The sequence below is a fragment of the Agelaius phoeniceus genome, chromosome 1 (genome assembly GCF_051311805.1).
Source record: "Agelaius phoeniceus isolate bAgePho1 chromosome 1, bAgePho1.hap1, whole genome shotgun sequence".
Taxonomy (NCBI): domain Eukaryota; kingdom Metazoa; phylum Chordata; class Aves; order Passeriformes; family Icteridae; genus Agelaius; species Agelaius phoeniceus.
Window position 1 is genome coordinate 155,462,634 of NC_135265.1, and position 256,989 is coordinate 155,719,622.

The window sequence follows — 256,989 nt, forward strand, 5'->3', positions numbered from 1 at the left end:
CGACATCCGGCACCGTGGGGACAGCGCGAGCACAGGGGACAGCGGGGACACAGCACCAGAGCCAGCGCCACCAGCGGCACCAGCGCCAGCGCCAGCGCCGTCAGTGTCCCCAGCAGGTACCCTGGGACAGGGACACGGGTCAGGGACAGGGACAGGGACAGGGGACAGGGGTCAGGGACAGGGACACGGGTCAGGGACAGGGACAGGGACTGGGGCCAGGGGACAGGGACAGGGGACACAGGTCGGGGACAGGGACACGGGTCAGGGACAGGGACAGGGGACAGGGGACAGGGACAGGGACAGGGACAGGGACATGGGTCAGGGATGGGGGCAGGGGACAGGGGACAGGGGACAGGGACAGGGACAGGGACAGGGACGGGGGACAGGGATGGGGGCAGGGGACAGGGACAGGGGTCAGGGTCAGGGGACAGGGACAGGGATGGGGACAGGGGACAGGGGACAGGGACATGGATCAGGGATGGGCACAGGGACAGGGGACAGGGGACAGGGACAGGGACAGGGACATGGGTCAGGGACAGGGACAGGGGACAGGGACAGGGGACAGGGGACAGGGGACAGGGGACAGTGTCCCTAGCAGTGTCCCCCTGTGACAGAGGACACGGGGACATGGGGTCAGGGACAGGGGACACGGGGACAGTTTCCCCATCCCTGTCCCCTTCTGTCCCCATCCCTGTCCCCACCCTGTCCCTGTCCCATCTCTGTCCCCTCCTGTCCCTGTCCCTGTCCCTGTCCCCACTCACTCTCGGTGACACCGAGCTGCTCCTCATGCTCGGTGCTGTTGGTGGCCGTGGGGACAGTGACATTGTCACCGCTGTCCCCAGAGCTGGGGGCCGTGGGGCCGTGCTGGCTCTCGATGGGGTGGCTGTCCCCGTGCCAGGTGTCCGTGTCCCCAAGGCGGCTCCCAATGTCACCGTGCCTGCTGTCCATGTCCCCACGGGAGGCGTTGATGTCACCGGTGTCCCCACAGTGCCAGGCGCCCATGCCCCCATGGGGGGTGTCAATGTCACCGGTGTCCCCAAGGTGCCAGCTGCTGTCCCCACACCGGGCACTGGCCGTGTCCCCGCTGTCCCCGCTGTCCCCAGGGCAGAGGCGGTGGCCGCGCAGCACCAGGACCCCGAGTGCCACCAGCTCCCGTCCTGTCCCCACCCTTGGGGACATCCTGGTGGCGGCCGCCAGCACCCCCCGAGCATCCACGCAGGCCTGTGACACCCAAATGTCACCACGTCACCCTCGGGTCACCCAAATGTCACCGTGTCACCCTCAGGTCACCCAAATGTCACCGTGTCACCTCCCGCTCCCGGACGCTGCCACCGTGGCACCAGGGGTGTCACAGCCATGTCACCTCCCCAGGGCACAGTGGGACATTTGTCACCTCCTGATGGCACAGCGTCCCCACGGACAGGTGGCTGTGCTCTGTCACCTCTTGGTGCCCCAAGGCCACCTGTCCCCTCCTCAGGCCACGCCCTGTGTCCCCATGTCCCCCTGTGTCACCGTGTGTCCCCATGTCCCCCCATGTCCCCTCAGAACCTCACATGTCCCCTGTCCCTTGTGTCCCCGTCCCTCCACATCCCTCGTGTCCCCATGTCCCCTTGTCCCCGTGTCCCCATATTCCCATGTCCTTGTGTCCCCCATGTCCCCATGCCACCCTCATGTCTCCTGTCCCTTGTGTCCCCCCATGTCCCTCCTGTGTCCCCTTGTTCCCCATGCCACTCTCGTGTCCCCCTGTCCCCGTGTGTCCCCTCATGTCCCCATGTCCCCCCGACCCTCACACATCCCCTGTCCCTTGTGTCCCCTGTCCCTGCACGCCCCCCATGTCCCCGTGTCCCCTCACCTGGTGGCCGCTGTCACTGCGGTAGTTGGGCTCGATGGCCGCCATCAGCTCGGCCACCTCCTGCAGCCTGGGGCCACCGTGGGTGGTGGCAGTGACGGTGACATTACCGGTGACATCGGTGGCATCGGTGACAAACTCCCGGTGCAGGGCACGGACACGGCTGGCCCAGGACCCTGCGGTGGCCTTGGTGTCCCCGCCGATGTCCCCGTGGATGTCCCCATTGGTGTCCCCATCGGTGTCCCCGCCGATGTCCCCGCAGGTGGCATCAGGGGGGTCCCTGAGCGTGGCCACCACGGCCGCCCCCAGCCAGGACAGCTCGGTGGCCTCGAGCCCGGCGGTGCCACCCGGGGCCTTCCCAGCCAGGGCCAGCAGCGCTGGCACCGAGGGACACTGCGGGGACATGGGGACAGCGTCAGGGGGGACGGCGGGGACAGGAGGGACAGGGGGGACAGGGGGGACAGGGTGGCACGGGGGACAGGGACAGCGTCAGGGGGACGGGGGGGGCAGGGGGAACAGGGGACATGGGGACAGCGTCAGGGGGGACGGGGGGGACAGGGGACAGGGGGGACAGGGGGGACAGCGGGGCACGGGGGACAGGGACAGCATCGGGGGGGACAGGGGACATGGGGACAGCGTCAGGGGGGACGGGGGGGGCAGGGGGGACAGGGGACATGGGGACAGCGCCAGAGGGGACAGGGAGGGACAGGAAGGGACAAAGGTCACAGGGAGACGTGGCACAGCACAGGTGGCACAGCACAGGTGGCACAGCACAGGTGGCACACAGAGCACAGGTGACACGCAGCGCACACAGGACAGGTGGCACACTGTGACATGGCACAAATGGCCTGGCACACACGGCACAGGTGGCACAGGTGGCACACATGGCACACACAGGAGAGGTGGCACAGGTGACACACACAGACCACAGGTGGCACAGGTGACACACACGGTGCACACGGCACACGCAGAACACTTGGCGCCCATGACCTGCCACACATGGCACAGGTGACACAGGTGACACACACAGCACAGGGGACACAACTCAGGTGACACACTGTGACATGGCAAAGATGGCCTGGCACACACAGCACAGGTGGCACAGGTGGCACAGGTGGCACAGGGGACACAGCACAGGGAACACAGCACAGGTGACACACACAGGACAGGTGACACACTGTGACATGTCACAAATGGTCCGGCACACACAGCACAGGTGGCACAGGTGACACACACGGTGCACACGGCACAGTCAGAACACGTGGTGCCCGTGGCCTGCCACACATGGCACAGGTGACACACATGGCACACAGAGGAGAGGTGGCACAGGTGGCACAGCACAGGTAACACACACACGGCACAGGTGGCACAGTGACACACAGAACACACAGGACAGGTGGCACAGGTGGCACACACAGCACGGGTGGCACAGGTGGCACAGGTGACACACACGGTGCACACGGCACACTCAGAACGCTTGGTGCCCATGACCTGCCACACACAGCACAGGTGACACAGCACAGCACAGGTGACACATACAGTACAGGTAACACACAGAAAAGAGGTGGCACAGGTGACACAGGTGACACCCACGGTGCACACGGCACACTCAGAACACTTGGTACCCATGACCTGCCACACACAGCACAGGTGACACAGCACAGCACAGGTGACACATACAGTACAGGTAACACACAGAAAAGAGGTGGCACAGGTGACACAGGTGACACCCACGGTGCACACGGCACACTCAGAACACTTGGTGCCCATGACCTGCCACACACAGCACAGGTGACACAGGTGACACAGGTGACACACAGGTGACACACAGGTGACACACACACACACACAGCGCCCAGGTGACACCCCTGTCCCCCTCCCCCGTCCCCCCTCCCTCCCTCCCTCCCCCCCGCGCGGTGCCCGCCGCCCTTTGTCCCCTCGCTGTCGCTGTCGCTGTCGCTGTCGCTGTGGCTGTCGCGGCGGGCGCGGTCTCACCTCTCCGCACGGCTCGCGCGGGCACTGCGCACGGCCGCCCGCCTGCGCCACGAGGGCCCCCAGCTCCGCAAGGGACAATTGTCCCTCGCCCGACGCCACCAGCGCCTCCAGCGCCACCAGGGCCACCCCGGGGCCACCGCGGCTCGGGGCCGCCGCGGGCAGGGCCAGCGCGAAGGGCAGCGACAGCAGCGACAGCAGCAGCGACAGCAGCAGCGACAGCAGCAGCCAGGGCCAGCGCATGGCGAGGCGGCGGCGGCGGCGGCGGCGGTGGCGGTGGTGGCACTGAGGGTGACAGCGCTGGTGGCCGTGGGGACACCGTGGGGACAGCGGGGCTGTAAAACCCGCCCGGGGCAGCGGCCCTGATTGGCCCGGGCTGAGATTGGCCCGGGTTAACGATTCATTCACCCCGCGGGGCCCGGCCCGCACCCGCCACCGCACCGCCACAACGGGGACAGCCGTGGGACACCCCCGGGACACCCCCGGGACAGCCGGGACACACCTGGGACACAGCTGGGACACCTGGGACACCCCCAGGACACCCCTGAGATACCCCCAGGACACCTGGGACACACCAGGGACACCCCCGGGACAGCCGGGACACACCTGGGACACAGCTGGGACACCAGGGACACACCTGAGACACACCTGGGACACCCCCAGGACACCTGGGACATACCAGGGACACACCTGGGACACCCCCAGGACACCCCCAGGACACCTGGGACACACCAGGGACACACCTGGGACACACCTGAGACACCCCCAGGACAGCCGGGACACACCTGGGACACCTGGGACACATTTGGGACACCCCTGAGACACCAGGGACACACCTGGGACACCCCCAGGACACCTGGGACACCCCTGGGACACCTGGGACACACCAGGGACACACCTGGGACACACCCGAGACACCCCCAGGACATTCTTGGTACATTCATGGGACACTCCCAGGACACACCAGGGACATTCTTGGGACACCCTGAAGACACCTGGGACATTCTTGGTACACACCTGGGACACCCCTGGGACACCTCCAGGACACCCCTGGGACATCACTGGGACACCCCTGGGACATTATTGAGACACCCCTGGGACACACCTGGGACACCTGAGACACACCTGGGACATTCTTTGGACACTTAGGACAGCCCTGGGACACCTGGGACACCCCAGGACAGCTAGGACACGTCAGGGACAGGGGGACAGGGGGACAGGGACACCCCCAGGTGCTGGGGGTCTGGGGCCACCCTGATGTCACCTCTGGGTGCTGATGTCACCTGTGGGACCCCGGTGTCACCTTTGGGACCCCAGTGTCACCTTTGGGTGCTGGGCTGTCCCCACGGCCGCCCCAGGACAAGGACACGGCACAGGTGGCCCAGGTGACACAGGTGTGACATTGTGGCACACGCGTGGCACACACAGGATGTCACAGGTGGCACACGCGTGACACAACACAGGCGGCACCTGTGGCACTTTCCTGGGCACCGCCGGTGGCATCAGGGACCTCCGTGTCCCCCCAGGCGCTGTGCTGGCACCTGTGTCACCTGTGTCACCCATGTCACCCGTGTCACCCGTGTCACCTGTGTCACCTGGGCCACTCCATGTCATTCCATGTCACCTGTCCCCCCTGTACCACCTGTGTCACCTGTGTCACCCGTGTCACCTGTGTCACCTGTGCCACTCCGTACCACGCTGCCAGGCTGGAGTTTGTCCCCAGGGCCACCCCCTCTCTCCACACGGCCCGGGGCGGTGTCACCTGTGTCACCTGTGTCACCCAGGGCCACTCCCTCAGCTCCAGCAGGGACACATGGCTGCACCCCGGGGTGCCAGTGTCACCTGTGGGTGCTGGGGACACAGGGACAGACAGACACAGGGACACAGGGACACTGAGATGGACACAGGTGACACTGGGGATGGATGGGCTTGGATGGACTTGGGGACGCAGGGACACAGGGACATGGGGACACTGACATGGACACAGGGACATGGGGACACAGGGACACCAGGATGGGCAGGGACATAGGGACAGGGGGACACAGGGACACAGGGACATGGGGACATGGGGACACTGAGATGGACACAGGGACATGAGGACACAGGGACATGGGGACACTGAGATGGACACGAGGACATGGGGACATGGGGACACCAGGATGGGCAGGGACACAGGGACATGGGGACACAGGGACACGGGGACATGGGGACACTGAGATGGACACAGGGACATGGGGACATGGGGACACGGTGGCCCTGGGACACCAGTGAGTGGTGAGGCCGTGGTCCCACTGTGCTGTGTCACCCCGAGCCAGGGCGTGATGTGACATGTTGTGACATGTTGTGACATGTTGTGACATGTTGTGACATGTCATGACACCCCGTGACACCTGTGACACCTGTGACACCCCCATGTCTGTCCATCCCAGCGTCCCAGTGCCCCCACGTCCTGGTGTCTGTCTGTCCCCATGTCCCCGTGTCCGTCCATCCCAGTGTCCCAGTGCCCCAGTGTCTGTCTGTCCCCACGTCCCCATGTCTGTCCATCCCAGTGTCCCCATGTCCCCATGTCCATCCCACTGTCCCCATGTCTGTCTGTCCATCCATCCCCGTGTCTCCATGTCCGTCTGTCCGTCCATCCCAGTGTCCCCATGTTCTCATGTCCCCATGTCCATCCATCCCACTGTCCCCATGTCCCTCTGTCTGTCCATTCCACTGCCCCCATGTCCATCCCCATGTCCCCATGTCCGTCTGTCCATCCATCCCACTGTCCCCACGTTCTCATGTCCCCATGTCCATCTATCCCAGTGTCCCCATGTCCATCCCAGTGTCCCCATGCCCCTCTGTCTGTCCATCCCACTGCTCCCATGTCCATCCCAGTGTCCCCATGTCCGTCTCTCCATCCATCCCAGTGTCCCCATGTCCATCCCCATGTCCCCATGTCCGTCTGTCCGTCCATCCCAGTGTCCCCATGTCCATCTCTCCATCCATCCCAGTGTCCCCATGTCCATCCCACTGTCCCCATGTCCATCTATCCCAGTGTCCCCATGTCCGTCTGTCCATCTATCCCAGTGTCCCCATGTCCGTCTGTCCGTCCATCCCAGTGTCCCCATGTCCATCTCTCCATCCATCCCAGTGTCCCCATGTCCATCCCACTGTCCCCATGTCCATCTATCCCAGTGTCCCCATGTCCGTCTGTCCATCTATCCCAGTGTCCCCATGTCCGTCTGTCCGTCCATCCCAGCATCCCCATGTCCGTCTGTCCGTCCATCCCACTGTCCCCACGTCCCCTCCCGGTGTCCCAAGTCCGGCCCCGGCCCAGCCCAGCCGGTCCCACGGGGACAGGGGGACAGGACTTTGTCCCCTGGCACGCCGAGGTGGCACCAGGAAGTGCCACCAGCGCCTCGACCTTGTCACACCCGCCCAACGTCACCGCCAGCCTAATTAGGGGTAATTAATTAACCCTGAACCTCCCGGTGACGCGGCCCCGGAGGGGACACCTGGTGACAAGGGGACAGAGGGGACGTTCGGGGGGGATGGGATCCACCCCTTAATTCTGGTTTAAATCCCTTGGTTTGGGTTGAAATCCCTTAATTCTGGTTTAAATCCCTTAATTCAGGTTAAGATCCCCTAAACCAGGCCTAACCCTGTTAATTCAGGTTGAAAGCTCTTAATTCCAGTTGAAATCCCTTAATTCTGGTTGAAATCCCTTAATTCTGGTTGAAATCCCTTAAACCAGGCCTAACTCTTAATTCAGGGTGAAATCCCTTAATTTGAGTTGAAATCCCTTAATTCTGGTTGAAATCCCTTAAACCAGGCCTAACCCTGTTAATCCAGGTTGAAATCCCTTAGTTTGGGTTGAAATCCCTTAATTCTGGTTGAAATCCCTTAAACCAGGCCTAACTCTGTTAATCCAGGTTGAAATCCCTTAGTTTGGGTTGAAATCCCTTAAATCAGGTTGAGATCCCCTAAGACAGACTTAACTCTGTTAATTTGGGTCTAAATCCCCTAAACCGGGCCTAAATGCCTTAATTCAGATCTAAATCCCCTAAACGGGGCCTAAATAATTTAATTTGGATCTAAATGTCCTAAACCAGGCCTAAATGCCTTAATTTGGGTCTAAATGCCCTAAATTGGGTCTAAATTCCTAAATTTGGGTCTAAATGCCCTAAACCAGGCCTAAATTCCTAAATTTGGGTCTAAATCACTTAAACCAGGCCTAAATCCCTTAATTCAGATCTAAATCCCCTAAACTGGGCCTAAGTCTCCTAATTTGGGCCTAAATCCCCTAAACTGGGCTTCAATTTGAGTTAAAGTCAGAGACACTTCGAGGACTGAGGCAAATCCAGTTTAATGAAATCCGGCAGGAAAATGGAAATTTCTGGAAAGGGACAGAAAATTTCCCAAAAGGTCAAGAGTGGTGGCCATGACACATCCAAGGTCCTCCTGTCCTGGTGGCAGCGGTGGCCCTGTCATTGTCCCCTCATCCTGGCCTTGGTGGCCATGGTGTCCTTGGTGACCATGGCGACCATGGTGGCCTTGGTGACCATGGTGACCTCGGTGGCCTTGGTGGCCATAGTGGCCACGGTGACCTTGGTGACCATGGTATCCTTGGTGACCGTGGTGGCCATGGTGACCTCAGTGACCATGGTGGCCTTGGTAGCCTTGTTGCTCAGAAGGTCCTGGTGGCCTTGGTGGCCATGGTGGCCATGGTGACCATGGTGACCTCAGCAGCCTTGGTGACCTTGGTGGCCTCGGTGACCATGGTATCCTTGGTGTCCTTGGTGGTCTTGGTGGCCATGGTGACCTTGGTGACCATGGTGTCCTTGGTGACCGTGGTGGCCTTGGTGACATCAGTGACCATGGTGGCCTTGTTGCTCGGAAGGTCCTGGTGGCCTTGGTGGCCGTGGTGGCCTTGGTGACCATGGTGGCCTTGGTGATCTTGGTGTCCTTGGTGGCCATGGTGACCATGGTGGCCTTGGTGACAGTGGTGGCCACATGGTGGCCTTGTGGCTCGGGGGTCCTGGTGTCCTTGGTGGCCATGGTGGCCTTGGTGTCCTTGGTGGTCTTGGTGGCATTGGTGACCTTGGGGACCTTAGAGTCCTTGGTGTCCTTGGTGGCCATGGCAACCTTGGTGACCTTGGTGGCCTTGGTGGCTCAGAAGGCCTTGGTGTCCTCTGTGGCCATCATGACCAGAGTGACCTTGGTGACCATGGTGACCATGGTGGCCTTGGTGGCCACATTGGTTGTGGTGGCCTTGGTGGCCTTGCTGACCTTGGTGTCCTCTGTGGCCATCATGACCACAGTGACCATGGTGACCATGGTGTCCTTGGTGACCTTGGTGGCTTTGTTGCTCAGAAGGTCCTGGTGTCCCTGGTGGCCATGGTGACCTTGGTGGCCATGGTGACCTTGGTAGCCATGGTGACCTTGGTGACCATGGTGGCCTTGTTGCTCAGAAGGTCCTGGTGTCCTCGGTGGCCTTGGTGACCTTGGTGGCCATGGTGACCTTGGTTACCATGGTGTCCTTGGTGACCATGGTGACCACGGTGACCTCAGTGACCATGGTGGCCTTGGTGGCCTTGTTGCTCAGGACATCCTGGTGTCCTTGATGTCCTTCGTGATCTTGGTGGCCTTGGTGACCATGGTGACCACTGTGACCTTGGTGGCCTTGGTGGCCTCGTGGCTCAGAAGGTTCCAGTGGCCACTGCCAGGGCTGTGGTGGCCACGAGGAGCCCCACGAGGTGGGGAGGGGTCCTGGGGACGCTCCAGCCTGGGGGACAAAGAGGGACAGGGAGGGGTGGCAGGGGTGACAGAGGGCATGGCAGTGCCATGGGAGGTGACAGGAGGTGACAGGAGGTGACAGAGGGCATGGCAGTGCCATGGGAGGTGACAGGAGGTGACAGGGGGTGACAAGGGGAGGGTCCCAGCTCACCCGTGTCGAACACACAGGGCCCGTCCCCACAGCGCTGCTCTGTGAGGGCAGGGACAGTGTCAGTGTTGGGGTGGCCCTGTCCCTGTCCCTGTCCCTGTCCCTGTCCCTGTCCCTGACCCCCATCCCCGTCCTTGTCCCCATCCTTGTCCCTGGCCCTGTCCTGTCCCAGGTGTGAGGGTCCCCATCCCTGTCCCCAGCTCCGTGTGTCCCTGTCCCCTCACCCCCACTGAGTGTCCTTGTCCCCATGCCCATAGGGAGTGTCCTTGTCCCTGTCCCCACAGTGGACATCCCCAGCACCGTGTGTCCCTGTCCCCTCACCCTCACTAAGTGTCCTTGTCCCTGTCCCCATGATGCATGTCCCCAGAACCATGTGTCCTTGTCCCCAGCATGGATGTCCCCAGCACTGCGTGTCCCTGTCCCCTCACCCCCACTGAGTGTCCTTGTCCCCATGCCCACTGTGGATGTCCCCAGCATGGGGTGTCCCTGTCCTTGTCCCCAGCACTGAGTGTCCCTGTCCCCTCACCCTCAACGAGTGTCCCTGTCCCCATGCCCAAAGGGAGTGTCCTTGTCCCTGTCCCCATGGTGGATGTCCCCAGCGTTGTGTGTCCCCATCCCTACACCCCACAGTGGATGTCCCCATGTACCGTGTGTCCCTGTCCCCAGCATTGTGTGTCCCCGTCCCCTCACCCTCACCAAATGTCCCCAGCATTGTGTGTCCCTGTCCCCAGTGTTGTGTGTCCCTGTCCCCACCCCCTCACCGAGTGTCCCCATGTACCGTGTGTCCCTGTCCCCAGCGTTGTGTGTCCCTGTCCCCTCACCCTCACCAAATGTCACCAGTGCTGTGTGTCCCCGTCCCCACCCCCTCACCGAGTGTCCCCAGCACTGTGTGTCCCTGTCCCCACACCCAGCGCTGTGTGTCCCTGTCCCCAGCGTGGTGTGTCCCTGTCCCCACCCCCTCACCCAGCATGGGGTGACCCTGTCCCCACACCCTCCCTGAATGTCCCCACACCCTCATGGAGTGTCCCCAGCATGGGGTGTCCCTGTCCCCAGCATTGTGTGTCCCTGTCCCCTCACCCTCACCAAATGTCCCCAGCGCTGTGTGTCCCTGTCCCCTCACCCTCATGGAGTGTCCCCAGCATGGGGTGTCCCTGTCCCCACACCCTCATGGAGTGTCCCCAGCATTGTGTGTCCCTGTCCCCAGCGTTGTGTGTCCCTGTCCCCATATGCTCACCAAGTGTCCCCATGTACCGTGTGTCCCTGTCCCCAGCGTTGTGTGTCCCTGTCCCTTCACCCTCACCGAGTGTCCCCAGCGTTGTGTGTCCCTGTCCCCTCACCATCCCCGAGTGTCCCCAGTGCTCTGTGTCCCTGTCCCCTCACCCAGCATTGTGTGTCCCTGTCCCTGCACCCCCACAGTGGATGTCCCCATGTACCGTGTGTCCCTGTCCCCAGCGCTGTGTGTCCCTGTCCCCACACCCTCCCCGAGTGTCCCCGTCCCCCGGCACCGTCCCCCCGTGCCGTCACCTCGCAGCCACTCGCAGTTGTAGTTGCTGAAGGTCCCGGTGGAGCGCAGCTGGATCCGCGCCTTGTCCCCCTCCTTGGTGACGTTGGTGACATCGGTGACCTCGAAGGTCTCGAAGGGCGGGATCAGCACCTCCTCCTCGTGCGGGAAGAAGGAGAACTCGCGGACGGCCGCGCCCTGGCAGGTGAGCACCTGGAAGGCCGCGTCCGTGCCGAAGCCCCAGGAGCTCTCGTTGCGCAGCGAGGCCGACGCGAAGTGGCCGAAGCGCACGGAGTCCCCGCGCCGCGCCGCGAAGCGAACGCCGCGCACCCCGCGGAACACGCGCAGACACCGCGGGGACACGGAGCCACGCAGCGCCGCCACGGCCTGCGGGGACAACGGGGTTTATCACTGGCTTACATCGCAAATATTCACGTTAATGTTATATGTGTTATGGTAGACAGTTAGGGGAAAAATGGGAATTTTATCATTGGCAAATATATCAAATATTCACGTTAATGTTATATGTGTTATGGTAGACAGTTAGGGGAAAAATGGGAATTTATCATTGGCAAATATATCAAATATTCGCATTAATATTATATATATTATGTTGGACAGTTACGTGAAAAATGGGAATTTGTCATTGGCAAATATATCAAATATTCACATCAATATTGGATGTGTTATGGTAGACAGTTATGTGAAAAACGGGAATTTTATCATTGGCTTATATCGCAAATATTCACATCAATATTATACATGTTATGTTGGAAAGTTATGTGAAAAATGGGAATTTTATCATTGGCAAATATATCAAATATTCACATTAATATTGGATGTGTTATGATAGACAGTTATGTGAAAAATGGGATTTTATCATTGGCTTATCTCAAATATTCACATTAATATTATATATGTTATGGTAGACAGTTAAGTGAAAAATGGGAATTTTATCATTGGCAAATATATCAAATATTGACATTAATATTAGATGTGTTATGGTAGAAGTTATGTGAAAAATGGGGATTTTATCATTGGCTTATATCGCAAATATTCACATTAGTATTAGATGTGTTATGGTAGACAGTTACGTGAAAAATGGGGATTTTATCATTGGCAAATATATCAAATATTCACATCAATATTGGATGTGTTATGGTAGACAGTTATGTGAAAACGGGAATTTTATCATTGGCTTATATCGCAAATATTCACATTAATATTATATATGTTATGTTAGACAATTATGTGAAAAATGGGAATTTTATGATTGGATTTTGGCAAATATTCAAGTTAATATTGGATGTGTTATGGTAGAAAGTTAGGTGAAAAATGTGAATTTCATGATTGGCTTATCTCAAATATTCACATTAATATTATATATGTTATGTTAGACAGTTATGTGAAAAATTTGAATTTTATTATTGGCTTATCTCAAATATTAACATTAATATTAGATATGTTAGGGTAGAAAGTCATGTTGTGTGAAAAATGCAAATTTTATGACTGCCTTTGCACAAATATTAAAAATTCCTATTTTTATAACCCATTTTATTACAATTAAACTTTTAAAATTTAAAAACCCAGTGATTTTTGGCATTTTCCACCCCACTGGACCAGACAGAACCCTGTGTTTGAATGGAATTTATGCATCATGTATAAAATGCATGAATATGCAAAATTATTATTTTTAAGGTTAATCCTCTGTTAACTTGGGTCCTTTTTTGGAACCTAATCTTAACCCTCACCCTAACCCTAACCCAAACCAGACCATCCTTAACTCTTTGTTTTATTGTCTCGTTTGTCCTAAATACCAATCATCCAAATTTTATCTCTCTAATTACATTCCTATATTTAGAACCATTTCATTACCATTATTAAACGTTTAACATTTTTAAAACCAAACGATTTTTGGCGTTTTCCCCACCTGGGTGAGCAGGAAATGCAGCGTTTTGAAGTGGAAGTTGGGTCAGGGTTAGGGTTGGGGTCAGGGTTGGGGTCCAAAAACAGATCCAGGTTGACAGAGGATTAACCCTTAATTATAATAACGTTGCATACTCATGCATTTCATAAATGATTCAAAAACTCCATCCAAAAAATGATTCTGTCTGGTCAGGGTTGTGAAAAAGCACAATCACTTGCTTGAAGATTTCTAAATTTTAATAACAGTGGTGAAATGGTTGTAAATGTAGGAATGTAATTAGAGCGATAAAAATTTGGGAAGAGGTACCCAGACCATCCTTAACTCTTTGTTCTCATTGTCTCATTTTGTCCTAAATCCCAATCATCCAAATTTTATCACTTTAATTACATTCCTATATTTAGAACCATTTCATTACCATTATTAAACTTTTAACATTTTCGAAACCGAGTGGTTTTTTGGCGTTTTCCCCACCTGGGTGAGCAGGATATGCAGCGTTTTGAAGTGGAAGTTGGGTCAGGGTCAGGGTTAGGGTTGGGGTCCAAAAAAGGACCCAGGTTGACAGAGGATCAACCCTTAATTATAATAACTTTGCATATTCATGCATTTCATACATGACTTGTAATCATTTATGAATCGTAACCCTAACCCAAACCAGACCATCCTTAACTCTTTGTTTTTATTGTCTCGTTTTGTCCTAAATCCCAATCATCCAAATTTTTATCTCTCTAATTACATTCCTATATTTAGAACCATTTCATTACCAATATTAAACGTTTAACATTTTTAAAACCAAACGATTTTTTGGCATTTTCCCACCTGGGAGAGCAGGAAATGCAGCGTTTTGAAGTGGAAGTTGGGTCAGGGTTAGGACCAGACTCCTGTCTGGTCAGGGTTGTGAAAAACCACAATAACTTGCTTTGAAAATTTCTAAATTTTAATTACAGTGGCGAAATGGTTCTAAATATAGGAATACAATTAGAGTGATAAAAATTTGGATAATTGGGATTTAGGACAAAATGAGACAATGAGAACAAAGTGTTAAGTATGGTCTGGGTACCTCTTCGAAATTTTTTATCTCTCTAATTACATTCCTATATTTAGAACCATTTCATTACCATTATTAAACTTTTAACATTTTCGAAACCGAGCGGTTTTTGGGCGTTTTCCCCACCTGGGTGAGCAGGAAATGCAGCGTTTTGAAGTGGAAGTTGGGTCGGGGTCAGGGTTAGGTTTGGGCTTAGGTTTAGGGTTAGGGTCCAAAAAAGGACCCAGGTTGACAGAGGATCAACCCTTAATTATAATAACTTTGCATATTCATGCATTTCATACATGACTTGTAATCATTTATGAATCGTAACCCTAACCCAAACCAGACCATCCTTAACTCTTTGTTTTTATTGTCTCGTTTTGTCCTAAATCCCAATCATCCCAATTTTTATCTCTCTAATTACATTCTATTTTTACCACCATTTCATTACCATTATTAAACTTTTAACATCTTCAAAACCGAGCGGTTTTTGGTGTTTCCCCACCTGGGTGAGCAGGAAATGCAGCGTTTTGAAGTGGAAGTTGGTCAGGGTCAGGGTTAGGTTTGGGCTTAGGTTTAGGGTTAGGGTCCAAAAAAGGACCCAGGTTAACAGAGGATTAACCCTTAATTATAATAACTTTGCATATTCATGCATTTCATAAATTATTCGTAATCATTTATGAATCGTAACCCTAACCCAACCCAGACCATCCTTAACTCTTTGTTTTTATTGTCTGGTTTTGTCCCAAATCCCAATTATCCAAATTTTTATCTCTCTAATTACATTCCTATTTTTACCACCATTTCATTACCATTATTAAACGTTTAACATTTTAAAACCAAACGATTTTTGGCGTTTTCCCACCTGGGTGAGCAGGAAATGCAGCGTTTTGAAGTGGAAGTTGGGTCGGGGTCAGGATTAGGTTTGGGCTTAGGCTTAGGGTTAGGCTTAGGGTTGGTGTCCAAAAAAGGACCCAGGTTGACAGAGGATCAACCCTTAATTATAATAACTTTGCATATTCATGCATTTCATACATGATTCATAATAATTTATGAATTGTAACCCTAACCCAAACCAGACCATCCTTAACTCTTTGTTTTTATTGTCTCGTTTTGTCCTAAATCCCAATTATCCAAATTTTTATCACTCTAATTACATTCCTATTTTTACCTCCATTTCATTACCATTATTAAACTTTTAACACCTTCAAAACCGATTGGTTTTTGGGCGTTTCCCCACCTGGGTGAGCAGGAAATGCAGCGTTTTGAAGTGGAAGTTGTCGCGGTACTCCCGGCGGGAGCGCCCGGCCTGGCGCACGGCCTCGTTGAACTCGCGGTGCAAGGGCAGCGGCGCCGTGTAGGCCATGAGGGCGATGGCCTGGTCCGGGGACAGAGGGGACGCAGGGGCCGGAGGGGCCGGCCGGCCGCGCCACTGGGCAGCGGCCAGAGCCCAGGCCTCGGCCCAGGGGCCGCCGCGCCGCAGCTCGGAGCGGTTGAGGGCCGGCAATGCCGCGGCCATGGCGCGGCCGCAGCCCCGGTACTGGTCATCGAAGGCGGCCGGAGCCATGTCCAGGGTGACCGCCACCACGGCGGGGGTGGCACTGGGGCCACCGGAGGGGGACGCCGGCGGCGGCCGTGGTCGCTGTGGCCATTGCGGTCATCGCCAGGAGGGTCAGGGTCAGGGCGGCCATGGTGGGAGCGGTGTGGGACAATGGGGACACTGGGGGACAATGGGGACACTGGGGACAATGGGGACAGTGGGGGACACTGGGGGACAATGGGGGATACTGGAGATACTGGGGGACAAAGGGGACAAGGGGGACACTGGGGATACTGGGGATACTGGGGGACAGAGGATACTGGGGACAATGGGGATACTGGGGAATACTGGGGACAACGGGGACACTGGGGACAGTGGGGATACTGGGGGACACTGGGACAATGGGGGACACTGGCGACACTGGGGACACTGGGGGACACTGGGACAATGGGGGACAATGGGGGACAATGGGGGACACTGGCGACACTGGGGACACTGGGGGACACTGGGGACAGTGGGGACACTGGGGACAATGGGGGACACTGGGGGACAAAGGGGGACACTGGGGGGGCACTGGGGATACTGGGGACACTGGTGCACAAAGGGGGACACTGGGGATACTGGGGGACACTGGGGGACACTGGGGGACATGGGAATGGTTCCTTGGTGAGGGACTGGGGAGGGGCAGTGGGGTCAGCCCCACCCAGGACACCCCGGACATGTCCTGGGTCCCCACTCCTGGTCCTGGGGTCACTCTGGACCCTCCGGCCACACCCAATGACCCTGAGCCCGTCCTGGGGTCACTCTGGACCCTCTGGCCACACCCAATGACCCTGAGCCCATCCTGGGGTCACTCTGGACCCTCTGGCCACACCCAATGACCCTGAGCCCATCCTGGGGTCACTCTGGACCCTCTGGTCACACCCAATGACCCTGAGCCCGTCCTGGGGTCACTCTGGACCCCCTGGCCACACCCAATGACCCTGAGCCCGTCCTGGGGTCACTCCGGACCCTCTGGTCACACCCAATGACCCTGAGCCCATCCTGGGGTCACTCCAGGACCCACTCCCAGACCCCCCCCAGTGTCCCCAGGACCCCAATCCCGTGTCCCCCCGAGTGTCCCCTCCAGGTGTCCCCAGGTGTCCCCAGGACCCCAATCCCGTGTCCCCCCGGGTGTCCCCAAGCCCCCCAGTCCCTCCCCATTTCCTTGCCTCTGGTGTCCCCCGGTGTCCCCAACCCTGTGTCCCCAGTCCCATGTCCCCCACCATGTCCCTTCCAGGTGTCCCCAGGTGTCCCCAGTCCCAGCCCAGTGTCCCCAGCTGTCCCCAGTCCCGTGTGTCCCCCCCGGTGTCCCCAAGACCCCAGTCATGTGTCCCCCCAATGTCCCCAGTCCCGTGTCCCCAGTGTCCCCAACCCCATGTCCCCCCCAGGTGTCCCCAGTCCCCTCCCCGTGTCCCCAGGTGTCCCCAGTCTCAGCCCAGTGTCCCCAGGTGTTCCCCCAGTGTCCCCCAGGTCCCCAGTCCCGTGTCCCCTCCAGGTGTCCCCAGGTGTCCCCAGCCCCGAGTGTCTCCCCCAGTGTCCCCAATCCCAATCCCAGCCCAGTGTCCCCAGTCCTGTGTCCCCCCCAGGTGTCTCCTCCAGGTGTCCCCAACTCCAGGTGTCCCCAACTCCAGGTGTCCCCAGCCTTGTGTTGTCCCCCCCAGGTGTCTCCTCCAGGTGTCCCCAACTCCAGGTATCCCCAGTCCCGTGTCCTCCCCAGGTGTCCCCAGGTGTCCCCAGCCCCAGCCCAGTGTCCCCAGGTGTCCCCAACCCCAGGTCCCCAATCCCGTGTCCCCTCCAGGTGTCCCCAGTCCCAATCCCAGCCCAGTGTCCCCAGTCCTGTGTCCCCCCCCCCCCCAGTTTGCCAAATCCCAGCCCTGTGTCCCCTCCAGGTGTCCCCAGGTGTCCCCTCCCGTGTCCCCTCCCCCGTTACCTGCGGGGTCCCGGTGCCGCTCCCCTCCCCTCCCCTCCCCCCCCGGTGTCCCCTCCCCCTCCCCTCCTCTCCCTCCCCCCCCCCCCCGGGGTCACGTGACCGCCCCGGGCTATTTTTAGCCGCCCTCGGGCCCCGGGCCAGCCCCTCCCCCACCCCCCCCCCCGGGTATTTTTAGGGTGTTCCCCCCCCCCTTCCCCCACCCCCACCCCCCACAACTGGGAGGGAGGGACTGGGACCAAACTGGGATGGAGTGGGGGGAAACTGGGGGGGAACTGGGAGGGAACTGGGAATGGACTGGGAGGGACTGGGATGGACTGGGAGGGAACTGGGAGGGGACTGGGAAGGAACTGGGAGTGACTGGGAGGGAACTGGGAGTAACTGGGAGGGACTGGGATGGACTGGGATGGACTGGGATGGACTGGGAGGGACTGGGACCAAACTGGGAGGGACTGGGATGGACTGGGAGGGAACTGGGAAGGACTGGGATGGACTGGGATGGACTGGGAGGGACTGGGAAGGACTGGGATGGAATGGGAGGGAACTGGGAGGGAACTGGGAGGGAACTGGGAGGGACTGGGAAGGAACTGGGAGAGACTGGGATGGACTGGGATGGACTGGGATGGACTGGGAGGGAACTGGGAGGGACTGAGAGCGACTGGGATGAACTGGGAGGGACTGGGAGGGACTGGGAGGAAACTGGGAGGGAACTGGGATGGACTGGGAGGGACTGGGATGGACTGGGAGTGACTGGGAACAAACTGGGAGGGACTGGGATGGACTGGGAGGGAACTGGGAAGGACTGGGATGGAATGGGAGGGAACTGGGAGGGAATTGGGAAGGACTGGGAGGGACTGGGATGGACTGGGAGGGACTGGGAGAGACTGGGGGGGACTGGGGAGACCTCCGAGTGCTCCCAGTCACTCCCAGTCAATCCCAGTATGTCCTCTCAGCTCCCAGTCCCTCCCAGTTCCCTCCCAGTCCCTCCCAGTCCCTCCCAGTGTCCCCAACAAGGTCCCTTTGTCCCGGTCCCGCCGGTGCCTGTCACGGGAGGGGGGGTGGGGTGGGGTGGGGGGGGTGTGGAACACCCACGTGACCCCCTGTGCCCCTCCCCCAGCCCCAGAGACCCCAAAAACCCCTCAGGGACCCCCCGAACCCCCCAGCATCCCCCAAAAACCCCTCAGGGACCCCCAGAACCTCCCAGGACCCCCCAAAAACCCCTCAGGGACCCCCCCAGAATCCCTGAGCCCTCCCAGGAACCCCCAAAACCCCTCGAGCCTCCCCCAGGACCCCCCAAATCCCACCCAGGACCCCCCAAATCCCCCCGAAATCCCCCTCAAACCCCTCTGAGCCCCCCCAGAACCCCCCCCGGATCCCCCAAAACCCCCCAGGATCCCCCAGATCGCCCCCAGCCCCTTCCAGGACCCCCAAATCCCCCTCAAATCCCCCCCAAATCCCCCTCAAAACGCCTCGAGCTTCCCCCGGACCCCCCAGGACCCCCTAAATTCCCCCCAGCCCCTCCCAGGAGCCCCTAAATCCCCCCCAAGACCCCCCAGAACCCCCCCAGGACCCCCCATAACACCTTGAGCCCCCGCCCCCCAAACTCCCCCATCAGGACCCCCCAAATCCCCCCAGGCTCCCCCCCCAGCGCCCCCAAATCCCCCCAGGATCCCCTAAATCCCCCTCGAGCCCCCCAAAACCCCCTCAAGCCCCCACCAGGACCCCCCAGAACCCTTTGAATCCCCCCAGGACCCCCCAAGACCCCCCCAAATCCCTCCAGGATCCCCCTGTCAGGACCCCCCCCGAGACCCCCCAGGACCCCCCCATGGGGCAGCCGGAGGCGCCGGGGGTTTTCGACCTGGGGGTGCTGAGAACCCCCCGGGGGCTGCTGCTGGCCGGGGAACTGGTACGGCAAACTGGGAGCACTGGGAACACTGGGATGGGATACTGGGGGAACTGGGACGGCAAACTGGGAGCACTGGGAACACTGGGAGGGGATACTGGGGGAACTGGGACAGCAAACTGGGAGCACTGGGAACACTGGGAGGGGATACTGGGGGAACTGGGACGGCAAACTGGGAGCACTGGGAGCACTGGGATGGGATACTGGGGGAACTGGTACGGCAAACTGGGAGCACTGGGAGCACTGGGATGGGATACTGGGGGAACTGGTACGGCAAACTGGGAGCACTGGGAGCACTGGGAGCACTGGGATGGGATACTGGGACAAACTGGGAGCACTGGGATGGGATACTGGGAGCACTGGGATGGGATACTGGGGGAACTGGTACGGCAAACTGGGAGCACTGGGAGCACTGGGATGGGATACTGGGACGGCAAACTGGGAGCACTGGGAGCACTGGGATGGGATACTGGGAGCACTGGGATGGGATACTGGGGGCACTGGGAACACTGGGGGAACTGGGACAGCAAACTGGGAGCACTGGGACGACAAACTGGGAGCACTGGGAGCACTGGTACGGCAAACTGGGAGCACTGGGAACACTGGGAGCACTGGGATGGGATACTGAGGGAACTGGGACGGCAAACTGGGAACACTGGGAGCACTGGGACAGGATACTGGGGGCACTGGTACGGCAAACTGGGAGCACTGGGAGCACTGGGAGCACTGGGATGGGATACTGGGATGGGATACTGGGAGCACTGGGATGGGATACTGGGATGGGATACTGGGATGAGATACTGGGGAAACTGGGGTGGGGTACTGGGACCACTGTGACGGGATACTGGGGGAACTGGGAGCACTGGGAACACTGGGATGGGATACTGGGGGAATTGGGACGGCAAACTGGGAGCACTGGGAGCACTGGAATAGGGCACTGGGACCGCTGGGGGAACTGGGATGGGATACTGGGCATACTGGGAGCACTGGGACAGGGCACTGGGAGCACTGGGGGAACTCGTATAGGATACTGGGAGCACTGGGGGAACCGGTGCCATCCATGGGGTGGTGGCACTGCTGTCCCCCCCGTGACCCCCTGTGACCCCTCTGTGACCCCTCTGTGACCCCTCTGTGTCCCCCCAGGTGCCATCCAGAGGGGTGGTGGCACTCCTGTCCCCTTTGTGTCCCCTGTGTGTCCCCAGGTGCTGTCCGGGGGGGTGGTGGCCCTGCTGTCCCCTTTGTGACCCCCTCTGTCCCCCCAGGTGCTGTCGGGGGGGTGGTGGCCCTGCTGTCCCCCCCGTGCCCCCTCTGTGTCCCCCCTGTGTCCCCCATGACCCCTCTCTGTCCCCCCAGGTGCCATTCCTGGGATGGTGGCCCTGCTGTCCCCTCTGTGACCCCTCTGTGACCCCCCATGACCCCTCGGTGTCCCCTCTGTCCCCAGGTGCTGTCGGGGGGGGTGGTGGCGCTCCTGTGCCCTTTGTGACCCCCGTGTGTCCCCTGTGTGTCCCCAGGTGCTGTCGGGGGGGTGGTGGTGCTCCTGTCCCCTTTGTGACCCCCACTTGGTGTCCCCCCCATGACCCCCGTGTGTCCCCTGTGTCCCCAGGTGCTGTCGGGGGGGGTGGTGGCGCTCCTGTCCCCTTTGTGACCCCCCGTGTGTCCCCTCTGTCCCCCCAGGTGCTGTCGGGGGGGGGTGGTGGCCCTGCTGTCCCCTTTGTGACCCCCCGTGTGTCCCCTCTGTGTCCCCAGGTGCTGTCGGGGGGGGTGGTGGCGCTCCTGTCCCCCCCCGCGCCCCCCACCCTGGCCCCGGCGCTGCTCCAGACCCTGGCGGGGGCGGCGGCGCTGGGGGGGCTCCTGCTCAGGGACCCCCCCCGGCTGCCCCCCGGCTACGGCACCTGCCTGGTACGGAGGGGACAGGGGGGACAAATGGGGATAAATGGGGACAAATGGGGACAAACGGGGACAGATGGGGACAGACGGGGACAGAGGGGACAGAGGGGACAGAGGGGGACAAATGGGGACAGAGGGGGACAGAGGGGGACAGAGGGGTCAGACGGGGACAGAGGGGACAAATGGGGACAGATGGGGACAGAGGGGGACAGATGGGGACAAATGGGGACAGATGGGGACAGATGGGGACAGAGGGGACAGAGGGGGACAAATGGGGATAAATGGGGACAGATGGGGACAGAGGGGACAGAGGGGACAAATGGGGACAGAGGGGGATAAATGGGGATAAATGGGGACAGAGGGGACAAACAGGGACAGATGGGGACAGAGGGGAGAGACAGGGACAAATGGGGACAGATGGGGACAGGGGGGAGAGACAGGGACAAATGGGGACAGATGGGGACAGGGGGGACAGAGGGGGCAGAGGGGACAGAGGGGATAGAGGGGACAAATGGGGACAAATGGGGACAGGGGGGACAGAGGGGACAGAGGGGACGGGGGGACAGATGGGGACAGACGGGGACAGAGGGGACAAATGGGGACAGATGGGGACAAATGGGGACAGAGGGGGACAAATGGGGATAAATGGGGATAAATGGGGACAGAGGGGACAAACGGGGACAGATGGGGACAGGGGGGACAGATGGGGACAAATGGGGACAAATGGGGACAGACAGGGACAGACGGGGACAAAAGGGGACAAGCATAGAGGCCCCTCCATGTCCCTTTGTCACCCCCATGATGTCCTCCATGGTGGCAGCTCCATGGTGGCCTCTACGGTGGCCCCTCTGTGTTCCCGTGTCATCCCTATGGTGGCCCTTCCATGTCCCTTGTCATGGACATGGTGGCCCCTCCATGGTGGCCCCTCCATGTCCCCATGGTGACCTCCATGGTGGCCCCTCCATGGTGGCCCCTCCATGTCCCCTTGCCATGCCCATGATGTTCTCCATGGTGTCCCTTTCATGTCCCCTTGTCATCCCCATGGTGGCCCCTCCATGTCCCCATGGTGGCGCTTCCATGGTGGCCCCTCCATGTCCCTTTGTCACGTCCATGGTGGCCCCTCCATGGTGTACCCTCCTTGTTGGCCCATCCATGTCCCCATGATGTTCTCCATGGTGTCCCCTCTGTGTTCCCGTGTCATCTTCATGGTGTCCCCTCCCTGTTGGTCCCTCCCTGTCCCCTTGTCATCCCCATGGTGGCCTCCACGGTGGCCTCTCCGTGTCTCCTTGCCATGTCCATGGTGTCCCCTCCATGGTGGCCCCTCCATGGTGGCCCCTCCACGTCGCCTTGTCAACCTCATAGTGTCCCCTCCATGGTGTCCCCTCCATGGTGTCCCCTCTGTGTTCCCATGTCATCCCCATGGTGTCCCCTCCATGGTGGCCCCTCCCTGTCCTCATGGTGTCATCCATGTCCCCTTGTCATCCCCACGGTGGCCCCATTGTCACTGCCTCCATCCCCACGGTGTCCCCCATGCCCCTAAGGTGTCCTGCTGCTGCCCCTCCATGTCCATCTCATGGTGTCCCCTCCATGTCACCCCCCCATCCCCCCGGTATCCCCCATGTCCCCACGGTGTCCCCCCACTGTCCCCCCCCCAGGACCTGCTCCGGGCCATCAGTGGCACCCTCATCTTCCTCGTGGCCGCCCTGGTGGCCTTGGCCTCGTCCCGGGACGCCCTGGCTGCCACCACCTTCGTGAGTGTCCCCAAGCCCCGCCCCCTCCCTGAGCCCCGCCCCCGAGTGACCGGGCCACGCCCCCTTCCCCTCCCCCCAGACCTTCAGCCTCCTCCTGGCCTTGGTCTTCGCCTTCGACACCTTCGTCACCTTCCGCACGCGGGTGGCACCGGGACAGGGTGAGGGACACTGGGGGACACTCTGGGGTGGGCTTGGGGACACCCTGGGACACCCTGGGGTGGGCTTGGGGACACCCATGGGTGGGGTTTGGGACACCTGGGACACCCTGGGGTCGGCTTGGGGATACCTGGGGCACCTTGGGTGGGGTTGGGGACACCTGGGACACCTTGGGTGGGGTTGGGGACATCTGGGGGACTCCCTTGTGTGGGTTTGGGGACACCTGGGGGACCCTGGGGTGGGGTTGGGGACACCCATGGGTGAGGTTTGGGACACCTGAGACACCCTGGGATGGGGTTTGGGGACACCTGGGACACCTTGGGTGGGGTTGGGGACATCTGGGGGACCCTGGGGTGGGGTTGGGGGGGACACCTTTGTCACCTTCCGCATGCGGGACAGGGTGAGGGACACTGAGGGACACTGGGGGACACCTGGGGTGAGGTTGGAGACACCTTTGGGTAGGTTTGGGGACACCTGGGACAGCCTGAGGTGGGCTTGGGGACACCCTGGGACACCTTTGGGTGGGGTTGGGACACCTGTGACAGCCTTGGGGACACCTGGGACATCCTTGGGTGGGGTTGGGGACATCTGGGACCCCTTCAGGTGGGATGGGTGCACCTGGGTTCTCCTCCACCATCTCCAACTCTTTCTCCTCCAGATCCCGACATGGAGGGTGGCTGAAGGCCACCACCCCCCGCCACTGTCCCATTGTCCCCCTCTGTCCCCTCTCCGCCTGGTCCTGCCCCCCGCCCCCCAAATTAAACCTTGTCCCACACCTGGTGCTGCTCAGGGTCGTGTTTTTGGGGTGGGGTGGCCGAGGGGACATTGTGTCCCTTCTGCGGCTCATTCATTAATTGGTGATGGTGTTGGGGTCCCCTCGTCTTGGACGGGGGGTGGGAGGTGTCAGTGGTGGGTTTGGGGGTCACTTGTGGTGGCGGTGCTATCATCATCATCATCATCATCATCATCATCATCATCATCATGGGTCCATCATCATCATGGGTCGGAGGTGGTGATTCCATCATGGTGGTGGTCCATCATCATCATCATCATCATCATGATGGGTCCATCATGGTGGGCCATCATCATCATGGTGGGTCAGAGATTGTGACTCCATCATGGTGATGAGTCTATCATCATCATCATCATCATCATCATCATCATGGTGGGTCCATCATGGTGGTGATGGGTCCATGAGCATCATCATGAGTCCATCATGATGGGTCCATCATCATCATGGTGGGTCAGAGGTGGTGATTCCATCATGGTGGTGGGTCCATCATCATCATCATCATCATCATCATCATCATCATCATCATCATCATGGGTCCATCATGGTGGTCCATTATCATCATGGTGGGTCAGAGGGGTGATTCCATCATGGTGGTGACTCCATCATCATCATCATGATGGGTCCATTGTGGTAGTGATGGGTCCATGAGCATCATCATGGTGGGTCCATCATCATCATGGTGGGTCAGAGATTGTGACTCCATCATGGTGATGAGTCTATCATCATCATCATCATCATCATCATCATCATCATGGTGGGTCCATCATGGTGGTGGTGGGTCCATAAGCATCATCATGGGTCCATCATGGTGGGACCATCATCATCATCATCATCATCATCATCATCATCATCATCATCATCATGGATCCATTGTGGTGGTGACAGGTCCATGACCATCATCATGGGTCCATCATCATCACCATCAGCATCATCATCATGTGTCTTTAGAGGTGGGTCCATGATGGTGGTGGTGAGTCCAACACAGTGTTGGTTGGTCAGTCATGGTCACGGTGGGTCCTTCACCATGGTGGGTCACTTGCAGTGGCAGTGGAGTCCCTCATGGTGGTGATGGGTCACGCGTCCCATGGTGGGGGGCACTCATCATGCTGGGGTGGGGCTGGTGGGTCCTTCTAGGGACGGGTCACTCCTCATCATGCAGCTTCTGAAATGGGAGAGGAGAGAGAAGGTCCAGGAGGGGTTGTGGGGCAGCTGTGGGGGGTGACAGGGGGTGACAGGAGGTGACAGGAGGTGACAGGAGGTGACAGGAGGTGACAGGAGGTGACAGGAGGTCCCACCTTGGTTCCGATGTCGCGGCTCTTGGCCCGCAGTTTGTTGACCTGGGACTCGGCGATGTCGGCGCGTTCCTCGGCCTCGTCCAGTTCATGCTGCGCCTTCCGGAACTTGGCCAGGTTGGTGTTGGCCTGTTCCTCCTGGAGGGGGTGCGGGAGGTCAGTGCGGGGGCCACAGGGAGGTGTGGATGTTCTCCAGGCACCCCACAGCTGAGGTGGCTTCATCCATCTGTCCATCCATGGATCCATCATCCATCCATCCATCATCCATCCATCTGTCCATCCATGGATCCATCATCCATCATCCATCCATCCATCCATCCATCCATCCATTCATCCATCATCCATCATCCATCCATCCATCCATCATCCATCATCCATCCATCCATCATCCATCCATCCATCCATCATCCATCCATCCATCATCCATCATCCATCATCCATCCATCCATCCATCCATCCATCCATCCATCCATCCATCCATCCATCCATCCATCATCCATCCATCCATCATCCATCCATCCATCCATCCATCATCCATCCATCCATCCATCATCCATCATCCATCCATCCATCCATCATCCATCCATCCATCCATCATCCATCATCCATCCATCCATCATCCATCCATCCATCCATCCATCATCCATCCATCCATCCATCCATCCATCCATCCATCATCCATCCATCCATCCATCCATCATCCATCCATCCATCCATCCATCCATCATCCATCCATCATCCATCCATCATCCATCCATCTGTCCGTCCGTCCGTCCCTCTGTCCCATTCACCCACCGCCTCCTCCGCCTGTCTCTTGTAGGCCTTGACTTTCATCTGCAGTTTGTCCACCAGGTCCTGCAGCCGCAGCAGGTTCTTCTTGTCCTCCTCCGTCTGGGGGAACAGGGACAGGGTTGGACACTTGACCAGAGCACAGCCACACATCCTGTGTCTCAGTTTCCCTTCTCAGAGACTTCCTGTGTCCCCCTGGCCACCAGGTCCTGTGTCACCCACGTCCCTTCGGTCACCCAATGAATGTTCTGGGTCATCTTTGTTCCTGTGGCCACCATGTCTTGGGTCACCTGTGTCCCTGTGGTCACCCCATGAACACTCTGGGTTGACCACATCCCTGGGGTCACCATCTCTGCCCATTTTTTATCCCCCACAGGTGTCACTCAAGAGAGGCCATGCTGTGGTGGCCTCATCTGGTAGCTGAGTTTGACCCACCCAGGTGGTGTCACCTGGTGGCTGAGCTCCATGACCCACCTCAATGGTCTCATCTGCACCTGAGCTCCATGATCTGCTCAGGTGTTCTCACCTGAGCCTCACCTGGTGGCTGAGCTTCTTGACCCACCCCCATGGTCTGTCTCACCCCCATGGTGTAACCCCCGTGGTCTCACCTGGTACCTGAGTCTCACCCTCATGGTCTCACCTGGTAGCTGAGTGTCACCTGTGTGGTCTCACCTTGTAGCTGACCCACCCACCCAGGTGAGCCACAGTCTCACCTCCATGGTCTCACCTGGTTGCTGAGTGTCACCTCCATGATCTCACCTGGTACCTCAGCTCCTTGACCCCCCACCATGGTCTCACCTGTTACCTAAGTCTCACCTCTGTGGTCTCACCTGGTAACTGAGCTCCTTGATCCACCACCATGATCTTACCCCCATGGTCTCACCTCCATGGTCTCACCTGGTAGCTGATCTCCTTGACCCACCTCCATGTTCTCACCTCCGTTGTCTCACCTGGTAGCTGAGCTCCTTGACCCACCTCTATTGTCTCACCCCCATGGTCTCACCTGGTACCTGATCTCCTTGACCTACCCCCGTGGTCTCACCTCCATGGTCTCACCTGGTAGCTGAGCTCCTTGACCCATCCCCATTGTCTCACCTCCATGGTCTCACCTCCATGGTCTCACCTGGTAGCTGAGCTCCTTGATGCGCCGCTCGGACTTGCGCAGCCCCTTGACGCTCTCGGCGTTGCGCTTCTGCTCGGCCTCCAGCTCGTTCTCCAGCTCCCGCACGCGCCCCTCCAGCTTCTGCAGCTGCTTCTTGCCGCCCTTGAGGGCCAGCTGCTCGGCCTCGTCCAGCCGCAGCTGCAGGTCCTTGATGGTCTGCTCCATGTTCTTCTTCATGCGCTCCAGGTGCGCGCTCGTGTCCTGCTCCTTCTTCAGCTCCTCTGCCATCATGGCCGCCTGCCCGCAGGGGGACAAGAAGGGGGTCCATGGCACATTCTCCGTGGTGGTGGCCCCGCTGGTGGCCCCGGTGGTGGCCCCAGTGGTGGCCCCAGTGATAACCCCAGTGATGAACCCAGTGGTGGCCCTGGTGATGGACTTCGGTGATGGCCCCAGTGATGAACCCAGTGGTAGCCCTGGTGATGGCCCCGGTGATGGCCCCAGTGGTGGTCGGGGTGGTAGTCAGGGTGGTGGCCCCGGTGGTGATCCCACTGATGGCTCTGGTGATGGCTCCGGTGGTGGCCCCATTAATGACCCCACTGGTGGCCCTGGTGATGGCCCTGGTGATGACCCCGGTGTTGACCCCAGTGGTGGCCCCAGTGATGGTCCTGGTGATGATCCCATTGATGACCCTTGTGATGGCCCCGGTGATGACCCCAGTGGTGGCCCCAGTGATGGCCCTGGTGATGGTCCCATTGATGACCCCGGTGATGGCCCCAGTGATGACCCCAGTGGTGGCCTCACTGATGGCCTCACTGATGGCCATGGTGGTGGCCCCAGTGATGACCCTGGTGATGACCCCGGTGGTGGCCTCAATGATGGCCCCAGTGATGACCCCGCTGGGACACTCACGTCAGTGATGGCCTTCTTGGCCTTCTCCTCGGCATTCCGGCACTCCTGGACGGCCTCTTCCACCTCTGTCTGCAGCTGGGAGATGTCACCCTCCATCTTCTTCTTCTGGTTGATGAGGCTGGTGTTCTGGAGGGAGCAAGAGGGACCTCAGGAGGTGGCCCAGGGTCTGCTGTCCCACCCCCTCGGTCCCCACAGGTCTTGGAGACTCCCCTGTGTCTCTGCGGGGTGAAAGATCTGGAGATCTTGGTGACACAACAGAGAAATGGACACCACCCTTCTGCAGGCCAACCAAATGTTCCTTGGACTCTCCATAGACCAAGCCAACCTCCTCCAGATCAACCCAACCCTCCTGAGACCTTCAGGAGAAGGTGGCACTGTAGGGTCCGGGTCAACTGGAGCCATCTTGGGGTCTCCAGCTTAGTGAGAGCTGGTCTTCATCCCCCAATCCAACCAGACCTTCCATGGACCAACTCAACCTCCTCCAACCAAACCCAACCCTCCTTGGATCATCTTCTTCAGACCAAGCCAACCTCCTCCAGATCAACCCAACCCTCCTGAGACCTTCAGGAGAAGGTGGCACTGTAGGGTCCAGGTCAACTGGAGCCATCTTGGGGTCTCCAGCTCAGTGAGAGCTGGTCTTCATCATGTGAATCCAACCAGACCTTCCATGGACCAACTCAACCTCCTCCAACCAAACCCAACCCTCCTTGGACCTTCTTTAGACCAAGCCAACCTCCTCCGGACCAACCCTTGAGGAGGAGGGGGAGATGTTGGGTCTGCACCACCCCGAGCCACCTTGAGCTCCTCGACCAAGCCACCAGAGCTGTTTCTCCTGGGCTGGAGCCCCCCTGGATGGAGGTGGCCCCTCTCCTGGCAGGCAGGTGAGGTCTCACCTGCGAGTGGAGGAGCTGGACCCTCTCGCTGGCCTCGATCAGCTCCTGCTCGGCCAATTTCCGGGCCCTCTCGGTCTGTTCCACCAGGCCCCGGAGCTCCTCCAGCTCGGACTGCAGCAGGGTGTTCCTGCGCTCCACCATGGCCACGTTCTCCTTCAGGTCCTCCCCGACCCTTGCCGCATCATCCAGCTGCAGCTGTGTGTCCTGGGGGTGGTGGGAAGGGGTGGTGGGTCCACCTGGACATGGTGTGGTGGGTCCACCTGGCCATGGTGTGGTGGGAAGGGGTGGTGGGTCCACCCAGACATGGTATGGTGGGTCCACCCAGCCATGGGGTGGTGGGTCCACCCGGACATGGGGTGGGAAGGGGTGGTGGGTCCACCCAGACATGGGGTGGTGGGAAGGGGTGGTGGGTCCACCTGGCCATGGGGTGGTGGGAAGGGGTGGTGGGTCCATCAAACCACCCCTGTTGGGTGGTGGGACCTCCTACACCCCAAGGTCCCCATGGACAGCTACCTTCAGGACCTCAATGTCCCCACAGAGAGGTACCTTGAGGAGCATCCTACACCTCCATGTCCCACAGGACAGGTATCTCCTGCATCCCAATGTCCCTGGTGTACTTGGAGGTACCTCCTACACCTCCATGTCCCCACGGGCAGGTACCTTCAGGACCTCAATGTCCCCATGGACAGGGACCTTCAGGTACCTCCTACACCTTCATGTCCCCGTAGGACCTTCAGGTACCTCCTGCACCTCCGTGTCCCTGTGGGACCTTCAGGCATCTCCTACCTCTCCACACCACATGGACAGGTACCTTCAGGTACCTCTGGCACCTCCATGTCCCCATGGGACCTTCAGGTACCTCCAACAACTCCACACCACATGGACAGGTAACTTCAGGTATCTCCTCCACCTCCATGTCCTCATGGGACCTTCAGGTACCTCCTGCACCTCCATGTCCTCATGGGACCTTCAGGTACCTCCTACACCTCCATCTCCCTGTGGGACCTTCAGGCACCTCCTACCTCTCCACGCCACATGGACAGGAACCTTCAGGTATCTCCTGAAGGTACCTTCATGTCCCTGTGGAATCTTCAGTCATCTCCTACCCCTCCATGTCACAAGGACAGGTACCTTCAGGTACCTCCTGCAACTTCATGTCCTCATGGGACCTTCAGGTACCTCCAACCCCTCCACACCACATGGACAGGTACCTTCAGGTATCTCCTCCACCTCCATGTCCCCGTGGAACCTTCAGGTACCTCCTGCACCTCCATGTCCTCATGGGACCTTCAGGTACCTCCTACACCTCCATCTCCCTGTGGGACCTTCAGGCACCTCCAACCCCTCCACACCACATGGGCAGGTACCTTCAGGTACCTCCTACACCTCCATGTACCCATGGGACCTTCAGGCACCTCCTACCCCTCCACGCCACATGGATAGGTACCTTCAGGTAGCCCTGCAGAGCCTTGACCTGCTTCTGGGCCTCGTTGGCACCACGGTTGGCGTGGCTGAGCTGGATCTCCATCTCGTTGAGGTCGCCCTCCATCTTCTTCTTCAGCCTCAGGGCCTCGTTGCGGCTCCGGGTCTCAGCGTCCAGCGAGGTCTGGAGCGACTCCACCACGCGCAGGTGGTTGCGCTTCACCTGCTCCATCTCCTCCTCCTTCTCGCCCAGCTTCCGCTCGTACTCCGCCTTCACCTGGTTGAACTCCAGCTGCGCCCTCAGGATCTTCCCCTCCTCGTGCTCCAGGGAGGCCTGGGGAGGACAGAGAGGACCTTGAGGACCACAGAGCGTGGACGTCCCACCAGGAGAAGGCAGGCATGGGGTGGGACGGGGCTTGATCCACCTCAGCCTCTTCCAGAGCGGCTTGGAGCTCCAGCTTCTCGGCGTCCAGCTGCTTCCGGACCTTCTCCAGCTCGTGGATGGATTTGTTGCCGGCGCCGAGCTGCTCCGTGAGGTCCGAGATCTCCTCTGCCCAGGTGAGAGCCCGTCAGACCCCGTGGGGAATGGGCGGGGAACGCCCAGGTGGGCAGAGGGACCCGCGGTGTCACCTTGGAGATTCTTGTTCTCCCTCTTGAAGGTCTCCAGGTGCTCCAGGGACTCCTCGTAGATGTTCCTCAGCTTGAAGAGGTCGGTGCTGAGGGCCCTGGCCTCCTTCTGGGATGCCTCCAGCTCCGTCTGAGACTCCTCGAACTTCTGCTTCCACTCGGCCAGCACCTGGGGACAGCAGCCAGGTGTCACCCCGCAGCCACCTGGCCCCGCCCGGCCGTCCCCAACCTGCCACACCCGCCCACCTTGTCAAAGTTCCTCTGCTTCTTGTCCAGGGCAGCGGCGGCTGCGTTCGACCGCTCCACGTCGGCCATCAGGTCCTCGATCTCGTTCTGCAGCCGGTGCTTGGTCTTCTCCAGCGAGGAGCATTTGGCGTTGACGGCCTCCACGGCCTCCTCGGCCTCCTGCAGCCGCTGCGCCAACTTCTTCCTGCCCCAGGGACCACCTGGGGTCACCCCTGGGCCAGGTGGGGCCGCTCGAACCTTCCTCCCACCCAGCCACTGGCCAAGGTTCTTCTCGACATCTCCTCCACCATCTCCAGGGCACTCTACCTCCACCAGGACCTTCTCCAGAACATTCTCCACCCCTGACCCCACAGAAGCTGCACCCATGGGGCGATGACTCCTCCGAAACCTTCTCCAGAACATTTTCCCAAGGGTGATCTCCACCCCTGACTCCACAGAAGCTACATCCATGGGAAGGTGGCTCAACCTCTAAAACCTTCTCCAGAACTTTTTCCAGTAGTTTCCAGCTCCCCAACCCCACAGGATCTGCATCTATGGGACAAGACTCACTTGTTCTCCTCCAGAACCTTCTCCAGCAGGTGGTCTCCACCCCTCTGACCCCACAGGAGCTCCACCCATGAGGAGACGACTTAACCTCTAAAACTTCCAAAACTTCTCCTGTGGATGGCCTCTACCCTGACCCCACAGGAGCTCCACCCATGGGAAGGTGACTCAACCTCTAAAACCTTCTCCAGAACTTTTTCCGGTGGTTTCCAGCTCCCTAAGCCCACAGAATCTCCATCTATGGGGCAAGACTCACTTGGCCTCCTCTTCCTCCTCCAGAACCTTCTCCAGGGGGTGGTGTCCACCCCTCTGACAAGAGCTCCACCCACGAGGAGACGACTATAACCTCTAAAACCTCCAAAGCTTCTCCCAAGGGTGATCTCCACCCTGACCCCACAGAAACTCCACGCATTGGGCCATGACTCACTCAGACTTCTCTAAAACCTTCTCCAGAACATTCTCCCAGGGGTGAGCTCCACCCCTGATGCCACAGGAGCTCCAGCCATGGTGACTCACTTGGCCTCCTCCAGCTCCTCGGTGCGTTGGATGGCGTCTGTCTCATACTTGGTCCTCCACTGGGCCACCTCCGAGTTGGCCTTGGAGAGCGCGCGCTGGAGCTCGGCCTTGGCCTCGGTCTCCTCCTCGTACTGCTCCCGCAGCAGGTCCCCGTCGTGCCGGGCCGACTGCAGCGCGTGCGCCAGCGCGTTCTTGGCCTGGTGAGGAGAAGGCGGCACCTGGAGGTGACTCCGGGGCACCTGGAGTCCTCTTGGGTGTCTCTGGCTCAGCAGGAGCTGGTCTGAATCACCATGACCCAACCAGACCTTCTGCAGACCAAGCCAACCTTCTCCAGACCTTCTGTAGGCCAACCCATCCTCTTCCAGATCAACCCAACCTTCCTTGCACCTTCAGGAGAAGGTGGCACCGTTGGATCCAAGTCAGTTTGAGCTTTTTGGTGTCTCCAGCAGGAACTGGTCTGAATCACCACAACCCAACCAGACCTTCTGCAGACCAACCCAACCCTGTTTGGACCTTCCATAGACCAACCCAAGCTTTTCCAGATCAACCCAACCTTCCCTACACCTTCAGGAGAAGGTGGGGCCGTTGCGTCCAAGTCAACTTGAACTTCTTGGGGTCTCCAGCTCAGCAGGAGCTGGTCTTCATCACCACAACCTTCTCCAGAACATTCTCCCAAGGGTGATCTCCACCCCTGATGCCACAGAAGCTCCAGCCATGGGGCAATGTCTCCTCCAAAACCTTCTCCAGAACATTCTCCCAAGGGTCTCCCAACCAGACCTTCTGTAGACCAAGCCAACCTTCTCCAGACCTTCTGTAGGCCAACCTTATTTGGACCTTCCATAGACCAACCCAGCCCCTCTTTAGACCACTTTACACCAACCCAATCACCCTTGGACCTTCCATAGACCAACCCAAGCTCTTCCAGATCAACCCAACCTTCCTCACACCTTCAGGAGAAGGTGGAACTGTTGGATCCAAGTCAGCTTGAGCTTCTTGCGGTCTCCAGCTCAGCAAGAGGTGGACTTCATCACCTCAACCCAACCAGACCTTCTGCAGACCAAGCCAACCCTCCCTGTACCTCCTACAGCAGAACCCCCTGTAGATGGAACCCACCTTGGATGGAACCACTGTAGATGGACCCACCTGACCCAACCATTCTGAACCAGTGACCATGAGGGTGAAGGACACCTGTGACCCACCTGGACCTCCCCCCCCAGGTCTTCTCACCGCCCATCAGACCCCACCTTCATCTCCTCCTCCAGCTGCCTCCGCAGGTCCTCCAGCTGCTGGGTGTAGGACACCTTGCCGCGGGTCAGCTGGGACACCAGCGCCTCCTTCTCCTCCAGCTGCCGCGACAGCTCACCTGCATGGGTGGGAGGGGCTTCAGGTGTGGGGTGGGGGTGAGGTGGGGTGGGGGATGGGGGTGCAGGTGTGGGGTGGGGGTGGGGCCACCCAGGGTCGGCTCCCACCGTTCTCCGTCTGCAGCTTGGCCCGTTGGGTGTTGGCGTCGTTGAGGACGCGTTGGGTCTCCTCCAGCTTTGCCAAGTGCTCGGCGGCCTGGTCCTCCATGGAGCGCGACATCTTCTCCATGGCCACCTGCAGGGAGGGGCCAGAGGAGGGGTGGTGCTGGGGGCTATGGTGGGGTGGACACGCCCCATGGCTGGAGGTGTCCAAGGCCACGATGGACAGGGCTTGGAGCCACCTGGTCTGGTGGAACCCTGGGTGGGATCCACCCAACCCTGCACTCAACCCATCCCAACCACGTGGAGAATCTTCATTTCAACCCAGCTAAGGTCAACTCAGCCATGGGAAGACTCTCCAGCCCAACCAGCTGAAGGTTCTTCAACGCAACTCAACCCAACGAGGTGGACGCTCAACCCAACTCAACCAGTTGGAGACTCTCCAACCCAACCAGCTGAAGGTTCTGCAACACAACTCAACCCAACGAGGTGGACGCTCAACCCAACTCAACAAGTTGGAGACTCTCCAGCCCAACCAGCTGAAGGTACTTCAAAGCAACTCAACCCAACTCAACCAGTTGGAGACTCTCCAACCCAACCAGCTGAAGGTTCTGCAACACAATTCAACCCAACGAGGTGGACCCTCAACCCAACTCAACCAGTTGAAGATTCTTCAGCCCAACTTAAGCCAGCCTGGTCTAGTGAAAGGTGTCCCTCCCCAAGTGTTGATAGAACCGGATGATCCCAAGGGTCCTGTCCCACGATTCCCTGCTGTCCGTCTCAACCTCCTCCTACCTTAGACTTGATCAGCTGCTCCACGTTGGCACTGAGGTCGTCCAGCTCCAGCTTGAGCTCGCTCTTTTCCTTCTCCAGCTTCTGCTTGACGCGCTGGAGGTTGTCCAGCTGCTCGCCCAGCTCGGCCACGCTGTCGGCGTGCTTCTTCCTCAGTGCGGCCGCCGTGGCCTCGTGCTGCAGCGTGGCCTCCTCCAGGTCGCGCCGCAGCTTCTGGAACTCCGCCTCCCTCTTCTTGTTGAGCTCCAGCTGCGCCGAGGTGGCACCGCCAGCCTCCTCCAGCCGCTCGCTGAGCTCCTCCAGCTCCCGCGACAGCTCCGAGCGCTGCTTCTCCACCTTGGCCCGGCCCGTCCGCTCCGCCTCCAGCTCCTCCTCCAGCTCCTCGATCCGTGCCTGCATGCCAGGAGGATCAACCCAACAAGGTGGACACTCAACCCAACTCAACCAGCTGGAGACGCTTCAGCCCAACCAGCTGAAGGTTCTTCAAAGCAACTCAACCCAACTCAGCCAGTTGGAGACTCTTCAGCTCAACCAGCTGAAGGTTCTTCAAAGCACCTCAACCCAATAAGGTGGACACTCAACCCAACTCAGCCAGTTGGAGACTCTTCAGCTCAACCAGCTGAAGGTTCTTCAACGCAACTCAACCCCACAAGGTGGACACTCAACCCAACTCAACCAGTTGGAGACGCTTTGGCTCAACCAGCTGAAGGTTCTTCAACGCAACTCAACCCCACAAGGTGGACACTCAACCCAACTCAGCCAGTTGGAGACTCTCCAGCCCAACCAGCTGAAGGTTCTTCAAAGCAACTCAACCCAACAAGGTGGACCCTCAACCCAACTCAGCCAGTTGGAGACTCTTCAGCCCAACCAGCTGAAGGTTCTTCAAAGCAACTTGGGTGAACCCCCAATCCCTCCGCTCAACCCAACTCAAGTAGCTTTGGGACACTTGAATCCACTCAACTCGACCCAACCCAAGCAGTTGGAGACCATTCAGGTCAACCCAACCAGTTGGAGACTCAACCCAGCCCAACCAGCTGGAGACTCTTCAACCCCACCAAAACTGACCCAGATAAGTGGAGTCTCTTCCACTCAAACAAAACCACCTTGAGACTCTCCATCTCAACTGCCAGGTTGCTCTTCAACCCAACCAAATCACCTGGAGATGCTCCAGTCCAACCCAATGAGACACAGACCCAGCTTCCCCCCGCACCTGTAGCTCCTTCAGCTTCTTCTGGAGCTGCAGAGCCAGCGCCTGCTCATCCTCGATCCTGCTGTTCTGCTGGTGGATCTCAAACTCCTTCCTGTGGAAGAAGTGGAGGCAAGTGAGGTCTCACCTGAGACCCTCAACTGGACCTCACGTGGCAGGGGGATCCAGCCTCACTTCTTGAGCTTCTCCTCCAGCTGCTGCTTGTCATTCTCCAGATCCATGATGTTCTCCTGGGTCAGCTTCAGGTCACCTTCCAGTTTCCTCTTGGCCCGTTCCAGGTCCATCCGGATCTTCTTCTCCTGCTCCAGGGAGCCTTCGAGCTGTGCAGGAACACAGAAATGGGGAGAAACCTCAAGTTCTGCTCGTCTTTGCCCCAGAAGTTCCTCAGCAGGGCCTGGGATGGGACCAGCCACACTCACATCGTCCACTTGCTGTTCCAGCTTGACTTTGCCCTTAGTCAAGGTGTTGACCTTGTCTTCCTCGGCCTGCAGGTCGTCCAGTGTCTGCTGGTGGGACTCCTGCAGAGCCTTCTTCTCCTTGGCCAGCTTGGCGATGGTCTCGTCCAGCCCCGCCATCTCCTCCGTCAGGTTCTTGACCTGTAGGAGAAGTGTCCGGCCTCCAGCTCAGTGCTGGGATGGGGCAGAGTTGGGGGAGGTTGATGTTCACCTCGTCCAAAGTGGTTGTTTCAATGCAGGAGCACCCAAAGGACTTTGGGTCTTCTCAATGAGCCCACCCCAAACAACACTGGATCTTCCCAACCTGCCTTGGGTGTCCTCAATATCTCATGTCTTCTCAACCCATCTGAACCATCCTCGATCATCTCAACCCAACCCAACCAGTTTTACGTCTCACCAACCCAACCCAACTCAACCCAACTCAACCCAACCAGTTTTATGTCTCACCAACCCAACCCAACTCAACCCAACTCAACCCAACCCAACCAGTTTTACATCTCACCAACGCAACGCAACCCAACCCAACTCAACCCAACCCAACTCAACCCAACCCAACCCAACCAGTTTTACGTCTCACCAACCCAACCCAACTCAACCCAACCAGCCTTGAGTCTCCTCAACCCAACCCAACAAGGCCGAGCAGACTCAAGTCCCCTCACCTTGAGGCCAAGGCCTCTCCCCATCCTCACCTTGTTCTCAGTCGCGTGTTTCTCCTTCTCCACCTTGGCCAGGGTCAGCTCCAGGTCATCAATGTCCTTCTTCAGCTCCGAGCATTCATCCTCCAGCTTCCTCTTCTTGGCTGTCAGCTCGGCGTTCATCTCCTCCTCATCCTCCAGCCGTTCTGTCAGCTCCTTCACCTTGGCCTCCAGCTGGATCTTGTTCTTGATCAGCTGGTCACAGCGCTCCTCGGCGTCGTTCAGGTTGTCCTGCTCCTGTTGGGGGAGAGGTGGCAAGTGAAGCAGGATTGCCCCAGGGCGTGGTGGGGGTGGCGGTCACACCTGTGATGTGGTTTTGGGCTGATCGGACTCACAGCCTGCACTTGGAGCTGGAGGTCGTTCTTCTCCTGCAGCATGGAGACCATCTTCTCCTCCAGCTCCTTCCGCCGCGATTCCGACTTCTCCAGGGCGTCCTTCAGCCGCCCATACTCCTCCTTCATGTTCTGCTCCAGGAGACCCCGAGAAGGTCAAAGACCCTCATCCAACACCCCCCAGACCACTCCAGTGGTGATGGTGGTGGTGGTCCCACCCTGCCCTGCCCACCCCACCCACCTGCATCTCCTTCTCCGTCTCCGCGCTCTTCAGCAAGGGCTTGATCTTGAAGTAGAGCTTCATCCACGGCCAGTTCTTCACCCCCATGAAGGCCCGGAGGTTCCACTGGATCACCAGCAGCGCGTCCCTACCAGGAGGAGGAGAAGGAGGACACAGGTGCCACCACAAGCCCAGCCAGGTGACCAGGTGAGCAGAAGGCCCAGCCCCGTCTCACCGGCGCTCCACGATCTTCTTGAACTCGATGCGCATGAGCTGCCCCCGCGCCCGCGCCTGGATGCGGGTGATGATGCGGGACAGGCGCTCGTCACGCATCTCCTCCAGCTGGCCCAGGAGCCCTGCCTTGAAGAAGACCTGAGGGGAGGGAGGAGGTGGTGGTGGGACCACGAGGCCTGTGTCCACCTCGGATGGTGGCACCACGGGGAACAGGAACCACGAGATCTCACCCAGTGGGATCAAACTGGTTGTGGTGGGTGGAAGGATGGGGTGGAGTCTGGGTAGATGGACAGATGGACATGTTGGTGGACAGATGGACACAGGGATCATGGGACCATGGGGTTCACAACACATGAAGGATGCTGGGACCACAGGGAACAGAGACGATGAGATCTCCACCCAGTGGGATCAAACTGGTTGTGGTGGGCGAAATTATGGGGTGGTGTCTACATAGATGGACAGATGGACATGCTGATCATGGGACCATGAGGTCCATGTTCACCTTGGATGGTGAGACCACAGATAACAGAGACCACAGGATGTCCCCACATTGTGTCCAAAGGGGTTGTGGCTGGGTGGAAGGATGGGGTAGGGGTCCAGAAAGAACAGATGGACATAGGGAGGGACAGATGGACACGTGAATGGTGGGACCATGAGGTCCACAACACCTGAGGGATGGTGGGACCACAGGGAACGGGGACCACGAGACCTCACCCAGTGGGATCAAACTGGTTGTGGTGGGTGAAATTATGGGGTGGTGTCTACATAGATGGACATGTTGATGGACAGATGGACATGGGGATCATGGCACCACAAGATCCACGCTCACTTTGCATGGTGGGACCACAGGGAACAGGGACCATGGATCTCTCCCAGCGGGATCAAACTGGTTGTGGGTGGGTGGAAGGATGGGGTGGAGTCTGGGTAGATGGACAGATGGACATGTTGGTGGACAGATGGACACGGGGATCATGGGACCATGGGGTTCACAACACATGAAGGATGCTGGGACCACAGGGAGCAGAGACCACAGGATGTCCCCACAGTTTGTCCAAAGGGGTTGTGGTGGGTTAGATGGATGGGGTGGTGTTTGGTTAGATGGACAGATGGACATGTTGATGGACAGATGGACAAGAGGATCACGGGACCATGAGGTCCATGTCCACTTTGGATGGTGGGACCACAGGGAACAGAGCCCATGAGATCTCTCCAGTGGGATCAAACTGGTTGTGGGTGGGTGGAAGGGTGGGGTAGGGGTCCAGAAGGAACAGATGGACACAGGGAGGGACAGGTGGACACGTGAATGGTGGGACCATGGGGTCCACAACACCTGAGGGATGGCGGGACCACGGGGAACGGGCACCATGAGACCTCACCTTGGTGTGCCCAAACTTGTACTGGTTGTGGTCGATGTCGATGGAGCCCAGGAGCTTCTCGGCGCCCTTGCGGCTGTCGATGAACTGCCCCTCGGGGATGGCTGCGGGGTTCAGGATGCGGTACCTGGGGGCCACAGGGGACGTGACCCCTGAGTTCAGCCCCCATGGGGTTGTCCCCCCTCCCCGAACCCGTTTGGTGTCCCCACCGCTGGCGGAAGTCCCCGTAGAGGATGCGGTTGGGGAAGCCCTTGCGGCAGATGCGGATTCCCTCCAGGACCCCGTTGCAGCGGAGCTGGTGCATGACCAGGGCGTTGTCCATCACACCTGGAGGGGGACACAGGTGAGGGGTCAACCATGAGCCACGCCCTCGCCCCAACCTCCAATCCCCAGCCTTGGCTCACCCGGCTCCTTCCGCTCGTTCGGGACGAGGCAGCGGACGAAGTGGGGGTGGGTGGTCTTGAGGTTGGCCATCAGCTTGTTGAGGTTCTCCTGGGGAGGAGAGGGGAGGGTGACCAATGGGAGAGCAGGGGAGGGGCTGGGGGGTGGTGGGACCACCCTCTACACCAGGGCTTGTTCTCCCCCTGCCCCACAGCAGATCCAGAGTGGGTCCCTCACCCGGTGTAGGGCTGAGACCGTCTGGAAGGAGGAACCTTTCTTCTTGGCTCCTTTCCCCTTCCCGCTGTCGCCGCCTGCGGAGGAGAGCGGTGGGGTGAGGTGGGAACAAGGACAACTTTTGTGGGAGCTGTCTTCTTCACCCCTCCATCACCCACCGGAGTCTGCCCCGGCGTAGTTGGAGAAGAGGTGGGCCAAGAGCTTGAGGGCGGATTTCTGGTAGAGCCCCACCACCGTCTCGTTCAGGGGGTCCTTGTTCTTCTCCAGCCAGCCCAGGATGTTGTAGTCCACGGTGCCGGCGTAGTGGATGAGCGAGAAGTGGGCCTCGGACTTGCCCTTGACGTTCCGTGGCTTCCCGAAGTTGGCCGACTTGCCCAGGTGGTTGTCGTAGAGTTTGGACTTGAAGGTCATGTCCGAGGCCTTGGGGAACATGCACTCCTCCTCCAGGATGGACATGATCCCCATGGGCTGTGGACAAGCAGACCTTGTTGGCCGGGAAGGACACCAAGGACAACCCAAAAGCTGCTCCTGGGGCACCTGAGGGGCTCCAGCTGGACGGGCCCTCCTCCCTCAGCCCCTGGAGGACCTGGAGGCCCTGGGGGTGGTGGTACCTTCTCGATGAGGTCGATGCAGGCCTGCAGGTCCATGCCGAAGTCGATGAACTCCCACTCGATGCCCTCCTTCTTGTACTCCTCCTGCTCCAGCACGAACATGTGGTGGTTGAAGAACTGCTGCAGCTTCTCGTTGGTGAAGTTGATGCAGAGCTGCTCAAAGCTGTTGAACTGGGGGAGGAGAGCGAGAGACGGGTGAAGGAGTCCATGGGGTCAGCTCAGCACCCAATGGGGTCAACTCAACACCCAATGAGGCCATCTGAGTCCATGGGGTCAACTCAACACCCAGTGGGGCCACCTGAGTCCATGGGGTCTACTCAACACCCAACGAGGCCAATGGAGTCCATGGGGCAACTCAACACCCAATGAGGCCATCTGAGTCCATGGGGTCAACTCAACACCCAATGGGGTCAACTCAACACCCAGTGGGGCTACCTGAGTCCATGGGGTCAACTCAACACCCAATGGGGCCAACTGCATCAATGGGGTCAACTCAACACCCAGTGGGGTCAACTCAATACCCAATGGGGCCAACTCAACACCCAATGGCATCAACTCAACACCCAACAGGGCCAATGGAGTCCATGGGGTCAACTCAACACCCAATGGGGCCAACTGAGTCCATGGGGTCGACTCAACACCCAGTGGGGTCAACTGAATACCCAATGGGGCCACCTGAGTCCATGGGGTCAACTCAACACCCAGTGGGGCCAATTGGGTCCATGCAGTCAACTCAACACCCAAAAGGGCCAATGGAGTCAATGGGGTCAACTCAACACCCAGCGGAGCCAACTGAGTCTATGGGGCCAACTCAACAGGGCCAGCTCAAGGCTCACCAGGTTCAACTGAACACCCAATGGGATGGACAGGGTCAATCTGACACCAAGTGGGGTGAAGACAACATTGAATGGGATCCATGGGGTCAACTCAACGTCAACAGGGTCAAAGTGATACCCACCGGGTGTCAACAGGGACAACTCAACACCCAAGAGGGTCAGCAGAATGTCCAATGAGATAAATGGGGTCAACCTGAGACGCAAAGGGCTCAAAACAACACCCAGTGGCATCAAGAGGGTCAACTCAACACCTAAAGGAGTCACTGGGATCAATGAGGTCAACGCAACACTCAACCACATCAACACAAGGACCCAATCCCCACCCAAGGTCACCATGAAGCTGCAGGAGACCCCCTCACCACCCAGCTGGCTCAATGCAAGGCCCAGCACCACTGTCCCTGCCTCGAGCCTCACATCAAAGATCTCGAAGCCAGCGATGTCCAAGACGCCGATGAAGTACTGCCGCGGCTGCTTGGTGTCCAGCGAGTTGTTGATCCTCACCACCATCCAGTTGAACATCTTCTCGTAGACGGCCTTGGCCAAGGCCCCGATGGAGTAGTAGACCTGCTGGACGCTCTGCCCCTTGGTGACGTACTCGTTGCCCACCTTGACGCGCGGGTGACACAAGCCCTTGAGCAGGTCGGCCGAGTTCAGCCCCATCAGGTAGGCGGATTTGTCGGCATCTGCGGAGCGGGAGACACCTGGTCAGGTGCCACCTCACCTGGTGACCCCTCCCCTGACCCGTCACCCCCTCGCCCTGACCCACCTTCGGTGCCGTCCGGCTCCGCCTGCTCCTCGCGCTGCTTCTGCTTGAACTTCATGTTGCCAAAGTGCATGATGGCCCCCGTCAGCTTGTAGACACCGGCCTTCTCCTCGGCCGTGAAGCCCAGGACGTCAAAGGCGCTCTGGGAGGGGTGGAGGAGGTGAGGGAGGGGCCAGGTGAGGGCACAGCCTCTGCTGGTCACCACCTGTGATGGTCACCACCTGAGGGCACCTCCCACTGTCCTTCCCACTCGTTGGCCCAGCTGGCCAATGGGGACATGTCCAGCCATGGGTTTGTCCACTTGAAGGACTTGTCCATGGATTCATTCATTCATTCATTCATCCATGGGTTCATTTGTTCAGCTCAGGACTCATTTATCCTGGATCCATCCATCAATTTCAGAACTTCATCCATCCAACCATGGACTCATCCATCCATCCATCCATCCATCCATCCATCCATCCATCCATCCATCCATCCATGGATTCACCTGTCCACGGATTCTTCCATCAATCCATTTGAGGACTTAATCCATCAATCCATGGACTCATCCACCCATTTGAGGGCCTCTATATCCACGGATCCATCCATCCATGAGCTCGTACATCCATCCTTTCATCCATCTCCCCATATCTCCATCCATCCATGGAGTCATCCCCCCATTTGAGGGCCTCTATATCCACGGATCCATCCATCCATGGAGTCATCCCCCCATTTGAAGGCCTCTATATCCACGGATCCATCCATCCATCCATCCATGGACTCATCCCTCCCTCCACGCCTCCCCACTCACGTCGGTTGCCAACAGCTCCTCGGCGTCGTCGATGGAGGCCACGGTCACCTCGCCCTGGGACACGTACCCGTAGTCGTAGGGGTTGGAGGTGACCAGCAGCATCTCTGGTGTGGGATGGAGACACCTATGAGCACTCCCAATCTCCTCAAACCACTCCAAAATTTCAGGAGGAGGGGGGAAGGAGAAGCCCTGAGGCCATGGTGGTGACCCAGCTCACCCAGAAGCTCCGGCTTCTTGTTGGAGAGGATCTGGTAGAAGATGTGGTAGTTGCGCTCCGCCTTCAGCTGGAAGATGACACGGGACTTCTCCAGGAGGTCTGGGAGGGTGGATGGGGAGAAGGTGGGGTGAGGAGAGGGATGGAGAGACAATGGTGGGACAAGGAGATGAACAACAGGGCAGGACACCAACTCATTGGCTCTACCAACCATGGAGAGGGATGGTGGGATGAACATATGGAGGGATGGATGACGGATGGATGGATGATGGATGGATGGATGGATGGATGGATGGATGGATGGATGGATGATGGATGGATGGATGGATGGATGGATGATGGATGGATGGATGATGGATGGATGATGGATGATGGATGGATGATGGATGGATGGATGGATGGATGGATGATGGATGGATGGATCATGGATGATGGATGGAGGGATGATGGATGGATGGATGGATGGATGGATGATGGATGATGGATGGATGATGGATGGATGATGGATGGATGGATGATGGATGGATGGATGGATGATGGATGGATGGATGATGGATGATGGATGGATGGATGGATGGATGATGGATGGATGGATGGATGATGGATGGATGATGGATGGATGGATGGATGGATGGATGATGGATGGATGATGGATGGATGGATGGATGGATGGATGGATGGATGGATGGATGGATGGATGATGGATGGATGGATGGATGGGGGATGGATGGATGATGGATGATGGATGGATGGATGGATGGATGATGGATGGATGGATGGATGGATGGATGGATGATGGATGGAGGATGGATGGATGATGGATGGATGGATGGATGATGGATGGATGGATGGATGGATGGATGGATGGATGGATGGATGGATGGATGGATGGATGATGGATGGATGATGGATGGATGGATGATGGATGGATGGATGGATGGATGAATGGATGGATGGATGGATGGATGGATGGATGATGGATGGATGGATGGATGAATGGATGGATGGATGGATGGATGGATGGATGGATGATGGATGGATGATGGATGGATGGATGGATGGATGATGGATGGATGGATGATGGATGGATGGATGGATGGATGATGGATGATGGATGGATGGATGGATGGATGGATGGATGATGGATGGATGGATGGATGGATGGATGATGGATGATGGATGGATGGATGGATGATGGATGGATGGATGGATGGATGGATGGATGGATGATGGATGGATGATGGATGGATGATGGATGGATGGATGATGGATGGATGGATGGATGGATGGATGGATGGATGATGGATGGATGGATGGATGGATGGATGGATGGATGATGGATGGATGGATGGATGGATGGATGGATGATGGATGGATGGATGGATGGATGGATGGATGGATGATGGATGGATGGATGGATGGATGGATGGATGGATGGATGATGGATGGATGGATGGATGGATGGATGGAGGGATGGATGATGGATGGATGGATGGATGATGGATGGATGGATGGATGGATGGACGGACAACTCATGGATCCACCAACCAGGAAGTCAGACAGACATGTGGAGGGCAGGAGGGATGGATGGAGACATGAGGAGATGGAAAGATGAGGAAGTGGACAGAGGGACAAGGAGGGCTCTGGACACACGGACAGAGGCCGGACAGTGGCCAAACCCTGGTCCCACCACCCTGTGGCCACTCACAGGTCTCGATGTCGGCCGACGCCAACTTCCCGGTGGCCCCAAAGTGGATCCGGATGAATTTCCCCTAAAAGGGTGGTGGGGGCCATAGGTCCTGCCCCACAGGCCCCACACAACGACCCTGCCCCATAGAGGCCACCCCATAGACCCTTCCCCATAGGTGCTGTCCCATAGAGCCCGTCTCCTCTTCCACTGTGATCTTCAGACCCCACCCCATAGACCCAGCCCTATAGACCCTGCCCTATAGACCCTAACCTGTCCATCCTACCCCATAGACCCAGCCCTATAGACCCTGCCCCATAGACCCTAGCCTCTCCACCCCACCCCATAGACCCCATTCCGCTGGCCCCACCCCACTGACCCTGCTCCACCCCACAGATCCCAATGGACCCTGCCCCATAGATCTGACAGTCTCCTCCCCACAGAGCCCACCCGTGGACTCTGCCCCATTGATGTGCCCCACAGACACCGTCCCCACCCCATAGACTCCGCCCCATAAATGTTCTCATAGACATTGGCCCCACCCCATAGACCCCAAAATCCAATCTACACCTCACAGAACCCACCCATAGACCCCACCCCATTGATGTGCCCCATAGACACTGGCCCCACCCCATAGACCCCACCCCATAGAAGTGACTTACAGACACTGGCCCTACCCCATAGACTCCACCCCATAGATGTGCCCCACAGACACCGGCCCCACCCCATAGACCACACACCATAGACCCCACCCCATTGATGTGCCCCACAGACACCAGCCTGACCCCACAGACCCCACCCCATTGATGCGCCCACAGACACCGACTTCACCCCATAGACCCCAAAATCCAATCTCCACCTCACAGAACCCACTCATAGACCCCATCCCACCACTGTGCCCCACAGACACTGACCCCACCCCATAGACCCCACCCCATTGATGTTCTGATGGACATTGGCCCCGCCCCACAGACCGCCTCCCATCGATGTGCCCCACAGACACCAGCCTGACCCCATGGACCCCACCCCATTTATGTGCCCCACAGACACCAGACTCACCCCACAGACCCCACCCCATTGATGTGCCCCACAGACACCAGACTCACCCCATAGACCCCACCCCATTGATGTGCCCCACAGACACCGGCCCCACCCCATAGACCCTGCCCCATTGATGTGCCCCACAGACACCAGACTCACCCCATAGACCCCACCCCATTAATCTTCTTATGGACATTGGCCCCGCCCCACAGACCCCACCCCATCGATATGCCCCACAGACACCGGCCCCACCCCATAGACCCCACCCCACAGGTGCTGCCCCACCCCAAGGCCCTGCAGACTCCTCCCCAAGGCCCCGTCCCCCAGGCCCCGCCCCCCAGGCCCCGCCCCACTCACGAATCGCGAGGAGTTGTCGTTGCGCACGGTCTTGGCGTTGCCGAAGGCCTCGAGCGCGGGGTTGGCCTGGATGATTTGATCCTCCAGGGTGCCCTGGGGTGGAGGTGACACCGCGGGTGGGCGGGGACACGGCCAGGGGACCCTCCCCACGGTGGGGGGGGCGTGGCCAGGCCCCGCCCTTACCTTGTTGCTATTGGCCGCCTCCTTCTTGCGGTCGCCGATGGCGGCGATGCTGGCGAAGTATTGGATGACGCGTTTGGTGTTCACCGTTTTCCCCGCCCCCGATTCGCCGCTGGGGGGGGGGCAAGGAGGTCACCGGGGGGGTCACTGAGGGGTCATGGGGGTCACCTGGGGCACCTGGGCCCACCCCACACCTGTGGGGCGGCGTCAGGCCTGGGGACTCACGTGATGAGGATGGATTGGTTCTCGCGGTCTGTGGGGAGAGACAGAAGGGTCAGGAGGTGAGGAGGGGTCTTGGGGGTCCTCAGCTCTCCTCCAAGTAAGGAGGAGGTCAGGTGGGACAAAGTTCAGGTGTTCAGGGTTCTCCAACCCCCCCAGGTGAGGAGGAGGTCAGGTGGGATGAGGGTGGGGAGATGTTGAGGGTCTGGGGTTTGGGGTTCTCCAACCCCCCCAGGTGAGGACCAAGATGAGGGAGATGGGGTTCTCCACCTTCCCACGTGAAGGAGATCTTGGGATCCCAGGTGAGGACCAAGGTGAGGGAGATGTTGGGGTTCTCCACCCTCCCAGGTGAGGGAGATGTTGGGGTCCCAGGTGGGACAAGGTGAGGGAGATTTTGGGGTCCTCCACCCTCCCAAGTGAAGGAGATCTTGGGGTCCCAGGTGGGACAGAGGTAAGGAAGATGTTGGGGTTCTCCACCCTCCCAGGTGGGATAAGGTGAGGGAGATGTTGGGGTTCTCCACCCTCCCAGGTGAGACAGAGGTGAGGGAGATGTTGGGGTTCCCCGCCCTCCCAGGTGAGACAGAGGTGAGGGAGATGTTGGGGTTCCCCACCCTCCCAAGTGAAGGAGATGTTGGGGTCCCAGGTGGGACAAGGTGAAGGAGATTTTGGGGTCCTCCACCCTCCCAAGTGAAGGAGATCTTGGGGTCCCAGGTGGGACAGAGGTGAGGGAGATGTTGGGGTTCTCCACCCACCCAGGTGAGGACCAAGCTGAGGGAGATGCTGGGGTCCTCCACCCTCCCAAGTGAAGGAGATGTTGGGGTTCTCCACCCTCCCAGGTGAGGGAGATGTTGGGGTCCCAGGTGGGACAAGGTGAGGGAGATGTTGGGGTTCTCCACCCTCCCAGGTGAGGGAGATATTGGGGTCCCAGGTGAGACAGAGGTGAGGGAGATGTTGGGGTTCTCCACCCTCCCAAGTGAGGGAGATGTTGGGGTTCTCCACCCTCCCAGGTGAGGGAGATGTTGGGGTTCTCCACCCTCCCATCTGAGATGGCTCAAATCCGTGAGGACCCACGGGGACCCTTGGGCCTCCCCTCGTGCCCAGGTGGCCCCAGGTGTCCCCGGGCCCGTTTTCGGGTGTCCCACCTGTCAGCATGTACTGGTAGGCGTTGTCGGAGATGGAGAAGATGTGCGGGGGGACCTCGTTGCGCTTCTTGCCCCGGTAGGCGGCCACCACTTGTGGGTCATAGACCGGGAGCCACTTGTAGGGGTTCACGGTGACACAGAACAGCCCCGAGTAGGTCTGGGGGGGACAAACGGGGGGCTCAGGGCCTGACACACCTGGGGAGGGGACACCAACCCCAACCAGGGCGTGGGAAGGGGTGGAGTGGGCTTTTGGGGCTCAAGGATGGGACACTGGAGGATCTGGAGGGGGTTCAGGGCTCCTGGGGGTCCAAGGTTTGGAGATTTTGGGTCTGGGGGGGGCTCAGGGGCTCCTGGGGGTCCAAGGTTTGGAGATTTTGGGTCTGGGGGGGTTCAGGGCACTTGGGAGTCCAAGGTTTGGAGATTTTGGGTCTGGGGGAGGTTCAGGGCTCTTGGGGGTCCAAGGTTTGGAGATTTTGGGTCTGGGGCTCCTGGGGGTCCAAGGTTTGGACATTTTGGGTCTGGGGGAGGTTCAGGGCTCTTGGGAGTCCAAGGTTTGGAGATTTTGGGTCTGGGGGGGGGGCTCAGGGGTCCTGGGCGTCCAAGAATTGGAGATTTTGGGTCTGGGGGTTCAGGGGGGTCCAAGGTTTGGAGATTTTGGGTCTGGGGGGGTTCAGGGCTCTTGGGGGTCCAAGGTTTGGAGATTTTGGGTCTGGGGGTCCTGGGGGTCCAAGGTTTGGAGATTTTGGGTCTGGGGGGGGTTCAGAGGTGCTGGGGGTCCAAGGTTTGGAGATTTTGGGTCTGGGGCTCTTGGGGGTCCAAGAATTGGAGATTTTGGGTCTGGGGGGTTCAGGGCAGCCAGGGATGGGACATTTGGGATCTGGGCAGCTCTGGAGAAGCCTCCCCCCCCCTCAATTCCTGGTGCCCCAAAGCCCCCCCAGAAGCCCCTCCCTGGTTCCAGCCCCCCCAAGCTTTGGGGCAGGGTCTCCCCTGTTCCCCCCCCCATTTTTGAGGTCCCTCCCCCGCATTTTTGAGGTTCCCCTCTCCATTTTTGATGTTCCCCCCCCATTTTCCCCAATTTTGAGGTTCCCCCTCCCATTTTTGAGGTTTCCCCCTATTTTTGATGTTCCCCCCTCATTTTTGATGGTTTTTTTTTAATGTTCCCCCTCCCATTTTTGAGTTTCCCCTCTCCATTTTCAATGTTCCCCCCATTTTTTTATGTTCCCCTCCATTTTCCCCATTTTTGAGTTTCCCCCTCCCATTTTTGAGGTCCCCCTCCCGTTTTTGAGTTTCTCCCCCCCATTTTTGAGTTTCCCCTCTCCATTTTTGATGTTCCTCCCCAGTTTCGATGTTCCCCCCCCCATATTCCCCATTTTTGAGGTCCCTCTCCCCCATTTTTGATGTTCCCCCCCATTTTCCTCATTTTTGAGGTCCTCCCCCGTTTTTGAGTTTCCCCTCTCCATTTTTGAGGTTCTCCCCCCCGTTTTTGAAGTTCCCCCTCCATTTTTGATGTTCCCCCCCATTTTTCAGATCCCTCCCCCCCATTTTTGGGGTTCCCCCCCGTTTTTGATGGTTCCCCCCATTTTCCCCATTTTTTATGTTCTCCCCCCCCCATTTTTCAGTTTCCCCTCTCCATTTTTGAGGTTCCCCCCCATTTTTGATGTCCCCCCCCATTTTCCCCGTTTTTGAGGTTCCCTCTCCCATTTTTGAGGTCCCCCTCTCCATTTTTGATGTTCCCCCCCATTTTCCCCATTTTTGATGTTCTCCCCCCCATTTTTCAGGTTCCCCCCCATTTTTCAGGTCCCTCCCCCCCATTTTTGGGGGTCCCCCTCTCCATTTTTGATGTCCCCGCCCATTTTCCCCGTTTTTGAGATTCCCTCTCCCATTTTTGAGGTCCCCCTCTCCATTTTTGATGTCCCCGCCCATTTTCCCCGTTTTTGAGATTCCCTCTCCCATTTTTGGGGGTCCTCCTCTCCATTTTTGATGTTCCCCCCCATTTTCCCCGTTTTTGGGGTCTCTCTCACGTAGATCATCCAGGCCGCGTAGCGCTCCTTGAGGTTGAAGAGCACGGCGGGCTCGTGCAGGAACGTCAGCATGGCCATGTCCTCGATCTTGTCGAACTTGGGCGGGTTCTGCTGGTGCACGTCGCCCTCCTTGACCGTCACCGTCTGGGGGGACACCGAGGGGTCACTGGTGACCTCACAGCGCCGCCTGTCCCTGCTCGGTGCCCATGGTGCTGTCCCCTCTCCAGCGGCGCCACCACCGGCCCCGCCATGGCGCGTCTGGGGTCTCCTTGAGCTCCCCATGACCTTCCTGGTGTCACCTCTCCCAGCTCCATCTCCATGGTGGCATCTCCTCAATGTCCCATTGGGACACCTGTGTCCCTCCCCAGGTCCCCAAGGTCCCCGTGCCCCAGCCCGTGTCACCTCTCCCAGCTCGGTCTCCACGGTGGCTTCTCCCCAATGTCCCATTGAGACCCCCGTGACCCCAAGGTCCCCATGACCCCCCCAGAACCCTGTGACACTCCCCAAGGTCCCCATGTCCCCATGTCCCCAAGGTCCCTGTGACCTTCCTGGTGTCGCCTCTCCCAGCTCGGTCTCCACGGCGGCATCTCTTCAATGTCCCATTGAGATCCCTGTGACCGCTTCATGTCCCCAAGCCCCCTATGACCCTAAGCCCCCCCATGTCCCCAAGGTCCCCATGACCCCTCCCCATGTCCCCAAGGTCCCTGTGACCCCCTGGTGTCACCTCTCCAGGCTCTATCTCCACAGTGGCATCTCCTCAATGTCCCATTGAGATCCCTGTGTCCCTCCCCATGTCCCCAAGGCCCCTGTGACCCCAAGGTCCCCATGACCCCCCCAGAACCCTGTGACCCTCCCCAAGGTCCCCATGTCCCCAAGGTCCCTGTGACGCCCCCGGTGTCACCTCTCCAGGCTCTGTCTCCATGGTGGCATCTCCTCCAGCAATGTCCCATTGAGACCCCTGTGTCCCCAAGGTCCCCATGACCCCCCCAGAACCCTGTGACACTCCCCAAGGTCCCCATGTCCCCATGTCCCCAAGGTCCCTGTGACCTTCCTGGTGTCGCCTCTCCCAGCTTGGTCTCCACGGCGGCATCTCTTCAATGTCCCATTGAGATCCCTGTGACCGCTTCATGTCCCCAAGCCCCCTATGACCCTAAGCCCCCCCATGTCCCCAAGGTCCCCATGACCCCTCCCCATGTCCCCAAGGTCCCTGTGACCCCCTGGTGTCACCTCTCCAGGCTCTATCTCCACAGTGGCATCTCCTCAATGTCCCATTGAGATCCCTGTGTCCCTCCCCATGTCCCCAAGCCCCCTGTGACCCTAAGCCCCCCATGACCCCCCCCAGACCCCTGTGACATTCCCCAAGGTCCCCTTGTCCCCAAGCCCCCCATGACCCCCTCCATGACCCCAAGGTCCCCATGTCCCCAAGGTCCCCGTGACCTTCCTGGTGTCACCTCTCCTAGCTCTGTTTCCATGGTGGCATCTCCTCAATGTCCCATTGAGACCCCTGTGTCCCTCCCCATGTCCCCAAGGCCCCTGTGACCCCAAGGTCCTCATGACGCTCCCAGAGCCCTGTGACCCTCCCCAAGGTCCCCATGTCCCCAAGGTCCTCATGACCCCCCCCATGTCCCCAAAGTCCCCGTGCCCTCCCCCCTGGTGTCACCTCTCCAGGTTCCATCTCCATGGTGGCATCTCCTCAATGTCCCATTGAGACCCCGGTGACCCCCACATGTCCCTGATTCCCCCATGACCCCATGGCCCCCATGTCCCCAAGCCCCCTGTGATGCCAAGGTCCCCATGACGCCCCCAGACCCCTGTGACACTCCCGGATGTCCCCATGTCCCCAAGCCCCCCATGACCCCCCCATGACCCCAAGGTCCCCATGTCCCCAAGGTCCCTGTGACGCCCCCGGTGTCACCTCTCCAGGCTCTATCTCCATGGTGGCATCTCCTCCACCAATGTCCCATTGAGACCCCCGTGACCCCAATCCCCCCATGACCCCCCCCATGTCCCCAAGCCCCCCATGACCCCCCCCATGTCCCCAAGCCCCCCGTGTCCCCCCATGTCACCTCTCCCAGCTCGGTCTCCACGGTGACGCTGCCCCCCTGTCTCTCCACCACGCGTCCCTTGACGAACTCGTGTCCGGCGTGGGGCACGAAGCACTCGGCGCGGGGGTCGAAGGGACGCGTGGTGGCCGCCAGGCGCTCGCGCTCGCCCGGCCGCAGGAATGGCGCCGCCGCGCCCAGCGCCGCCAGCACCGCGTCCGCCATCTGTCCTGGGGGACAAGGACACCTGGGGATGGACCCCGAGCCACCCCATGGACACCCCCGTGGTCATTGATGGGCCATCATGGTCATTGATTGACCCCCATGGTCATTGATGGGCCACCATGGTGATTGATTGACCCCCAAGGTCATTGATGGGCCCCCATGGTGATTGATTGACTCCCATGGTCATTGATTGACTCCCATGGTCATTGATTGACCCCTGTGGTCATTGATGGGCCACCATGGTCATTGATTGACCCCTGTGGTCATTGATGGGCCACCATGGTGATTGATTGACCCCTAAGGTCACTGATTGACCCCCACAGCCATTGACTGACCCCCGAGGTCACTGCTTGACCCCTGTGGCCATCCCTGACCCCGCAGCGTCACCTGGGGGGTGACAGGGACAGACCCCACCAGGGACCCCCCCCACCCAAAGCGCCCCCAGCCCCACCCGGGCTCACCTGGAGTCCGTGGGTCCGGTGGGTTTGGGTTGGATGGGGGGATCTGGGGGGACACGGGGGTGAGGGGCTGCGCCCCACAGACTCCATGTGTGCCCCACAGACCCCACGTGTGCCCCCCACAGAATCCCTGTGGCCCCATAGACCCCACAGAGACCCCTGTGCACCTCATAGAGCCCCCGTGTGCCCCACGGACCCCGTGTGTGCCCCACAGAATCCCCGTGACCCCATAGACCCCTGTGCGACCCACAGAGACCCCCACGCACCCCACAGACCCCACGTATCCCCCCCATAAAATCCCTCTGACCCCATAGACCCCACAGCCTTCATGTGCACCCCATAGATCCTGTGTGCCCCCCATAGACCCCATGTGCACCCCATAAAATCCCTGTGACCCCATAGACCCCACAGAGACCCCCGTGCACCTCATAGACCCCCTGTGTGCCCCATAGAACCCATGTGTGCCCCACAGAATCCCCGTGACCCCATAGACCCCTGTGTGACCCACAGAGACTCCCATAGACCCCACAGACCCCACGTGTGCCCCATAGAACCCATGTGTGCCCCACAGAATCCCCGTGACCCCATAGACCCCACAGCCTTCACGTGCACCCCACAGACCCCTGTGCGACCCACAGAGACCCCCACGCACCCCACAGACCCCATGTGTGCCCCACAGAATCCCTGTGACCCCATAAACCCCACAGATCCCCCGTGCACCCCATAGACCCCCAGTGAACCCCACAGAGACCCCCGTGCACCCCATAGATCCCCTGTGCACCCCACAACCCACCCTGTGCCCCACAGATCCCCCGTGTGACCCACAACTACCCAGTGCCCCACAGAGACCCCCATGCACCCCATAGATCCCCTGTGCGCCCCATAGAACCCCCATGCACCCCACAACCCGCCCTGTGCCCCACAGAGACCCCTGTGCCCCATAGACCCCAGTGTGCCCCACAACCCGCCCTGTGCCCTATAGATCCCCCATGTGCCCCACATCCCACCCTGCACCCCATAGAACCCCGCCCACCCCATAGATCCCCTGTGCCTCCCACAGAGACCCCTGTGCCCCATAGGCCCCATGCCCACCCCACAGAGACCCCCACGAACCCCACAGACCCCTGTGCACCCCACAACATGCTCTGTGCCCCACAGAGACCCCCACGCACCCCACAGACCCACAACCTGCTCTGTGCCCCACAGAGACCCCCACGCACCCCACAGACCCACAACCTGCTCTGTGCCCCATAGAGCCCATGCCCAACCCACAGACCCCCCCTGTGCCCCATAGATCCCCGGTGAACCCCACAACCTGCCCAGGGCCCCACAGAGACCCTCACCCACCCCATAGACCCCCATGCACCCCATAGACCCCAGTGCCCCCCACAACACACCCAGTGCCCCACAGAGACCCCTGGCGGACCCCACAACCCATCCTGCACCCCATAGACACCCACCCACCCCATAGATCCCCTGTGCACCCCACAACCCACCCTGTGCCCCACAGATCCCCCGTGTGACCCACAACTACCCAGTGCCCCACGGAGACCCCCGCCCACCCCATAGATCCCCTGTGCACCCCACAACCCACCTGTGCCCCAGAGACCCCTGTGCCCCATAGACTCCATAGCCGCCCCAAAGACCCCTGTGCGCCCCACAAACCCCTGTGCACCCCACAGACCCCATAGGCACCCCATAAACCCCATAGCCGCCCCACAGACCGCATAGGCGCCCCACAGACCCCATAGACCCCCCACAGACCCCATAGACCCCATACCTGCCCCACAGACCCCTGTGCGCCCCACACAGACCCCTGTGCCCCACAGACCCCATAGCCGCCCCACAGACCCCATAGCCGCCCCACAGACCCCTCACGCTCTGCCCGTGCCCCACAGCAGCACCGTGGGCAGCCCCGCGGCCCCACAGATTTTATAGGGCGCTGTGGGGGGGGAGGAGCCGTGGGGAGGGGCCCAGGGGCCGATAAAGGACGGGGAGGGGGCGGCCCCACCCTTCCCCGCCCCCCATGGGGTCTCTGTGGGGCCGGAGGGTCCGAGCCCCCCCCCCGTGTCTGCCCTATAGGGGGAGTTGTGGGGCAGAGTAAAGGCTGAGACCCCAAGGGTGGGCTGGGGTCTCATTTGGGGGGGGGTCTCTTATTTAGGGCTCTCTGTGGGGCAGGAACAGGGACAGGTGGGTCCCATTTTAGGGGATTCTATGGGGCGGGGATACTGGGGTCCCATTTTAGGGGATTCTATGGGGCAGGGAGCCTCTTATTTAGGGGATTCTGTGGGACATTGGGGTCACTTTTCAGGGAATTCTGTGGGACGGGGGGGGGGGGTCCCTTATAGGGGATTCTATGGGGCAGGGGGATCCCTTTTTATGGGATTCTATGGGGCAGGGATCGGGGCGTCCCTTTGTATGGGATTCTATGGGGCAGGGACAGAGCCGTCCCTTATTTAGGGGATTCTATGGGGCAGGGGGGATCTCATTTAAGAGATTCTATGGGACAGGAACAGGGGATCCCTTTTTAGGGGATTCTATGGGGCAGGAGGGTCCCTTTTTAGGGGACTCTATGGGGCAGAGGTGTCGCTTTTTAGGGGATTCTATGGGGCAGGGATTGGGGGCTCCCTAATTTATAGGATCCTGTGGGGCAGGGACAGGAAGGTCTCTCATTTAGGGGATTCTATGGGGCAGGGGGGGGTTCCCTTATTTAGGGCATTCTATGGGGCAGGAACAGGGACCCTCCCTTTTTAGGGGAATCTATGGGATCAGGACCAGGATCCCTTTTTAGGGGATTCTATGGGGCAGGGGGATCCCTTTGTGGGGGATTCTGTGGGGCAGGAAAAGGAGGGTCCTTTATTTAGGGGATTCTATGGGGCAGGGACAGGGGGGGTCATTTGTAGGGGATTCTGTGGGATTGGGACCCGGGGTCCCTTTGTAGGGGATTCTATGGGGCAGGAACGGGGGGGTGTCTTATTTAGGAGATTCTATGGGGCAAGGGTTTCCCTTTGTAGGGGATTCTATGGGGCAGGAAAAGGGGGTCCCTTTTTAGGGGAATCTGTGGGGACAGGGGGATTCCTTTGTAGGGCATTCTATGGGGCAGGGACAGGGTGGTTCTCTTATTTAGGGGATTCTGTGGGGCAGAGATTCCCTTTTTAGGGGATTCTGTGGGGCAGGAAAAGGGGGATCCCTTATTTAGGGGATTCTGTGGGGCAGGGACAGGGAGGTCCCTTTGTAGGGGATTCTGTGGGGCGAGGGGACCCCTTTTTAAGGGATTCTATGGGGCAGAGGGGTTTCTTATGTAGGGGATTCTGTGGGGCAGGAACAGTGGCTCCCTTTTAGGGGATTCTGTGGGGTAGGGACGGGGGGACCCTTTTTAGGGGATTCTATGGGGACAAGTGGTCCCTTTTTAGGGAATTCTATGGGGCAGAGGGATTCTTTTGTAGGGGATTCCGTGGGGCAGGGGGATTCCTTTGTAGGGGATTCTGTGGGGCAGGGGGATTCCTTTGTAGGGGATTCTATGGGGCAGAGGGATTCCTTTGTAGGGGATTCTATGGGGCAGGGGGATTCTTTTGTAGGGGATTCTGTGGGGCAGGGGGATTCCTTTGTAGGGGATTCTGTAGGGCAGGGGGATTCCTTTGTAGGGGATTCTGTAGGGCAGGGGGATTCTTTTGTAGGGGATTCTATGGGGCAGAGGGATTCCTTTGTAGGGGATTCTATGGGGCAGGGGGATTCTTTTGTAGGGGATTCTATGGGGCAGGGGGATTCTTTTGTAGGGGATTCTGTGGGGCAGGGGGATTCTTTTGTAGGGGATTCTGTGGGATCGGAACCCGGGGTCCCCTTTTAGGGGATTCTATGGGGCAGGGACTGGGGATCCCTCATTTAGGGGATTCTATAGGGCACAGACAGGGGGGTCTCTATGGGATTCTGTGGGGCAGGGACAGAGGTTCCCTTATTTAGGGGATTCTGTGGGGCCGGGTCGGGGTCTCTGGCCAATGTAGGGGGGTCTCTGTATGCGATTCTGTGGGGCAGGGACTGTCGCTCCCTTTTAGGGGATTCTGTGGGGCAGGGACCGGGGATCCCTCATTTAGGGGATTCTATAGGGCACAGACAGGGGGGTCTCTGTATGGGATTCTGTGGGGCAGGGACGGAGGTTCCCTTTTAGGGGATTCTGTGGGGCAGGGACTGTCGCTCCCTTTTAGGGGATTCTGTGGGGCAGGGACGGGGGTTTCCCTTATTTAGGGGATTCTATGGGGCACAGACAAGGGGGTGTCTGTATGGGATTCTGTGGGGCAGGGACGGAGGTTCCCTTTTAGGGGATTCTGTGGGGCAGGGACGGAGGTTCCCTTTTAGGGGATTCTGTGGGGCAGGGACTGTCGCTCCCTTTTAGGGGATTCTGTGGGGCCGGGTCGGGGTCTCTGGCCAATGTCCCCGCACCGGCGGGCGCTGACAGCCCGTCCCTATCGCGGCTATATCGGGACATGCCGGGGGGGCGGCCCGGGGCCTTATCGGGCCCCTCTGGCGGCGCTGTGGGGCCGCTGTGGGGCCGGGGGGGCTCTGGCAGCCGTGCCCGGACACGGCTCCACTTTGTCACGGCCGCGGCGACAAAGTGTCCCCGAGAGGTGACAAATTCCTGCGGGCGGGGGGGGACAGCGCCACACTGCGCCCCATAGAGGGGCCTGGCCCCATAGAGACCCCCCTGGCACATAGAGGGGCCTGGCCCCATAGAGACCCTTCCCTGCCCCATAGAGACCTTTCCCTGCCTATAGAGGGGCCTGGCCCCATAGGGACCTCCCCTGCCCCATAGAGACCTTCCTGCCCCATAGAGACCCTTCCCTGCCCCATAAAGACTCCTCTGCCCCATAGAGACCCCCCATGCCCCATAGAGGGGCCTGGCCCCATAGGGACCCCCTGGCACATAGAGACCCCCCCTGCCCCATAGAAACCCTCCCATGTCCCATAGAGACCCTCCTGCCCCATAGAGACCCCCCATGCCCCATAGAGGGGCCTGGCCCCATAGAAACCCTCCCATGTCCCATAGAGACCCCCCTGCCCCATAGAGACCCCCCTACCCCATAGAGACTCCTCCCTGCCCCATAGAGGGGCCTGGCCCCATAGAAACCCTCCCATGTCCCATAGAGACCCCCCTGCCCCATAGAGACCCCCCTACCCCATAGAGACTCCTCCCTGCCCCATAGAGGGGCCTGGCCCCATAGAGACTCCTCTGCCCCATAGAGACTCCCCTGCCCCATAGAGACCCCCCTTGCCCCATAGAGGGGCCTGGCCCAATAGAAACCCTCCCATGTCCCATAGAGGGGCCTGGTCCCATAGAGACCCTTCCCCGCCCCATAGAGACTCCTCTGCCCCATAGAGACCCCCCCATGCCCCATAGAGGGGCCTGGCCCCATAGAAACCCTCCCATGTCCCATAGAGACCCCCCTGCCCCATAGAGACTCCTCCGTGCCCCATAGAGGAGCCTGGCCCCATAGAGACCCCCCTGCCCCATAGAGGAGCCTGGCCCCATAGAGACCTCCCCTGCCCCATAGAGGAGCCTGGCCCCATAGAGACCTCCCCTGCCCCATAGGGACCCCCCCTGCCCCATAGGGACCCCCCCGGGACTCCTGTGTGTGACCCCCCCCCACCCCCTGCACAGGGACGATGGTGGAAGGTGGAGAACAGCGCTGGGTGCGAGCGGGTGGAGGGACAGACAGAGGGACAGACAGAGGGACAGACAGAGGGACGGACAGAGGGACGGACAGAGGGACAGACAGAGGGACGGACAGAGGGACGGACAGAGGGACACTGGGGGGGGGTCAGGGCCGTACTGGGGGGGTCACTGCGGCCGTACTGGGGGGGTCACGGCGCTTTTCCTTTCGCTTTTGGCCGCGCTTTTCCTTTCGGTTCTGGAGGCGACAGCGGAGCCGCGGATCCACACCGAGGTCACCGGGGGGGGTCCCGGGGGGGCGCTCGGGGGTGTCCCCTCCCCTGTCCCCTCCCGTGTCCCCTCCCCTGTCACCCCCTGCCCCGGGGGGGGGCTCAGGCAGTGCCGGCTGCGAGCTGGGGGGGACAGAGGGGACAGAGGGGACAGAGGGGACAGAGGTGTCAGGGGGGGACAGGGGGGACAGGGGGGACACGGACCGAGGTCTGGGGGTCCAGGACAGAGGGGGGGACACAGACCCGACCCCGACCCCCCCCAACGTGAGTCCGTTTGCTCCGGTGGCGGGAAAAGGAAGTGAAGGGGACAGGGGAGGGGACAGGGGAGGGGACAAGGGGCAGCTCGGGGCAGCCCCGGCCGCGTCACCTGGGCAGGTGAGGGGGGTGCGGGGCGGCGCAGGTGCCACCAGAGCCCCTTGGGGCTGCCGGGAGAACCGGTCCGGCCACACCTGCGGCCAGGTGACCCCGCGGCCGGCGGATGTTTGGGTTTGTCACCTGACGCTGAGCCACCAGCGTGGGGACACCGGTGGCAGCGGCGAGAGGCGGCCCCGGTGTGGCCCCGGTGTGGCCCCGGTGCGGCCCCGGTGTGGCCCCGGTGTGGCCCCGGTGTGGCCCCCATGGCGGCGTGCGGAGGTGAGGGGGTGGCAGGGAGGTGGCGGCGACAAGTGGCACTGGGAGGGGACCGGGAACGGGGGAAATGGGAACGGGGGAAATGGGGAATGGGAACGGGGAATTGGGAATTGGGAATTGGGAGATGGGAATGGGGAATGGGGAATTGGGAATTGGGAATTGGGGAACGGGGAAATAGGAAATGGGAGCTGGGAATTGGGAAATGGGAACTGGGAATTGGGGAACGGGGAAATGGGAATTGGGAACTGGAACTGGGAACTGGGACGGGCTCGGAGCTGGCACGGGTGGCCCGGGTCCTGCCCAGCCCTCGGGCTACCCCGGCTTGGTGCCACTTGCGGTGTCACTTGTGGTGTCACTTGTGGTGTCACTTGTGGTGTCACTTGTGGTGTCACTTGTCCCCCCTGGGCACAGCAAGGGACAGGGCAGGGAGGGCTTGGTGGCCACACCCGAGAGAAGGCAGCACCGCGGGGACAATGGGGGTGACACTGGGACAGGACCGTGGGGACATGGGGACACTGGCACTGACCCCTTGGGTGGGCACTGGGGACACTGGGGACACTGGGACCCCTCTGGGTGGACACTGGGGACACTGGGACCCCTCTGGATGGACACTGGGGACACTGGGCCCCTCTGTGTGGGCACTGGGACCCCTCTGGATGGACACTGGGGACGGTCCCCACAGGCTCAGGTGACACAGATTCGGCCCCGTGGGTGTCAGGGCTGTCCCCGTGCCACACCTGGCCCGTGTCACCTGTGGCACTGCCAGCCCTGCCACCCACGGCACCCAGGGGACAAGGGACAAACCAGGGCTGGGGGGGGGGATGGACCCTCAGGGGTGTCCCAGTGCTCCCAGTAGGCCCAGTGCCCTCATCTCCAGTAATCCCAGTGCCCCCAGTGTTCCCAGTGTTCCCAGTGTCCCCAGTGCCCCCAGTATGGCCATCATCCCCAGTGTCCCCAGTGCTCCCAGTGGCTCCAATGTCCCCACCATTCCCAGTATCCCCCAGTGCTCCCAGTGTCCCCAGTGCTCCCAGTATTCCCAGTGCTCCCAGTGTCCCCAGTGTCCCCAGTGTCCCCATCACTCCCAGTGGCTCCAATGTCCCCAGCATTCCCAGTGACCCCAGTATCCCCAGTGTCCGATTTTCCCCAGTAATCCCAGTATGGCCAGCATCCCCAGTGTCCCCAGTATTCCCAGTATCCCCCAGTGTTTGATTTTCCCCAGTATTCCCAGTGTCCCCAGTGTTCCCAGTAATCCCAGTGTCCCCAGTATCCCCCAGTGTCCCCAGCATTCCCAGTGTCCCCAGTGTTCCCAGTAATCCCAGTGTCTCCAGTATCCCCAGTATCCCCAGTAATTCCAGTATTCCCAGTGTCCCCAGTAATTCCAGTGTCCCCAGTATCCCCAGTAATTCCAGTATTCCCAGTGTCCCCAGTGTCCCCAGTGCTCCCAGTGCCCCCAGCATTCCCAGTAACCTCGATGCCCCCAGTGTTCCCCAATTCCAGTATTCCCAGTGTCTTCAGCATCCCCAGTGTCCCCAGTGTCCCACTACTCCCAGTATTCCGTGTCCCCAGCATTCCCAGTGTCCCCAGTATCCCCAGTAGTTCCAGTATTCCCAGTATCCCCAGTGTCCCCAGCATTCCCAGTGCCCCCAGTATCCCCCAGTGTCCCCAGCATTCCCAGTAACCTCAGTGTCCCCAGTGTTCCCCACTTCCAGCATTCCCAGTGTCCCCAGTATCCCCAGTGCCCTCAGCATTCCCAGTGCCCCCAGTGTCCCGCTGCTCCCAGTATTCCCAGTGTCCCCAGTGCTCCCAGTGCCCTCAGCATCCCCAGTGTCCCCAGTGTCCCGCTGCTCCCAGTGTCCCCAGTATCCCCAGTGTCCCCAGCATTCCCAGTGTCCCCAGTATCCCCAGTAATTCCAGTTCTCCCAGTATCCCCAGTGCCCTCAGCATCCCCAGTGTCCCCAGCATTCCCAGTGCCCCCAGCATTCCCAGTGCCCCCAGTATCCGGCTCCATCCCATACTGGGGTTGGGCAGCTGCAGAGTCAGCAGGATCTGGGAAGAACTGGGGCAGGAGTCACGCAGGTGTCACCTGCTCAGGTGAGGTGTCATTGACCCAGGTGAGGTGTCACTGGCCCAGGTGAGGTCTCATTGGCCCAGGTGAGGTGTCACCTGCTCAGGTGAGGTGTCAGTGGCCCAGGTGAGGTGTCAGTGGCTGCGTGCAGTGTCCAGCCCTGGTGGCTCAGAGTTGCCGGGAACCTGTCGGACCAGCCCGGCCGGACAGGAATCACCTGGACAAGGGGAGGGGCCAGGACTCACCTGGACAAGGGGAGGGGCGGGGCCTCACCTGGCCGGGCTCATCCACTGGGATTCACCTGGACAGGATCAGGGGCCAGGACTCACCTGGACAAGGGGAGGGGTCAGGACTCACCTGGACAAGGGGAGGGGCCGAGACTCACCTGGACAGGATCAGAGGCCGGGACTCACCTGGCCGGGCTCAGGGTTTGGGCCTCACCTGTGCTGTCTTGCTGGGGGTCCCGGTGCCTGCAGACCCCCCCAAACCGGGGGGACAGGTGAGGTGGTGGCTGCGGGGGTGGGGCTGGGGGTGCAGGTGGGACCGGGGTTGTCCCCTCCCGGCTGCGCCCACCTGAGTTTCCCACGGGAATTGGGGTTTGGGATTTTTTGGGGGGGGGTCCGGGGACGTTCCCACGGTGGTGGCCGGCATGGGGAGGGGTCAGACTCCGGCCACAGGAGTTTCCCACACTGACCAGGACTCCCGGAGAGGGGGGGTCGGGTCACACCTGTTTTTCCCACGGTGGCACACGGGTCACAGAGCGTCCTGCCCCACCTGGTGACAGGGACACGCGCAGGCCCCCTCGCCCTCACCGAGACCCCTCCCCACAGCTTGCGCCAACTGCGCCCGAGCCTCCGAACAGCTCCGGGAGCGCCCCCAGGACACCCCAATGGCGTGGCCGCCTCTGTCCACTCTGCCGGACACCCCGTTCCCCAGCTGGACGCTGGCCGTGCTGGCCGGAGTGGCCGAGGGGCTGCTGAGCCCCGCGTACTGGGCGCTGGACCGGCTGCTGGCGCTGCTGGTGCCCACCACGGCGCAGCGGGCGCGCTGGCGGCGCCGCCGGGCCGGGCTCTGCCTGGCTGTGGGTGCGCGGGCGCTGGCGGCGCCGCTGCTGCTGCTGGCGCTGCTGCTGGCGCTGCTGCCGGCGCTGCCGGGGCTGCTGCTGTGGCTGCCGGTGCAGGCCAAGCGCCGGCCCTTCGTCCACCAGCACGCGGCCGCTGCGGCCACGGCCGAGCCCTGGGACGCACGGCGAGCCCGCGGCTTCACCTTCCTGACGGCCAACGTGTGCCTGCTGCCCAGCGGGCTGGCGCGCTTCAGCAACCTGGGCGACACGCGGCGGAGGGCGGCGCTCATCGGGCGGATCCTGGCGGCCGGAGCGCCCGCGGAAGCTTCCGGACACCGGCACGGGCTGCTGGAGCCGCGGAGGGGCCGGGGCTACGGGGGCACCGCGGTGCGAGGGGGGCACCCGGGCGGAGATGCCGGGCGGGGGGCGTGGAGGGCGGCGACAGCGGATGGCGCGATGGAATGGCCGGAGATGCCGATGGCCAACCCAACATCCATGGCCAACTCAACACCGACGGCCAACCCAACACCGACGGCCAACCCAACACCGATGGCCAACTCAATATCGATGGCCAGCCCAACTCCAATGACCAACTCAACATGGATGACCAACCCACCGATGACCAACCCAACTCCAATGACCAACTCAACATGGATGACCAACCTACAGATGACCAACCCAACGCTGATGGCCAACCCAGCACCGATGACCAAGTCATGGCCAACCGTTGACTCAGTGCCAGCGCCGGAGTTGCCGCTGACCAACCCAACGCCGGGAGCTGCTCCATGCCCAGCATCCGGTCTGGGGCCGGAGCGGCCGATCCCGCTGGCGGACCCGATGCCCGCGGTGCTGAGCGCCCGCGTCCCGCCGGACACCGACTTCGTGTGCCTGCAGGAGGTGTTCGACGGCGCCGCGGCCGCCGCCCTGCGCCGGCAGCTCGGCCGCCGCTTCCCGCACGTGCTGTGGGGCGTGGGCCCGGGGGGGCTGCGCTGCGGCCGGCTGCGGGCCCTGGGCAGCGGGCTGCTCCTGGGCAGCCGCTTCCCGCTGCTGGCCGCCCGCTTCCAGCCCTTCCCCAACGCCGCCCGCGAGGACGCGCTGGCCAACAAGGGGCTGCTGGTGGCACAGGTGAGGGGACGACGCCCGAGGGGTGCCGGGGGTGACACGGGGCTGAGGTGACGTGTGGCTGGTGTCCCCTGCAGGTGCTGTTGGGGACGGAGCAAGGCCGGCGCGTCGTGGGGTACCTGGGCTGCACCCACCTGCAGGCGCCCGCAGGTGAGTGGGGACACGGTGACAGCGTGGGGGGACACTGGGGGTGACACCGGGGGGCCTCGAGGTGTCCTTGTCCTGCTGTGTCCGTGTGTTTGTGTCCCACCAAATCCGTGTGTCCACCTGTCCGTGTGTCCCCATGTCCCCAAGTATCCCTGCGTCCGTGTGTCCCCCTGTCCCCATGTCCCCCAATGTCCATATACACCTGTGTGTCCCTGTGTCCCCATGTCCCCGTGTCCCCATTCCTGTGTCTGTACGTATCCCCCTGTCCCCATGTCCTTGTGTCTGTGTTCATGTGTCCCCATGTCCCTCTGTCCCCATGTCCTTGCGTCCGTGTTCCCTTGCGCCCGTGTGTTTGCGTCCCCCTGTCCCCAATGTCCCTGCGTCTGTCCCTCTGTGTCCCCATGTCCCCCAATGTCCATATACACCTGTGTGTCCCTGTGTCCCCGTCACTGTGTCTGTCCCCATGTCCCCATGTCCCCATGTCCCCATGTCCCTGTCCCCATGTCCCTGTCCCAATTGTCCCCATGATGTCCCCATGTCCCCCTGTCCCAGCCGATGCCACCATCCGTGACCAGCAGCTGTCCCTGTCCCCATGATGTCCCCATGTTCATGTCCCCATGATGTCCCCATGATGTCCCCATGTCCCCATGTCCCAGCCGATGCCACCATCCGTGACCAGCAGCTGTCCCTGTGTCTGTCCCTGTCCCCATGATGTCCCCATGATGTCCCCATGTCCCTGTGCCAGCCGATGCCACCATCCGTGACCAGCAGCTGTCCCTGTCCCCATGATGTCCCCATGATGTCCCCATGTTCATGTCCCCATTGTCCCCATGTCCCAGCCGATGCCACCATCCGTGACCAGCAGCTGTCCCTCTGTCCATGTCCCTGTGTCTGTCCCTGTCCCCATGATGTCCCCATGATGTCCCCATGATGTCCCCATGATGTCCCCATTGTCCCCATGTCCCAGCCGATGCCACCATCCGTGACCAGCAGCTGTCCCTGGTGCTCCGGTGGCTCTGGGAGTTCCGGCAGGAGCAGGACCGGCGTGGGGACCTGGTGGCCTTCGATGTCCTCTGCGGGGACCTCAACTTCGACAACTGCTCCCGCGGTGGGGACAGGGGACACGGGGGGACACGGGGGGGACAGGAGGGGACAGAGGGGTGGGAAACAAGGGACACAGGAGAGGGACAGGGGACACGGGGGGACCTGGGGGGAAGAGGTGTGGGACACGGGGGGACATGGGCAGGGCGGACAGAGGGACACGGGAGGACATGGGCAGGGGACAGAGGGACATGGGGGACATGGGGGACAGAGGTGTGGGACACGAAGGAACACGGGCAGGGGATAGAGGGACATTGGGGGACACGGGGGGACACAGGAGGAGACAGGGGTGTGGGACACTGAGGGACACACGAGAGGGACAGGGGACACGGGGGACAGAAGTGTGGGACACCAAGGGACACACGCAGGGGGACAAAGGGACACGGGACAGGGACAGGGGACATGGGGGGACACAAGGGAACACAGGAGGGGACAGAGGTGTGGGACACAAAGGGACACAGGACGGACACACACGGGGACAGAGGGACACGAAGGGACATGGGAGGCAGACAGGGGACACAGGGCTAGACAGGAGGGGGACACGGGGGGACACGGGGGTGACAGCAGTGCCGTGTCCCCGGCAGGTGACGCCCAGAACCGGCAGCACCGCCTGTTCAAGGAGTTCTGGGACCCCGCGTGCTGCGACTCAGGCCAGGAGCAGCCCTGGGCCATCGGTGGGGACACCGCTGTCACCTCCCCGGGGAGCCCAGTGTCACCTCTGCCCGGGGACCCCATGGTTACCCGGGCCTGGGGAGCCCACTGTCCCCTCCCTGTCCCTTCCTGTCCCCTCCCTGTCCCCTGGGGTCCCGTTCATGTCCCTCCTGTCCCCTCCCTGTCCCCTTCCTGTCCCCTCCTGTCCCCTGGGGTCCTGTTCATGTTCCTCCTGTCCCCTCCCTGTCCCCTGGGGTCCCGTTCATGTCCCTGTCCCTTCTCTGTCCCTTCCTGTCCCCTCCTGTCCCCTGGGGTCCTGTTCATGTTCCTCCTGTCCCCTCCCTGTCCCCTGGGGTCCCGTTCATGTCCCTCCCTGCCCCTTCCCTGTCCCCTCCTGTCCCCTCCCTGTCCCCTCCTGTCCCCTCCCTGTCCCCTGGGGTCCCATTCATGTCCCTCCTGTCCCCTCCTGTCCCCTCCCTGTGTCCGGGGTCCTGCTCATGTCTCTGTCCCCTCCTGTCCTCTCCTGTCCCCTCCCTGTCCCCTGGGGTCCCGTTCATGTCCCTGTCCCTTCTCTGTCCCTTCCTGTCCCCTCCTGTCCCCTGGGGTCCCGTTCATGTCCCTCCTGTCCCCTCCCTGTCCCCTCCCCGTGTCCGGGGTCCCGCTCATGTCTCTGTCCCCTCTCTGTCCCCTCTCTGTCCCCTCTCTGTCCTGTCCTGTCCCCTCCTGTCCCCTCCCCATGTCCGGGGTCTCGCTCACGTTTCTGTCCCCTCCCTGTCCCCTCCCTGTCCCCTCCTGTCCCCTCCCTGTGTCTGGGGTCCCGCTCATGTCTCTGTCCCCTCCTGTCCCCTCCTGTCCCCTGCTGTCCCCAGGGACGCTGCTCAATTACCTCAAGATCTACGAGGAGCCCGTGTCCACCCCTGAGGAGATGAGGAGGTGACAATGGGGACATTGGGGACATGGGGGGGAGGGGAGGGTCCTCCGTGCCTGTGTCACCGTGTCCCCTCTGCCCTCGTGTCCCCGTGTCCCCCTGTCCTGCTCTGTCCCCATGTCCTCATGTCCCTTGTCACTGTGTCCCTGTGTCCCCGTGTCCCTGTGTCCCCGTCCCTGTGTCCCTGTCACTCTGTCCCCATGTCCCACTGTGTCCCCGTGTCCCCCTGTCCCCATGTCTGTCCCCGTGTCCCCATGTCCCACTGTGTCCCCATGTCCCCATGTCCCTGTGTCCCTGTCCCCATGTCCCCATGTCCCACTGTGTCCCCGTGTCCCCTCAGGACGCTGTCCCAGCCGTGGGGACGCGAGCGGTTCCTGGCGGGTCCCATCCTGTCCTGCGGGGCCCTGGACCCGATGGCCCCGCGGCCGTGGCAGGGCCGGAGAGTGGACAGAGCGCTGCTGAGGAGGGACCCCGCGCTGACCACTGTGAGTGACCACTGGGACTCCCAGTGACCCCTCAGTGACCCCCAGTGACCCCTCAGTGACCCCTCAGTGACCCCCCCGGGATCCCCCCAGTGACCCCTGGGACCCCAGTGACCCCTGGGATCCTGCACTGACCACTGTGAGTGACCACTGGGAACCCCCAGTGACCCCTCAGTGACCACCCAGTGACCCCGGTGTCCCCTGGTGTCCCTGTGACCCCGCCCTGACCCCGCTGTCCCCACAGGAGGTCATCGGGTACTCGGTCATCACCGAGCTGGCCACAATGTCTGACCACCTGCCCGTGGCCCTGCGGCTGCGCCTGGGGCCCGCTGACCTCTGACCCCGGCACGGACATGGCGCTGGACACCGGGATGGACACGGGGATGGACACTGGGATAGACAGAAGGAATGGACACTGGGATGGACACGGGGATGGACATCGGGATGGACACAGGACTGGACAGGGGGAGGGACTTGGGGCTGGACACTGGGATGGACATGGGAATGGACACGGGACTGGACACGGGACTGGACAATGGGATGGACACTGGGATGAACACGGCTCAGACCTGAGAGTAGCCATGCTCTGAACATAGGGTTGGACTCGCGGATGGACATGGGACTGGACACGGGACTAGACAACAGGATGGACACTGGGATGGACACGGGGATGGACATGGGGATGGACACTGGGATGGACACTGGGATGGACATGGGGATGGACACTGGGATGGACACTGGGATGGACACTGGGATGGACACGGGGATGGAGACACAGGACTGGACACGGGACTGGACAACAGGATGGACATGGGGATGAACACAGGGATGGACACAGGGCTGGACACAGGGCTGGACATAGGGCTGGACATAGGGCTGGACTCGGGGCTGGACACGGGGCTGGATGCAGCTTGGACTTGAGAGTGGCCATGGCCACACTCTGGACATGGGGCTGGACATGGGGCTGGACATGGGGATGGACAACGGGATGAACACCGGGATGGACACGGCTCAGACCTGAGAGTGGCCACATTCTGGACATGGGACTGGACACAGGGCTGGACACAGGGCTGGACACAGGGCTGGACATAGGGCTGGATGCAGCTTGGACCTGAGAGTGGCCATGCTCTGGACATGGGGCTGGACACAGGGATGGACACAGGGATGGACACAGGGATGGACACAGGGATGGACATGGGGCTGGACATGGGGCTGGACACAGGGCTGGACATGGTGCTGGACACGGGGATGGACACAGGGATGGACATGGGGCTGGACACAGGGATGGACATGGGGATGGACACAGCACTGGTCACAGCTCTGAACCTGATGTGACCCCAGTGTGATCGTGGCTCCAGCCACAGCCCTGACCACAGCTCTGGACACAGCACTGGACACAGCTCCGGCCACAGCAGTGGTCACTGCACTGGACACAGCTCTGGACACAGCATTGGTCACTGCACTGGACACAGCAGCGGTCACTGCACTGGACACAGCAGCGGTCACTGCACTGTGGACACAGCACTGGACACAGCACTGGTCACTGCACTGGCCACAGGAGCAGTCACTGCAGGGGCGGGATCAGTACAGCATTGATCCCATATTGGTGCAGGATCGGTGCAGCATTGATCCGGTATTGATCCAGCATTGATCCAGCATTGATTGGGCATCTGTCCATAACGGATCCAGCATTGATCCGGTATTGGGGAAGTATTGATCTGACATTGATCCGGTATTGGGGCAGGATCCACCTGCTATTGATCTGACATTGATCCGGTATTGGAGCAGGATCCGCCTGGTATTGATCTGACATTGATTGGGAATCAGACCATGATGGACCCAGCATTGATCCAGTATTGAGGCAGTATTGATCTGACATTGATCCAGCTTTGATTGGGAATCAGTCCATGATGGGCCCAGCATTGATCTGGTATTGGGCAGGATCAGCCTGCTATTGATCTGACATTGATCAGGTATCAGTGCAGGGTGGATATAGCATTGATCCGGTATTGGGGCAGGATTGGTGCAGTATTGATCTGACATTGATTGGGAATCAGACCATGATGGACCCAGCATTGATCTGGTATTGGGGCAGTATTGATCTGACATTGATCTGACATTGATCTGATATTGATCTGATATTGATCAGGAATCAGTCCATGATGGACCCAGCATTGATCTGGTATTGGGGCAGTATTGATCTGACATTGATCGGGAATCAGTCCATGATTGACCCAGCATTGATCTGGTATTGGGGCAGTATTGATCTGACATTGATCGGGAATCAGTCCATGATTGACCCAGCATTGATCCGGTATTGGGGCAGTATTGATCTGACATTGATCGGGAATCAGTCCATGATTGGCCCAGCATTGATCCGGTATTGGGGCAGTATTGATCTGACATTGATTGGGAATCAGTCCATGATTGACCCAGCATTGATCTGGTATTGGGGCAGTATTGATCTGATATTGATCTGACATTGATCTGACATTGATCAGGAATCAGACCATGATTGACCCAGCATTGATCTGGTATTGGAGCAGTATTGATCCGACATTGATCTGACATTGATCGGGAATCAGTCCATGATTGACCCAGCATTGATCTGTTATTGGAGCAGTATTGATCCGACATTGATCTGACATTGATTGGGAATCAGTCCAGGATGGACCCAGCATTGATCCAGTATTGGGGCAGTATTGATCTCCTATTGATCTGACATTGATCAGGAATCATTGCAGCATAGATTGGGCATTAATCTGGCATGGATCCAGCATTGATCTGTATTGATCCGGCATTGATTGGGCACTGCTCTGGCATCAGCCAGGCTTTGCCCTGGTGCTCTGGTGCCGGGATGAAGCTCATGAAGGAATTTTGGAAAAAATGAGTCGAGTTTGGGCATTGATTGTGCAGGGAATGGGGAATGGGGAATGGGAATGGGGAATGGGAATGGGGAATGGGGAATGGGGATGGAAATGGGAATGGGAATGGGGAATGGGGAATGGGAATGGGAATGGGGAATGGGAATGGGGAATGGGAATGGGGAATGGGGAATGGGGATGGAAATGGGAATGGGAATGGGGAATGGGAATGGGAATGGGGAATGGGAATGGGGAATGGGATTGGGAATGGGGAATGGGAATGGGAATGGGGAATGGGAATGGGAATGGGGAATGGGGATGGGGAATGGGAATGGGAATGGGAATGGGAATGGGAATGGGGAATGGGAATGGGGAATGGGAATGGGAATGGGGAATGGGAATGGGAATGGGGAATGGGAATGGGAATGGGAATGGGGAATGGGGAATGGGGAATGGGAATGGGGAATGGGGAATGGGAATGGGAATGGGGAATGGGGAATGGGAATGGGGAATGGGAATGGGAATGGGAATGGGAATGGGAATGGGAATGGGAATGGGGGAATGGGAATGGGGAATGGGAATGGGAATGGGAATGGGGAATGGGGAATGGGAATGGGAATGGGAATGGGGAATGGGGAATGGGAATGGGGAATGGGAATGGGAATGGGAATGGGGAATGGGGAATGGGAATGGGAATGGGAATGGGGAATGGGGAATGGGAATGGGGAATGGGAATGGGAATGGGAATGGGGAATGGGGAATGGGAATGGGGGAATGGGAATGGGGAATGGGAATGGGGAATGGGAATGGGGGAATGGGAATGGGGAATGGGAATGGGGAATGGGGATGGGGAATGGGAATGGGAATGGGGAATGGGGAATGGGAATGGGGAATGGGAATGGGAATGGGAATGGGAATGGGGAATGGGAATGGGGGAATGGGAATGGGGAATGGGAATGGGGAATGGGAATGGGGGAATGGGAATGGGGAATGGGGAATGGGAATGGGAATGGGGAATGGGAATGGGGAATGGGAATGGGAATGGGAATGGGAATGGGAATGGGAATGGGGGAATGGGAATGGGGAATGGGGAATGGGAATGGGAATGGGGAATGGGAATGGGGAATGGGAACAGCCCCAGGAGAGAGAGCTGGGATTGGGAATGGGGGATTGGGGGATTGGGAATGGGGGATTGGGGGATTGGGAATGGGGGATTGGGGGATTTGGGGATTTGGGATTGGGAGCAGCCCAGGAGAGAGTGAGGGTCAGGCAGAGGGGGCTGGGTCGGGGGCTGGGTCGGGGGCTGGGCTGGGGGCTGGGTGTGGGGGGAGCTGGGATCGGGGGATGGGGGCACAGGGGCCCCGCTCCAGCCTCACCCCAGACCCGGGGACGAACCCTCCTGCAGCGGCACCCGGCACTGAGCCGGCACTGAGCCGGCATTGCATCAGTATTGATCCGGCATTGAGCCGGCATTGATCCGGCAGTGGATCAGCATTGATCCGGCATTGGATCAGTATCAATCTGACATTGATCCAGCATTGATCTGGCATTGATCCGGCATTGATCCGGGATCAATCCAGCATTGGATCAATATTGATCCAGCATTGATCCGGCATTGGATCAGTATTGATCCAGCATTGATCGGTCATTGATCCAGCATTGGATCAGCATTGATCTGGCATTGATCTGGCACTGACCCAGCATTGGATCAGCATTGATCTGGCATTGATCCTGCATTGATCCAGTATTGGATCAGTATTGATCAGGCATTGATCCTGCATCAAACCAGTGTTGATCTGGCATTGATCCCGTATCAGTCTGTTATTGGTCTGGTATTGATCCACCATCAATCCAGCACTGATCCATTGGTCTGGAATTGATCCATTGCTGATCTGGTATTGATCCAATATTGATCTGGCATTGGCTCAGTATTGATGTGCTATTGATCCAGCATTGATATGGCACTGACCCAGCATTGATCTGGCATTGATTGGGCATTGATCCAGCATTGATTCAGCATAGATCTGGCATTGATCTGCTATTAATCCAGCATTGATCCAGTATTGACCCAGCATTGATCTGGTATTGATCCAGCATTGGCTCAGTATTGATCTGGCATTGATCTGACATTGATCCAGCATGGATCCAGTATTGATCTAGAATTGATCTGGCATTGATCCATCATTGATCCAGCACTGATCCAGCCTCTCTCTGGCGGGGCTGGCACAGCCCCCATGGCACAGGGGGGTTCCCCCTCCCCACCATTCCCAGAGTTTGGGGTCGGGGGGTGTCCCCTGCCCCCTGGATCTGTGGGGCAGAGCTCGGGGGGGCTCTGTGGGGCTGGGGGAGGTCCCTGTCCCCCCCAAGACACCAGGCAGGAGTTGGGGGGCACAAGAAGCTTTATTGGAGGCTGGGGGGAACCGGGGGGAGACCCCCAAAGGGGGGAGCTGGGCCCCCCCATGGAGGGGCTGAGCTGGGGAGGGGGGGCTGCCCTATAGATTGTGAGTATCTAGGGGGGCTGCCCCATAGAGGGGTCAGGGGCCTGCCCCATAGTGGAGTTATGGAGGTGCCCTATGGACTGTGTGTATCTAAAGGGGGGGTTGCCCCATAGCAGGGTTAAGGAGCTGCCCCATAGCAGGTGCATATATGGGATGGGGGGCTGCCCCATAGAGTGTGCATATCTAGCAATGGGGGGCTGCCCCACAGCAGGGTTAAGGGGCTGCCCCATAGCAGGTGCATATCTAGGGGGGGTGCCCCATAGCAGGGTCAGGAGCTCCCCATAACAAGGTATGGGAGCTGCCCCATAGTGGAGTTAGGGGGCTGCCCTATGGACTGTGCGTATCTAGGGGGGGCTGCCCCATAGCAGAGTTTGTGAGGGGGTGCCCTATAGGGGGGTCAGAGGGCTGCCCCATAGGCTGTGCGTACCTAGCAATGGGGGGCTGCCCCATAGACTGTGCATAGCTAGAGTGGGTGAGGGGCTGCCCCATTGCAGGGTCAGGGCTGCCCCATAGCAGGTGCACTGATGGGATGAGGGGCTGCCCCATAGTGGAGTTAGGGGGCTGCCCCATAGCAGGTGCATAGATGGGTTGGGGGCTGCCCCATAGCTGGAGTCAGTGGGGTGCCCCATGGACTGTGCGTATCTAGGGGGGGGCTGCCCCACAGCAGGGCTTGGGAGGGGTTCCCTATAGAGGGGATGGGGGGGCTGCCCTATAGACGGTGCATCTCCAGCAATAGGGGGGCTGTCCCATAGAGGGCTCAGGGGACTGCCCCATAGCAGGGTCAGGGGCTGCCCTATAGCTGGGTGAGGGGCTGCCCCATAGCAGGCGCATAGATAGGATGGGGGGCTGCCCCATAGTGGAGTTAGGGGTCTGCCCTATAGGCTGGTGCATATCTAGAGGGGCTGCCCCATAGCAGGGTCAGGGGCTGCCCATGGGGGGGGTGCATAGATGGTATGGGGGCTGCCCCATAGCTGGAGTGGGTGAGGGGCTGCCCTATGGATTGTGCGTATCTAGGGGGGGCTGCCCCATAGCAGGGTTGCACAGGGGCTGCCCTATAGATGGGTTGGGGGGCTGCCCCATGGCAGGGTCAGGGGCTGTCCTATAGCAGGGTTTGGGGCTGCCCCATAGCAGGTGCATAGATGGGATGGGGGCTGCCCCATAGTGGAGTTAGCGGGCTGCCCTATGGACTGTGCATATCTAGGGGGGCTGCCCCATAGCAGGGTCAGGAGCTGCCCTATAGCAGGGTTAATGGGCTGCCCCATAGAGGGCTCAGGGGGCTGCCCCATAGCAGGTGCATAGATAGGATGGGGGGCTGCCCCATAGTGGAGTTAGGGGTCTGCCCTATAGACTGTGCATACCTAGGGGGGCTGCCCCATAGCAGGGTCAGGGGCTGCCCCATAGCAGGATTTGGCAGAGGCTGCCCCATAGTAGGGTGGGGGGCTGCCCTATAGAGGGATTGGGGGACTGCCCCATAGGCTATGCATAGCTGGAATGGGTGGGGGGCTGCCCCATAGCAGGGTTTGGGGGGGGCTGCCCTATAGAGGGGTCAGGGGCTGCCCCATAGCAGGAGTGTGTGGGGGGCTGCCCTATAGAGTGCTTGGGGGCTGCCCTATAGATTGTGCGTATCTAGAGGAGGGGCTGCCCCATAGCAGGGTCAGGAGCTGCCCCACAGCAGAGTTTGGGGCTGCCCTATGGCTTCTATGGGGCGGCCCCATAGCGGGTTTGGGGCCACCCCACAGCGGATTTGGAGTCACACAGCAGGGATTTGGGGTGCCCCATAGCTGTTTTGGGGTCACCCAACGGGGTTTGGGGTGCCCCATAGCTGTTTTGGGGTCACACAGCGGGGTTTGGGGTGCCCCATAGCTGCTTTGGGGTCACACAGGTGGTTTTGGGGCCTCCCCATAGCAGATTTGGGGCCGCCCCATAACCGTTTTGGGGTCACACAGTGGGGTTTGGGGTCACACAGCCAGTGTGGGGCTGCCCCACAGCCGTTTTGGGGTCACACAGTGGATTTGGGGCTGCCCCATAACCGTTTTGGGGTCACACAACAGGTTATGGGGTGCTCCATAGTGGAGATTGGGGCTGCCCCACAGCTGTTTTGGGGTCACACAGCAGGTTATGGGGTGCCCCATAACCATTTTGGGGTCACACAGCAGATTATGGGGTACCCCACAGGAGGTTATGGGGTGCTCCATAGCAGATTATGGGGTGCCCCACAGGAGGTTATGGGGTGCCCCACAGCCATTTTGGGGTCACGCAGGTTATGGGGCACTCCACAGCAGGTTATGGGGTGCCCCATAACCGTTTTGGGGTCACACAGCAGGTTTTGGGGTGCCCCACAGGAGGTTATGGGGTGCCCCATAGCAGATTATGGGGTGCCCCACAGGAGATTATGGGGTGCCCCATAACCGTTTTGGGGTCATACAGCAGGTTATGGGGTACCCCACAGGAGGTTATGGGGTGCCCCATAGCAGATTATGGGGTGCCCCACAGGAGGTTATGGGGTGCCCCACAGCCATTTTGGGGTCACACAGGTTATGGGGCGCCCCATAACCGTTTTGGGGTCTCTCACACGGCCTCCTGCGCCTGCCGGAACTCGAAGACGCTGCCGCGCTCCAGGAAGGTTTGTGGGGTCGGGGGGTTTGGGGCATTTTGGGCATTTTGGGGGTTTTGGGGGGCCCAGAGGTCCTGGGGGTCCGGGGGGTCCTGGGGGGCGCCCCCAGCCCCGTCCTCAGGGGGGCCGTACCCGCCCCCGCCCGGGGTCAGCAGGCGGAAAACGTCCTGTGGGGAGAGAGGGGTTTGGGGTCAGGGGGATTTGGGGTCTGGGGTTTGGGGTCAGGGGGATTTGGGCTTTGGGGTTTGTGGGGTTTGGGATTTGGGGTTTGGGGGGTTTGGGGTCAGCGACTGGGGGGTTTGGGGGGTTTGGGGTCAGGGGGATTTGGGGTTTGGGGTTTGGGATTTGGGGGATTTGGGGTTTGGGGGGTTTGGGGTTTGGGGGATTTGGGGTCAGGGGGATTTGGGGTTTGTGGGGTTTTGGGGTTTGGGGTTTGGGGGGTTTTGGGGTTTGGGGGGTTTGGGGGGTTTGGGGGATTTGGGGTCAGGGATTTGGGGTTTGTGGGGTTTGGGGGATTTGGGGTTTGTGGGGATTTGGGGTCAGGGTTTGGGGTCAGGGGTTTGGGGTTTTTGGAGTGATTTTGGGGCAGTTTTTGGGGCTATTTTGGGGGTTTTTGGCTCACCCCAGGCTCCACGCAGACCGAGCTCTTGCCCCCCAGGGTGACGGGGTTTGGGCTGATTTTGGGGCAGGTTTTGGGGCAGGTTTGGGGCAGGTTTGGGGCAGGTTTGGGGCAGTTTTTGGAGTGATTTTAGTGCAGTTTTTGGGCAGGTTTTGGGGCAGTTTTAGTGTGGTTTTTGGGCAGTTTTTGGGGTGATTTTGGGGCAGTTTTTGGGGTGATTTTGGGGATATTTTTGGGGTAATTTTGGGGGTTTTTGGCTCACCCCAGGCTCCACGCACACCGAGCTCTTGCCCCCGAGGTTGATCACTCTCCCGTCCCGCCGCAGCAGCAGATTCAGCCCCGGCGCCCCCGGGAGCCCCCCTGGGGGAGATGGGGGGGTCAGGGGGGGCTTGGGGGGTCCTGGGGGGCTTGGGGGGACCCCCGAGGGTCTGGGGGGGGGGGTGTGAGTAATTGAGGGGGTCCCAGGGGATTTTGGGGGGGATTTGGGGGATTTGGGGGTGGTCCCAGGGGTCCCTAACCTGGCACACCTATAGGGCCTGGGCTATGGGGGATTTGGGGGGGTCTTAGGGGATTTTGGGGGGGATTTGGGGTTCCTCACCTGCCATTCCATAGGGTCTGGGTTATGGGGGATTTGGGGGGGGTCTTAGGGGATTTTGGGGGTCTCTCACCTGCCATTCCATAGGGCCTGGTGGCTCAGGGGGTTATGGGGGATTTGGGGATGGTTTAGGGGATTTTTGGGGGGGATTTGGGGTCCCTCACCCACCATTCAATAGGGTCTGGGTTATGGGGGATTTGGGAGATTTTTGGGGGGATTTGGGGAGGTTTTTGGGGGGATTTTGGGGGGGGGTCCATCACCCACCATCCTGTAGGGCCTGGGTTATGGGGAATTGGGGGGGATTTTTGAGGGGGATTTTTGGGATGTTTTAGGGGTTTTTAGGGGGTCCCTCACCCACTATGCCATAGGGCCTGGTGCCTCAGAGGATTTGGGGGATTTGGGGGGTTTTTTGGGGTGCCTCACCTGGCATCCCATAGGGCCTGGGTTACGGGAATTTGGGGGATTTGGGGAGGATTTTGGGGGGGATTTTGGGGGGGCTTTTGGGGATGTTTTAGGGGATTTTGGGGTCCCTCACTCGCCATGCTGTAGGGCCTGGGTTATGGGGAACTGGGGGATTTGGGTAGGATTTTGGGGTGGATTTGGGTAGGATTTTGGGGGGCATTTTAGGGTCTCTCACCCGCCATCCCATAGGGCCTGGTGGCTCAGGGGGTTATGGAGGATTTTTGGGGGATTTTGGGTATATTTTGGGTGTTTTTTGGGGGTCCCTCACCCGCCATCCCATAGGGCCTGGGTTACGGGAATTTGGGGGATTTGGGGAGGATTTTGAGGGGGATTTTGGGGCGGCTTTTGGGGATGATTCAGGGGATTTTGGGGTCTCTCACCCGCCATCCCGTAGGGCCTGGTGGCTCAGGGGGTTATGGGGATTTTGGTGGATTTTTGGGTATATTTTGGGTATTTTTTGGGTCCCTCACCTGCCATCCCGTGGGGCCTGGTGGCACAGGAGGTTATGGACGTTTTTTGGGGGGATTTTGGGGGGGATTTTTGGGTATATTTTGGGTTTTTTTTGGGGTCCCTCAACCACCATTCCGTAGGGTCTGGTGGCTCAGGGGTTTATGGGTGTTATGGGGGTTTTTGGGTATTTTTTGGGTATATTTTGGGTGTTTTTTGGGGTCTCTCACCCGCCATCCCGTAGGGCCTGGTGGCTCAGGGGTTTATGGGTGTTATGGAGGATTTTTGGGTATATTTTGGGTATTTTTTGTGTCCGTCACCCGCCATCCCATAGGGCTGGTGGCTCAGGGGATTTGGGGGATTTTGGGTATTTTTGGGTATATTTTGGGGTATTTTTTGGGTCTCTCACCCGCCATCCTGTAGGGCCTGGTGGCTCAGGGGGTTATGGGGGTTATGGGGTTTTTGGGTATTTTTTGGGTATATTTTGGGTGTTTTTTGGGGTCTCTCACCCGCCATCCCGTAGGGCCTGGTGGCTCAGGGGGTTATGGGGGTTTTTGGGTATTTTTTGGGTATTTTTTGGGTATTTTTTGGGTATTTTTTGGGTATATTTTGGGTGTTTTTGGGGTCCCTCACCTGCCATTCCATAGGGCCTGGTGGCTCAGGGGATTTGGGGATTTTGGGGGGATTTTTGGGTATATTTTGGGTATTTTGGGTCTCTCACCCGCCATTCCATAGGGCCTGGTGGCTCGGCGCTCGCTCAGCACCGAGAGCTGCGTGGGCGCCCGGAACTGCAGCTCCGGACCACCCATCCCCACCCCGGTGCCGGCCCGCGCCCCCCGAGCCCGCCCGGAGCTCAAAGCGCCGCAGCACCACCGGGTACCTGGAAAGGGACAAAAAAACGGGTAAAACCACCCAAAAATCACCCCAGAAATCACCCAGAGACCCCTGAGCCCGCCCGGAGCTCAAAGCGCCTCAGCACCACCGGGTACCTGGGAGGGACACAGAAAAATGGGGTAAAACCACCCAAAAATCACCCCAAAAATCACCCAGAGACCCCGAGCCCACCACAGCACCACCGGGTACCTGCAGGGGGGAAAATGGGGTCAAAACCCCAAAAATCACCCCAAAATCCCCCCAAATCACCCCAAATCCCCCCGAGCCCGCCCAGAGCTCAAAGGGCATCAGCACCACCGGGTACCTGCAGGGAGAGGGAAAAATGGGGTAAAACCACCCAAAAAATCACCCCAAAATCACCCAGAGACTCCTGAGATCCCACAGCACACCAGGTAGCTGGGGAGGGAGAGAAATTTGGATCAAAATCCCCCAAAAAATCCCCCCAAAATCACCCAAATCCCCCGAGCCTGCCCCAGCTCAAAGCGCTGCAGCACCACCGGGTACCTGCAGGGAGAGGGAAAAAACGGGGTAAAACCACCCAAAAATCGCCCCAAAATCCCCAGAGACCCCAAAAATCCCCCAGAGACCCCCGAGACCCCCACAGCACCACCAGGTAGCCGGGGAGGGAGAGAAATTGGGGTCAAAATCCCCCAAAAAATCACCCAAAAAATCACCCCAAAAATCACCCCAAAATCACCCAAAATCCCCCTGAGCCCACCCGGAGCTCAAAGCGCCACAGCACCACGGGGTACCTGCAGGGAGAGGGAAAAAACGGGGTAAAACCCCCCAAAAATCACCCCAAAATCCCCAGAGACCCCCACAGCACCACTGGGTACCTGCAGGGGGGAAAATGGGGTCAAAACCCCCAAATCACCCAGAAATCACCCAAAATCCCCCCAGCACGCCCCCAGCTCAAAGCGCCGCAGCACCACCGAGTACCTGGGAGGGACACAGAAAAACGGGGTAAAACCACCCAAAATCACCCCAAAAATCACCCAGAGACCCTCGAGACCCCCACAGCACCACTGGGTACCTGCAGAGGGTAAAACCCCCCAAAAATCACCCCAAAATCATCCCAAAATCACCCCAAAATCACCCCAAAATCCCCCTGAGCCCACCCGGAGCTCAAAGTGCCTCAGCACCACCGGGTACCTGGGAGGGACACAGAAAAATGGGTAAAATCACCCCAAAAATCACCCCAAAATCACCCCAAAATCCCCCAAAATCACCCCAAATCCCCCCGAGCCGCCCAGAGCTCAAAGCGCCGCAACACCACCAGGTACCTGCAGGGAGAGGGAAAAAACGGGGTAAAACCACCCAAAAATCGACCCAAAAATCACCCCAAAATCACCCCAAATCCCCCCGAGAGACCCCACAGCACCACCGGGTACCTGGGGGGGGGGAGGAAAAAATGGGGGTTAGGACCCCCCAAACCCCACAGGACCCCCCAAACCCTCCCAGACCCCCCCAGACCCACCTCGTCTCGAGGATCTCGGGGTCGGTGATCCGGGTGTTGGTCATGTGTGCGTGTGGGACCCCCAAAACCCCTGAGCCCCCAAACCCCCTGAGCTCCCAGACCCTTTAGGACCCCCTGGGACCCCCAGACCCCACAAACCATAGAGACCCCATAGGACCCCCCCAAAACGCCCCCAGACCCACCTCATCTCGAGGATCTCGGGGTCGGTGATCCGGGTGTTGGTCATGTGTGCGTGTGGGACCCCCAAAATCCCAAACCCCCAGAGCCCCCCAGAGCCCAAAGCCCCCGCAGGATCCCCCAAACCCCCAGAGCCCCCAGACCCTTTAGGACCCCCTGGGACCCCCCCAAAACCCCCCCAGACCCCCCCAGACCCACCTCGTCTCGAGGATCTCAGGGTCGGTGATCCGGGTGTTGGTCGTGTGCGTGTGGGACCCCCCAAAATCCCAAACCCCCTGAGCCCCCTGGACCCCACAAACCCCACAGACCCCATAGGAACCCCCCAGAGCCCCCAGACCCACCTCGTCTCAAGGATCTCGGGGTCGGTGATCCTGGTGTTGGTCATGTGCGTGTGGACCCCGCTGCGGCCCCCCCAGCTGGGCCCGGCCCCCGCGCCCCCGGCCACGGTCTCGTAGTAACCCCCCCGTGGGGAGCCGAAGGTGACGTTGTTCATGCAGCCCTGGGGACAGTGAAAATGTCACCCCAAACACCCCAGAACTGACCCCAAAACTGACCCCAAAATTGACCTCAAACCCCGCGGGGACCCAAAGGTGATGTTGTTCATGCAGCCCTGGGGACAGTGAAAACGTCACCCCAAACAGCCCAGAACTGGCCCCAAAAATGGCACCCCAAAGACCCCAGAACTGACCCCAAAACTGGCCCCAAATAGCCCAAAACCAACCCCAAAACCCCAAACTCAGCAGGAAGCCGCAAGTGACATTGTTCATGCAGCCCTGGGGACAGTGAAAACGTCACCCTAAACACCCCAAAACTGACCCCAAACACCCCAAAAATGGCACCCTAAATACCCCAAAATTGACCCCAAACGCCCCAAAAATGGCACCTCAAAGACCCCAGAACTGACCCCGGAACTGACCCCAAATGCCCCAGAACTGACCCTAAACGCCCCAAAAATGGCACCCTAAACACCCCAAAACTGACCCCAAAATTGACCCCAAACCCCGTGGGGAGCCGAAGGTGACGTTGCTCATGCAGCCCTGGGGACAATGAAAACGTCACCCCAAACACCCCAAAACTGACCCTAAAAACCCAAAAATGTCTCCCTAAACACCCAGAACTGACCCTAAACGCCCCAAAAATGGCACCCTAAACACCCCAAAACTGACCCCAAAATTGACCTCAAACCCCGCGGGGACCCAAAGGTGACGTTGTTCATGCAGCCCTGGGGACAATGGGGACAATGACAACGTCACCCTAAACACCCCAAAACTGACCCTAAATGCCCCAAAAATGGCACCCCAAACACCCCAAAACTGACCCCGGAACTGACCCCAAAACTGACCCCAAAATTGACCCCAAACCCCACGGGGAGCCAAAGGTGACGTTGTTCATGCAGCCCTGGGGACAGTGGGGACAGCGTCACCCCAAAACTGACCCTAAGCACCCCAAAAATGTCTCCCTCAACACCCCAGAACTGCCACCCTAAATACCCGCAAAACCGACCGCAAATACCCCAAACCCCGTTGTTCATGCAGCCCTGGGGACAAGGGGGACACTGAAAATATAATTCTGAAGACCCCAAAACTGACCCTAAATGCCCCAAAAATGTCTCCCTAAACACCCCAAAACTGACCCCAAAATTGACCTCAAACCCCGCGGGGACCCAAAGGTGACGTTGTTCATGCAGCCCTGGGGACAATGGGGACATTAAAAATGTCACCCTAAATACCCCAAAACTGACCCCAAACACCCCAAAAATGACACCCAAATACCCCAAAACTGACCCCAAAACCAACCCCAGATATCCCAAAACCGACCCCAAATACCCCAAACCCCGCAGGGAGCCGAAGGTGACGTTGTTCATGCAGCCCTGGGGACAACGGGGACATTGAAAATATCATCCTAAAGACCCCAGAAATGACCCTAAACACCCCAAAACTGACCCTAAACACCCCAAAAATGTCACCCAAATATCCCAAAACTGACCCCAAAACCGACCCCAAATACCCCAAACCCCGCGGGGAGCCGAAGGTGACGCTGTTCATGCAGCCCTGGGGACAATGGGGACACAGGGACATTGTCACCCCAAAACTGACCCCAAATAGCCCAAAACCGACCCTAAACCCGACCCCAAATAGCCCAAAACTGACCCCAAATAGCCCAAAACCGACCCTAAACCCGACCCCAAATAGCCCAAAACTGACCCCAAATAGCCCAAACCCCACAGTTCATGCAGCCCTGGGGACAATGGGGACACAGGGACATTGTCACCCCAAAACTGACCCCAAACACCCCAAAACTGAGCCCAAAACTGACCCCAAATAGCCCAAAACCTCCCCTCACCTGTCACTGTCCCCTCACCTGGCCCCCCCCTCACCTGTCCAGGTTCCCTCACCTGTCCCCTCCTCACCTGTCCCTGTCCCTGTCCCCCCCCTCCCCTGTCCCTTCGCTGTCCCTGTCCCCTCACCTGTCCCTGTTGCTCACCTGTCCCCTCACCTGTCCCTGTCCCTGTCTCTGTCCCTGTCCCCTCACCTGTCCCTGTCCCTCACCTGTCATCTCACCTGTCCCCCCCTCACCTGTCCCTGTCCCCTCATCTGTCCCCTCCCCTGTCCCTGTCCCCTCACCTGTCCGTGTGCTCACCTGTCCCTTCCCCTGTCCCTCACCTGTCCCCTCACCTGTCCCCTCACCTGTCCCTGTCCCCGTCCCCGTCCCTGTCCCCTCACCTGTCCGTGTGCTCACCTGGGAGGCGGCGCAGACGCCGAACGCGCGCAGCACCACGTCCACCACGCGCTGTGACGTCAGCACGTTCCCGCCCACCACGGCGGCGTCGGGGGAGGGGTCAAGGATGGAGCCCGGGGGGATCCGCACCTGCACCGGGGCCAGGCAGCCCTGGGGGGGCAAAACACACCTGGGCACACCTGGGCACACCTGGGGGCACACCTGGGTACAGCTGGGCACACACCTGGGCACACACCTGGGCACACACCTGGGCACACACCTGAGCATACTTGGACATGCCTGAGCACACCTGGGCACACCTGAGCACACACCTGGGGGCACACCTGAGCACACATCTGGGGGCACACCTGGGCACAACTGGGGATAACCACAGACAGACCTAGGCACACACCTGGGTACACCTGGGCACACACCTGGGCACACACCTGAGCACACCTGGGTACAGCTTGGCACACCTGGGCACACCTGAGCACACACCTGGGCACACACCTGGGCACACACCTGGGATACACACCTGAGCACACACCTGGGCACACCTGGGCACACACCTGGGCACACACCTGGGATACACACCTGAGCACACACCTGAGCACACCTGGGCACACCTGGGTACAGCTTGGCACACCTGGGCACACACCTGGGTACACCTGGGCACACACCTGAGCACACACCTGGGCACACACCTGGGCACACCTGAGCACACACCTGGGCACACACCTGGGCACACCTGGGGACACACCTGGGATCCACCTGGGCACACCTGATGTGCCCAGGGAGGGGGTGTTGGAGGCATTTGGGGTCTCACCTGGTTTGGGGTGATTTGGGGTTTTGGGCGTTTTTGGGGTGTGTTTGGGGTGGTTTTGGGATCTCACCTGGTTCAGGTGCATTTGGGGTGTGGTTGGGGTTTGTGGGGTGTGTTTGGGGTTTTTGGGGTGGGTTTGGGGTGCTCGGGTGTATTTGGGGTTTTTGGGGTGGATTTGGGGCCCCACCTGCTTTTGGGGTATTTCGGGGTGCTCAGGGTGGGTTCGGGGTGTATTTGGGGATTTTCGGGTATGTTTGGGGTGCGTTCAGGCTCGCACCTGTTCTGGGGTTTTTGGGGTGCTCAGGGTGTGTTTTAGGGTGGTTTTGGGGTGTTTTTGGTCACCTTGTTGTGGGTCTATTTGGGGTGTGTTTGGGGTTTTTGGGGTCCTCAGGGTGTATTTGGGGTGTGTTTGGGTTTTTTGGGGTGTGTTTGGGGGTTTTGGGGTGTGTTTGGGGTTTTTGGGGCACATTTAGGGTCTATTTAGGGCCTCACCTGTTTCGGGGTGTTTGGGGGTGCGCAGGGAGGATTTAGGGCGGTTTTGGGGATCTCACCTGGTTCAGGGTGTATTTGGGGTACCTGGGGTCTCAGGTTGCTTTTGGGGTGTATTTAGGGTGTGCAGGGTGTATTTGGGGTTTTTGGGGTGTATTTGGGGGTTTTAGGGTATGTTTGGGGCGTATTTAGGCTCGCACCTGTTTTGGGGTTTTTAGGGCATTCAGGATGTGTTTTAGGGCGGTTTTGGGGATCTCACCTGGTTCAGGGTGTATTTGGGGTGTATTTGGGGTGTATTTGGGGTGTATTTGGGGTGTATTTAGGGGGGTTTGGGGTGTATTGAGCGTATTTGGTGTGATTTTGGGGTGCTCAGGGTATGTTTGGGGTTTTTGGGGTGCCCAGGCTGGTTTTGGGGCGTATTTAGGGTTTTTGGGGTGTATTTGGGGTATTTGGGTTTTTTGGGGTGTATTTGGGGTATTTGGGGTGTATCTAGGATGTATTTAGGGTGTATTTGGGGTATTTTGGGGTCTCACCTGGTTCAGGGGTATGTCATGTCCCACCAGGCACCTCAGGCAGTAGATCAGCGCTGACAGGGGGGTTTGGGGTTTTTGGGGTGTGTTTGGGTTTTTTGGGGTGCCCGGGCTGTTTTTGGGGTGTATTTGGGGTATTTTGGGGTCTCACCTGGTTCAGGGGTATATCATGTCCCACCAGACACCGCAGGCAGCAGATCAGCACTGACAGGGGGGTTTGGGGTGTGTTTGGGGTTTTGGGGTTTCTGGGGTGTGTTTGGGGTTTTTGGGGTGCCCGGGCTGTTTTTGGGGTGTATTTGGGGTATTTTTGGGGTCTCACCTGGTTGAGGGGTATATCATGCCCCACCAGGCACCGCAGGCAGTAGATCAGCGCTGACAGGGGGGTTTGGGGTTTCTGGGGTGTGTTTGGGGTTTTTGGGGTGCCCAGGCTGGTTTTGGGGTATTTTTGGGGTCTCACCTGGTTGAGGGGTATATCATGTCCCACCAGGCACCGCAGGCAGTAGATCAGGGCTGACAGGGGGGTTTGGGGTGCGTTTGGGGTTTTTGGGGTGCTCAGGCTGTTTTTGGGGTGTATTTTTGGGGTGTTTTTGGGGTCTCACCTGGTTCAGGGGTATATCATGTCCCACCAGGCACCGCAGGCAGTAGATCAGCGCTGACAGGGTGATGGCGCGGGGGGCGTTGCAGTTCCCCAGAACTTGGGGTCCCGTCCCCCCGAAATCGAACACGGCGCTGCCCTGGGCGGGGGGAACGGGGGGCGTTGGACCCCAAAACCCAACCAGAGACCAGGGGGACCCCAAAAATGCACCCAGAGCTTGGGGGGACCCCAAAAACCCATCCAGAGACCTGGGGGACCCCAAAACCCGGGGGGTGACCCCAAAAACCCATCCGGAAACCGGGGTGACCCCAAAAATACACCCAGAGACCAGGGCAACCCCAAAACCCATCCAGGGCCCGGGGGGACCTCAAAACCCACCCAAAGACTGGGGGGACCCCAAAACCTACCCCAAACCCCCCCCAGAAACCAGGGGAGAACCCCAAAACCTCACGCAGAGACCGGGGGGACCCCAAAACCCGGGGGTGACCCGAAAACCCATCCAGAGACCAGAGGGTGACCCCCAAAACCCAGGGGGGGACCCCAAAATCCAGGGGTGAGCCCAAAATCCAGGAGGGACCCAAAAATCCATCCTAAAACCTGGCCTGACCCCAAAACCCGGGGGTGACCCCAAAACCCACCCAGAGCCTTGTGGGGATCCAGCTGGATCAGGGTCCCCAGAGTTTGGGGACATCCCCGTGTCCCCACAAACCCCAGGGCTGTCCCCAAGGTGTCCCCAAGGTGTCCCCAGGCTATGTCCATGTCCCCAGGCTGTCCCCATGTCCATGTCCCCATGTCCCCAAGGTGTCCCCATGTCACCAGGCCATGCCCATGTCCCCATGTCCCTGTGTCCCCAAGCTGTCCCCAAGGTGTCCCCAGGCCATGCCCATGTCCCCAAGGTGTCCCCCTGGTGTCTGTCGCCCCCACATCTGCAGGGCTGTTCCCATGTCCCCAAGGTGTCCCCATGTCCCCAGGACTCTCCCCAAAGCTGTCCCCAAGCTGTCCCCAAACTGTCCCCATGTCCCCAAACTGTCCCCAGGCTGTCCCCACATCCCTGTGCAGTCCCCACGGTGTCCCCAGGCTGTCCCCATGTCCATGTCCCCATGTCCCCCTGGTGTCCCCATGTCCCCAGGGCTGTCCCCAAGCTGTCCCCATGGTGTCCCTGCAAGTGTCCCCAGGCTATGTCCATGTCCCTAGGGTGTCCCCAGGCTGTCCCCATGTCCATGTCCCCAAGGTGTCCCCATGTCCTGAGGCTGTCCCTATGTCCATGTCCCCATGTCCCCAAGATGTCCCCATGTCCCCAGGGCTGTCCCCAAGCTGTCCCCATGGTGTCTCTGCAGTGTTCCCAGGCTATGTCCGTATCCCGAGGCTGTCCCCATGTCCCCAAGGTGTCCCCCTGGTGTCCCCATGTCCCCAAGCTGTCCCCAAGCTGTCCCCATGGTGTCCCTGTGGTGTCCCCAGGCTACATCCATGTCCCCAGGCTGTCCCCATGGTGTCCCCATGTCCCCAAGGTGTCCCCATGTCCATGTCCCCATGTCCCCCTGGTGTCCCCATATCTGCAGGGCTGTCCCCATGTCCCTGTCCCCATGGTGTCCCCAAGGTGTCCCCAGGGTGTCCCCGAGCTGTCCCCGCACCTCTCTGGGCTCCAGTGTCACCCTCAGCCGCACGGGGGTGCCATCGTCCATGGTGTCCTCGGCCGACAGCGACGTCCCCCAGCGCGCGGCCACCGCCCGCAGCGTGTCCCTGACGGCCACCTCCGCGTTGGCCTGGGGTCACACGGGGTCACACAGGGGTCACATGGGGGTCAGGGGGTCACACGGGGGTCACACAGGGGTCACGGGGTGTCCCCAAAGAGCCACCGCCCGCAGCGTGTCCCTGACGGCCACCTCCGCGTTGGCCTGGGGTCACACGGGGTCACGGGGTCACACGGGGGTCACACGGGGGTCACACAGGGGTCATGGGGTGTCCCCAAAGAGCCACCGCCCTCAGAGTGTCCCTGACGGCCACCTCCGCGTTGGCCTGGGGTCACACGGGGTCACGCAGGGGTCACGCAGGGGTCACACAGGGGTCACGCAAGGGGGTTTGGGGGTTCTTGGGGCGGTTTTGAGGTTTTTGGGGTCCCAGCTGTTTTAGGGTTGTGTTTGGGGTTTTAGGGGTGGTTTTGGGGGTTTTGGGTGGGTTTGGGGTTTTTCTGGTGGTTTTGGGGATTTTGGGGGTTTTTGGGCTATTGCAGGGGGGGGGGATTTGGGGTTTTGGGGTTTTTGGGGGGTTTTAGGGTTTTTGGGGTGCATTTAGGGTATTTTCAGGGTCTCACCTCACATATCCCATAGAGGACTGCACCGCCCCCAGCCCGTGCTGCCCAATCAGCTCTGGGCACAGGGGATTGGGGGTTTTTGGGCGGATTTGGGGCATTTTTGGGGTTTTTGGGATTTTTATGGGGTTTGATGGTTTTGGGGTGTATTTAGGGTATTTAGGGTGTATTTAGGGTCTCACCTGCACATATCCCATAGAGGCCTGCACCGCCCCAGCCCGTGCTGCCCAATCAGCTCCCGGCACGGGGGATTGGGGGTTTTGGGGCAGATTTGGCATTTTTGGGATTTTTATGGGGTTTAATGATTTTGGGGTGATTTTAGGGTATTTAGGGTGTATTTAGGGTCTCACCTGCACATATCCCATAGAGGCCTGCACCGCCCCCAGCCTGTGCTGCCCAATCAGCTCCGGGCGTGGGGATTGGGGGTTTTTGGGGCGGATTTGGGGTTTTTGACGTTTCTGATGTTTGGGGTTCTTTTGGGGTGATTTCGGGGCGTTTTTGGGGCCTCACCTGCACGTGCCCCATGTAGGCCTGCACCACCTGCAGCCCGTGCTGCCCAATCAGCTCCGGGCACGGGGATTGGGGGTTTTTGGGGCAGATTTGGGGTTTTGGGGGTTTCTGATGTATTTGGTGGTTTTGGGGTGATTCCAGGGGTTTTTTGGGGTTTTAGGGTCTCACCTGCACGTGCCCCATGTAGGCCTGCACCACCTGCAGCCCGTGCTGCCCGATCAGCTCCCGCACCAGCCCGATCCCTTTCTGGTTGGCCGCCACCTGTGCCCGCAGGTCGGCCAGGTTGTCCCGCAGGTTCCGCGTCCCCGAGCAGCCGGGGACCGAGCCAGGGGCCAGCAGCGCCTCGGTGACAGCTGGGGACAGGGACAGGGACAATGAGGGGACAGGGACAGGGACAGGGGCCAGCAGGGCCTCGGTGACAGCTGGGGACACACAGGGGACACTGAGGGGACAGTGACAGTGACACCCCCTGGGACAGGAACAGTGACAGTGACACCCCCTGGGGACAGAGCCAGGGGCCAGCAGCGCCTCGGTGACAGCTGGGGACAGGGACAGTGACAGTGACAGGGACAGGGACAGGGACAGGGACACCTCCTGGGGACAGGGACAGGGGCCAGCAGCGCCTCGGTGACATCTGGGACAATGACAGTGACAGTGACACCCCTGGAGACAGGGACAGGTACAGGGACAGGGGCCAGCAGCGCCTCGGTGACATCTGGGACAATGACAGTGACAGTGACACCCCTGGAGACAGGGACAGGTACAGGGACAGGGGCCAGCAGCGCCTCGGTGACAGCTGGGGACAGGGACAGGGACAATGAGGGGACAATGGCAGTGACACCTCCTGGGGACAGGGACAGGTACAGGGACGGGGGCCAGCAGGGCCTCAGTGACAGCTGGGGACACACAGGGGACAATGAGGGGACAATGACAGGGACAGGGGCCAGCAGGGCCTCGGTGACAGCTGGGGACACACAGGGGACACTGAGGGGACAATGACAGTGACACCTCCTGGGGACAGGGACAGGTACAGGGACAGGGGCCAGCAGCGCCTCGGTGACATCTGGGGACAGGGACAGGGACAATGAGGGGACAATGACAGTGACAGGGATAGTGACAGTGACACCCACTGGGGACAGGGACAGGTACAGGGACAGGGGCCAGCAGTGCCTCGGTGACAGCTGGGGACAAGGACAATGAGGGGACAATGACAGGGACAGGGACAATGACAGTGACACCCACTGGGGACAGTGACACCCACTGGGGACAGTGACAGGGGCCAGCAGTGCCTCGGTGACAGCTGGGGACAGGGATAGGGACAGCCAGCCCCAGGGGCCAGCAGGGCTTTGGTGACAGATGGGGACAAGGACAATGAGGGGACAGTGACAGGGGCAGGGACAGTGACACCCCATGGGGACAGGGACAGAGACAGCAAGGCCTCGGTGACAGATGGGGACAAGGACAATGAGAGGACAATGACAATGACAGGACAATGACAATGACAGGGAAAGTGACAGTGACAGTGACACGCCCTGGGAGCAGGGACAGGGACAGGGGCCAGCAGGGCCTGGGTGACAGCCGGGGACACAGAGGGGATGTCCCCAATGTCCCCTCAGTGTCCCCAATCCCCAGAGATGTCCCCAGTCCCCTGGCTGTCCCCACTGTCCCCAATGTCCCCCAATCCTCCAATGTCCCCAATGTCCCCACTGTCCCCAATGTCCCCAGTGTCCCCTCAGTGTCCCCAATGTCCCCCAATGTCCCCAATGTCCCCAATAACCCCAATGTCCCCAATGTCCCCTCAGTGTCCCCAATGTCCCCAATGTCTCCTCTGTCCCCAATCCCACACTGTCCCCAATGTCTCCCAATGTCCCCAATGTCCCCAGTGCCCCCAATGTCCCCAGTGTCCCCTCAGTGTCCCCAGTGTCCCCGTGTCCCACCTTGCTCCTGGAACTCCCCGTTGGTCACCAGTTTGAAGGACAGGAACACCTTTGTCCCCAGTGTCCCCAATCCCCTGGCTGTCCCCAATGTCCCCCCAGTGTCCCCAATGTCCCCAATGTCCCCAGTGTCCCCTCAGTGTCCCCTCAGTGTCCCCGTGTCCCACCTTGCTCCTGGAACTCCCCGTTGGTCACCAGTTTGAAGGACACGAAGGCGGCGCCCTCCTGGGCCAGGCTCTGCGAGTGCGGCGGCATCGACCCGGGGCTGGAGCCACCCACGTCGGCGTGGTGACCACGGCTGGCCACGAAGAACACGGGGCGGGGCACACCTGGCCAGAACACCTGGGACAGGTAAGGGTGACAGTGACACTGGGGTCAGACACCTGGGACAGGTGACACTGGGGTTAGATAGGTGACACTGGTGTCAGGGACATGGGACAGGTGACACTGGGTCAGGTGTGGTGACCACGGCTGGCCACGAAGAACACGGGGCGGGGCACACCTGGCCAGAACACCTGGGACAGGTAAGGGTGACAGTGACACTGGGGTCAGACACCTGGGACAGGTGACACTGGGTCAGGCGTGGTGACCACGGCTGGCCACGAAGAACATGGGGCAGGGCACACCTGGCCAGAACACCTGGGACAGGTAAAGGTGACAGTGACACAGGGGTCAGGGACATGGGACAGGTGACACTGGGGTCAGGGACATGGGACAGGTGACACTGGGGTTACACAGGTGACATTGGGTTAGGGACATGGGACAGGTGACACTGGGTCAGGCGTGGTGACCACAGCTGGCCACGAAGAACACGGGGCGGGGCACACCTGGCCAGAACACACAGGTGACACTGGGGTCAGACAGCTGGGACAGGTGACACTGGAGTTAGATAGGTGACACTGGGGTCAGGGACATGGGACAGGTAACGGTGACATTGGGGTTATACACCTGGGACAGGTGACACTGGGGTTACACAGGTGACACTGGGGTCAGGGACATGGGACAGGACACCTGGGACAGGTGACACTGCAGTTCAGGACATGGGACAGGTGACACTGGGGTCAGGTGTGGTGACCACGGCTGGCCACAAAGAACACGGGGCGGGGCACACCTGGTCAGAACACCTGGGCACAGGTGACATTGAGGGGTTACACAGGTGACACTGGGGTCAGGAACATGGGACAGGTGACACTGGGTCAGGTGTGGTGACCACGGCTGGCCACGAAGAACACGGGGCGGGGCACGCCCGGCCAGAACACCTGGGCACAGGTAAGGGTGACATTGACACTGGGCTGAGACACCTGGGATGGGTAACAGTGACATTGACTTTGGGATCAGACACCTGGGACGGGTGACAGTGACACTGGGGTCAGACACCTGGCCAGAACACCTGGGACAGGTGACATTGAGGGGTTAGAGAGGTGACACTGGGGTCAGACACCTGGGACAGGTGACACTGGGGTTACACAGGTGACACTGGGGTCAGGTGTGGTGACCATGGCTGGCCATGAAGAACACGGGGCGGGGCACACCTGGCCAGAACACCTGGGACAGGTAAGGGTGACATTGACACTGGGGTCAGGGACATGGGACAGGTAATGGTGACATTGGGGTTATACACGTGGGACAGGTGACACTGGGGTTACACAGGTGACACTGGGGTCAGGGACATGGGACAGGTGACACTGGGGTTACACAGGTGACACTGGGTCAGGTGTGGTGACCACGGCTGGCCACGAAGAACACGGGGCGGGGCACACCTGGCCAGAACACCTGGGCACAGGTGACACTGGGGTTACACAGGTGACACTGGGGTTAGGGACATTGGACAGGTAACGGTGACATTGGGGTTATACACCTGGGACAGGTGACACTGGGGTTACACAGGTGACACTGGGTCAGGGACATGGGACAGGACACCTGGGACAGGTGACACTGCAGTTCAGGACATGGGACAGGTGACACTGGGTCAGGTGTGGTGACCACGGCTGGCCATAAAGAACACGGGGCGGGGCACACCTGGCCAGAACACCTGGGCACAGGTGACATTGAAGGGTTACACAGGTGACACTGGGGTCAGGGACATGGGACAGGTAATGGTGACATTGGGGTTATACACCTGGGACAGGTGACACTGGGGTTACACAGGTGACACTGGGGTCAGGGACATGGGACAGGTGACACTGGGTCAGGTGTGGTGACCACAGCTGGCCACGAAGAACACGGGGCGGGGCACACCTGGCCAGAACACCTGGGACAGGTAAGGGTGACAGTGACACTGGGCTGAGACACCTGGAATGGGTAACAGTGACATTGACTTTGGGATCAGACACCTGGGACGGGTGACAGCGACACTGGGGTCAGACACCTGGCCAGAACACCTGGGACAGGTGACATTGAGGGGTTAGAGAGGTGACACTGGGGTCAGACACCTGGGACAGGTGACACTGGGGTTACACAGGTGACACTGGGGTCAGGTGTGGTGACCATGGCTGGCCATGAAGAACACGGGGCGGGGCACACCTGGCCAGAACACCTGGGCACAGGTAAGGGTGACAGTGACACTGGGGTCAGGGACATGGGACAGGTAATGGTGACATTGGGGTTATACACGTGGGACAGGTGACACTGGGGTTACACAGGTGACACTGGGGTCAGGGACATGGGACAGGTGACACTGGGGTTACACAGGTGACACTGGGTCAGGTGTGGTGACCACGGCTGGCCACGAGGAACACAGGGAGAGGAGCACCTGGCCAGAACACCTGGGCACAGGTGACATTGAGGGGTTACACAGGTGACACTGGGGTCAGGGACATGGGACAGGTGACACTGGGGTCAGGTGTGGTGACCATGGCTGGCCACAAAGAACACAGGGCGGGGCACACCTGGTCAGAACACCTGGGCACAGGTGACATTGAGGGGTTACACAGGTGACACTGGGGTCAGGAACATGGGACAGGTGACACTGGGTCAGGTGTGGTGACCCTGGCTGGCCACAAAGAACACGGGGCGGGGCACACCTGGCCAGAACACCTGGGACAGGTAAGGGTGACAGTGACACTGGGCTGAGACACCTGGGATGGGTAACAGTGACATTGACTTTGGGATCAGACACCTGGGACGGGTGACAGTGACACTGGGGTCAGACACCTGGCCAGAACACCTGGGACAGGTGACATTGAGGGGTTAGAGAGGTGACACTGGGGTCAGACACCTGGGACAGGTGACACTGGGGTTAGATAGGTGACACTTGGTCAGGGACATGGGACAGGTGACACTGGGTGTGGTGTGGTGTGGTGGTGTGGTGACCATGGCTGGCCATAAAGAACACGGGGCGGGGCACACCTGGCCAGAACACCTGGGCACAGGTGACATTGAGGGGTTACACAGGTGACACTGGGGTTACACAGGTGACACTGGGTTGCACACCTGGGGACAGGTGACATTGGCGGGGGGGGCTGAAAACCCTGAGGACACCCGACCTGGACACCTGGGTGGGGACAGACAGGTGTCCCCAGGTGTGTCCCAGGTGTTTCCCAGGTGTATCCCAGGTGCCCCCAGGTGTGTCACGGGTGTCCCCAGATATGTCCCCAGGTGTCACAGGTGTGTCACAGGTGTGTCCCCACCTGTCCCAGGTGTGTCACTCACAGGTGTGATGTCACCTGTCCCAGGTGTGTCCCAGGTGTGTCCCAGGTGTGTCACCTGTCCCAGGCATGATGTCACCTGTCCCAGGTGTGTTCCTGTCCCAGGTGTGTCCCAGGTGTGTCCCCAGGTGTGTCCCAGGTGTGTCACTCATAGGTGTGTCCCCAGGTGTGTCCTAGGTGTGTCCCCAGGTGTGTCACTCACAGGTGTGGTGTCCCTGTCCCAGGTGTGTCCCAGGTGTGTCCCCAGGTGTCCCCAGGTGTGTCACTCCCAGGTGTGTCCCTGTCCCAGGTGTGTCCCAGGTGTGTCCCAGGTCTGTCCCAGGTGTGTCCCTGTTCCAGGTGTGTCACTCACAGGTGTGGTGTCACCTGTCCCAGGTGTGTCCCAGGTGTGTCCCAGGTGTCCCCAGGTGTGTCCCCAGGTGTGTCCCTGGGTGTGTCCCCAGGTGTGTCACTCACAGGTGTGATGTCACCTGTCCCCAGGTGTGTCCCCAGGTGTCCCCAGGTGTGTCATTCCCAGGTGTGATGTCACCTGTCCCAGGTGTGATGTCACCTGTCCCCAGGTGTCACTCACAGGTGTGATGTCACCTGTCCCAGGTGTGTCACTCACAGGTGTGATGTCACCTGTCCCAGGTGTGATGTCACCTGTCCCCAGGTGTGTCCCCAGGTGTCCCCAGGTGTGTCCCCAGGTGTCACTCACAGGTGTGATGACGGTCAGGTCGGGCAGGTGGCTGCCCCCCGCCCGGGGGTGGTTGCTCAGGATCACGTCTCCTTCCCTCAGCTCCGGGCCCAGGTTACGGATCTGGGGGGGGCACGGGGGGGGTGAACCCCAAACCCACCCCGGGAACCCCAAAATCTCCCCAGGATCCCCAAATCCCCCCCAAATCCCCCCCAGAAATTCCCAAATCTCCCCAAATACACCCAGGATCCCAAATCCTCTCCCAGAACCCCAAAATTTCCCCCAAATTCCCCTCCCCGGAACCCCCAAATCCTCTCCAGAGCTCCCAAATCCCTTCCAGGACCCCAAAGCCCCTCCAAGACCCCAAATCCTCACAAATCACCCCAAATTCCCTCTGGGATCCCCAAAATCCTCACAAATCACCTCCTGAAACCCCCAAATCCCCTCCAGGACACCCCAGGATCCCCAAATCTCCCCAGGAACCCCCCAGATCCCCCCACGACCCCAAATTCCCCCCCTGGGACGCCCCCCAAATCTCCCCAAAATCCACCCAGGACCCCCCCAAATTCCCCCCAAATTGCCTCACCTGGAACTTCACGGCTCCTGCATGGCCCTGGGACCCCCAAACCCTCCCAAAATCCACCCAAATCCCCCCAAACCCTCCCCAAACCCACCCAAATCCCCCCAAACCCTCCCCAAACCCACCCAAATCGCCCCCAAATCCACCCAGGACCCCCTCAAATCCCCCTGGGACCCACCTGAGCACACCTGGGACACCCCAGATTCCCCTAAATCCCCCTCAAACCCCCCTGGGACCCCCCAAACCGCCCAAAATCCCCCCAAATTCCCTCACCTGGAACTGCACGGATCCTTCATGGCCCTGGGAGCCCCAAACCCCCCAAATCCCCCCGAATCCCCCCCAAATTCCCTCACCTGGAACTGCACGGCTCCTGCATGGCCCTGGGGACCCCCAAACACCCCTGGGACCCCCCAAATCGCCCCCAAATCCACTCGGGACCCCTCAAATCCCCCTGGGACCCACCTGAGCACACCTGGGACACCCCAGATTCCCCTAAATCCCCCTCAAACCCCCCTGGAACCTCCCCAAACCCCCCCAAATCCCCCCAAATTCCCTCACCTGGAACTGCACGGCTCCTGCATGGCCCTGGGACCCCCAAACACACCTGGGACCCCCCAAATCGCCCCCAAATCCACGCAGAACCCTTTCAAATCCCGCTGGGGCCCACCTGAGCACACCTAGGACCCCCCAAATCGCCCTCAAAGCCCCCTAGGACCCCCCCAAATCCCCCTGAATCCCCCAAAATCCCCCCCAGATCCCCTCACCTGGAACTGCACGGCTCCTGCATGGCCCAGAAGACCCCCAAACACACCTGGGACCCCCCAAATCCACTCAGGACCCCCTCAAATCCCGCTGGGGCCCACCTGAGCACACCTGGGACACCCCCAAACCCCCCAAATCCCCTCACCTGGAACTGCACGGATCCTTCATGGCCCTGGGGACCCCCAAACACACCTGGGACCCCCCAAATCGCCCCCAAATCCACTCGGGACCCCTCAAATCCCCCTGGGACCCACCTGAGCACACCTGGGACCCCCCAAATCGCCCTCAAAGCCCCCTAGGACCCCCCCAAATCCACTCACCTGGAACCGCACGGGTCCTGCATGGCCCTGGGACCCCCAAACACACCCGGGACACCCAAATCCCCCCAAATCGCTCCCAAATCCCCCCAAATCCCCCCCAAATTCCCTCACCTGGAACTGCACGGCTCCTGCATGGCCCAGGGGACCCCCAAACACACCTGGGACACCCCAAATCCCCCCAGGACTCCCCAAATCCCCCCCAAATGGCCTCACCTGGAACTGCATGGCTCCTGCATGGCCCTGAGACCCCCTGGGACCCCCCAAATCCCCCCAGGACCCCCGAAATCCCCCCCAAATCCCCCCCAGAGCCTCACCTGGAACTGCACGGCCTCCTGCATGGCGCCCAGGTGCACGGGGATGTGGGGGGCGTTGGACACGAGCCCCCCGTCGGGCCCGAACAGGGCGCAGGAGAAGTCCAGGCGCTCCTTGATGTTGGTGGAGATGGCCGTGCGCTGCAGCGTGCGCCCCATCTGCTCTGCGGGGACACAGGAGCCTCAGCGGGGACCCCAAAACCCGGGGGGACCCCCGGGGACCATCCCAGAGACCCCCGGGACCACCCCGGGACCACCCCGGGACCACCCTGGGACCACCTGTGCTGGGTGTGCCCCGGGGAGATGGGTTTGAATTGAGGGGTCCCTGTGGGGACACGGGAACTTCAGGGGCACCCCAAAAATGGGACAGGGCTGGGGACCCCTCAGGGACCACCCTGGGACCACCCCAGAGACCCCCGGGACCACCCCGGGACCACCCTGGGACCCCCAGCCCTGGGTCTGCCTTGAGGGGTGAGATTGAATTGAGGGGTCCCTGTCTTTGGGGACCCTCAGGGGCACCCCAAAAATGGGGACACCCCAGAGGGACCCCCAGGGACCACCCCAGAGACCCCCAAGGCCACTCCAGGACCACCCAGGACCCCCCAAATCCCCCCAAATCCCCCCAAAGCCACCCCAGCGATGCTGATGAAGCCCCAAGAGACCCCTCAGGACCCCCCACATCCCCCCTAAAGCCCCCCAAAGTCCCACCTGTGATGCTCATGAAGCCCAAGAGACCCCTCAGGACCTCCCAAATCCCCCCAAATCCCCCCAGGACCCACCTGTGATGCTCATGAAGCCCCAGGACACCCCTCAGGACCCCCCAAAGTCCCACCCGTGATGCTCATGAAACCCAAGAGACCCCCAAGAGACCTCTCAGGACCCCCCAGAGCCCCCCAAATCCCCCCCAGAGCCCCCCAGGACCCACCCGCGATGCTCATGAAACCCAAGAGACCCCTCAGGACCTCCCAGAGCCCCCCAAATCCCCCCCGAATCCCCCCGGGCGCACCCGCGATGCTCATGAAGCCCAAGAGACCCCTCAGGACCTCCCAGAGCCCCCCAAATCCCCCCCGAATCCCCCCAGGACCCACCCGCGATGCTCATGAAGCGGTGCGAGAACACCGACAGCGCCACCGGCTCCAGCCCCGCGCCCAGGGCGGGCGCCGGCCCCGCCGTCACCTCGATGCTGATGTCCCCGAGGGCGGTGACACGGGCCACGCAGCCCGGCTCCACCACGATCGTGCTGGGGGGGCACGCGGGTCACCCTGGGGTCCCCCCAAACCCCCCCGGGGTGCCCCAAATCCCCCCGGGGTCCCCCAAACCCCCCCGGGGTGCCCCAAACCCCCTGGGGTCCCCCAAATCCCCCCGAGGTCCCATGGGTCATCCAGGGGTCACCTCGGGGTCCCCCAAATCCCCCCAGGGGTGCCACCCCAGCCCAGGGGTCCCCGTGTCCCCCACAGCTCCTTGGGGTCCCCAGGGGTCACCTCGGGGTCCCCCAAACCCCTCTGAGTGTCCCCCCCCACCCCATGCCTGGGTCTACCTGTCCCTGTCCCCCCTGCCATGTCCCCCCGCTGTCCCCACCTGTCCCATCCCTGTCCTCAGGGTCCCCCCTGTCCCATCCCTGTCCCTGTCCCCTGTCCGTGTGTCCGTGTGTCCGTGTGTCCGTGTGTCCGTGTGCCCGTGTGTCCGTGTGTCACCTGTTGGTGTCGATGACAATGGCCGGCCCGGGCAGGGCGTGGTCCCTGTCCCTGTGTCCCCAATGTCCCCCTGTCCCTGTCCCATCCCTGTCCGTGTGTCCATGTGTCCGTGTGTCCGTGTGTCCGTGTGTCCGTGTGTCACCTGTTGGTGTCGATGATGATGGCCGGCCCGGGCAGGGCGTGGTCCCTGTCCCTGTGTCCCCCTGTCCCTGTCCCCTGTGTCCCTGTCCCATCCCTGTCCGTGTGTCCGTGTGTCCGTGTGTCACCTGTTGGTGTCAATGATGATGGCTGGCCCGGGCAGGGCATGGTCCGAGCCCAGCTCCCCCAGCAGGAACACGGGGGTGTCCTGGTACCCCCCCTCGAAATAGCACCGGGTCACCTGGGGGGGGACATTGGGGACATTGGGGTCACCCCTGAGTCACCGGGGGCGGGGGGGACACTGGGGACACACCTGGGGTCAGCCCTGGGTCACACGGGGGTGTCCCGGTACCCCGCCTCAAAGTAGCACTGGGTCACCCCTGGGGTCACTTTGGGTCAGCCCTGGGGTCACCTTGGGGTCACCCCCAGACCTGAGCTCCCCCCAGTGCCCCCCCCAGCCCCCCCTTCACCGTCTGCACTTGGGGGGGGGCTCGGGCACGGGGTCGGTGCCCCCCCCCCATCCCGGGTACCCCCCACTCCCTGTGCCCCCCATCCCGGGTACCCCCCGTTCCCGGTGCCCCCCGTTCCCGGTGCCCCCCCCAGCCCCCCCTCACCGTCTCCACTCTCGGGGGGGTCCCGCGGGGTGCCAGGGGGGGCTCGGGCACGGGGTCGGTGCTGCCGGTGCCCCTGACCCGCAAATCATCCACGAGCACGGCCCGGCCCGGGATGGTGAAACCAAACTCCTGCTGGTACCTGAGAGAGGGACAGGGACAGTGACAGGGACACAGGGACAGGGACACACAGCCCGCGATGGTGAAACCAAACTCCTGCTGGTACCTGAGAGAGGGACAGGGACATGGGGACAGTGACACCCTGGGGACAGGGACACACAGACAGTGACACCCCGGGGACAGGGACACACAGACAGGGACACATGGCCTGGCCTGGGATGGGGAAACCAAACTCCTGCTGGTACCTGAGAGGGGACAGGGGGACAGTGACATGGGGACAGTGACACAAGGACAGTGACACAAGGACAGTGACACAGGGACAGGGACACACTGACAGGGATGGTGAAACCAAACTCCTGCTGGTACCTGAGAGAGGGACAGGGACATGGGGACAGTGACAGGGACAGGGACACAGGGACAGGGACACACAGCCCAGGATGGTGAAACCAAACTCCTGCTGGTACCTGGGGACATGGGGACAGTGACAGGGACATGGGGACACACAGACAGGGACACACGGACAGGGACACACGGCCCGGGATGGTGAAACCAAACTCCTGCTGGTACCTGGGGACAGGGACAGGGACACGGGGACAGTGACAGGGACAGGGACACAGAGACAGGGACAGGGACAGGGACAGTGACACACAGGGGAGCGTCAGCCACAGTGACACCAGGACAGGGACAGGGGGACAGGGACAGGGACACACGGGGAGGGGACAGGGACACTGACCCCGGTGGGACAGGGACACACTGACGGGGGAAAGGGACGGAGAGAGAAAAGGGATTGGGGGGCTGGGATGGGAGGATTGTGACAGCACTGGGATGGCACTGGGGGCACTGGGATGGCACTGGTGGCACTGTGACAGGTTGGTGGCCCTGTGATGGCACTGGTGGCCCTGTGACAGGTCTGGTGGCACTGGTGGCCCTGTGACAGGTTTGGTGGCCCCGGGCAGGGGTTGGTGGCCCTGGGACAGGTTTGGTGGCCCTGGGACAGGTTGGTGGCCCTGTGGTGGCACTGGTGTCCCTGTGACAGGTTGGTGGTGGCACTGGTGGCCCTGTGGTGGCCCTGGTGGCCCTGTGACAGGTTTGGTGGCCCTGGTGGCCCTGTGCTGGCGCTGGTGTCCCTGTGACAGGTTTGGTGGCCCTGTGACAGGTTGGTAGTGGCCCTGGTGGCCCTGTGGTGGCGCTGGTGGCCCTGTGATGGCCCTGGTGTCCCTGTGACAGGTTGGTGGTGGCCCTAGTGGCCCTGTGGTGTCACTGGTGGCCCTGTGGTGGCGCTGGTGTCACTGGTGTCCCTGTGACAGGTTTGGTGGCCCTGGTGGCCCTGTGGTGGCCCTGGTGTCACTCACCTCTCGGTGAAGGCCCCCAGGAAGTCGCCGGCGCCGCAGGTGCCCGGCCCGGGCGGGTGTCCCTGCGCTGACACCATCAGGGCGCAGTCGGTGCCCTCGTAGCGCAGGTGCAGGAACGGCTCCGTGCGGATCTGAGCCCTGCGGGGACACACACACACACCCTGGCACTGTGTCACCGTGTCACCATGGCACCAGTGTCACCAGTGTCACCGTGTCACCCTGGCACCCTGGCACTGTGTCACTGTGTCACCATGGCACCAGTGTCACCAGTGTCACCGTGTCACCCTGGCACCCTGGCACTGTGTCACTGTGTCACCATGGCACCAGTGTCACCAGTGTCACTGTGGCACCCTGCACCCTGGCACCAGTGTCACTGTGTCACCATGTCACCCTGGGACCGACACCCCAGCACCGTGTCACCATGGCACCAGTGTCAGTGTCACCGTGTCACCCTGGCACCGTGTCACCAGTGTCGCCATGTCACCATGTCACCAGTGTCTCTGTGTCGCCATGTCACCCTGGGACCGACACCCTGGCACCGTGTCACCATGGCACTGTGTCACCCTGTCACCAGTGTCACCGGTGTCACCATGTCACCCCTGGGACCAACACCCCAGCACTGTGGCACCCTGTCACCGTGTCACCATGTCACCCTGGGACCGACACCCGGCACCGTGTCACCATGGCACCATGGCACCCTGGCATCGTGTCAACCTGGCATTGTGTCACCAGTGTCACCATGTCACCGTGTCACCAGTGTCACCATGTCACCATGTCACTGTGTCACCATGTCACCAGTGTCGCCATGTCACCGTGTCACTGTGTCACCATGTCACTGTGGCACCCTGTCACCATGTCACCGTGTCACCAGTGTCACCATGTCACCGTGTCACCCTGTCACCCTGGCACCATGTCACCAGTGTCACCGGTGTTGCCATGTCACCATGTCACCGGTGTCACCCTGTCACTGTGTGACCATGTCACCAACACCCCAGCACTGTGTCACCGTGTCACCGTGTCACACAGGCACTGTGGCACCACTGTCACCGTGTCACCCTGTCACCCACACTGTCACACGGGTGTCCTGGCACTGTGTCACTGTGTCATCATGTCACACGGGCACCCTGTCACCCTGTCACTACATCACACTGCCACCGTGTCACCACTGTCACCCACACTGTCACCCTGGCACACTGTCACCAGTGTCACCCTGTCACCCACACTGTCACACGGGCACCCTGTCACCAACACCACGTCACACGGGCACCCACATTTTGTCACATGGGCACCGTGTCACCACTGTCACTGTGTCACCCTGGCACCAGCGTCACTCTGGCACCATGTCACTGCCACCATGTCACCCTGTCCCCGTGTCACCACCACCACGTCACCCTGACCCTGCTGTCACCACATCACCCTGGCACCAGTGTCACCGTGTCACCCTGTCCCCATGTCACTGTGTCACCCTGGCACCAGTGTCACCACCACTGTGTCACACTGGCCCTGCTGTCACTCTGTCCCCGTGTCACTGCCACTGTGTCACCCTGTCCCTGGTGTCACTGCCTCCCATCCCTATCCCTGGTCACCCATTCTGGGTGTCCCCTGTCCCCACCCCCCCATTCCTACTGTCCCCACTGTCCCCTGTCCCCATTCTCCCATCTTTGGTGTCCCTGTCCCCACTGTCCCCGCTGTCCCCAGTGTCCCCAGTCCCTGATCCCCAGTGTCACTGATGTCCCCATCCCCACTGTCTCCAGTGTCCCCTGTCCCCATCCTCCCATCTCCAGTGTTCTCTGTCCCCAGTCTCCATCCCCACTGTCCCCTGTCCCTGATCCCCGGTGTCCCCAATGTCCCCATCCTCCCATCTCCAGTGTCCCCAGTGTCTCCAGTCCCCTGTCCCCATCCCTGGTGTCCCCTCTGCTGTCCCCTGCCCCATCTCCAGTGTCCCCTCTCCCCACTGTCCCCACTGTCCTCAGCCCTGATCCCCACTGTCCCCTCTGTCCCCACTGTCCTCTGTGCCCATCCCCACTCTCCACTGTCCTCAGTGTCCCCTGCCCCATCTCCAGTGTCCCCTGTCCCCATCCCTGCTGTCCCCAGTGTCCCCTGCCCCATCTCCAGTGTCCCCTCTCCCCACTGTCCCCACTGTCCTCAGCCCTGATCCCCGCTGTCCCCTCTGTCCCCCCTGTCCCCGATCCTCGGTGTCCCCAATGTCCCCATCCTCCCATCTCTGGTGTCCCCAGTGTCCCCTGTCCCCATCCTCAGTGTCCCCTCTGTCCCCTGTTCCCATCCCCACTGTCCCCACTGTCCTCGCTGTCCCCAGTGTCCCCTGTCCCCATCCTCAGTGTCCCCATCCTCTGTGTTCTCTCTGTCCCCTGTCACAATCCCCACTGTCCCCGCTGTCCCCGCTGTCCCCTGTCCCCCCGGCGCTCCCTCCCGCCCCCATCGCGGCTCTGTCGCGGTGTCGCGCTGTCGCGCTGTCGCGCTGTCGCGCTGTCTCTCACGGTGCGAAGCCCTGAGCGCTCAGCGCGTCCCGGCAGCGCCGCTCCAGCTCGCGGAGGCGCGCCTCGAGCCGCGGGAACGCGCCCGGGCCGTACGGGAGCGCGCACGGCTCCTGCTCCTCCTGCACCGCGTCCGCCAGCGCCAGCCCCAGCGCCGAGAGCAGCCCGCTGTGCCTGCGGGGAGGGGACAGCGCTGTCACCAGGGGGACACCGCGGGGACACTGCCGGGACAGCCTGGGGACAGCCCCGGGACAGCCTGGGGACACTGCGGGGACACTGCGGGGACACCCTGGGGACACTGCGGGGACAGCCCCGGGACAGCGCCGAGAGCAGCCCGCTGTGCCTGCCGGGGAGGGGACAGCGCTGTCACCAGGGGGACACCAAGGGGACACTGCGGGGACAGCCTGGGGACAGCCCCGGGACAGCCTGGGGACACCGCGGGGACATTGCGGGGACAGCCCCGGGCCATCCCTGTCCCCGTCCTGGGGACACCCCGTCCCAAAGGCGGGGACACTCCAAACCCCCCGCGCCCCCTCCCCAGCCCCAGCCCTACGGGGGGGTCGGGGTCGAGGTCAGGGTTGGGGTCAGGGTCAGGGTCAGGGTCAGGGTCAGGGGCGGGGTCAGGGTCAGGGGCGGGGTCAGGGTCAGGGTCAGGGTCAGGGTCAGGGTCGGGGTCAGGGTCAGGGTCAGGGTCAGGGGCGGGGTCAGGGTCAGGGGCGGGGTCAGGGTCAGGGGCGGGGTCTCCAGGCCCCCCCCAGAGGGGAATCCCCAGGGACCCCCCCAGTCCCGCCCCCAACCCGGGAGTCCCCGCGCCCCCCACCCCAAAGGGTGGATCCCCACACCCCAAACCCCAACACGGGGGTCCCCACGCCCCCTGCCCACCCTGAGGGTCCCCACTCCCCCTGCCCATCCATGGGGGTCTCCCCACCCATCCTGGGGGAGTCCCCGCACCCCTTGCCCATCCTGGGGGTCCCGGCGCCCCCTGCCCACCCCGAGGGTCCCTGCGCCCCCCACCCCATCCCGGGGGTCTCCGCGCCCACCCAGAGGGTGCCCCTGCTCCCTGCCCATCCTGGGGGTCTCTCACGCCCCCCACCCACCCCAGGGGACTCCCCACGCCCCCCACCCATTCCGGGGGTCCCCATGCTCCCCACTCATCCCGGGGGTGTCCACGCCCACCCAGAGGGTCCCCGTGCCCCCACCCCATCCTGGGGGTCCCCCTGCCCCTTGCCCGCCCCGGGGGTCTCCCTGCCCATCCCGGGGGTCTCCCCACGCCCCCTGCCCGCCCCGGGGGTCTCCCGCGCCCCCTCCTCACGTACTTGTGAATGAAGACGCGGGCCATGCCCAGCGTGCGGGCGATGGCACACGCGTGCTGCCCCCCGGCGCCCCCGAAGCACGCCAGCACGTGTCGCGACGCGTCGTGACCCCGCGCCTGCCGCCGCCACCAGCGAGGGGACACCGCGGGTGACACCGCTGCCACCCGCCGAGCGTCCCTGTCCCTGTCCCCGTCCCCATGGCCCGGGGGTCTCCCCCTCGGGGGTCCCGCACCTGCGTCAGGGCGCGGATGGGCCGGCACATGGCCTCGTTGGCCACGCGGATGAAGCCCAGCGCCACCTCCTCCACTGAGAACTTGTCACCATCAGCGGTGTCGCCATCAGCGGTGTCGCCATCAGCGGTGTCGCCGCCGTCGGTGTCGCCGCCGTGTCCCCGGAAGGCGCGGATGGTGGCGGCCAGCTCCCGGAAGGCCGCCACGGCCGTGTCGCGACAGAGGGGCTGGTCCTCGTCGGGACCGAAGATGCGCGGGAAGAACTCAGGGAGCAGCCGGCCCAGCACCAGGTTGGCGTCGGTGACAGTCAGGGGACCCCCTGGGGACAACGGGGACAACGCGGGGGTCAGGGGACACGGGGGACATGGGGGGGGTCAGGGGGACGCGGGGACACCGGGACAACAGGGACATGGGGGTCAGGGGAATGCCTGGGGACACGGGGACATTGGGGGGTCAGGGGACAGACTGGGGACACCAGAGGGTCAGGGGGACATGGGGACATGGTGGAGGGGGTCAGGGGACAGCCTGGGGACACCGGGGGTCAGGGGACACTGGGGACATGGTGGAGGGGGTCAGAGGACAGCCTGGGGACACCGGGGGTCAGGGGACACATGGGACATGGGGGGGGGGTCAGGGGACACAGGGGACATGGGGGGGTCAGAGGGGACACGGGGGTCAGGGGGACAGTCTGGGGACAGGGGCACATTGGGGGGTCAGGAGGACACGGGGACATTGGGGGGTCAGGGCACAGCCTGGGGACACGGGGACGACATGGGGGACATGGGGGACACGGGAGGGTCAGAGGGGACACGGGGACACAGAGCAGGGAGGTCAGGGAATGCCTGGGGACACAGGGACACCAGGGGTCAGGGGGCACATGGGGGTCATGGGGACAATGGGGACACGGGGATACGGGAGTCAGGAGACAGGGGACAGCCTGGGGACAGCCTGGGGACACGGGGACAATGGGGACACCAGGGGTCAGGGGACAACAGCGGTCAGGGGACAGCCTGGGGACACCAGGGGACAATGGGGACACCAGGGGCCAGGGGACAGCCTGGGGACATGGGGGGGGGCAGAGGGACACGGGGGTGTTGGGGGGGTCAGGGAGTGTCAGGGGGACACAGGGACACGGGGACATGGGGACACGGGGACATGGGGACATGGGGACACGGGGACACGGGGACACGGGGACATGGGGACATGGGGACACGGGGACACGGGGACACGGGGACATGGGGACACGGGGACATGGGGACACGGGGACACGGGTGCTGTCCCTGACTCACCCTTGCGGTAACAGGCGGGGCCCGGGTGGGCGCCCGCGGACTCGGGACCGACCACGTAGAGCCCAGACCTGTGGGGACATGGGACAGACAGGGGGACACAGGGACAGACAGGGGGACAGACAGGGGGACAGACAGGGGGACACAGGGACAGACAGGGGGACAGACAGGGGGACACAGGGACAGACAGGGGGACAGACAGGGGGACAGACAGGGGGACACAGGGACAGACAGGGGGACACAGGGACAGACAGGGGGACAGACAGGGGGACACAGGGACAGACAGGGGGACAGACAGGGGGACACAGGGACAGCGGGACAGACATAGGGGCAGATGTGGGGACACGGGGACAGACAGGGGGACAGACACAGGGACAGGGGACAGACAGGGAGACATGGGGACATGGAACAGACAGGGGGACACGGGGACAGACAGGGGGACAGATATGGGGACACGGGGACAGACAGGGGGACAGACACGAGGACGGGACAGACAGGGAGACATGGGGACAGACAGGAGGACAGATATGGGGATATGGGGACAAACATGGGGACAGTGGGACAGACACGGGGACAGACAGGGGGACACGGAAGGGACAGTGACACTCACGGGTGCCACTCATTCCCCTGGGACACACCTGGAGCCCCCTCCCCACATCCCCCCCCCAATCCCTGCAGCCCCCTCCCCAGCCCCCCCCCACTCCCGGAGCCCCCTCCCCACACCTGGAGCCCCCTCCCCACTCCTGTAGCCCCCACCCCAGCCCCCGGAGCCCCCTCCCCACAGCCGGAGCCCCCTCCCCACCTGAAGAAGAGGCGGGAGCCCCCCCCGGCCGCCACGGTGTTGATGTCGAGCTGCGGGGCCTGGATGGAGACCCCGGCCGTGCTGGCCTCGAACACGTGCTCAAAGTGCCCCGCGAAGCGGCTCACGTCCGTCGAGGTGCCTGGGACACCCCAAAAGTCACCCCAAAAGTGACCCCAAACCCCCTCACACGGCTCACGTCCGTCGAGGGGCCTGCAGGGGACCCCAAAACTGCTGCACCCCAAAAATTCCCCATCCCAGCCCCAGACAGACCCCAAAACCAGAGAGACCCCAAAACCAGAGAGACCCCAAAACCACCCCAACCCAAACCCAGACAGACCCCAAACTGCTGCACCCCAAAAACCCAATCCCAAACCCAGCCGGACCCCAAACCCTGTGGGGCTCCCAATCCCAATGGGACCCCAAACCTGCTGTGACCCCAACCCCCGCAGGACCCCCACCCTCAATGGGACCCCAACCCCGACAGGGCCCCCAAACCCCCCGTGACACCAACGCCCCCCTGAGTGACCCCAAGCCCAGCGGGACCCCCCCCCCCCCATGACCCCAATTCCCCTGTGACCCCCCTCCCAATGACCCCAATCCTAATGGGACCCCCACCCTCAACGGGACCCCCACCGTGTCCCCAATCCCAATGGGACCCCCACCCTCAATGGGATCCCCACCGTGCCCCCAAACCCCCCGGGACCCCCCCGAGACCCCCAATCCCAATGGGACCCCCGGGACCCCAATCCTGCTGTGACCCCCAATCCCAATGGGACCCCCACCCTCAATGCAACCCCACTGCCCCCCTGTGACCCCAATCCCCCCGAGACCCCCAATTCCAGCGGGACCCCCACCCTCAATGGGACCCCCACCCTCAATGGGACCCCCACCATGCCCCCAATCCCCCTGTGACCCCCCCTGTGCCCCCAATCCCAATGGAACCCCCACCCCAATGGGATCCCCACCCCAATGGGACCCCCATCCCCCTGAGACCCCAATCCCCCCCGATCCCCCCGTGCCCCCCTCATGGCCCCGATCCCCCCGTGACCCCCCCGCTGCCCCTGTCTCACCCCCCATGTCGAAGCCGATGACGGGGGTCCCATCCCGGGGGTCGAAGGTGGTCCGGGCGTAGCCCACGACCCCCGCGGCCGGGCCCGACAGGATGGCCCGGGCCCCCCCGAAACTGGCCATGGGGGTGAGCCCCCCGTCCGAGCGCATGAACTGCACCGGGACCCCCTGAAATGAGGGGCAGGGGGTCCCATTGGGTCTGTGGGGTCAGAGTCCCCCATGAACAGCACCGGGACCCCCTGAAATGGGGCACGGGGGGCTATGGGGTCTATGGGGTCAGAGCCCCCCATGAACTGCACCGGGACCCCCTGAAAATGGGGGGGCAGGGGGGTCAGGGGGGCTATGGGGTCTATGGGGTCAGAGCCCCCCATGAACTGCACCGGGACCCCCTGAAAATGGGGGGGCAGGGGGGTCAGGGGGGCTATGGGGTCTATGGGGTCAGAGCCCCCCATGAACTGCACCGGGACCCCCTGAAAATGGGGCACGGGGGGGTCAGAGGGGGTCTGTGGGTTCAGGGGGGTCAGGGGGGTCTGTGGGGTCAAAGGCCCCCCCTGAACAGCACCAGGACCCCCTGAAATGGGGCATGGGGGGGTCTATGGGGTCTGTGGGGTCAGAGCCCCCCATGAACTGCACGGGACCCCCTGAAATGGGGTTGGGGGGGGTCTATGTGGTCAGGGGGGTCCATGGGGTCGATGGGGTCAGAGCCCCCCATCCGAGCGCATGAACTGCACCGGGACCCCCTGAAATGGGGGGGCACGGGGGGGTCAGAGGGGGTCTGTGGGGTCAGGGGGGGTCTATGGGGTCAGAGCCCCCCCCGAACAGCACCTGCACCCCCTGAAATGGGGTTGGGGGGGTCTGTGGGGTCAGTATGGGGTCAGAGCCCCCCATGAACTGCACCCCCACCCCCTGTGGAAATTGGGGGGGTCCATGAGGGTCAGGGGGGGTCCTGGGGGGCTCAGCGGAATTGGGGGGACATGGAGGGGGCTCAGGGAGGCCCATGGGGTGGGAGGGGGCCCGTGGGGAGGGGTCTCAGAGGGGAATGGGGCACACGGCAGGGTCTGGGGGGTCCCCGCGTCTGTCCCGTGTCTGTCCCGTGTCTGTCCCGCTCTTATCCCAGGTCAGTCCCGGGTCAGTCCCAGGCCTATCCCAGGTCAGTCCTGGGTCAGTCCTGGGTCAGTCCTGGTCAGGCTCTGCTTTATCCCGGGTCAGTGTCCCCACCCTATCCCAGGTCAGTCCCGGGTCAGTCCCGGGTCAGTCCCAGGCCTATCCCAGGTCAGTCCTGGTCAGGCTCTGCTTTATCCCGGGTCAGTGTCCCCACCCTATCCCAGGTCAGTCCCGGGTCAGTGTCCCTGCTCTATCTTGGGTCAGTGTCCCTGCCTTGTCCCTTGTCTGTCCTGCTCTATCCTGGGTCAGTCCCGGGTCAGTCCCGGGTCTATCCCAGGTCAGTCAGTCCCCGCTCACCTTTAACCTGTCTCGGAATCCCTGGCAGAACCTCTGCAGGTACCAGCGCACACCTGGGCTCAGGTAGGCCTGGGTCAGTCCCTGCCCTATCCTGTGTCTATCCCGTGTCTGTCCCAGCCCTGTCCCGTGTCTGTCCCGGGTCAGTCTGTCCCGTTTCAGTCCCCGCTCACCTTGAGCCCGTCCCGGAATCCCTGGCAGAAGCCGTGCGGGTACCTGCGCACACCTGGGCTCAGGTAGGCCTGGGTCAGTCACAGGTCAGTCCCTGCCCTATCCCAGCCCTGTCCCAGGTCAGTCCCTGCCCTACCCTGTGTCTGTCCCGGGTCAGTCTGTCCCATTTCAGCCCAGCTCACCTTTAACCCGTCCTGGAATCCCTGGCAGAAGCCGTGCAGGTACCTGTGCACACCTGGGCTCAGGTAGGGCCGGGTCAGTCCCTGCCCTATCCTGTGTCTGTCCCAGGTCTGTCCCGTGTCTGTCCCGTGTCTGTCCCGGGTCAGTCTGTCCCATTTCAGCCCCGCTCACCTTGAGCCCGTCCCGGAATCCCTGGCAGAAGCCGTGCAGGTACCGGCGCACACCTGGGCTCAGGTAGGCGTCGGCGCAGGCCGTGAGCCCCCGCGGCACCGCCCGCGCCATGCCGGCCACGGCCGAGGACAGGGACACCTGCGAGAAGCCCAGGGACAGCGCCAGGGCCCCCACCTGCTCCTCGTGACCCGGCCACCTGTGAGGGACACCTGGGTCACACCTGGGGAACACCTGGGTAACACCTGGGGAACACCTGGGTAACACCTGGGGAACACCTGTACCCCAAACCCCACCTGCTCCTCGTGACCCGGCCACCTGTGAGGGTAGGACACACCTGGGTCACACCTGGGTCACACCTGGGGAACACCTGTACCCCAAACCCCACCTGCTGCTCATGACCCAGCCACCTGTGAGGGTAGGACACACCTGGGTCACACCTGGGGAACACCTGGGGAACACCTGAGTTACACCTGTGTCACCTGTGCCACACCTGTGCCACACCTGTACCCCAAACTCCACCTGGGAGAATGACAGGGACAGGGCCCCCACCTGCTGCTCGTGACCTGGACACGTGTGAGGGGACACCTGGGTCACACCTGGGTCACACCTGAGTCACCTGTGCCACACCTGTACCCCAAACCCATCCTACTCCTCATGACCCAGCCACCTGTAAGGGGACACCTGAGTCACACCTGTGTCACAGCTGTGTCACACCTGTGCCACACCTGAGTGTCACCTGTGTCACACCTGTGTCACCTGGGAACACCTGTGTGACCTGGTGTGACCCCCAACCCCAGCTGTAGACTGTCAATCAATCAATCAGCCAATCAATCGATCAATCAATCAGGTGATCAATCAATCAATCAATCAGTAAATTGATCAGCCAATCCATCCATCAATCAATCAATCAATCGATCGATCAATCAATCAATCAATCAATCAGGCCAGTGGGGGGTGGGGCTAACCCCCCTGAGTGACCAGGAGTGACCAGAGTGACCAGGAATGACCAGGAGTGACCACAGTGACCAGGAGTGACCAGGAGTGACCAGGAATGACCAGAGTGACCAGGAGTGACCAGGAATGACCACAAGTGACCAGGAATGACCACAAGTGACCAGGAGTGACCAGGAGTGACCAGAGTGACCAGGAATGACCACAAGTGACCAGGAGTGACCAGAGTGACCAGAGTGACCAGGAGTGACCAGGAGTGACCACAAGTGACCAGAGTGACCAGGAGTGACCAGGAGTGACCAGGAGTGATCAGAGTGACCAGGAGTGACCAGGAATGACCAGAGTGACCAGGAGTGATCAGGAATGACCAGAGTGACCACAGTGACCAGAGTGACCAGGAATGACCAGAGTGACCAGGAGTGATCAGGAATGACCAGAGTGACCACAGTGACCAGGAGTGACCAGGAGTGACCACAGTGACCAGGAGTGACCAGGAATGACCACAGTGACCAGGAGTGACCAGGAATGACCAGGAGTGACCAGAATGACCAGAAGTGACCAGGAGTGACCAGAGTGACCACAAGTGACCAGGAGTGACCAGGAGTGACCAGGAGTGACCAGGAGTGACCACAGAGTGACCAGGAGTGACCACAGTGACCAGGAGTGACCAGGAGTGACCACAGAGTGACCAGGAGTGACCAGGAGTGACCACAAGTGACCAGGAGTGACCAGGAGTGACCAGGAGTGACCAGAATGACCAGAAGTGACCAGGAGTGACCAGAGTGACCAGGAGTGACCAGAGTGACCACAAGTGACCAGGAGTGACCACAGAGTGACCAGGAGTGACCACAGTGACCAGGAGTGACCACAGTGACCAGAGTGACCAGGAGTGACCACAAGTGACCAGGAGTGACCACAAGTGACCAGGAGTGACCAGGAGTGACCGGGCCAGACCCTGCCCTGGGCTCCCAGACCCCAAATTTGGGCTTTTTCCCATTTTTTTCTCTCTTTTTGACCTCCAGAACCCAAATTTGAGCTTTTTCCTCTCTTTTTCTCTCTTTTTTTGACCTCCTGAACCCCAATCTGGGCATTTTCCTCCCTTTTTTTTTTCCTCTCTTTTTTTCACCTCCAGGACCCAAATTTGGGATTTTTTTTCTCTGTTTTTAAATCTTTTTTTTTTTTTTTTTTAACCTCCTGAACCCAAATCCGGAGATTTTTCTCTTTTTTCGAGCTCCAGAACCCAAATCTGGGCTTTTTCCTCACTTTTTTTCCCTCATTTTTTCACCTTCAGAACCCAAATCTGCAATTTTTTTTCTCTCTTTTCTCTTTTTCTCTCTTTTCTCATCTTTTTTTCACCTCCACAACCCAAATCTGAGCTTTTCCCTTTCTTTTCTCTTTTTATTTTTCTGCCTTTTTTTTTCTTTTTTTTTCTTTTTTACCTCTAGAACCCAAATCTGGGCATTTTCCTCTTTTTTTCTCTCTTTTTTTGACCTCCAGGACCCAAATTTGGGATTTTTTTCTCTCTCTTTTCTCTTTTTCACTCTTTTTAAATCTTTTTTTCACTTCCAGAACCCAAATCTGAGCTTTTCCCTTTCTTTTCTCTTTTCTCTTTTTCTGCCTTTTTTTTTGACCTTCTGAACCCAAATCTGGGCATTTTCCTCTTTTTTTCTCTCTTTTTTTGACCTTCTGAACCCAAATTTGGGCTTTCCCCTCTTTTTCTATCTTTTTCTACATTTTTTGAGCTCCAGAACCCAAATCTGGGGGCTTCCGTCACTTTTTTCCTCTCTTTTTTCACCTCCGGAACCCTAATTTGGGGATTTTACTCTCTTTTCTCTTTTTCTACTTTTTTTTGAGCTACAGAATCCAAATTTGAGCTTTTTTCTCTCTTTTTTCCCCTCTCTTTTTTTGACCTCCAGAACCCAAACCTGGGAATTTTCCTCTCTTTTTTTTTTCCTCATTTTTTGAGCCCCGGAACCCAAATTTGGCCTTTTTTCCCCTGTCTTTTTTAATATTTTTTTTTTTTTTACCTCCTGAACCCAATTTGTGGATTTTTCTCTTTTTTTTTCAATATCCAGAACCCAAATCTGGGCATTTTCCCCTTTTCTCCTCATTTTTCAGCTCTTTCCTTTCCCCCCTTTCCCGGAATTTTCTGGGCTCCTCCCATCCCAGGGTTCCGCGTTTCCAGGTGAAATTAATGACTTTAATTAACACGAATTGGGCTTAATTAACGCAAATTTGATGCTAATTAACGCCAAATCGGTGCTAATTAACGCCCCGGGTGGTGAGGCTGATTTTGGGCTGAATTGGGGTGAATTTGGGGCTGCTTTTGGGGTGAATTTGGGGCTGAGTTTTGGGGTGAATTTGGGGTGAATTGGGGCTGAATTTGGGCTGGTTTTGGGGTGAATTTAGGCTGAATTTTTGGGCAGAATTTGGGGTGAATTGGAGCTGAATTTCGGCTGAGTTTGGGGTGAATTTGGGCTGAACTGGGGCTGAATTTTGGGCAGAATTTGGGGTGAATTGGGGCTGAATTTGGGGCTGAGTTTGGGGCGAATTGGGGCTGAATTTGGGGCTGAGTTTGGGGTGCTTTTGGGGTGAATTTGGGCTGAATTTTGGGCAGAATTTGGGGTGAATTTGGGCTGAATTTGGGGTGAATTTGGGATGAATTGGGTCTGAGTTTGGGCTGCTTTTGGGGTGAATTTGGGCTGAATTTTGGGCTGAGTTTGGGGTGAATTTGGGGTAAACTTGGGCTGAATTTGGGCTGAGTTTCCCCTTTTGCCCGAATTCCTCCATTTTGATGGTTTTCAGGTGAGTTTTTGGACATTTTTTGGATCTTTGGGGATTTTAGGTTGGGGGGCACCTGAATCACCTGGGACTCATCTGAGAAACACCTGGGGGGCACCTGAGTCAATTTGGGGACACCTGGGGGGCGCCTGAGAGACTCGTGAGGGGCATCTGGGTCACCTGGGGGACACCTGAGGAGCACTTGGGGGGCACTTGGGGGGCATCTGGGTCACAAGAAACACCTGGGGGGCACCTGGGGGGTACCTGAGTCAATTTGGGGACACCTGGGGGGCACCTGAGACACCTGGGGGGCCCTTGGGGGACACCTGGGGGGCACTTGGGTGGCATCTGGGTCACAAGAAACACCTGGGGGGCACCTGAGACACCTGGGGGGCATCTATGGGTCATCTGGGGGGGGCACCTGGGACCCCCCAAATCCCCTCAGGGACCCCCAAATCCCCAAAAATCCCCCCCAAAGCCCCCATTTCTCACGCGTAGCTGTGCAGCAGCAGCACCGCCAGGACCCCTCAGGACCCCCCAAACCCCTCAGGGATCCCCCAAACCCCCCAGGACCCCCCAAATCCCCCCCAGGACCCCCCAAACCTCCCATTTCTCACACATCACTGTGCAGCAGCAGCACCACCACGCTCTGGGGACACTCAGGGACCCCTCAGGACCCCCCAAACCCCCCCAAGCCCCCCGTTTCTCACGCGTAGCTGTGGAGCAGCAGCACCACCACGCTCTGGGGACACTCAGGGACCCCCCAAACCCCCCAGGACCCCCCAAACCCCCCCAAAAATCCCCCGTTTCTCACGCGTAGCTGTGCAGCAGCAGCACCGCCAGGCTCCGGATGCCGCGGGCCAGGAGCCGCTCCAGGTCCGCGCGGAGCCGCGACACATCCAGAGGGCGCTGCAGCAGCAGAGTGACACCCGAGACACCTGGGGACATGGGGACAGCCACTGTGTCACCTACAGCCCTGGGACAGCCACACTGCAGCAGCAGAGTGACACCCGAGACACCTGAGGGGACAGGGACAGTGTCACTGAGAGCCCTGGGACAGTCCCTGCAGCAGCAGGGTGACACCCGAGACACCTGAGGGGACAGGGACAGTGTCACTGAGAGCCCTAAACCCCCCTGCTGCAGAAGGGTGACACCCGAGACACCTGGGACATGGGGACAGTGTCACTGTGTCACCGAGAGCCCTGGGACAGCCACACTGCAGCAGCAGAGTGACACCCGAGACACCTGAGGGGACAGCCACAGTGTCACTGTGTCACCGAGAGCCCTAAACCCCACTGCAGCAGCAGGGTGACACCCGAGACACCTGGGACATGGGGACAGTGTCACCGAGAGCCCTGGGACAGCCCCACTGCAGCAGCAGGGTGACACCCGAGACACCTGGGGACATGGGGACAGTGTCACTGTGTCACCGAGAGCCCTAAACCCCCCTGCTGCAGCAAGGTGACACCCGAGACACCTGGGGACGTGGGGACAGCAGTGTCACAGTGTCACTGAGAGCTCCTGGTGTCACTCAGGAGGGTGACACCAGACACACCTGGGGAGAGGGACAGTGTCACCTACAGCCCTGGGACAGCCACACTGCTCCAGGAGAGTGACACTGGACACACCTGGGGGACACGGGGACAGTCACAGTGTCACCTACACCTCTGACAGCCACTGCACCAGGAGAGTGACACCCGAGACACCTGGGGACATGGGGACAGTGTCACAGTGTCACCTACAGCCCTGAGACCCCCAAAACTGCCTGGTGCCACCTCAAAGAGCGGCAGGGGACGGTGACAGGAGTGTCACCTGCCAGGTGCCACCCCCAGTGTCCCACCTTGCACCCGGGGCCAGCTGTCACTGCCCCACAGGTGACAATGGTGACAATGGTGACACCCACCTTGCACCCGGGGCCAGCTGTCACTGCCCCACAGGTGACAATGGTGACAATGGTGACACCCACCTTGCACCCGGGGCCAGCTGTCACTCCTGGGGAGGTGACAATGGTGACAATGGTGACAATGGTGACACCCACCTTGCACCCGGGGCCAGCTGTCACTGCCCCACAGGTGACAATGGTGACAATGGTGACACCCACCTTGCACCCGGGGCCAGCTGTCACTCCTGGGGAGGTGACAATGGTGACAATGGTGACAATGGTGACACCCACCTTGCACCCGGGGCCAGCTGTCACTCCCGGGCAGGTGACAATGGTGACAATGGTGACAATGGTGACACCCACCTTGCACCCGGGGCCAGCTGTCACTCCTGGGGAGGTGACAATGGTGACAATGGTGACAATGGTGACACCCACCTTGCACCCGGGGCCAGCTGTCACTCCCGGGCAGGTGACAATCCTCCTGCTCCGGGATCAGCCGCTCGTCCACCTCGATCACCTCCTCGTAGAGCACGTCGGGCATGGCCACCTCCTGTGGGGACACCGGGGGACACGGGGTGACATCAGCCCAGTGACACCGCGGGGACACGGGGCAGGAGCGGGGTGGCACCAGGACAGGAGAGGGACAGAACAGGGACAGGGCAGGGACAGGGGTGACAGCAGGACAGGAGTGGGGTGGCACTGGAAAGGGACTGGGACAGGACAGGGACAGGAGTGAGGTGGCACCGGGACAGGAAGGGGACAGGATTGGGATGGCACCAGGACAGGACTGGCACTGGGATGGGACTGGGACAGGACAGGGACAGGAGTGGGGTGGCACCAGGACAGGAGTGAGGTGGGACAGGGACAAGACAGGGACAGGGCAGGGACAGGGGTGACACCAGGACAGGACAGGGACAGGATTGGGGTGGCACTGGGATGGAATTGGCATAGGACAGGGACAAGAAAGGGACAGGACTGGGGTGGCACCAGGACAGGAGTGGGACAGGGACAGGACTGGGGTGGGACAGGGACAGGACTGGGACAGAATAGGGACAGGGGTGGCACTGGGACAGGATTGGGATGGCACCAGGACAGGAGGGGGTGGCACTGGGATGGAACTGGGACAGGACAGGGACAGGAGTGGGGTGGCACCAGGACAGGACTGGGACAGGACTGGGGTGGGACAGGGACAGGACTGGGACAGAATTGGGACAGGGACGGGACAGGAGGGGGGTGGCACTGGGATGGGACTGGGACAGGACAGGGACAGGAGTGGGGTGGCACCAGGACAGGAGTGAGGTGGGACAGGGACAGGACAGGGACAGGATTGGGGTGGCACTGGGATGGGACTTGCATAGGACAGGGACAAGAAAGGGACAGGACTGGGGTGGCACCAGGACAGGAGTGGGACAGGGACAGGACTGGGGTGGGACAGGGACAGGACTGGGACAGAATAGGGACAGGGGTGGCACTGGGACAGGATTGGGACAGGGACAGGATTGGGACAGGGACAGGACAGGGGTGGCACTGGGACAGGATTGGGATGGCACTGGGATGGGACTGGGACAGGACAGGGACAGGAGTGAGGTGGCACCAGGACAGGAAGGGGACAGGATTGGGATGGCACCAGGACAGGACTGGCACTGGGATGGGACTGGGACAGGAGTGGGGTGGCACCAGGACAGGACTGGGACAGGGACAGGACTGGGGTGGGACAGGGACAGGACTGGGACAGAATTGGGACAGGGACGGGACAGGAGGGGGGTGGCACTGGGATGGGACTGGGACAGGACAGGGACAGGAGTGGGGTGGCACCAGGACAGGAGTGAGGTGGGACAGGGACAAGACAGGGACAGGATTGGGGTGGCACTGGGATGGAATTGGCATAGGACAGGGACAAGAAAGGGACAGGACTGGGATGGCACCAGGACAGGATTGGGACAGGGACAGGACTGGGACAGAATAGGGACAGGGGTGGCACTGGGACAGGATTGGGATGGCACCAGGACAGGAGTGGGGTGGCACCGGAGCTGGGGCTGGGACAGGGACAGGATGGCACTGGGACAAGAGTGGGATGGGACAGGGACAGGACAGGGACAGAAGCGGGGTGGCACCAGGACAGGACAGGAGTGGGACAGGACATGAGGGTGGCACTGGGGAGGGGCCGCAGTGGCATTGGGGTGGCACTGCAATGGCAGCCAGGGGACAGGAGCAGGACAGGGACAGCACCGGGGGACACTGGGACAGCACTGGAGTGGCATCAGGGTGGCACTGGGACAGCTCCAGGACAGGACGGGGACAGGAGTGGCACAGGACAGGGAGGACACGGCCATGGCACCAGGGTGGCACAAGGACAAATTGGGCTGGCACAAGGACGTCACCCCCCAGACACACTGTGTCCCCACTGTGTCCCCACTGTGTCCCCACTGTGTCCGCCCACCGGTGTCCCCATGTCCCCTGTCCCGTGTCCCCTTCCCTGTGTCCCCCATGTCTTGTGTCCCCCCCCGTGTCCCCGGTCGCCTGTCCCTTGTCCCCCCCCATGTCCTGTCCCCCACCGTGTCCCCATGTCCCCCTGTCCCGTGTCCCCGTGTCCCGTGTCCCTTGTGTCCTGTGTCCCCCTGTCCCTTGTCCCCCACCGTGTCCTCTGTGTCCCCTGTCCTTTGTCCCGTGTCCCCCCGCCCCTGCTGGCCACGGGCCAGGCCTGGCCCTGAGCCTGGCCCTGCTCACGGGACAGGGACAGGGGACAGGAGCAACAGGGACAGGGGACACGCCAAGGACATGCCAAGGACACGCCAAGGACACCCAGCCGGGCCCAACACGTGGTCACGGACACGGGACAGGGGACACAGGGAGGGACACAGGGGGGACACGGGACAGGGGACACTGTGAGGAGAAACTGTGGGGGGACACAGGGGACACTGGGGGGATACTGAGCCCCAGAGCAGGGACAGTGTGGGGCACATGGGGACAGGCTGCCAGCCTGAGAGGGGACACAGGGACAGGATGGCTGGGGACACACGGGGACACACGGGGACATGGTGCCAGCTCAGGAGGGGACACAGGGACAGCTCAGGAGGGGACACCGTGGGGCACACAGGGGACACGGTGCCAGCCCCAGGAGGGGACACTGTGGGGCACAGGACACACAGTGCCAGCCTGGGGGGGACACACAGGGACATGGTGCCAGCTCAGGAGGGGACACTGTGGGGCACAGGACACACAGTGCCAGCCTGGGGGGGACACCCAGGGACAGTGTGGGACACACAGGGACACGGTGCCAGCTCAGGAGGGGACACTGTGGGGCACACGGGGACAGGCTGCCAGCCTGAGAGGGGACACAGGGACAGGGTGGTGGGGACACTGTGGGGCACAGGACACACGGTGCCAGCCTGAGAGGGGACACTATGGGGCACAGGACACACGGTGCCAGCCTGGGGGGACACACAGGGACAGCATGGGGCACACGGGGACACAGTGCCGGTCACGGGACACGGTGCCGGTCACAGGAGGCGCCAGCCCCGTGCCAGGCGGCCATGGGTCACCGAGGGGACACCGCGTGGGACATCACGTGGGTCAGTGCGGGGACAACGAGGGGACACCGTGTGTGTCACCAAGGGGGTCAGTGAGGGGACACTGAGGGGACAGGACCAGATAAGGGACCAGGTATAGGAACAGGTGAGGGCACAGGTGTGTACCCAGGTGTGCCAGATCTGCCCAGGTGTATGTACAGGTGTGTGCCCAGGTGTGTACCCAGGGGTGTGCCCAGGTGTGCCAGGTGTGTACCCCGGTGTGCCCAGGTGTGCCAGGTGTGCCCAGGTGTGTACCCAAGTGTGCCCCCAGGTGTGTGCCCAGCTGTACCCAGCTGTGCCAGGTGTGCCCCCAGGTGTGCCCAGCTGTGCCAGGTGTGCTCTCACCAGGTCAAAGAGGCGGGGCCAGGCCTGGGTGCCGATGTGCAGCAGGTGTTGGGGTGGGTTTGGGGCTGGGTTTGGGGGTTCAGGTGTGTACCCAGGTGTGCCCAGGTGTGCCCAGGTGTGTAGCCAGGTGTGTGCCCAGGTGTGCCCAGCTGTGCCAGGTGTGCTCTCACCAGGTCGAAGAGGTGGGGCCGCGCCTGGGTGCCGATGTGCAGCAGGTGTTGGGGTGGGTTTGGGGATGGGTTTGGGGGTTCAGGTGTGTGCCCAGCTGTGCCCAGCTGTACCCAGGTGTGCCCAGGTGTGCCAGGTGAGCTCTCACCAGGTCGAAGAGGCGGGGCCGGGCCTGGGTGCCGATGTGCAGCAGGTGTCGGAAGCCGCGGGTCACGGCCAGGGCCGCGCGCTCCCCCCGGCGCTGCAGCAGCGCGTTGGTGGCCACCGTGGTGCCCATGCGGATCCACTGGATCCGGGACCCGTCCAGGGGCTCCTCCCGGGGCAAGGGCACCCCCAGCTCCTGTGGGACCCCAACATTCACCCAGGGATCCCCAAAATTCACCCAGAGACCCCAGACCCATTCAGGGACCCCCAGCGCCATTCAGGTACCCACAGCCCCCCCAGTGCCCATGCAGATCCACTGGATCCCAGATCCATCCAGGGGCTCCTCCCGGGGCACCCCCAGCTCCTGCGGGACCCCAACATTCACCAGGGATCCCCAAAATTCACCCAGAAAGACCCCAAAATTCACCTGTGGGACCCCAAAATTCACCCAGAGACCCCAGACCCATTTGGGGACCCCCAGCCCCATTGGATCCACTGGATCCCAGCTCCTGCGGGACCCCAAAATTCACCCGGGATCCCCAAAATTCACCCAGAGAGACCCCAGACCCATTCAGGTACCCACAGCCCCCCCAGTGCCCATGCGGATCCACTGGATCCCAGATCCATCCAGGGGCTCCTCCCGAGGCAGGGGGACCCCCAGCTCCTGTGGCACCCCAAAATTCACCAGGGAACCCCAAAATTCACTCGGGAACCCCAAAATTCACCCAGAGAGACCCCAGCCCCATTCAGGAACCCACAGCCTCCCCAGTGCCCAAGTGGATCCACTGGATCCCAGATCCATCCAGGCGCTGATGCCGGGGCAGGGGGACCCCCAGCTCCTGCGGGACCCCAAAATTCACCTGTGGGACCCCAGACACCCCCAGCTCCTGTGGGAACCCCTCAAAATTCACCAGGTCGACCCCAGACCCACAGCAACCCCCCCAACTCCTGCGGGACCCCAAAACTGAGCCCCAGACCCATTTAGGGACCCCCAGACCCATCTGGGACCTCCAGACCCATTTGGGGACCCCAGACCCACAGCAGGACCCCAGACCCATTTGGGGACCCCTAGATCTCCTTGGGGACCCCAGACCTATTTGGGGACCCCAGACCCACCTGGGGACCCCCAGACCCACCTGGGGACCCCCAGCACGGGGTGGGGCAGGGGGTCCAGGCAGGCCCAGGGCTGGGGCAGGTGGGGGGGGGGGCCCGGAGGGGGCTGGGGGGGTCCCCTTGGAGGGGGGGGGTCCCGGGATTTCCCACGGGGGTCCCTGGGAGAGGCATTTGGGGGGGGGGTTCCCAGTGGGTTCAGGGGTCCCGGGGGTCCCACTGAGTTCCTGAGGGGGGGTCCCCAGGAGAGCGGGGGGGGTCTCGAGGGTACTTGGGGGCGGCCTATGGGGGTCTGGGGGGTTCCTAGAAGGGGGTCCTGGGGCGTGTTCTGGGGGGGGTCTCCCCCCATGTGGTGTCCTGGGATGTTCCCGGTGGGCTCTTGGGGGGGGTCCCGGGGGTCTCCCTGCTATCCCCGCCGTGGCCTGGGGGTCCCGGAGGTCCCGTTGTGTCCCCCCGCTGTTCCCGCCGATTCCCGGGGGTCCCGTTGTGTCCCCCCCGTTGTCCCCGCCGATCCCCGGGGGTCCCCCCGCTGTCCCTCCACGCTGTCCCCTCGCTGTCCCCGCTGTGTCCCCGCCGTTCCTCGGGGGTCCCGTTGTGTCCCCCCCCGTTGTCCCCCCGCCGCTGTCCCCGGTGCCCGCACCTCCTGCAGGACGCGGCGGATGCCCTCGGTGGGCGCGTCCCGGTACGCGGGGTCCTCGGAGAGCAGCTTGAGGACGCGGACGCGGCCGCCGGGGCAGCGGGCGAACACGTCCGTGAAGGTCCCGCCGCGGTCGATGGCGAACTGGAACCCGGCGGGGCCGAGCGGGGCCGCCATGGTGGGACCCGGGCTGGCACCGGTACCGGGATCGGTACCGGGATCGGGGAGCGGCGGCGCTCGGGGCCGGTCCGGACCGGCCTGGGCAAGGTCAGCGCTGGCCGGACAGGGGTCAGAGGCGGCGGGCAGAGCGGAGCCGCCCGCTCCGGCCCGCTCAGCGCTCGCTGCCGCCCGGTGACGGTGGGACACGGGCTCGGCGCTGGCTCGGTGCCGGTTCTGACCCGCTCCGAGCGCTCGGGGACGGCCGGCGGTGCCCGCTCGGGACCCGCACCGGGACCGGGACGGCCCGGGAAGGTTCGGCCGTGCCCGAGGGGGGGGGTCCGGGGCTGCTGCCGCTCCGCCAGGGGGCGCTGGGGTCGCTCCGGTGCCGCCCGGTCCCGTTCGGTGCCGCGAACCGGCCGAGGGGGCGGGGCCTCGCGGGGGGCGGGGGCGCCAAGGGGCGGAACCGGGACACCGCCTCCGTGGGGGCGTGGTCTCTACGGAGGGGCGTGACAGAATGGGGCGTGGTCTGTGGTGGGAGTGGGTCACAGGGGGCGCGGCCTCTGTAGGACAATCCCATTGGGGCGTGGCCTGAACAGCGGGAGCGTCGGGGGGCGGCGCCTCCCATTGGCGGGCGTCTCGCGCGGTGCACGCCGGGAGTTGTAGTCCGACTCCTCACGGCACCCACGGGAACTAACGGCCACGCGCGGGGCACGCCGGGAGTTGTAGTCCGGCCCCACACGCAGTACCGGCGGCGGTACCGGCATGGCGGGGCTGGAGCTGGTGTCGGACGCGGGGTTCCGGGCGGACGGGCGGCGGCCGGACGAGCTGCGCAAGGTGCGGGCCCGGCTCGGGGTGCTGGCCCGGGCCGACGGCTCGGCCTACCTGGAGCAGGGCAACACCAAGGTGCTGGCGGCCGTGTACGGCCCGCACGAGGTGAGCGGGGCCCCGGGGCTGCGAAACTCCCCCTCAGGGCCTGTGAACTCCCTCCTGGGGCTTGTGAGCTCCATCTGGGGCTTGTGACCCCCCCCCCCGCCTCAGGGCTTGGGACCCCCTCAGTGCCTGTGACCCCCCCCCCCAGTGTCTCTGCCCCCCCTCCCCGTGGGGTTTTCAGGGTCCCCCATTCTGAAACTCCCCCTCCCCAATTTGTGCCCCCCTTCCCTCCGTGTCCTGTGTTCCCCCCATTTCTCTCTCTCACCCCCCCAGCTGTGGGGGTCTCACAGCCCCCCCATGTGGGTGTCCCCCCCCACTCTCTGCTCTTTCCCCACCAGGTTCAGGGGTCCCAAGCCAAACCTCCCCCCCCCCATATGTGGGTAGCCCCCCCACTCACTCCCAGCCCATTTTTCCCCCGCAGGTTCGGGGGTCCCGAGCCAAGGCCCCCCTGGACCGGGCCCTGCTCAGTGTCCGCTGCAGCTCGGCCCCGTTCGCCGGGGGCGGCGAGCGGCGCCGGCGGCCGGCGCAGGGCGGGACCGACCGCAGATCGGGGGAGCGAGCGCTGCTGCTGCGGGGCGTGCTGGAGGGAGCCGTGCTCAGCCAGCTCTACCCGCGCTCACAGATCGACGTGCACGTCCAGGTCAGCTTTGGGGGGGCTCCTGAGAGGGTTTGGGGGGCTCCTGAGGGGTTTTTGGGGGTGTTCTGGGGGGGTTTGGGGGTTGTGCTGCTGCTGCAGGGAGTGCTGGAGGGAGCCGTGCTCAGCCAGCTCTACCCGCGCTCACAGATCGACGTGCACGTCCAGGTCAGCTTTGGGGGGGATTTGGGGGGGTCCTGGAGTGGATTTTGGGGGGGTCATGACAGGATTTGGGGGAGTCCTGGCTCCTTCGGAGGGAGCCGTGCTCAGCCAGCTTTACCCCCACTCCCAGGTCAATGTGCACGTCCAGGTGAGTCTGGGGGGGTTTGGAGGGACCTGGGGACATTTAGGGGTCCTGGAGGGGCCGTGCTCACCCAAGTGTCTGTGGGGTTTTGGGGTGATTTGGGTGTTTTTGGAGTGTCCCTGACCACAGGTGCTGCAGGTAGACGGGGGGAAGCTGGGGGCCAGGGGGGAGCAGGGCCAGGCTGGGGCACAGAGGGTCCGTGGGATTTTGGGGTGCATTAGGGGATATTTTGGGGGTTGTTTGGGGTGATTTGAGTTGTATTTTGGGGTGTCCCTGACCGCGTGTACCCCCTCAGATCCACAAGATGGACGGGGGCGAGCTGGGGGCCATCATGAGCGTGGCCCAGCCGGTGCACACGGCATCTTCTGTGGGGTTTTGGGGTGTTAGAGGGGATGTTTTGGGGTGTTTTGGGATCTTTTGGGGTGATTTGGGTGTTTTTGGGGTGCTCCTGACCCCTTGTCCCCCCCCAGGTTCTCCAGGCAGATGGGGCCAAGCTGGGGGCCAGCATGAGCACTAGGCTGGGGCACACAGTGACTATGGGATTTTGGGGTGTTTTAGGGGATGTTTTAGGGTGATTTTGGGTGTTTTTGGGGTGCTCCTGACCCCTTGTCCCCCCCCAGGTTCTCCAGGCAGATGGGGCCAAGCTGGGGGCCAGCATGAGCACTAGGCTGGGGCACACAGTGACTATGGGATTTTGGGGTGTTTTAGGGGATGTTTTAGGGTGATTTTGGGTGTTTTTGGGGTGTTCCTGACCCCTTGTACCCCCCACCAGGTTCTCCAGGCTGATGGGGGTGAGCTGGGGGGCCAAGGGGGGCACAGCTGGGCTGGGGCACACGGGTCCTGTGGGGTTTTGGGGTGATTTGGGTGTTTTTGGGGTAGTTTAGGGGATGTTTTGGGGTGTCCTGACCCCCTGTCCCCCTCAGATCCTCCAGGCAGACATGGGCGAGCTGGGGGCCAGTGTGAGCGTGGCCAGGCTGGGGCACACGGGATCTGTAGTGTTTTAGGGGATGTTTAGGGTTTGTTTGGGGATGTTTAGGGTTTATTTTGGGGTGACCCTGACCCCTGTTTCCCCCAGGTTCTCCAGTCTAACAGGGGTGAGTTGGGGGCCAGCATGAGCGTGGCGGGGCTGGCCCTGCTGGGGCACACGGGGTCTATGGGATTTTGGCTGAATTTTGGGATGTTATAGGGGATATTTAGGGACATTTTGGGGTGACCCTGACCCTGTTTCCCCAGGTTCTCCAAGCCGATGGCGGTGAGCTCAGTGCCAGCGTGAGCGCGGCGGGGCTGGCGCTGCTGGGGCACATAGGATCTGTGGGATTTTGGGGATATTTAGGGACATTTTGGGGTGACCCTGACCCTGTTTCCCCAGGTTCTCCAAGCCGATGGCGGTGAGCTCAGTGCCAGCGTGAGCGCGGCGGGGCTGGCGCTGCTGGACGCGGGCGTGGCCAGGCTGGGGCACATAGGATCTGTGGGATTTTGGGGATATTTAGGGACATTTTGGGGTGACCCTGACCCTGTTTCCTCCAGGTTCTCCAGGCCGATGGCGGTGAGCTCGGTGCCAGCGTGAGCACGGCGGGGCTGGCGCTGCTGGGGCACATAGGATCTGTGGGATTTTGGGGATATTTTGGGGTGACCCTGACCCTGTTTCCCCAGGTTCTGCAGGCCGATGGCGGTGAGCTCGGTGCCAGCGTGAGCGCGGCGGGGCTGGCGCTGCTGGACGCGGGCGTGGCCAGGCTGGGGCACATAGGATCTGTGGGATTTTGGGGATATTTAGGGACATTTTGGGGTGACCCTGACCCTGTTTCCCCCAGGTTCTCCAGGCCGATGGTGGTGAGCTTGGTGCCAGTGTGAGCACAGCGGGGCTGGCCCTGCTGGGGCACATAGGATCTGTGGGATTTTGGGATGTTATAGGGGATATTTAGGGACATTTTGGGGTGACCCTGACCCTGTTTCCCCAGGTTCTCCAGGCCGATGGCGGTGAGCTCGGTGCCAGCGTGAGCGCGGCGGGGCTGGCGCTGCTGGACGCGGGCGTGGCGCTGCGCGGGGCCGTGGTGGCCGGGTCGGCCGGGCTGGCTGAGCCCCCGGCCGGGCCCCCGGTGGCCCTGAGTGACCTGAGCGCGGCCGAGGAGGCGGCCGGGGGCCCCAGGCTGGCCGTGGCCACAGTGGCGGGCAGCGGGCAGCTGGCCCTGTGCCAGCTCAGTGCCCGCCTGCACCAGGAGCGGCTGCGGCCCGTGCTGGACGCTGCCCAGGCCGCCTGCCAGGGGCTGCACGCCGTGCTGGACAGCGTGGTGAGGGCCAGGCTGCGCCAGGACACCGCCATGGAGCACTGAGTGACAGCCAGGACACTGCCATGGGGCACTGAGTGACCACCCCAGGACACCGCCATGGAGCACTGAGTGACCGCAGTGACTGCCCCAGGACACCGCCATGGAGTGCTGAGTGACCGCCCCAGGACACTGCCATGGAGTGCTGAGTGACCGCAGTGACCGCCCCAGGACACTGCCATGGAGTGCTGAGTGACCACAGTGACCGCCCCAGGACACTGCCATGGAGCGCTGAGTGACCACAGTGACCGCCCCAGGACACTGCCATGGAGTGCTGAGTGACCACCCCAGGACACTGCCATGGAGCGCTGACCGCTGTGGGGACACCACCATGGCACAGTGACCACAGTGACCGCCCCAGGACACTGCCATGGAGCACTGAGTGACCACCCCAGGACACCGCCATGGAGCGCTGAGTGACCACAGTGACCGCCCCAGGACACTGCCATGGAGTGCAGAGTGACAGCCCCAGGACACTGCCATGGAGTGCTGAGTGACCACAGTGACCACCCCAGGACACTGCCATGGAGCACTGAGTGACCACAGTGACCACCCCAGGACACTGCCATGGAGTGCAGAGTGACCGCCCCAGGACACTGCCATGGAGTGCTGAGTGACCACAGTGACCGCCCCAGGACACTGCCATGGAGTGCTGAGTGACCACCCCAGGACACTGCCATGGAGTGCTGAGTGACCACAGTGACCGCCCCAGGACACTGCCATGGAGTGCAGAGTGACAGCCCCAGGACACTGCCATGGAGTGCTGAGTGACCACAGTGACCACCCCAGGACACTGCCATGGAGCACTGAGTGACCGCAGTGACCACCCCAGGACACTGCCATGGAGTGCAGAGTGACAGCCCCAGGACACTGCCATGGAGCACTGAGTGACCGCAGTGACCACCCCAGGACACTGCCATGGAGTGCTGAGTGACCACCCCAGGACACTGCCATGGAGCACTGACCACTGTGGGGACACCACCATGGCACAGTGACCACAGTGACCACCCCAGGACACTGCCATGGAGCACTGAGTGACCACAGTGACCGCCCCAGGACACTGCCATGGAGTGCTGAGTGACCACCCCAGGACACTGCCATGGAGTGCTGAGTGACCACAGTGACCGCCCCAGGACACTGCCATGGAGTGCAGAGTGACAGCCCCAGGACACTGCCATGGAGTGCTGAGTGACCACAGTGACCACCCCAGGACACTGCCATGGAGCACTGAGTGACCGCAGTGACCACCCCAGGACACTGCCATGGAGCACTGAGTGACCACAGTGACCACCCCAGGACACTGCCATGGAGCACTGAGTGACCGCAGTGACCACCCCAGGACACTGCCATGGAGTGCTGAGTGACCGCCCCAGGACACTGCCATGGAGCACTGACCACTGTGGGGACACCACCATGGCACAGTGACCACAGTGACCACCCCAGGACACTGCCATGGAGCACTGAGTGACCGCAGTGACCGCCCCAGGACACTGCCATGGAGCAGTGACCAGCACAGTGACCACCATGGGGACATTGCCATGGCACAGTGACCAGAGTGACCAGCAGAGACACTGCCATGGCACAGTGACTGACCACTGGGACACTAAGGGGACATTGCCACCGAGCAGTGACCGCTGCAGAGACACCACCATGGCACAGTGACTGTAGTGACCACTATAGAACAGTCATTGACCACAGTGACCACTGTGGGGACACCAGGACAGCACCGTGGAGCAGTCACTGACCAGAGTGACCACTGTGGGGACATGGCTGTGGAACAGGGACTGCCATGGCACAGTGACCACTGTGGGGACACCGTGGGGACACTGCCATGGCCGAGTGACCTGGGGGACCCTGTGGTGACCAACTGACCCCTGGGGGCTGCAGCATCACACCACTGCAGTGACCGGTCCTGGGGACACTGCAGTGACCGGTCCTGGGGACACTGGAGTGACCCTGCAGTGACCAGTACTGGGGACACTGGAGTGACCCTGGAGTGACCAGTCCTGGGGACACTGGAGTGACCCTGCAGTGACCAGTCCTGGGGACACTGGGGCTGTGACCCTGCAGTGACCAGTCCTGGGGACACTGGAGTGACCCTGCAGTGACCAATCCTGGGGACCCTGCAGTGACCAGTCCTGGGGACACTGGAGTGACCCTGCAGTGACCAATCCTGGGGAGACACTGGGGACACTGGAGTGACCCTGCAGTGACCGGTCCTGGGGACCCTGCAGTGACCAGTCCTGGGGACCCTGGAGTGACCCTGCAGTGACCAATCCTGGGGGGACACTGGTGACCCTGGCGTGTGACCCTGTGTGTTTGGGGTGTCACCATGGCAATAAACGGGGGTGTGTCACCTGTGTGCTCTGGCCGTGTCACCTCCCTGCCCGCCCCCCTCCCCACCGCAGCTCCCCCCTTGTGTCCCCCATGACACCCCATTGTCCCCAAGCTGTCCCTGTCACCTGCCTTTGCCCATCCTTTCCCCCTCTTTGGCCCCCCCAAGCCCCCCTTTGCCCAGAACCCCTTTTGTGCCCCCAAGCCCCCCGACTTTGCCCCCAAACCCCCCGTTTTCCCCCTTTTTTGCCCCCATTTTCCCCCCTTTTGTTCCCCCAAACCCCCCATTTTCCCCCTGGTTTTGCTCCTTTTGTGCCCCCAAACCCCCCAGTTTTGCACCTTTTTTGCCCCCAAACCCCCCGTGTTTCCCCCCTTTTGTACCCCCAAACCCTCCTTTCCCCCCCTCCTTTTGTGCCCCCAAACCCCCCAGTTTTTTGCCCCCTTTTGAACCCCAAAACCCCCCGGGTTCCCCCTTTTTTACCCCCAACCCCCCCATTTTTTTGCCTACTTTTTTGCCCCCTTTTGTGCCCCCAAACACCCCGGGGTTCGCCCTTTTCTTGTCTCTTTTGTACCCCCTTTTTTTGTCCCCTTTTTTTGCCCCCATTTTTTGCTCCTTTTTTTCCTCCAAACCCCCCTTTTTGCTCCTTTTTGTGCCCAAACCCCCCCGATTTTGCCCCATTTGTGCCCTCAAACCCCCCATTTTCCCCCCTTTTTTGCTCCCTGTTGTGCCCCCAAACCCCCTGATTTTGCCCTTTTTTTGCCCCCGTTTTTCCCCCTTTTGTACCCCCAAACCCCCCGGATTCCTCCGTTTTTTGCCTCATTTTTCCCCCAAACCCCTCGTTTTCCCCCCATTTTTACCCCCTTTACCCCAAACCCCCCGGGTTCCCCCCTTTTCCTCCCAAACCCCTCGTTTTTCCCCCTTTTTTTGCCCCCAAATCCCCGTTTTCCCTCCCTTTTCTCCCCTTTACCCAAATCCCCGTTATCCCGTGGCCCCGCCCACATCCCAGTGGCCCCGCCCACACCAGTGGCCCCGCCCCTCGCCCCGCCCCCGCGTTGCGCCCCCTGGCGGGGCGGTGCCCGCGATCGCTGTCTCGGCGCTCCGCTCCCCGCCCTGGCCGCGCGCTCCGGCTGCGATTTAGCGGCCTGGCCCTGCCGTGCCCCGCAGGTTTTGGGGGATTTGGGGATTTTGGGGCATTTTGGGGTTTTTGGGGGTCCCGGAGGGCACAGGAGGGTGCGGGGCAGGGAGCTGGTCCGTGAGGGGGCTGTGGGGTGAGGGGAACGCGGTAAGGGGGCGGGAGGGAGGGCAGGGCCCGGGCCTGAGGGGGATTTGGGGCGACCTGAGGAGGGTTTGGGGTGTCCATGGAAGTGGGGAGGGTTTTGGGGGGCTCTGTGGGGTCTTTAAGAGCTCTGTGGGGTTTGGGGGTCCATGGGGTGGGTGAAGGGTATTTGGGGTCTCTGTGGGGTCTTTGGGGGTCCTTTGGGGGGTGAGGGGTCTTTGGGGGCTCTATGGGGTCTCTGGGGTCTCTGTGGGGTTTTTGGGGTCTCTGTGGACTCTGTGGTGTTTGAGGGGGGCTCTGTGGGGTCTGGGGTCTCTCTATGGGGTCTCTGTGGGGTTCGGGATCTCTGTGGGGTTTGGAGGGGGCTCCCTGGTCTCTGTGGGGTTTTTGGGGGTTTTTGTGGGCTCGGGGATTCTCTCTGTGGTGTTTGTGGGGTCGGGGGTTCTGTGTGGTCCCGGTGCCCCCCATATCCCCCCCATATCCCCCCATATGCCCCCATTTCCCCCACAGCTCTGGGTCCATGGGGCTGCTCTCAGACCCGCAGTGCCGGCGGGCGCTGGCCCGGCTGCTGCTGAGCCTCAACACCCCCCTGTGGTGAGTGGGGGCACCCCAAAAACCCCTGGGGGACCCCAAAACATGGGCAGGGGCTGGGGGGACCTCAACACCCCCCCTGTAGTGAGTGAGGGACCCCAAAATATCCTGGGGGGACCCCAGAACATGGGGAGGGGCTGGGGGGGCCTCAACACCCCCTATGGTGAGTGAGGGACCCCAAAATATCCTGGGGACCCCAAAATCCCATGGGGGGGGCCTCAACACCCCCCTGTGGTGAGTGAGGGGCTGGGGGCACCCCAAAAACACCCCCGGGGCACCCCAAAACCTGTGGGGCCTGGGGGGAAACACAGCTATAGTTGGGGTTCCTGCTTCTGGTGAGTTCTGGGGGACACCCCAACACCCCCCTGGGGGCACCCCAAAACCCCCCCTCTGGTGAGGGGGGGGGACCCCAGAACCCCCCTGGGGAATGGGGGGCTCTGGGGGGAAAGTCCTTGGGGTGATTTTGGGGTTACTTGTGGGGTGTCAGGGGTTATTTTTGGGGTGTCACTGGTGGTTATGGGGTTATTTTTGGGGTGTCACTGATGGTTTTGGGGTTCCCCTCACAGCATCCTGAGTTACCTGTCGGGGCTCACCTGGTTCCTGCTGTTACCTGTGCTGGCTTTGGGGTGTCACTGATGGGTTTGGGGTGTCACTGGTGGTTTTGGGGTTATTTTTGGGGTGTCACTGATGGTTTTGGGGTTATTTTTGGGGTGTCCCTCATGGTTTTGGGGTGTCCCTCACAGTGTCCTGAGTTACCTGTCGGGGCTCACCTGCTCCCTGCTGTTACCTGTGCTGACTTTAGGGTGTCAGGGCTGGCTCTGTGCTGGCTTTGGGGTGTCACTGATGGTTTTGAGGTTATTTTTGGGGTGTCACTGGTGACTTTGGGGTGTCACTGATGGTTATGGAGTTATTTTTGGGGTGTCACTGATGGTTATGGGGTTATTTTTGGGGTACCAATGCCCATTTTGGGGTGTCCCTCACAGCATCCTGAGTTACCTGTCAGGGCTCACCTGGTTCCTGCTGTTACCTGTGCTGGGTTTGGGGTGTCAGGGCTGGCTCTGTGCTGGCTTTGGGGTGTCACTGATGGTTATGGGGTTATTTTTGGGGTGTCCCTCCCAGCATCCTGAGTTACCTGTTGGGGCTCACCTGGTTCCTGCTGTTACCTGTGCTGGGTTTGGGGTGTCACTGATGGTTTTGGGGTTATTTTTGGGGTGTCACTGATGGTTTTGAGGTTATTTTTGGGGTGTCACTGAAGGTTTTGGGGTGTTCCTCACAGTGTCCTGAGTTACCTGTCGGGGCTCACCTGGTTCCTGCTCCTCCCTGGCCTGGCCCCCCGCACGTACCTGTGCTGACTTTGGGGTGTCAGGGGTCATTTTTGGGGTGTCACTGGTGGTTATGGGGTTATTTTTGGGGTGCCAGTGCCCATTTTGGGGTTCCCCTCCCATCATCCTGAGTTACCTGTCAGGGCTCACGTGGTTCCTGCTGTTACCTGTGCTGGCTTTGGGGTGTCACTGATGGGTTTGGGGTGTCACTGATGGTTATGGGGTTATTTTTGGGGTGTCACTGATGGTTTTGGGGTGTCCCTCACAGTGTCCTGAGTTACCTGTCAGGGCTCACCTGGTTCCTGCTGTTACCTGTGCTGGGTTTGGGGTGTCAGGGCTGGCTCTGTGCTGGCTTTGGGGTGTCACTGATGGTTATGGGGTTATTTTTGGGGTGTTCCTCACAGTGTCCTGAGTTACCTGTCGGGGCTCACCTGGTTCCTGCTCCTCCCTGGCCTGGCCCCCCGCACGTACCTGTGCTGACTTTGGGGTGTCAGGGGTCATTTTTGGGGTGTCACTGATGGTTATGGGGTTATTTTTGGGGTACCAATGCCCATTTTGGGGTGTCCCTCACAGCATCCTGAGTTACCTGTCGGGGCTCACTTGCTCCCTGCTGTTACCTGTGCTGGCTTTGGGGTGTCACTGATGGGTTTGGGGTGTCACTGATGGTTATGGGGTTATTTTTGGGGTGTCACTGATGGTTTTGGGGTGTCCCTCACAGTGTCCTGAGTTACCTGTCGGGGCTCACCTGGTTCCTGCTCCTCCCTGCCCTGGCCTCCTGCACGTACCTGTGCTGGGTTTGGGGTGTCACTGGTGGCTTTGGGGTGTCACTGATGGGTTTGGGGTGTCAGTGATGGGCTTGGGGTGTCACTGGTGGTTATGGGGTTATTTTTGGGGTGTCCCTCCCAGCATCCTGAGTTACCTGTCGGGGCTCACCTGGTTCCTGCTGTTACCTGTGCTGGCTTTGGGGTGGCACTGGTGGGTTTGGGGTGTCACTGGTGGTTATGGGGTTATTTCTGGGGTGTCACTGATGGTTTTGGGGTGTCCCTCACAGCATCCTGAGTTACCTGTCGGGGCTCACGTGGTTCCTGCTCCTCCCAGCCCTGGCCCCCCGCACGTACCTGTCTGAGAACGCCATGGGCTCCACCATGGTGGGCGAGGGCTCCGACCTGGGGGCCCGAGCGCTGGCGCTGGCCCGGGAATTTGGGGGGCACAAGAGGAAAGCGGGGTAAGGACGGGGGGATTTGGGGTTTGGGGGGTTTGGGGTCAGGTTTGGGGGGTTTGGGATTGGGTTTGGGGAGGGGGACAGGCCTGGGAATTCGGGGGGCACAAGAGGAAAGCAGGGTAAGAACGGGGGGATTTGGGGTTTGGGGGGTTTGGGGTTGGGTTTGGGGTTGGATTTGGGGGATTTGGGATTGGGATTTGGGGGGTTTGGGTGTCAGGTTTGGGAGGTTTGGGGTTGGGTTTGGGGTTGGATTTGGGGGATTTGGTGTCAGGTTTGGGGGGTTTGGGATTGGGATTTGGGGGGTTTGGGTGTCAGGTTTGGGGGTTTGGGGTTGGATTTGGGGTTGGATTTGGGGAGTTTGGGGTTGGATTTGGGGGGTTGGGGGGGGATTTGGGGGGTTTGGGGTTGGATTTGGGGGGTTTGGGGTCAGGATTGGGGGGTTTGGGGTCAGGTTTGGGGGTTTGGGGTTGGATTTGGGGGGTTTGGGGGGGGATTTGGGGGGTTTGGGGTTGGATTGGGGGGTTTGGGGTCAGGATTGGGGGGTTTGGGGTCGGGTTTGGGGAGGGTCACACCTGGGGGGGCACAAGAGGAGATTGGGGTGAGAACGGGGGGATTTGGGGAGGGGGTTTGGGGCTGGATTGGGGGATTTGGGGTTGAGTTTGGGGGATTTGGGGATAGGGATTTAGGGTTGGGTTTGGGGTGGACTGGGGGGGTTTGGGGAGGGGGGACAGGAATTTTGGGGGACAACTGGAGAGCAGGGGGACCCCTTTGGGGTTTGGGGGAGTTCTAGGGGGGTTCCCATCCCCACTGCTGGTTGGAGAGGCTGGAGAAGGGATTTGGGGAGGGTTCGGGGTGCCCCAATCCCCTATTAATTTATAGGGGAGTGCCTGTGGGGTGGCTGGAGCAGAGCCTGTGGGGCTCAGGGAGGGTCTGGGGTGCCCCAATCCCCTGTCATTTCCCATATATTTGTAGGGTAATGCCTGTGGGGTGGCTGGAGCTGAGCCTGTGGGGCTCAGGGAGGGTTTGGGGTGCCCCAATCCCCTATTAATTTATAGGGGAATGCCTGTAGGGTGGCTGGAGCAGAGCCTGTGGGGTTTGGGGTGCTCTGGGGTGCCCCAATCCCCTGTCATTTCCCATATATTTTTAGGGGAATGCCTGTGGGGTGGCTGGAGCAGAGCCTGTGGGGTTCAGGCAGGGTTCAGGGTGCCCCAATCCCCTGTCATTTCCCATATATTTTTAGGGGAATGCCCGTGGGGTGGCTGGAGCAGAGCCTGTGGGGTTTGGGGTGCTCTGGGGTGCCCCAATCCCCTGTTATTTCCCATATATTTTTAGGGGAATGCCTGTGGGGTGGCTGGAGCAGAGCCTGTGGGGTTTGGGGACGCTCTGGGGTGCCCCAATCCCCTGTCATTTCCCATATATTTTGTAGGGGAATGCCCGTGGGGTGGCTGGAGCAGAGCCTGTGGGGCTCAGGGAAGGTTTGGGGTGCCCCAATCCCATATATTTTATAGGGGAATGCCTGTGGGGTGGCTGGAGCAGACCATGTTCCAGCTGGGGCTCGAGGTCCATCGCCAGCCCTTCAGCCGCACGCTGCCCTTCCCCGACGAGGCCCACGAGCGCTACGTACTGGGGGAACTGGGAGCACTGGGAGCACTGGGAACGGGGACTGGGGGAACTGGGAGCACTGGGAGCACTGGGAGCACTGGGAACGGGGACTGGGGGAACTGGGAGCACTGGGAGCACTGGGAGCACTGGGAATGGGGACTGGGGGCACTGGGAGCACTGGGAGCACCGGGAATGGGGACTGGGAGCACTGGGAGCACTGGGAATGGGGACTGGGGGCACTGGGAGCACTGGGAGCACTGGGAACGGGCACTGGGGGGACTTGGAGCACTGGGAGCACTGGGAATGGGGACTGGGGGAACTGGGAGCACTGGGAGCACTGGGAACGGGGACTGGGAGCACTGGGAATGGGGACTGGGGGCACTGGGAGCACTGGGAACGGGCACTGGGGGGACTTGGAGCGCTGGGAATGGGGACTGGGAATGGGGGCTGGGAATGGGGACTGGGAGCACTGGGAATGGGGACTGGGGGAACTGGGAGCACTGGGAATGGGCACTGGGAATGGGGACTGGGAGCACTGGGAATGGGGACTGGGGGAACTGGGGATGGGCACTGGGGGAACTGGGGATGGGCACTGGGAGCACTGGGAATGGGGACTGGGAATGGGGACTGGGAGGGACTGGGAGCACTGGGAGGGGGTAAGGGGGGGAGTGGGAGCACTGGGAACTGGGGGGGACTGGAAGGGACTGGGAGCACTGGTGGGGACTGGGGGCACTGAGAGGGGGACTGGGAGCACTGGGAATGGGGGTCCCTGTTTGGGTTTTGGGGTGTCCGTCTGTCCCTCCCCAGCTGGGCCCCAACGTTTTTGGGGTGCTGTGGGGATGTTGTGTTGGGGTCCCTGGGTGGATTGGGGGTCTCAGGGCAGCTTTGGTGGTCTCTGGGAGGATTTGGGGTCCCTGTGTGATTTTGGGGTGCTGATCCCCGTCCCATTCCATCCCCAGCTGGTCTGTGGCACCAACGTTTTCGGGGTGCTGTGGGGATGTTGGGGTGTTTTGGGGTCTCAGGGCAGGTTTTGGGGGTCCCTGTGTGATGTTGGGGTGTCCGTCTGTCCCTCCCCAGCTGGTCCATGGCACCAACGTTTCCGGGGTGCTGTGGGGATGTTGGGGTTGCTGTGGGGATGTTGAGGTCTCTGGGTACATTTGGGGGTCCCTGTGTGATGTTGGGGTGTCCGTCTGTCCCTCCCCAGCTGGTCCGTGGCACCAACGTTTTCGGGGTGCTGTGGGGATGTTGAGGTCTCAGGGCAGGTTTTGGGGGTCCCTGTGTGATGTTGGGGTGTCTGTCTGTCCCTCCCCAGCTGGTCCGTGGCACCAACGTTTTCGGGGTGCTCCGAGCCCCCCGCGCCGCCAGCACGGAGGCGCTGCTGCTGCTCGTGCCCTGCTCCGAGGGCAGCAAGAACAACCAGGCCGTGGGGCTGCTGCTGGCCCTGGCCGGCTTCTGCCGAGGTTGGGGGGTCCTGGGGATCCTGGGGGGGTCCTGGGGGGGTCCTGGGGGTCCTAGCGGGATAATGGGGGTCCTGGGGGTCTAATGGGGGTCCTGGGGGGGTTCTGGGGGGCTAATGGGGGTCCTGGGGGCTGCTCTGAGGGACCCCACAATGCCCAGGCCATGGGGCTGCTGCTGGCCCTGGCGGGCTTCTGCCGAGGTTGGGGGGTCCTGGGGGTGTCCTGGGGGTCCTGGGGGGTCCTGGGGGTCTATTGGGGGTCCTGGGGAGTCCTGGGGGGTCCTGGGGGCTGCTCTGAGGGACCCCAAAATGCCCAGGCCGTGGGGCTGCTGCTGGCCCTGGTGGGGTTCTGCCCAGGTCAGGGGGGTCCTGGGGGGCTTAGGGGGGTCTAATAGGGGTCCTGGGGGGTCCTGGAGGTCTAATGGGGGTCCTGGGGTGTCCTGGGGGGGTCCTGGGGGGGTCCTGGGGGTCTAATGGGGGTCCTGGGGAGGTCCGGGGGGCACCTGGAGGCAGCTGGGGCTGGGGGTTTCTGGGGGGTACTGGGGATACTGGGGCTGGAGGGAGCCCTGGGGTGCTGGGGGGGTCCTTAGAGGGGCTGGGCAGGGATTGGGGCAGGGACTGGTCTGTACTGGGCCATACTGGTCTGTACTGGGCCATACTGGTCTGTACTGGTCAGTCCCAGAGCTCCCAGTTTCCCCAGGCCAGGTGTACTGGGCCAAGGATCTCATCTCATTGGGGCTGTACTGGGTGTACTGGGCAGGGATTGGGCTGTACTGGGCCATACTGGTCTGTACTGGTCCGTACTGGTCAGTCCCAGAGCTCCCAATTTCCCCAGGCCAGGTGTACTGGGCCAAGGATCTCATCTTCCTGGTGACCGAGCACGACCTGGTGGGGACACAGGCCTGGCTGGAGGCCTACCACGATGTCAACCTTACTGGTGAGACTGGGAGCACTGGGAGGGACTGGGAGAGACAGTGGGAACCTTACTGGGATGAACTGGGAGGGACTGGGGGACGTGGTGTGATCATTACTGGTGAGACTGGGAGCACTGGGAGGGACTGGGAGGGGCTGGGATGGACAGTGGGAACCTTACTGGTGAACTGGTGAGACTGGGATGAACTGGGAGACACTGGGGGACACGGTCTGATCATTACTGGTGAGACTGGGAGCACTGGGAGGGACTGGGAGGGGTTGGGTACTACAATGTCAACCTTACTGGTGAGACTGGGAGGGACTGGGATGAACTGGGAGGGACTGGGAGACAGGGTGTGATCCCTTACTGGTCAGACTGGGAGCACTCGGAGGGACTGAGGTATGTGGTGTGGACCTTACTGGTTAAACTGGGAGCACTGGGGGGGCACTGGGGGTGCTATGGCTCAGCCTTACTGGTCAGACTGGGAGCACTGGGAGGGGCTGGGGGGTTGATGAGGGACACAGTGTGATCCTTACTGGTCAGACTGGGAACACTGGGGTACAGGGTGTGATCCTTACTGGTCAGACTGGGAGCACTGGGGTACAGGGTGTGATCCTTACTGGTCAGACTGGGAGCACTGGGGTACAGGGTGTGATCCTTACTGGTCAGACTGGGAGCACTGGGAGGGCTCAGGGCCCATCCAGGTGCCCTTGGCCAGAGCACGGACACAGTGACCACAGTGGACATGGGGGTCCCATGGGGGTCCCGTGGCTTTTTTGGGGGTCCCATGGGGGTCCCATGGGGTCCCGAGGGGGTCCCATGGCCATTCTGGGGGTGCCATGGGGGTCTCACAGGGTCTGTCCCCCCAGACACCCCCTTGGGGGGGTCCCAGGCCAGGTGGGCCCATCTGGTGACCCTGGAGCTGAGCTCGGACACAGTGACCAGAGTGGACATGGGGGTCCCATGGGGGTCCCGTGGCTCTGGGGGTCTCATGGCTGTTCTGGGGGGGTCTCAGGGGTCCTGTGGCCATTCTGGGGGGGGTCTCACGGGTCTGTCCCCCCCAGACATCCACTCGGGGGGGGTCCCAGGCCGGGCAGGGCACGGACACCATGGACACAGTGACCAGAGTGGACATGGGGGTCCCATGGGGGTCCCATGGGGGTCCCGTGGCTCTGGGGGTCCCAGGGGTCCCATGGCCATTCCGGGGGGGTCTCACGGGTCTGTATCCCCCAGACATCCACTCGGGGGGGGTCCCAGGCCGGGCAGGGGCCATCCAGGCCGCTCTGGCCCTGGAGCTCAGCTCGGACGTGGTGACCAGCGTGGACGTGGCCGTGGAGGGGCTGAACGGGCAACTGCCCAACCTGGACCTGCTCAACCTCTTCCACTCCTTCTGCCTCAAGAGCGGCCTGCTCTGCACCTTCCAGGGCAAGGTGGGGGTCCTGGGGGGCTTTGGGGGGTCTGGGGGCTGCTCTGCACCTTCCAGGGCAAGGTGGGGGTCCTGGGGGGGCTTTGGGGGGTCTGGGGGCTGCTCTGCACCTTCCAGGGCAAGGTGGGGGTCCTGGGGGGGTCCTGGGGGGCTTTGGGGGAGTCCTGGGGGGTCTGGGGGCTGCTCTGCCCAACCTGGACCTGCTCAACCTCTTCCACTCCTGCCTCAAGAGCGGCCTGCTCTGCACCTTCCAGGGCAAGGTGGGGGTCCTGGGGGGGTCCTGGGGGGCTTCAGGGGGTCTGGGGGCTGCTCTGCATCTTCCAGGGGAAGGTGGGGGTCCTGGGGGGCTTTGGGGGGCTTTGGGGGGTCCTGGGGGGGCTTCAGGGGGTCTGGGGGCTGCTCTGCCCAACCTGGACCTGCTGAACCAGGGCAAGGTGGGGGTCCTGGGGGGCTTTGGGGGGTCCTGGGGAGGCTTTGGGGGGTTCCTGGAGGGTCCTGGGGGGGCTTCAGGGTTTCTCTCCTGGGCTGGGGGGGCACCAAGGGGTCACTCCCCGGGCTGGGGGCTTCAGGGGGTATTGAGGGGTCACTCAGGGGTCACTCAGGGGTCACTCATTGGTCACTCAGGGGTCACTCAGGGTCACTCAGGGGTCACTGGGGTCACTCAGGGGTCACTCAGGGTCACTCATTGGTCACTCTGTGGTCACTCAGTGGTCACTCAGTGGTCACTCAGGGTCACTCAGTGGTCACTCAGGGGTCACTCAGTGTCACTCAGGGGTCACTCACTGGTCACTCAGTGGTCACTCATTGGTTGCTCAGTGGTCACTCAGGGTCACTCAGTGGTCACTCAGGGTCACTCAGGGGTCACTCAGTGGTCACTCATTGGTGACTCAGTGGTCACTCAGGGTCACTCAGGGGTCACTCTGTGGTCACTCAGTGGTCACTCAGGGTCACTCAGGGGTCACTCAGTGGTCACTCTCCGGTCTCTCCTCCCAGCTGCCCCCCCCGGAGGGTCCCTCAGGTCCAGGCTATGCCCAGAGCCTGCGCACGCTGGGGGGGTCAGGGGGCATTGGGAGGGTTTTGGGGTGCACTGAGGGGTCAGTGGTCACTCAGTGGTCACTCACTGACCCCTGTCCCACAGCTGCCCCCCCCGGAGGGTCCCTCAGGTCCAGGCTATGCCCAGAGCCTGCGCACGCTGGGGCTGATGGTGCTGGGCCAGGCCGGGGGCGGGCCCGGGGGGGCTCACGGGCTCTTCCTGCGCTTCCGCATCGAGGCCCTGACCCTGCGGGGCATCAACAGCTTCAGGCAGCACAAGTTCGACCTGGGCGTGCTGGGCAGGTGGGTCTGGGGGTCCTGGGGGGGTTTGGGGGGGTCCTGAGTGGGTTTGGGGGGTCCTGAGTGGGTCTGGGGGGGTTTGGGAACTCTGGGGGTCCCTGACCCTGTGGGGCATCAGCAGCTTCAGGCAGCACAAGTTCGACCTGGGGGTCCTGGGCAGGTGGGTCTGGGGGTCCCTGGGGGGGTTTATGGGGGTCCTGGGGGGTTTGGGGGGGTCCCAAGGGGGTTTGGGGGGTCCTGAGTGGGTCTGGGGGGGTTTGGGAACTCGGGGGGTCCCTGACCCTGTGGGGCATCAGCAGCTTCAGGCAGCACAAGTTCGACCTGGGGGTCCTGGGCAGGTGGGTCTGGGGTCCCTGGGGGATTTTGGGGGGTTTTGGGGGTTCTTGGGGGGCTTTGGGGAATTCTGAATTTGGGGAGTTTGGGGGTCCTGAGGGCTGTTTTGAGGGGGGGTTGGGGCATTTGGGGAGGATTTGGGGGTCCTAGGGGGATTTGGGGGGTCCTGAGGGCGATTTGGTTGGGTTTGGGGTCCCTGAGGGGGGTCCCAGAGGGTCCTGGGCTGTTTTGGGGTGGTTCTGGGGTATTTGTGGGGTCCTGAGGGTCTTGGGGTGACACTGGGGAGGGGTCCAGGGGTCTGCCCTGACCCCAATCCTCCCCAGGACCCTGCAGGGAATGTTCCGGAAGCTCCTGGAACCTTCTGGAATTGTGGGATTTGGGGTTCCTGTGTGGGGTTGGGGTTCCTGTATGGGATTGGGGGAATCCAGGGTCTTTCTCTGTATTTGGGGGGATCCCTGGGGGTCTCCCCTGACCCCAGTCCCATTCCCACCCCCCAGGACCCTTCAGGGAATGTTCCGGAAGTTCCCAGAACCTTCTGGAACTGTGGGATTGGGGGTTTCTGTGCGAGGTTGGGGCATTCTGGGGGTCTCTCTCTGTATTTGGGGGGTCCCTGGGGGTCTCCCCTGACCCCAATCCTGTTCCCCCCCCCCCCCCCCCCAGGACCCTTCAGGGAATGTTCTGGAAGCTTCTGGAACCTTCTGGAATTGTGGGATTTGGGGTTCCTGTGTGGGGTTGGGGGTTCCTGTGTGGGGTTGGGGGATTCTGGGGGTCTCTCTCTGTATTTGGGGCATTCTGGGGGTCTCCCTGGATTTGGGGGGTCCCAGGGGGTCTCCCCTGACCCCTCTCCCATTCCCACCCCCAGGACCCTTGAGGGAATGTTCCGGAAGCTCCCGGAACCTTCTGGAACTGTGGGACTGGGGGTTCCTGTGTGAGGTTGGGGGATTCTGGGGGTCCCTCTCCGTATTTGGGGCATTCTGGGGGTCTCCCCTGGATTTGGGAGGTCCCAGGGGTCTCCCCTGACCCCAGTCCCATTCCCACCCCCAGGACCCTTCAAGGAATATTCTGGAAGCTCCTGGAACCTTCTGGAACTGTGGGGTTGGGGGTTCCTGTGTGGGGTTGGGGGATTCCAGGGGGTCTCTCTCTGTATTTGGGGGGTCCCTGGGGGTCTCCCCTGACCCCTCTCCCATTCCCCCCCCCCAGGACCCTTGAGGGAATGTTCCGGAAGCTGAACAACCTCCTGGAGCGGCTGCACCAATCCTATTTCCTGTACCTGCTGCCCTCCCTGTCCCGCTTCGTCTCCATCGGCTCCTACGTGCCCGCCCTGGCCCTGCTGCTGCTGGTGCTGGCCCTGCGCATATCCTGGGCTCAAAAACCGGGAAATTGGGAAAAAACGGGTGAAAATGTGAAAAAACGGGGAAAAATGGGGTAAAATGGGGTAAAAAATGGGGTAAAAACAAGGAAAATGGGGATTGGGCTCCTGCGTGCCTGCCCAGGGGCTGCTGCTGCTGGTGCTGGCCCTGCGCATATCCTGGGCTGAAAAACTGGGAAATTGGGAAAAAATGTGAAAAAATGGTGAAAAACGGGGAAAAAATTGGGTAAAAAATGGGGTAAAAACAAGGGGAAAACGGGAATGGGCTCCTGCGTGCCCGCCCTGGGGCTGCTAGTGCTGGTGCTGGCCCTGCGCATATCCTGGGGTGAAAAACCGGGAAATTGGGAAAAAACGGGTGAAAACGTGAAAAAACTGGGAAAAACGGGGAAAAAATGGGGTAAAAAATGGGGTAAAAACAAGGAAAATGGGGAATGGGCTCCTGCGTGCCTGCCCTGGCCCTGCTGCTGCTGGTGCTGGCCCTGTGCATATCCTGGGCTGAAAAAATGGGAAATTGGGAAAAAGTGGGTGAAAACGTGAAAAAACAGTGAAAAACGGGGAAAAAATGGGGTAAAAAATGGGGTAAAAGCAAGGGGGGAATGGGGAATGGGCTCCTGCGTGCCCGCCCTGCCCTGCTGCTGCTGGTGCTGGGCCTGTGCATATCCTGGGCTGAAAAACCGGGAAATTGGGAAAAAACGGGTGAAAACGTGAAAAAATGGTGAAAAACGGGGAAAAAATGGGGTAAAAAATGGGGTAAAAACAAGGGGAAAATGGGGAATGGGCTCTTACGTGCCTGCCTTGACCCTGCTGCTGGTGCTGGGCCTGCGCATATCCTGGGCTGAAAAAACGGGAAATTGGGAAAGAATGGGAAAAAATGGGGAAAAATGGGAAAAATGGGGTAAAAAATGGGGTAAAAACAAGAGGAAAAGGGGAATGGGCTCCTGCGTGCCTGCCCTGGCCCTGCTGCTGCTGGTGCTGGGCCTGTGAATATCCTGGGCTGAAAAACCGGGAAAATGGGGAAAAATGGGTGAAAATGTGAAAGAACGGTGAAAAACGGTGAAAAATGGGGTAAAAAATGGGGTAAAAACAAGGGGAAAATGGGGAATGGGCTCCTGTGTGCCTGCCCAGGGGCTGCTGCTGCTGGTGCTGGCCCTGCGCATATCCTGGGGTGAAAAATGGGAAATTGGGAAAAAATGGGCAAAAACGAGAAAAAAACGGTGAAAAATGGGGAAAAATGAGGTAAAAACAAGGGGAAAAAGGGGAATGGGCTCCTGTGTGCCTGCCCTGACCCTGCTGCTGCTGGTGCTGGCCCTGCGCATATCCTGGGGTGAAAAATGGGGAAAATGGGAAAAAATAGGCGAAAATGTGAAAAAACAGTAAAAAATGGGGAAAAAATGGGGTAAAAATGGGAAAAAACGGGGTAAAAATGGGGTAAAACCAGGCTCCTGTGTGCCTGCCCTGGCCCTGCTGCTGCTCCTGTTGGCCCTGAGCATATCCTGGGGTGAAAATGGGGAAAAACGGGAAAAAATGGGGAAAAATGGGTAAAAAATGGGAAAAAAATAGGGAAAAATTGGGTAAAAATAGGAAAAATGAGAAATGGGTGAAAATGGGAAAAAAAAGTGAAAAAATGGGGAAAAACGGGTAAAAAATGGGAAAAAATAGGGAAAAATTGGGTAAAACATAGGAAAAAATGGGAAATGGGTGAAAATGGGGAAAGAAATGGAGGGAAATGAGGAAAATAAGGAAATGAGCCAAAAATGGGGAGAACTGGGGAAAAATTGGGATTTGGAGGAAAAAATGGGGAAACTGCGTGTTTGGGGGGAAATGGGGGTTTTGGGGTGAAAAAGAAAAGGGGAGGTGGGGGAAAAATGGGGTTTGGGGGGAAAAGAGAGAAAAATGGGGCAATTGGGGCACGAGGGGGCAAAACGTGGGATTTTGGGGGGAAAGGGAAATTTTGGGGAGGGAAGAGGGGAAAATGGGCAAAGAGGGATTTGGGGGCATTTGGGGAATGGGGGGATTTTAGGAAATGGGGGATTTTGGGGTCAAAGGAGGGATTTTGGGGGAAAAGGAGGGATTTGGGGGTTAAGGGAGGGATTTTGGGGGTAAAGGGAGGGATTTTGGGGTCAAAGGAGGGATTTTGGGGGAAAAGGAGGGATTTTGGGGTTAAAGGTCAGATTTTGGGGTAAAGGGGAGGGATTTTGGGGTAAAAGGAGGGATTTTGAGAGGTGAAGACAGGGATTTTGGGGTAAAAGGAGGGATTTTGGGGTTAAAGGACAGATTTTAGGTAAAAGGAGGGATTTTGGGGTAAAAGGAGGGATTTTGGGGTAAAGGGAGGGATTTTGGGGTTAAAGGGAAGGATTTTGGGGTAAAAGGAGGGACTTTGGGGTAAAGGGAGGGATTTTGGGGTAAAGGGAGGGATTTTGGGGTAAAAGGAGGGATTTTGGGGTTAAAGGGAAGGATTTTGGGGTAAAAGGAGGGACTTTGGGGTAAAGGGAGGGATTTTGGGGTAAAGGGAGGGATTTTGGGGTAAAAGGAGGGATTTGGGGGTTAAAGGGAGGGGTTTTGGCGTAAAGGGAGGGATTTTGGGGCAAAGGGAGGGATTTTGGGGTAAAAGGAGGGATTTGGGGGTTAAGGGAGGGGTTTTGGCGTAAAGGGAGGGATTTTGGGGCAAAGGGAGGGATTTTGGGGTAAAAGGAGGGATTTTGGGGTTAAAGGGAGGGATTTTGGGGGTAAGGGAGGGATTTTGGGGTAAAAGGAGGGATTTTGGGGTTAAAGGGAGGGATTTTGGGGGTAAGGGAGGGATTTTGGGGGTAAAAGGAGGGATTTTGGGGTAAAGGGAGGGATTTTGGGGTAAAAGGAGGGACTTTGGGGTAAAGGGAGGGATTTTGGGGTAAAGGGAGGGATTTTGGGGTAAAAGGAGGGGTTTTGGGGTAAAGGGAGGGATTTTGGGGTAAAAGGAGGGGTTTTGGGGGTAAAGGAGGGGTTTTGGGGTAAAAGGAGGGATTTTGGGGTAAAGGGAGGGATTTTGGGGTAAAAGGGAGGGATTTTAGGATAAAGGGAGGGATTTTGGGGCCGGGGGTCCGAGGGTCCCTTTCCTTGACCCCTCCCCCACGCCCTGGACCTGTGGATGCGGCTGAGCCGGAGCGAGGAGGGGGAGGGGGACCCCCCCCCAGGGGAGGTGAGGAGACCCCAGACCCACCCTGGGACCCCCAGAGTGACCCCAGACCCATCCTGGGACCCCCAGAGTGACCCCAGAGCCATCCTGGGACCCCCAGAGTGACCTGGGACCCCCAGAGTGACCCCAGACCCACCCTGGGACCCCCAGAGTGACCTGGGACCCCCAGAGTGACCCCAGACCCACCCTGGGACCCCCAGAGTGACCTGGGACCCCCTGAGTGACCCCAGAGCCCCAAGGTGACCCCAGACCCACCCCTGACCCCCAGACTGACCTGGGCCCCCCTGGGACCCCCACCCTAAGCCCTGACCCACCCCTGGGACCCCCAGAGTGACCTGGGACCCCAGGAATCCCCAGACTGAGCCCAGAGACCCCCAGAGCCCCCTGGGACCCCCACCCTGACCTGGGACCCCCTGGGATCCCTTGGGCCCCCCTGAGACCCCCAGACTGATCTCTTACCCACCCTGGGACCCCAGAGACCCCCGGGACCCCCACGCTGACCTGGGACCCCTGGAGTGACCCCAGACCCACCCCTGAGCCCCTGACTGACCTGGGACCCCCTGGGACCCCCATCCTGACCCCTCTACCCCCATTGTCACCCCTGGGACCCCCACCCTGACCCACAGCCCCCCCTGTGCTGACCCCAGCCCCCCATCCCTGACCCCCAACCCCTCTCCCTGTTGGGACCCCCTGGGACCCCCACCCTCACCCCTGTGCCCCCCTGTGTGCCCCCTGTGCCCCCTATGCCCCCTGTGCCCCCCTGTGCCCCCTGTGTGCCCCCTGTGTGCCCCCTGTGCCCCCTGTGCCCCCTGTACCCCCCTGTACCCCCCTGTGCCCCCTGTGCCCCACACCCTGTGCCCCCTGTTCCCCCTGTACCCCTGTACCCCCCTGTGCCCCCTGTGCCCCCTGTGCCCCCTGTGTGCCCCCTGTGTGCCCCCTGTGCCCCCTGTGCCCCCTGTGCCCCCCTGTGCCCCCTGTACCCCCCTGTACCCCCTGTGCCCCCTGTGCTCCCCTGTGTGCCCCCTGTACCCCCCTGTGTGCCCCCTGTACCCCCTGTGCCCCCTGTGCCCCCTGTGCCCCCCTGTGCCCCCCTGTGCCCCCTGTGCCCCCTGTGCCCCCCTGTACCCCCTGTGCACCCTGTGCCCCCTGTACCCCCTGTACCCCCTGTACCCCCTGTGTGCCCCCTGTGCCCCCTGTGTGCCCCCTGTACCCCCCTGTACCCCCTGTACCCCCTGTGCCCCCTGTGCCCCCTGTGCCCCCTGTGCTCCCCTGTGTGCCCCCTGTACCCCCCTGTGTGCCCCCCTGTGCTCCCCTGTGTGCCCCCTGTACCCCCCTGTGTGCCCCCTGTGCCCTCCTGTGCCCTCCTGTGCCCCCTGTGCCCCCTGTGTGCCCCCTGTACCCCCCTGTGTGCCCCCTGTACCCCCTGTACCCCCCTGTGTGCCCCCTGTACCCCCTGTGCCCCCTGTGCCCCCTGTGCCCCCCTGTACCCCCTGTGCCCCCCTGTGCCCCCTGTGCCCCCTGTGCCCCCTGTACCCCCTGTACCCCACACCCTGTGCCCCCTGTACCCCCTGTGCCCCCTGTGCCCCCTGTACCCCCTGTACCCCACACCCTATGCCCCCTGTGCCCCCTGTGTGCCCCCTGTGCCCCCTATGCCCCTGTGCCCCCTGTACCCCCTGTGTGCCCCCACTCTAACACCCCTCCTGTGCCCCCCAGGCGCGGGGGGGTCTCCTGTGGCTGGTGCCCCCCATCCTGGTGTCCTGGGGGGCTGGCACTGCCCTGTACCTGCTGCCCGTGCGGGGCCAGGCCGTGGCCACCCAGCACTTCCCGGTGGGCGAGGCCGAGGCCGTGGTGCTGGCACTGATTGGCATCTACGTGGCAGGGATGGCACTGCCCCACAGCACCCACAGGTGAGCCTGGCACAGGTACCCACAGGTACCCACAGCACGCACAGGTGAGCCTGGCACTGCCCCACAGCACCCACAGGTGAGCCTGGCACAGGTGAGCCTGGCACAGGTGAGCCTGGTACAGGCACCCACAGCACCCACAGGTACCCACAGGTGAGCCTGGCACTGCCCCACAGCACCCACAGGTGAGCCTGGCACAGGTACCCACAGGTACCCACAGCACACACAGGTGAGCCTGGCTCAGGCACACACAGGTACCCACAGCACACACAGGTGAGCCTGGCACAGGTACCCTCAGGTACCCACAGCACCCACAGATGAGGCTGGCACTGCCCCACAGCACCCACAGATGAGGCTGGCACAGGTACCCACAGGTACCCACAGGTACCCACAGCACACACGGGTGAGGGACTGGCATTGCCCCTCAGGTACCCACAGGTATAGGTGTGGGGCTGGTATCAATGTGTGACACTCAAGATGGTGGCACTGTGTCACACTGTGTGACAGGGGTGGTGACAGGGATGGTGGCACTGTGTGACACTGTGTGACAGGGATGGTGACAGGGATAGTGACAGGGGTGGTGGCACTGTGTCACACTGTGTGACAGGGATGGTGGCACTGTGTCACTCAGTGTCACTCTGTGTCCCCAGGGCTCTCTCAGGGTGTGGCCAGCGTGGCTGGATGTCCCTCAAGCTGGTGGCCCTGTGTGACACTGTGTGACAGAGATAGTGACAGGGATAGTGACAGGGGTGGTGGCACTGTGTCACACTGTGTCCCTGTCCCCACAGAGCCCTGTCCGGGGGTGGCCAGCGTGGCTGGATGTCCCTCAAGCTGGTGGCCCTGTGTGACAGGGATGGTGGCACTGTGTCACTCTGTGTCACTCAGTGTCACTCTGTGTCCCCACAGGGCTCTCTCCGGGGGTGGCCAGCGTGGCTGGATGTCCCTCAAGCTGGTGGCACTGTGTGACACTGTGTCACTCTGTGTCACTCTGTGTCCCCACAGGGCTCTCTCAGGGGGTGGCCAGCGTGGCTGGATGTCCCTCAAGCTGGTGGCCCTGTGTGACACTGTGTGACAGAGACAGTGACAGGGATAGTGACAGGGGTGGTGGCACTGTGTCACACTGTGTCCCTGTTCCCACAGGGCTCTCTCAGGGGGTGGCCAGCGTGGCTGGATGTCCCTCAAGCTGGTGGCCCTGTGTGACAGGGATGGTGGCACTGTGTCACTCTGTGTCACTCAGTGTCACTCTGTGTCCCCACAGGGCCCTCTCAGGGGGTGGCCAGCGTGGCTGGATGTCCCTCAAGCTGGTGGCCCTGCTGGCCCTGGCCCTGCTCCTCTCCTGCCTGGCCCTGCTCAACTTCTCCCTGGGCTTCCTGCTGGGCGCCACCCTGGTGCCACCTGCGGCCGCCGTCAGACCTGGGGGCAACAGGTGAGACACACCTGGGGACATGGGGACATGGGGGCAACAGGTGAGACACACCTGGGGACAGGTGAGACACCTGGGGACACCTGGGGACACCTGGGGGCAACAGGTGAGACACACCTGGGGACACCTGGGGACATGGGGGCAACAGGTGAGACACACCTGGGGACATGGGGACACCTGGGGACAGCCTGGGGGCAACAGGTGAGACACACCTGGGGACATGGGGAGAGCCTGGGGCCACCCTGGTGCCACCTGCAGCTGCTGTGAGACCTGGGGGCTACAGGTGACACACACCTGGGGACACCTGGGGACATGGGGGCAACAGGTGACACACACCTGGGGACACCTGGGTACAGGTGAGACACCTGGGAACAGCCTAGGGACACCTGGGGACAGCCTAGGGACACCTGGAGACACCTGGGGACAGGTGAGACACACCTGGGCACACCTGGGGCCACCCTGGTGCCACTTGTGGCCACCGTCAGGCCTGGGGGCAGCAGGTGAGACACACCTGGGGACACCTGGGGACAGGTGAGACACACCTGGGGACAGGTGAGTGCCCTTGCACACAGGTGAGGAGGGGTCCCTGGGTGTCCTTGGTGGTCCCTGGATGTTCCTGGGGGACTCTGGGTGTCCCTGTCCCCCCCTGCCCACCCTGGACGGTGCCCCCAGTGCTGCTGGTGCTCACCTGGGGACTCAGGGTGGTCTCAGGGTGGTCTCTGGGGTCTCATGGGGGTCCCAGGGTGGTCTCAGGGGGGATCTCAGGGTGGTCTCAGGTGTCTCAGGGTGGTCCCAGGTGTCTCAGGGTGGTCTCAGGTGTCTCAGGGTGGTCCCAGGTGTCTCAGGGCGGTCTCAGGGGGGTCCCAGGTGTCTCTAACCCCCCTGTCCCCCTCCCCAGGTTGCCCCTGGCCATCCTGCTGGTTCTCAGCACTCCGGGCCTGTCGCTGTTCCTGGCCGTGCTGCTGGAGCGGGAGCTGCTGGAGGCGCCGGCGGGGCTGGGCGAGGCCTGGCAGCGCTTCCTGGGGGCGCTGGGCCAGGGGCTGCTGCAGGAGCACCTGCACGGGGCCCACCTGAGCCCCCTGCTCTGCCTGGGGGCTTATCCATGCTGGCTGCTGCTCTGGAACGTGCTCTGGTGGAAATGAGGGACAGACGGACACAGGGATGGACACACGGACAGACACGGCATGGATACACAGCCCCAGCATCACCCCCTGCACGGGGCCCACCTGAGCCCCCTGCTCTGCCTGGGCACCTGTCCCTGCTGGCTGCTGCTCTGGAACATGCTCTGGTGGAAATGAGGGACAGACAGACACACGGACAGACCCACCTGAGCCCCCTGCTCTGCCTGGGGGCCTACCCCTGCTGGCTGCTGCTCTGGTGGAAATGAGGGACACACGGACACACGGACAGACCGACCCACCTGAGCCCCTGCTGGCTGCTGCTTGGGAACGTGCTCTGCTGGAAATGACCAACACACGGACACACGGACACACGGACAGACCCACCTGAGCCCCCTGCTCTGCCTGGGCACCCACCCATGCTGGCTGCTGCTCTGGAACGTGCTCTGCTGGAAATGAGGGACAGACAGACACACAGACACATGGACAGACCCACAGACAGACAGACCTGCCTGAGCCCCCTGCTGGCTGCTGCTCTGGAACGTGCTCTGGTGGAAATGAGGGACACACGGACACAGGGATGGACACACGGACATGGGGATGGGCACACAGACACAGGGATGGACACACAGACACGGGGATGGACACACGGACATGGGGATGGACACACAGACACAGGGATGGACACACGGACATCGGGATGGACACACAGACACATGGACACACGGACAGATTTCCAGCAGGGACAGTCCCACAGAGGGACCCCTGTGACAGTGAGAGCCCCGGATGGACAGACGGACAGAGCCCTGGAAGGACCCACGGACACACAGACAGACCCCCAGACCCATGGACAGACCCCCCAGACAGACACACCGACAGAGTCACAGCCAGACCCCAGTGTGCCCCCAGAGCCACGGCCAGAGCCCCAGATGGACACACGGACACATGGACAGACACACAGCCAGACACACAGCCAGAGCCCCAAAGAGACACACAGACGGAGCCCCAGATGGACACACGGACAGATGCCCAGACAGACCCCCCAGGTGTGACCCTGCTGTGACCCCGCCCACCGGGACGACCCCCGCAATGGGGGCCTAAAGGGGCGTGGCTCTGTCGGGGTGCGGTTTGATGTTGGGTGTGGCTTCTGTGGAGGGCGTGGTTTTATGAATGGGCGTGTCTGATGCGGAGAGGTGTGGTTTGTTAATGGGCGTGGCTTTTGTTAATGGGCGGGTCTTATACGGAAGACGTGGTTTGTTAATGGGCGTGGCTTATGTGCAAGGGGTGTGGTTTGTCAACAGGCGTGGCTTGTTAATGGGCGTGGCTTTTGTGCAGGGTGGTGGTCTGTTAATGGGCGTGGCTTATGTGCAGGGGTGTGATCCGTTAAGGGGCGCGGCTTTGTTAATGGGCGTGTCTTACATAGTTTGTTAATGGCCTCAGCTCTTGTTAATTGGCATGTCTCTGCGTGGAGGCGTGGTTTCTTAAGGGGCGTGGCTTTTGCAGGGCCGTGGTTTTGTTATCAGGCGTGGGTTTTGTTCGGGGGCGTGTTCGGTTTTCCGAGTGGGCGTGGTCCATCCCCGTGCTCCTCCCCCTCCCTCCGCCAGGGGGCGCCGCAATAAAAACCGTTACCGTGTCACGTGCCTGTCCCGTGACGTCACTCCGTCCCTCCCCTCACGTCACTTCCGGGGCGTCGCGGCGCGTCCCCTCGACCTCGGCGATGGCGGCGCTGCGGGGCCTGCGGGGCCTCCCGGGGCTGCGGCTGCTCCCGGGCCCGGCGCGGCCCGGCCCGGCTCCCCCCCGCGCGCTGCTGCGCCCCGACCGCGGCCCCGCACACGGCCCCAGCACGGTGAGTGCGGCCCCGCCAAGGTCACGGCCCCGCTGAGGGCACCGCGCGGCCTCGGGGCCTGGAGCTGCCCTGCCCGGGGCTCACCGGGGCTGCCTGGGGGCTCTCGGTGCCTGCCCCGGTGTGCCCGGTGCTTCCGAGCCCTGCACGATGCCCCCGTTCCGCTCCCGGCCCCTCCCGGTTCTCGGTGCCCCCGGTTCCACCCCCGGCCCCTCTGGGTTCCCGGTGCTCCTCGGTGCCTGCCCCAGTGTGCCCGAGCCCCCCCATGGTGCTCCCGGTTCCCGGTGCCCCCGGTTCCACTCCCGGCCCCTCTGGGTTCCCGGTGTCCGCGGTTCCATTCCCGGCCCCTCCCGGTTCCCGGTGCTCCCCGGGGCTTCCTGGAGACTATCAGTGCTTGCCCCGGTGTGCCCGGTGCTTCCGAGCCCTGCACGTGCTCCCGGTTCCGCTCCCGGCCCCTCCCGGTTCCCGGTGCTCATCGGCCCTGCCTGGGGGCTGTCGGTGCTTGCCCCGGTGTGCCCGGTGCTCCCGAGCCCTTCCCGGTTCCCGGTGCCCCCGGTTCCTGCCCGAGCCCCGCACGGTGCCCCCGGTTCCTTTGCCCGTCGTGCTCAGGCGTTCCCGTTACCCCTCCCGGTTCCCGGTGCCCCCGGTTCTCCCGTTCCCCGCGGTGTCCCCGGCAGCTGTCCCCGCATGGTGCCCGGTGTCCCCGGTGCCTCCCAGCGCGCCCGCGGTGCCCTCTGCCCGCCCTTCGCGCTGCTCCCGCTAATTCCGGTATCCCCGGTACTCCCGCTATTCCTGTTCTCGGGAATTCCGGTATCCCCGTTATCCCCGCTCCTGGGAATTCCGGTATCCCCGCTGTTCCCGGTATTCCCACTGTTCCCGTTCCCGGTAATTCCGGTATTCCCGCTGCTCCCGCTGTTCCCGTTCCCGGTAATTCCGGTATTCCCGCCATCCCCGGTGTTCCCGCTGTTCCCATTCCCGTTATTCCCGCTGTTCCCGGTATTCCCGCTGTCCCCAGGACCTCCCCATTGCTTTTGTCCCCCCCGAGCCTTGGGGTCCCTGGAGCCCCTGTCCCCACCCCGGTCTCACTGTCCCACCCCACGTGTCCGTGTCCGTGTCCCCCCCAGGTGTCCCTCACCTGTCCCTGTGTCCCCCCCAGGTGTCCCTCACCTGTCCCTGTGTCCCCCCAGGTGTCCCTCACCTGTCCCTGTGTCCCCCCCAGGTGTCCCTCACCTATCCCTGTGTCCCCCCAGGTGTCCCTCACCTGTCCCTATGTGTCCCCCCAGGTGTCCCTGTGTCCCCCCCAGGTGTCCCTCACCTGTCCCTGTGTCCCCCCCAGGTGTCACTCACCTGTCCCTGTGTCCCCCCAGGTGTCCCTGTGTCCCCCCCCAGGTGTCCCTGTGTCCCCCCAGGTGTCCCTCACCTGTCCCTGTGTCCCCCCCCAGGTGTCCCTCACCTGTCCCTGTGTCCCTCCAGGTGTCCCTGTGTCCCCCCAGGTGTCCCTCACCTGTCCCTGTGTCCCCCCAGGTGTCCCTCACCTGTCTCTGTGTGTCCCCCCCAGGTGTCCCTGTGTCCCCCCCAGGTGTCCCTCACCTGTCTCTGTGTGTCCCCCCCAGGTGTCCCTGTGTCCCCCCCAGGTGTCCCTCACCTGTCCCTGTGTCCCCCCCAGGTGTCACTGTCGTCGTTCCCGGGCCGTCCCCGTTCCCGGTGGTCCCTGGCCGTGCTGGGGGCGCTGGCGGGGGGGGGGTCCCTGGCCGTGGCCCTGTCCCTGTCCCTCGGGGGGGGCCCCGTGAGCGCGGGGGAGCTGGAGCTGCACCCCCCGAACCTGCCCTGGAGCCACGGCGGCTTCCTGTCAGCGCTGGACCACGCCAGGTGAGGGAAATTGGGGAAAAATGGGGAAATTGGGGGGTCCTGGGGGTCCCTGTCAGCGCTGGACCACGCCAGGTATGGGAAAATGGGGGAAAAATGGGGAAAAATGGGGAAATTGGGGGGGTTTGGGGGTCCCTGTCAGTGCTGGACCACGCCAGGTGAGGGAAAATGGGGAAAAATGGGGAAAAATGGGGAAATTGGGGGGTCCTGGGGGGGTTTGTGGGGTCCCTGTCAGCGCTGGACCACGCCAGGTGAGGGAAATTGGGGGAAAAATGGGGAAAAATGGGGAAATTGGGGGGGTTTGGGGGTCCCTGTCAGCGCTGGACCATGCCAGGTGAGGGAAATTGGGGGAAAAATGGGGGAAAATGGGAAAAATGGGGGGGTTTGGGGGTCCCTGTCAGCGCTGGACCATGCCAGGTGAGGGAAATTGGGGGAAAAATGGGGGAAAATGGGAAAAATGGGGGGGTTTGGGGGTCCCTGTCAGCGCTGGACCACGCCAGGTGAGGGAAAATGGGGGAAAAATGGGGAAAAATGGGGAAATTGGGGGGTCCTGGGGGGTTTGGAGGTCCCTGTCTGCTCTGGACCATGCCAGGTATGGGAAAAATGGGAAAAAATGGGGGAAAATGGGGAAATTGGGGGGGTTTGGGGGTCCCTGTCAGCCCTGGACCACGCCAGGTATGGGAAATTGGGAAAAATGGGGGAAAATGGGGAAATTGGGGGGGTCCTGGGGGTCCCTGTCAGCCCTGGACCACGCCAGGTATGGGAAAAATGGGAAAAAATGGGGAAACTGGGGAAAATCTGGGGGGGTTTGGGGGTTCCTGTCTGCATTGGACCACGCCAGGTATGGGAAAAATGGGGAAATTGGGGGGTCCTGGGGAGATTTGGGGTCCCTGGAGCACAGCAGGTAATGGGGCTGGGGGGATTTGGGGTCTTTACAGGGATTTGGGGTCTCTACGGGGATTTGGGGTCTCTGGGGCACAGCAGGTAATGGGGCTGGGGGGATTTGGGGTCCCTGTGGGGATTTGGGGTCGCTGGGGGATTCCTGGAGGGTCTGAGCCCCTGTCCCCTCAGTGTGCTTGGGGGTGGTTCCAGGTGTGTTTTGGGGTCATTTTGGGGCTTTTGGGGTCTGTACCCCTGAAATTTGCACAGGGTGTTCCAGTGTGTTTTGGGGTCATTTTGGGATTTTTGGGGTCTGTACCCCTGAAGTTTGTGCAGAGTGTTCCCGGTGTGTTTTGGGGTCATTTTGGGATTTTTGGGGTCTGTAACCCCACTGTGTCCCCATGGTGTCCACGGGGGGTTCCAGGTGTGTTTGGGGTGATTTTGGGGTTTCTGGGGTGATTTTGGGGTCTGTAACCCCTCCTGTCCCCCAGTATCCACAGGGGGTTCCAGTTGTACCGCCAGGCGTGTTTGGGGTAATTTTGGGGTGATTTTGGGGTGATTTTGGGGTCTGTTTATCCCCCAGTATCCACAGGGGGTTCCAGGTGTGTTTGGGGATTTTGGGGTAATTTTGGTGTCCGTCTGTCCCGCAGTGTCCGCAGGGGGTTCCAGGTGTACCGCCAGGTGTGTTAGGGTTGTTTTGGGGTGATTTTGGGGTAATTTTGGTGTCCGTCTGTCCCGCAGTGTCCGCAGGGGGTTCCAGGTGTACCGCCAGGTGTGCTCTGCCTGTCACTCCATGGAGTATTTGGCTTTCCGGAACCTCATCGGCGTCACCCACACCGAGGCCGAGGCCAAGGCGCTGGCGGAGGAGGTGACACCGGGAGCCCTGTGCCACCCCCAGTGTCCCTTTGCTGCCACCTGCCCTGTCCCAGTGTCCCTGTCCTGCTGTCCCCGGTGTCCCTGTGCTGCCACCCCTGCTGTCCTCACTGTCCATGTCCTGCTGTCCCCAATGTCCCAGTGTCCCTGTCCTACTATCCCCAGTGTCCCTGCCCTGCTGTCCTCAGTGTCCCTCACCCTGTCCCCAATGTCCCAGTGTCCCCCTGTCCTGCTGTCCTCAGTGTCCCCAGTCTGCTGTCCCCAATGTCCCAGTGTCCCCCTGTCCTGCTGTCCCCAGAGTCCCCCTGCCCTGTCCCAGTGTCCCCCTGTCCTGCTGTCCCCGGTGTCCCCAGTCTGCTGTCCCCAGTGTCCCAGTGTCCCTGTGCTGCCACCCCTGGTGTGCCACTCTCCATGTCCTGCTGGCTCTATCCCAGTGTCCCCCTGTCCCTGTCCTGCCATCCCCAGTGTCCCCACCCTGCTGTCCCTGATGTGTCACTGTCCCTGTCCCACCATTCCCAGTGTCCCACCTCAGTGTCCCCATGCCACTGTGCTGCTGCTCCTGGTGTCCCCGTGGCCCTGTCCTGCCACCCCTGATGTGCCACTGTCCCTGTCCTGCCATCCCCAGTGTCCCCACCCTGCTGTCCCTGATGTGTCACTGTCCCTGTCCTGCCCTCCCTGCTGTCCTGGTGCCAGTCTGCTGCCATCTCCAGTGTCCCCCACACTGCTGTCCCCAATATTCTGCTGTCCCTGTCCTGCCACCCCTGGTGTCCCCAGTGACCTTGCTGTCCCTGATGTGTCACTGTCACTGTCACTGTCCTGCTGTCCTTGGTGTCCTGCTGGCTCCACCCCAGTGTCCCCCTGCCCCTTTCCTGCCATTCCCTGTGCCCCTGTCCGGCTGTCCCCAGCTCACCTGTCCATATCTCACCTGTCTGTGTGTCACCTGTCACAGGTGGAGGTTCAGGACAGCCCCGATGAGAACAGGGAGATGTTTATGGGGACCCTGCTGTCCCTGTCCCTGCTGTCCCTGTGTCTCACCTGTGTCTCAGCTGTCCCCGTGTGTCACCTGTCCCAGTCTCTCACCTGTCTGTGTGTCACCTGTGCAGGTGGAGGTTCAGGACGGCCCTGAAGAGAACGGGGAGACGTTCATGGGGGCCCTGCTGTCCCTGTCCCTGCTGTCCCTGTGTGTCACCTGTCCCTGTCCCTGTCCCTGCTGTCCCTGTGTGTCACCTGTCCCTGTGTGTCACCTGTCTGTGTCTCACCTGTCCTTGTCTCACCTGTGCAGGTGGAGGTTCAGGACGGCCCCGATGAGAACGGGGAGATGTTCATGGGGACCCTGCTGTCCCTGTGTGTCACCTGTCCCTGTGTGTCACCTGTCTGTGTCTCACCTGTCCCTGTGTGTCACCTGTCCCAGGTGGAGGTTCAGGACGGCCCCGATGAGAACGGGGAGATGTTCATGGGGACCCTGCTGTCCCTGTCCCTGCTGTCCCTGTCCCTGTGTCTCACCTGTGTCTCACCTGTCCATGTCTCACCTGTCCCCGCAGGTGGAGGTTCAGGACGGCCCCGATGAGAACGGGGAGATGTTCATGGGGACCCTGCTGTCCCTGTCCCTGCTGTCCCTGTGTGTCACCTGTCCCTGTGTGTCACCTGTCCCAGTGTCTCACCTGTCTGTGTGTCACCTGTGCAGGTGGAGGTTCAGGACGGCCCCGATGAGAACGGGGAGATGTTCATGGGGACCCTGCTGTCCCTGTCCCTGCTGTCCCTGTCCCTGCTGTCCCTGTGTGTCACCTGTCCCTGTCCCAGTCTCTCACCTGTCCCTGTGTGTCACCTGTCCCTGTGTGTCACCTGTCCCTGTGTGTCACCTGTCTGTCTCTCACCTGTCCATGTCTCACCTGTCCCTGCAGGTGGAGGTTCAGGACGGCCCCGATGAGAACGGGGAGATGTTCATGCGTCCCGGGAAGATCTCGGATCATTTCCCCAAGCCCTACCCCAACCCCGAGGCTGCGCGGGCGGCCAACAATGGAGCCCTGCCCCCCGACCTTAGCTACATCGTCAATGCCAGGTGAGGATTTGGGGGGCTCTGGGGGGGCTCTGGGGGGCTATGGGGTCACCCCAACAATGGGGCCCTGCCCCCCGACCTCAGCTACATCGTCAATGCCAGGTGAGGATTTGGGGGGCTCTGGGGGGCTCTGGGGGGCTCTGGGGTCACCCCAACAACGGAGCCCTGCCCCCCGACCTTAGCTACATCGTCAATGCCAGGTGAGGATTTGGGGGGCTCTGGGGGGCTTTGGGGTCACCCCCACAATGGAGCCCTGGCCCCCGACCTCAGGTACATCATCAATGCCAGGTGAGGGTACAGGGACAGCCAGGTGAGGCTTTGGGGGGTCCTGGGGGGCTCTGGGGTCGCCCCAACAATGGGGCCCTGCCCCCCGACCTCAGGTACATGGTCAGTGCCAGGGGAGGGGGGTCCTGGGGGGTCCGGGGGGGCTTTGGGGTCACCCCACAATGCATTGACCCCACTGATCCCATTGATCCCGTGGATCCCATTCCCACCGATCCCAATGATCCCATTGATCCCGTTATTGATCGTGTTATTGATCCGTTATTGGTCTGTTACTGATCCCATTAACCCTTCAGGCACGGGGGTGAGGATTACGTGTTCTCTGACCCCATTATTGATCCATTATTGATCTGTTATTGGTCTGTTACTGATCCCATTAACCTTTCAGGCACGGGGGTGAGGATTACGTGTTTGCCCTTCTGACTGGGCACTGTGACCCTGTTATTGATCTCTTATTGATCCCATTGATCTGTAATTAACCCTTTAGGCACGGGGGTGAGGACTATGTGTTCACCCTGCTCATGGGGCACTGTGACCCCATTATTGATCCATTATTGATCCCATTGATCTGTAATTAACCCTTTAGGCACAGGGGCGAGGATTACGTGTTCGCCCTGCTCACGGGGTACTGTGACCCCATTATTGATCTGTTATTGATCCGTTATTGATCCATTATTGGTCTGTAATTAACCCTTCAGGCACGGGGGCGAGGATTACGTGTTCGCCCTTCTGACCGGGTACTGTGACCCCATTATTGATCAGTTATTGATCAGTTATTGATCCCTTCAGGCACGGGGGCGAGGATTACGTGTTCGCCCTGCTCACCGGGTACTGTGACCCCATTATTGATCTGTTATTGATCCGTTATTGGTCTGTAATTAACCCCTCAGGCACGGGGGCGAGGATTACGTGTTCGCCCTGCTCGCCGGGTACTGTGACCCCATTATTGATCCATTATTGATCTGTTATTGATCCGTTATTGATCCATTATTGGTCTGTAATTAACCCTTCAGGCACGGGGGTGAGGATTACGTGTTCGCCCTGCTCACCGGGTACTGTGACCCTGTTATTGATCCGTTATTGATCAGTTATTGATCAGTTATTGATCCCTTCAGGCACGGGGGCGAGGATTACGTGTTCGCCCTGCTCACCGGGTACTGTGACGCCCCCGCTGGGGTCTCTCTGAGGGAGGGGCTCCATTACAACCCCTACTTCCCTGGCCAGGCCATCGGCATGGCCCCCCCCATCTACGACGAGGTGCTGGAGTACGACGACGGTACGGGGGCCTGGGGGGGCTTGTGGGGGCCTTGGGGGGTCCTGGGGGGCTTAAAGGGGCCTTGGGGGGGTCTGAGGGGAGGCTGAGGCTCCTGGGGGGGTCTGCAGGGGAGTCCTGGGGGATTTGGAGGGTCCTGCTGGGGTTGGGAGGGGATTGGGGGGCTGGGGGTGCCCTGGGGGGGTTTGAGGAGGTCCCTGGGGGCTTTGACCACACCGGGTATTGGGGTGGTCCTGGGGTCTGGGAGTCCCAGTGGGATCTGTGGGGTTCAGAGGGTCTCACTGGTATCTGTGGGGTTCCTGGGGGTCTCGGGGGTCCCAGTGGGGTCTCACTCCTCCCGTGCCCCCCCAGGGACCCCGGCCACCATGTCCCAGATTGCCAAGGACGTTTGCACCTTCCTGCGCTGGGCGGCCGAGCCCGAGCACGACCACCGCAAAAAGATGGGGCTCAAGGTGGGGCTGGGGGCTCAAGGTGGGGCTGGGGGCTCAAGGTGGGGCTGGGGGGGCTCAAGGTGGGGCTGGGGGCCCAGGGTGGGGCTGGGGGGGCTCAAGGTGGGGCTGGGGGCCCAAGGTGGGGCTGGGGGCCCAGGGTGGGGCTGGGGGCTCAAGGTGGGGCTGGGGGGGGCTCAAGGTGGGGCTGGGGGCCCAAGGTGGGGCTGGGGGCTCAGGGTGGGGCTGGGGGGGCCTCAAGGTGGGGCTGGGGGCTCATGGTGGGGCTGGGGGAGGCTCAAGGTGGGGCTGGGGGCTCAAGGTGGGGCTGGGGGCTCTGGGGGGGGCTGGGGGCTTCCTGGGGGTCTCAGGGTGGCTTGGGGGGGCTCAGGGGTGCTCAGGGTGGTTCTGGGGTGCTCAGGGGTGCTCAGGACCCCCCTGACCCCGCTGTCCCCCCCAGCTGCTGCTGATCTCGGGGCTGCTGACGCCCCTGCTGTACTACATGAAGCGACACAAGTGGGCGGTGCTCAAGAGCAGGAAGATGGTTTATCGGCCCCCCAAGTAGGGCCTGACCCCAAAATCGGCCCTGGGGGGGCCCCCCGAGCCCCCGGGCCCCCCCACGGCACGGGGGGAGCCCCCCCAGGAGGGGCATTGGGGGGTCCCCACCCCCCCTCGTGTTCGAGCCCAGCCTCGGCCCCCGCGGGGCTGCAGGGGGGGAATAAAGGCTGGGGTTCCACAGAACAGAAACACGAGCAGGGCTCGGTCTGTCCGTCTGTCCTGGGGCCACTCTGTCCTTCCTGTGGGGATGGGGCTGTCCTGGGGCTGTCCTTCCTGTGGGGCTGGGTCTGAGGCTGTCCTGGATGTGGGGCCAGGAGTGGGGCTGGGGCTGTCCTGGGTCTGTCCCTGATATGGGGCTGGGGCTGGGGTGGGTGTGTCTGTGGTGTGGGGCTGTGTCTGTCCTTGCTCTGTCATGGCTGTGGGGCTGGGAGTGGGGCTGGGTCTGTCCTGGGTCTGTTGGGGCTGTGGGGCCAGGTCTGTCCTTGGTGTGGGGCTACGTCTGTCTGGGGTGTGGGTCCAGCCGTGCCCAGGCTGTCCCCAGGCCATGCTGGTGCCATGGGTCAGTCTGTGGGTCAGACCATGGGTCAGTCTATGGGTCAGTCTTTGCCCAGGCCATGCCAATGCCCTGGGTTGGTCAGTGTGTGGGTCAATGTGTGGGTCAGTCTGTCTGTGGGTCAGTCAAGCTGTGGGTCAGGTTGTGGGTCAGTCTGTCTGTGGTCAGTGTGTAGGTCAGTCAGTGTGTGGGTCAGTCTGTCTGTGGGTCAGTCTATGGGTCAGTCTGTGGGCCAGTCTGTCTGTGGGTCAGACCATGGGTCAGTCTATGGGTCAGTCTGTCTGTGGGTCAGTCTGTGGGTCAGTCTGTGGGTCAGACCATGGGTCAGTCTGTGGGTCAGACCATGGGTCAGTCTGTGGGTCAGTCTGTGGGTCAGTCTTTGCCCAGGCCCTGCCCAGCCCAGGCTGTGCCGGTGCCGTGTCCCCACTGCAGCCCTCGCTGGCTTTGGGGTCTCATTCAGTGCCAGCTCCCCTTGACCCATCCTGGGAGTGACCTCTGACCCTGACCCTGTCCCTGTCCCCATGCCAGGAGTGACCTCTGTCCACTCGTTGTCCCCATCCCTGTCCCCATGCTGGGGTGACCCCTGTGTCCCTGTCCCCACACCAGTGGCCGTGCCAAAGTGATCCCTGTGTCCCTGTCCCCACACTGGGGCTGTCCCTATGTCCCTGTCCCCACGCTGCTGGCAGTGCCAGGGGTGTCCCTGTCCCCATGCCAGGTGTGTCCCTGTGTCCCTGTCCCCATGCCAGTGGCTGTGCCAGGGTTGTCCCCGTGTCCCTGTTCCCACACCGGGGCTGTTCCCATATCCCTGTCCCCGTGTCGCTGTCCCCACGTGGGTGGCAGTGCCAGGGGTGTCCCTGTCCCCATGCCAGAGGTGTCCCCGTGTCCCTGTCCCCACGCGGGTGGCAGTGCAGGGTTGTCCCCGTGTTCCTGTCCCCACGCGGGTGGCAGTGCCAGTGCCAGCCTGTGACACTCAGTGGCTTTATTGGGCCCCCCGCGGGTCCCGGGGCCCCCCGGTGGCCCCTCCACGCCCCGAGGCCGTCCCAGTGTCCATCCTTGGCTCTGTCCATGTGTCCATCCTGTCAGTCTGTCCCTGTGTCCTCTCTCTCCATCCCCGTTGGACGTGGCCCCTCCCGGAGCCCTCAGGCGTTTCCGGCCCGGTGCCAGCTCTGTCCATCTGTCCGTCTGTCCCTCGGTGTCCCCGGGGGGGGGGTCAGTGGCAGTTCTGGCACCGGGGGTGGCACCTCTGGCCATTGACGTTGCAGCGACAGCCACCGCTGGTGTCACCGGGGCCCTGCGGGGACAGGGGAGGGGTCAGCTGGGGTCACTCTGTGTCCCCCCCTCACCCTGGGGTCACCCTGGGGTCACTCTGTGTCCCCCCCATGCTCGGGGTCACCCTGGGGTCACTCTGTGTCCCCCTCCTCACCCTGGGGTCACCCTGGGGTCACTCTGTGTCCCCCCCATGCTCGGGGTCACCCTGGGGTCATTCTGTGTCCCCCTCCTCACCCTGGGGTCACCCTGGGGTCACTCTGTGCCCCTCTCCTCACCCTGGGGTCACCCTGGGGTCATTCTGTGTCCCCCCCACACCGTGGGGTCACTCTGTGTCCCCCCTCACCCTGGGGTCCCCCATCATCTCAAGACCCCCAGCACAGCCCTTGGTGACCCCTCCTCATCTCAGACCCCCTCGAGACACCCCCAGGACCCCCCCCGGATCCCTGCTCACCCCAAACCCCCCCGGGTCCCCCCCTCACCGCCGGTCCCCAGCGGGGTCCCTTGGTGACCCAGCAGATCTCGGTCTGGCACACGGTGCAGCGGATCCAGTCGCACCCGTCCTTCTTCTGCACCACGATGTGGCACGTGGGGCAGTGCATGGCCTCGCCCCGCTGCACCAGCGTCTGGGGAGGGGTCCGGAGGGGGGGTCAGGGCCACGGGGACCCCTCCGGACCCCCCCTAGCCCCCCCCCGCACCCACCCACCCCACCTGCAGCACCCCCGCACCCACCTGCAGCATGTCCCGCGTCTGGCGAGCGGCCGCGTCGTGCAGCGCCCGCAGCTGCAGCTCGTCCTGGTACTGCCGGCAGTTCTGGCCCTCGTGGATGGCCTGGGGGGGCCGGGGGGGTCAGTGCGGGACCCCCGGGACCCCCCCCCCGGACCCCCGCGGGACCCCCCCGGGCTGACCTTGCACAGGAGGCAGTTGAGGGCCCCGCAGACCGGGCACCGGAACTCGTTCACGGCGTCCTCGTAGAAGCACCAGCCCGGGCAGTCCCGGCCCCGGCAGTGGAAACTGTTCCGGCTGCGGCGCTCGGCCAGCGCCAGCCCCCGCGCCAGGAACCGCGCGTGCTCCTCGGGGGACAGCAGCTGCGACATTGGGGACATTGGCGACATTGGGGACACGACATTGGGACCCCTGAGTCACCCGCCCTGAGCCAGCGCCAGCCCCCGCGCCAGGAACTGCGCGTGCTCCTCGGGGGACAGCAGCTGCGACATTGGGGACATTGGCGACATTGGGGTGATGGCATTGGGACCCCTGAGTCACCCACCCTGAGCCAGCGCCAGCCCCCGCTCCAGGAACTGTGCATGTTCCTCGGGGGACAGCAGCTGCGACACTGGGGACATAGGGGGGGATGGCACTGGGACCCCCTGAGTCACCATCACCCACCCTTGGGGACCCTGGGCCAGCCCCCATGCGGGCTCCTCAGGGGACAGCAGCTGGGGACACGGGGACATGAGAGAGGTGGCCTTGGGGACCCCTGAGCCACTGTCACCCAGCCTTGGGGACCCCCAAGTCTCTGTCACCCACTCCATGGGGACCTCCTGAGTCACTGTCACCCTCCTTTGGGGGCCCCATGTCACTGTCACTCACTCCGTGGGGACCCCTGAGTCATCAGCTCCTGCGCCAGGGGTGGCTTTGGGACCACTGAGTCAATGTCACCCACCCATGGGGACCCCCTGAGTCACTGTCACCCACCCTTGGGGGACCCCCAAGTCACTGTCACCCACCCTTGGGGACCCCCTGAGTCACTGTCACTCACCCTTGGGGACCCCCTGAGTCACTGTCACCCAACCTTGGGGACCCCAGCCCTACCCCAGGGGACAGCCCAGTCCCCTGGGAGCCCCCCCGCGCGGGGGTGGCTGTGACCCCCCCGGTCCCTCTCGGTCCCTCCCGGTCCCCCCGTCCCCTCCCGGCGCGCACCGCGCGGATCTCGCGCTCCTGCAGGTGGCTGCCGCAGGCGTAGGTGACATCGCGGAAGGGACAGGCCACCACCGGCTCCTCGCTGAAGTTGATCACCTGCCGCAGGCACTCCCTGGGGACAGCGGCGACACCGGGGCGGGGATGAGGGACACCGGGGGGGGGGCACTGGGGGGCTCAGGGACACCGGGGGGGTGAGGGACACCGGGGGGTGAGGGACACTAGGGGGGGCTGAGGGATGGTCACTGGGATGGAGTGGGGGTAGTGGTCATGGGATGGTCACTGGGGTGTCAGGGGTGGTCACTGGGATGGTCACTGGGGTGGTGTGGGGGTGTCAGGGATGGTCACTGGGGTGGTCACTGGGGTGTCAGGGGTGGTCACTGGGGTGGTGTGGGGGGCAGGGGTGGTCACTGGGGTGGTCACTGGGGTGGTCACTGGGATGGTCATTAGGATGGTCACTGGGGTGGTGTGAGGGTGGTCACTGGGATGGTCACTGGGGTGGTCACTGGGATGGTCACTGGGATGGTCACTGGGGTGGTGGTGTGGAGGTGTCAGGGGTGGTCACTGCGGTGGTCACTGGGGTGGTGTGGGGGTGTCAGGGGTGGTCACTGGGATGGTCACTGGGGTGGTGGTGTGGAGGTGTCAGGGGTGGTCACTGCGGTGGTCACTGGGGTGGTGTGGGGGTGTCAGGGGTGGTCACTGGGATGGTCACTGCGGTGGTCACTGCGGTGGTCACTGGGGTGGTGTGGGGGTGTCAGGGATGGTCACTGGGGTGGTCACTGGGGTGTCAGGGGTGGTCACTGGGGTGGTGTGGGGGGCAGGGGTGGTCACTGGGGTGGTCACTGGGGTGGTCACTGGGATGGTCATTAGGATGGTCACTGGGGTGGTGTGAGGGTGGTCACTGGGATGGTCACTGGGGTGGTCACTGGGATGGTCACTGGGATGGTCACTGGGGTGGTGGTGTGGAGGTGTCAGGGGTGGTCACTGCGGTGGTCACTGGGGTGGTGTGGGGGTGTCAGGGGTGGTCACTGGGATGGTCACTGGGGTGGTGGTGTGGAGGTGTCAGGGGTGGTCACTGCGGTGGTCACTGGGGTGGTGTGGGGGTGTCAGGGGTGGTCACTGGGATGGTCACTGCGGTGGTCACTGCGGTGGTCACTGGGGTGGTCACTGGGGTGGTGTGGGGGTGTCAGGGGTGGTCACTGGGATGGTCACTGGGGTGGTCACTGGGGTGGTGTGGGGGGCTTGGGGCGGCTCTTGGGGCCGGTCACTGCAAGGGGGGGGGTCAGTGGTCACTCTGGGGCCAAGGGATGCTGGGACCGCTCATGGCAATGGGGAGGGGGGGGTCCCCAGCGCTGGGTCACTCCAAAGGTGGGTGGGGGGTCCTGGGGGTGTCCCAAGGGTCCCAGGTGTATCCCAGGTGTGTCCCAGTCTATCCCAGGTGTATCCCCGGTGTATCCCAGCTGTGTCCAGGTGTGCCCAGGTGTATCCCAGGTCTATCCAGCTGTGCCCAGGTGTATCCCAGTCTGTGTGTCCTAAGTGTGTCCCAGGTGTGTCCTAAGTGTATCCCATGTGTGCCCAGATGTGTCCCAGGTGTATCCCAAATGTGCCCAGATGCGCCCAGGTGTATCCCAGTCTATCCCACCAGTATCCCTGTGTTGCCCACGTGTGCCCAGGTGCCCCCAGGTGTATCCCAGGTGTGCTCAGGTGTATCCCAGGTGTATCCCAGTCTATCCTGGTGTATCCCAGGTGTATCCCAGCTGTGTCCAGGTGTGCCCAGGTGTATCTCAGGTCTATCCAGATGTGCCCAGATGTGCCCAGGTGTATCCTGGTCTATCCCAGCTGTATCCCTGTGTTGCCCACATGTGCCCAGGTGTATCCCACGTGTGTCCCGTTGAATCCCAGTCTATCCCAGGTGTGTCCAGGTGTATCCCAGGTCTATCCCGGTGTATCCCGGTCTATCTCGGGTGTGCCCAGGTGTATCCCAGGTATATCCCAGGTGTGTCCCAGGTGTATCCCAGATGCGCCCAGGTGTATCCCGGTCTATCCCAGCTGTATCCCTGTGTTGCCCATGTGTGCCCAGGTGTATCCCAGGTGTGTCCCGTTGAATCCCAGTGTATCCCAGTCTATCCCAGGTGTGCCCAGGTGTATCCCAGGTGTATCCCAGTCTATCCCGGGTGTGCCCAGGTGTGCCCAGGTGTATCCCAGGTGTGCCCAGGTGTATCCCAGGTATATCCCAGGTGTATCCCAGGTGTGTCCCGTTGAATCCCACTGTATCCCAGTCTATCCCAGGTGTGCCCATGTGTGCCCAGGTGTATCCCAGGTCTATCGCGGTGTATCCCAGTCTATCCCGGGTGTGCCCAGGTGTGCCCAGGTGTATCCCAGGTGTGTCCCGTTGAATCCCAGTGTATCCCAGTCTATCCCAGGTGTGCCCAGGTGTATCCCAGGTGTGTCCCGTTGAATCCCAGTGTATCCCAGGTATATCCCAGGTGTATCCCAGGTGTGCCCGGTGCGCCGGTACCGGCAGAAGCTGTGCAGGCAGTCGCGCAGCAGCACGGCCCGGCCCGCCGGCACCTCCTGCAGGCAGATCCCGCACTCGAGCGGCTCCGGGTTCAGCACCAGCCCCGCCTCCTCCGCCCGCAGCAGCTGCGCCAGGTTCTGCTGCCGCTCCGCCTCCAGCGCCTGGGGAAAAAAACCGGGAAAATGGGCAAAATGGGAAAAAAACCGGGAAAAATGGGAAAAAAACCCGGGGAAAATGGGAAAAATGGGAGCAGCAGCTGTGCCAGGTTCTGCTGCCGCTCCGCCTCCAGCGCCTGGGGAGAAAAACCGAGAAAATGGGAAAAATGGGAAAAAAACCGGGAAAAATGGGAAAAAACCCCGGGGAAAATGGGAAAAATGGGAGCAGCAGCTGTCCCAGGTTCTGCTGCTGCTCTGCCTCCTGCGCCTGGGGAGAAAAACCGGGAAAATGGGAAAAATGGGAAAAAAAACGGGAAAAGTGGGAAAAAACCCCGGGAAAAATAGGGGAAAAATGGGGATAAAACCCAGGAAAAATACGAAAACGGGAGCAGCAGCTGCGCCAGGTTCTGCTGACGCTCCGCCTCTGGAGCCTGGGAATGGGGGAAAAAATGGAGAAAACGGGAAAAATTAGAAAAATGGAAAAAATGGGAAAAATTGTGAAAAAAATGGGGAAAAATCCCAGGAAAAATGGGAAAATGGGAGCGGCTGCACTAGGTTCTGCTGACGCTCCACCTCCAGTGCCGGGGAATGGGGGAAAAAATGGGGAAAATGGGAATAATTGGAAAATGTGTGTCCTGTCACGCTGATCCCATACCCCATTGATCTCATACCCCATCGATCCCATACCACATTGATCCCATATCCCGTGGATCCCATAGATCCCATTGACCCTGGTGACCCCATACCTGCTGGCACTGGTGGGTCCCATTGCACTGATCCCATAGATCCCACTGATCCCAAATCCCATAGACCCCATACCCTAAGCAGTACCTGCTGGCACTGCCATTCCTGTCGCCTTGATCCCATATCCCATAGATCCCATTGACGCCACAGCCCCCATACCCACTGGCACTGCCGCGTCCCACCACACTGATCCCATATCCCATTGATCCCATACCCCACAGATCCCATAATCCCCCTACCTGCTGGCACTGCTGTGTCCTGTCACACTGATCCCATAGATCCCATATCCCATAGATCCCATTGACCTCACTGCCCCTGTACCCGCTGGCACTGCCAGGTCCCGTCGCGCTGATCCCATATCCCATTGATTAATCCCATAGACCCCACTGACCCCATAGCCCCCATACCTGCTGGCACTGTCATGACCCATCGCGCTGATCCCATTGATTCCCATATCTCATTGATCCTATAGATCCCATATCCCATAGCCCCCATACCTGCTGGCACTGCTGGGTCCTGTCATCTTGATCCCATAGATCCCATATCCCATTGGTCCCACAGACCCCACAGTACCTGCTGGCACTGCCGGGTCCCGTCGCGCTGATCCCATAGATCCTATAGATCCCATATCCCATAGCTCCCATACCTGCTGGCACTGCCGGGTCCTGTCACGCTGATCCCATAGATCCCTATATCTCATTGATCCCATAGATCCCATAGCTCCCATATCCCATAGCTCCCATACCTGCTGGCACTGCCGGATCCCGTCACGCTGATCCCATAGATCCCTATATCTCATTGATCCCATAGATCCCATAGCTCCCATATCCCATAGCTCCCATACCTGCTGGCACTGCTGGGTCCTGTCACGCTGATCCCATATCCCATAGCTCCCATATCCCATTGATCCCATATCCCATAGCTCCCATATCCCATTGATCCCATATCCCATAGCTCCCATATCCCATTGATCCCATATCCCGTTGATCCCATATCCCATATCTCCCACATCCCATAGCCCCCATACCTGCTGGCACTGCCGGGTCCCGTCGCGCTGATCCCATTGATCCCATATCCCATAGCTCCCATATCCCATAGATCCCATATATCCCATAGATCCCATAGCTCCCATACCTGCTGGCACTGCCGGGTCCCGTCGCGCTCCCTCTGCAGCCGCCGCAGCTCGGCGGGGTCGGGGCGGTGCCCCCCGGGCACACGGTACCCCTCGGGCCGGGGGGCGCTGCACATCTCACAGCCCGGCCGGGTGGGCTTGTTCAGGAACGTGCACTGGGGGCACGGCCAGCCCTGGGAACGGGAATGGGATTGGGAATTATTGGGATTGGGATTGGGAACGGGGCACATCTCACATCCCAGCTGGGTGGGCTTGTTTAGGAACGTGCACCAGGGGCACAGCCAGCCCTGGGATTTGGAACGGGATTGGGAATTATTGGGATTGGGAATTATTGGGATTGGGAACAGGGCACATCTCACAGCCCAGCCGGGTTGGCTTGTTCAGGAACGTGCACCGCAGGGACGGCCAGCCCTGGGAATGGGAATGGGATTGGGAACAGGATTGGGAACAGGATTTGGGCTGGGGGCACAGCCAGCCTGCCTGGGAATGGGAATGGGAACAGGATTGGGATTGGGAACAGGGCTGGGATTGGGAATGGGATTGAGAAGGCGGCTGGGGGCATGGCCAGCCTGCCTGGGAATGGGAATGGGAACGGGATTGGGAATGGGATTGGGAACAGGAACAGGGCACATCTCACAGCCCGGTCAGGTGTGGGTGGGCAGTGCCTGGGGGCTGTGTCCACCCTGAAACACTGGGACTGGGATCAGGGACTGGAATCAGGATCAGGGATCAGGATGGGGATCAGGGATGGGGATCAGGACAGGACCCCCCCGTACCTGCTCAGGTGAGGGTGGGCGGGGCTCAGGGCCCGTGGGCGGGGTCCCCGCGCTGTCCCAGAGCTGCAGCGAGTCCAGGTGATCCCGGATGTCCCCAATGTCCATCCGCTCCGGGGGCTCCTCGGGGACACGGCCTGGGGACAGCCGGACACGGGAGGAAGGAGATGGAGAAAAGAGAAGGAAGGAACAGGAGCAGGTGGAGGAGAATGATGAAGAAGGAGCAGGATGATGAAAAACAAACAGGAATAGTGTGAGGATGAGGAGGAAGGAACAGGATGAGGAAGCAAGAGAAGCAGGAGGAAGATGAGGGTGAGGAGGAAGGGACAGGAGGATGGTGACAAAGGCTCTGTCAGCCGTACCTGGGCCAGGTAAGGAAAGTGCAGGAGCAGCAGGATGAGAAACAAGCAGGAGCAGGAGTAGCAGGAATGAGGATGATGAAGAAGAAGCAAGAGCAAGAGCAGCAAGAGGAGGAATAAGCAAGAGCAGGATGATGAAGGAGGACAATGAGGAAGGGGCAGGAGCAGCACCATGAGAATGGTGAGGAAGGAGCAGGCTGAGGATGATGAGGAAGGAGCAGAAGCAGGAGCAGCAGGCTGATGGTGGTGAGGAAGGGGCAGGCTGAGGATGATGATGAGGAAGGAGCAGGACAATGATGAAGGAGCAGGAGCAGGAGCAGGCTGAGGACGATGCTGAGGAAGGAGCAGGCTGAGGATGATGAGGAAGGAGCAGAAGCAGCAGCAGGCTGAGAATGGTGAGGAAGGAGCAGGCTGAGGATGATGATGAGGAAGGAGCAGGCTGAGGACGATGATGAGGAAGGAGCAGACTGAGGATGATGATGAGGAAGGAGCAAACTGAGGATGATGATGAGGAAGGAGCAGGCTGAGGATGATGCTGAGGAAGGAGAGGGCTGAGGATGGTGAGGAAGGAGCAGGCTGAGGATGATGCTGAGGAAGGAGCAGGGTGGGGACGCTGCTGAGGAAGGAGCAGGCTGAGGATGATGATGAGGAAGGAGCAGGCTGAGGACGATGATGAGGAAGGAGCAGACTGAGGATGATGATGAGGAAGGAGCAGACTGAGGATGATGATGAGGAAGGAGCAGGCTGAGGATGATGCTGAGGAAGGAGCAGGCTGAGGCCGCTGCTGAGGAAGGAACAGGCTGAGGCTGATGCTGAGGAAGGCTCCAGCCCCGTACCTGCTCCCGGTGCTCCATCCCCGTGTCCGTCCCCGTCCCCGTGCAGCCCCGTGGCGTGCAGCAGCTCCTGCGCCTGCAGCTCCCGCTGCCGCTCGGGGCCCGCCGGGGCCGGGGCCGCTCCTGGAGCCGGGGCCGCTCCCGCTGCTGCTCCAGGGGCCGCTCCCGGGGCCGCTCCCGGTGCCGGTGCCGGTTCCGGCGGCGGCCGTGCCGAGAGGAGGAAGAGGAAGGCGGGGTCGCCGTCGCGGCGGATGCCGTAGGAGGCCAGGCTGCGCCCGTCCCGGCACAGGCTCTGCCCGATGATCCAGCGCTGTGCCGAGGGCGGGAACCCGTACTCGCGGAACACCTGGGGATCGGGGGGATCACGGGGGATCGGGGGGATCCTATGGGATCAGGGGGAACCCGTACTCGCGGAACACCTGGGGATCGGGGGGATCACGGGGGATCGGGGGGATCCTATGGGATCAGGGGGAACCTGTACACCCAAAACATCTGCAGGGACAGGGATCCTATGGGATTGGGGGCACAAGGGGAACCTGTACCCATGGAACACCTGAGGGATCAGAGGGGATCGGGGGGGATCCTATGGGATCTGGGGGGAACCTGTACTTGTGGAACACCTGGGGATGAGGGGGGATCATACGGGATCAGGGGGATCCTATGGGTTCAGGAGGAACCTGTACAACCAAAACACCTGCGGGGATCAGGGGGATCCTATGGGATTGGGGGGACAAGGGAACCTGTACCTGTGGAACACCTGGGGGATCGGGGGGGATCCTATGGGATCAGGGAGGATCAGGGGGGAACCCCTACTCATGGAACACCTGGAGGATCAGGGATCACAAGGGATTGGCGGGGATCCCATGGGGGATCCTGGGAGAACCTGGAGAAATCCTGGGAGATCCCAGGGAGATCCTGAGGGATCCTGAGGGAACCCTGGGCAGATACTGGGGGAGATCCTGGGGAGAGCCTGGGGGCAATCCCAGGGGACATCCTGGGGGAGATCCCAGGTGAGCTCCCGGACAAAAACCCCAGGGGAGATCCCAGGGGAGCTCCAGGTGAGCCTCAGGTGAGCCCTGGGTTAGATCCGGGAGAGATCCCATATGGGACCCCAGGTAAAACCCCAGGTGAGATCCCAGGTGACACCCCAGGGATCCTGGTCCTGCAGAGCAGGAGCTGGCCTGGCTCCCAGGTGACCCCATTCCCCCCAGGTGACCCCAGGTAATCCTGGGTGACCCCAGGTGGCCCCAGCTGACCCCAGGTGGTCCCAGGTGGTCCCAGGTGATCCTGGACAACCTCAGTGGCCTCGAATGACCCCAGCTGACCTGCGGGTGGCCCCAGGTGTCCCCAGGTGTCCGTACCTGCTCCTTGAGGGTGCCGATGGTGATGTGGGGCTGCACCCGCAGGGTGATGCTGGCCGAGGATGTGGCGTCCTCCACCCCCACCGGCATGCTGGGATGTATGGGATATACGGGATATATGGGATATATGGGATATATGGGATTGGGGTTAGGGGTGTGGGTACGGCATGCTGGGAGCCAGGGGGAGAGATAATGGGATATGGGATATATGGGATTTGGGATTTAGGATATGGGATATATGGGATATATGGGATATATGGGATATATGGAATATATGGGATATATGGATATGGGATATATGGGGTATATGGGATGTATGGGATATATGGCATATATGGCATATATGGGATTGGGGTTTGGGGTGTGGGGTGTGGGTACGGCATGCTGGGAACCAGGGGGAGAGACAATGGGATATATGGGATATATGGGATATATGGGATATATGGGATTGGGGTTTGGGATTGGGATATGGGATATGGGGTGCAGGATATGGGATTGGGATTTGGGACTGGGGATTGGGGTACGGCATGCTGGGAACCAGGGGGAGAGACAATGGGATATATGGGATTGGGGTTTGGGGTGTGGGATATGGTATATGGAATATGGGATTGGTTTGTGGGGTGTGGGTACGGAATGCTGGGAACCAGGGGGAGAGACATAATGGGATATATGGGGTTTGGAGTATGGGGTTTGGGATATGGGATTGGTGTTTGGGATACAGCATGCTGGGAATGGGGCAGAGATAATGGGATATATGGGATATATGGGATATATGGGATATATGGGTTATATGGGATATATGGGATTGGGATTTGGTACAGCATGCTGGGAATGGGGCAGAGATAATGGGATATATGGGATATGGGATAATGGGATATGGGATTTGGGATATGGGATTGGGGTTTGGGATTTGGGGTGTGGGGTTTGGGGTTTAGGTATGGCATGCTGGGAAGGGGGAGAGACATAATGGGATTGGGGTTTGGGATTGGGGTTTGGGATTGGGGTTTGGGGATTGGGATTGGGGTATGGCATGCTGGGAACAGGGAGAGATAATGGGATTGGGGTTTGGGATTGGGGTTTGGGATTGGGGTTTGGGGATTGGGATTGGGGTATGGCATGCTGGGAACGGGGAGAGATAATGGGATTGGGGTTTGGGATTGGGGCTGGGATTGGGGTTTGGGATTGGGGATGTAGGCTATGTGGTGTGGAGTTTGGGGTGTGGGGTACAGCATGCTGGGAATGGGGAGAGATAATGGGATATGGGATATGGGATATGGGATATGGGATATGGGATATGGGATATGGGATATGGGATATGGGATTGGGATTGGGGTTTGGCATGCTGGGAACATGGGAGGTAACGGGATGATGTTGATGAGGAAGGCAGGGGGAGAGGATGAGGATGAGGATGAGGACAAGGGTGATGATGATGATGAGGATGAGAAAGGCAGTGGGTGGGGATGAGGATGACGATGAGGGTGATGAGGATGGGGAAGGCAGGGGCAGAGGATGAGGATGAACATGGGGATGATGAAGATGAGGAAGGCAAGGGCAGACGATGATGATGAGGAAGGCAGACGATGGGGATAAGGATGATGACAATGAGGAAGGCAGAGGATGAGGATGACAAGGAAGGCAGGGGCAGAGAATGGGGAGATGAGGATGACAATAATGAGGAGGAAAGCAGAGCATGAGGATGAGGAAGGCAGAGGACAGGGATGAGGATGATGATGATGATGATGATGCTGAGGAAGGCAGAGCATGGGGATGAGGGTAATGAGGATGATGACGATGAGGATGATGAGAAAGGTAGAGAAAAGGGGATGAGGATGACAATGATGAGGGTGGTGAGGATGAGGAAGGCAGGGGCAGAGGACAGGGATGAGGAAGACAATGATGAGGATGATGACGATGCTGCTGAGGAAGTCAGAGCATGGGGATGAGGATGATGGGAATGAGGATAATGAGGATGAGGAAGGCAGAGGCAGAGGATGGGGATGAGGATGACGATGAGGATGATGAAGAAGGCAGAAGATGAGGATGATAAGGAAGGCAGAGGACGGGGATGAGGATGACAATGATGAGGATGATGAGGATGATGAAGAAGGCAGAGGATGAGGATGATAAGGAAGGCAGAGGATGGGGATGAGGATGACAATGATGACGATGATGAGGGTGATGAAGAAGGCAGGGGATGAGGATGAGAGTGACGAGGATGATGAGGGTGATGAAGGCAGAGGATGAGGATGAGGATGAGGAGGAAGGCAGAGGCAGAGGATGGGGATGAGGATGACAATGATGAGAATGATGAAGAAGGCAGAAGATGAGGACGATAAGGAAGGCAGAGGACGGGGATGAGGATGACAGCGATGAGGATGATGAGGGTGATGAGGAAGGCAGAGGATGAGGATGACGAGGAAGGCAGGGCCAGAGGACGGGGATGAGGATGAGGATGAGGATGGTGATGCTGAGGAAGGCAAGGCAGGCTCCCCACCTGAGGTGGCCCCCGGGCGCGTCCCTGTGGCGCAGGCTCACGCTCAGCTCCGCGTGCCGCCGGGCCAGCGCCACCGCGCTCTGCGCTGCTACCGCCTCGTCCCCAAAGGTGATGGCCTCGGCCAGCCGCAGGGCCAGCTCCTCTGGGGACATGGGGACACGGGGATGGCACCCAGAGTGGGCAGGGGGACACACAGGGACACACAGGGACACACAGGGACATGGGGATGGCATCCAGAGTGGGCATGGGGACACGCAGGAACACACAGGGACACACAGGGGACACATGGGGACACGGGGATGGCACCCAGAGCGGGCATGGGGACATGGGGATGGCACCCAGAGCGGGCATGGGGACACATGGGGACACACAGGGACACACAGGGACACACGGGGACACACAGGGGACACACAGGGGACACGGGGATGGCACCCAGAGCAGGGAGGGGGACACACAGGGACACACAGGGGACATGGGGATGGCACCCAGAGCGGGCATGGGGACACGCAGGAACACATAGTGGACACACAGGGACACGGGGATGGCACCCAGAGTGGGCATAGGGACACACAGGGACACACAGGGGACACACAGGGGACACACGGGGATACAGGGATGGCACCCAAAGAGAGCATGGGGACACACTGGGACACACAGGGACACACAGGGACACACAGGGGACACGGGGATGGCACCCAGAGCAGACATGGGGACACACAGGGACACACAGGGACACACAGGGGACACACAGAGACACACAAGGATACAGGGATGGCACCCAGAGCGGGCATGGGGACACACAGGGACACAGGGATGGCACCCAGAGCGGGCATGGGGACACATGGGGGACACTGGGAACACTGAGGGTGACACCCCCCAACCCCTCAGAGTGGGCATGGGGACACCAGGGTGACACTGCTGGGTGGCACCCCCAGCCCCGGGGCAGGACTGGCCCATGGGGACACTGTGGGGACAGGAGGTGACCCCAGGGGAGGTTCCGGGGGCATTTCAGGGAATGTCCCCCTGGGAAGGGCTGTCCCCCCGCCATCCCTGCACAGGTGGCACTTGGGGACAGGCTCAGGTGGCCCTGGTGTGTCCCAGACTCCAGGACAGGCCGGGGTGGCCCTGGGGTGGCCCTGGTGTGTCCCATGGCCAGGGTGGCCCTGGGGTGGCCCTGATGTGTCCCACCCCGAGTTCCTGGCGTGTCCCTGGTGTGTCCCTGGCATGTCCCTGGCGTGTCCCTGGCGTGTCCCAGCCCAGTCCCCATGTCACCTGTCTGGGCCAGCTCCAGGACCTGCGCCTCCTCCGCGTCCTGCTCGGGACCCTCGGCCGGTGGCACCAGCGATGTCCCCGCGGGCGGTGGCACCAGAGATGTCCCCGTGGGTGGTGGCACCAGCGATGTCCCCGTGGTGTCGCCCTCGGCGGCTGCGGGAGCACGGCAGGGACGGGGCTGTCGCTGCTGTCACCACTGTCCCCGCTGTCCCCACTCTTCCCACTGGCACTACTGTGCCCCGTCCCCAGTGTCCGCCAATGTCCCCAATGTGCCCAATGTCCCCTTGGTGTCCCCAATGTCCCCAATGTCCCTAATGTCCCCAGTATCCCCAATCCCCCCAATGTCCTCATGTCCCCAATGTCCCCAGTGTCCCCTCAGTGTCCCCAATGTGCCCAGTGTCCCCTCAGTGTCCCCAGTGTCCCCTAAGTCCCACCTCTCTGTGCCTCCCTGAGGGAGCTGCTCAGCACCGTGTCCCCAATGTCCCCCAGTGTCCCCAAGTCCCCCAATGTCCCCAGTGTCCCCAATGTGCCCAGTGTCCCCTTGGTGTCCCCAATGTCCCCAATGTCCCCAGTATCCCCAATCCCCCCAATGTCCTCATGTCCCCAATGTCCCCCCAGTGTCCCCAATGTCCCCTCAGTGTCCCCAGTGTCCCTGTCCCACCTCTGCATGCCTCCCTGAGGGAGCTGCTCAGTACCCAATGTCCCCAGTGTCCCCAGTGTCCCCCAATGTCCCAATGTCACCAGGGTCCCTGATGTCCCCATGTCCCCCCATCCCCAATGTCCCCAACATCCCAATGTCCCCCCAGTGTCCCCAGTGTCCCCAATGTCCCTGATCCCCACAGTGTCCCCAATGTCCCCAGTGTCCCCCAATGTCCCCATATTCCCAATTCCCCCCGTGTCCCCAATGTCCCCAGTGTCCCCATGTCCCTGTCCCACCTCTCCGTGCCTCCCTGAGGGAGCTGCTCAGCACCATGTCCCCAATTCCCCAGTGTCCCCAATGTCCCTCCAGTGTCCCCAGTGTCCTCAATGTCCCCAATGTCCCCCCAGTGTCCCCACTGTCTCCAATCCCCTCAATGTCCCCAATGTCCCAATGTCACCAGGGTCCCTGATGTCCCCATGTCCCCCCATCCCCAGTATCCCCAATCCCCCCAATGTCCCCCCAGTGTCCCCAGTGTCCCCATGTCCCTGTCCCACCTCTCTGTGCCTCCCTGAGGGAGCTGCTCAGCACCGTGTCCCCAATGTCCCCAGTGTCCCCAATGTCCCCCCAGTGTCCCCAATGTCCCCCCAGTGTCCCCATGTCCCTGTCCCACCTCTCTGTGCCTCCCTGAGGGAGCTGCTCAGCACCGTGTCCCCAGTGTCCCCAGTGACCCCAATGTCCCAATATCCCCAATGTCCCCAGTATCCCCAATCCCCCCAGTGTCCCCAATGTCCCCATGTCCCTGTCCCACCTCTCCGTGCCTCCCTGAGGGAGCTGCTCAGCACCGTCCACCACTGCTGGGCCTCGCGCTCCTCGGGGAACCTCAGTGCCACCACCTCCTGTGCCACTGTCCCCGATGGTGGCTCCGCTGCTGTCCCCGCTGCTGTCCCCAGCGCTGTCCCTGCTGGTGTCCCCGATGGTGTCCCCAATGTCCCTGCTGGTGTCCCCAGCGCTGGCAGCTGCAGCTCGTGGCTGGCGGGGCCACACACGCGGTAGGAAACGTCCCGCAGGTCACACTCTGCCAGGGGCTGGGGACAGCAGGGGACAAGGGCAGAGGGGACAGGGACAGAGATGGGACAGGGATGGGGACAGGAGGGTACAGGGACAGTGGGGACAGGGACAGAGGGGACAGGGATGGGGACAGGGATGGGAAAAGATGGGACAGGGATGGGACAGGGATAGGGATGGAACAATGATGGGGACAGGGACACAGAGACAGGGATGGGACAGGGACAGGGATGGGGACAGGAATGGGACAGAAGGGGACAGGGACAGGGATGGGGACAGGAGGGGACCGGAACAAGGATGGGACAGGGATGGGGACAGAGGGGACAGGGATGGGGACAGGGACAGGAGGGGACAGGTGTGGGGTCACCATGGGGTCACCACAGGCTCGGGTCACCCCCTGACCCACTGGGAGAGCCCGGTCACCCCTGGGGTCCCCTGGTCACCCCTTTGAGTGCCCTGGTCACCCTTGGGACACTTTGGGTGCCCTCAGACCACCCTCAGGGTGCCCCTGGCCACTTTGGAAGGGTTCTGCTCACTTTTGGGGTGCCCTGAGCCTCTCACTGTCCCTGTCCCTGTCCCTTGTCCCTGGCTGGGGGTGACACGGGACAATCCCAGGGTTCCTGCCCTTCCCAAACCTCCCAGGACTCCCCAAAGCCCGGGACCCTCCAGGGACCCCGTGGCCCCTCGAGGGGAGACAGTCCCTGGGGACAATCACATGGTGACAATCCCGAGGGGACAATCCCATGGTGACAATCACAGGGGACAATCCCGGGGACAATCCCACGGTGACAATCACAGGGGACAATCCCGGGTAATTCCCATGGGGACGATCCCGGGGGGACAATCCCATGGGAACAATCCCGAGGGACGGTCCCAGGTATTTCCCATGGGGACAATCCCATGGGACAATCCTGGGTACAACCCCGGGGGAAAAAAATCCCGGGGGACAATACCAGGGGGACAATCTCACGGTGACAATCCAGAGGGGACAATTCTGGGGGACAAATAACGGGGGACAATCCCATGGGGACAATCCCGGGTCATTCCCATGGGGACAATCCCGGGGACAATCCCATGGTGACAATCCCATGGTGACAATCACAGGGGACAATCCCGGGGGGACAATCCCATGGTGACAATCCCGGGGGACAATCCCACGGTGACAATCCCGGGGGGACAATCCCGGGTCCCCAATCCCGGATCCCCCCCGGGTCAAACCCGGTTCCCCCCCCCGTTCCCTCCGGGCTCTCGGGCCGCGCCCCCCCAACCCCCCCCCCCCATTTCCCCGCCCCCTCCCCTCCCCCCGACCCCCGGGGCGCCCCCCGGGCCCCTCCCCCGCCCCCTCCCCTTCCCCTCACCGCGCCGCCCCCCGCCTCCGCCCGCCGCAGCGCCAGGCGGAAGCGGCGCCGCCCGTCGGCTCCCGGTTGCACGCTGAGCTGCAGGCGGAGCGCGGCGCCGGCGGCGGCGGCGGGCAGCAGGCGGCAGGGCGCGGCCAGCTCGGCCCGGGCCGCCATCAGCACCGTGGCAAAGGCGGCGGCGGCCGGGCCGGGCCCGGGCGCTCCGGGCGCCGCCATGGCGGCCCCGCCACTTCCGGCCTCCCGCCCGCGCGGTCCGGTCGACAACGGGGTCCCCTCCGGGGGAGCGGGCGGGAAACGCGACCGAGCGCGCGGGAGTTCCGGGGGAGGAGCGTTCCGTCGTGGCCACGCCCATGGCCGCGCCCTCCCGGCCACGCCCCGCTGTGATTGACAGGCGCTCCCCCCGTCTTTGTCCGCGCCAGCCAATAGGGGAGCCGAGCGCCCCCGCGGTGGGCGGGGCCGCGGGCTCTGCGCGGATTGACGTTGGTGTCAGCCAATAAAAGGTGGGCGTGGCGGTGATTGACGGGTATTGTCGCCAATGGGATCGCGGGCCGCGGGCGCCTCTCGGGCAGGGCGGGCGTAGGCGGGGCGGTGCCGCCGCTGTTGCCGTCCGGTGCCGCAGGAGAAGGTCGCCCGCTCGCTCGCTCGCTCCGGGGGACTCCCAGGATCTCGCTCAGCCGCTCGCACCGTCCCGAGCACTCGGGGACATGTCGAGGTGGGCGGAGGCCCGGTGGGCCGGCGCCAGACGGCGGACGGCGGCCGCGGCACACTCGCCCTCCTCGAGCTTTCCCCGGAGACGCCTCCCTTTACACGCGCCCCGAGCCTGAAGGCGCTGCCACGGCGAAGAGGCACCGATAGGTAGCAGGACGCACCGGTAAGCCCGCTCGGCCCGCCGCCCCTTTGCGCGCCCACAAGCCGCGCGGACTACAGCTCCCAGCGTGCCTGGCGCCGCCCAGGCGCGGCTTTGCACCGCGCGCAGCCGCGGGGCAGGATGGGAGCAGTAGTCCAGCAATGGCTTAGCCGGGCCGTTCGCGCGGAGCATGGCGGGAGCCGTAGTCCGCCAATGGATCGCGGCTATGTTCCGCGCGGGGCATGCCGGGAGTTGTAGTCCAGCGCGCGGTGCACGCCGGGACACCACTTCCTGTGGCGCCGCCCGGGACTGGGGCAGAATTTTCCGCGTCCTTTTCCCGCTTTTTTTTCCTCCTTTTCCTCCTTTTTTCCCTTCCCTTGTTCTTCCTCCTCCCCCTCTGCTTCTCCCCCTCCGCCTGTCACCATTTCCCACTTTGCGGTGCCGCTGCCAGCTCCGCTTGAAGCTCCTCTTCCTCCTCCTCCACTTCCTCTTCCTCCTCCTTTCGTTTTCCCTTTCTGTTGTTTTTTCATTTTTCCCTTTCCCGTTCCCATTCCCATTTCTGAATTTTCCTTCTTTTCCCCTTTCCCGTTTCTTCAGTTTTTCCCTCTTTCCCCTTTCCCTTTCCCATTTCCACTCCCATTTTTTCCCTTTCCCATTTCTGCATTTCCCCTTTTGCTACTTCTGAATTTTCCCCTTTCTCGTTTTCCTTTTCCCCTTCCCATTTCTGCATTTCCGCCTGTCTTATTTCCACTCTCATTTCTGCGTTTTCTCTCTTTTTCCCTTTCCGTTTTTTGTATTTTCTTTTTCCCATTCCCATTTCTGTATTTCCCTTTCCCGTTCCTGCGTTTTCCCCTCCCTCTCCCTCCCCAGTTTCCCACTCCCAGAAAATTCACGTTCCCCATTCCCTCCCCGCTGTCTCTGGGGCTCAGCTGCTGCACGGGGGAATCTCGGGAGGCTGCAGCACCGGGAATTTCCCCGGGAATTTCCCCTGGAGGGGAGGATGAAGCTGCTGGAGAACTCCAGCTTCGAGGCCATCAACTCCCAGCTGACCGTGGAGACCGGAGACGCCCACATCATCGGCAGGTCAGGGATGGGCAGCGCTGGGAACCCGGGAATGCTGGGAATGCTGGGCCCCTGGGAATCTGGGAATTCTGTCCTGAGAATCTGGGAATGCTGGGCCCCTGAAACCTGGGAATCCGGGAATGCTGGGCCCCTGGGAATCTGGGAATGCTGCTACCCTGAAACCTGGGAATGCTGGGCCCCTGAAACCTGGGAATGCTGGGCCCCTGAAGCCTGGGAATCTGGGAATTCTGTCCCGGGAATCTGGGAATGCTGCTCCCCTGAAACCTGGGAATGCTGGCCCTGTGAATCTGGGAGTTCAGTCCCAGGAATATGGGAATGCTGGCCCTGGAAAAGCTCTGGGAATCTGGGAATTCTGTCCCAGGAATCTGGGAATTCTGTCCTTGAGAATCTGGGAATTCTGTCCCGAGAATCTGGGAATTCTGTCCTTGAGAATCTGGGAATGCTGGCCCTGGAAAAGCTCTGGGAATCTGGGAGTGCTGCTCCTGGGAATCTGGGAATTCTGTCCTTGAGAATCTGGGAATGCTGCCCTGGGAATCTGGGAGTTCAGTCCTGGGAACCTGGGAATGCTGTCCCTGGAAAGCCCCAGGAATGTGGGAATTCTCTCCCAGGAATCTGGGAATTCTGTCCCGGGAATCTGGGAATACTGGCCCTGGAATCTGGGAATTCTGTCCTTGAGAATCTGGGAATGCTGGCCCTGGAAAAGCTCTGGGAATCTGGGAATTCTGTCCTTGAGAATCTGGGAATGCTGTCCCTGGAATCTAGGAATGCTGCCCTGGGAATCCGGGAATGCTGGCCCTGGGAATCTGGGAATTCTGCCCTGGGAATCTGGGAATGCTGTCCCAGGAATCTGGGAATGCTGCTCCCCTGAAACCTGGGAATGCTGGCCCGGGAATCTGGGAATTCTGTCCCAGGAATCTGGGAATGCTGGCCCTGGGAATACTGCCCTGGAAAAGCTCTGGGAATCTGGGAATACTGTCCCGGGAATCTGGGAATGCTGGCCCTGGAAAAGCTCTGGGAATCTGGGAATGCTGGGCCCCTGAAACCTGGGAATGCTGCCCTGGGAATCTGGGAATGCTGGCCCTGGGAATCTGGGAATGCTGTCCCTGGGAATCTGGGAGTTCAGTCCCAGGAATGTGGGAATGCTGGCCCTGGAAAAGCTCTGGGAATCTGGGAATGCTGTCCTTGAGAATCTGGGAATGCTGGCCCTGGAAAGCCCCAGGAATCTGGGAATGCTGCCCCAGGAATCTGGGAATTCTGTCCCGGGAATCTGGGAATTCTGTCCCAGGAATCTGGGAATACTGGCCCTGGAAAAGCTCTGGGAATCTGGGAATTCTGTCCCAGGAATCTGGGAGTTCAGTCCCAGGAATGTGGGAATGCTGGCCCTGGAAAAGCTCTGGGAATCTGGGAATTCTGTCCCGGGAATCTGGGAATTCTGTCCCAGGAATCTGGGAATACTGGCCCTGGAAAAGCTCTGGGAATCTGGGAATTCTGTCCCAGGAATCTGGGAATTCTGTCCCAGGAATCTTAGAATTCTGTCCCGGGAATCTGGGAATGCTGTCCCTGGAAAGCCCCAGGAATCTGGGAATGCTTGCCCGGGAATCTGGGAATGCTGGCCCTGGGAATCTGGGAATGCTGGCCCTGGGAATCTGGGAATTCTGTCCCAGGAATGTGGGAATTCTGGCCCTGGAAAGCCCCAAGAAACTGGAAATGCTGTCCCCAGGAATCTGGGATTGCTGGCCCTGGAATCTGGGAATGCTGCCCTGGAAAAGCTCCGGGAATCTGGGAATTCTGTCCCTGGGAATCTGGGAATGCTGCCCCATGAAACCTGGGAATTCTTTCCTGGGAATCTGGGAATTCCGTCCCCATAGAACCCGGGAACGCAGCGGGAATGCTGCCCTGGGAATCCAGAAATTCTGTCCCTGGAAAAGCTCTGGGAATCTGGGAATGCTGCCCCCTGAAACCCGGGAATCTGGGAATTCAGTCCTTGAGAATCTGGGAACGCTGCTCCTTTGAAACCCAGGAATCTGGGAATTCTGTCCTGGGAAAAGCTCTGGGAATTCTGCCCTGGGAATCTGGGAATTCTGCTCCTTTGAAACCCAGGAATCTGGGAATGCTGTCCCTGGGAATCTGGGAATGCTGCCCCAGGAAACCCGGGAATCTGGGAATTCTGTCCCTGGGAATCTGGGAATTTGGTCCTCGAGAATCTGGGAATGCTGTTCCTTTGAAACCCAGGAACCTGGGAATGCTGGGACAGCTGTTCCAGGGCTGGAGCAGCCCTGGATTCTCCGGGAATTCCATCCCAAAAATCCCATCACAGTATTCCTTGGGGAACCATTCCCTGTTTCCTGTCCCTGCAGCCGTTATCCCAAACCCTTCTGCAGCTTTCCCAGAAAATCCCTGGAAAAGGCTCTGGGGTGGCTCTGGGATCCCCTGGGTGGGATTATGGGATCTCTGGGATCCCCTGGGAGGAATCCTGGGATCCCCTGGGTGGGGTTTTGGGATCTCTGGGATCCCCTGGGAGGAATCCTGGGATCCCCTGGGTGGGGTTTTGGGATCTCTGGGATCTCTGGGATCTCTGCGATTTTTTTTGGGATCCCCTGGGAAGGTTTTTGGGATCTCTGGGATCCCCTGGGAGGGTGTGTGGGATCCCCATGGAGGGTTTCTGGGATTTCTGGGCTCCTCTGGGAGGGTTTTTGGGGTCTCTGGGAGGGTTTTTGGGATCCCTGGGAGGGTTTTTGGGATCTCTGGCGTCCCCTGGGTGGGTTTTTGGGATCCCTGGGAGGGTTTCTGGCATCCCTGGGAGGGTTTTCGGGATTTCTCGCAGGGTTTTTGGGATCCCTGGGAGGGTTTTTGGGATTTTGGGATCCCTGGAATCCCCTGGGTGGGTTTTTGGGGTCTCTGGGAGGGTTTTTGGGATCCCTGGGAGGGTTTTTGGGATCTCTGAGTGGGTTTTGATGATTTCTGAGAGGGTTTTTGGGATCTTTGGGAAGGTTTCTGTGATCCCTGGGAGGGTTTTTGGGATCTTTGGGAGGGTTTTTGGGATTTCTGGGAGGGTTTTTGGGATCTCTGGGATCCCCTGGGTGGGTTTTTGGGGTCTCCGAGTGGGTTTTTGGGGTCTCTGGGAGGGTTTTTGGGATCTCTGAGTGGGTTTTTGGGATTTCTGGGAGGGTTTTTGGGATTTCTGAGAGGGTTTCTGGGATCCCTGGTAGGGTTTCTGGCATCTCTGGGAGGATTATTGGGATCTTTGGGAGGGTTTTTGGGGTCTCTGGGAGGGTTTTTGGGGTCTCTGAGTGGGTTTTTGGGGTCTCTGGGAGGGTTTTTGGGGTCTCTGAGTGGGTTTTTGGGGTCTCTGGGAGGGTTTTTGTGATCCCTGGGAGGGTTTTGGGGTCTCTGAGTGTGTTTTTGGGGTCTCTGAGTGTGTTTTTGGGGTCTCTGAGTGTGTTTTTGTGATCCCTGGGAGGGTTTTTGGGTCTCTGAGTGTGTTTTTGTGTCCCCGGGCAGGATCGAGAGCTACTCGTGCAAGCTGGCCGGGATCAACAGAGATCCCCCTGGGAGGGTTTTTGTGATCCCTGGGAGGGTTTTGGGGTCTCTGAGTGTGTTTTTGGGGTCTCTGAGTGTGTTTTTGGGGTCTCTGAGTGTGTTTTTGGGTCCCCGGGCAGGATCGAGAGCTACTCGTGCAAGCTGGCCGGCATTGACAAGCAGCTCTTCAAGCAGTTCTGCCAGGAGGGGCAGCCCCACGCGCTGGAGGCCCTGAGCCCGCCCCAGAGCTCCGGCCTCAGCCCCGGCAGGTGGGAACTGGGGAAACTGGGAACGCTGGGAATGCTGGGAACGCTGGGAATGCTGGGATTGGGGGCACTGGGAACACTGGAGGCCCTGAGCCCGCCCCAGAGCTCCGGCCTCAGCCCCGGCAGGTGGGAATCGGGAATGCTGGGAATGCTGGGAATGCTGGGAACGCTGGGAACGCTGGGATTGGGGGCACTGGGAACGCTGGGAACGCTGGGATTGGGGATGCTGGGAATGCTGGGATTGGGGGCACTGGGAACACTGGGAATGCTGGACTGGGGGCACTGGGAACACTGGGGGCCCTGAGCCCGCCCCAGAGCTCCGGCCTCAGCCCCGGCAGGTGGGGATTGGGAACACTGGGATGGGCACTGGGATGGGCACTGGGAACACTGGGAACATTGGGAACACTGGGAACATTGGGAACACTGGGAACACTGGGACTGGGGGAGCTGGGAACACTGGGAAACTGGGCACTGGGAACACTGGGATTGGGGGCACTGGGAAACTGGAATGAGTACTGGGAAACTGGGGTGGGAACTGTAGTGGGAAACCAGGATGGGCACCAGCACCATGGGATGGGCATTGGGATTGTGGGGTGGGCATTGGGATGGTGGGGTGGGCACTGGGATCGTGGGGTGGGCACTGGGATCATGGGGTGGGCATTGGGATTGTGGGGTGGGCATTGGGATCGTGGGGTGGGCATTGGGATTGTGGGGCGGGCACTGGGATGGTGGGATCGTCACTGGGATCAGCCCCAGGATTAGCCCGGGATCTCTGGGATCGGCCCCAGGATTAGCCTGGGATCTCTGGGATCAGCCCCAGGATCAGCCCCAGGATTAGCCTGGGATCTCTGGGATCAGCACTGGGAGTTTGGGATCAGCCTCAGGATTAGCCCAGGATCTCTGGGATCAGCCCCAGGATCCAGCCCCAGGATTAGCCTGGGGGATCAGCCCCAGGATCAGCCCCAGGATCAGCCTGGGATCTCTGGGATCAGCCCCAGGATCAGCCCAGGATCTCTGGGATCAGCGCTGGGAGTTTGGGATCAGCCCCAGGGGCAGCTCTGGAATTTTGGGATTGGCCCCAGGAGTGCTGCTGTCCCCCGGTGCGCCTGGTGTCCCTGTGGTGACACCGGTGACATTGCCAGGCTGGGGAAGGGGCCACTCAGTGACACTGGTGACAACTGTGGTGACGCTGTGGTGACACTGGTGACGCTGTGGTGACACCGGTGTCCCTGTGGTGGCACTGGTGACATTCCCAGACAGGGGGAGGGCCCGCTCAGTGATGTGCTGTCCCTGTGGTGACACCGGTGTCCCTGTGGTGACATTGGTGACATTCCTGTCCCCCCCAGGCAGGGGAGGGCCCGCTCAGTGACACTGGTGATGCTGTGGTGACACTGGTGTCCCTGTGGTGACACTGGTGACATTCCTGTCCCCCCAGGCAGGGGGAGGGCCCGCTCAGTGACACGTGCAGCCGCAAGACGCTGTTCTACCTGATCGCCACCCTGAACGAGGCCTTCCGGCCCGACTACGACTTCAGCGCTGCCAAGAGCCACGAGTTCAGCCGCGAGCCCAGCCTCAACTGGGTACGGACTGGGAGGGACTGGGATGGGACTGGGATGGACTGGGATGGGATTGGGTACGGACTGGGAGCACTGGGAGGGACTGGGAGAGCCACGAGTTCAGCCGCGACCCAGCCTCAACTGGGTACGGACTGGGAGGGACTGGGAGGGACTGGGATGGACTGGGATGGGGCTGGGATGGGGCTGGGAGAGCCACGAATTCAGCCGTGAGCCCAGCCTCAACTGGGTACGGACTGGGAGCACTGGGAGGGACTGGAAGCACTGGGATGGGGCTGGGATGGGACTGGGATGGGATTGGGAGAGCCACGAGTTCAGCCGTGAGCCCAGCCTCAACTGGGTACTGGGGGCACTGGGAGCACTGGGATGGGACTGGGAGAGCCACGGGTTCACTCATGAGCCCAACCTGAGCTGGGTATGGACTGGGAGGGACTGGGAGAGCCCCGGGTTCCCCTGTGAGCCCAGCCTGAGCTGGGTATGGACTGGGAGGGACTGGGAGAGCCCCGGGTTCCCCTGTGAGCTCAGCCTGAGCTGGGTGCGGAGCATGGAGCATGGAATGGGGTGGGATCCCCTGGACTCACCCCGGGGAGCAGGAGGAGCCCTCAAACTCCAAACTCCTCCGGCCTGGCCTTGGGCACAGCCAGGGATGGGGCAGCTGCAGCTTCTCCGGGAGTCCTTTCCATCCCTTCCCTGCTCCCAGAGCCAGGAATTGCTTCTCCACATCCCCCCATCCTCCATATCCCCCCATCCTGTATATCCCCCCATCCTGCATATCCCCCCATCCTCCACATCCCCCCATCCTCCATATCCCCCCATCCTCCATATCCCCCCATCCTGCATATCCCCCCATCCTCCACATCCCCCCATCCTCCATATCCCCCCATCCTGCATACCCCCCCATCCTCCATATCCCCCCATCCTGCATACCCCCCATCCTGCATACCCCCCATCCTCCACATCCCCCCATCCTCCATATCCCCCCATCCTGCATACCCCCCCATCCTCCATATCCCCCCATCCTGCATACCCCCCCATCCTCCATATCCCCCCATCCTGCATATCCCCCCATCCTGCATACCCCCCATCCTCCATATCCCCCCATCCTCCACATCCCCCCATCCTGCATACCCCCCATCCTCCATATCCCCCCATCCTCCATATCCCCCCATCCTGCATACCCCCCCATCCTGCATATCCCCCCATCCTCCACATCCCCCCATCCTCCACATCCCCCCATCCTCCATATCCCCCCATCCTCCACATCCCCCCATCCTGCATATCCCCCCATCCTGCATACCCCCCATCCTCCATATCCCCCCATCCTCCATATCCCCCCATCCTGCATACCCCCCATCCTGCATATCCCCCCATCCTCCATATCCCCCCATCCTCCATATCCCCCCATCCTGCATATCCCCCCATCCTCCACATCCCCCCATCCTGCATACCCCCCATCCCCAATCCTGAAAACAGCATTCCCTGTCCCTGGGGGTCGCTCTGTGCCCATGGTCATTTCCCTGGAGCCCCTTCAGTCACTGCAGGCTCTGTCCAACCTGGCCATGGATGCTCCCGGGAGCGAGGAATCCACAGCCTCCCTGGGCAGCGTGGTCCTGGGCCAGCCCCATTCCCATTCCCGTGTCCCTGGTTCCTGGGCCAGCCCCGTTCCCATTCCTGTGTCCCCCGTTCCTGGGCCAGCCCCGTTCCTGTGTCCCCGGTTCCTGGGCCAGCCTTGTTCCCATTCCCGTGTCCCTGGTTCCTGGACCAGCCCTGTTCCCATTTCCGTGTCCCTCATCCCAGTTCCCATTCCTGGGCCAGCCCCGTTCCCATGTCCCCTGTTCCTGGGCCAGCCCTGTTCCCGTGTCTCCCATTCCTGGGCCAGCCCCGTTCCCGTGTCCCCTGTTCCTGGGCCAGCCCCGTTCCCATTCCCGTGTCCCTCATCCCAACTCCCGTTCCCGGGCCAGCCCCGTTCCCGTGTCCCACATTCCCATTACTGTGTCCCCCCTTCCTGTCCCCCCACTATTTCCATGTCCCCTGACCCCTCTGTGGCACAGGTGGTGAATGCTGTGAACTGCAGCTTCTTCTCAGCCATGCGCGAGGATTTCATCCCCATTCTGTGTCCCTTGTCCCCAATCCTGTGTCCCTTGTCCCTGTTCTGTGTCCCCTGTCCCCAGTCCTGTGTCCCCTGTCCCCAATCCCGTGTCCCTTGTCCCCATTCCCATGTCCCCTGTCCCCTCTCTGTGGCACAGGTGATAAATGCCGTGAACTGCAGCCTCTTCTCGGCCGTGCGCGAGGATTTCATCCCCATTCCCTGTCCCCGTCCCCAATCCCGTGTCCCCATTCCATGTCCCCTGTCCCCATTCCGTGTCCCCTGTCCCCGTTCCGTGTCCCCTGTCCCCATCCTGTGTCCCCTGTCCCCATTCCAGGTGATAAATGCTGTGAACTGCAGCCTCTTCTTGGCCTTGTGTGAGGATTTCATCCCCATTCTGTGTCCCTTGTCCCCAATCCTGTGTCCCCATTCCGTGTCCCCTGTCCCCAATCCCGTGTCCCTTGTCCCCATTCCATGTCCCCTGTCCCCATTCCATGTCCCCTGTCCCCAATCCCGTGTCCCCTGTCCCCATTCCATGTCCTCTGTCCCTGTTCTGTGTCCCCTGTCCCCATTCCCGTGTCCCCTGTCCCCATTCCCGTGTCCCCTGTCCCTGTCACAGGTGATAAATGCCGTGAACTGCAGCCTCTTCTCGGCCATGCGTGAGGATTTCATCCCCATTCCGTGTCCCCTGTCCCCATTCCATGTCCCCTGTCCCCGTTCCGTGTCCCCTGTCCCCAATCCCGTGTCCCCTGTCCCCATTCCATGTCCCCTGTCCCCATTCCAGGTGATAAATGCCGTGAACTGCAGCCTCTTCTCGGCCGTGCGCGAGGATTTCAAGGCGCTGAAGCCGCTGCTGTGGGACGCGGTGGATGAGGAGATCTGCCTGGCCGAGTGCGACATCTACAGGTACGGGGGCACCTGGGGCTGGCCCTGCCTCATCCCAGGGATCCCGGCCCTGCCTGATCCCAGGGATCCCGGCCATTCCCAAAGGATCCCGGCCCTGTTCCCATCCATCCAGGCCTTTTCCACTTCTCCTGTCCCAAATGCTGGGACTTCCCCACTTCTCCTGTCCCCCATCCCGTGACTTCCCCACTTTTCCTGTCCCCAGTCCCATCCAGGCTTTCCCCACTTTTCCTGTCCCCAATCCCATCCAGGCTTTTCCCACTTTTCCTGTCCCCAATCCTGTGGTTTTCCCACTTTTCCCAATCCCGTGACTTTCCCACGTTTCCTGTCCCCAGTCCTGAGCCTTTCCCACTTTTCCTGTCCCCCATCCCGAGCATTTCCCATTTTTCCTGTCTCCAGTCCCATGGCTTTCCCACTTTTCCTGTCCCCCATCCCGTGACATTCCCACTTTTCCCAATCCCATGACATTCCCTCTTTTCCTGTCCCACATCCCGTGACATCCCCACTTTTCCATCCCCCAATCCTGTGACATTCCCACTTTTCCTGTCCCCAATCCCGTGACATTCCCACTTTTCCCAATCCCATGACATTCCCACTTTTCCATCCCCCAATCCTGAGCATTTCCCACTTTTCCTGTCCCCAATCCCGTGACATTCCCACTTTTCCCAATCCTGTGACATTCCCACTTTCCCCCATCCCGTGACATTCCCGCTTTTCCATCCCCCCATCCTGTGACATTCCCACTTTTCCTGTCCCCCATCTCATGACATTCCCACTTTTCCATTCCCCAATCCCGTGACATTCCCGCTTTCCCCAATCCCGTGACATTCCCTCTTTTCCTGTCCCCAATCCCGTGACGTTCCCGCTGTCCCCAGTCCCGTGACATTCCCAACTTTTCCCGTTCCCAGCTACAACCCCGACCTGGACTCGGATCCCTTCGGGGAGGACGGCAGCCTCTGGTCCTTCAATTACTTCTTCTACAACAAGAGGCTGAAGAGGATCGTCTTCTTCACCTGCCGCTCCATCAGGTCAGGGCCGCATTCCCATGGGCACTCCCGGAATTCCAGAGAGCGTTCCCATGGGGATTCCCAGAATTCCAGGGGGCATTCCCATGGGGATTCCCCGAAATTCCAGGGGGCATTTCCCAGGGGATTCCCCGAAATTCCAGGGGGCATTCCCCAGGGGGTTCCCGGAATTCTGGGGGGCATTCCCATGGGGATTCCCTGAATTCCAGGGGGCACTCCTGAGGGGATTCCCCGGAATTCCGGGGGGCATTCCCCAGGGCACTCCCGGAATTCCAGAGAGCGTTCCCATGGGGATTCCCTGAAATTCCAGGGGGCATTCCCGGAATTCCGGGGGGCATTCCCCAGGGCATTCCCAGAATTCCAGAGAGCATTCCCATGGGGATTCCCAGAATTCCAAGGGGGATTCCCCAAAATTCCAGGGGGGCATTCCCCAAAATTCCAGGGGGCATTCCCCAGGGGATTCCCCGGAATTCCAGAGAGCATTCCCATGGGGATTCCCGGAATTCCGGGGGGCGTTCCCATGGGGATTCCCAGAATTCCAAGGGGGCATTCCCCAGGGCATTCCCGGAATTCCAGGGAGCGTTCCCATGGGGATTCCCTTAATTCCAAGGGGCATTCCCCAGGGGATTCCCCGAAATTCCAAAGGGCATTCCCCAGGGGATTCCCTGAAATTCCAGGGGGCATTCCCCAGGGGATTCCCAAAATTCCAGGGAGCATTCCCATGGGGATTCCCCGGAATTCCGGGGGGCCATTCCCATGGGGATTCCCCGAAATTCCAAGGGTCATTCCCCAGGGGCTTCCCTGAAATTCTGGGACCACTCCTGAGGGGATTCCCCAAAGTCCGGGAGGCATTGCCCAGGGCATTCCCAGAATTCCAGAGAGCATTCCCATGGGGATTCCCCGAAATTCCGGGGGCATTCCCCAGGGGATTCCAAGGGCTCTTCCCCAGGGGCTTCCAGGGGCCCTTCCTGAGGGGATTCCCCAGAATTCTGGGGACCATTCCCAAGGGGATTCCTCAGAATTTCAGGAGCCATTCCCAAGGGGATTCCTCAGAATTCCAGGGGCCATTCCCAAGGGGATTTCCCACAGTTCTGAGGGAGGGGGGGGGAGGTTCCCAAGGGGATTTCCCACAATTCTTTGGGGGATTCCCGAGGGAGTTCCCTGGAATTCCAGGGGCCCTTCCTGAGGGGATTCCCCGAAATTCCAGGGGCCTTCCCAAGGGGTTTCCCAGGATTCCAGGGTCCCTTCCCAAGGGGATTCTGCGAAATTCTAGGGGGCCATTCCCAAGAGGTTTCCTAGAGTTCCAGGAGCCATTCCCCAAGGGGATTCCCTGGAATTCCAGGAGCCATTCCTGAGGGGATTCCCTGGAATTCTGGCCTTTCCCTCCTACAGTGGCTACGCCTACACCCGGCCGGACACCGGGACCGAGCTGGACATGGACCTGGGCGAGGGGGACACCGAGAAGGGCGACAGCGGCGACCCCGAGGGCGGCGGCATCGAGGAGGACAGGTGGGCCCGGGCGGGGCAGGGCGGGGCGGGGCAGGGCGGGGCAGGGGGGCGTGGCCACAGGAGAGGCAGGTGACCCTCCCCGTCCTCGTTTCAGGCTGCAGGTGATGTGCATGTGAGATTCCCAGCAGGATCCGAGACACCAGGAACGGAACCGGCAATGGGAACGGAACCAGCAATGGGACTGGAAACGGACTGGGAACCAAACCAGCACCAGGAACGGGACTGGGAACGGAACCGGGACTGGAACCAGGACTGGGAACGGAACCGGGAATGGAACCGGGACTGGGAACGGAACCGAGACTGGGAACGGAACCAGGACTGGGAACCAAACCAGCACCGGGAACGGAACCGGGACTGGGAACGGAACCAGGAATGGGCCCGGGACTGGGAATGGAAATGGGAATGGAACCAGCACTGAGAACAGAACCGGTCCTGGGAACGGGACTGGGAAGAGAACCAGGACTGGAACTGGGCCTGGGAACAAAACCAGGACTGGAACCGGGCCTGGGAATGGAACCAGCACTGGGAATGGAACTGGGCCTGGGAATGGAACCAAGAATAGAACCAGCACTAGGAAAGGAATGAGGAACGGAACCAGCACTGGGAACAGAACCAGGAGCAGAACTGGCACCAGGAAAGGAAGCAGGAACGGAACCAGAACCTGGAACGGAACCAGAACCAGGAATGAAACCAGAACTGGCACCAGGAAAGGAACCAGGAATGGAATCAGGAACGGAACCAGAACCAGGAACGGAACCAGAACTGGCACCAGGAAGGGATCCAGGAACGGAACCAGGACTGGCAACCAAACCAGCAACGGCACCGGGAATGGAGCCAGGAACAGAACCGGGAAAGGACCCGGCCCTGTCCTGGCGCCGCTGGTCCTTCCTGAGCCGTGTCCCCCCCCGGTGTCCCGGTGTCCCATGTCCCCCCCCGGACACTGGAGCCCCCCAGGAATCCCGGAGCCCCGGAAGCTTCGCTGCACTTTATGGCTCCTGCCCTCGGCTGCACTGATCCCCGTCCCACCTGCCCAGGCTCCTGACGGGCTCCATCCGTCCATCCCGGCCCTGCCCGGGGCAACATCCCACCTCCCACCCCCAGGAACTGCCCCCTGCCCCCCCGTCCCGAGTCCGTGTGTTTCAAGAGTTTGGCTTTGCTCTCCGTCCGCTCCAGCTCTGCTTTTCCTGCTGGGAGCTCACCTGGGGCAGATCCAGGTGAGCCCCGTGCCTGAGGCTGGCGGGGCCCAGCTGCGCCTCCCTTGGGATCTGGGGGATCTGGATCTGGGATTTGGATCAGGGGATCCCACCTGCACCTCCCTTGGGATCAGGGGGATCTGGATCTGGCATTTGGATCAGGGGATCCCACCTGCACCTCCCTTGGGGTCTGGGTCTGGAACAGGGGGATCTGGATCTGGGATTTGGATCAGGGGATCCCACCTGCACCTCCCTTGGGGTCTGGGATATGGATCAGGGGGATCTGGATCTGGGATTTGGATCAGGGGATCCCACCTGCACCTCCCCTGGGATCTGGGATATGGATCAGGGGATCTGGATCTGGGATTTGGATTGGGGATCCCATCTGCACCTCCCTTGGGATCTGGGTCTGGAACAGGGGGATCTGGATCTGGGATTTGGATTGCGGATCCCATCTGCACCTCCCTTGGGATCTGGGGGATCTGGATCTGGGATTTGGATTGCGGATCCCATCTGCACCTCCCTTGGGACCTGGGATATGGATCAGGGGGTCTCACCTGCACCTCCCTTGGGATCCAGAGCAGGGGGATCCAACCTGCACCTCCCTTGGGAGCTGGGATATGGATCAGGGGGATCCCACATTCACCTCCCTTGGGATCTGGGATCTGGGGGATTCCACCTGCACCTCCGTTGGGATCTGGGATCCAGAGCAGGGGGATCCAACCTGCACCTCCCTTGGGACCTGGGATCTGGATCAGGGGGATCCCACATTCACCTCCCTTGGGATCTGGATCAGGGGGTCCCTCCTGCACCCTCCATGTGAAATTCCAGTGGAGTTCTAGAGTAGGGGGGGTCCCATCTCCTTTGGGATCTGGAACATGGGGGGAGGGGTCCTACCTGCACCTCCCTTGGGATCTGGGATCTGGAATGAGGGGTCCCATCTGCACCCTCCATGGGAGTTGAATTCCAGTGGGATTTGGGAGCAGGGGAGTTCCACTCTCATCCTCAAGGGTATCTAGATCAGGACCCTGACCCCCACCCCGACCTCTCCAGGCACAGATTTCAGGGTCTGATTCTGGCCCCGTTCCCACTCCAGATCGAGGCTCCAGCTGGCCACGCACAAGGAGGGGCAACTGAGCCCCCCCAAAGCCCCTCCTGCCCCCCAAATTTGGGGCAGTTCTGTGGGGATCCTGTTGTTGTCACCAGCAGCTCCCCCAGCCCCATGGGAGTCAGTTTGTGCTCCTCCAAATTTCCTGGGGGGGGGGAATTGCCTCAGTTCCTTCCTTCCCCCTAAACTTGCCCTGGAAAGTTGGAATTTCACCCCGTCGCAGCGTCCTGCCAATAAAGGATTTCTGGGATTTTCCCCCAATTCCTGGGGGATCCCCCTGGGATGTCACTGTTGCCACAAGGAGGATCCTGGCCCAGGATGGGCTTTGGGACCTCATGGTCTGAGGGGTGCCTCAGCCCCGCTTTATCCTCTGCTTTAATCCTTTATTCTCTGCTTCAACGTTGGTTTTCTCCTCTGAACGCTTTATTTCCCATTTTCACGGAATCTCCGGGTGGTTTGGGTTCGGAGGGACATTAGGGATCGTGTTCTTCATCTGCCATTGGGCAGGGCCACCCTTCCACTGTCCCAGGCTGCTCCAAGCCCTGTCCAGCCTGGCCTTGGGCACTCCCAGGGATCCAGGGGCAGCCCCAGCTGCTCTGGGAAATCCGTTCCGGTCCCTCACCACCCGCACGGGCGGGAATTCCTTCCCCAGATGCCACTGTGGCAGTGGGAAGCCTTTCTGCCTCGTGCTGCCGCTCCAGGCCCTTGTTCCAAGTCACCAGAACGGGATCAGGTGGGGGAAAATGAGTTTAGTTTAGCTGGGTTTGGCTAAATCTAGTTTAATAATTAACAATTGCAGACCCTTCACCTCCGCTGGAGGAGAACACCAGTTCCAGGGTTTAACTCTCACTACTGGACGTGGACGTTGGAATTTCAGGCCCTAAAGTGACAACTGAGAGTCGGAGCCCGGGCAGTTCTGAGGATTTTGGAGGATAACAGTGGGCGCCAGGGCTGGGGGACACAAGGGGGTCCTGCTGGACCTTGTGGGGTGTCCTTGAGAGATAAAATGTCTGCCAAGCGTCGCTTTGGAGCGCGACATGGCGCAAAGCACCAGGACGCCGTCGGAAGGGTGCACAGGAGAGATTCATTATAACAACACGTTGCCTTTATTGGTTTTCAAGATATTTACATTTACTTCACAGGCACGTTGTTCACTGCCCGTTGGTCGTAAGAAAGAAGCAAAGTTCTCAACGGGTGAACAAGGAGCCGTGTCATTTGTCAGCCAGCCTGAGCCCGTATCTTTTAACTTCCTCATCATATCACCATGGTGACAGCCTTGGTGTCTTCCTCGAGAGAGATTCAGGACTTTCCTTATCACCATGGTGACAGCCTTGGTGTCTTCCTCGAGAGAGATTCAGGACTTCCCTTATCACCATGGTGACAGCCTTGGTGTCTTCCTCGAGAGAGATTCAGGACTTCCCTTATCACCATGGTGACAGCCTTGGTGTCTTCCTCGAGAGAGATTCAGGACTTCCCTTATCACCATGGTGACAGCCTTGGTGTCTTCCTCGAGAGAGATTCAGGGCTTCCCGTATCATCAGGAGGCCTTTGCTGGCTCACAAGAACAGCACAAAATGCCTTTCCTGCAATTCCCCCTTTTTGTGTTTGACCCACAAACACAACTGCCGAGGACTTGTGCAGGGCCCTGGCAAAAATCCGAGCAGACAGAGGATCTGTTCTTCATTCACTTACGGATAACCAACTTCTACCCAATCCACAATCTTAGGGTTCACATACAAACAAGGCACATAAAAACAGATCTTCAAATACCGTTACAGACCCCGCAATTTCTGGATGACACATTTGCAGGAGAATGGCACCTTCACCTCTAATCCAGTAACTTCCTCCCACACAGAGTCAGAGACCAAGCCACCTGCCTGGTCACCACTTAGAACCAGGTAGCATCCACTCAACTTTACAACTGGTTGCTGCTGTCATACTGGGCAGCCAACCTGGTTGCTCAAGGTGTGGAGTTCAGCTGCTGATTCAGCCCCTATACGGAGGGAACACTTCTCCCTTAGGGACATCAAGTTCCCCTATTTTGGGAGTGTCGGTGCCCTGCAAAAGGAAATGGTATGAGACACATTTCTCGGTGCTACCAACCTCTCTGTAAGAGAATTCGAGGAAAAGAAGCAAAAGGAACACCCGCTAACCTAAATTTTGGATTTTCAGTGTAAGCCTATGACTCCCTTTACTCTGTCTCGAATTACCATCTTTACCACACATTCCTTGAGGGGCCATGGTCCCATCCACCTAATAACCAATGCAATTGCCTACTCATTTTGCTCTCACTGTAGAACCACCCATCCTGTCCTTTCCTGTGTGCTCCAAGTAAGGTTTAACACAACGGGCAGGGACCCAACGAGAGCCGTTTCCTGTTAAAACACACGCATATCCTCTTCCCCCCTGTGTTCTAATTCTGCTGGGCCAACCCACATTCCCGTGATTTAATCTTTTGCCCGTACCTCAATACCTTCCTGAAAGTTTGGCTGTTTTGAATTCAAAGGTGAAAAATGATAGAGTGTAGGAGACACTTGTAAGTCTGGTAAAGGACGCAGAAAGTTTAACACATAAATGGTTTTATCTAATCTCACTTGAGGCGGCTCCCTCTGCATTCCCCCTTCTTGTTTTTGTGCCTGGCGCTTCAACACACCATGAGCAGGTTCAATAATTGCTTGGCCTGTCGAAGCATGAAGAATACCAGTGGAATAACCAACACCCCAGGCAGGAAAAACACACTTGTGATTTCTTTGAAACATACGCCGGGCCATTATCTGTCTTCACATGTGGTGGAATGGTTAAAATGGAAGAGGCGTGGCAAAAGTGACAAATAACACCCCGAGCTGTTTCACCTGCCAGCGCTGAGGCAGCCGTGGCATGAGGAAAGGTGTCAATCATAACGTGAACATGCTTTAAACAGCCAAATTCAGGCACGTTTGTAACATCTGTTTGCCATTCTTGCAAAGGGAGTGAGCCTCTGGGATTGGTGCCGTAACATTGTGAAACAAGAGACGTAATTAACTGAGGAGACCCTTCTTGAACCATTGCTTCATATTCCCACATCCTCCTTCCGGGCTACAGCAGCTTTTCCAGGGCTTCCTGACCCATCTAAGAACTGTCACACCTTCTTCCACTGGCCCAGAAGAGCAAAGTTGTTTCCCCTGAAGGGGAATCCTCTTAGTGAAATTCAAAATAGGATGAGAAGGTAAATGATGTGCTATTTGACCTGTAAAGGAAGATAAAGCAGATTTCAGCTCATGGTTGTTTTGAAAACACCACTCAAAATACCATTTTTGTACCAGTATGACAATAGTTACAGGAGCACGGCCTAAATCTCATGGCAGCATCTGCGACCTTTGATAATCATGTCTGCAAAAAGCTCATACAGGCCTGGAGCTGGTTTTTGGGACCTGAAAGACAAAAAATATCCACTCCAAAACATGCTATTTATCTTCCCATTTATCGTTCCATTGACACAACAATCCGCATGGTATTTCATCATCTCTCAAAATAAATAATTGCACACCAGCAGAAACATCTCTCCTGGTAAGAAATTCAGATGTCAAGGCCAGTTCAATTTTTCCTCAGCCTTTTTTTGCTGCAGCAGTCAAAAGTCTCTCATTGGCAGAGGAAGTAATCCCTGATAATAAAGTCAAACAAAGGTTGCAGTTGGTGATTGGTTATCCCCAAGTATGGCCTAAGCCAACCTATCGCACCAACCATTTTCTGCACTTCAATTTTAATTAATGTTTTAATTTCAATGTCCAGTTTTACAGGTTGAGGCACAATTTGTGTATTGGTGATTATCAACCCCACGTATTTCCAAGGCATCTGCCTTTGAACTTTCTCCGGGGCGATAACCAAACCAACTGGAGTGTACACATCGTCCAGCAGTTTGAGGGCATTGGGTCTTCACATGCCCGATTCTCCACAAGCAGAACATCTGGGTGAGGACTTCATGACTTCAGCCAAAGCAGCCATTTTGTGCTCAACTGAACCAACCTTTGAGCGAGCAACTACAAGATCAGACAGTGGGGGATGTCCCGCTAAAGAATCAATAATTCTCCAATCATCATTGGCGTTTTCCCGTGCTAGCTGTCTGCACAAAATTTGCCTCAACTCATCATCTTCTACTTGCTTCTCAAGGGCTGCAGCAGCCCTCTCCACAAACTGCAGAGAAGGTTCCTTTGCCCCTTGCTGGATGGTAATAAACCTTGGTTTAGGAGCTGCCATCTCCATTGTTTTTAAGCAAGGCACTCATACCCAGCTGCTGGGCCTGTGCCAGAGCCAGGGGGTCCCATCTTGCCTGCAAATCCGGGTTAGAGAATGGTCCATTACCCAGCAAGGCATCAGCTCCCACAGCGTGACGTGGATCCTGCTGAGGTAACTGCACATTGTCCAATGCTGCTCTTTCAACCATTTGTTTCCAGGTAGCCTGAAACACACCACACTGCACTGGCTGAAACAGAATCGTAGCAAGGTGAGCAATATCATAAGGTGCAGGTGCATCAGCATTTAGAACACGAATCACTTGCATCACCTGCTAAGAGTTAACACCACACTGATCTACTCTTGATTGAAGGTCCTGTACAACCCTCCCTGCAAAAACCTGGTGGCTATCTTGTTGTCCTGAATTAGGAACAGCTTTGAAAACAGAAACAGCCACAGGCCCACCAGAAGCAGCAGCAGCAGCAGCCATCCCCATCCTTTTAGGTGGACCTATTTTCTCTGACAAATTCCAATCTTCCACTTCAGCTGCTTTCATTCCCACATGCTCCCAGAATTGCAAAGGGCGTTGAGGAGTCACAGCCACCTGGCAGGGAGGCAGAGTCCGAGAAACAGCAGGCCTGGATCTGCTGTGAGGTCTAGGAGATTCCTGCATCTTTTTGGGTGTATTTATAACTGGCAGTTCATCGTCAGAACTATCACTCTGGACAAGGAAAGATGCAATGTTTAAGGTTGCATTTGTTCAACCAGTTCAGGAGGGAGGCGGGAGGGCAGAGGGATGAACTGGGGGCGGAGCGGAGGCAGACGGCTCCAAGGAGGGCACAGGAGGGGCGGATGGCTCAAGGGAAAGAGGGGGAACAACCGAACCAGGGGAGGGTGAGGGGGGGAACAACTGAACCAGGGGATGGTGAGGGGGGAACAACCGAACCACGGGAGGGTGAGGGGGGAACAACCGAACCAGGGGAGGGTGAGAGGGGAACAACCAAACCAGGGGTGGGTGAGGGGGGAACAACCAAACCAGGGGAGGGTGAGGGGGGAACAACCGAACCAGGGGTGGGTGAGGGGGGAACAACCGAACCAGGGGAGGGTGAGGGGGGAACAACCGAACCAGGGGAGAGTGAGGGGGGAGCAACCGAACCAGGGAGAGACAGAAGGGCGGACGATCCAGCCGGGTTTTCACTTCGCTTCTTCTGTAACTTCATTTTGGCTAATTGCTGTGCAGGCGTAAGATACACCTTTGGTTTAGCACTCGGTTCAGCTAACCCCTGAGCAGGTGAGTTATACACAGGTTTAACATGATCTTTTGGAGATAAACACCGAGGAGCAGTCTTAGCCTGTTTGATTCTCACGATAGCAAAACCTGGGGGAAGCTCCACAGCAGCAGCTGCAGCCTCCTCAGGGGGAGATTCATTGACAGGCTCAGCCTCATCTTCCTCCTGTTCCTCTACTCCAGTTTCCAGCTCTAATTCCTGCTCCTCCAATTCCTCCCCTCTATCTTGTTCTGCTTGCCATTCCCTCAACGCCTCACACAACAGTCTCCAGGTAGCAGCCAAATCAACAACTGTCCTATCCCCCCTTGGATATCACTTCCCATAGTCCCTTCCCAACTTTTTCCATGCCCTGACACTGAAGGCAGTGGCGGCATCAGCTTCGAAGTCCTGTGATTTGCACCATATCAGTAAACTACAAAGAGCATAATCAGAAGCTTGAACATTTTTTTCTTTTCAATAAAGTTTTCCACGTGGACAAAACAGTCTTTTCCTCATCTGAAAAATTATTTCTCAGTTTTCCACATGGACAAAACAGTCTTTTCCTCATTTGATAAATTATTTCTCCTCATTTTTCCCAATTGCTCACCTTGAATCAGACGTCTGGATTAGGTCCGGACCTCCGCAGCATCCTTGCTGCCCTCACTAATTTTTTAGGGTACCCTTCAGGTTTTTTTTCTCTCTTTTTTTCTCTTTCCTTTTTTACAGCCCAGTTCCCATCACGGCGGGGCCACCAGACGTCGCTGCACAGCGCGACACGGCGCAAAGCACCAGGACTCCATCAGAAGGGTGCATAGGAGAGATTTATTATAACAACATGTTGCTTTTATAGTTTTTCAAGATATATACATTTACTTAACAGACACATTGTTCACTGCCCGTTGGTCATAAGAAAGAAGCAAAGTTCTCAACAGGTGAACAAGGAGCCGCGTCATTCTGTGAGCCAGATGAAGTCCACATCTTTTAACTTCCTCTCCTTCATCACGTCACCATGGTGATGGGCCTAGCTCGATGGGCCCACGGTGCCTCAGGCCATCAGGGCAGGGATGCCACCTACAAGTGGGCACGAGACCGAGGGGTGGATTTAACCATGGACAGTATTTCCATGGGTGGATTTAACCATGGACAGTATTTCCGTGGGTGGATCTAACCACGGACAGTATTTCCATGGGTGGATCTAACCATGGACAGTATTTCCGTGGGTGGATCTAACCACGGACAGTATTTCCATGGGTGGATCTAACCATGGACAGTATTTCCGTGGGTGGATTTAACCACGGACAGTATTTCCAGGGGTGGATCTAACCATGGACAGTATTTCCATGGGTGGATCTAACCATGGACAGTATTTCCATGGGTGGATTTAACCATGGACAGTATTTCCATGGGTGGATTTAACCATGGACAGTATTTCCATGGGTGGATTTAACCATGGACAGTATTTCCATGGGTGGATCTAACCATGGACGGTATTTCTCAGGTTATCCATGACTGTGAGACGTGTGCTGCCATCAAGCAGGCCAAGCGAGTGAAGCCCCTGTGGTACAGTGGGCAGAGGTCCAAGTACAAGTATGGGCAGGCCTGGCAGATTGACTCCATCACACTGCCCCAGACATGCCAGGGCAAGCGCCATGTGCTGACCATGGTGGAAGCCACCACGGGATGGTTGGAGACCGACCCTGTGCCTCATGCTACGGCTCAGAACACCATCCTGGGCCTTGAAAAGCAAATCCTGTGGAGACATGGCACCCCTGAGAGAATTGAGTCAGACAACGGGACCCATTTTAAGAATGGCCTTATCAACACCTGGGCCAGGGAATATGGTATGGAATGGATATCAAATCCCTTGTCATGCACCAGCTGCTGGGAAAGTTGAACTGTGCAATGGACTGCTTAAAACTACCCTGAAGGCACCTGGGGAGGGGACTTTTAGAAATTGGGAAGTGAACTTAGCAAAAGCCACCTGGATGGTCAGCACCAGAGGGTCCATCAGTCGAGCTGGTCCTGCCCAGACTGAACCCCTGCACACCGTGGATGGAGATAAAGGCCCTGTTGTACACATGAAAGGTATTTTTGGAAAGGTCTGAACCCCTGCACACCGTGGATGGAGATAAAGTCCCTGTTGTACACATGAAAGGTATTTTTGGAAAGGTCTGAACCCCTGCATGTGACTGTGGTCACAAGGGTTTTCAGGATGAAGAAGAGACGAGAATGTTGACTCCATGATCAGAAGGCTTGATTTATTATTTTATGATATATGTTACATTAAGACTATACTAAAAAGAAATAGAAAGGAAAAGGTTTCTTCAGAAGCTAGCTAAGCTAAGAATAGACAAGAATGAATAACAAAGATCTGTGTCTCAGCCAGAGAGCAAGAGCCAGCTCTGCCATGAGTGGTCAGTAAATCCCAACATCCACAGGAGACCAATCACAGGTCTACCTGTTGCATTCCACAGCAGCAGATAACCATTGTTTACTTTTGGTTGCTGAAACTGCAGCTTCTCACAAGGAAAAATCCTAAGAAAGGATTTTTCATGAAAGATGTCTGCGACACCTGCACACAGTGGATGGAGATAAAGTCCCTGTTGTACGCATGAATGGTATTTTTGGAAAGGTCTGAACCCCTGGACACAGTGGATGGAGATAAAGTCCCTGTTGTACAAATGAATGGTATTTTTGGAAAGGTCTGAACCCCTGGACACAGTGGATGGAGATAAACTCCCTGTTGTACACATGAATGGTATTTTTGGAAGGACTGTTTGAGTTACTCCCACCTCAGGCAAAGACAAACCCATCCGTGGCATTGTTTTTTTCAAGGGCCTGGTTACACTTGGTGGGAAATGCAGAAAGATGGAGAAAGCCATTGTGCACCACAGGGAAACCCAGTCTTGAGTGAGAGCCGTGTGTAAGGTTTCATCGTGATGCAGATTGGGAAATAGAATAAGGGGTGGATAATGTTCCTGGATTGCCAAGGAAATTGTGTTCCATTTGCCATCTGCACGGCAGCTGTCTTCTGTTCCGTGGGCAGTTTTCCTTATCTCTCGCACAACTGCGGGGACACCTGCTGATAACGGGCTGTTGAATGTCCCTGCATGGCTGATAAGAGCTACAGCATCCCATTGGGAGATGTGAGCCCAGAGGGAGGAGCCAAGCATTCCTACCCGGATATAATCTGGAGATTCTGGAACACCAGCCAAGCATTCCTACCCGGACATAATCTGGAGATTCTGGAACACCAGCACGGCTCCTCCACTGGATTTTCCCAGAGGAACAGCAGCTGCCTCTTCCTCTGGATATTCAGAAATAAACCATACCCTTCTCCAGGATTCCTGCTCCAACAGAACCACCCCTGACACTGCAGGAGGGCTGCAGCCACAATTCCAGTGGTTCTGCTGCCAGCACCCTGACCCACAGGCTGTCAGGCTGTGTTCTGACTCTGGCAGTGTTGTTGTAGTTCACTGCATTGCTTATTTTATTTTTTTAAATTTTCTCCCCTAGTAAAGAACTGTTACATCCCGCTCCCATATTTTTTGCCCGAGAGCCCCTTAATTTAGACTTTGTAGCCAGTCAGAGGAGGGAGGGGGAGATTTAATTTTTCCATTTGGAGAGAGGCTCCTGCCTTCCTTGGCAGACACCTGTCTTCCCAAAGCAAAAGAGTAGTTTAGGGAGTTATTCTAGCCAGGGGTTAACACACAGACCATTGTTCTATTTGTCCTTACTTTCTACTTCTCGTATAACTTTTCTGCTGACAAATCTCATGGCTGCCACTTAGCTCTTAACCGCAGTTCTGCTGCCTCTGAGGCCTGCCTTTTGCAGCTTTACCAACACCCTCTGATTTTAAAGGTTCCCACGCACCCCCGCCCACTGCCAAAACCAATAATTCAGTTTTAAATGTCTGCTGCAAAGGTGACATTTCGGGAGTCACAGCCAGCTGCAGTCCTGTAGGCTCCGTTGGCCCTTCAGTGACACCCGTTCGGTCTGCGAGCAAACACTCCCCACAGTCATGCAGGACCAGTCCTCGTGCAGTTCCCAACACTGGCTGACAGGCTGAGGGTTCCCTGCTGCTCTAAAGGTGAACAGGGGAGAAATGGAACCCACAGGACAAAACTTGGCCCCCTTTTTGTCAGGGGGTGATGGTCATGCTCAGTGAGCAGCTGGGAGTGGGACTGGGGGGACGTGGGACCCTGGGACCGGGGCATTGGGGTTCTGGGGGGGTGAGAAATACGAGAGAGAGAGAGAGAAGAGAAAGTTTCAGTTCCCCTGAAGGTGCTGGATAGGGCTTAAAGATGAACTAGCAAAAATCCACAGAAGGATATAAAAGTGTGGACACAGCAGGGCAAACGTGGCTGGAACCCGTGGAGGAACAGATAAAGGGAACTCCAGTGAGGGTCTTTTGCAAGTTCTGGACCACAGAAGGAGCAGTGACTGCTCAAAATGAAAGTTTGAGCCGAGGTTATCTGGCGTATTGGGGCACTCATTGAAAACAACACTGAGAAACCTCATATTTAGGACTCGCCAGCACCATAAAAGGATTTCAAGAAAGAGGCAGAGCCATGCAAATTATTTCTAGGAAAAGTGAAGTTTCTGTACTTGGTAGGAGACACATTTTCATGAATATTTATAATTACGAAGGATAAATAGCCTGTGGCAAAGCCCCCCCTGACCTGCAGGACCAGGACAGATCTGCTGTGAGTCCAGTTGGAATTCCAGCATTCTGCTACCTCCAGATCCATCAGGGAGTTCACTCCAGCTGATTTCGGTATCGGGGCTGGGGGGACACCTGAGGACACTTGCAGGGGGACACAGGACTGAGGGTCTGGGATTGTGGTGCTGGGGGGACACTGGGGGAGTCACAGGTCTGGGACTGGGGTAATGGGGGGCTCTGGGGGAAAATGAGGGGGGACACGGGATGGTGAGAGTGGATTGGGGTGATGGGGGGCTGGGAGACACTGTGGGGGCAGAGGGTGATGCCTGGATTTGGGTTGAGGCTCTGGGGTGACACCAATGGAACTGGGGAATGGGAGTGGGAGTGGGATCTGGGGATGAGCCGAGGGGGACACCGGGGGGCTCTGGGAGTGAGCCCAGGATTTGAGGGGATGTGTATTCATGGGAGTAGGATTGGGCTTCTGGGGGCCAGGAGGACACGGTAGTGTGGGATTGGGGTTCCTGGGGCTGGGGGACATTGGGGAGGGATAAGTAAGCCCAGGATTTGGGATGAGGGAGCCCAGACATGCCCAGGGCTCTGCTGGCCAGGAGTGCCTCCCTTCCCCCTGGGCTGACCCCACTCCCCTGCCCAGTCCCTCACTGATGAACTCTCCCTGTGTCTCCCCTGTGTCTCCCCTGTGTCTCCCCTGTGTCCCCTCTGTGTCCTCCAGTGTCCACACCGGTCCCTGTGGCCTCTCTCCTCCATGGCCGTCCTGGCTCAGACCCTGGCACTGCTGGCAATGGCCGTGGCCACCACGGGCATCAAGGTGGAGACCCTGGACATGGCCCAGGACTCCTTTGATGACCAGTACCAGGGCTGCGGCCCTGACATGGCCACGGCATTGCCAGCCCTCAACCGCTCCGAGTTTGAGCAGAACCCTCTCTTTGCCCAGGCCTGGACTAAGGCCAGAGCTGAGTGGCAGAGTCGGGGGTCCCCTGTGTCCCCTCTGTCATCCCCAGCCCAGGCCATCGCCCTCATGGCCTACACAATGAATGACCTGTACAGAGAGTTCAACGCAGCCGTGCGTACAGCCGGGCAGGAATACCGGGAGAACTTCCACTTCAAAACTCTGCATTTCCTGCTGACCCAGGCCCTGGCGACACTGAGGGTCACTCAGGGACCAAAGTGTCAGGACGTGTACCGGGGGGTGCGTGGGGTCAGGTTCCAGGCAGGGTACGGTGACGTCGTGCGGTTCGGTCAATTCACGTCGGCGTCCCAGAGTGAAACAGCCTCCCAGCAATTCGGGAGAGACACGATGTTCCAGGTGCACACGTGCCACGGTGCAGAAATCCGGGAATTCTCCAAATATCCTGGCGAGAAGGAGGTGCTGATCCCACCCTTTGAGACCTTCGAGGTCATCAAAGTCAGCCAGGAAGGAGAAAGGGCGAGGATCCAGCTCCGCTCCAAAGGGACCTTCAGCAAATACAACTGCGAGTGGCTGCAAGGTGACGCCACAGGTGAGAGCCTGGGACGATGGGGACACCCACTGGGGATGGGGCAGGGACATGGGCACCCAGTGTGGCTGCGGGGACAAGGACACCCCATGCTGGGCAGAAGGAGAGGGAAAGCCAGTGCTGGGGACACTCACTGGATGTGGTGAGAAACCAAGTGCTGGGGGCACCCACTGTGGCCATGGGGACACCAGGATAAGGCACAGGGGACAATGACACTCACTGGGCATGGGGGGACAGCGACACCCAGTGCTGGGGAGGGCCACTGTGGACAGGGAATACCCATGACAGGGCACAGAGGGTGGGGACACTCAGTGAGAGTTTGGGGACAGGGACAGCCCATGCTGGGGACGCCAATCTCGGGACACCCATTGTGGGCACGGGGACAGGAATGGCCATGACAGGGCACCGGGATGGGGACCCCCACATCTGGGAGGAGACAGGGTCAGGGAGAGCCCAGCCAGGGGACCACAGGGACGGGGATGTCCCCATTCTGATCCTGTCCCTCCCCACCAAAGGCAGTGCTGTGGGGCTGGGCCCTGTGTGCTGGACGTGGGTGGGCTGGGAGCCCTCATGGCCCTTCCTGAACCCCTGTCCCCAGCTGTCACCCGCCATGGCACCTCCTGACTCCCCCTGATCCCTGACACCCCTACGACCACCATGACCCCTCTGCCCTCCCTGGGCCTTGTGCCCCCCTGTACCCCCCCCGTAACACCCTGTCACCTCATGGCCCCCATCTCTCCTGTCACCCCTAACCCCCCATTATGGTCCTCCCCCACCCCCTCACTCCCCCCATGATCCCCCTGACGTCCGTCTCTTTGTCTGACAGGTGGCAGCGCCCCCAGGGCTCCCTTCCATGTCGGAGGACTCCTCCTGGCCACCGCAGCCCTGGCAGTGGCCACTGGGATCCTCTGAGCCACGAGGCCACTGTGGTCTCCAAGGTCGCTGTGGTCACTGTGGCAAGCATGGCCGCCATGGCAACCAAGGTCACTGTCATCCCTGTGGCCACCACAATCACCAAGACCACCATGACCTCTGGAGAAACGAGGCCACCAAGGCTACCAAGGCCACCACAGCCACTCTGGCCACCTTGGCAGCTATTGCCACCATGAGGTCACTGTGGCCACCATGAGGTCACTGTGGCACTGCGGCCACCACAGCCACTCTGGCCTCATGGTCACAAAAATCAACAAGGCTTCTGTGGCCACCATGATCACCAAGACACCCGGAGTCACCACAAAGTTACAACAGCCACTGTAGCCACTGTGGCCACCAGTATCATTGTGCAAAGCAATTCTATGAAATAATTCTATCAAAACAATTCCATTAAATAAATCTGACAAAGCCAGAACAAAGTGACAATTCCTAAGCAGGGCTCAATGTCAGTCCTCACACCAACACTCCTGGGAACGTCTCTTTCTCTCTGCCTCAAGGAGGATCCCTCAGGAGCACTCCCTCCCAAGGGAGGAACCTCACACACATTTCATTTCAAGCAGGAACCGGGGAGAGGAATCTCTGTCTGAGAGGGGACTGGACATTCCCAGGGTCAGTTGATAGATGGCCAGGCCCAGCTCTGGTCTTTTAGCCTCAGTGTGCAATTCAGGGATGGTAATTTGGGCTGGTTTTTGCCCAATTCAGCACCAAAAGGAGCACCAGACCCCTCTCAGCTCAGCCCTGATGGCCACAAATGGGGCATTGTCCCTGGGGCACATTCCAGGCAGAGCATCCTGCCACATCCTGCAGTTCAGGGGGATCTTAAAGGCTGGAAATTGGGAGGTTCAAGAGGGCAAGGGCTGGTCCTGTCCCTGGGGAGGGATAGTCGCCAGTGGTAGTCCAGGCCCAGAGGGTCCTGCTGGAGCAGCTGTGGGGAAGGACCTGGGGGTGCTGGTGGGTGACCAGTGAAGCTGGCCATGTGGCCTGGGGCCTGGAGGGATCCAGGGTGTATCATGAAGAGCAGGGCCCAGAGTGTTTCCACGGAGGAAGGGCAGTGGTTGTACCCCTCTGCCCTTCCCATTGAGGCACATCAGGAGTGCTGTGTCCTGATCTGGCAGTGCTGTGACCAGATCTGCCCAGTGCTGTGTCCTGTCCTGGGCTGCTCTGGACCCAATCCAGGTCTCAGGGATGACGCTGCCTGATCTGGGAGGTTGGGCCAGGTGCCCACTCTGGGTCCTTCCAGCCTGACCCATGCTGGGATTTGGGGATTCTGGCAGTTGCAGTTCAGGAATTGTCCACCGGAGGGCAGCAGCGAACGTGGGAAATCAGCGGCACTGAGCATGCACCGCCCCCAGCTGCAGTTCCGGGTGCCAACAGCAGGCGGCAGCACGAGCTGCTGGCGCTGCCGAGCCCCGCCCCGCCCCATCCCGGCCCCGGGGGCTCTGCAATGGTTTGGGCTGGAGCGACCTTAAAGCCCGTCCGGTGCCAGCCCTGCCATGGGCAGGGACATCTTCCCCTGGGCCAGGCTGTTCATGGCACCACCCATCCTGGCCTTGAACTGTTCCAGGAGTGGGGCAGCCACAGCTTTGGCACAGATGCGTAATGTGATGATTGGTTCTCAAAATTAAGGAATGAATATTGTGTTTATGTTAAGAGAAGTTTTGTTGATGTGTGGTTATGTGATTTTAGTTTGTTGTTTGGACATCCTTTGTTCTCCCCATCGCCCCCTCTCCTCCCCCCATATTGTTGCTCCAGGACAGCTGTGGTTGTCAGGATTGTCAGGGACTTGTACCCGTGCCCCTTGCACGGGGCGGTTGGGAATGGGGAATGCCTGTTGCTGCGGAGGAGTGGCACGGCAACATCTCACCTCCAACCACGCTGCAGGAAGGTCTCCACCAATGGACAGCAAGGAAGAGTCAGCTGGTAGACTGTGGGAGGGGCCAGGGATTTAGAAGGAAAAGGTTTGAATATGTATGACTACTTATTAATATGTATTTGGCTGATGGAACACCAGGGGGATAAAGGACAGAGCCACCATTTTGTGGATGAGACTCTGGCTTCAGCTGAGCATATAGCTCAGGATACAATGGAACATTTCCTCTATCTACCTTTTGGTCAGAAAAATTCACCTTGCCAGAGGTTTCCTTGCAGAAAGGAGACAGAAGTGCCCTGTAATTTTATTCGTGATCAAAGGAAGAGGCCGTGGGGAATTTCCCCACAGGGTGTCACAAGTTGCTGGACGATGCAGCCTCCTTTTTACCCCAATTTCCCACCCATATCTCCCACTCCCTTTCCCCATTGGCAGAGGTATTTGGAAGGTGCAGACATCCCAATCCAGCCACTGCACGTCCCCCTTGCTACACACCCCGCCCTTCTGCCACACATACACATGACTATAAAAATGAGCTTTAACTTTACCCTGGGCAGGGTAATTAATATTCATAAGCCTGTTAAGTCTTTGTTCTTCTTCTTGAAATTCAGGAATTTGGTAGGACCTTGTCTGAGCAGCAGTCCATGTCAATGAGGAACATTTTCTGAAACGGATGGTTTCTCTGCTCACTTCCTTCCCTACAAGTCCCAGGCCTTATCCACCACCAGATTCACACAATCTATTTGTAAAGAAACATTCCTCTTATTTCTTTCTAGGTCAAATTAATTGGGATGCAGAAATAGAGTTTGGTTTGGTTTAAGTGCTGAATATGTGGGAATTCACATGATTTGGGCAAGAATGCAAATCAATGAATTTTCAAAGAAGTAAAGGGCAGTTAATGAAATGCTAGGGGCAGGGGGAGTAGGTAGAATTTTCTTTTTCTCTTCTCTTCCTCTTTTTTCCCTTTTTTCTGCTCAGGGAAAATGGCAGTGGTGGCCTTGGTAGCCTTGCTTGCCTCTTTTCTCTGGGGGTCACGGTGGCTTTGGTGATTGTGGAGACCACGGTGACCTTCATTGCCTCGTGGCTCAGACAATCCAGCCGGGGCTGTAGTGGCCAGGAGGAGCCCTCTGAGGTGGGAGGGGGCCCTGGGGATGCTCCCACCTGGGAGGGAAAAAGAGGAGAATGAGTGGTCGATGGGGTTGAAGAGGGTGAGGCGGGTCAGAGAGAAGTCAGGGATTACAGGGGTACAGGGGGGGTGTGAGGGGTGTTCAGGGGGGGTGGAATACCGTGGTGGTGGGGATCAGGGTGCTCAGGAAAGCCATGGGAGCTGTCAGGGGTTCAGAGGGGGCCATCACACGGGGTGAGTAAAGCTGGGGGCCACGGGCAGTGGGAGCATTGGGGGTGAGCAGTGGCTGGTGTGCAGGAGGGAGATTGATGGTCAAGGGGCCATGGGGGCTTTAGGGATGATGGGGTGTCAGGGGGGCAGTGGGGTAATATAGGGAGCAATAAAGGGTTTCAGGAGGCTCAGATTGAGCTTTAGGGCTGACAGGTGTCAGGAGGAGATAGGGGGAGCCATGTGGGGTGTCAAGGGGGTGGGAGAGGTTCAGGGGGGGTCAGGAGGATCCCAGCCCACTCATGACCAGCTCACAGGGCCGGTCCCTACAGAGCTGGTCTGCAGAGGGGAGGGACAGAGACAGCAGAGGAGGGTTCCTATCTCTGTCCATTTCAGCGTCCCTGTCCCTGGCATCCTCTGGGCAGGGGTGTGTCTGTCCCCTCCCAGATGTGGGGGTCCCCATTCCTGTGCCATGTCATGGGTGTCCCTGTCCCCCATCACCCGTGGGTGTCATTGTCCCCTGTGCCTTAGCATGGGTGTCCCCATCCCCGCAGTGGGTGTCCCTGTCCTCCAGGTTTTCCCCATGATGTCACGTCACAGCCACTCGCAGCTGTATCTGCTGAAGGTCCCACTGGAGCGGAGCTGGATCACTGCCCTCTCTCCTTCCTGGGTGACACTGGTGACCTCAAAGGTCTCCAAGGGTGGGATCAGCACCTCCTCCTCACTAGGATTGGAGGAAAATTCTTGGATATCCACACCGGAACACGTCTGCACCTGGAACATCGTGTCTGTCCCAAATTGCTGAGCGATTTGTTTATGCAGTGATGTTGATGTGAATCGACCAAACCAGATGGTGTCACCACACCGCGCCTTGAACCGGACACCAGGCACCCCCAGAAACACATGGTGACATCGTGGTCTCCAAGTGTCCCTCAGTGTCACCAGGGCCTGGGTCAGCAGGAAATGCAGTGTTTTGAAGGGGAAGTTTGCAGTCTCATCCTGCGGCCACTGGAGCTGATGGGTGCCGGCCAGCCGCTCCTGGAGTGACCGCTGGAGAGCACGAATCCCGCCACTCCCAGGTTCTCTGCCAGAACCCCGAGTAGTGGCTCCATCTGCGGTGTGGGGATGCAGGCGAGAGCAGGGCTGCGAAGCACTGAGGCAAAGGAAGGAAGGAGTGGACACGCGTGTGGATGCCAAGGCGCTTTATTGACCCAGGTGGGGCCAGTGATGGTGTCAGAGAAAAACCGTTGGGGAGGCACTTATAAAGGGGAAGGGCGTGACATGAGGAGACACGAGGGAACCAATGAACGAAGCCCAGGGGAGGAGCGAGGGACACAAGTGAACCAATAGGAATGGCCCAGGGGAGGGAAAAGGCTCAGGGGACAAATTATATGTTAGGTAAGGGAAGATTGACATAGAAATTTCTTTAAATGAAGAGGGGGTTGGTTACAATGATAGGTAACTGGCGGGAGGAAGAAACCGTTATGAGGGAGAACATGGGGGGAACTGAGGGTCAAACCAAAATCTTAACTTATAAAACATAACCAACTTCACAATAAAACCTGTACAGGACACACAATGTTACATCTCCCCCTTTTTTGTTTTAAAAAGGAGAGGGGGGCACTGTAAAATGGGACAGAGTCCAGTTCCTGGAGATGGTGCTGTAAAATGTGTAAAGTCCAGTCCTTTGTACTCCGGTGCTCTCTGCCTTTTGGCTCTCCCACTATCTATCATTCTTTGTGACACCGGCAGCAAAGGCGATCTTGCATGCTGAGGAAGGCTTTGTGGTGGAGGCAGTGATGACTTGCTTCAAGACACCGAAGTGCAAGGACGGCAGGAAACGAATGGCAGCAAAGTAACTTCTGCTCTTCATGCAGGACAGCATCCACAATTGCGAGGAGCATTGTGGGCGCCTGAAATGAAATGAGAGCAGAACACATGATGAATACTAAAACAAACATAACCACGGAATTTCTCTGAGGGAGAGGCAAGTGAATAAAAGAGGTAATATCTGGAGTCTCTTCCCCTCCTGCAAGGTTTTCTATTCTGTGCAAACGTACGGTCATTGGGGTCCTCCTGGCCGTGGGGGGTTACAGCTTGAGGCGCGCTAACAGACTCTGTTGGTGTATAGGGCTTGATTGGTTTCTCAGGGACCCATCTGACACCTGAGGGCGTGGACACGCAGGCATTTCCATGACCCCAAGTGATAAGCTGGAATGGACCCTGGATTTCTGCAGAGTCTGGATCCCTAATAAGGACAGGTGGCTTTTCTTTGAACCCAATGTGTTGTTGCTGATGGAAGTGTCTCAGGACTGGTGGCTCGGGTGTGTCGAAAGAGCAATTCAAAAAATTGATAGGAAAGAGCACTTTACAAAGTCTGAGGTGTGGGGACAGAGCTTGGACATCTCCCCGTTGGCGGGCGAGGACTTGCTTTAAGGTTTGGTGAGTGCGTTCTATTACAGCCTGACCAGTGGGGGAGTGTGGAATTCCCGTCCAATGTTGTACCCCCCATTCCTGCAAAAACTCACCAAACGCCTTGGAGGTACAAACTGGGCCATTTTCTGCTTTGATGGTAGATGGGATCCCCAAAACTGCAAAGGCACGCATCAGATGTTTTTGTGCATCTGCCGCTCTTTCCCCAGTGTGGGCTGAGGCAAAGACTGCCCCCGAGAAGGTGTCCACAGATATGTGGACATATTTGAACTGCCCAAATTCGGACACGTGGGTGACATCAGTTTGCCAGACCTCGCAGCTGCGGAGTCCTCTAGGGTTCAGCCCGGAACCCAATGATGGTAGAGCCGTCTTCTGGCAATTTGGGCAGGTGGCCACAATCGCATTGGCCTGGTCCCGCTGCAGGTGAAATTGGCGGTGCAGCCCTGGGGCATTCTGGGGGAATTGCTGATGGCTTAATTTGGCCTGCTGGTCAATGCTAGGCAGGCCAGCCAGCTGCAGGGGTGCGGCTGGGGCGTCTGCCCTGCGGTTTCCCTCGGCAATAAACCCAGGGAGGTCGGTGTGTGATCTTATGTGCATTACAAAGAAGGGTTGCTCTTGGTGGGAAACCAGGTGTATTTAATGTGAGAGCAAGCGATAGATGGCAGGATTGGAAACGTCTTTGTGCACTGCATGTTCTGCCCGGGACACTACGCCTGCTACATAGGCTGAACCGGTTACTAGATTAAAAGGCTGTGGAAACTTCTCAAAGGCCCTGATGACTGCATCTAACTCAGCAACTTGCAGAGAACCCTCCACAATCTGCACATTGGCTTCCCACTGCTGAGTCTGAGGGTCCTTCCAAGTAAGCACTGACTTGTGGGATCCTCCAGATGCATCTGGAAAAACTGTCAGGGCTTTGAGTGGGCGGCAACTTTGAACCTCTTTTGGAATTAAATTAAATTCAACATTAAACAATTTGTGGCCTGGATGGTCAATTGAAGTTTGGCCAGTGTAGCTGTCTAGGGCGAACTGCAAATTCTGACTAGAACGGTATAAATTTTCCACAGTGTCCAGTGTATCGTCCCCATGGATGTTTGGATAGGGAGGTGAATGCTGGCAAAATCGCACCCTGCCAACACACACAGGCGAGCCCTAGCCCTCGTGATCAGCTGGGCCATCAGCTCTTGTGGCTTGGTGATGCTCTTGGACAGCTGGTGACCAAGGAACACCCACTCTATGATTAAGAGGGGGTCCTTTTGGTCCGTGTCCCATGAAAAATCAACCCATAAAGATGCGGTGGCCTACCCAGGATGATGAAGCTGAAGGGCAGATCCTCACGGCACCGGTGGGCGTGTCGACTTGCAATGGTGGACTGGACCTTCTCGAGTGCTACCCTGGCCTCCGGAGTCAGGGCCCTCGGGGAATCCTGGGTCTCCCCCCCTTTTAACAAGTTGAATAGAGGGGATAAATCTCTTGTGGTGAGTCCTAAGCAGGGCCTGCTCCAGTTTAGGGATCCACAGAGCTGGTGCAGGTCTCTTAGGGTTTTAGGGTTAGTGTGAATTAGGATTTTTTGGGGTGTAATGGTACGGTTGGTGATCTCAGATACTTCCAAGGCAGCAGGTGTTGGACTTTCTCTGTTTGCAGCTCAAATCCTGCCACTGACAAGGCTGTAATCGTGTCCTCTAAGGCGCGTGCAAGCGTGTCATCATAAGGGGCACAAATTAAGGATCTCATCCATGTAATGATATATTATGCATTTTTTCTCCCTTGCGCGCACAGGGGACAGAACCCTAGCAAGACACCACTGTCAGATAGTGGGGCTGTTCTTCATTCCCTGAGGAAGAACGCACCAGTGGTAGCGCTTCATGGGAGCTCCTCTGTTGATGGGGGGCACAGAGACAGCAAACCATGGTGCATCATCTGGGTGAAGGGGAATGTGAAAGAAAGAGTCTTTGATGTCAATAACTGCCAATTTCCAATTTTGTGGGAGCACAGATGGGGAAGGCATCCCTGGCTGGATGCAACCCATGTCTCCAATGACATTATTGATTTTCTTCAGATCGTGGAGAAGACGCCACCTGTCACCTCCACGCTTCCTGATGACAAAACCAGGAGAGCTCCAGGGGCTGTTGGTAGCATGCTGTAGCGCACAATGCTACAGAAGTTGTCCCGGTATTGCTGGTGGGAGTGCCCGGCCACATGCACGGTGGCATTGAACTCCTTGTACACGTCCTTCATTGTGTAGGTCATGAGGGCAATGGCCTGGGCTGGGGACAGAGGAGTCACAGGTGGACCCGCCTCCACCATTCGGCCGCAGCCAGCATCCAGGTCTGGGCAAACAGAGGATTCTGCTGGAACTCAAAGTGGTTGAGGGCTGGTAACAACTCTGTCATGGCGTGTCAGCAGCCTGGATGCTGGTCATCAAAGGAGTTCCAAGCCATGTCCAGGGGGACAACTGTGAAGCCTGTGTTTGCCACGGTCATTGCCAGCAGTGCCAGGGTCCTAACCTGGGAGTCCAGAGAAGGCAGTGGCCACCAGGACTAGTGTGAAACACCGGGGGACACTGGGAAACTGAGGGGCCACTGTGGGACATGAGGAACACTGAGGAAGACGGCAGGACACTGATGTGACACTGAGAGGATGCTGAGGGGACATGGGGGGACAATGGGACACAGAGAAGATCCATCCATCAGGGGCTGGGGAAGGAGGGTGGTGTCAGCCCCAGGAGAGGGAGGGCAGCCTTGGCCAAGAGAGCTCTGTACACATCCTGGGAGCCTGATCTCAAATCCTGGGGTCACTCCTGGGTGACCCAGTGTCCTCCAGTCTCCCCAGGGGCCCAAATCCCACACCCGCATTCTTGCTGTAATATCTCCAGTGTCCCTTGAGACCCTCCAGGACCCCAACCCAAATCTGGGGTCACCCCCTGACCTTCCCAGTGTCACTCTTGCCCCCCCTCCTTGCCCCAGTCCCGCTCCCACTCTGGTGTCCCCTTTGGACTTGTTGCAAATGATACACCCCAGGAGCCCAACCCAAATGCAGGGATCACCCCCTGCCCCCTGCAGTGTCCCCCAGCACTGCCAAGGAGATGAGTGGGTAAAGAGGGAAAATCTCTGATTTGAAAGAAAAAAGAGTTTCCTGAGTGAAACATGAGGGTTTTTCATCACAAAATAGGTGGTGCAGCCTCTGTCCCCCTTTCTCCATTTTATTTTTCTTCCTTTCTCATTCTGTTTGTTTTTCTTTCTTTCCTCCCAGTGCTTCTTCTGTTGCATTGCCTCAAATCAGGAACTTTGGAACAGGCCCCAAACTGATTATTAATCCTTTTCAAATTGCACCGAGCAGCCCCCAGCAGCTCCGTCAGCCCTTCCTGCTGCTCCAGACACTTCCCCAGCTCCATCCCTTCCCTGGTCATGCTCCAGCCCCTCCAGGTCCTTTCTCAGGGTCTGCAGTGAATGAGGAAAAAGGGACAAACATTTCTCCAGCACTCTTTGTAGACAGAAGTTTGAAAAATAAAGCTTTGATTTCCCTCTAACAAAAACTCCAGGAACTGCTTTATTTTAGGAAATGAGGCGCTCTGCAGGAGAGATGTTAAAGGAGCTGGACATGACCCCTGGACATGTCCTGGAATCTGATCCCAAATCCAGGGGTCACTCCTGGATGCCCAGTGTCCCCCAGACCCCCCGACTCCCAATCCCAGTCCCACAGTCCTATATCCCCCCTCAAGGTGTCTTGTCAGCCACCCTCAGGACCCTGACTCAAATCCTGGGGTCATTTCCTGACCCCCCCCAGTAACCCGTGTGACCCCCAGACTCTCAATCCCACTCCCACAGTTCTGTGTCCCCCCTTCTGGTGTTTCCTGGTGTTTCCATTACCCCAATCCCTCTCCCAGTCCCTTGTACCCCTCCCAGTGGCCCCATGTCCCCCAGGACCCTGGCCCAAGGTTTGGGGTCCCCAATGGGTCCCACTGTCCCTGTCCCCTTCCCCCCTTACCCCAATCCCACTCTCAGTCCCATGACCTCCCCAGTGACCCCTGGACCCCGATCCAGTCCCATGGGCCCCCCAAGCGTCCCCCATCACCCCACTGCCACTCCCATGGTCCTGTGTCTCCCACTGCTGGCCCCCAGACCACCCCAGCACCCCAGTCCCTGTTCTGTGACACCCCCAGTGCCCCCCCAGACCCCAATCCCGCTGTCCCATGTTCCCCCCCAGGGTCCCCCAGCCCCTGATACTGAAATCAGCTGGAGTGAAACTCCCTGATGGAACTGCAGGTATCAGAAAGCCGGAATTCTTTATCAGCTTGGACTCATAGCAGATCTCTCCTGGTCCTGCAGCTCAGGGGGGACTTTGCCATTGGGTATTTATGCATCATAATTATAAATATTCATGAATTTGTGTCTTTATCTAATACAGGAACCAGCACTTTTCCTGTAAATAATCTGCCTGGCTCTGCTGCTTTTTATTGTGCTGGAGACTCATTAAAATGAGTTTTCTCATTGTGGTTTTCACTGTGTGCCCCAATATCCCACGTGACCTTGCCTCAAACTTTCGCTTTGGGCAGGTGCTGCTCTTTCTGTGTTACAGAACTTGCCAAAAACCCCTCACTGCAGTTCCCTTTATCTCTTTCTCCAAAGGTTACAGCCACCTTTGCCCCGCTGTGTTTTTACCTGTTCATCTTTAAGCTGTACCCAGCACCATTAAGGGATGTAAAACTTTCTATTCTCTCTCTTATTGCTCAGTCCCCATGACCCCAATCCCACCGTCCCATGTCCCCCCAGTTGCCCCCAGTCCCATTCCCCAGTGCTCACTGAGTTGCTGCCACACCTCAGATACCACTTGGGGTCCCCTATCAGATGCCATCTGCGGAGGATCAGCAATGGGACATCACGCCATGATCAATATGACCAAGTGAAGTCAAATTTATTACAAGAACAAAATGTATTTATGCTTTGTTCTACTGTTCACGCGCCTCAGGCTAATACATGATTGGTTTAGCCTGGCTGTGCACGCGTCTCAAGCCTTCAGCTCATTGTTCAGTCTTCTTTCTTCATGCATCTCATTGTGGTTTATTGTTTTCCCTTCAGGCGCTCTGCTGTGGTTTTTGCTCTGTCTTCTTAGCCCGCCCCATATCCTGGACTCGTTTTTCTCCTGAGTAGGCTCTTCCTGTTTTTGAGCTATCGGGGACAATGTGAAATTCTACTCAGACCCCTTAAAGGCTGCTTGGGCACTGTGTCCGTTTTCCTGCAAAAATCCCTCAACAGACATGCCTGTGGGCACCTTGAGTGTGGGGATGATCTCTTGGGGGAGTGCCTGGGTGCCTGAGCTGAGCTGAGCTGCCCCAAGGCGTGGCCGTTCTACAACCCAGGGCACACCAGCCTGGGGACTGACAAATCCCTGTGGGAAATAGACTTGCACTAAAGCAGCACGAGAGGTTCCTTTGTATTCAAAACCATCACCTCCAGGCATCACTGAAAGAGGAAACACTCCTGGGGATTACTGGCAAATGGATTTTCTGAGCTACCACGCCAACATAGGCTCAGGTACCTCCTGGTGTTGGTGGATCCCTTCTTGGAGGTCCAGAACTTCTCCTGCCACACCAATAAGGCCAGGGAAGTCACCCAGGCACTCCCCCAAGAGATCATCCCCAGGCTCAAGGTGCCTGCAGGGATGGCATCTGATAGGGGACCCCAAGTGGTATCTGAGGTGTGGCAGCAACTCAGTGAGCAGTGGGGAGTGGGACTGGGGGGGACTGGGGGAACATGGGCCTGTGGGATTGGGGTCCTGGAGGGTGAACAATAAGAGAGAGAATAGAAATTGAGATCTCTTAAAGGTGCTTAATAGGGTTTAAAAAGAAGTAGTAAAAACCAAGAAAAGGATGTAAAAGTGTGTACAGAGAAGAACAAAGGTGGGTGGAACCTATGGAGAAAGAGATAAAGGGCACTCCTGTGAGGGGTTTTGGCAAATTCTGTAACACAGAAGGAGCAGTGTCTGCCAAAGGTGACAGTTCAAGGTGAGGTTATCTGGCACACTGGGGCCCTCAGTGAAAACCACACTGAGAAAAGTCATTTTTAGGACTCTCCAGGACCATAAAAGGATTTCAAGAAAGAGGTGGAGCCATGCAAATTATTGCTAGGAAATGTACAGTTTCTGTACTAGGTGAGGGACACATTATAACGAATATTTGCAATTGTGGTGGATAAAGACCCTGTGGCAAAGTCCCCCGTGACCTGCAGGACCAGGACAGATCCACTGTGAGTCTGAGCTGATAAAGAACTCAGTTTTTATGCTACCTCCAGTTCCATCAGGGAGTTCACTCCAGCTGATTTTGGTATCGGGGCTGGGGGGACTCCAGGGGAACTCTTGGGGGGACGTGGGATTGAGGGATTGGGATTGCGGTGCTGGGGGGACCCTGGGGGAGTCACAGGTCTGGGATTGGGGTCATGAGGGGCTCTGGGGGAAAATGAGGGGGGACACGGGATGGTGAGAGTGGGACTGGGGTGATGGGGAGGCTGGGAGACACTGTGGGGGCAGAGGGTGATGCCTGGATTTGGGTTGATGTCCTGGGGTGACACCAAAGGAACTGGGGAATGGGAGTAGGAGTGGGGTCTGGGGATGAGCCGAGGGGGACACCGGGGGGCTCAGAGAGTGACGCCAGGATTTGAGGGGACGTGTATTCATGGGATTAGGATTGGGCTTCTGGGGGGCCAGGAGGACACGGTACTGTGGGATTGGGGTTCCTGGGCCTGGGGGACATTGGGGAGGGATAAGTAACCCCAGGATTTGGGATGAGGGAGCCCAGACATGCCCAGGGCTCTGCTGGCCAGGAGTGCCTCCCTTCCCCCTGGGCTGACCCCACTCCCCTCCCCAGTCCCTCACTGATGAACCCTCCCTGTGTCTCCCCTGTGTCTCCTTTGTGTCCTCCAGTGTCCACACTGGTCCCTGTGGCCTCTCCCCTCCATGGCCCCCCTGGCTCAGACCCTGGCACTGCTGGCAATGGCCATGGCCACCATGGGCTTCGAGGTGGTGCCCCTGGACATGGCCCAGGACTCCTTCGATGACCAGTACCAGGGATGCGGCCCTGCAATGACTGAGGTGTTGCCAGCCCTCAACCGCTCTGACTTTGGGCAGAACCCTCTCTTTGCCAAGGCCTGGACTAAGGCCAGAGCTGAGTGGCAGAGTCAGGGGTCCCGTGTGTCCCCTCTGTCATCCCCAGCCCAGGCCATCGCCCTCATGGCCTACACGATGAATGACCTGTACGGAGAGTTCAACCCAGGTGTGCACACGGCCGGGCGCTCCAGGCAGGAATACCGGGACAACTTCCACTTCAAAACACTGCATTTCCTGCTGACCCAGGCCCTGGCGACACTGAGGGTCACTCAGGGACCAAAGTGTCAGAACGTGTACCGGGGGGTGTGTGGGGTCAGGTTCCAGGCAGTGTCCGGTGACGTCGTGCGGTTCGGTCGATTCACGTCGGCGTCACAGAATGTAACAGCCTCCCAGCAATTTGGGAGAGACACGATGTTCCAGGTGTACACGTGCCACGGTGCAGAAATCCACGAATTCTCCAAATATCCTGGCGAGATGGAGGTGCTGATCCCACCCTTTGAGACCTTCGAGGTCATCGAAGTCAGCAAGAAAGGAGAAAGGCTATGGATTCAGCTCCGCTCCACAGGGACCTTCAGCAAATACAACTGCGAGTGGCTGCAAGGTGGCGCCACAGATGAGAGCCTGGGGCGATGGGGACACCCACTGGGGATGGGGCAGGGACATGGGCACCCAGTGTGGCTGCGGGGACAAGGACACCCCATGCTGGGCAGAAGGAGAGGGAAAGCCAGTGCTGGGGACACTCTCTGGATGTGGTGAGAAACCAAGTGCTGGGGGCACCCACTGTGGCCATGGGGACACCAGGATAAGGCACAGGGGACAATGAGACTCACTGGGCATGGGGGGACAGCGACACCCAGTGTTGGGGAGAGCCACTGTGGACAGGGAATACCCATGACAGGGCACCGAGGGTGGGGACACTGACTGAGAGTTTGGGGACAGGGACAGCCCATGCTGGGGACGCCAATCTCGGGACACCCATTGTGGGCATGGGGACAGGAATGGCCATGACAGGGCACGGGGATGGGGACCCCCACATCTGGGTGGAGACAGGGTCAGGGAGAGCCCAGCCAGGGGACCACAGGGACAGGGATGTCCCCATTCTGATCCTGTCCCTCCCCACCAAAGGCAGTGCTGTGGGGCTGGGCCCTGTGTGCTGGACGTGGGTGGGCTGGGAGCCCTCATGGCCCTTCCTGAACCCCTGTCCCCAGCTGTCACCTGCCATGGCACCTCCTGACTCCCCCTGATCCCTGTCACCCCTACGACCACCATGACCCCTCTGCCCTCCCCAGGCCGCGTGCCCCCCTGTGCCCCCCCGCAACACCCTGTCACCTGTCACCTCATGGCCCCCATCTCTCCTGTCACCCCTAACCCCCCATTATGGTCCTCCCCCACCCCCTCACTCCCCCCATATGATCCCCCTGACGTCCGTCTCTTTGTCTGACAGGTGGCAGCGCCCCCAGGGCTCCCTTCCATGTCGGAGGACTCCTCCTGGCCACCACGGCCCTGGCAGTGGCCACTGGGATCCTCTGAGCCACGAGGCCACTGTGGTCTCCAAGGTCGCTGTGGTCACTGTGGCAAGCATGGCCGCCATGGCAACCAAGGTCACTGTCATCCCTGTGGCCACCACAATCACCAATACCACCATGACCTCTGGAGAAACGAGGCCACCAAGGCTACCAAGGCCACCACAGCCACTCTGGCCACCTTGGCAGCTATTGCCACCATGAGGTCACTGCGGCCACCATTGTCATTGAAGCACTGTGGCCACCACAGCCACTCTGGCCTCATGGTCACAAAAATCAACAAGGCTTCTGTGGCCACCATGATCACCAAGAGACCCGGAGTCACCACAAAGTTACAACAGCCACTGTAGCCACTGTGGCCACCGGTATCATTGTGCAAAGCAATTCTATTAAATAATTCTATCAAAACAATTCCATTAAATAAATCTGACAAAGCCAGAACAAAGTGACAATTCCTAAGCAGGGCTCAATGTCAGTCCTCACACCAACACTCCTGGGAACGTCTCTTTCTCGCTGCCTCGAGGAGGATCCCTCAGGAGCACTCCCTCCCAAGGGAGGAACCTCACACACATTTCATTTCCAGCAGGAACAGGGGAGAGGAATCTCTGTCTGAGAGGGGACTGGACATTCCCAGGGTCAGTTGATAGATGGCCAGGCCCAGTTCTGGTCTTTTAGCCTCAGTGTGCAATTCAGGGATGGTAATTTCATCTGGTTTTTGCCCAATTCAGCAACAAAAGCAGCACCTGACCCCTCCCAGGACACCCCTGATGGCCACAAATGGGGCATTGTCCCTGGGGTGCATTCCAGGCAGAGCCTCCTGCCACATCCTGCACTTCAGGGGGATCTTAAAGGCTGGAAACTGGGAGGTTCAAGAGGGCAAGGGCAGATCCTGTCCCTGGGGAGGCACAGTCCCCAGTGCCATTCCTGGCTGGTTGGACTTGCTGGAGCAGTACTGGAGAAGAACCTGCAGGTGCTGGTGGGTGACCAGTGAAGCTGGCCATGTGGCCTGGGGCCAGGAGGGATCCAGGGGGTATCAGGAAGGGTGGGGTCAGGAAGTCAGGGAGTGACCGTGCCCCTCTGTCCTCCCCAGGGAGGCACATCAGGAGTGCTGTGTCCAGCTCTGGCAGTGCTGTGACCAGTTCTGCCCAGTGCCATGTCCAGTTAGGGGCTGCTCTGGACCCAATCCAGGTCTCAGGGATGATTCTGCCTGAGCTGGGAGGTTGGGCCAGGTGCCCACTCTGGGTCCTTCCAGCCTGACCCATGCCGGGATTTGGGGATTCTGGCAGTTGTGGTTCAGGAATTGTCCACCGGAGGGCAGCAGCGAGCGTGGGAAATCAGTGGCTCTGTGCAGTTCCGGGTGCCAACAGCAGGCGGCAGCACGAGCTGCTGGTGCTGCCCAGCGCCCGCCCCGCCCCATCCCGGCCCCGGGGGCTCTGCAATGGTTTGGGCTGGAGCGACCTTAAAGCCCGTCCGGTGCCAGCCCTGCCATGGGCAGGGACATCTTCCCCTGGGCCAGGCTGCTCCAGGCCCTGCCCAGTCTGGCCTTGGACACAGCCAGGGATGGGGCAGCCACAGCTTCTCTGGGTAACCTGTGCCAGGGCATCACCACCGCCACAGGGAAGGATTTTATAGGAAAGATGGGTGCTGATGTCTTTGTAAAACTACTCGGAGGGTCGAGGATCTTTAGGTGATATTGTTGTCAGTGTCTTCAAAATGGGTCTTGATATGTCTACACAGGAACACATGTGGTTTGTCATAGAACCCTGGTGGCTTGGCCAGAAAGTTTGAAGTCCTGATCATTCATCTAATAAGAGAAATTGTTCCCCACAAAGTCTATTCTATAACCCAGACAGCCTGAACTTCTGAACTTAGGGAGAATATGACAGCTTCAAGGGGGATGTGGGGTAGGTGCTTTGGGACAGCTGCACTTTTCCGGTACCTCAGCCAATGGGGAAAGGGATAGGGCACCTTGCAGCCCTGAGTTTGGGATAAAAGGAGGCTGAGCTCTCTGAATCCTGAAGAGAGAAACCCCACAGGGGTATGGCTGTGGAAACTCTGTCCCTTTATTCCAATCGAGTTTCAAGACTATTTTGTGAACACTTGTCTTTTCATAGTGTGGCTTTTCCCCACATACTGGAGATGCTGGGTAGAGCTTAAAGTCTGAGTGGCAAAAATGATAAAAGGATGTAAAAGTATTTACACAGGACAATAAAAGTGGCTGGAAGCAGTGGAGAAAGAGATAAAGGGAACTCCAGTGGTGTTTTTGACAAATTCTGAAACACAGAAGGAGCTGCATCTGCCCAAAGCGAAAGTTTGAGGCAAGGTCATCTGAGATATTGGAGCACTCAGTGAAAATGACCCCCAGAAACCCCAGTTTTATGACCCTCCAGGACAAGAAAAATTATTTCCTAAAAGAGGCAGAGCCATGGCAATTATTTACGGGAGAAGTGCTGGTTTTGGATTAGCTAAGAAGCCCATTTGAATGAATATGTATAATTAGGACTGATAGATTCTCTGTGGCAAAGTCCCTTCTGTTGTGCAGCACCGGGAGAGATCACGGCCCCTCATGGCCCCTCCTGGCCCCTCCTGTGCCCCTGTAATCCCTGACCCCTCTCTGACCCTCCTCAACCCCCTCACCTCCATGGACCACTCATCCCCCTCTTTTTCCTCCCAGGTGGGAGCATCCCCAGGGCCCCCTCCCACCTCAGAGGGCTCCTCCTGGCCACAAGGACAGCCCTGGCAGGGGCCACTGGGATTGTCTGAGCCACAAGGCAATGAAGGTCACCGTGGTCTCCACGATCACCAAAGCCACCGTGACCCCCAGAGAAAAGAGGCAAGCAAGGCTACCAAGGCCACCACTGCCATTTTCCCTGGGAAGAAAAAAGGGAAAAAAGAGGAAGACATGTGAAAAAGAAAATTCTACCTACTCCCCACGCCCCAATATTTCATTAAATGGCCTTTACCTTTTAGGAGATTCATTGATTTGCATTCTTGCCCAAATCCTGTGAATTCCCACATATTCAGCACTTAAACCAAACCAAACTCTATTTCCGCATCCCAAATAATTCAACCTAGAAAGAAATAAGAGGAATGTTTCTTTACAAATAGATTGTGTGAATCTGGTGGTGGATAAGGCCGGGGACATGTAGAGAAGGAAGTGATCGGAGAAACTATCAGTTTCAGAAAATGTTCCTCACTGACATGGACTGCTGCTCAGCAAGGTCCTACCAAATTCCTGAATTTCAAGAAGAACAAAGAAATAACAGGCTTATGAATAATAATTTCCCCACCGATGCTGAAGTTAAAGCTCATTTTAATGGTCACGTGTCTGTGTTACAGAAGGGCGGGGTGTGTAGCAAGGGGAACATTCAGCAGGTGGATTGGGAAGTCTGCACCTTCCAAATACCTCAGCCAATGGGGAAGGTGAGTAGCAGATATGGGTGGGAAATTGGGATAAAATGGAGGCTGCATCGTCGAGCAATTTGAGTGACCTCATGAGGGAATTCCTCATGGCCTCTTCCTTTGATCATGAATAAAATTACAGGGCACTTCTGTCTCCTTGGTGCAAGTAAACCCCTGGCAGGGTGAATTTTTCTGATCAAATGGTCAATAGCAAAAATGTTGTTCCACTTGAATCCTAAGCGATGTGCTCAGCTGCAGCCAGAGTCTCATCCACAAAATGGCGGCTCTGCCTTTTATAGCCCGGGTGTTGCATCAGCCAAATACATATCCATAAGCAGTCATACATATTCAAATGTTTTCCTTCTATATCCCTGGCCCCATTCAAAGTCTGCCAGATGACTCTTCCTTGCTGTCCATTGGTGGAGACCTTCCTGCAGTCTGATTGGAGGTGAGGTGAGGCATGCCACGCCTCCCCAGCAACAGGCTTGGCCCTTACCCAACTGCCCAATGCAAGGGGCACAGGTACACGCCCTCCCTCCACATATTCCTGACAGCCCCGATAAACTGGGCCATCTGGTGGCAACAACATAGAGGGGGGAAAGGAGGCTCAGGGAAGAAAAGAGGTTGTCCGAAAAACAAACCACAATAACGTAACCATAAAAAACAGAACTTCTCTGAACGTACAAACAATAGTCATCCCTTAATTGTGAGAGCCGATCATCATGTTATCCATCTATAACAAAGCTGTAGCTGCCCCACTCCTGGAATGGTCCAAGGCCGGGTTGGGCAGGGTCTGGAGCAGCCTGGCCCAGGGGAAGATGTCCCTGCCCATGGCAGGGCTGGCACCGGACGGGCTTTAAGGTCGCTCCAGCCCAAACCATTGCAGAGCCCCCGGGGCCGGGATGGGGCGGGGCGGGCGCTTGGCAGCGCCAGCAGCTCGTGCTGCTGCCTGCTGTTGGCACCCGGAACTGCACAGTGCAACTGAATTCCCACACTCGCTGCTGCCCTCCTGTGGACAATTCCTGAACCACAACTGCCAGAATGCCCAAATCCCAGCATGGGTCAGGCTGGAAGGATCCAGAGTGGGCACCTGGCCCAACCTCCCAGCTCAGGCAGAATCATCCCTGAGCAATGGATTGGGTCCAGAGCAGTGCAGAAAGGGACACAGCACTGGGAAGATCAGGACACAGCACTCCTGATGTGCCTCAGTGGGAACGGCAGGGGGGTACAAACACTGCCTGACTTACTGGGCCTGCTCTTCATGATACACCCTGGATCCCTCCAGGCCCCAGGCCACATGGCCAGCTTCACTGGTCACCCACCAGCACCCACCATGTCCCTCCCCAGACCTGCTCCAGCAGGACCCTCCAGGCCTGGATTGCCACTGGGGACTGTGCCTCCCCAGGGGCAGAACCTGCCCTTGCCCTCTTGAACCTCCCAGTTTCCAGCCTTTAAGGTCCCCCTGAAGTGCAGGATGTGGCAGGATGCTCTGCCTGGAATGTGGCTAAGGGACAATGCCCCATTTGTGGCCATCAGGGCTGCACTGAGAGGGGTCTTGATCCAGTTTGGATTCTGAATTGGACTAAAACCAGCCCAAATCCCCAATCCCGAACTGACAAGTGAGGTTGGATCACCAGAGCTGGGCCTGGCCATCCATCAGTCGACCCTGGGAACATCCAGTCCCCTCTGAGACAGAGATTTCTCTCCCCTGTTCCTGCTTGCAATGAAATGTGTGTGAGTTTCCTCCCTCAGGAAGGGGATGCTCCCCAAGGATCCTCCTTGAGGCAGAAGGAAAGAGATGTTCCTGTGAATGTTGGTGTGGTGAGTGTCATCAAGCCCTGCTTTAAATTGTCACTTTTGGCTGGCTGTGACAGATTTATTTAATGGAATTGTTTTGATCAAATTATTTAATGGAATTGTTTCAATAGAGTTTTTAATAGGATTTCTTTGCACAATGGCTCTGGTGGGCACAGCAGTCACAGCCTCTGTGGTAGCCTTGTGGCTCAGGGAGTCTTGATGATCACGGTGGCCACAGCTGCCACAGTGACCACAGTGACCTTGGTGGTGCTGAGAATTCTGGTGGCCACTACCAGGGCTGTGGTGGCCAGGAGGAGTCCTCCAAATTGGAAGGACGTCCTGGGGACAGTCCCACCTGGGGGACAAAGAGAGGCATCAGGGGACCATGGGGGGAGTGAGGGGGTCTTGGACAGCCATGATGGATGGTTTGGGGTGGCAGGAGAGATGGGGGCCATGAGGTGACAGGGTTTCAATGGGGACACAGGGGGGTACATGGGAGGGATCAGGGAGACCAAGGGGGTCAAGGGGTGCTTAGGGGTGAGGGGGTTGAGGCATAGTCAGGGGGAGCCATGGGGGTGACAGAGGATCAGGGATTGCCGTGGGGGTCCCGATTCACTCGTGTCCAGCACACAGGGCCCACCCCCACAGCACTGCATTTGATGGGGAGGGACAGGGTCGGGACAGGCAGGGCCCAGTCTCTGTCCTCCCCTGGCAGGGGTGTTCCTGTCCCTGTCCCCTCCCAGATGTGGGGCTTCCCCCTCCCTGTGCCCTCTCATGGACATTCTTGCCCCAGTGCCCACAATGGGTGTCCCCAGACCTGGTCTCCCAGCAGTGGATGTCCCTGACCCCAAACTCTCAGTGAGTGTTCCCACAGGTGGCAGGGAGTGTCCTCACCCCCCGTGTCCTATCATGTGTGTCCCCTGTCCCCATATTGGGTGTTCCCAGCACTGGGTGTCTCTGTCCGGGTCCCTCGCTGTGGATGTTCTTGTCCCACCCACACACAGTGGTTGACCCTGTCCCGGTCCCCATTCCCCCCGTGCCATACCATGGCTGTCCCCAAGGCCACACTGTGTGTCTCCATCACCCCAGGCTGTCCCCTGTGCTGTCACCTCACAGCCACGCGCAGTTGTGTTTGCTGTAGGTCCCGGTGGAGCGGAGACTGATCCATGCCCTCTTCCCATTCCTGGTGACTTTGGTCACCTCAAAGGTTTCATATGGTGGGATCAGCACCTCTCGGTTGCTCAGATAGAAGGAAAAAGCCTGGATGTCCACGCCGTGACACGTCTGAACCTCGAATATGGTGTCTGTTCCGTATTTCTGGGCGACCTCTTTGCTCAGCGACGTCGATGTGAATTGGCCAAACCGAACCTTCTGACCACGCCGTGCCTGGAACCGGACATCATGGACACCCCGGAACACGTGGCGACACTTTGCTTTCTGAGCCTGCCTCAGTGTCCCCAGAGCCTGGGTCAGCAGGAAATGCAGCGTTTTGAAGTGGAAGTTGTTCCGGTATTCCTGGCGGGAGCGCCCGGCCACACGCACGGCTGCGTTGAAGTCCTTGTAAATGTCCTTTGTTGTGTAGACCATGAGAGCCACGGCCTGGGCTGGGGACGCCAGAGAGGACACAGGAGAGCCCCGCTTGTGCCACTCAGCCTCGGCCTTCACCCAGGTCTGGCTGAAGAGAGGATTCACCTGGAACTCAAAGTTGTGGAGGGCCGGCAGCACCGCAATCATGGCAGGGCCGCAGCCCCGGTACCGGTCATCGAAGGAGTCCCTGGCCATGTCCAGGGGCACCACCTTGATGGCCGTGACGGACAAGGTCATTGCCAGCAGTGCCAGGGGGCGAGCCAGGAGGGCCATGGTGGGGAGAAGCCTCTGGGAGAAGCCAAGGGACTGGTGTGGGACACTGGGGGACAAAAGGGGACACACTGAGGGGACAATTAGGGCACACAGGGCTACAGAGTAAAGCTCCCTCTGTGAGGGGCTGGGCAAGGAGTGGAGGGGGAAAGCTCTGGTTAGAAGACCTGGAATGCTGATTGGAAAACCTGGGGTAATTCCAGGACTCCCCAGTGTCCCTCCGACCCCCCGGACAACAATCCCACTCCCATGGTCTCATACCCTCAACCCTTAGTGGCCTCCCAGCCCCCCAGGACCAGGATTCAAATTCTGGGGTCACTCCCTGACCCTCGAGCATTGCGCCCCATGACCCAAAATCCACTCCCACAATGCCCCCCCTGGATCCCACTGCTGTGTCGCCCCCAGTGTCGTCCCTGAGCCCACAAGCCCCACAAGCCCACCCCAGCCCTTCTGGAGTTCCCCAGCCCAAACCCTGGGGACAATCCCTGACCTCCCCAGTGTCCCCTCAGTGCCCCACCAGCCCCCCTCCCAATGCCAGTCCAGTGTTTACCCTTCCATTGTCCCCCCAGTGCTCCCCTCATCCTCAATCCTGCTCCCAGTCCTCTGCAACTCCTTTGTAGTGCCGAGCTGGTTACAAACCCCAACTAAATCCCTAAAGCCACTCCCTCAGCCCTCATTGTCCTCCTCAGCCCTCTCCCAGACCCCAGTCCCACTCCCAGTCCCCTGATCCTTTTGGTGTCACCCCAGGACTCCAACCCAAATCCAGAGGTCACCCCCTGCCCCCATAACATCCCCCTGGAGCCCCCATGGCCCCACCCTGCAATCCCAGTCCCATGTCCCCCCCTCAAGTGTCCCCAGTGTCCCCCAGTCCCTGATACCGAAATCAGCTGGAGTGAACTCCCTGATGGAATTGCAGGTATCAGAAAGCTGCAATTCTTTATCAGCTCGGAATCACAGCAGATCTCTCCTGGTCCTGCAGCTCAGGGGGGACTTTGCCATGGGGTATTTATCCTCCACAATTATAAATATTCATTAGGAGGGGCTTCTTAGCTAATGCAGATACATCACTTTCTCTGGAAATAATTTGCATGGTTCTGCCTCTTTCTGGAAGTCCTTTTATGGTACTGGAGGGTCATCCAAAGGGGTTTCTGGGTGTGGTTTTCACTGATTGCCGCAATATGCGAGATGACCTTTCCTGAAACTTCTGCTTTTTGCAGGCACTGCTCCTTCTGTGGTCCAGAACTTGCAAAAGACCCTCACTGGAGTTTCTTTATCTGCTTCTCCAGGGATTCCATCCGCGTTCATCCTGGTATCCACACTTCTACCTCCTTTTCTTGCTTTTGCCCGTTCATCATTAAGCTCTATCCAGCACCATTAAGGGATCTGAAACTTTCTATTTTCTCTCTTATTGCTCACCCCCCATGACCCCAAACCCACTGTCTCATGTCCCCCCAGTCTCCCCCAGTCCCACTCCCCACTGCTCACTGAGTTGTTGCCACACCTCAGATATCAGCTGGGGTCCCCTATCAGATGCCATCCCTGCAGGCACCTTGAGCCTGGGGATGATCTCTTGGGGGAGTGCCTGGGTGACTTCCCTGGCCTTGCTGGTGTGGCAGGACAAGTTCTGGACCTCCAAGAAGGGATCCACCAAAATCAGGAGATACCTGAGCCCAGGCTGGCATGGTAGCTCAGAAAAACCATTTGCCAGTAATCCCCAGGAGTGTTTCCTCTTTCAGTGAAGCCTGGAGGTGATGGTTTTGAATTCAAAGGGTTCTTTTGAAAACATATCTGGCATTGCTCTGCAGCAGACCTGACAGTTTTGTCCTATAGGTCACTGAGGATCTGAGGCCACAGACCAGTCCCTATTGCATCAATTCCCCAGAGCTTTGCTGGTGTTTTCTCCTTTATAAATTGCAGCAGCAGCTGGGGAATTCCTGACCTGGTTATTGGGAGTAACCTCTCACCTACCCAGCCACCCTCTTTATTGTGGGCTTTTACATAAGCTGCCAATTTTCAATCTGCCCAACTCTCTCCAGGCCTCACCTCTGGGGCTGAAATTCCTTTCTCAGGAATTAACACCAGCATGCTTTGTTGTGGAACCTCTCATGCAGCTTTATTGCAAGTACAGGGATTTGTCAATCCCCAAGCTGGTGTGCCCTGGATTGTAGTACGGCCACTTCTTTGGGCAGCTGGGAGGAATCCAAGAGGGACAATAATTCTTGTTTATATTTAATTGGAGATCCCTGTGCTGTTAATTGACTTCTTTCTTCCCCTATGGCTCCATGGGCACAAGCAATGCTCAAAGCAGATGGCAAGTGAGTTCCTACGTTTGCATGGGACTGTGGGAGTGGGACTGGGGATCTGGGCTGTGAGCAATAAGAGAGAGAATGAAAATCAAAATCCCTCAGTAGTTCTAGATGGAGCTTAAAGATGAATGGGCAAAAGCAAGAAAAGGAGGTAGAATTAAGGGTAACCAGGATGAACATGGATGGAATCCATGGAGAAACAGATAAAGGGGACTCCAGTGAGGGTCTTTTGCGAGTTCTGGACCACAGAAGGAGCAGTGCCTGCAAAAAGCAGAAGTTTCAGGAAAGGTGATCTGGCATATTGGGACACTCAATGAAAACCACACCCAGACACCCCTTTGGATGACCCTCCAGTACCATAAAAGGACTTCCAGAAATGGGCAGAACCATGCAAATTATTTCCAGAGAAACTGATGAATCTGCATTAGTTAAGAAGCCCCTTCTAATGAATATTTATAATTGTGGTGGATAAATGCCCTATGGCAAAGTCCCCCCTGATGTGCAGGACCAGGAGAGATCTGCTGTGATTCCGAGCTGATAAAGAATTCCATCTTTCTGATACCTGCAATTCCATCAGGGAGTTCACTCCGGCCGATTTCGGTATCAGGGGCTGGGGGACACTGGGGACACTTGAGGGAGGGACACGGGACTGGGATTGTGGAGTGGGGCCATGGGGGGCTCCAGGGGGATGATGTGCGGGGCAGGGGATGAACCCTGGACTTGGGTTGGAATCGTGGATTGACATGAAATGGGTATCGAGACTGGGAGCAGGTTTTGGGTCTGGGAGAGGCATTTGGGGTACACTGGGGGGGGTGAGGGCGTGGCTTTTGGAATCTGGGTGAAGTCCCAGAAGGGCTCTGGGCCACACGTGGTCTAAAGAGATGTGGGAGCAGGAGTCAGGTCCTGGGGAGCCGTCGGGGGGACAATGGAAGGTTAAACACAAGACCAGGTTTGGGATGAGGGGCTGGTGGGGCACCGCGGGGACACTGGGATGTAAGGGATTGTTCCCAGGGTTTGGGCAGGAGCGGCACTACTGGGGGAACTGAGGCAGGATTGGGAGAGGGGTTGTGGGGCTGGTGGGCGCAGGACGACACTGGAGGGCACACAGAAGGGGGTCCATGGGCCACTACTGCAGGGACAGAGAGCGACCACAGAATTTGATATAATTTCCTGCGGGTCTAGGAGGACACTAAGGGTGGAAGACATGAGACCAGGGGAGTGGGATTGTTGTCCTGGGGGTCTGATGGGAGTCCAGGAATGACCCCAGGATTTGGAATCAGCATGTTCAAGCTGAAACTGCCCCCCTGCCCCATGGCTGCCCTCAGTTCCCCTCCTCAGCCCCTCACAGAGGAACCCATCCCATGTACCCCCGTGTGCCCCAATTGTCCTCTCAGTGTGTCCCTCTTTGTCCCCCAGTGTCCCACACTGCTCGTGGTGGCCTCTCTCCAGCATGGCCCTCCTGGCTCACACCCTGGCACTGCTGGCAATGACCATGGCCACCGTGGCCATCAAGGTGGTGCCCCTGGACATGGTCTGGGATTCCTTCGATGACCAGTACCAGGGCTGCGGCCCTGCCATGAATGCAAAGTTGCCGTCCCTCTACAACTCCGAGTACCAGAAAAATCCTAACTTTGCCTGGGGCTGGTACCATGCAGATGCTGAGTGGCGCAAGCGGGGCTCTCCCGTGTCCCCCCTGGCGTCCCATTGGCAGGCCATCGCTCTCATGGCCTACACCTCGCAGCACGTGTACAGGGACTTCAACGCAGCCGTGCGCACGGCCGGGCGCTCCCACCTGGAATACCGGAACAACTTCCACTTCAAAGCGCTGCATTTCCTGCTGACTGATGCCCTGGTGACACTGAGGCAGGCTCAGAACTGGCAGTGTCGCCGCGTGTTCCGGGGTGTGCATGATGTTCGTTTCAAGGCACGGCGTGGCTGGACAGTCCGGTTTGGTCAGTTCACATCGACCTCAGCACGTAAAGAGATTGCTCTGCGATTTGGGACAGACACAATTTTCGAGGTGCACACATGCCATGGCGCGGACATCCGTCAGTTCTCCATGTATCCAGGGGAGGAGGAGGTGCTGATCCCGCCCTTCGAGACCTTCGAGGTCACCAAAGTCACCCGGGATGGGAAGAGGACATGGATCTGGCTCCGATCCACTGGGACCTTCAGCAAATACAACTGCGAGTGGCACTGAGGTGAGAGCACAGGGACAGCCTGGGGTGATGGGGACATACACTGTGGCCCTGGGGTCACCCATGATGAGGCACAGGGGACAATGATACTCACTGGGGGTGGGGGATGGGCACACCCACTCTGTGTGTGGGGAGAAGGACAACCAGTGCTGGTGACATCAAATTTAGGGGCACCCATTGTGGGCATGAGGACAGGAACATCTATGACAGGGTGCAGGGATGGGGATTCCCACTTCTGGGAGGGGACAGGGACAGGAACGCCCCTGCCAAGGGAGGGCAGAGACTGGGCCCTGCCTGTACTGACCCTGTCTCTCCCTGCCAAAACAGTGCTGTTGGGATGGGCCCCGTGTGCTGGATGTGGGTGGGTCACAACCCCCCATGGCACTCCCTGAACCTCTGTCACACCCTGTCAACCCCCATGGCACCCCCGACTCCCTCTGACCCCTGTCATCCCTAAGCCCACCATGACCCCGCTGACCTACCTAGCCCCTCTACCCCCCATGCCCCCCCACCTATGACATCCTGTCACCTGTCACCTCATGGCCACCATCACTCCTGCCACCCCTAATGCCCCATTTTGGCTGTTCCCTCACCTCCTCACATGCCCTCTAATTATGCCCATTTTCTTCCTCCAGGTGGGAGCATCCCCAGGGCCCCCTTCCAGAGGACTCCCTTGGCCACCACAACCTTGGCATGGGCCAATGGGATCCTCTGAGCCATGAGGCCACCAAGGTCACCGAGGTCACCGAGGTCACTGTGGGGACCCTGGCCACCATGATCATGAAAACACCCTGTAACAAGGCTGCCACAGCCTCTGCGACTGCTGTACACACCAAGGTCATTGTGCAAAGCAATTCTAATCAATAATTCAATCATAACAATTCCATTAAATAAATCAGACAAGGCCAACAAAAAGTGACAATTCCTAAGCAGGGCTCCATGACGCTCCCCAATCCAACATTGGTGGTCACATCTCGTTCTCTCAGTTTTGAGGAGAATCCTTGGGGATCATCCCCTTCCCGAGAGAGCAATCTCACTCACATTTCATTCCAAGCAAGAATATGGGCAAGGAATCTCTGTCTGAGAGGGGATTGGACATTTCCAGAGTCAGCTGATGGATGGCCAGGCCCAGCTCTGGTGGTCTACCCTCAGTTGTCAATTCCAGGTTGGTGATTTAGGCTGGTTTTAGCCCAACTCAGCACCAAAAGCAGCACCAGACCCCTCTCAATGCTGTCCAATGGCCACAAATGGGCCATTGTCTCTTGGGCACATTTCAGGCAGAATATCCTGCCACATCCGGCAGTTCAGGGGGACCTTAAAGGCTGGAGATTGGGAGGTTCGAGGGGGCAAGGGCAGGTCGTGTCCCTGGGGAGGGACAGTCCTCAGTGTCAGTCCAGGCCCAGAAGGTCCTGCTGGAGCAGATCTGGGGAAGGACATGGTGGGTGCCTGTGGGTGACCAGTGAAGCTGGCCATGTGGCCTGGGGCCAGGAGGGATCCAGGGGGCATCAGGAGGGGTGGGGCCAGGAGGTCAGGGAGTATTTGGGACCCTCTGCCCTTCCTGGTGAGGCATATCAGGAGTGCTGTGTCCAGCTCTCTCCAGTGCTGTCTTGAGTTCTGGCCAGTGCCATGTCCCTTTCTGCACTACTCTGGATCCTATAATGTGCTCAGGGATGACGCTGCCTGAGCTGGGAGGTTGGGCCAGGTGCCCACTCTGTGTTCTTCCAGCCTGACCCATGCTGGGATTTGGGGATTCTGGCAGTTGTGGTTCAGGAATTGTCCACAGGAGGGCAGCAGCGAGTGTGGGAATTCAGTTGCACTGTGCAGTTCCGGGTGCCAACAGCAGGCGGCAGCACGAGCTGCTGGCGCTGCCGAGAGCCCGCCCCGCCCCATCCCGGCCCCGGGGGCTCTGCAATGGTTTGGGCTGGAGCGACCTTAAAGCCCGTCCGGTGCCAGCCCTGCCATGGGCAGGGACATCGTCCCCTGGGCCAGGCTGCTCCAGGCCCTGCCCAGCTTGGCCTTGAACCCTTCCAGGAGTGGGGCAGCCACAGTTTATTTATAGATTGGTAATACGATAATTGTTTCTGAGAAGTAAAGGGTGAGTATTGTGTGTATGTTAAGAGAAGTTTTGTTGATTTATAGTAATGTGCCTGTAGTTTGGTTTTCGGACACCCTTTGCTCTCTCCACTGTCCCCTTTCCCCCCCTCTATGTTGTTCCCACCGGACGGCCCTGGTTGTCAGCATTGTCAGGGACATGTGGAGGCTGGACATGAACCTGTGCCCCTGGCATTGGGCATTTGGGAATGGGGAAAATCTGTTGCTGGGGAGGTCTGGCATGCCTCACGTCACGTCACGTCACGTCACCTCACCTCACCTCACCTCACCTCACCTCACCTCACCTCACATCACCTCCAGTAAGGTACAAGAAGGTCTCCACCAACACACGACTAAGAAGGTTTGAATGGCAGAATTTGGGAGAGCCACGTTTGGCTGTGACAACCCTGGGGGTATAAAAGATGAAGCCACCATTTTGTGGACGAGCCAATGGCAGTCGACCACACTCCCAGTGCTGCCTATTTTCCTTATTCTGTCCCTTTATTGTGTTGTGGTTTAATAAACCTTTAAAATTTTAAAGTGAGCAGTTATTTCTCACACTCACCATGGTGTCCATGATCACCATGACCACCATGACCCCCAGAAAAATGTGGCCACCAAGGCCACCACTGCCAATCTCCCTGGAGGAAAAAAAGGAAAAAAAAGGGAGAAGAGTAGAGGAAGAGAAGAGGAAAACCAGAATTCTTCCCCATCCTCATTCACCCCCAACATCTCCCTGACTGTCCTTAACTTCTCTGGAAATTCATTCATTTGCATTCTTGCCCAAATTCTGAGTTTTCCCACATATTCAGGATTTAATCACAAGCAAACTCTATTTTGGCACCACAATTAATTCATCTCTGGAAGGAATAAGAGGAAAGTGTCTTTAGAAACAGACTGTGTAAATCTGGTGGTTGATAGGGCCAGGGACTTGTAGATAAGGAAGTTACCAGAGAAACTATCAGTTTCAGAAAATGTTGCTCATTGGCACAGACTGCTGCTCAGCCAAGGTCTTGCTGAAGTCCTGAACTTCAGGAGGAACAAAGACTTAACAGGCTTATGAATATTAATTTCCCCACTCAGGGTGAAGTTAAAGCTCATTTTAATGGTCATGAGTTACAGAATGGCAGGGTGCATATCAAGGGGGATGTGCAGTGGCTGGATTGGGAAGTCTGCACCTTCCAAGTACCTCACCAATGGGGAAAGGGGGAGGAAGATATGGTCAGTAAATTGGGATAAAAAGGAGGCTGCATTGTCCAGCAACTTGAGACACCCCATGGGGAAATTCCACATGGCCTCCTCCTTTAATCATGAATAAAGTTACAGGGCTCTTCTGTCTCCCTTGCGCAAGTACACCTCTGCAAGGTGAATTTTTCTGCTCAAATGTTTGATAGGAAAAATGTTCTGCTTGAATCCTAAGTGGTGTGCTTAGCTGCAGCCAGAGTCTCATCCACAAAATGGCGGCTCTGACCTTTATACCCCTGGTGTTGCATCAGCCAAATACATAACCATAAGCAGTCATACATGTTCAAACATTTTCCTTCTATATCCATGGCCCCATTCAAAGTCTGCCAGATGACTCTTCCTTGATGTCCATTGTTGGACACGTTCCTGGAGTCTGATTGGAGGTGAGGTGAGGCATGCCCCGCCTCCCCAGCAACAGGAGGTTTCCCCATTCCAAACTGCCCCATGCAAGGGGCAGAGGTGTACGCCCTCCTGCCACATGTCCCTGACAACCCTGACAAACATTTAGTTGGGCCATTTGGTGGCAGCAATCCAAAGGAGGGAAAGGGGACCGTGGGGACAACAGAGGTTGTGTGAAAAACAAACCACAATAATATAACCATAAACCAACAAAACTTCTCTTAACATACACACAATATTCATCCCATAATTTTGAGACCCAGTCACCATGTTACCCATCTTTACCAAAACTGTGACTGCCCTACTCATGGAAGGGTTCAAGGCCAGACTGGGCAGGGCCCTGGAGCAGCCTGGCCCAGGGGAAGATGTCCCTGCCCATGGCAGGGCTGGCACCGGACGGGCTTTAAGGTCGCTCCATCCCAAACCATTGCAGAGCCCCCGGGGCCGGGATGGGGCGGGGCGGGCGCTCGGCAGCGCCAGCAGCTCGTGCTGCCGCCTGCTGTTGGCACCCGGAACTGCAGCTGGGAGCGGCGCATGCGCAGTGACGCTGATTTTTCCAAGCTCACTGCTGCCCTCCTGTGGACAATTCCTGAACCACAACTGCCAGAATCCCCAAATCCCAGCATGGGTCAGGCTGGAAGGACCCAGAGTGGGCACCTGGCCCAACCTCCCAGCTCAGGCAATGTCATCCCTGAGACCAGGACTGGGTCCAGCACAGCCAAGAACAGGAGATAGCACAGGGCAGAACTGGACATGGCACCCCGATGTGCCTTCCTGGGCAGGGCAGAGGGGCATGGTCACTCCCTGACTTCCTGGCCCTGCTCTTCCTGATACCCCCTGAATCCGTTCTGGCCCTAGGCAGCACAGTCAGCTTCACTGGTCACCCACCAGCACCCCCAGGTCCTTCTCCACATCTGCTCCAGCAGGTCCCCCCCAGCCATAGATGGCACTGGGGACTGTCCCTCCCCAGGGACAGGATCTGCCCTTGCCCTCTTGAACCTCCCAATTTCCACCCTTTAAGGTTCTTCGAAGTGCAGGATATGACAGGATGCTCTGCCTGGAATGTGCCCCAGGGACAATGCCCCATTTGTGGCCTTCAGGGCAACATTGAGAGGGGTCTGGTGCAGATTTTGGTGCTGAATTGGGCAAAAACCAGCCTGTCACATGCCGTCCTCACAGACAGGTTTTGTTAGGGCTTGTGGGGTGATCTCAGAGTGCAAAAAACCGACAAGGTACAAGGGGGGTTTTCAGTGATAATCAAAACAAACACACCTTTATTGAAATAACCAGAGCAAAATGCATAGGGGAGGAATTCACAAAAAAGGAGAATAATTAAGAGGGAGGAAGACCAAAAGGACTGTGTATAGCTACCAAACGTAGAATGGTGAAATCCTTCGAAGTCCAGCCGCTGGAGTTCACCAGGTCATGTCCAGGGAGATCTCGGAGGTTGCAGTTCATCCAAACTCTTATACTCTACTTTGATGGGGGAATGGGATGAATCTTGAAACCGAACCAAAGGTAGTCTATTGTATTTTCGGGGGAAGGAATGGTATTTAGAGAAGGGTACACATAGTCCATGTTCTCAGCAGTGGGCGAGAGCCATTGGCTTCTTGGTCCACTGCTCCCACATGCAACATCCATCTTGCTTTGGTCAGCTTGCCTCCCCCCACACCTCCCTCGGGTTGGGGGTTTCAGTCCCTGTCCTTAGGAAGAGTTGAGGGAGGGGCCTTTCCACAGAGGGATTTCATGTCTTGGTTTTTTGATGGAGAGGCTTCTTACATCTCAATCTGTCTGTCACGGCGGTTGCAAATGGGTGAGAGGGGTTTTCTGTGGGGGACCACCCAAGACTCAGGAAAGGTTCAGCCAGGCTGAGAGGTGGGACAACTTCCAAGGCTAGTGTTGCAAAAAGGGCAAGGTGGCCCCTTCTTCTTTTCATTGGGTTCCGTGTAGCATACAGCAAACACACCTGTGAACAATAGCTTAGCAAGTCAGGAACTTATGCTCAGGTCTCAGAGTTCTTGGCAAGGGACTTTCTCCAAAAGGGTCAGAAGTTTCAGGCGAGGGTCTTTTCTTCAGTGGTCCCCAATGATGATTGTGAGGCAGATGAGAGGAACTTTGGACAGAGTCTCACAATGCTTTATTTTAGGAAATGAGGCACTCTGCAGGAAAGGCGTTAAAGGAGCTGTAGCAGATACATCAGGTGAGCCAGCAGCAAATTTTGGTAAAATTTTGATACGCCAGGCAAGCAAGGATCAAATTTCAGATAAACATTTGATATGCCAGGCAAGCAAGGATCAAGTTTTTGATACATGTTTTATACCCCAGGTGAGCAAGCAGCAATTTATTGCTACATCAGGCGAGGCAGCCAAGGAGCATCAGCAGGTGGCCGTGGCATTGCCACTCCCAAACCCCTCTGTAGGGAAGTGCCCAAGCAGCCCCAGGCGCTGCCCAATCTCTGCTGTCCGTGCTGTCCTGCACTGTTCTGGCTGCTCCAGCCCCTTTGTGCTGGTCCTGATGCCCTGGCATTGCTCCCTCGCTGGGCAGTTCTAGGAGTGGCTTCCCCTGGTTGGACGCCTTGTTACAGTGACTGTGGTGGCCACAGTGGCTGTGGTGGCCACAGTGACCTTGGTCACCTTGGTAACCATGGTGGCCATGGTGGCCTCAGTAGTTACGGTGACCACAGTAGTCACAGTGGGCACAGTGACATCATGGGTCACTGTGGGCACAATGGCCATGCTGACCATGGTGGTTCCAATGCCCAGAGTGGCCAGACTGGTCATAGAGGTGGCCAAAGTGGCCACAGTGGCTGTAGTAGAAATAACAGCCACAGTGGTCACCGTGGACAAAGGGACCATAGTGGTCATAATGGCCTCAGTAGCCTTGGTGGCGTCATTTCCCTGGGGGTCTTGGTGGCCTTCATCCTGGTGGCCTTCCATGGTGGCCTCCAAGACCACTGTGACCTTGGTGGCCTCGTGGCTTAGAAGGTTCCAATGGCCAGTGCCATGGCCACGGTAGCCAGGAGAACACCCCAAGGTGGGGGGAGTTCCTGGGGAGGCTCCCACCTGTGGGGACAAAGAGAAGGGTCAGGGGATCCTGGGTGAGAGGGTCAGGGGGGCATCAGGAGGGCCATGGGGGGAGGGACAGAGGTGGTGGGGGGCCCTGAGGGTGTGGTGTCAGAGGGGGCCATAACAAAGTCCATTTCCCCTGTACCCAGCCATGTACCATGTACCTTGTCCCCCCCAACCCCAGCACTGGATGTCCCTGTCCCCCTCACCTGGCACTGGGTGTCCCCATCCCCTGTGCCCAGCAGTGGCTGTCCCTGTCCTTGTCCCCAGCTCTGGGTGTCCTGCCTCCCACCCACAGTGGGTGTCCCTGTCCCCTCTGGGCCATGGGTGTCCCCAGCACCAAGTGTTCTTGTCCCCAGCCCTCACCGAGTGTCCGCACTCTCCCGGTTGTTCCCAAGATGTCACCTCGCAGCCACTCGCAGTTGTAGTTGCTGGAGTTCCCAGTGGAGCGAAGCCCAATGTTCAACGTGCTTCCCTCTCTGTTGACATCAGTGACCTCAAAGGTCTTGAAGGATGGTATCAGCACCTCCTTCTCACGGTGCCTGAAGAAGAATTTCTGGATGACAGAAATTTGGGGATTGACAAATCTGTGTCAGAAACAGACTTGCATTAAAGCTGCACGAGAGGTTCCACAACAAAGCATGCTGGTGTTAATTGGTGAGAAAGGAATTTCACTGCCAGAGGTGAGGCCTGGATAGAGTTGGGCAGATTGAAAATTGGCTGCTTATCTAAAAGCCCACAATAAAGAGGGTGAGTGGGTGGGTGGGTGAGAGGTAACTCCCAATAACCAGGTCAGGCCCACCCCAGCGGATGCTGCAATTTGTAAAGGAGAAAAGCACCAGCAAAGCCCTGGGGAATTCATGAGATGGGCACTGGTCTGTGGCCTCAGATCCTCAGTGTCCGTAGGACAAAATTGTTAGATCTGTTACAGAGTAATGCTCAATGTGCTTTCAAAAGAAGCCTTTGAATTCAAAACCATCACCTCCAGGCATCACTGGAAGAGGAAACACTCCCAATGATAACTGGCAAATGGATTTTCTGTGCTAGCATGGCAACATGGGCTCAGGTATCTCCTGGTGTTGGTGGATCCCTTTTTTGTGGGTCCAGAACTTCTCCTGCCATACCAACAAGGCCAAAAGAGTCACCCAGGCACTCCCCCAAGAGATCATCCCCAGGCTCAAGGTGCCTGCAGGGATGGCATCTGATAGGGGACCCCAACTGGTATCTGAGGTGTGGCAGCAACTCAGTGAGCAGTGGGGAGTGGGACTGGGGGAGACTGGGGGACATGGGACTGTGGGATTTGAGTCCTGGAGGGTGAGCAATAAGAGAGAGAATAGAAAGTTTCAGATCCCTTAATGGTGCTGGATAGGGCTTAAAGAAGAAACAGCAAAAAACAATAAAAGGATGTAAAAGTGTGGACACAGCAGGGCAAATGTTGCTGGAAGCTGTGGAGAAAGAGATAAAGGGAACTCAAGTGAGGGTTGTTTGGCAAATTCTGTAACACACACCAAGCAGTGCCTGCCTAAAGGGAAAGTTCAAGCTGAGGTCATCTGGCACACTGGGGCACTCACTGAAAACCACACTGAGAAAACTCATTAGGAGTCCCCAGTACCATAAAAGGATTTTCAGACAGAGGTAGAGCCATGCAAATTATTTCTCGGAAAAGGGAAGTTTCTGTACGAGGTGAGGGACACATTTTAATGAATATTTATAAGTGTGGTGGATAAAGACCCTGTGGCAAAGTCCCCCGTGATCTGCAGGACCAGGAGAGATCCACTGTGAGCCTGAGCTGATAAAGAATTCCGGCTTTCTGATACCTCCAGTTCCATCAGGGAGTTCACTCCGGCTGATTTTGGTATCGGGACTGGGGGGACTCCAGGGGGACTCTTGGGGGGACACGGGACTGAGGGATTGGGATTGCGGTGCTGGGCGGACCCTGGGGGAGTCACAGGTCTGAGATTGGGGTCATGAGGGGCTCTGGGGGAAAATGAGGGGGGACACGGGATGGTGAGAGTGGATTGGGGTGATGGGGGGGCTGGGAGACACTGGGGGCAGAGGGTGATGCCTGGATTTGGGTTGAGGTCCTGGGATGACACCAATGGAACTGGGGAATGGGAGTAGGAGTGGGGTCTGGGGACCAACTGAGAGGGACACTGAGGGGCTCAGAGAGTGACCCCAGGATTTGGGTCGGGATCCTGCTGGGGCTGAGGGGACGTGTATTCATGGGAGTAGGATTGGGCTTCTGGGGGGCCAGGAAGACACAGTACTGTGGGATTGGGGTTCCTGGGGCTGGGGGACATTGGGGAGGGATAAGTAAGCCCAGGATTTGGGATCAGGGAGCCCAGACATGCCCAGGGCTCTGCTGGCCAGGAGTGCCTCCCTTCCCCCTGGGCTGACCCCACTCCCCTGCCCAGTCCCTCACTGATGAACCCTCCCTGTGTCTCCCCTGTGTCCCCTTTGTGTCCTCCAGTGTCCACACCGGTCCCTGTGGCCTCTCCCCTCCATGGCCCTCCTGGCTCAGACCCTGGCACTGCTGGCAATGGCCATGGCCACCACGGCTGTCAATGTGATCCCCCTGGACATGGCCCCAGACTCCTTTGATGACCAGTACCGGGGCTGTGGCCCTGCCATGACCGCGGCATTGCCAGCCCTCAACCACTCTGAGTTTGAGCAGAACAAGAAATTTGCCGAGGTCTGGGTAAAGGCTGCAGCCGAGTGGCAGAGGCAGGGACCCCCTGAGTCCCCTCTGTCCCCAGACCATAACATCGCAACCATGGCCTTTGCAATGGATGGCCTCCACAGCGTGTTCAATGATGCCGTGCGCGTGGCCGGGCGCTCCCACCAGGAATACCGGGACAACTTCCACTTCAAAACACTGCATTTCCTGCTGACCCAGGCCCTGGCAAGAACAAGGGACAGTCTGCAAGGGCAGTGTTATGATGTGTCACAGAAAGTGTGTGGGATCAGATTTGAGGCACAGCATGGTGATGAAGTCCGGTTTGGTCACTTCATGCCAATATGGATGAACGATGAGACTACACAGTGCTCTGGGCAGGAGACAGAGTTCCAGGTGCACACGTGCAAGGGCGCGAGTGTCGGCGTGAAAATTGAAGATTCTCCAGTTCAGTTCATTCTGATCCCACCCTTTGAGACCTTCGAGGTCATCAAAGTCACCCAAATAGGGGACAAGGCAAAAATCCAGCTCCGTTCCACCGGGACCTCCAGCAAATACAACTGCGAGTGGCTGCAAGGTGACGGCACAGGGGGCAGCCTGGGGTGATGGGGACACTCACTGTGGCCATTGGGACACCCGTGATAAGGCACAGGGCACCATGACACTCACTGGGGATGGTGCAGGGACTCCCACTGTGTGGGGGAAGACAAGGACAGCCCATGCTGGGGACCCCAAATCTGGGGACACCCATTGTGGGGACACGAATTCCCATGACAGGGCACAGGGATGGGGACCCCCACTTCTGGGAGGGAACATGGACAGGGACACCCCTGCCATGGGACAACAGGGGCAGGGAAAGAGATGGGGACCCTCTGTGCCTACCCTGTCCCGCTCCTCCAAAGGCCGTGCTGTGGGGATGGGCCCTGTGTGCTGGATGTGGGTGGGTCACGGACACTCCCTGGCCCTCCCTGAACCCCCGCCCCCTGACTCCTCCTGACCCCTGTCACGCCTAAGCCCACCAAGACCCCCCTGACCTCCCTGGCCTCTGTTCCCCCCCATGCCCCCCCTGACACCCTGTCATCTGTCACCTCATGGCCCCCATCTCTCCTGGATCCCCAAAGCCTTGCTTATTGCCATCCCTGACCCCTTCACTCCCCTCATGATCCCCCTGATGCTCATCTTTGTCCCTCAGGTGGGAGTGTCCCCAGTGTCCCCTTCCACGTTGGAGGACTCCTCCTGGCCACCACAGCCCTGGCAGTGGCCACTGGAATCCTCTGAGCCATGAGGCCACCGAGGTCACTGTGGTCACTGTGGCAACCATGGCCACCATGGCAACCAAGGTCACTGTTGTCAATGTGGCCACCACGATCACCAAGACCATCAGGACCCCCAGAGAAACAAGACCACCAGGGCTACCAAGGCTACCAGTGCCACTAGGGATACCTTGGCAGCTATTGCCACCATGAGGTCACTGGGGCCGCCGCTGTCACTGTTGCCACTGCAGCCACCACAGCCACTCTGGCCACCATGGTCACAATCACCACTAAGGCCACTGTGGCCACCTTGATCACCAAGACTCCTTGAGCCATGAGGATACCACACTGTGGCTATTGTGGCCACCAAGGCCATTGTGCAAACAATTCTATTAAATGATTCAGTCAAAACAATGCCATTAAATAAATCTGTCACAGCCAGCCAAAAGTGACAATTTCTTAAGCATGTCTCAATGTCAATCTCCACACCAACACTCGTGGGAACGTCTCTTTCTCTCTGCCTCGAGGAGGACCCTTGGAAAGCATCCCCTTCCTGAAGGAGGAACCTCATTCACAAATCATTTTAATCAGGAACAGGGGAGAGGAATCTCTATGTGAGAGGGGACTGGACGTTCCCAGGGTCAGATGATGGATGGCCAGGCCCAGTTCTGGTGCTTCAGCCTCAGTTGTCAATTTGGCGTTTGGGATTTAGCCTGATGTTTAATTTCTGGAGGGGCCCCTTTTGGAGCTTTTCTCCAAATTTTGCCCTAAACCAGGACATACATAGTCTCATTTGCCCCCCTCTGTATTGCTGCCACCAGATGGCCCTGGTTGTCAGGGCTGTCAGGGACATGTGGAGGGAGGGCGTGTACCTGTGCCCTTTGCATGGGGCAGCTGGGAATGGGAGAAGCTGGGGTAGCGTGGCATGACAACACCTCACCTCCAATCAGACTGCAGGAAGGTCTCCACCAATGGGCCGCAAGGAAGAGTCAACTGGCAGGCTTTGGGTGGGGCCAGGGATATATAAGGAAAGTGTTTGAATATGTATGACTGCTTATGAATATATATTTGGTTGATGCAACAGCAGGGGTATAAAAGACAGAGCCACCATTTTGTGTCAGTTGGCCACAGTCCCAGCTCTGTCCCTTTTTCCTTATTCAGTCCCTTTATTGTGTTATGGTTTAATAAACCTTTAAAAATTTAACATGAGCAGATGTTTCTCATAGTCACCATGGTCTCCGTTATAACCAAGGCCACCATGACCCCCAGAAAAATTTGGTTACCAAGCCCACCAAGGACACCACTGCCATTTTCTCTGGAGGGAAAGGCAAAAAAGGGAAAAGAGAAGAGGAAGAGAAGAGAGAAAAAAACCCACCAAACTTACCCTCCCTTTCCCCCAATGTCCCCTTGATTGCCCTTTAATTCTTTGGAAATTCAGGTTTTTAGCATTTTTGCCCAAATCCTGTAAATTCCCACATATTCAGGACTTAAGACCAACCAAACTCTATTTCCACACCACAATTAATTCAACTCTGAAAGGAAAAGTGTCTTTACAAACAGTTTGTGTGTATCTGGTGGTCAGTAGGGTCAGGGACTTGTAGATAAGGAAGTCACCAGAAAAATTGTCCATTTCAGAAAATGCTTTCCTTTGAGACAGACTTCTGTTCAGCCAAGATCCTGTGAAATTCCTAAACTTCAAGAAGAAGAATAAAGACTTAACAGGTGTATGAATATTAATTTCCCTAACCAGGGTGGAGTTAAAGCTCATTTTAATGGTCATGTGTCTGACTTATAGAAGGGCAGGGTGTGTAGCAAGAGGGATGTGCAGTGGCTGGATTGGGAAGTCTGCACTTTTTCCAAGTACCTCAGCCAATGGGGAAAGGGAGTAGGAGATATGGCTGGGAAATTGGGGTAAAAAGGAGGCTGCATCATCCAGAAATTTGAGAGACCTCATGAGGAAATTCCCCATGGCCTCTTATCCCTGTTTTCATGAATAAAATTACAGGGCTCTTCTTTCTCCTTTCTGCAAGGAAACCTCTGGCAAGGTGAATTTTTCTGATCAAATGGCCAATACCAAAATGTTGTTCCACCTGAATCCTAAGGGGTGTGATTAGCTGCAGCCAGAGTCTCATCCACAAAATGGCGGCTCTGCCATTTATACCCCTCGTGTTGCACCAGCCAAATACATATCCATAAGCAGTCATACATATACAAAAATTTTCCTTCTATATCCCAGGCCCCTCCCAAAGTCTTCCAGCAGACTCTTCCTTGCTGTCCATTGGTGGAGACTTTCCTGCAGTCTGACTGGGGGTGAGGCATTGTCATGCCACGCCTCCCCAGCACAGTTTCTCCCATTCCCAGCTGCCCCATGCAAAGGGCACAAATACAAGCCCATGTCCCTGACAGCCCTGACAACCAGGGGCATCTGGTGGCAAGGATACAGAGGGGGGGAAAGGAGACTATGAGTGTCCTGGTTTAGGGCAAATTTGGGAGAAAACCTCCAAAATGGGTCCCTTCAGAAATTAAACCTACATGACTCCTCCCCCCAGCTGGTTCAGGAAAGAACTTCCTTGGAGAGAAGTGGAAAGAACCTGTTTATTTAACAGAGCAAGCACTCCCCAGCGCACAAAATGAAGAGTACCAGATGACAACACTCATTCACTGCTCTGAAGAGATGACAAATTCAGAAAGTCTCTCCTGTGGGTGGTCACTCTGTTATCAGTCCCTCCGGCACTGGGAAAAGTTGCGGAATAGGCCCCGTCAGGCTACAAAGTGCGAGTTCTCAGTGATTCCCTAGGTCCCCGTCTGGAGCAGGTTTGAACAGTTCCAAGAAAAGGGAAAGAAAAAAAGTCCAGGGAAAACTCAGACTGCCTCAGCTAGCTAAACTAACTAAATAACCAACCAAAAAAGCAAAAGGAGCATGGTATTCTGCCCTGTCCATGCATAGACATCAACAGTGAGCCAGCAGAATGTGGAGGAGGAGTCCAGTTCCTGATAACAAAACTCTGTGCTTCTTCTTCTCCCCGCCTTCACTCTAAGCCAGTCTTGAGAGCACAGAATATAATATCGAGCATAAACAGAACACATGAATGGGGTTACAAGCATCATAACCTCACCCTAGGACAATGGGAAAACAGAGAGTGTCTAAAAACCAAACCACAAAAACATAATCATGCATCAACAAAACTTCTCTTTACATGCAACCAATATTCATCTCTGATTTGTGAGAGCCAATCATAATGTTACCCATCTATACCAAAGCTGTGGCTGCCACACACCTGGAACGGTTCAAGGCCAGACTGGGCCAGGCCTGGAGCAGCCTGGCCCAGGGGAAGATGTCCCTGCCCATGGCAGGGCTGGCACCGGACGGGCTTTAAGGTCGCTTCATCCCAAACCATTGCAGAGCCCCCGGGGCCGGGATGGGGCGGGGCGGGCGCTCGGCAGCGCCAGCAGCTCGTGCTGCCGCCTGCTGTTGGCACCCGGAACTGCAGCTGGGGGCAGTGCATGCACAGTGCTGCTGATTTCCCCTGAACTCACTGCTGCCCTCCGGTGGACAATTCCCAAACTGCAACTGCCAGAATGCCCAAATCCCAGCATGGGTCAGGCTGGAAGGACCCAGAGTGGGCACCTGGCCCAACCTCCCGGCTCAGACAGCGTCATCCCTGAGCACAGGATTGGGTCCAGAACAGCCCATAAATGGATATGGCACTGGGCAGAACTGGACATAGCACTAGACATAGCTGGACCCAGCAGTCCTGATGTGCCTCCCTGGGCAGGGCAGAGGGGCATGATCACTTCCTGACCTCCTTGTCCCTCACCTCTTGATGCCCCCTAGATCCCTCCTGGCCCCAGGCCACATGGCCAGCTCCACTGGTCACCTACCAACACCCCCTCGTCCTTCTCTGGTACTTCTCTAGCAGGTTGCCACCATCTGGGACCGACACTGGGAACTGTTGCTCCCCAGGGGCAGGACCTGCCCTTGCCCTCTTGAACCTCCCAGTTTCCAGCCTTTAAGGTCCCCTGAAGTGCAGGATGTGGCAGGATGCTTTGCCTGGAATGTGCCCGAGGGACAATGCCCCATTTGTGGCCATTGGGGCTGCATGGAGAGGGATCTTGTGCTGATTTTGGTGCTGAATTGGGCTAAAACCAGCCCAAATCACCAACCCCGAATGGAGAACTGAGAATGAAGCACCAGAGCTGGGCCTGGCCATCCATCAGCTGACACTGGGAACGTCGAGTCCCCTCTGAGACAGAGATTCCTCTCCTCTATTCCTGCTTAAAATGAAATGTGTGTGAGGTTCCTCCCTCGGGAAGGGGATGCTCCTCAAGGATCCTCCTCAAGAAAGAGACGTTCCCAGGGGTGTTGTTCGTGGGAGTGACATTGAGCCTTGCTTAAGAAATTGTCACTTTTGGCTGGCTGTGTCAGAATTATTTAATGGAATTGTTTAAAGAAATTGTTTCATGGAATTGTTTTGATAGAATTTTTTGATAGGAATGCTTTTCTCAATGACCTTGGTGGGCACAGTGGTCACAGTGGCTGTGGTAGTCTTGTGGCTCAGGGAGTCTTGATGATCATGGTGGCCACGGATGCCACAGTGACCACAATGACCATGGTGTCCTTGGTGACCTCACGGTCCAGAGAATTCCGGTGGCCACTGCGAGGGCTGTGGTGGCCAAGAGGAGTCCTCTGCAGCAGAAGGGGGCCCTGGGGATTGTCCCACCTGGGGGACAAAAAGGGACATAATGGGAGACTAGATAGGAGTGCGGGGATTGGGAACGACCTTAATGGATGGTTAGGGGTGGCAGGAGTGATGGAGGCCATAAGGTGAAGGGTGACAGGATGTCGTGGGTGGGGGGCACAGGGGGTAGAGGGGCTAGGTAGGTCAATGAGGTCATGGTGGGCTTAGGGATGACAGGGGTCAGAGGGAGTCAGGGGTGCCATGGAGGGTGACAGGGGGTGACAGGGCCTCAGGGAGTGCCGTGGTGGGTCATTGCCCACCCATGGGGCCCGTCCCAACACATGGGGCCCATCCCAACAAAATCCTTTTGGTGGGGAGGGACAGGGTCAGTCTCTGCCCTCCCCTGGCAGGGGCATTCCTGTCCCTGTCCCCTCCCAGAAGTGGGAATCCCCATCCTGTGCCCTGACATGGATGTTCTTTCCCTCTTGCCCACAATGGGTGCCCCCAAATTTGGTATCACCAGCACTGGTTGTCCTTCTCCCCACACACAGAGTTGGTGTCCTTGTCCCCCATGCCCAGTGAGTATCATTGCCCCCTGAGCCATAGCTTTGGTGTCCCCAGGTCCACAGTGGGTGTCCCCATCACCCCAGGCATTCCTCTCTGTTGTCACCTCACAGCCACGCGCAGTTGTGTTTGCTGAAGGTCCCAGTGGAGCGGAGACTGATCTTTGTCTTCTGCCCATTCTGGGTGACTTTGGTGACCTTGAAGGTCTCAAAGGGTGGGATCAGCACCTCACGGTTGCCAGGATCATAGGAAAAAGCCTGGATGTCCACACCGTGGCACGTGTGAACCTCAAATATGGTGTCTGTTCCATATTTCTGGGCGACCTCTTTGCTCAGCGACGTCGATGTGAATTGACCAAACCGGACCCTCTGGCCATGCCGTGTCTTGAAATGAACGCCCCGCACGCCCCGGAACACATGGTGACACTTCCCCTTCTGAGCGTGCCTCAGCGTCCCCAGGGCATCGGTCAGCAGGAAATGCAGCGCTTTGAAGTGGAAGTTGTTCCGGTATTCCTGGCTGGAGTGCCCGGCTGTGCGCACGGCCGCGTTGAACTCCTTGTATAGGTACTTCATTGTGTAGGCCATGACAGCCACGGCCTGCCCTGGGGACGCCAGAGGGGACACATGGGAGCCCCGCTTGCGCCATTCAGCATCCGCATGATACCAGCCCCTGGCAAAGTGAGGATTCCTCTGGTACTCGAAGCCGTAGAGGGACGGCAGAGCCGTGATCATGGCAGGGCTGCAGCCCCGGTACTGGTCATCGAAGGAGTCCCGGGCCATGTCCAGGGGCACCACCTTGATGGCAATGGCAGTTGCCATGGTCATTGTCAGCAGTGCCAGGGTGTGAGCCAGGAGAGCCATGGCGGGCAGAAGTCACCGGGACCGGTGTGGGACACTGGGGGACAAAGAGGGACACACTGAGGGGACAATGAGGGCACACAAGGGTACACAGGAAGGGTCCCTCTGTGAGGCGCTGAGATGGGGAAGGGGGGTGTCAGCCGTGGGGATGGGGAGTAGCTCTGGTTGGAAGACCCTTGGAAACAGCCTGGAATGTTGATCTGAAAACCTGGGGTCATTCCAGGACTCTGCAGTGTCCCTCAGACCCCCAGAACAACAATCTCACACCCATGGTCTCATATCAACAACAATTAGCAGCCTCCCAGTCCCCCAGGACCATCATTCAAATTCTGGGGTCACTACCTCTCCTCCCAGCTGTGCCCTCCAGGATCATAATCCCACAATGCCCACCCTGGATCCCACTGCTGTGTCCCCTCCCGTGTCATTCCCGTGCCCACAAGCCCCACAACCCCGCTCCCAGCCCTGTGTCCCTTCCCCCCTAGTGCCACCCCAGCCCCTCTGCAGTTCCCCAGCCCAAGCCCTGGGAACAATCCCGGACCCCCCCAGTGTCCCCTCAGTGCCCCACCAGCCCCCCTCCCAATGCCAGTCTAGTGTTTCTCTTCCATTGTCCCCCCAGTGCTCACCAAAAACTCAAGCCTGCTCACAATCCTCAGCAACCTTCTTGTGACTCTGGACTGATTACAAACCTCAAATAAATCCCTAAAGACAGTCTCTGACCCCCACTGTTGTCCTCGGCCCACTCCCAAACCCCAGTTCTACTCCCAGTCCCATGACCCTTTCAGAGTAACCCCAGATCTCCAACCCAAATCTGGGGGTCATCCCCTGCCCCTGCAATGTCCTGCTGGACCCCTCCATGGCCCCACTCTGCCACTCAGTCCCGTGACCCCCTCTAAAATGACCCCATTGTCCCCCAGTCTCTGATACCGAAATTGCCTGGAGTGAACTCCCTGATGGAAATGGAGGTAGCAGAAAGCCGGAATTCTTTCTCAGCTCGGAATCGCAGCAGATCTCTCCTGGTCCTGCACATCACGGGGATTTTGCCATGGGGTATTTATCCATCATAATCATAAATATTCATTAGAAGGGGCTTCTTAGCTAATGCAGATACATCACTTTCTCTGGAAATAATTTGCATGGTTCTGCCTCTTTCTGGATGTCCTTTTATGGTACTGGAGGGTCATCCAAAGGGGTGTCTGGGTGTGGTTCCTACTGAGTGTCCCAATATGCCAGATCACCTTTCCTGCAACTTCTGCTTTTTGCTGGCACTGCTCCATCTGTGATCCAGAACTCGCAAAAGAGCCTCACTAGAGTTTCTTTATCTGTTTCTTCATGGATTCTATCCACATTCATCCCGGTATCCACACTTCTACCTCCTTTTCTTGCTTTTACCCATTCATTTTAAGCTCAATCCTACATCTTTAAGGGATCTGAAACTTTCTATTCTCTTGCTTATTGCTCAGCCCCCATGACCCCAATCCCACAGTCCCTTGTTCCCCCAGTTCTCCCCAGTCCCCACGGCTCACTGAGTTTCTGTCACCCCTCAGATACCAAATGGGGTCCCCTATCAGATGCCATCCCTCTAGGCACCTTGAGCCTGGGGATGATCTCTTGGGGGAGTGCCTGTGTGACTTCCCTGGCCTTGATGGTGTGACAGGAGAAGTCTTGGACCCCCCAAGAAGGGATCCACCAACACCAGGAGATACCTGAGCCCAGGCTGGCATGGTGGCTCAGAAAATCCATTTGCCATTTATCATTGGGAGTGTTTCCTCTTCCAGTGAAGCCTGGAGGTGATGATTTTGAATTCAAAGGGTTCTTTTGAAAACATATCAGGCATTGCTCTGTAACAGACCTGACAGTTTTGTCCTAAGGACACTGAAGATCTGAGGCCACAAACGGGACCCCATCTCATCAATTCCCCAGAGCTTTGCTGGTGCTTTTCTCCTTTACAAATTGCAGCATCAGTTGGGGAGGGCCTGACCTGGTTATTGGGAATAACCTCTCACCCACCCACCCAGCCACCCTCTTTATTGTGGGCTTTAAGATAAGCAGCCAATTTTCAATCTGCCCAACTCTCTCCAGGCCTCACCTCTGGGGCTGAAATTCCTTTCTCAGGAATTAACACCAGGATGCTTTTTTGTGGAACCTCTCGTGCAGCTTTATTGCAAGTGCATTAACCCACAATGATTTTTCAATCCGCAAGCTGGTGTGCCCTGGTTTGTAGTACGGCCACTTCTTTGGGCAGCTGGGTGTTATCAAGGAGGGACAATAATTCTTGTTCATATTTAATCAGAGATCCCTGTGCTGGTATTTGACTTTTTTCTTTCCAAATGGCTCCGTTGGCATGAGCAATGCTCAAAGCAGATGGCAAGTGAGTTCCTACGTTTGCATGGAACTGTGGGAGTGGGACTGGGGACTGGGCTGTGAGCAATAAGAGAGAGAAAGAAAATTTCAGATCCCTCAATAGTGCTGGACAGAGCTTATAGATAAATGGGCCAAACCAAGGAAAGGTGGTAGAAGTGTGAATAGTCAGGATGAACATAGATGGAATCCATGGAGATACAGATAAAGGGGACTCCAGTGAGGCTCTTTTGCAAGTTCTGGACCAAAGAAGGAGCAGTGACTGGAAAAAGCAGAAGTTGCAGGAAAGGTCATCTGGCATATTGGGACACTCAGTAGGAACCACACCCAGACACCCCTTTGGATGACCCTCCAGTACCATAAAAGGACTTCCAGAAAGAGGCAGAACCATGCAAATTATTTCCAGAGAAACTGATGAATCTGCATTAGCTAAGAAGCCCCTTCTAATGAATATTTATAATTGTGGTGGATAAATACCCCATGGCAAAGTCCCCCCTGATGTGCAGGACCAGGAGAGATCTGCTGTGATTCCGAGCTGAGAAAGAATTCTGGCTTTCTGCTACCTCCATTTCCATCAGGGAGTTCACTCTGGCCAATTTCGCTACCAGGGGCTGGGGGACACTGGGGACACTTGTGGGAGGACATGGGACTGGGATTGTGGGGTGGTACCATGGGGGCTCCAGGGGGACATTGCAGGGGCAGGGGGTGACCTCTAGATTTGGGTTGGGGTCCTGGAGCGACATGACATGGGAAATGGGACTCGGTTTGGGACTTGGGTCAGGGAGAGGGAGCTGGGGGACACTGAGGCTGGTGAGGGAGCAGCTTCAGGCATTTGGATGAAATCCCAGAGAGACCTGGTGTTATGAGAAGGGTGCAGAGGACTGGGAGCAGGTTTGAGTTTATGGGGAGCATGGGGGGGACAATGGAATGGTAAAAACAGGACTGGCATGGGGAGGGCGGCTGGTGGGGCACTGAGGGGACACTGGGGAGGTCAGGGATTGTTCCCAGGGTTTGGGCTGGGGGGCACTAGGGGGGGAAGGGACAAAGGACTGGGAGTGGGGTTGTGGGGCTGTTGGGCACAGGGACAGCACTGGGGGGAACACAGTGCCTTTTATACCCCTAGTGTTGCATCAGCAAATACATATCCAGAAGTAGTCATACATATACAAAAATTTTCCTTCTAGATCCCTGGCCCCTCCATGTGGGATCTCAGCACATCGTTCCCGATGTCCAGAGATGCCAGGAGAACCCTTGGGGGGGTCTCGAAAACCCTGGAATGTTGCCAAGAGTGCTTGGTGGCTTGATTTTGATCCATCCACAGAAGTAACAAGAGTCTGAGGACAAGAGAATCACTTTAGAGTAAAAGGTGTAAAAGAGACACATTTAGAGGGTGAGATATAGACTTTAAGGTTTTTGGTACAGGGGGGTTATGGAGACAAGATGGAGAGATCGGGGCGTGTCTTGTCCTTCTTCTTTCTTCTTCTTGTCCTCCATCTCCTGTGATGATGTTGGCACTTGGGGATTGGTTTCTAGTGAAGGTGCACTTGCCAACATGGGCGAAAAGCATTGGGAAATAAAGGTAAATATTGTATACGTAGGTTTTAGTATAAAAAGACATGACCGCCCCGTGGGTGGTCAGAGAGTGCCTGTGACTGCCTGCAGATCAGACCTCTGTTGGGCAGACAGAAAAATTTTGTAGATAAGAAATAATAAACAACCTGAAGACCGAAAGCGGAAGAGTCCAGACTCGTCCTTTGCATCGCGCCCACCAAAGAACCACTCTACCCGTGTCGGGGCAGAGACAGACAGCCGGACCCGACATTTGGCGTCCCTGGGTGGGCACCCCGTGGGCACCGGCACCGGTGGGCACCCGGCGGCGACCCGGGAGCAGCTCGGCAGCGACCGGCGATCCAGCAGCATCCAGCAGCCTTCGCTGAGCCACGGTGAGCTCTGCTGTGCACCACTTGCACAGGGGCAGCCTTGAAGCACCGAGTGGGCAGCTCCCGAGTTGGACTCATTCCCAGGAGAGCCTGATAACTCCTTGGGAAAACAGCCAGAAAGCAGCCAGGAGACTCTGAAAACGCAGCAGCCGCAGAGGACATCGCACTCCACCTCAGCCGAAGAAAGTTCGTAGCAGGACAGCCCGGATCGGAATCGGAAAGGCGCCTCCGGATCCATCTCCTGTGACCTGCAGGCCAGAGACCAGGAGCCTCCGGACTGCTCTGACGACAGGAATTCGGTGAGAAGGTCAAGAATTAAGAACATGGGGGGTACACTTTCCCAGGAACAAATAGAAATTCTGTCCGACCTACAAGGCGTGGCAGACACACACACTAAGGGGATCCCAAAGAAAAAGCTTAGAGAATTATTGCTGTGGGTGCGGTGTAATTACCCGTACTCCGAAACAAGGTTGTTATTTGAAGTAGGCTTTTGGCAAGAAGTTAACAGACACCTATATTTTCTAGCCATCAATGAGGATAAAACAGCCTTAAAATTGCTGTCCTCAGCAAGAATTATGTTAGAGGCGACCTCGACTCAATTTAGGGGGTCAGCCAGGCAACAAGTTGTTGCAGGTCCCAGAGGGGTGGAGGGAGCAGAGCAAGGTTCCAAGCAGAAATTGGCTCTGATCTCAATTAGCCCGGGGGAAAAGGTGCCCGAGAAAAGGGTACAAGGGAAAATGTCATTGCCCTCAGTCCCACCATCCCGAAAACCCAAGGGAACCCTAAAGCACCCTGAAACTACAGAGAATACAGGGATTTCAGACTCCGACTCAGACACTGATGATACCATTCCTCTTCCTGATGAAATAAAGTTTTCTCCCAGCGACATCGAGGAGACAGGCCACCCTTCCGGAGTGTACTGTCCCGATTCGCAGGAATCAGGGGGGGAGGAGGTGGAAAACGTGGCGGAGTCGGGGAGGGGGGTTCAAAGGGAACAAGCGGGGAGGGGGGATGCGCTCTCTTGCGGCCGGCGCGGCGGCGCGGAAGCGGCGGCGGCCGGCGGGGGGGGCGGGGAGGCAATGGGAGACACGGGTTTCCATGCGACTCTTGCGAGCGCAACGCCGAAAGCGACAGTCGCCTCTGGAGCGGTGCCAAAGACGCGCGGGTCGAGCAAGGCTCAGGAGACAGCCGGGGAGAGCTCTCAAACCAGCGCGGGAGCGTCAGACACGGGCAGCAAGGACGGAGCAGCTGCAGAGCTCCGGAGAGCTGCTGTGAAGGGACGCAGGAGACGCGCGGTGGTGATGTCAGACCCGGAAGTCTGGACCCGGAGATCGGCTCGAATCGCAGCGAGAAAGGGGGCACCCGCGGGGAGGGGGCTGTGCACTTCGGCGGGGGGTGTGGATACAGCGTCAGAGGAGGAGGAGAGAGGGGCAGGAACAGACGATAGGGAGGAGACTTCGGAGGTGGAGCGGGATGGAGACAGTGATGTCAGTACAGGGGAGGCAGAGGGCGTCCCCGAAGGCACGCATGCGCGGGAAGTGCCGGCGGAGCGAGGTCGGGGGCGGGTCCGATCCTCTGTGACGTCCGGGGAGAAAAGGAGGGGCCACGCTCGGGGCTCGGCATCCCGTGGCCCCACCCCCTCTCCGGTCCCAATGCTAGCCTCAATCCCTATGGTTCAAACCCCTTCCACTCAAAAGAAACGCTCAAATATTCAGCCCTCAATGCCAGCTCAGTTAACAGCCATGCAAACTCGGTCTCAAACAAAGTTGCGAACGTTGCAGTCTGCTGAGCAGGGACCGATGGAGTTCGTGTCGTCATCAAGGTTGTCCAGGCAGATGACAGCGCCACCACATGGAGGGACGACCACATTGCAGGACACGGCGGACCTGCTCGACAGCGCCACCACATCACCTGCTGGCCAAACTGCAACAATGCAGCAATTTTTTCCAACAATTTATAAAAAGAAAGCCACATTAAAGAAGATAAAAACAACAACAGCAACGCAACAAAAGGATAATATTCCGTCAACTTCAGGATCATATGAAGTTGAAGACAGTTCAGATGAAGCACAGCCTCAAGAAGAAGAAATGATACACATTACAGCAAGAGAGGGAATTCCAGCATGGATGCTTTCAGCAGCGGAAGCGGCAAAGAATCTTCTGCATTCTTTTGATGCAGCAAAAAGAACACGTTCAAGAGAGCCTCAAGTTTCTTTTCCGGATTCAGGAGCAAGACTGAGGACCTCAAGTCAAAGAACATGGAGTGAAGCATCACCAAGAGCTTCCACGATTCCATTGTGCAGGCAATGGCCAATGGAGTCTCCAGAAGAGGATGAAGAAGAACAACCAATAGAACCGATAGATTGGAAGGAAATTAGAAATGAATTGTCAAAGGAAAAGGGTTTGATCAGAGGATCAGGAGACATAATAATGCCAGTGACTTATGATGCACAAGGCCAAAATCCAAGGTGGGAAAGGCTGGGTCACGAGGTGATCAAGGACTTATCAAAGGCCATTCAAAACAATGGTCTGAATTCGCAGTACTTCAAACAGCTCCTGAAGGGGACATTCAATACATATGATTTCACGCCATTCGACATTCGATGTCTTGTGTCAATGATTCTCACTGACACACAAAGTCTTATCTGGGACAGAAGATGGAGAAGATATCTCGCAGAGTTGAGAGCCAGCTATCAAGGCGGGCCGAACGCAAACCTCACAGAAGCACAGTTAGCAGGAGACCCTCCAGATGACAATCCAGTGGAGCAAGCAGCACGGCTTCCACGACGGGTGCTGAATGACATCAAGGAAGCAGCACGCAAAGCGATCTTGCAGATTGCTCCGGCGGGAGTTCCGGACGTCCCATTCTCATGCATCAGGCAAGGTCCCACAGAACCATTCTCATCTTTCATAGATCGACTCTCGCAAGCTGTGGATCGACAGGTGACGATTGACGAGGCGAAGCGACCTCTCATGGAGAGTTTAGCTTTCGGCAATGCCAACCCGGATTGTCAACGGGTCATCAGCGCAATGCCAGGACGGCCATCCTTGGCAGAGATGGTGGAGGCATGCAGCAGAGTGGGAACACCTCAGCACATCGCGTCAATCGTGAGGGATGAGCTGAGAGGAGAATGGGGAGAGCAGATAAGAAGAAACCCGGAGAGGCAGTCAGAAGATCAGGACAAGGTTGAAAAGATGCTGGAAAAGGTGCTCCAACAACAGAATGAAAACATCAATAAAGTTCTTGCAACCATCCAGAAGAAAAGTAATCCATCAGGAGGACAATGCTACAAATGTGGGGCGTTTGGACACTTGAAAAGGAATTGTCCACATGCACACGCACAAGTGCAGACACAAAAGCCTGCAAAGCCACTTTGTGCGCGGTGTGGAAGAGGAAGACACTCTGTGAAGGAATGTTTTTCCCAGACAGACGTGGAAGGGAATCCTTTACCACTTCCGGGAAACGGGAGAAGGAGCGCGCCCACAAACCGTCAGCGCGCGTTGACACAAGTGATGGCGGTGACTCAACAACCAACAGGACAATCATCGGGGATCGTCAAGCAGATGCCCTCAGCAAACTCCTCAGCCGATTCTCAAGCGACCCAGAACTCCTTCCACCAGGGGCACAGTGCACACTGGCAACTTCCAAATTAATTTGCTTTCTGGATGAAAGCCATGCGGAGGTTCCAACAGGGATCCACGGAGACTCACACAAAAAACAAGATTTCTTAATAATAGGACAGGATAGGAGCAGAATCCTAGGACTTATTGTTTATCCATCAGTTGTTTCCGCAGATAAAAATACGGAACTGACAGTTCTGGCAAGGGCACTTCGTCCACCATTGACTGTGGCGGAAAACACTCAGATCGCGAGAGCTTTCGCTTTGCCACCACACACCATTGAAGTCATGTCAATCTTCGATGAAGAAGGGCTTCCTTTGAGGGAACATGTCGAGATACATACCACATGGGTAAAGCACATAGGTCGAGATCGACCCACGCTCACATGCCAATTGACTTGTGGAGACAGAACAATAGAAGTCAGAGGCATGCTCGACACAGGGGCAGATGTCACGGTAATTTCCTACATCTTTTGGCCTCGCAACTGGAGCTTGATTGCGCCCTTGGGGTCTCTCTCAGGCATAGGGGGAGTTTCTCTGTGTCTGCAGAGTGAGAATGCCATCGTTGTCACGGGACCAGGAAACAAGACGGCGATCATTTGTCCTTTCGTTGTGCAGAAGCCAATTACAGTTTGGGGACGAGATCTTTTGGCACAATGGGGCACGAAGATCGAGGTGGATTTTTAGTAGGGGTCACTGCGGCACTCTCCACATTGAAGCTGACTTGGAAAACAGATGATCCAGTCTGGGTGGATCAGTGGCCCCTGGAGCGAAAAAAGTTGAGTGCATTGAAAACCCTGGTCCAAGAACAGTTGCAGAAGGGACACATCAAGCCAACAAACAGCCCTTGGAATTCTCCAGTGTTTGTCATCAAGAAGAAGCTGTCAGGCAAATGGAGGTTGTTGCACGATCTTAGGAAGATCAATGAAGTCCTCGAAGACATGGGACCGCTTCAGCTGGGTCTTCCATCTGTCTCGATGATTCCCAGAGATTGGCCGCTTGTGGTCATTGACCTCAAGGACTGTTTCTTCAGCATTCCACTTCATCCGGATGATGCTCCAAGGCTTGCCTTTTCAGTTCCAAGTATCAACAAGGAAACGCCTCTGCAGCGGTACCATTGGGTCGTTCTTCCTCAGGGCCTAAAAAACTCGCCGACAATCTGCCAATGGTACGTGGCACGAGCTTTGTCACCAGTGCGGAAGAAATTCCCGAAGGTGAGAATCATTCATTATATGGATGATTTGCTCATTGCGGCCTCAACACAACAAGAGCTGCAAAAGGCTCGTGACTGTGTGATTGCAGAAGTGCAAAAGGCAGGTCTGGAAATCAGTGTTTCAAAGATTCAGGAGGTCGCACCTTGGAAATATCTAGGGTGGAAAATCTCAGAAAGAACAATAAGGCCTCAAAAGATGGAAATCAGTACAAGAGTCAACAATCTACATGATTTACAACAACTTCTAGGGGAAATCAACTGGATGAGGTCGATTTTGGGAATCACAAACAGTGACATTCCAGCGTTGCTTGATCTCTTGAGAGGAGATGCAGACATTCGATCTCCCAGGACGCTCACAAGAGAAGCAAAGAAGGAGTTGGAAAAAGTTACAGATGCCATTCAGAAGAGGCAGGCACATCGATTCGTTGAATCGTTGCCTTTCCAGTTAGCAGTGTTGGGAAAGAAAGCACAATTCCATGGTTTAATCTTTCAATGGGACGCATCTCAGAGAGATCCTTTAATAATCATAGAGTGGATTTTCCTACCATACAGGCCTTCAAAGACAATTCTGACAGATTTGGAGATGGCAGCACAAATCATCATAAAGGGGAGAACAAGATTGCTGACAATGGCGGGACGAGAATTTTCAAAGATATATCTGCCTTTGAAAAAAGATTATTTTGATTGGGCGATGCAGAAGTCAAAAGATTTGTTAATTGCATTGTTAGCTTTTCCAGGAGCTTGCACAATCAATTTCCCACAACATAGAATGTTGCAGTCACAAATATGCTACAGAGCAAAGCCGAGAATAAGTGAAGAACCTCTGGACGGGATCACAGTGTTCACTGATGGCTCAGGAAAGACACACAAGTCAGTGATCACGTGGATGAACTCAACGACAGGGGAATGGGAATCAAACGTGAAGACGGTTCAAGGCTCTCCACAAATTGTGGAGTTGGCAGCTGTTGTCCGAGCATTTCAGTTGTTCCAACAACCGCTCAATTTGGTCACGGACTCTGCATATGTTGCAGGGGTGGTCAAACGATTGGAAGGTTCGCTCTTGAAAGAAGTCAGCAACGAAGTTTTATATTCCTATCTAGTGAGCATGAAAGCAGTGCTAGAAAGCAGGGAAGAAGAATACTTCATCACTCACATCAGAGCGCACACAACACTTCCAGGATTTCTAGCGGAAGGAAATGCTCAGGCAGACAGGTTGACAATGCTCATTTCACAAACACTTCCGGACATTTTTGAGCAAGCACGACTGAGTCACGCATTTTTTCATCAGAATGCGCAAGCGCTGATGGAATCCTTTCGTCTCACAAAAACTCAGGCGAGGGAAATCATTAGTGCTTGTCCAGATTGTCAGCTCGTGCAACCACCTGCTTCGACAGGAGCAGTCAATCCACGAGGACTGCAAAGTCTTCAGCTGTGGCAAACAGATGTCACAAAATATCCATCATTTGGGAGACTCAAAAATGTTCATGTATCTGTAGATACATTTTCAGGGGCAGTCTTTGCTTCAGCACATGCAGGGGAAACAGCAGAACATGCTTGTCGACATTTCTTACAAGCATTTGCATCATTAGGTGTGCCTCAAGAAATAAAAACTGATAATGGTCCAACATATACAGGCAGGGTGCTTGACAGATTCCTAAAAAGATGGGGTGTCAGACACACATTTGGCA

The 256,989-nt window shown here is 59.0% G+C and overlaps 16 protein-coding genes and 1 long non-coding RNA gene across 25 annotated transcripts; 10 read left to right on the forward strand and 7 right to left on the reverse strand.

Moving 5' to 3' along the window:
• Positions 1-9,522: 9,522 nt before the first annotated feature.
• LOC129125200 (GPI-linked NAD(P)(+)--arginine ADP-ribosyltransferase 1-like) lies at positions 9,523-15,913 on the reverse strand. The gene is made up of 5 exons (XM_077174653.1): positions 15,873-15,913; positions 15,463-15,820; positions 11,292-11,655; positions 9,771-9,809; positions 9,523-9,608 (listed from the first exon to the last, which is right to left on the reverse strand). The coding sequence occupies exons 1-5, from the start codon at positions 15,911-15,913 to the stop codon at positions 9,523-9,525; spliced, it is 888 nt and encodes a 295-aa protein (XP_077030768.1).
• A 3,595-nt stretch (positions 15,914-19,508) lies between these two features.
• On the forward strand, positions 19,509-24,203 carry LOC143696192 (CKLF-like MARVEL transmembrane domain-containing protein 5). Of its 2 annotated transcripts, none has more exons than XM_077191838.1 (5): positions 19,509-19,637; positions 21,381-21,533; positions 23,177-23,272; positions 23,352-23,430; positions 24,087-24,203. In XM_077191838.1, exons 1-5 carry the CDS (start codon positions 19,557-19,559, stop codon positions 24,107-24,109), a joined length of 432 nt encoding a protein of 143 aa, XP_077047953.1. In that variant the 5' UTR covers positions 19,509-19,556; the 3' UTR covers positions 24,110-24,203. The 2 variants fall into 2 exon arrangements, with proteins under 2 accessions (XP_077047953.1, XP_077047964.1); XM_077191849.1 differs by lacking the exon at positions 19,509-19,637 and adding an exon at positions 21,021-21,075.
• Positions 24,204-25,269: 1,066 nt separating this feature from the next.
• LOC129130720 (myosin-6-like) lies at positions 25,270-52,077 on the reverse strand. Its single transcript, XM_054649304.2, has 38 exons — positions 51,874-52,077; positions 49,808-49,951; positions 47,787-47,943; positions 46,651-46,678; positions 46,429-46,537; positions 46,246-46,338; positions 44,869-44,932; positions 43,164-43,262; positions 42,947-43,050; positions 42,157-42,295; positions 41,805-42,073; positions 40,555-40,725; positions 40,102-40,411; positions 39,947-40,020; positions 39,733-39,820; positions 39,538-39,655; positions 39,332-39,455; positions 37,957-38,093; positions 37,743-37,869; positions 37,505-37,633; positions 37,164-37,406; positions 36,439-36,615; positions 36,194-36,339; positions 36,023-36,113; positions 34,816-35,205; positions 34,030-34,156; positions 33,805-33,923; positions 32,561-32,757; positions 31,502-31,685; positions 31,259-31,424; positions 31,054-31,178; positions 30,654-30,962; positions 29,207-29,410; positions 28,314-28,439; positions 27,426-27,701; positions 26,309-26,404; positions 25,517-25,651; positions 25,270-25,383 (listed from the first exon to the last, which is right to left on the reverse strand). The coding sequence occupies exons 1-38, from the start codon at positions 52,072-52,074 to the stop codon at positions 25,363-25,365; spliced, it is 5,817 nt and encodes a 1,938-aa protein (XP_054505279.1). The 5' UTR covers positions 52,075-52,077; the 3' UTR covers positions 25,270-25,362.
• A 4,936-nt stretch (positions 52,078-57,013) lies between these two features.
• Positions 57,014-69,531, forward strand: LOC129125035 (sphingomyelin phosphodiesterase 5-like). The gene is made up of 9 exons (XM_077174699.1): positions 57,014-57,154; positions 61,946-62,732; positions 62,943-63,349; positions 63,424-63,496; positions 64,461-64,601; positions 65,179-65,268; positions 66,115-66,178; positions 66,514-66,658; positions 66,900-69,531. The coding sequence occupies exons 1-9, from the start codon at positions 57,014-57,016 to the stop codon at positions 66,993-66,995; spliced, it is 1,944 nt and encodes a 647-aa protein (XP_077030814.1). The 3' UTR covers positions 66,996-69,531.
• A 2,369-nt stretch (positions 69,532-71,900) lies between these two features.
• On the reverse strand, positions 71,901-120,984 carry OPLAH (5-oxoprolinase, ATP-hydrolysing). Its single transcript, XM_077190058.1, is given in 28 exon segments — positions 71,901-74,132; positions 74,470-74,798; positions 75,513-75,610; positions 77,476-77,558; positions 77,560-77,634; positions 79,644-79,801; positions 82,042-82,191; positions 84,462-84,596; positions 86,089-86,220; positions 87,444-87,628; positions 89,377-89,551; positions 93,554-93,655; positions 95,509-95,669; positions 96,594-96,745; positions 97,466-97,578; positions 97,952-98,090; positions 99,421-99,558; positions 101,919-102,089; positions 103,232-103,344; positions 103,461-103,777; positions 104,748-104,815; positions 105,547-105,685; positions 106,617-106,782; positions 108,595-108,790; positions 113,141-113,264; positions 114,644-114,758; positions 118,439-118,630; positions 120,185-120,984. Coding segments are annotated over 27 exon segments (3,984 nt in total). The 5' UTR covers positions 120,359-120,984; the 3' UTR covers positions 71,901-74,132; positions 74,470-74,585.
• On the forward strand, positions 120,967-124,836 carry EXOSC4 (exosome component 4). 2 transcript variants are annotated; one of them, XM_077190041.1, is made up of 4 exons: positions 120,967-121,273; positions 121,692-121,910; positions 123,736-124,019; positions 124,167-124,355. In XM_077190041.1, exons 1-4 carry the CDS (start codon positions 121,103-121,105, stop codon positions 124,204-124,206), a joined length of 714 nt encoding a protein of 237 aa, XP_077046156.1. In that variant the 5' UTR covers positions 120,967-121,102; the 3' UTR covers positions 124,207-124,355. The 2 variants fall into 2 exon arrangements, with proteins under 2 accessions (XP_077046156.1, XP_077046150.1); XM_077190035.1 differs by lacking the exon at positions 123,736-124,019 and having other exon boundaries at positions 120,975-121,273; positions 124,167-124,836.
• A 12-nt stretch (positions 124,837-124,848) lies between these two features.
• Positions 124,849-148,962, forward strand: GPAA1 (glycosylphosphatidylinositol anchor attachment 1). 4 transcript variants are annotated; one of them, XM_077190013.1, is made up of 14 exons: positions 125,416-126,880; positions 128,654-128,737; positions 131,108-131,281; positions 132,787-132,898; positions 134,193-134,340; positions 135,172-135,273; positions 136,483-136,679; positions 137,814-138,010; positions 139,541-139,693; positions 142,818-142,884; positions 144,595-144,788; positions 146,044-146,211; positions 147,107-147,384; positions 147,525-148,962. In XM_077190013.1, exons 2-13 carry the CDS (start codon positions 128,664-128,666, stop codon positions 147,348-147,350), a joined length of 1,830 nt encoding a protein of 609 aa, XP_077046128.1. In that variant the 5' UTR covers positions 125,416-126,880; positions 128,654-128,663; the 3' UTR covers positions 147,351-147,384; positions 147,525-148,962. The 4 variants fall into 4 exon arrangements, 3 of the variants coding, with proteins under 3 accessions (XP_077046138.1, XP_077046128.1, XP_077046126.1); XR_013185066.1 differs by having other exon boundaries at positions 125,417-126,880; positions 147,107-147,462; positions 147,844-148,962; XM_077190011.1 differs by lacking the exon at positions 125,416-126,880 and adding an exon at positions 127,913-128,031 and having other exon boundaries at positions 147,107-148,962.
• Positions 148,963-148,987: 25 nt separating this feature from the next.
• CYC1 (cytochrome c1) lies at positions 148,988-157,573 on the forward strand. Its single transcript, XM_077190029.1, has 7 exons — positions 148,988-149,172; positions 150,836-151,038; positions 152,656-152,782; positions 154,689-154,846; positions 156,241-156,401; positions 156,750-156,850; positions 157,287-157,573. The coding sequence occupies exons 1-7, from the start codon at positions 149,044-149,046 to the stop codon at positions 157,389-157,391; spliced, it is 984 nt and encodes a 327-aa protein (XP_077046144.1). The 5' UTR covers positions 148,988-149,043; the 3' UTR covers positions 157,392-157,573.
• Positions 157,574-158,901: 1,328 nt separating this feature from the next.
• SHARPIN (SHANK associated RH domain interactor) lies at positions 158,902-176,096 on the reverse strand. Of its 3 annotated transcripts, XM_077189997.1 has the most exons (14): positions 175,828-176,088; positions 174,213-174,489; positions 172,765-172,917; positions 171,493-171,634; positions 168,999-169,089; positions 167,641-167,983; positions 166,449-166,582; positions 165,675-165,845; positions 163,642-163,802; positions 161,127-161,238; positions 160,112-160,291; positions 159,936-160,034; positions 159,686-159,829; positions 158,902-159,228 (listed from the first exon to the last, which is right to left on the reverse strand). In XM_077189997.1, exons 1-14 carry the CDS (start codon positions 176,041-176,043, stop codon positions 159,148-159,150), a joined length of 2,304 nt encoding a protein of 767 aa, XP_077046112.1. In that variant the 5' UTR covers positions 176,044-176,088; the 3' UTR covers positions 158,902-159,147. The 3 variants fall into 3 exon arrangements, with proteins under 3 accessions (XP_077046112.1, XP_077046123.1, XP_077046119.1); XM_077190008.1 differs by lacking the exons at positions 174,213-174,489; positions 175,828-176,088 and adding an exon at positions 173,701-173,729; XM_077190004.1 differs by lacking the exons at positions 158,902-159,228; positions 159,686-159,829; positions 159,936-160,034; positions 160,112-160,291 and adding an exon at positions 160,331-160,411 and having other exon boundaries at positions 175,828-176,096.
• A 304-nt stretch (positions 176,097-176,400) lies between these two features.
• Positions 176,401-188,944, forward strand: MAF1 (MAF1 negative regulator of RNA polymerase III). The gene is made up of 8 exons (XM_054648793.2): positions 176,401-176,698; positions 177,604-177,757; positions 181,417-181,545; positions 182,978-183,122; positions 185,987-186,108; positions 187,014-187,133; positions 188,523-188,639; positions 188,734-188,944. Exons 2-8 carry the CDS (start codon positions 177,675-177,677, stop codon positions 188,753-188,755), a joined length of 738 nt encoding a protein of 245 aa, XP_054504768.1. The 5' UTR covers positions 176,401-176,698; positions 177,604-177,674; the 3' UTR covers positions 188,756-188,944.
• Positions 188,945-190,102: 1,158 nt separating this feature from the next.
• On the reverse strand, positions 190,103-190,578 carry LOC143695651 (uncharacterized). The gene is made up of 3 exons (XR_013185072.1): positions 190,518-190,578; positions 190,352-190,478; positions 190,103-190,153 (listed from the first exon to the last, which is right to left on the reverse strand). It is a non-coding gene; the product is annotated as an uncharacterized LOC143695651 (long non-coding RNA).
• Positions 190,579-201,115: 10,537 nt separating this feature from the next.
• On the forward strand, positions 201,116-203,940 carry LOC129124238 (GPI-linked NAD(P)(+)--arginine ADP-ribosyltransferase 1-like). Its single transcript, XM_054639124.2, has 3 exons — positions 201,116-201,194; positions 201,811-202,597; positions 203,421-203,940. Exons 2-3 carry the CDS (start codon positions 201,844-201,846, stop codon positions 203,504-203,506), a joined length of 840 nt encoding a protein of 279 aa, XP_054495099.2. The 5' UTR covers positions 201,116-201,194; positions 201,811-201,843; the 3' UTR covers positions 203,507-203,940.
• Positions 203,941-215,093: 11,153 nt separating this feature from the next.
• On the forward strand, positions 215,094-218,209 carry LOC129124185 (erythroblast NAD(P)(+)--arginine ADP-ribosyltransferase-like). Of its 2 annotated transcripts, XM_077191887.1 has the most exons (3): positions 215,094-215,405; positions 216,079-216,862; positions 217,706-218,209. In XM_077191887.1, the coding sequence occupies exons 2-3, from the start codon at positions 216,112-216,114 to the stop codon at positions 217,789-217,791; spliced, it is 837 nt and encodes a 278-aa protein (XP_077048002.1). In that variant the 5' UTR covers positions 215,094-215,405; positions 216,079-216,111; the 3' UTR covers positions 217,792-218,209. The 2 variants fall into 2 exon arrangements, with proteins under 2 accessions (XP_077048002.1, XP_054494971.2); XM_054638996.2 differs by lacking the exon at positions 217,706-218,209 and having other exon boundaries at positions 216,079-217,066.
• Positions 218,210-224,093: 5,884 nt separating this feature from the next.
• LOC129130345 (NAD(P)(+)--arginine ADP-ribosyltransferase 2-like) lies at positions 224,094-224,882 on the reverse strand. The gene has a single exon (XM_054648743.2). It carries the CDS (start codon positions 224,841-224,843, stop codon positions 224,094-224,096), a length of 750 nt encoding a protein of 249 aa, XP_054504718.2. The 5' UTR covers positions 224,844-224,882.
• A 3,714-nt stretch (positions 224,883-228,596) lies between these two features.
• Positions 228,597-230,115, forward strand: LOC129124875 (NAD(P)(+)--arginine ADP-ribosyltransferase 2-like). The gene is made up of 2 exons (XM_054640074.2): positions 228,597-229,347; positions 229,980-230,115. The coding sequence occupies exon 1, from the start codon at positions 228,597-228,599 to the stop codon at positions 229,344-229,346; it is 750 nt and encodes a 249-aa protein (XP_054496049.2). The 3' UTR covers position 229,347; positions 229,980-230,115.
• Positions 230,116-238,647: 8,532 nt separating this feature from the next.
• On the forward strand, positions 238,648-240,096 carry LOC129124794 (erythroblast NAD(P)(+)--arginine ADP-ribosyltransferase-like). The gene is made up of 2 exons (XM_054639950.2): positions 238,648-239,395; positions 240,011-240,096. Exons 1-2 carry the CDS (start codon positions 238,648-238,650, stop codon positions 240,094-240,096), a joined length of 834 nt encoding a protein of 277 aa, XP_054495925.2.
• Positions 240,097-245,342: 5,246 nt separating this feature from the next.
• On the reverse strand, positions 245,343-246,174 carry LOC129130335 (NAD(P)(+)--arginine ADP-ribosyltransferase 2-like). Its single transcript, XM_054648732.2, has one exon. It carries the CDS (start codon positions 246,172-246,174, stop codon positions 245,422-245,424), a length of 753 nt encoding a protein of 250 aa, XP_054504707.2. The 3' UTR covers positions 245,343-245,421.
• Positions 246,175-256,989: the final 10,815 nt, after the last annotated feature.

What these genes read in the sequence shown, in the direction of transcription:
- CYC1 (XM_077190029.1), top strand. Translation starts at nt 149,044, where the DNA reads ATGGCGGCGCTGCGGGGCCTGCGGGGCCTCCCGGGGCTGCGGCTGCTC. An exon ending in CCGCACACGGCCCCAGCACG is followed by an intron (nt 149,173 to 150,835) that starts GTGAGTGCGGCC and finishes TGTCCCCCCCAG; the next exon opens with GTGTCACTGTCGTCGTTCCC. An exon ending in AGCTACATCGTCAATGCCAG is followed by an intron (nt 154,847 to 156,240) that starts GTGAGGATTTGG and finishes TGATCCCTTCAG; the next exon opens with GCACGGGGGCGAGGATTACG.
- LOC129125200 (XM_077174653.1), bottom strand. Translation starts at nt 15,913, where the DNA reads ATGGCCGCCCTGACCCTGACCCTCCTGGCGATGACCGCAAT. An exon ending in CAACTGCGAGTGGCTGCGAG is followed by an intron (nt 9,810 to 11,291) that starts GTGACGGCACGG and finishes CTGCCCTCACAG; the next exon opens with AGCAGCGCTGTGGGGACGGG. An exon ending in GCCCTGTGTGTTCGACACGG is followed by an intron (nt 9,609 to 9,770) that starts GTGAGCTGGGAC and finishes TTTGTCCCCCAG; the next exon opens with GCTGGAGCGTCCCCAGGACC.
- LOC129124185 (XM_054638996.2), top strand. Translation starts at nt 216,112, where the DNA reads ATGGCCCCCCTGGCTCAGACCCTGGCACTGCTGGCAATGGCCATGGCC.
- LOC129124875 (XM_054640074.2), top strand. Translation starts at nt 228,597, where the DNA reads ATGGCCCTCCTGGCTCACACCCTGGCACTGCTGGCAATGACCATGGCC.
- EXOSC4 (XM_077190035.1), top strand. Translation starts at nt 121,103, where the DNA reads ATGGCGGGGCTGGAGCTGGTGTCGGACGCGGGGTTCCGGGCGGACGGG. An exon ending in CCGTGTACGGCCCGCACGAG is followed by an intron (nt 121,274 to 121,691) that starts GTGAGCGGGGCC and finishes TTTCCCCCGCAG; the next exon opens with GTTCGGGGGTCCCGAGCCAA. An exon ending in AGATCGACGTGCACGTCCAG is followed by an intron (nt 121,911 to 124,166) that starts GTCAGCTTTGGG and finishes CTGTTTCCCCAG; the next exon opens with GTTCTCCAGGCCGATGGCGG.
- LOC143696192 (XM_077191838.1), top strand. Translation starts at nt 19,557, where the DNA reads ATGGGGCAGCCGGAGGCGCCGGGGGTTTTCGACCTGGGGGTGCTGAGA. An exon ending in TGCTGCTGGCCGGGGAACTG is followed by an intron (nt 19,638 to 21,380) that starts GTACGGCAAACT and finishes CTGTGTCCCCAG; the next exon opens with GTGCTGTCGGGGGGGGTGGT. An exon ending in CCCTGGCTGCCACCACCTTC is followed by an intron (nt 23,273 to 23,351) that starts GTGAGTGTCCCC and finishes CCCTCCCCCCAG; the next exon opens with ACCTTCAGCCTCCTCCTGGC.
- LOC129130335 (XM_054648732.2), bottom strand. Translation starts at nt 246,174, where the DNA reads ATGGCTCTCCTGGCTCACACCCTGGCACTGCTGACAATGACCATGGCA.
- GPAA1 (XM_077190013.1), top strand. Translation starts at nt 128,664, where the DNA reads ATGGGGCTGCTCTCAGACCCGCAGTGCCGGCGGGCGCTGGCCCGGCTG. An exon ending in CTGCTGGTGCTGGCCCTGCG is followed by an intron (nt 139,694 to 142,817) that starts CATATCCTGGGC and finishes ACCCCTCCCCCA; the next exon opens with CGCCCTGGACCTGTGGATGC. An exon ending in CTGCCCCACAGCACCCACAG is followed by an intron (nt 144,789 to 146,043) that starts GTGAGCCTGGCA and finishes GTGTCCCCACAG; the next exon opens with GGCCCTCTCAGGGGGTGGCC.
- MAF1 (XM_054648793.2), top strand. Translation starts at nt 177,675, where the DNA reads ATGAAGCTGCTGGAGAACTCCAGCTTCGAGGCCATCAACTCCCAGCTG. An exon ending in GCGAGCCCAGCCTCAACTGG is followed by an intron (nt 183,123 to 185,986) that starts GTACGGACTGGG and finishes TCCCCATTCCAG; the next exon opens with GTGATAAATGCCGTGAACTG. An exon ending in GCCGAGTGCGACATCTACAG is followed by an intron (nt 186,109 to 187,013) that starts GTACGGGGGCAC and finishes TCCCGTTCCCAG; the next exon opens with CTACAACCCCGACCTGGACT.
- SHARPIN (XM_077189997.1), bottom strand. Translation starts at nt 176,043, where the DNA reads ATGGCGGCGCCCGGAGCGCCCGGGCCCGGCCCGGCCGCCGCCGCCTTT. An exon ending in GGATGGAGCACCGGGAGCAG is followed by an intron (nt 166,583 to 167,640) that starts GTACGGGGCTGG and finishes GGCTGTCCCCAG; the next exon opens with GCCGTGTCCCCGAGGAGCCC. An exon ending in AGACGCGGGACATGCTGCAG is followed by an intron (nt 159,830 to 159,935) that starts GTGGGTGCGGGG and finishes ACCCCTCCCCAG; the next exon opens with ACGCTGGTGCAGCGGGGCGA.
- LOC129124794 (XM_054639950.2), top strand. Translation starts at nt 238,648, where the DNA reads ATGGCCCTCCTGGCTCAGACCCTGGCACTGCTGGCAATGGCCATGGCC. An exon ending in CAACTGCGAGTGGCTGCAAG is followed by an intron (nt 239,396 to 240,010) that starts GTGACGGCACAG and finishes TTTGTCCCTCAG; the next exon opens with GTGGGAGTGTCCCCAGTGTC.
- LOC129125035 (XM_077174699.1), top strand. Translation starts at nt 57,014, where the DNA reads ATGCCGGGGGGGCGGCCCGGGGCCTTATCGGGCCCCTCTGGCGGCGCT. An exon ending in AACATCCATGGCCAACTCAA is followed by an intron (nt 62,733 to 62,942) that starts CACCGACGGCCA and finishes TGACCAAGTCAT; the next exon opens with GGCCAACCGTTGACTCAGTG. An exon ending in AGGGGCTGCTGGTGGCACAG is followed by an intron (nt 63,350 to 63,423) that starts GTGAGGGGACGA and finishes TGTCCCCTGCAG; the next exon opens with GTGCTGTTGGGGACGGAGCA.
- LOC129130345 (XM_054648743.2), bottom strand. Translation starts at nt 224,843, where the DNA reads ATGGCCCTCCTGGCTCGCCCCCTGGCACTGCTGGCAATGACCTTGTCC.
- LOC129124238 (XM_054639124.2), top strand. Translation starts at nt 201,844, where the DNA reads ATGGCCGTCCTGGCTCAGACCCTGGCACTGCTGGCAATGGCCGTGGCC. An exon ending in GCTGCAAGGTGACGCCACAG is followed by an intron (nt 202,598 to 203,420) that starts GTGAGAGCCTGG and finishes TTTGTCTGACAG; the next exon opens with GTGGCAGCGCCCCCAGGGCT.
- LOC129130720 (XM_054649304.2), bottom strand. Translation starts at nt 52,074, where the DNA reads ATGGCGGACGCGGTGCTGGCGGCGCTGGGCGCGGCGGCGCCATTCCTG. An exon ending in AGGCGGCCAATAGCAACAAG is followed by an intron (nt 46,339 to 46,428) that starts GTAAGGGCGGGG and finishes CCTCCACCCCAG; the next exon opens with GGCACCCTGGAGGATCAAAT. An exon ending in AGGAGCTGTTGGCAACCGAC is followed by an intron (nt 42,296 to 42,946) that starts GTGAGTGGGGAG and finishes CACCCCTCCCAG; the next exon opens with AGCGCCTTTGACGTCCTGGG.